At 41.6% G+C, this 288,358-nt stretch overlaps 2 protein-coding genes and 1 non-coding gene across 3 annotated transcripts; 1 reads left to right on the forward strand and 2 right to left on the reverse strand.

Annotated features, from left to right (window-relative positions):
- Positions 1-29,607: 29,607 nt before the first annotated feature.
- Positions 29,608-32,533, forward strand: LOC131509151 (uncharacterized). Its single transcript, XM_058724618.1, has 3 exons — positions 29,608-30,007; positions 30,467-30,635; positions 32,255-32,533. Exons 1-3 carry the CDS (start codon positions 29,608-29,610, stop codon positions 32,355-32,357), a joined length of 672 nt encoding a protein of 223 aa, XP_058580601.1. The 3' UTR covers positions 32,358-32,533.
- A 26,892-nt stretch (positions 32,534-59,425) lies between these two features.
- Positions 59,426-215,441, reverse strand: NPSR1 (neuropeptide S receptor 1). The gene is made up of 9 exons (XM_058724619.1): positions 215,025-215,441; positions 185,780-185,912; positions 117,336-117,439; positions 106,587-106,680; positions 100,601-100,802; positions 87,448-87,524; positions 71,596-71,682; positions 60,782-60,962; positions 59,426-59,894 (listed from the first exon to the last, which is right to left on the reverse strand). The coding sequence occupies exons 1-9, from the start codon at positions 215,178-215,180 to the stop codon at positions 59,804-59,806; spliced, it is 1,125 nt and encodes a 374-aa protein (XP_058580602.1). The 5' UTR covers positions 215,181-215,441; the 3' UTR covers positions 59,426-59,803.
- On the reverse strand, positions 90,977-91,083 carry LOC131511192 (U6 spliceosomal RNA). Its single transcript, XR_009261396.1, has one exon. It is a non-coding gene; the product is annotated as a U6 spliceosomal RNA (small nuclear RNA).
- Positions 215,442-288,358: the final 72,917 nt, after the last annotated feature.

A 288,358-nucleotide genomic window follows, 5' to 3' on the forward strand; every position in this document is an offset into this window, starting at 1 on the left:
AATTAAAAACAAGAAAAATAGATGAATTCACAAATACACCTGGAAATTCTAACATGCCTCTCTTAGAAATGCTATAGGGGCGCCTGGGTGGCTTGGTAAGTTAAGCATCTGACTCCTGATTTCAGCTCAGGTCACAATCTCATACTTCATGGGATCAAGCCTGACTTCAGGCTCTGCAGTGACAGTGCAGAGCCTGCTTGGGCTTCTCTCTCTCCTGCTCTCTCTGCCTCTCTCTCTCTCTCTCAAATAAATAAACATTTAAAAATTGATATGTAAGCAGGCAAAAAAAAAAAGTAAAGATATACATAATTTGAGTAATAGGAAAAGCAGTGTTGATCTAACGGTCATATTATAAAACAGCTGCACCGAACAAATGAAGAATACACATTTTATTTAAGCATTGAGACATTGCCAACAATTGACAACAGGGCATGAGTTCCAGAAAGCCATGAATTTTCGGTCGATTTTTTTCACTGAGGGAACCCGAGCACCTAGAACAATACCTGGCATGTATGAGTGCTTAATACTTGTCGAAAAAAATGATTATATGTAGAACTAAATAGCACTTTGCAAAAAAGTTATTGAAAAACCCTTACATTAAAAATTAATACAGGGGTGCCCGGGTGGCTCAGTCAAGCGACCGACTTTGGCTCAGGCCATGATCTCACGGCTCGTGAGTTCGAGCCCCGTGTCGGGCTCTGTGCTGACAGCTCAGAGCCTGGAGCCTGCTTCGGATTCTGTGTCTCCCTCTCTCTCTCTGCCCCTAACCCACTCGCATTCCGTCTCTGTCTCTCTCAAAAATAAATAAACATTAAAAAAATTTTTGTTTAAATTAATACAAAATAAATGTTAAGTTATTCATGAATTGAAGAATCTGTAAAAATTTGAGGAAAAAAATAGAGCAATTATATACCACAAACAGCTTGTAGAGTGTAATTAAAGCAGGTCTAGAGGTATGGGATTTTTTTTTCCTTTTAGGTCTAAAATGCACACATTAAAAATGAATTCAAATATCTATGTCATAAATATAGACAAAAACAGGAGCACACCCTTTCCTCTGCCCATGAAAGGAAATAACAAGCAAAACTTGATGAAATATAAAAGAGACCAACAAAGCCAAAGTTGGTTATTTGACATCATTCAGAATCAAGACTAAATAGGGAAGGCATAAAAAAATTAGGAATGGCAAATTACCGAAGCTGTGAAGAGTAAACAGATAACAGGAAGATATGAACAAATTTGTCAGTAAATGTGAACACTTAGATAAATGGTTAAATTCCTAGAAAACTACAACTTAATAGAACTGATCCAAGAAGAAATAGAAACTGGGAACAATCTTATTTCCAGAAAAGAATTTGAATTAATAATTTGAAGAAACATCTCCCCTCAAAGAAAACAGCATAACCTAGAGAGTTTTACAAGTTTGTTCTACTAAACGCTCAAGATACTGATGATTCCAATCTTACACAAACATCCAGAGAAGAGAAAATTAGAGAATTCCATTTTTTTAGGAGACTGTAAACAGGAATACCAAGAGCAGAGTGGGGTTAATGCAATAAAAGAAAATTGCAGGTCTATTACATGCATGAACAAAGATGCAAACAAGAACCCAAGAATAAGTTGAACATAAGATGTAAAAATATCAATTCTCCTCAAATTGACCCATAGTTTAATCAGCATACCAATAGGGCTCTTTATGGAGCTTGACAATCTGAATATAAAATTCTTCTGGATGAATAGTCCAGACAAGTCTGAAGAAGGACATGAGAGAGGGGCATTTTTTTTCCCTGCCAGATAACAAGATTTATCACGGCAGCTGTAGAAGCATTGGCACAAGGATATACAAATTAACTCATAAAAAGAGACGAGGATAGCTCAAGAACAAATGTGCACGTATTTAATAAGTGAGGCTGATAATTGGTTATCTACAAGGAAATTAATGAATTGTTTCCCTACCTCACATCATACATAAAAATAACATTCCAAATAGGTGAAAGACCCAAGTAGGAGAGTATGCTGGAAGTATAGAGTATACTAGAAGACAGTATAGGATAATATCTTCATGCCCTCAAGGAGGAATTCCTCAAAGGACTTCCAAAACAAAAGGAAACAAAAACCTGTATAAGAAAGGATCAATCAATTCACTAGGGCTAACAACTTCTGTTTACTAAAAGATATTATGAAGAAAGTGAACCTAGCCATGATATGTAGAAGGCACTTGATTAGTATTCAGAAGAAAGATTAGTATCCAGAATAAAGAACTCAGACGAGTGGTAAGAAACAAAGAGCTCATTAGAAAAAGTGGCCAAAGACATGACATTTCATAGAAAAAGAAATGCAAATGGGCCATAATTGTTAAAGAAACTATTCATAATCAGGGAAATGCAAAATAAGCCATAATGATAACATTTGTCACACAACATTGGTTAAAAAAAAAAAGTTCGTACTGGGAAACAGGAGGAAAAACACAAAGTTTCCTTAATTCCTGGTGGAAGGTTGCCATTTTGGAAATAAATGGCATAACCTGATAAATTTGAGAATGTACGTACTATGACCCAGCTTCTCTATTCTTTAGACATATACCCCAGACAAATTCCTATACACATGCATCAGGAGACTTGTCTAGGAAGGTCACTGCCAAGTGTTCATAATAGCCCCAAACCAGGACGTCACTTGAACATGCATCTGGAATAAATAGTAGACTAGATAAAGACATTTAGGAATAGTCATCCAGTAGGGTGTAACCGAATACGTAAATATGCAACAATGTGGATGACTCCCAGGGAAATATTATTACGCCAAAAAAAAAAAAAAATCCAATTTGCAGAAGAATGCATGCGATGTGAGTTTATTTGCAGAGGTTCAATAACATGTAAAATTAAACTATATTTTTAAGGGCCTGAAGCAGCAAAATACAAGGAAAATCAAATGAATAATAAATACAAAATTAGATGAGTGGTCATTTCTCAAAAGATGGGGTGGAGGAGTTCAGTGGGGTCTTTGAAGTTGAAGGTTATGTTCTCTGAAATTGGGTAGTGGATATGTGGATGTAACTTTATTATAATTACTTATGCTTTAAACATTTTATGAGTATTCAATATTGAAAATAACAAGTAGACACTGTCAGATGCTAATACACACGAAAAGAACAATCTCCAGTAGGTGTGGCAGGAAGTTGGGAAGAAATCCTCAATTTCTCCGGCAATCACAACTTGTAAGTAGGCTTTCCCTTGGGGTTTGGTGCACAATGGACCCTCTCAGTTCAATATGAAGGGACTAGAGAGATGAAGGAAACAGGTGTCTCGGGGCGCCTGGGTGGCGCAGTCGGTTAAGCGTCCGACTTCAGCCAGGTCACGATCTCGCGGTCCGTGAGTTCGAGCCCCGCGTCAGGCTCTGGGCTGATGGCTCGGAGCCTGGAGCCTGTTTCCGATTCTGTGTCTCCCTCTCTCTCTGCCCCTCCCCCGTTCATGCTCTGTCTCTCTCTGTCCCAAAAATAAATAAAAAATGTTGAAAAAAAAAATTTAAAAAAAAAAAAAAAAAAAAAAAAAGAAACAGGTGTCTCATTCAAAAAGTCAGCAGTGGATGGGAGTTCCGGAAGATGGCGGCGTAGGAGGACGCTGGGCTCACCGCGCGTCCTGCTAATCACTTAGATTCCACCTACACCTGCCTAAAGAACCCAGAAAACCGCCAGAGGATTAGCAGAACAGAGTCTCCGGAGCCAAGCGCAGACGAGAGGCCCACGGAAGAGGGTAGGAAGGGCGGCGAGGCGGTGCGCGCTCCACGGACTGGCGGGAGGGAGCCGGGGCGGAGGGGCGGCTCGCCGGCCAAGCAGAGCCTCCGAGTCCGGCTGGCAAAAGCGGAGGGGCCGGACGGACTGTGTTCCGACAGCAAGCGCGACTTAGCGTCTGGGAGGTCAGAAGTTAACAGTTCTGCTCAGAAAGTGGGAAGGCTGGAGGACAAAGGGAGGGAGAGCTGCTGAGCCCCCGGACTGCAGAGCTCAGCTTGGCGGGGAACAAAGGCGCTCGCCAGCGCCATCTCCCCCGCCCATCCCCCAGCCAAAATCCCAAAGAGAACCAGTTCCTGCCAGGGAACTTGCTCGCTCCGCGCAAACACCCAACTCTGTGCTTCTGCGGAGCCAAACCTCCGGCAGCGGATCTGACTCCCTCCCGCTGCCACAGGGCCCCTCCTGAAGTGAATCACCTAAGGAGAAGTGAGCTAAGCCTGCCCCTCCCGCCCCCGTGCACCTTGCCTACCCACACCAGCTAATACGCCAGCTCCCCAGCACCACAAGCCTGGCAGTGTGCAAGTAGACCAGACGAGCCACACCACCCCACAGTGAATCCTGCCCCTAGGAGAGGGGAAGAGAAGGCACACACCAGTCTGACTGTGGCTCCAGCGGTGGGCTGGGGGCAGACATCAGGTCGGACTGCGGCCCCGCCCACCAACTCCAGTTATACACCACAGCACGGGGGAAGTGCCCTGCGGGTCCTCACCACTCCAGGGACTATCCAAAATGACCAAACGGAAGAATTCCCCTCAGAAGAATCTCCAGGAAATAACAACAGCTAATGAACTGATCAAAAAGGATTTAAATAATATAACAGAAAGTGAATTTAGAATAATAGTCATAAAATTAATCGCTGGGCTTGAAAACAGTATACAGGACAGCAGAGAATCTCTTGCGACAGAGATCAAGGGACTAAGGAACAGTCACGAGGAGCTGAAAAACGCTTTAAACGAAATGCAAAACAAAATGGAAACCACCACGGCTCGGATTGAAGAGGCAGAGGAGAGAATAGGTGAACTAGAAGATAAAGTTATGGAGAAAGAGGAAGCTGAAAGAAAGAGAGATAAAAAAATCCAGGAGTATGAGGGGAAAATTAGAGAACTAAGTGATACACTAAAAAGAAATAATATACGCATAATTGGTATCCCAGAGGAGGAAGAGAGAGGGAAAGGTGCTGAAGGGGTACTTGAAGAAATTATAGCTGAGAACTTCCCTGAACTGGGGAAGGAAAAAGGCATTGAAATCCAAGAGGCACAGAGAACTCCCTTCAGACGTAACTTGAATCGATCTTCTGCACGACATATCATAGTGAAACTGGCAAAATACAAGGATAAAGAGAAAATTCTGAAAGCAGCAAGGGATAAACGTGCCCTCACATATAAAGGGAGACCTATAAGACTCGTGACTGATCTCTCCTTTGAAACTTGGCAGGCCAGAAAGGCTTGGCACGATATCTTCAGTGTGCTAAACAGAAAAAATATGCAGCCGAGAATCCTTTATCCAGCAAGTCTGTCATTTAGAATAGAAGGAGAGATAAAGGTCTTCCCAAACAAACAAAAACTGAAGGAATTTGTCACCACGAAACCAGCCCTACAAGAGATCCTAAGGGGGATCCTGTGAGACAAAGTACCAGAGACATCACTACAAGCATAAAACATACAGACATCACAATGACTCTAAACCCGTATCTTTCTATAATAACACTGAATGTAAATGGATTAAATGCGCCAACCAAAAGACATAGGGTATCAGAATGGATAAAAAAACAAGATCCAACTATTTGCTGTCTACAAGAGACTCATTTGAGATCTGAGGACACCTTTAGATTGAGAGTGAGGGGATGGAGAACTATTTATCATGCTACTGGAAGCCAAAAGAAAGCTGGAGTAGCCATACTTATATCAGACAAACTAGACTTTAAATTAAAGGCTGTAACAAGAGATGAAGAAGGGCATTATATAATAATTACAGGGTCTATCCATCAGGAAGAGCTAACAATTATAAATGTCTATGCGCCAAATACCGGAGCCCCCAGATATATAAAACAGTTACTCATAAACATAAGCAACCTTATTGATAAGAATGTGGTCATTGCAGGGGACTTTAACACACCACTTACAGAAATGGATAGATCATCTAGACATACAGTCAATAAAGAAACAAGGGCCCTGAATGATACATTGGATCAGATGGACTTGACAGATATATTTAGAACTCTGCATCCCAAAGCAACAGAATATACTTTCTTCTCGAGTGCACATGGAACATTCTCCAAGATAGATCATATACTGGGTCACAAAACAGCCCTTCATAAGTTTACAAGAATTGAAATTATACCATGCATACTTTCAGACCACAATGCTATGAAGCTTGAAATCAACCACAGGAAAAAGTCTGGAAAACCTCCAAAAGCATGGAGGTTAAAGAACACCCTACTAACGAATGAGTGGGTCAACCAGGCAATTAGAGAAGAAATTAAAAAATACATGGAAACAAACGAAAATGAAAATACAACAATCCAAACGCTTTGGGACGCAGCGAAGGCAGTCCTGAGAGGAAAATACATTGCAATCCAGGCCTATCTCAAGAAACAAGAAAAATCCCAAATACAAAATCTAACAGCACACCTAAAGGAAATAGAAGCAGAACAGCAAAGGCAGCCTAAACCCAGCAGAAGAAGAGAAATCATAAAGATCAGAGCAGAAATAAACAATATAGAATCTAAAAAAACTGTAGAGCAGATCAACGAAACCAAGAGTTGGTTTTTTGAAAAAATAAACAAAATTGACAAACCTCTAGCCAGGCTTCTCAAAAAGAAAAGGGAGATGACCCAAATAGATAAAATCATGAATGAAAATGGAATTATTACAACCAATCCCTCAGAGATACAAACAATTATCAGGGAATACTATGAAAAATTATATGCCAACAAATTGGACAACCTGGAAGAAATGGACAAATTCCTAAACACCCACACTCTTCCAAAACTCAATCAGGAGGAAATAGAAAGCTTGAACAGACCCATAACCAGCGAAGAAATTGAAGCGGTTATCAAAAATCTCCCAACAAATAAGAGTCCAGGACCAGATGGCTTCCCAGGGGAGTTCTACCAGACGTTTAAAGCAGAGATAATACCTATCCTTCTCAAGCTATTCCAAGAAATAGAAAGGGAAGGAAAACTTCCAGACTCATTCTATGAAGCCAGTATTACTTTGATTCCTAAACCAGACAGAGACCCAGGAAAAAAAGAGAACTACAGGCCAATATCCCTGATGAATATGGATGCAAAAATTCTCAATAAGATACTAGCAAATCGAATTCAACAGCATATAAAAAGAATTATTCACCATGATCAAGTGGGATTCATTCCTGGGATGCAGGGCTGGTTCAACATTCGCAAATCGATCAACGTGATACATCACATTAACAAAAAAAAAGAGAAGAACCATATGATCCTGTCAATCGATGCAGAAAAGGCCTTTGACAAAATCCAGCACCCTTTCTTAATAAAAACCCTTGAGAAAGTCGGGATAGAAGGAACATACTTAAAGATCATAAAAGCCATTTATGAAAAGCCCACAGCTAACATCATCCTCAATGGGGAAAAACTGAGAGCTTTTTCCCTGAGATCAGGAACACGACAGGGATGCCCACTCTCCCCGCTGCTGTTTAATATAGTGCTGGAAGTTCTAGCATCAGCAATCAGACAACAAAAGGAAATCAAAGGCATCCAAATTGGCAAAGATGAAGTCAAGCTTTCGCTTTTTGCAGATGACATGATATTATACATGGAAAATCCGATAAACTCCACCAAAAGTCTGCTAGAACTGATACATGAATTCAGCAAAGTTGCCGGATACAAAATCAATGTACAGAAATCAGTTGCATTCTTATACACGAACAATGAAGCAACAGAAAGACAAATAAAGAAACTGATCCCATTCACAATTGCACCAAGAAGCATAAAATACCTAGGAATAAATCTAACCAAAGATGTAAAAGATTTGTATGCTGAAAACTATAGAAAGCTTATGCAGGTAATTGAAGAAGATATAAAGAAATGGAAAGACATTCCCTGCTCATGGATTGGAAGAATAAATATTGTCAAAATGTCAATACTACCCAAAGCTATCTACACATTCAGTGCAATCCCAATCAAAATTGCACCAGCATTCTTCTCGAAACTAGAACAAGCAATCCTAAAATTCATATGGAACCACAAAAGGCCCCGAATAGCCAAAGTAATTTTGAAGAAGAAGACCAAAGCAGGAGGCATCACAATCCCAGACTTTAGCCTCTACTACAAAGCTGTCATCATCAAGACAGCATGGTATTGGCATAAAAACAGACACATAGACCAATGGAATCGAATAGAAACCCCAGAACTAGACCCACAAACGTATGGCCAACTCATTTTTGACAAAGCGGGAAAGAACATCCAATGGAAAAAAGACAGTCTCTTTAACAAATGGTGCTGGGAGAACTGGACAGCAACATGCAGAAGGTTGAAACTAGACCACTTTCTCACACCATTCACAAAAATAAACTCAAAATGGATAAAGGACCTGAATGTGAGACAGGAAACCATCAAAACCTTAGAGGAGAAAGCAGGAAAAGACCTCTCTGACCTCAGCCGTAGCAATCTCTTACTCGGCACATCCCCAAAGGCAAGGGAATTAAAAGCAAAAGTGAATTACTGGGACCTTATGAAGATAAAAAGCTTCTGCACAGCAAAGGAAACAACCAACAAAACTAAAAGGCAACCAACGGAATGGGAAAAGATATTTGCAAATGACACATCGGACAAAGGGCTAGTATCCAAAATCTATAAAGAGCTCATCAAACTCCACACCCGAAAAACAAATAACCCAGTGAAGAAATGGGCAGAAAACATGAATAGACACTTCTCTAAAGAAGACATCCGGATGGCCAACAGGCACATGAAAAGATGTTCAACGTCGCTCCTCATCAGGGAAATACAAATCAAAACCACACTCAGATACCACCTCACACCAGTCAGAGTGGCCAAAATGAAGAAATCAGGAGACTATAGATGCTGGAGAGGATGTGGAGAAACGGGAACCCTCTTGCACTGTTGGTGGGAATGCAAATTGGTGCAGCCGCTCTGGAAAGCAGTGTGGAGGTTCCTCAGAAAATTAAAAATAGACCTACCCTATGACCCAGCAATAGCACTGCTAGGAATTTATCCAAGGGATACAGGAGTACTGATGCATAGGGGCACTTGTACCCCAATGTTTATAGCAGCACTCTCAACAATCGCCAAATTATGGAAAGAGCCTAAATGTCCATCAACTGATGAATGGATAAAGAAATTGTGGTTTATATACACAATGGAATACTACGTGGCAATGAGAAAGAATGAAATATGGCCTTTTGTAGCAACGTGGATGGAACTGGAGAGTTTGATGCTAAGTGAAATAAGCCATACAGAGAAAGACAGATACCATATGGTTTCACTCTTATGTGGATCCTGAGAAACGTAACAGAAACCCATGGGGGAGGGGAAGGGAAAAAAAAAAAAGAGGTTAGAGTGGGAGAGAGCCAAAGCATAAGAGACTGTTAAAAACTGAGAACAAACTGAGGGTTGATGGGGAGTGGGAGGGAGGGCAGGGTGGGTGATGGGTATTGAGGAGGGCACCTTTTGGGATGAGCACTGGGTGTTGTATGGAAACCAATTTGACAGTAAATTTCATATATTAAAAAATAAAAAAAAAAAAAAAAAACAAAAAACAAAAAACAAAAAGTCAGCAGTGACCACTTAGGATAATAAAACCACAGACTGTTAGAAGGAAGTGTTGACTGGCAAGTTTGAAGTCAACATCTTTTTGCAAATGATGAAACTGAGGCCCTGAGTGGGGAAAGTGATTTGTTTAGTTCACACCAGTACTCAGGAGGGGAACTGAAATTAGAAAGCAGCTGTCTGGGTCCAAGGCACTGTGGTCACCTCGGTAAGGTGGGAAGAACATGGGCTCAGGAATACATTGAAGCTGGGTTGGCTTCTGACACTTAGCTCTATGAGCCAGCGCAAGTCAGTTATACTCTGCAAAGCCTAATTTCCCCTTGAGTAAAACGGGGATAGGAAATCATGCCAGTCTCATATGGCTGTTAGAAGATGCCTGAGGTACTGTATGTAAAAGTTTTATAGTCAGAGTATATGATAGATGCCCGTTGCCTCCTTCACCTGCTACCCATGATGGCAGCAGGTGAGGAGGCTGAAATGCTGTGACATCATCAACCCCACACACACCCAGGCAGAAGGCAGCACATTTGCTCGCAGGAGAGCCAGAGCCCTGCACCTCCCGGGCGTGCTGGCACGTAGAAGGGCACATTGGGGTTTCTAGGTAAGTGTCTTCTTGGTGCTCTTTCCTTCTTATTTTTGATACTCAAATCAAATTTATTTCTGGTTCCAGATGACTAGACATCCACTTTGCATTTGTGCAAACAAAACAATTATTGTTGTTTCCTGTTTCCTCCAGACACGCAGAGCTTTTGTTATCACCAAGAGATCCCTATGGGAACAAAGAGAATCGAGCTGAACAAAGATTTTTTGCCAGAATCAATTTCCTGAAGCTGGGAAGCTTTATCATTCACAGTCTGTGTGCAAAGCTTTTTTTTTTTTTTTTTTTTGGATGAATGATTGACTCCTTTATTGATTTCTTCCTTCACCCAGCCTCCCATTGCCTGCTGTTCCGCCCTGACTCTGGGATCCTACCCTCGGTGGAAAAGAATTGGCAGGACAGTCTCTGCCCATGGAGAGTCAGTGACATTCCTCTGCTCCTCCTCGGGGACCTTTCACCTTGGCTTGAACAGGTGTGCAGGCTGTGGAGATTTGTGATGCCCTGACAAGGCCACTAGGAGGTTGGCTGAGGGTCCTCAGTAAATGTTTTATTGAGGCACACCTGGGTCACATTCCAGCTATGTAATCTCAGGCAAATTAATTAACTTCTGAGCTCTATGGAAAATATTCTCCACGATAATTTGTAGGATTTAATTTGGGGGGGGGGGTTGGGTGTTGCATTTTAGCCTATACATATTGAGTACCCACCTGCTGGATTTCAGGCAGTGGGAGAGCACTAGAAAATAAATACGTCACACTGCCCTACCATCAAGGGATCCAGAATTAAGTTCAGGGGTGTGCAAGTTTTATCAAAAGCAGACTGGTCAATGGGGCGCCTGGGTGGCGCAGTCGGTTAAGCGTCCGACTTCAGCCAGGTCACGATCTCGCGGCCCGTGAGTTCGAGCCCCGCGTCAGGCTCTGGGCTGATGGCTCGGAGCCTGGAGCCTGTTTCCGATTCTGTGTCTCCCTCTCTCTCTGCCCCTCCCCCGTTCATGCTCTGTCTCTCTCTGTCCCAAAAATAAATAAAAAACGTTGAAAAAAAAAAAATTAAAAAAAAAAAAAAAAAAAAAGCAGACTGGTCAGGAGCACATGAGCCGGAGTGGGTCAGAGCAAGTTATGCAGCCTGGTTCTGCCAGTCTCCAGAAAAGGCTGAGTGAGCGTAGGCAACCCAGTATACCTGTCCAATTCTGGTTTCCCATCTGTAAAATAGGAATAATGATTCTTCATAGCCTGGGTGTGAGGTTTAAATGAGATCTTATTTTTTGAGCAGGTTACTGCCAGCTCTCTGTGCTCAGTCTTTCATTCGCTGCAAGAATAAACTCAGCCTCGGGACGCCTGACTGGCTCAGTCGGTTAAGCGTCTGATTTCGGCTCAGGTCATGATCTCACGGTTCCTGAGTTCAAGCCCCACATCGGGCTCACTGCTGTCAGTTTGGAGCCCTCTTCAGATCTCCTGTCTCCCTCTCTCTGCCCCTCCCCTCCCTGGCGTGTGCTCTCTTTCTCTCTCTCAAAAATAAATAGACATTAAAAAAAAAAAAAAACGAAGAGAATAAACTCAGTCTACGAATCCTGTCACACGCATTGTTGGATCATGTTGGCCTTTCCACCACACCAGCATCTTCTTCCCTATCGCTCATCTCTCCCCCTCCCCCTGAAAAGTGCTTTAAAGCCCCCCGAAACACTGCTAACAAAAGATGTGGCACATTGTGGGCTTCCCCTGAGGTTAGGGGTGACAGCGGTGCTAATCATCGTGGCCCCATTTCTACCCCAGGAACTTTTTCACCGGCTGAGCCTCCTTCCTTGGCCCTGTGGTATGAACATTTAACACGAGCTCTGCCCTTCTAACAAAATTTTTAACGTACAACACACAACTGCTAACGATCGGCCCAATGTTGTGAGGCAGAACTTTCGAACTTGATCGTGCAGAACGGAAACTTCATACCCGGTGATTAATGATGCCCAACTTCCCCTCCCACGAGCCCGTGGCAACCACCACTCCTGTCTCTGCTTCTAGGAGTTTGGCTATTTTAGATTCCTTATGTAAGTGGAATTGTGCAGTGTTTGGCTTTCTGGTGCTGCCTTATTTCACTTAACATAATGTGCTCACAGTTCATCCGTGTTGCCACATATGGCAGGATTTTCTTCTGTTTTAAGGCTGAATAATATTCCATTGTATGTATAGACCACGTGGTAAGAATCCGCTTGTTACACACCTTGGCTGTTATGAATGCGGCGAGCCCAGGAGGGCCAACATCTCTTCGAGATCCTGATTTCGGTTGTTTTGTCTACTCTTCTTCTCATCTGGGTTAGCTATTCCAAGGAGACTTCACGTTTATAAGCAAACATGTTTGTTAGGTTATTTTTTCCCAACCAGAGGATCAGAAGTCTCTTTGAAATGAATTTTCTATCAAGCTCCAATAGCAGAGAGCTTTAAAAAAAACTAACATCAGTCCACCTTTCCCTTACCTTAATCACACATAGTGCCCAGTGGGATGAGCCAATCAGGGTGGATCTGATCACTAACCATTTCCAGCGCTGAAAACCTTTGAGGTTTCCTTTTTGTGCCTTTTCTCCCACGTGTCTCCCCAAGCCCTGGGGAATGATTTCTTGCTGTACCTCTTCGCTTTTTGTTGAGAATAGGAAGAATTCATCCAAACATAAGGAGAGGGGAAAAAAAGGCTTTTGGGGAGAAGGGGGAGAAATCAATCCCCTGTCAAAATAGTCTGGCTCCACATCTGCCCCTTTCACTCAGCCTTTGCTTAAAGCGGGCCGGTTGGGTAGGATGGGCCGGGCTCTGCTCCCCAGAGCATCTGTCGCTCCCAGCACAGCCAGGGCTGCCTTCTGAGCTGAACAGGAAAATGACTAAGTGATGACAGAGAAATGGCTGCCAATTCCAAGTAGAATCGTCACCTCCGAGAATGCACAGCATTGTCTTTTCAGATGGCACTTTCACAACCAGCTTGCTGTCCCTGCAGAGGCTTATGATCTGAAGATTTGATTTCTGTCCAAGTGCTCAGGCATCCACTGAGTCCTAGAGTTGCAGAGTTTTATGCTGGGAAAGAAACTTGACAGTGAAAGGCCAAGTTGAAAGCTATGAGGTTGGTCTTGGAAGGACAGGACATTCCTAAGGAAGTTTTCAAGATTCCCAAGGTTTCTGGATGAAGTGCTGAGGAAAGGACACTGGGCTTCCGGCAGAAGACTTAAGTATTAGTCTCTGCTTTAACACCCTGTGTGATCTTGGGCAAATTACTTTACTTTTTGGGACTTTAGTTTTCTCATCTATAAACTGAGGACATTGAATGGGATCAATAATTTTCAAATTGCATTCTGAGGATCCTGTAGTCAGTAAGTTGGAGGAAATGCTGGGATGAATTACTTAGGTTGCCTTAGTAATGACCTTTTCATTTATTTAAAAAAATTTTTTTTACGTTTATTTATTTTTTGAGAGACATAGAGAGACAGAGCACAAGTTGCAGAGGGGCAGAGAGAGAAGGAGACACACAGAATCCGAAGCAGGCTCTGGGCTCAGAGCTGTCAGCACAGAGCCCGATGAGGGGCTTGAACCCACAAACTGTGAGATCATGACCCGAGCTGAAGTCAGATGCTTAACCGACTGAGCCACCCAGGCTCCCCGACCTTTTCATTTATTTAAAACTTTAATATGCCAATATGCACCACAAGTTTCCAGGACAAGGATAATGTGCAAGTTTTCATAAGTAATCAAAAGCCATTTAGTGGAACAGGTGGCAGACAAGCCACTTAATGGCTTTATTGGTATGAATGATACTTGTTTTGGACATTTCGTTACATAGCTCAAGAAGGTGGGGAGAAGCTAGAAGAGGGAAAAGCACAAGTCCTAGCAGTTCAGAGAGCGAGACCATGAGAATGAAAGTCCATGGAAATGGGGATGTGAATTAGGAGAGATGCGTAAAAGGCTATGTGACTCATCTTCACTTATAGGAAGGGCTTTAATGAAGTGTTGGAGGTCGTTGAGACCCAAGTGAAGGAAGAGCAACTTAAAACTTAAATAGTAAGAAAATGAATCTTACGTGTTTGCTCATGGCTTTATCAGTTCCGGTGATCCTCGTGCCTTTGTGTAGCTCCAGATTTCCGTCCAGTATCAATTTCCTTCCACTCACTTCCTCTCACTTCCACTCCTTCCTCTCACTTCCTGTAGTGCAAGTCTGTTGGATATGAACTCTTACAGTCTTCCTATGACTGAAATGTCTTTATGTGGCCCTTGTTTTGAAATGTTTTTACTAAGTAAAAAGTTCCAGGTTCACGGGCTTTCTTTCAGTGCAGTTCTTTCAAGACATTGCTCCACAGTCTTCCTGCTCTCAACATTTTCAAGAAGAAATCTGCTATAATTCTTTTTATTATTATTATTATTATTATTCAGTTTTTAGAATCCTGCTCTAATTCTTTTTATTATTTTATTTTATTTTTTAATAAATGTTAGTTAGCATATAGTGCAACAATGATTTCAGGAGTAGATTCCTTAATGCCCCTTACTCATTTAGCCCACCCCCCCTCCCTCAACCCCTCCAGGAACCCTCTGTTTGTTCTCCGTATTTATGAGTCTCTTCTGTTTTGTCCCCCTCCCTGTTTTTATATTCCTTTTGTTCCCCTTCCCTTATGTTCATCTGTTTTGTCTCTTAAAGTCCTCATATGAGTGAAGTCATATGATTTTTGTCTTTCTCTGACTGACTAATTTCACTTAGCATAATACCCTCCAGTTCCATCCACATAGTTGCAAATGGCAAGATTTCATTCTTTTTGATTGCCGAGTAATACTTCATTATATATATATATATATATATATATATATATATATATATATACCACACCTTCTTTATCCATTCATCCATTGATGGACATTTGGGCTCTTTCCATACTTTGGCTATTGTTGGTAGTGCTGCTATAAACATGAGGGTGCATGTGCCCCTTCGAAACAACACACCTGTATCCCGTGGATAAATGCCTAGTAGTGCAGTTTCTGGGTCGTAGGGTAGTTCTATTTTTAGTTTTTTGAGGAACCTCCATACTGTTTTCCAGAGTGGCTGCACCAGCTTGCATTCCCACCAACAATGCAGAAGAGATCCTCTTTCTCCGCATCCTCGCCAACATCTGTTGTTGCCTGAGTTGTTAATGTTAGCCATTCTGACAGGTGTAAAGGTGGTATCTCCTTGTGGTTTTGATTTGTATTTCCCTGATGATGAGTGATGTTGAGCATTTTTTCATGTGTCAGTTGGCCATCTGGATGTCTTCCTTGGAGAAGTGTCTATTCATGTCTTTTGCCCATTTCTTCACTGGATTATTTGTTTTTTGGGTATTGAGTCTGGTAAGTTCTTTATAGATTTTGGATACTAACCCTTTATCTGATATGTCATTTGCAAATATCTTCCCCCATTTTGTTGGTTGCCTTTTAGTTTTGCTGATTGTTTCCTTTGCCATGTAGAAGCTTTTTATTTTGATGAGGTCCCAGTAGCTCATTTTTGCTTTTGTTTCCCTTGCCTCTGGAGACGTGTTGAGTAAGAAGGTGCTGCGGCCAAGATCAAAGAGGTTTTTGCCTGCTTTCTCCTCAAGGATTTTGATGGCTTCCTGTCTTATATTTAGGTCTTTAATCCATTTTGAGTTTATTTTTGTGTATGGTGTAAGAAATTGGTCCAGGTTTATTCTTCTGCATGTCGCTGTCCAGTTTTCCCAGCACCACCTGCTGAAGAGACTGTCTTTATTCCATTGGATATTCTTTTCTGCTTTGTCAAAGATTAGTTGGCCATACGTTTGTGGGTCCATTTCTGGGTTCTCTATTCTGTTCCATTGATCTGAGTGTCTGTTCTTGTGCCAGTACCATACTGTCTTGATGATTATAGCTTTGTAGTGTAGCTTGAAGTCTGGGATTATGATGCCTCCTGCTTTGGTTTTCTTTTTCAAGATTGCTTTGGCTATTCGGGGTCTTTTCTGGTTCCATACAAATTTTAGGATTATTTGTTCTAGCTCTGTGAAGAATGCTAATGTTATTTTGATAGGGATTGCACTGAATATGTAGATTTCTTTGGGTAGTATCGACATTTTAATAATATTTTTCTTCCTATCCAGGAGCATGGAATCTTTTTCCATTTTTTTGTGTCTTCTTCAATTTGTTTCATAAGCTTTCTATAGTTTTCAGTGTATAGATTTTTCACCTCTTTGGTTAGATTTATTCCTAGGTATTTTATGGTTTTTGGTGCAATTGTAAATGGGATCGATTCTTTGATTTCTCTTTCTGTTGCTTCATTGTTGGTGTATAGGAATGCAACCGATATCTGTGCATTGATTTTATAACCTGCAACTTTGCTGAATTCATGAATCTGTCCTAGCAGTTTTTTGGTGGAATCTTTTGGGTTTTCCATATAGAGTATCATGTCAGCTGCGAAGAGTGAAAGATTGACCTCCTCCTGGCCGATTTGGATGCCTTTTATTTCTTTGTGTTGTCTGATTGCAGAGGCTAAGACTTCCAATACTATGTTGAATAACAGTGGTGAGGGTGGACATCCCTGTCTTGTTCCTGACCTTAGGGGGAAAGCTCTCAGTTTTTCCCCACTGAGGATGATATTAGCACTGGGTCTTTCGTATATGGCTTTTATGATCTTAAAGTATGAGCCTTCTATCCCTACTTTCTTGAGGGTTTTTATCAAGAAAGGATGCTGTATTTTTTCAAATGCTTTCTCTGCATCTATTGAGAGGATCATATGGTTCTTGTCCTTTCTTTTATTGATGTGATGAATCACACTGATTGTTTTGTGGATATTGAACCAGCCCTGCATCCCAGGTATAAATCCCACTTGGTCGTGGTGAATAATTTTTTGAATGTATGGTTGGATCTAACCGGCTAATATCTTATTGAGGATTTGTGCATCCATGTTCATCAGGGCAGTGGTCTGTAGTTCTCCTTTTTAGTGGGGTCTCTGTCGGGTTTTGGAATCAAGGTAATGCTGGCTTCATAGAAAGAGTTTGGAAGTTTTCCTTCCATTTCTATGTTTTGGAACAGCTTCAAGAGAATAGGTGTTACCTCTTCCTTAAACTTTTGGTTGATAGAATTCCCCTGGAAAGCCATCTGGCCCTGGACTCTTGTTTTTTGGGAGATTTTTGATTACTAATTCGATTTCCTTACTGGTTATGGGTCTGTTCAAATTTTCTATTTCTTCCTGTTTCAGTTTTGGTAGTGTATATGTTTCTAGGAATTTATTTCTTCCAGATTTCCCATTTTATTGGCCTATAATTGTTCATAATATTCTCTAATTGTGTTTATTTATGCTGTGTTGGTTGTGATATCTCCTCTTTCATTCTTGATTTATTTAGGTCTTTTCCTTTTTCTTTTTGATCAAACTGGCTAGTGGTTTATCAATTTTGTTAATTCTTTCAAAGAACTAGCTTCTGGTTTCATTCATCTGTTCTACTGTTTTTTTGATTTTGATAGCATTAATTTCTGCTCTAATCTTTATTATTTCCTGTCTTCTGCTGGTTTTGGGTTTTATTTGCTGTTCTTTTTCCAGCTCTTTAAGGCATAAGGTTAGGTTGTGTATCTGAGACTTCTTCCTTCTTTAGTAAGGCCTGGATTGCTATATACTTCCCTCTTATGACAGCCTTTGCTGCATCCCAGAGGTTTTGGGTTGTGGTGTTACCATTTTCATTGGCTTCCATGAACTTTTTAATTTTGTCTGTAACTTCTTGGTTAGCCCATTCATTCTTTAGTAGGATGTTCTTTAGTTTCCAAGTATTTGTTACCTTTCCAAATTTTTTCTTGTGGTTGATTTCAAGTTTCATAACGTTGTAATCTGAAAAATATGCACAGTATGATCTTGATCGTTTTGTACTTGTTGAGGGGTGATTTGTGTCCCAGTATGTGGTCTATTCTGGAGAACATTCCATGTACACTGGAGAAGAATGTATATTTCGCTTCTTTAGGATGAAATGTTCTGAAAAAATTTACACAAAAGCAAAAAATATAGTATAAAAAGGTAAAGAAAGATAGTTTTAGTAAAAATTAAAAATAAAAATGAAAATTTTTTCTCTTTCTGTATTCAAGAAAGAGAAAAGAATTAAAAAAGAGAAAAATGAAAAAAGAAAAAAAAGAAAGAAAATTAAATAGATGGACCAGTGAACAGATTGAAGTACGACTGAAATTACTTCATTTTCCCCTAGAAGTCAAACTATGAAGCACTTTATAGTCCATAAACTAAGCAGGCAGAGAGACTTATGTTCCTGAAGAGCGAGATTGGCCCAGTTGGGCGGGGCTTAGTGTAATGGCTCCGTTCTCCACTAGATGGCGTTGCTAGCCTACTGGGGTAGATTGTTGTGGTGCTTGTAGGTGTGTGTGCGCATGCATGGGAGCGGTTAAAATGGCGTCACTCAGCTACCCAGTCTCTAGTATTGAAACTTTTCCTGGATCAGCAATCGCACACCCGTCCTTTGCCTTCAGCCTCCGTCCACTCCGTTTTTACACAGTCTGTGACCAAGACCCAGGCAGCACCTCCCTCCTGAGTTTTGTTTCCGGTGCGGCTTTTTTTTCCCCACCCCTAACTTTGAGGGACTGCGGCTTTGACCCATTCTGCCCCTCTGCGGAGGGTCTCACCGAGCAATGGCCGTGTGCCGGCTGCACCCAGGAACGTTTGCGGTCCGTGCTGCTGCTGATGTCCAGAGACTGCGGCCAGGTGCCAGCCCGCCCCAGAAAAAGTTCATGAGATAGTGTAGCAGCAGCGTTTCAGGGATTATGGAAAATCACAACGCACATCTGGCATCAGGCTTCACCCACAACGACCCTGTTCCAGCACCAGCGAATGTGGTTGTTCTCTGGGGTCTGCTGGGACCGGGCAGCCACAGTCTCTGCCAGATGTCCTCCCAGCAAGGGAACCGCCTGTCCCGTGTGGCCCGAGGACCGCCCGGACCCCACTCTGCTCCTGGGGATTCGCCCTTCCCACCAGAGCACCGCCAGGTATGGAGCTGCGGCGTTTCAGACTCTGCCCTCCCCTGTTTACAGTCTTAATGGAAGTTAAACCCTCTCCTTTCTCCTTTCTCCCTTTTTAGTTTGGTCCCTGTGGCTGTTTACACTTTTCCACTTTCTCTCCAGCTGCTTTTTGGGGGTGTGCGTTTCCTGTATTCCCCCCCACCCCCACCCCTGTCTCCGTCCTCTCTCCGCACACAAAATAGGCTCCCTGCCCTCCGCGGCTTCTCTCTCCCTCAGTTTACCTCTCTGCGCTGCATACCCACTGAGTTCTGTGGTTCAGGTTGTGCAGATTGTTGTGTGAATCCTCAGATCATTTTTCTAGGTGTGCAGGATGGTTTAGTGTTGGTCCGGCTGTATTTCATGGGCACGAGACACACAAAAAACTTCCATGGTGTTCCTCCATCTTGGCTCCTCCCACCAAATCCTGCTCTAATTCTTATTTTTGTTCCTCTGCATGTAACCTGTCATTCTCTGGATATTTTAAAGCTTTACCCTTTATCGTTGTTTTTAAGCAATATCATTGTGATATGTCTTGGTGTCATTTTCTTCATAGGTTTTGTTTTGTTTTTGTTGTGCTTGGGTTTCATTGAGCTCTTTTCATCCATGGGTTTATAATTTTTACTGAAGTTGGAAAATTTTAAGCCATTATTTCTTCATTTAAAAGAATATATTTTCTATCCACACCCCTCTCTCTAATGTTTCTTCTGGAGACTCCAACTACCTACACTTTAGGCTGCCTGTAATTATCCTGCAGCTCACTGATTCTTTTTTCATTTGGGGGCGCAGAAGAGAGGAGGGATTCTTTTTACATCCTGTGTGTCATTTTGGATAATTTCTATTGCTATGTCTTGAAGTTCACTAATCTTTCCCTCTGAAATGTCTAATCTACTCTGGGTGCCATGGAGTGTATTTCACCTCTTAGACCTTATAGTTTTCATCCCCTGAAGTTCCATCTGGGTCTTTTTAAAATATTCTCCATGTCTCTACATAACTTTTGAACATATTGGAATAGTTATAATAAACGCTTATTGAAGAATTATTAATGTCCTTCTCTGCTTGTTCTACTATCTGTGTTAGCTCTGGGTCAGTTTCTATTGATTGATTAATCTTCTCATTGTGGGTCATATTTTCTTCTTTACATATCTGATGATCTTGGATTAGGTTCCAAACATTGTGAATTTTATCCTGTTTAGTGCTGATTATTTTTTATATCCCTATAAATATCCTTCAACTTTGTTCTGGGATGCAATTAAGTTACTTTGAAATAGATCTTTTTGGCTCTTGTTTTGTGATGTTTTTTGGTGGGCTCAGTGTTGTGCTCAGTCTAGGACTATTTATTCCCTACTACCGAAGCATGGCTTCCCTGGGAACTTTCCCCAGTGTGCCATGAGTTATGTGTTTTCCCCTTTGCCTGGTAGGAATAGGAACTATTCACAGTCTTGTGTGAGCACTGGGCACTGTTCTTCAATCCTTCCAGATGGTTTTTCCCCAGCAGCGTGTAGTTTCCTTAAATGTATTTGCTGCTCAATACTGTGCTGGATGCCCAAGAAGGACCTTCTACAGACCACTCACTGTGCAGTTTTCTCCTTTTTTGGTACCCTGTCTTGCCAGCTCCAGCTCCCTTCTTTTCTCCAGACCTTCAATTCACAGAGTCCATCAGGCTCTATCTGGCTTCCCCCTTCTTAGGCTGCAGACTGTAAATTCTTTCAAGTTCATCTGTGGCAGTCATAGGGCTCACCTTATTAGTTAGCCATCTCAGCAATCACTGTCCTTCACTGCCTAACATCCAGTGACTAATCTGTTTCATATATTTGGTCTGTTTGTTGTTGTTGTTGTCATTTCAGTAGGGAGATAAATCTAACTCTTGTTACTCTATCTCAGGTGGAGGCAGAAGTCTTTAACTTAAAATTATAGCAGAAAGTTTAATTTGAACGTAAGGAATGATTTTTTTTTTACTCTCACTATTAGAAAAACAAAAAAAAAATCATTGAAATAGGAGACCCAGGAATGTGTTGGAGTCATCTTGCTTGGAGACTTAAAGGGGACAGACAGGTTGAGAGTATGATCTGGCTGGGACATCCATTGCCCCATTCATGAGAGGATTGATTTGGCTGCTCTGGCTGTCTAGACAGGTGTCCCCTTCTTTCCTAACTGCTGCATGTGCATACCTCCCAAAGCTGTGTGCTTGATCAAAGAGAACGACCACACCCATAGGGGAAAATCATTCTTCAGTCAAGGATATATGAGTAGCCAGGCTCCCCTGTTAGAACCTCTAATCAAGCCCTCAATATCCATTTGCAGAAGAACATAATATAGGCAAGCTTTCAAAACTCCAGAAACATCCAAATGAGGCACTGAATATGGCAGTCTACCTTTCTTAAATAAAATGAAATGAAATGAAATGAAATGAAATGAAATGAAATGAAATGAAATGAAATGAAATTAAAATAAACAAATAGTGTTTGTCATGGGTGGCTATTTATTAAGAATTCTTTCTGGTGTGTGTGACAGAAAGTAAATTCAAACCTTCAGCCAAAAGGGTTATTAATTAGTTTAACACTTTTTCTGAAAAGTCCAAGGAGTTGGGCCAGGCACATCTGTTACGCAAGGTTTGAATAATCATTCCAAACCCAGGTCTTTCCTTGACATGAGGGCTAAGACAAAGAGAATGATCCTCTCCCAAGCATAAGTAATTTAAATGGGCTCTTGAGTCATGTGAACACTGCCAGATTAATTACTGCTTCCAGGGAAATGATCTAAATTACTCTGATTATTTAGCATGGATCTTGTTTTTCAGTCTCTCCACACTCCCCTCCATCCCCCATCCCCATGACTGACAGTTTTGTTAGAATCACACTAGAGGGGGAGGGACACCGTGTAGTCAAAAATGTACCCGTGAAACATGAGGGAGCTTTATGAGATGATGTTGCAAGATTTCTACCTACTCTAGCAATTCATGAGTCTAAGGACCAAAATGTTTGAAAAATTATAGGGCCTCAGCTGATACACACAACAAATTGATTTCCTTCCTAGGAACCCTTTCTTAAGGTTTTGTTGTTTTTCTGATTTTTAAAATAATGCAGGCTTATTACTGAAAATTTGGAGAATCAAGGAAATGTCACTACCCAAAGAAGGTCCTTGATAACATTTCAGCGTATGTCCAAATTGTTCTAGAACTTGATTGATATGAATTAAAAGAAGGCATACCTGGGGGCGCCTGGGTGGCGCAGTCGGTTAAGCGTCCGACTTCAGCCAGGTCACGATCTCGCGGTCCGTGAGTTCGAGCCCCGCGTCAGGCTCTGGGCTGATGGCTCAGAGCCTGGAGCCTGTTTCCGATTCTGTGTCTCCCTCTCTCTCTGCCCCTCCCCCGTTCATGCTATGTCTCTCTCTGTCCCAAAAATAAATAAAAAACGTTGAAAAAAAAATTAAAAAAAAAAAAAAAAAGAAGGCATACCTGAACAAACACTGCTGCTAATTCTCTTGATCTTTCATGCATATAGACCAAGTTGAATACCAAATCTTGGCATTTATGCTCCCGGTAACAGTAAGCAGATTTTTCAATTAATTATGGCATATGAGCACTCTTGAAGGTCTTATTCCTCTAATTACCTACTGGTGGCTGTTCTGCATTTTGCCTTATTGAATAAAAATGCACATCATTAATGTCTAGTCAGTGCTGCTTCATCCTGCATTGCAAAGCTTCACCACAATACACATTTTATCTTGACATATTTCTGAAGGATCTTACATACAAACAGGAATGGTGGGGTATGGATTGAATGGGACCTATAGCTAATTTTGTGCTAATTCTACTCATTCATTCCTGCATTCATCATTTGTTTACCCATTTATTCAACAACCTTTTATTGAATTTCTACTATGCTCCAGGTACTTACAGGGTAGTAGAGAAATAAATGTGAACAGCACACATGGGGTTTTTCCCCTCTCATAGTTTGAAGTTTAATGGGAGACTTGGAAAAAAATAAATGTCAGGAAAACACTTACAAACTGTGATAAGTGTCGTGAAAGAAGCAAACAGAGTGTTGAGGTTTACAAAATGCTGACCACACAAGGGTTCTTCTCTGCTTCCAACCTTCCGTAGCTCCCCACTGCCTACCTACCCAAGGCCGCCAGCAACTCAGCACGGCGTTCAAGGCTCTTCAGAATATGGATCCTGCCTGATGTTACTGTTCCCATCGCCCCCCATACTCAAGCACACATAAATATTCGCCACTGCCTGGATGTGTATGTAATGCCAAGGGCTCAGATGTTTTACTTGCAAGCGATAGAGTGTCTTTGGGTGGTTCCAGGCAGGCAGTCAAACAAGCGCACACAATGCGTGCTTTGAATGGGACAGAGTGGAGTGTGCAGGATGACCTGGTGAGGTGGGGGCGTGAGGATCTGTGAGGAAGCATCAACAGGGCTTAACCAAGAGGATGGCATTGCCTAAATGTCAGTGGGAGTGGCAGACCTACTAGATATGGACCCGAGCCCTTCTCTTGGACGTGGTCGTGGATCGGCTGTGAGGGTGAAGACATAACGAGTGACTCCCATCCTCCTGGCCTCGAAGAGGTTGGCGAGCTGCCAGCTGCAGCTGTAAAGTGGCGGTAAAGTGGTATTAAGGTAGTAGTGCTACTTAAATCAATATATAGATTCTTCCAGAGGAAAGTCAGAAATAACTTCTTCCTCCGGGATTCGTCAGTCTTACTAGAGAACTACCCAGACTCCTTGCTGATGGTGCTCTCATATCACAGGGTATGTCAAGAAAGATGATTTCGTAAGCCTTTAACCTGGGGTCTCACAAGGGTGGCCCACAGGCTGAATCTGACTCACAGACCAATGAGCTGATTTATCTGGCACTGTGTTTTAAAACTGGGAATCTCCCCACAGAATTTCTGATTTCCACCTTTTCCTTAAAAATAAGATCGGCTGGGTGTGCCTGGGTGGCTCGGTTGGCTAAGCGTCTGACTCTTGGTTTCTGCTCAGGTCACCATCTCAGGGTTTAGTGAGTTCGGAGCCCCGCCTTGGGCTCTGCATTGGCAGTGCAGAGCCTGCTTGGGATTCTCTCCCTCTCTCTCTGTCCCTCCCCTGTTCACTCCCATCTCTGTCTCTCTCAAAACAAATAAATAAAAATAAATAAAAATAAGATCTGCTAACATTCTCATGTGAAAACTGGCTGGAGCTGAGGGGAGACCCTTTTTTCAAAGGCATTTACACCCTAGTGTAAGTAAATGACAGGCCCCACCAGTCCCTAACAGCCGTCAGAGCTGCAGGTGGAGAAGGCCCCGGCTCTGCAGATGGGCCCTGTGTCATACATGCAGTGCCTTCCAGTCTGAGCCCCAGAGCACACAGGTGAGGTTGTAAACACAGTCACCCTTCGCTGATTGCCAGGGAGGATTGACTCTCCTCCGTGCCCCACCAGGTGCCTGCCCCTGGGGTGTGCCAGGCCATGGCTGTGCCCCTTCCCCAAGTCTGCCCCAGGCAGTATGTGCCCGTGCCTTGGTGACATTATTTGAGCACTAACAATAGTACTTCCAATAATATTAACAGGAACAATTATAGAGCACTTACCATGGTCCAGGCACTTTGTCAAGAGCATCACACAGATACACGACTCCTTCAATGAACCTGAGGGCAGACATTACTATTCCCATTTTATAGATGTGGAAACAGAGGCACAGAGAAGTGCCTTGCCCAAAGTTACACCATAGGTGATTAGGAGAGAGAAGAATCCAGGTTAAATGCTTGGTGCCTACCCTTGAAGAATTTTAATGTTTATTTATTTATTTATTTTGAGAGAGAGCGAGCATGAGCAGGGGAGGGGCAGAGAGAGAGCGAGAGAGAATCCCAAGGAGGCTTCACATTGTCAGCGCTGAGCCTTATGCGGGGCTCAATCCCATGAACTGTGAGATCATGACCTGAGCTGAACTCAAGAGCCAAACGCCTAACCCAGAAATGATAAAAATCATTTCTGTTTTATCTATTTTTTGAAGTTTAATAATGTATATTTGGAATTATCTTCAAACAGCTACATCTATCTGGAATTGCTGGTTAATTCCAAATAGTGTGCCATATGCTTTCCTATCCTTCATCTTTGTGCACACGTTTCTCTTACATGGGTTGTGGTTCCCTCCTCCTCTTGCCCATACCTAGGTCTCTGCCCTGGAAACTTCTGGTGGCAATTTGCCTATGCCTTTTACAGGTGGCATGGCCCCATATTCTGAGGTAGTGTTGATTTAAAATATTTGGTCCTACTGTTATGCGTTCTTGAAGCTTGTGCCCAGGGCATGGATACCTGATTCAGAATACATGACCATAGTGTGTTTATAGTCCTTTTGGTTTCTATTCAGCATTTTTAAAAAAAACTGCACACAAGTTTCCCTTATGAGACAAAGAGGTCCTAAGAGCAGAAATTACATCTTACTCAAGTGCATGTTCTGGTCCAGCTTGAATGATAAAGAGTATTGCATGGGGTGGGCAGTCTGTCTTTTATCCATCTGGATGTTAGTTCTATGTCCTCTTTACTTAATAGCACATTCAGATCCCTTTTTCTCTCCCCATCAATTCAGCTTGCTTGAAATAATGGAAACTCATTCTGAGGTGTCAGAGACTGATGACGGCTTTGTGTGGAATCTCCCTAGGCACTTACTTTTCAGCTGGCATCAAGGCCTCATCCAGAAGCATCCATATAGAAAAGGTCAGTGAACAGAATCCAATGTGTCTGAGGACAAAGTGTGTATTAGAATGAATAACCGTGGAGGGTTCAGAACAGCTGTTCTGGGCCAGGGGTGATTTTCCCCCTTCCGTCCCACTCAGGGCAATGTCTGGAGACATTCTTGGTTGTTACAACTTTGGCAAGGGTCTCTATTAGCATCTTGTGGGTAGAGGCTAGGAATCCTACTAAATATCTTACAGTTCACATGACTGCTCCCACAACAGAATTTTCCAGTCCCAAGTGTCAATAGTACTGAGGTTGAGAAACAAAGTTTCTGACAGGGTTTTCTACGTATCCACAAACACAATGGCTTCAACCAACACACAATTTTTGTCTCCCAGTTCTGGAGGCCCAAAGTCCAAAATGGGTGTCACTGGGCTAAAATCAAGGTGTCAGCAGGGCAGAGTTCCTTATGGAGATTTTAAGGGAGGATCCACTTCCTTGCCTTTTTCAGCTTCTAGAAACCACTCGCATTTCTTGACTTGTTGCTCCCATCCTTCATCTTCAAAGCCAGCAATGGCAGGCTAGGTTCTCAGGTGCCAGGGGTCTGGTTCTCCCTCCTCTGCCTCCCTCTTTCACTTAAGGACCCTGTGATTATGTTGGATCTATCTGGAGAAACCAGGATAATCTCAGGTCATCTAATTATCAGCCTTAGCTCCATCTGCAATTTTAATTCCCTGTCACCATGTAACCTAACATGTTTGTAGGTTTGGGGAGTGAGATGTGGACATCCTTGGGGGCCATTGTTCTGCCTACCACAGAGGACCCTTGTCCTACAACCCAACCCTAAATCAAATGCATTTACTGGCCTTACCAAGGCCAAGTTGCAAGTCATTTAGATAATTCCCAAATACCATAATATGATTTGAAGAGAATTAACTGTGGACTGCTCAAGACCTGTAATTCTCTTCCAGTTACAGTTACTTCTTTTTAAAAAATTTTTTTAAATTTTTATTTATTTTTTATTTATTTTTGAGAAATAGAGAGTGCAAGCAGGGGAGGGGCAGAGAGAGAGAGAGAGAAAGAGAAAGAGAGAGAGAGAGAGAGAGAGAGAGAGAGAGAGACAGAATCTGAAGCAGCCTCCAGGCTCTGAGCTGTCAACACAGAGCCTGACGCGGCTCTTGAACCCACGAACTGTAAGATGACTTGAGCCAAAGTTGGACACTTAACTGACTGAGCCACCCCAGATGCCCTCAGTTACAGTTACTTCTTCACCAGGGCCTGCCATAGGACCTCCAATGACATTATTTCCTGAGCTGTGGGAGTCTGGGCTCAATCACACCTGCCTCCCTGTGTAGCTATCAGGTGAGGGGATTGCACACAAGGATTAATAGCCAAATGGAAATCCGTATGCCCCTTCATTAAGTGCCAGATGCATCAACTCCCAGTACAGATATAGGAGTCTAAGAGAGAGTTAGACTTCCCAGTCTAACTGAAGTTTCTTCCCAGAAAATTCAAGACAGCAGCCTAAATTTCTTGCCCAGTTATAGTCAGAATGAAGGTGGAAGAGAAGGATCCCAGGCTGGGCTCACACAGAGCTGGAGGCTCTACCCAGGAGTGCCTGCCACAAGGGGCAGGGTGGGCACGCATGCCTGAGTGCCCTGGGCTGTGACCAATCAATGACCATTTTCTGGTCTTTTGTACCAAGTTGGAAAACTAGGTAGGAAAAGCGGTTAACATGAGTTTAAGTAGCTTATTGGAGACTTATACTTACTTGTAGGAGGCATGTTGGAATTTGGGGGCCTCCAGCACAAGGACTGGGGTTACCAGTAATGGTACAGAATGGCTGGTGGAGAAAGCACTGGCTTTTGAATCAGAAGGCTCTGTGCTCTGGTGCCGGCTCACCTCTGCCTGGGACGACTGCCTTATACAGCCTTGCAGGGCCCGGTGGCTGTCCTGCCCCTGCTGTCCCACAGCCTCATGTTCTAGCCGTCTTCAGGTAGGGCAGGTGCATGCGATATAATGTTCCCTGTAGAAGATGCACCTGTGGATCAGTGGTATTAGTTTCGGAACTCAGTAGGAATGTAGCTGTAATCCAGGCCTTTTCCAGCTTTTGAGAGTAAGGCCCTAGTGCCTGGCATGTCACAGAGACCACGGTGCTGTTGTCTCTTGCTGGCTTGTCATGTGGGCCCAGAGAAATATTCTCCTTTGCAGCCAGCAATATGATTTATTTGAAAGAAAGTCTATAATGAGCATGTGCTTCAAATGAAAGAATCAGGATGGTACTGCCTGAGCTCGTTTATGCTAATGCTCTGCAGGGAAGTAGCTTGGAAATTGCTTTTATTAAGGGAATAGGACACACAGAGTGGGGAAATGGAGCCTGCGGGCAGCCAGAGGCCTCCCATCTCTTCGCCTTCAATTTGCAAGCATTTGGGATGCCATCCGCGGTTGGCAGGGGCCTTGGTACAATGTTGGTGTTGCTGGTGTTGGCCCCGTGGGCTGTCTGGGCTGGAGAAGTGCTTTCTTTGCACCCTCGTGGTCTGCCTGAACTTGCTCTCCCTGGTCCCTTTGCTCTGTCTGGGTGTGAGTCAGGAAATAAGAGCAGGCCCCTAGTGTCCCTGCAGTGACAGGGTAAGACAGCTTCAGTTAATAAGCTTGGCGGCTGGCAGAATAGCTGAGCCTCACTGGCCCTAACAAATGCAATACTGGGAAGAGGATTTCATAGGGCTCTGGGTGGACCTGACCTTGCCACCTTTACAGATAACCTTGTTGGCAACATATAGAGCATTCTTCTAAGTGGGTGAATGACCCAGGGGTGGAAAGAGGAACCTTAGGAGGTGCTGATGTTGCCATTTGCAGCATATCTTGGCCCCTGAAGTTTTGACAAAAGTCCTGAGCTCCCCATGCACACCTGTCAACCCTCCCTGCACTACACAAAAGTGTATTCCTTTCCTATTATCTCTGTAACAAATTACCATAAACTCAGTAGCTTAAAACAACGCACATCTATTCTTCTACAGTTCTGGAAGTCAGAAGTCTAAAAGCAAGGTGTCTGCAGGGCTGTGTTCATTCTAGAGGCTTTAGGGGTGAATCTATTTCCTGTCTTTTCAGAGTCTAGAAGTGGGCTGTATTCTACTCCTCACTTCTTGTTCTATTCGCACCTCCTCCTCCTCCTCCTTCTCCTCCTGATTCTGAGCCACCTGCCTCCCTCTTACAAGGCCCCCGTGATTGCACTCAGCCCCCTGCATATTTTAGCATAATCTCTCCATCCCAAGACCCTTCACTTAATCATGTTGGCAGACTCCCTTTCACCATGTAAGGTGCAGGATTCCGGGACCAGGATAGCACAGGAGGACTGCCGCGGGTGGGGTAAGATGAGGAGACCACAAGCAAACCCTGCCCCGTCTGGCCCAGCAATGCCTCCATCAGCGTGATGGCTCCAGTACCGTGTCCAAGGGCAACTCTGGCTCTGCTTGTGTATTTAGGTCTTTACTAACCACTCCCCATATTCTCTTTCCTGCACCCGAGGGTGCTCATCTTCCCCTGCTGCCAAGTGACTTTGCAGCCCCTTCTCTCCCTTCTTTTGCTTAAACACTGGAACGTTGGGCCGTGCCAGTTCCCTGGTTCTAACCTTGGGTTCTCTTATCCGTGTTCTGCTTCTCCTCCTTGTGGCTCTCCTCAATGGAACATTTCCTCCAGAACTCCCATCATGGCTCTACAGGTTTTAGGAAGCTGAACACATTAGTGTTATAACAGAAGGGCAGAAGTAGACCATCTCTTGAAGCCGAAGGTAGAATTTCAGGGCAGCAGGTGTGAACAGGGATGAGGTCACAATGCTTCCTTCTGTCCTGTGGGCAGAGCATTGGACACGATGAGCAGGTGCAGAAAGGAAGTTCAATGTTCCTCACATTGGGACAACCTGGGGAACCAGAGAGATTTGTCCCACAAAAGTGGGGATGCCTCAAGGAGAGACCTGCCCGGAAGGATTTGAAAATGAATGAGGAACCCTGGGGGGTGCTGACAAGGCTTCCACTTAGGAAGTGCTGTCTCTGGGACAGTGGAGGCAGTCACTGCTTAGGGCACCAGGAGACCACTTTCAGAAGGGCAGGCTGTGCACCTGAGACAACAGCTGAACCGACCAGAGGAGAAAGGTCAGGATCCCGGGAGCCCGAGCTCAGGTTGGAGCTGAAGGTGGTGGTAGCCAGGACAGACCACAGAAAAGGTGATACACAAACAGCCAACCGGCTTCATTAGACACAGGCTGGATGAGTGAGCAGTCCAGGTGTCTAGAAATTGCCTCCTTCTGCAGAGGGTCCCTGTCTCATATGACAATGAAAGTACTTTAGCCCTCCCTAGAGCTGGAGGGACAAGTGTTTATCCTGCGGGAGAAAGGACAGTTTCAGTGGCTTGATGTGCATGTGCAGTGAACGTGGTTTGGGAAAAGAGAGCAGTGAGGCCAAGGCTGGAGGAGCATGGATGGCCAGTACGGGATGCGTTTGCTTTGGAAGATCCTGGAAGACTGCTGGGAGTGATCCAGCAAAGAAGGTGGGGAAAGGAGTCAGCCTGGAACTAACCTTTAGGTAGCTCATCTGTCCTTTGGGAGGGGATCTCCCACTTAAATTCCGAGGTGCCCTGCGGGGGTTCCCTCCTGGTCCAGTCACTGTCCCTATCCTTTTCTTAGTTTCCTGCAGGGAAGTGGCAGTGGCCTCAGGAAACCGGGCAGAGAAGAGCCAGGGGCCATCTGAGTTCTCAAACCTCTCCAGGCTCCTCTCTCAAGTGATGTCGCAGCCTGCACCTGTTCCTCTCACCAGGGCAGGAGGAAGGCCCTGGCCACCCAGCGAGCAGACACTGTAAGCACCCACCTCAGTGGGCTGCAGTGTCCCTTGGCAATTCCTCATTTGCTCCTCTATCCTTTTTCAACACAACCCTCCCTCCCCCTTAAAAAAAAATCCCTTGAGGAAAGATCTGCCTCAGCTTCCTGTGCAAATTTCTCTCTCTCTCTTTCTCTCTCTCTCTCTCTCTCTCTCTCTCCCCCCCCTTCTCCCTCCCTCTCCCTCTATCTTTCTCCCTCCCTGCTTCCTTCCTTCCTTCCTTCCTTCCTTCCTTCCTTCCTTCCTTCCTTCCTTCCTTCCTTTCATCTATTCTGAAGCTCAACTATAGATAAGGTGTTGGCTCTGAGGAGTCTGTGTATTTTGTTAATTTTTTTGCTTGATCTTTTAATCATATTTTCCCTAGATCCTGATTCTTTTATTCCTATTTTTGTCATTACTTCATTGAATGTGTTCTTGTCATTGTGACCCAATTTTGTGTGTGTGTGTGTGTGTGTGTGTGTGTGTGTGTGTAGCACAGTGCTATGCACTAGGTCTAGAGACCTCAAGTAGCTTTACTCATTAGGAACTGGTTAATTGATCTTGGACAAGCTAAATAACATCCTTGGATCTTCTTTTCCTCATCTGAGAAATGAGATAATTACACTGCATATTGGCTTCTTTTAGCTCTAACTTCTTCCTTAATCAGATGGAAACCCAGGGCTTGGGTGGACTTCATTTCTGCAGAGGTGTGCACATGGGCATCACGGGATAGCATCTCACTCCTGCAATGATTAGTATAAATCAGGAAACCTACATTGGCTTTAAAGAGTTCTTCCCACTTGGTAATGGAATAAATCTATCAACTGTATTATTTTCTTGAGGCTGCTATAACAAATTCCCCAAAGCTTAGTAGCTTAAAACATCAGACATTTATTCTGTCATCATCCTGGAGACCAGAAGTCTAAAGTCAGTATCAGTAGGTGAACATCAAGGTGTCAGTAGGACTATCTGTGCTCTGGAGGATTTGGGGAGAATCTGTTCCTCGCCTCTTCCCGCTTCTGGTGGCAGCTGGCATTCCCTGACTTGTGCTACTTCAGTCTTTGCCTCCGTGGTCACATTGTCTTCTCCCCTTCTCTGTGACCTCACGCTGTGCTCTCTTCTCAGGGCATTTGTGATTGCATTTGGAGCCCACACCCTGATAATCCATGATAATCCTCCCCTGCCAAGATCCTTAACTTAATCACATCTATAAGGACCCTTTATCCTTATAATATTCGCAAGTTGCAAAGGTTAGAATCTGATATATTTGTAGGACCGTTTTTCAACCCATGACACCACCTTACACCAGCCCAGTTATTGGCCATCGGCAAGGAAGGGAGATAAGTGACTGTGGTGGCATTTCCAGCCTCTCATCATAGCTTCAGCCTTTGTAAAATCAATCACGGAGGTGGGTGCCGATAACGATGGCCCTGACATTCTTGCAGAAAAAGGCACAGAACTTTTACAGGCAAAGAAGACAGAGCGTGTGTCTATGCATCTGCAGTCTGGGCTTCTTGTTGGGGGCACCATGAGACCCACAACGCCCCAACTTCTGACAGATTATAGGAGACAGATGACCTGTTCTAAGAATTTCTTTGCTTTGTCCTCTTCTCTTCTAGGTCACTATTTAGAGAAAGAGTGGCATGGGAGGGAAAACTGCAGAAGGAACTGAAAACTCAGTGCCATGGACAACTCTTTTATTGTGAACATGGCACCTTCTGATCCAGAGCCTATCAACTTCCAGAGCTCCTCTCTCTCTCTCTCTCTCTCTCTCTCTCTCTCTCTGTCTCTCTCTCTCTCTCTCTCTGCACATGGCTGACTGGTCAGATTTTTACTAGGCATTTTTGAATTGAAATATATTAATTAAAAGTCTCAACCTCAAAATTTATTGCCTGTTTTGTTTCCCTGTATGACATTGGGCAAATGCCTACCCCTTTCTAGATCTCAGTTTGCTCATCTGTAACTTAAAGAGGATGAACCATGAGGGCAGAGGCAGGAAGGGATGTCTCGGGTGAAAAAGACTATATGATGTAATGGAGAAACCCGTGCTTGAGAACCAGCAGACTTAAGTTAGAAACCTGACTCTGACACTCTGTTAGGCATGTGCTCTTGAGAAAGTTGCTTTTCCTCTACCGAGTCCGGGCTTCTCATTGGTAAAATGGAGATAACAATTGGTGTGGGGATTGTTATGGGTTGAATTACATCCCTCAAAAAGATACATTGAAGTCTTGATCCCTAGTACCTGTGAATGTGACCTTATTTGGGAATGGGGTTGGTGCAGATGTAATTAAGAAGAGGTCACACTGGAGTAGGGTAGTCTCTAATCCAATATGACTGGTGTCCTTATAACAAGGGGAGAAGACACATGGGGAGAAGATGGTTATGTGACAGTGGAGGCAGAGATTGGAGTGATGTGTCCCCAAGGCAAGGAATGCCTGGGGCTACCAGAAGCTGGAAGAAGTAAGGAAGGATTCTTTCTTGGAGGCTTCAGAGTGAGCACAGCTTTGCCAAGCTTGATTTCAGACCTCCAGCCTCCAGAACTGTGAGAAAATAAACTTTTGTTGTTTTAAGCCACCCATTTTGGGGATGTTTCAGCATCGCTAGGAAACTAAGTAGTCATGTCTGTTTAGGCTCCTCTTGGCTGTAATAGTTTCTCAGGCTTTCCTTGTTTTCAATGACCTTGACAGTTTTGAGGAGTGTTGGTGAGATATTTTGCAGGATACCTTTCTATTAAGATTTGTCTGATGGTTTTCTCATGATTACACTGGGGTTTTGTAATTTTGGGATGAAGACACAGAGGTAAAGTGGAGTCTCATTTCATCATACCAAGGGTGAATGCTATCGATATGATTTATGGCTGTTGATGCTGACCTTGACCACTTGGCTGAGGTAGTTTGTCAGATTCCTCTACTCATCCATTCCCGTTTTCCTACTGTGCTCTTTGGAAGGAAGTCACCATCTGCAGCCCACACTTAAGAGACGGGCGTTCTACTGCACACCCTTGAGGGTGAAATATCTACAGACATTATTTAGAATTCTTCTGCATGGGAGATTTATCTCTTCTTTCCTATTTATTATTCAATCATTTTTCTTTGAGTATGGACTCATTGATATTTATTTTATACTGTAGATTATGATTCAACACTACTTTATTTTTGTTGCTCGAATTACTCCAGCTTGGCCATAGGGTGGCTCTTTCAGTTGGCTCCCATTTTGATAGTCCCATCACTGGGATTTTTTTCCTGCCCAAGGACTTCCTTATTTCTGGCACTATGAGATGCTCCAGGTTCGTCTTGTATGTTTCCTGTCCTGGTTCTGGAATCAGCCATTTCTCTAGGGAGACTTGGCTTTTCTTTCTTTCTTTCTTTCTTTCTTTCTTTCTTTCTTTCTTTCTTTCTTTCTTTCTTTCTTTCTCTCTCTCTCTCTCTCTCTCTTTCTTTCTTTCTTTCTTTCTTTCTTTCTTTCTTTCTTTCTTATTAGAAAGATGGTATTATAAATCACTATGTGCTCATTGCCACTAGGGTGTCATTTCTTCTAGTCCCCCTCAGCTGACAGAGTGAGGAAGTATATATGGTCATACTAACTGTGTTTTTCTAAGTTGCCCTTCACTTTACATTTGGTGCTTCTTGGATCCCTCCTCATTATATGCCTAATAGGTATCTAGCACCCCTGATTGTTGGGCCCATAAGTAGGAAAGGTCTATTCGAACTCACCTAATGAATGGGTCTAGGTAGATACTTTTTATCTTAATGACCCAGTTTGTTAAGTCTGTATTCTCATATCCTCTCCAGTCCATCTCAGAAGCTCCTACCTTTGGACTTTGATTCTTATAGCTCCTTTTTCCTGTCATGCCTGGCTGGCCTTTCACTTCTGTTTCTCCAAATTTTCCCTGTTCTTCTAGGGTCCAACCCAGGTTGTTGCATGGGTGTGTTCCTAGTATCATAATTCATAAAACTGCACACCTAGGATTTGCACACATTTTTAATTTATGAGGAATTATAATAAAATATTTAAAAAGATAACTTTGATCCAGGTAGAAGACATCAATAACTTTGCTTCCATGAGGTTGCAAATAATCTTCATGATACTAAAAATAAAGCTTATTATTATGCATCAGTTAAAATATGTTCATCTTTAAGAAACAGAAGCCCTATCTCAAGCTGGTTTAAATGGGGACTTTATTATCTCAGGGCACAGGAAGCGGTGAGGTAGGCAGCTTCAGGGACAGCTGACTTTGTGGCTCAGTGATGGCACTGAGGACCCAGGTCATACTCTCTGCTCTGTCCCCTGGGTACTGGTTGTATCCAGACATCAGTCTCTTCCTGTGGCTCCCCCTGAAGAGCAAGGGAACTTTCCAGCAACCCCCCCCCCCCTTTCAAAAAAATCATCCCTTCAGACCCCTTCAGTCAGAATTGAAGAAGAGGGGGTTCCAGGGTTTTTCAGTTGGTTAAGCATCCGACTTCAGCTCAGGTCATGGTTTGCAGTTTGTGAGTTCAAGCCCCGTGTCAGGCTCTGCACCTTCTTTGGATCCTTTGTCTCCCTCACTCTGCTCCTCCCCCCGTTTCAAAAATAAGTAAATATTTTTTAAAAATTTGAAGAAGAGAAGTCCAGAGTCTTTGAGTCTTGTATTGGAAACAAACACTGTCACTCCTTCCTGAGGAAGGAGAGTTCCTTCAGGCAGGAGAATGGGTGAGGGTCTTGTCCCAGGGATTTTCTTAAGACTTTCAACAATTTATTTTTTGACTCTTCTCTGCCATGTCTTCCAATATTGCTGAAATCTGGTTGGAGTGGTCATAGGACAGCTAACTTGCAGGATGAGAAGGTGGGCAATGAAGGGTCAAGCAGTGGGCTTTATAAAGGAGGGCTGCACTGCCCTGGTCCCCTGTGGGGATTATTACCAGCCAGGAAATAGCTTCAGCACCCAACCCAGGCTGCATCCCGGCCTCAGGCTCCTGGTTCAGATGTCACAGTGCCAGAAAAGTGTTCTCTCAAGGCATTTAGCACCGTTCTAATTTTACATTTTCTTTGGCTGATTAACAGCTTTCCCCTTACTCTGTAAGTTGCCCAAAAGTAGGGAACATATCTATTTTCCTCAGCTTTGTATCTCCAGCATCCAGAACAGTGTGTGGAACATATGGGAGTTAAACACTATTTATTAGTTGAATCAATTAATGTGGTAGGTAGAACATGGGGTTTTATTTTATTTTATCTTTATTTATTTATTTTTAAATGTTTATTTATTTTGAGAGAGAGAGAGAGAGAGAGAGAGCGAGCACACACATGCAGGAGACGGGGAGGAGCAGAGAAGGAGGGAGAAAGAGAGAATGAGAATCCCAAGCCAGCTCCATGCTAAGCTCAGTGCAGAGCCTATCACGGGGCTCGATCCCATAATCCTGGGACCAAGACCTGAGCTGAAATCAAGAGTCAGACGCTCAACTGATTGAGCCACCCAGGTGCCCCAGGACATGGATTTTTAGATCAAACCAATGTTGTTTCTTTTCTTTTTCCATATAAGGAATATTTTTTTTAATTTAAAAAAAATTTTAAATACAATTTATTGTCAAATTGGCTTACTTACAACACCCAGTGCTCATCTGAATAAGTGCCCTCCTCAATGCCCATCACCCATTTTCCCCTCTCTCCCACTCCCCATCAACCCTCCGTTCTCTATATTTAAGAGTCTCTTATGGTTTACCTCCCTCCTTCTCTGTTTGTAACTATTTTCCCCCCTTCCCTTCCCCCATGGTCTTCTGTTAAGTTTCTCAAGATCCACACAGGAGTGAAAACAGATGATATCTGCCCTTCTCTGACTGACTTACTTCACTCAGTATAATACCCTCCAGTTCCATCCATGTTGCTGCAAATGGCATGATTTCATTCTTTCTCATTTTCAAGTAGTATTCCATTGTATATATAAGCCACATCTTCTTTATCCACTCATCAGTGATGGACATTTAGGCTCTTTCCATAATTTGGCTATTGTTGAAAGCGCTGCTATAAACGTTGGAGTACACGTGCCCCTATGCCTCAGCACTCCTGTATCCCTTGGGTAAATTCCTAGTAGTGCCATTGCTGGGCCATAGGGTATTTCTGTTTTTAATTTTTTGAGGAACCTCCACACTGTTTTCCAGAGGGGCTGCACCAGTTTGCATTCCCACCGACAGTGCAAGAGGGTTCCCGTTTCTCCACATCCTCGCCAGCATCTATAGTTTCCTGATTTGTTCATTTTAACCACTCTGACCAGTGTGAGGTGGTATCTCAGTGTGGCTTTGATTTGTATCTCCTTGATGATGAGTGACATTGAGCATCGTTTCATGTGTCTGTTGGCCATCTGGATGTCTAAACCAATGTTGTTTCAATGCCCAACCTAGGGACATTTCAGCTCCCAGCTTTGACAGCTAAACTTCTCTGAGCCTCTGAATCCCCCACCTGTAAAATTAGGATAATGCCACCTTGCCTTTAGAAGAGCTTAATACATGTTAGCTTGCCCCTTATTTTTCACTCCGCATTTCCCAACACCTCCTGTGGACTGTTTCTTTATGAATCAAATGGGGACCAACAGCTTATTTCATAGAATGGTTATGGAGATTAAATGAAGTAAAATGTATAAGAGAAGGTGCTTTGTAAAAGTTGGAATTAAAATTATGATAATCATCATGTAAAAAGGAGGGTAGAAGAGCATTGAAGTCAGTGTCCACCTCACCAGATTGTCTGGAATATACAAGACTTCCTATGCTGCTATTGATTTTGCTCTGTGTCATTTGAAGACCTGAGTGGCATCTTTGAGGGTTGATTTGCTATATTTTAAAATTGTTATGTATTGCCTATATTTTTGAAATGTTCTGTGTTCTTGATGCTCTGGCATTTAGGGCCTTATTCTGGAAAGACTGTCCCTCCCTGGGCTGGCAAATTCCTCCAGATAGCAAGCGACTCCCCTGAGAGTGCATTTCTGATACACAAACCAACCAATCTGGAGCCCACATCCCCAACCATCACTTTCATCAACCTCTCCCACACCAAACCAGTATTCCCCTTACCCCAGAGCACCACAGGGTCAGGTTCATGGGACAACTAGCAACCACCCCTATAGCCCAGAGCCCACCAAGATTATTCAAACTATCAAATCCCAAGCTATTCAGTGCACCTACCCTGTCTCACCCCTTCTTTCCCAGGAATACCCCAATAAATGCTCTGAGCCACGCTCTCCCTTCTCACCTCTTTTGCCTCCTGACTGACAGTATTGTTTCCATGTGTCCTGCATGGTATGGTGTGTTTCCTGTTTCTTGGGATCTGTGAGCATAAACTTCTTCCTTCATGATTGTCGTATCTGTGTTTGCATGTCTTACCAAACCTGATTAAAACAAATCCTGAGTACATTTTAACACAGAAACAGCCCCCAGGACCAAATGCTCTGTGTGGGGGTGGGTGCCCAAGTTAGAGAAAGGATATCTAAAGAGCCCCCTTCCCATCTTCTGAGAGGACACCCAGTGGCAGAGGCTGCCTGAGCTGTGGGCTCAGATGCTAGGAACCCAGGCTAGAGGACCCTCACAAGGCTCGGGCTTGGCCAGGGAAAGGTTCATGAACTTCATGCTTATACAGTGAAGAGTGCCTGTACCCCTCAGAAATCAGTGGGAGAGATATTATTTAATGCCCTGGAGACTTAACTGGAATCAAATCTGCAGGAATTTCCAGTAAAGGAGTCAGGCAGGAAAAGATTTTGTTGAGTATCTACATTGTGCTCTGTGCCAGAGACATGGCAGCCTTTCAAAGAAGGTGCTATTTAGCCTCATTGTAGAAATGGGGAAACTGAGGCACAGACTGTTGCCCAGCTTGTGAGACCAGAAGTGGAGCAGAGGTGTGTTGCTCCATGGTCTCCCTGACCCCACCTGCCTGTTGTCTCTAGACTGTGCTGTCACACATGTAGGGACAAGGGAACCCAAGGTCATCCCCATCTTCTGGGTAGATATGCCATTAACACATCCATAATTATTGTCATGCAGATTGAGATGCCAGTAGTCCACCATATTTGTCAATGAAGGATTATTCTGACTTAGGATATAGACTTGGATTGCTCCATTTTGCATTCCACAAAACGAGATCTTGGTTAATGCTGAAAGTGATAGTATGGATGGGATTATCCTCTGTATCTTCAAGAAAATGAAAATCAAAAGGTTCATCCTTCTTTTCTGTGCTATTGATATTTTGTCATATGGGGGGAACTCACAGTGATATAGAAAACCAGAATCATAGCCACCCAAAGAAACCCAGAACTTCGCTGGCTCAGAGAAGCATGATGAAGGAAGGGCCTCTAGGACGCCCAAGCCTCTCAGTGAGCTCTTTGTGCTGCATGAGCCTGTCCTGGATGGTTGTGCAGAAGCAAGACCATGGCAACCCCTCCCCTTCCACTGGGCTTTGTTGGGCCCTTCTGCTCCCAGGCTCTCCCAGGGAACCCCTGGTGCCCACCATCTGCAATTTCATGCCCACCCCTGACTTGAGCCCATCTTGAAGGCATGGAAGGGGTGTTTCCTGAGGGCCCTCTGTTGTGCCAGATACCATACTAGACTTCTTTTAAGTTATCACTAGGACTTGGAGGTGGGTTTTGCTATTCCCCTTTTACAGGCGAGGAAATGGAGATGAAAAACATTTATTTTGGGTACCCAATGTTAAACACAGCCAGTAAGTAGTGAAACTGGACACAAATCAGATCCTCCCCACTTCCTGTTCCAGTATGAACAATACTGGCATGGCTGGGCTCTGGATTCAGTATGTCGGGGGGAGCCTAGGAGCCTCCCCACAGCCACAGTCACCCCTCTTCACTGCCATGTTGATTTTAGTCTCAGTTTTCGTGCTTAGGCCTGCCATTTCCTGCTGACTGGAGTCCTGTCCTGAATATATGCCCAGGTACCTGATCTCCTCCTTAACTCCTGTTAACATAAAAAATAAACAAGCAAACAAACAAACAAAATGAGAAAAGAAAGGAAAAAAAAGGAAAAGAAAAGGTGAAGGGTGCCTGGGTGGCTCAGTCGGTTAAGGGTCTGACTCTTGATTTCAGCTCAGGTCATGAAATTGAGCTCCACATTGGACTCTGAGTGTAGAGCCTACTAGGGATTTTCTCTCTCTCTCCCTCTTTCTCTTCCCCTCCCTGCTCATGCTCTCTCTCTCTCTCTCTCCCCGCCCCCCTCAATAAATAAACAAAACAAAGAAAAAAAAAGCAAACATTCTAAACCAAAAAAAAAGTTTATTTATTTACCGCAGTGAAATGAGTGTTCCTTTACAAAAGCCAGCCAGGAAGTTCACCAGTCAGAACAAAAAAAGTACATTGAAGCAGACATTGGTGAACTCTCTCTGGAAGAAAGGAAGGAACAGCACACCTCTCTGGGAGGCATTACGTTTCTGGGAAACCCACATCAAACATGTCATAATCTGCTCCCCGGCCTTCACAAAAACACACATTCATTACAAAACAAATACGTATTTATTGTAGAAAATCTAGAAAATTGAGAAAGGAATAAAAAGGAAAATCCTATGATCCTCTCACCCTGCCACCTAGTATCTGTGTATCTAAGACGTGTGTGTGTTTACAAAACTGGAGTTACGCTATTATATACTACAAAGTATAGATGTATCTATATTTACACTGTTTATGATATTGGTATTTAAATGCCTTTTGTTAACATCCTTTTTAACGGTTGGATAGTAGTATTGTGTAGCGGAAATCGGTACTTTACTACAGGTTTGGTGCTGCTTCATCATCGCCTCGGGAGCTTACATGTGTTTGTGGATTCCTGGGCTCTTTCCCGTACGTTACTGCGTCAGAATTTCTAGGTTTAGAACCCTGCATTTTTATAAGCCTCCCTGGTGATTCTGACACAGCCCGGCCTGCTGTGACCCATTTTCAGAGCCACCAGTGACCGTGAGCTGTCGTAAGCAGTCAGAAGTAGCACCGGGTACAGGGCCACCTGTGGCACGTGATGAGAGCAGAGGAGCCCAGGAAGGCAGCTGACCAGTTCCTCCCCGGCTCTCTCCTCGAGGGAGGCGCAGAGTCGGCCTCCTGGAGTTGACATAGAAAGGAGAAAGATGGGAAGGAAGAAAGATGGCTTGAAATGGATAAGGCCTGGGTCTTCTATGTGTGAACTCATTTTGGGAACTCCTCATACCACGTATAGGTCACCCCTGACCGCTGTTTTTCACCTTCTAACTAATACCACTGTGGGGGGTCTTTTTAAAATGTTTTCTCCTGTGAGCCTTTCTGATGGTTTCTTTCATCCTCTTCAACTCCTTCCCCGGGGCTGGACCCATGCTGCTCCGTCTGGGTGTCTGCTGGGAGGACAGCTGGCGTCCTGACCAGCGCCAGCCGAGTGGCTCCCTCAGAGCCTCACACAGTCAGCTCTCACCTCGCCACTGGGGGCCCGAGCAAACCTCTCAGCCTGGCTGAGAAAAACGTGGTCCCGGACCCACGTGCAGAATCTCAGGCCAAATCCAAACCTGTATTTTCAAAGGGTCCCAGGTGATTGCTATACACATTCAAGTGTGAGAAGCCCTGTTTGAAGGGGTAATAACATCATTCAGGAAGCATTGCTGTCCTTCACTCAAGGGTCTAATTCAAGGAGTGAGACCACAGGCTACAAGTGCAAGCAAGCCACTGAGAGCTGGCCCTGCAGCTCTAATACCGGTCTGTTCTCCATCCTGGACTGGCCAGGAGATCCCAACTTTAAGGGAAGCACACAAGCCGTTCTCCAAAGGGCATCAAGCCCCAGCGCTGCCTGGAAGCCTCGGGCTGTGGCACTCACGCTCTGGGCAACACCTGGCTGCTTTGTTAGGGGAGAGTAAGGACCAGTGGGGATAGTGAGTGGCACTGCAAATTCTGAGTGACTCGGCAAAGCTCCTATCTGCATTGGGAATGACAGCCCAGTTCTGTTCAGGAAAGAAGCACAATGGCTCTTTATCACTGGGTGTTACCAGATTTCAATGGCCGGAACCAGCCAGATAGGCCAGGGGATGATTAAGAGGCAAAATGCAAGGCATTGTGAGGGAGCCACGCTGCACCCCATCCTGAAAGTCCTATCATAAGAGCCATTGTTCACACAGCCCCTGCCCGGGCCCCACCTCCTTCCTCAGAAATACTGTGGGACAGGAACACGGGTCTATTCATCTCTTCCCAGGAAAAGGCGTATGGAGCCGTAGTAAACTCCAGGGTCCTGGAGGGCTGGTGGGGGAGAGGGATGAAAGAGGGTGCACAGGCAGGACAGAAGGTGATGGTGAGGGTTGGTTAGCTCATAGGACACAGCAGATCGGAGAAGACATGTTGGGGGCATGATCAATTAGTGTTGCACTTTTTGGCTTTGAGGAGCCAGAAGCAGGTGGAGCGCGGGGAGGGCAGGGGAATGCTATTGCTGGCCCACACTCCTGAGACAGGATGTCGGGAAGCCCAGGCTCAAAATCCATACCCCACTGATGGCTAGGTGGTTTTGCCATTTTGTGTACATTTTCTGAGTCTTACTTTCCTTGTCTGTAAAATGCAGATACTGACATTTGCCTCACTGGAGGATGCGACAATGAAATTAAATGAAACGAAGCCTAAGAAAGCATCCAGCACAGCACTTGGAACAAATCAGGAGCTCAGGTTCAGAAAGATGTTGCTTTCTGTTGCCTGCCAACGAATGCACCACACCCTGCCAGTTCCACTCCCTAAGAAAGGTTCACAGCGTGTCCCCAAAGGCAGCCTGTGAGGAGGGGGCAGGGTACGGCTGATGTCCATTAGGCTACTGCAATTATCCAAGAACTAGTTAATTAAGGTCTGAGTCGAGGCAGGGTGTGCTGGAATGGAGAAAAGGCAGTGATTTTAAACAGGATCTGATGTCACCAAATTTACATTTTAGAAGAATGACTTTCAAGCACTGTGAATGACTGGGCCTATATTTTCTCGCCTTGAATTATTTAATTGTTTTACTTGAATTGTTGTATTGTCCAGTCCGTTTGCCTGATTTTTGCCTTCACCTGGTAACGAAGGCCACTTTCTCCCCTGCAGTTGCCAGAGGGCGTCACCCAGCCACAGATCTGTCTGCTCCTGCCTTGTGTTCAGCCCCGTCTTGCGGGGTGGCAAGACAGACAGTCTTCTTCCATGCTCATCATGGGGACTCGTTGTCACGGAACCCTGCCATAAATGCCAGCTAGAGTGAATTGTTCGAATTGTTCGTGCACTGTCTTCCCAGTTCCTCAGAGGAGGTTTGTCTCAACCCCACCCGGAGCCACTGCTGCCTTTGAGCAGCCGTGGTATTGCACACAGGTCCCTCCTTGTTCTGGCCCCCCGCATCTAGGCCTTGGTGATTTTAGCGCCGGGGGCACCTCTGTGCCATATGTTGACAGAGGGGACAAGCAGCCCTGATGAGTTTAAACTGGAGTCCATGGAGGCTGGCTCAGGGGACAGACATGAGTGACTACAACACTCCACGACGCCTCTCTCCTCTGAGAACAAGACGTGCCTTACTGGGCCACGTTTGCACACCCAGCTTGCACATGCAGCTCTGCATTAGCGCAAATGCTTTCTCTCTCTTACTCCAAGAGCAGGCTCCCCTTCTGCCAACCCCTCTGCTGCACAAGTGAGCTGCTGCTGTGCCTAGTGGCCGGCCCTGCGAGGGTGTCTGCTGGGTGCCAAGTATGGCTGGCTGTATGTTCAGACCTCATTTCCTTTCCTTGACTTTTGGTGTTACTCCCTCAACTCTCAGTGGTCAGGGAGACTGAAATTTCCAGTCTGGTTTCTCCCCATCAGGGTCAGAGCTACTTAGGTCAGGCTGAGGGAGGAGAGAGACAGAGATGGATAGGCCAGGGAGTACGTGTGTGGTGCTGTCCTGGGTGCTGCAGGGGTAGCTGCTCTCTAGTAGAGGATGCTAAAGGGTTCCAGACTCCCTCTCACTTTCACTCCTGGCTTACCCCCTGGGCTTCTGAAATCTTTCTCCTGCTGACTCCTCGCTCTTTAATAAAGGAAACTAACCAGGGGTTTATTTAATAACATTCTAGTATGTACACCAGATTATTTGGCTGTTTGACTAGTTGAACTGTCAGTCTTAGCTTCATTGCATTCAATTTCCTCACTAACTTCTTTGTTTTGGTGAGGATTAAGATAATTCAATATGTTATAGCTTCCTAAGTTATACATTTTAAAGATTGGAAATTTTTTAGTAAAACTGGCTGAACTTTCTGCATTTGGGGTAGACATGCCTCATTAGTTTATTCCACAGATCTCAGAGTGTCTCCTTTTCATAAATGAACTCTCTTATTGGATGTAAGACTGTTTTGGATTTATCCTGGAACCCAGGCTGGGAACACTATGCTGTAAGGAGAACATTGAGCAGGGGGAGCCATTTGTTTTAGAATTTATTTTTTTAATTTTTTTAATGTTTTATTTATATTTGAGAGAGAGAGACAGAGGGAAAGGGGGGAAGGGGCAGAGAGAGAGATGGAGACAGAATCTGATGCAGGCCCCAGGCTCTGAGATGTCAGCACAGAGCCCAACGTGGGGTTAGAACCCACTGGCCACAAGGTCATGACCTGAGCCAAAGTCGGATCAGACACTTAACCAACTGAGCCACCCAGGTGCCCCTAGAATTTCTTAAAAGATATTGCTTCTGAAAGAAGTTCTATTAATGTTCCCAGTGACCCTTTTCTTATTTCCAGATCAAAATCAATCATCATTATTGCTCTTTAGGTAATATATGGGAAATATCCAGGAAGAAAGATGCCACTCATCTATAGCTATAACAGGTGTGGTCACAGGGACTTGGATGTGTTTCTCCAGTAGGACCTGAAATAGTACTGGCAAGTGAGTATTGTCCACAGACCTACATTCTTTGAAAAAATTTTTTTAATGTTTTTTAATTTATTTTTGAGACAGAGAGAGACAGAGCACGAATGGGGGAGGGTCAGAGAGAGGGAGACACAGAATCTGAAACAGGCTCCAGGCTCTGAGCAGTCAGCACATAGCCTGACGCGGGGCTCGAACTCATGGACCGCAAGATCATGACCTGAGCCGAAGTCGGCCGCTTAACCGACTGAGCCACCCAGGCACCCCATAGACCTACATTCTTTGGATGAACGTGCCGATCTGGCCTAGTAGCCCCAAATACCCCAAGCGATTCCTGAAGATGAGGACAGAAGATGCACTGTGAGTTGTCAAGTGCCAGGATCTCCTGTCTCATGTGGGGATCCACATCCGCCAACTTCCCACTTGCCACTCTGTTATTCCCTCCGGGGCATGGGTTGTAGCTAAACTCTTTCACCCTTCCCTCCTCCCATTCACCCTGCTTTGGAAACTGGCCACTAAGCCTCTTGGCCCTTTGCAGCTCTGTCAGGACAACTGCCCTCTTTCTTGGGGACACTTGTTGGTCTTGATAATGGATCCAGGTTCTGGGTTCCACGTTACCGAAGCTCACGTCTGTGGGCTTTTGTACACAAAGCCTCTTTACCTTAGCTTGGAAGGGTTTCATCCAGGCCTCAACATCCCACAGCAGGAAAGGATCAGTATCTGTCTTGGGTTGAAAGATGACAGTGAGGACATGATTTAGTTCTCTCTTTATTAGAAGTAAGGGAAAGTCAACTAATTTTTTACCAGCCCGATGATGTCCTTGAAGAAACCTTCCTTATTTCTTCATGTGACCTGGAGAAGTCTTCAGTGTGGCATGGATTTTTTGTGGGTGACTTTTCTTTTGCCCTAACCCCCAAACCTTGTAGAAAGCTAAAGAATACCATAAAAATTCACCTGTCTTCTTCTCCTTTCTTCACAAAGTACCAATCTTGCCAAACTCTCTATTATTTATTCACAGCCTCTTCCCAAAGTTTATAGCTCAAGGCATCTGACAGGTAGGTAGGAAGAGGAAGAAGCTCATATGAGCATAGTTTTCCAGGGAATCACTCATCACAGTTTGATAACACAATTATGGAAATGAATTCTTCTAGTCAGATAAGACACAGTGATGCGCTCAAGTCAGGTCAAGGAAAAGGGAAGTTATTATAAGGATAGACATGGAAGGAATTGAACAACTGTCAGGATCCAAGATATCTCTGTGGATGGGTTCCTCCAAACTGTGTTCTCTCTCTCCCTTTCTCCCTCTCTCCATTTCCCCCCCCCTCTCTCCCCTCTCCTGTCTCTGTTTGCATTTCTCTGCAAATTATATCATTGTCCTTTCTCCATCAGTCCATTTCCTCTGCTTACTGCTGGGTCCTATTGTTTTATGGGTTTGAGATGGTCCATTGTGACCTCCCTTGTTTGAATCTTATACCGTGAACTTTGGGTTTCAATTCCCACTAAATGGCTCAGTCTCTTGGCCATAGTTGGTGGGTCAGTGTGTAGATGAGCCCCCATGGATTGGAGGTCTTCCTCGTCTAATCTGCTTTGGCTAGGAGGTGTTAGGTCACATGGTACTAAGCCAAATCTTGGCCTAAGCATTAAGTGCTGTGCAGGACAGTGTCCCTCAGAAGGGACTGTGGGCATGGCAAGTACACTAAAGTGGGCCAATCCCAGCATATATTCTTGCTATGGTGAGGATCTGGGCTTTTCTGTTTCCATTTCAAGTAAAGGCATAAGAAAGGTGGTTCCCAGGAAGGTGGACTCTGGGGGTGGCTGAGAGCACAAATTTCCCTCAGAAACAGCCTGGTGATTTGTAAGTAAATGCTACCATTCTTTTTAAAAATGTGCCAAGAATCTCCTGTTATGTCTGCTGAACATGACCCTTTGTGGATTCTGGAATCTAGAGCAGGTAGGGAGGTGGGTGGTCAAGAAGCATTATTTTCCCTTTAATTTTACTCCAGCTTTGTCCAGAGGACAATTTGGCTGGGCTTCCATGGGCCAATCACTGGAGAGAACCAAAGGCAATGGCCCTCTTTTTCACACCTGTTAAGGAGGCTGGGGTGGGAGTGTGTGTCTTAGGAAAGAGACAATAGAATCTGGATGGGGAGCAAAGGAAAGATGTCAGTGATGAAAACAAGAGGTGTACAAAAAGAAAACACATGTTTGATGGACAGATATTTCCTTCCACAAGAAGGTATAATGATCTTAGCTTCTGGAAAGAGGCCCCCTCCTGCCAGGTGGTCTTAATCTGATTGGTTTCAACCTGAGAAAACTGTACTGAGCACACTCAGCTCAGCCCCACTCTCCTTCTCTCGGGCTTGGGCTGTCCACAGGGTGCAGAAAGTTTTTTCTGCTTCTCTGTCTCACTGAAGCAAGCTAACTCCATGCTGTAGGAAAACCCATCCTGGGTCAGCACTTCCCAGAACTGAATGGGTAGATCAGAGAGGGGGTAACCTAGTGGTGCAGGAAACAACTTTTGGAAATTTAGTAGCTGCTCCCTTTTCTAAGCCCTGCAGAGTCCCCTGCAGATGGGGGTGGGAAGGGAAACATGAGAAGGAAAATTCACAGCAAGTGTTTATGGATCATGCCAGGAGGGTGTGCGTGACTTTTCCACTGGGCAAAACTCACGAGCAGAGTTACCTCTAAGAGAGGCTGAGAAGTATATAGTGCCACGTGCCTCAGAGAAGGGCTGCAGATAGCGATGAGCAGGAGCTGTATGAAGTCTCATTCTAGAATTCATTATTAGCAGGTTCTCTTGCCTGTAGGTACAAGCCATATTTATTTGTAATAAGGGTGTTTTATTCTACCTTCTGTCATCCTTTGTTTTGCTTTATAATCTGCTCAAAGCTCTCATGGGGAAGAGAGAGGCTATTTTTGGGCCTCTCAACTCCAACATTTGGTGCATGGCCTTGGAACACTGAGAAATAGAACGTAGGAGTTGAATAACAAATTGGGAGGAGATTTAGATTTTAATTTTCTTTGAACCTTAAATCACACAGGGAAGAGAATATGATTTTGGACTTTAAATCCTTTGGACTTTAATATCTTTGGACTTTAACTTAATCATTGAACTTTAATTCCTTCCTAGAAAATTCATGATGAGAAGGGGTTGATATTCAAATTTGGAGCATGTTGTAATTGGTATTTTATTGCTGGAGTATCTTAACATCATTTGATTTTATTGCGGAACATATAATGGTCTGTATTTAGAGTGACCATGTAATTTATCACCCAAACTAGGATAGTTTTGAGAGAGAAAGGAGGCTCTATTGAGAGTTCAGTTGCAACAACGGGCATGAACCTGGACTGTTTTGGGTGAACTTGGATGTATGGAGAACATGTGGAAAGACATAACTAGAAAAGAGAAATGGAATGTGGAATGAATTTCCAGCAGTGTAGTAAATTTAATTAATGAAGATTTTCTGACCCACATAAGAGCCCTCTGGGGATCAGTTCTAACTTGTTCACCAGTGGTCCCAGCAGGATCTACAAAGGAGCTGTACCAGTTGGGGCCATGCAGTCAGGCAAGAGGAGCCACCACAGGCATTTCAGATAGAGGGGACTCAATGCAGGGAATTGAGTGCACAGGTGTGGGAGGGTAGAAAGAGCAAAAAGGAAGAGTAGCAGAGATATGAATAACGACAGGAAGCTGCTACCATCCCTGAGGCTGTGGGAACAAAAGGAAAGAGGAGGAGTCATCCTAGGAGGTTGGGCCCCCAGCACAGATGCTAGGGTCCAAGCTCCATGCAACTCAGGAGAGGCACGGCCTGGATATTGCTAATAACTCTGAGGAGATGGTGAGGCTGGTGCTTCAGACAGAAAGGAAGCCCCCCATTCTCCCCAGTTGCGTTCTCCCCTCCAGTTTCCTGCCCATGTCCCTTTGCCACACCCTACCTAACAGAGCCAACTGCCAAGGGAGTCTGGGAAATGTGGTTTGCAGAGTCCCAGCCCCAAATGGAAGGTGGACCTGAAGGGTGGGCTTGGAGCTGAAAAGCAGTATGGAGATAAAGGGCCTACATGCAGTGGATGGCATCAGGGGCGTGCCTCACAAAGGAGGAGCAGAGAGGTCTTGACGGAACGTCCAATCTCCTTCTCTGAGTATTGCCACCCTCTGGCTGACCACAGCTTAATAATTAAGCACAGACGGATTGAGAACAAACAGTTGAGGAAAGTCACAGTGGATGCTTCTCTACTCCTGACGTTTCCTTTCACGTGGAGATGTCACAGTCCCAACTTTTATTTGTTTGCCCTTCAATCACCCAAGGAAAAAGGAATGGCCTAATCTGTGTCACAAATCTGGGAAGAAGAAACTGGGCATGCTCGGCTCAGCGTTCCCCTTCTCCTGGGTGCAGGCTCCTTGTAGGAAGCTGAGGTTCTCCTCTGCTCTTCCATGTGTAAATCTTACCACTTCATTCATAAGACTAATATGTATCGGCACCTGCTCTATTTCAGGCACCATTCTGGTCCTGGGGATACAACAGTGAATGAAACAGAAAAGATCCTTATCTCATGGGGTCTTCAGCTAATAAACAATAACTGTAACCAATAAGTACATTGCATAGTATATTGGAAGGTGGTAAAAGCTGGTATAAACACAGAATAGTGAAGGGGACCAGAGTTGCCGGACTGGGCAGCTACAGTTCTGAGTCAGCCTCACTCAGCAAGCACCTTTGAGCCAACAAGGAGTGCTATTTGTTGCTGACACTCAGAACCCCTAGCTTTTGAGGGGGAATATCGGCCATTGTGTTCCTCAGTCTAAGCAATCACTTGTCCCCAGTCCTGGACATGCACTGAGGGGCTTGTATGGGTAGGACTAGGAGCCCAGCCCCAGCAGAGACAGGCTGGATCATCTCCTGAGGTGTTATCTGGGAGCCTCAATCAGAACTGCCTGTGATTATGCTTTAACCAGCTTTGCAAACAGATGCACACGGTCCCTTACCTTACCCCCCTCACCCCCACCCTGCATCTGATTTGCATCCAAGACAGTGGTAATAGCAATGCTCTTGGCAAGCAAATCAACACTGTTTTTCTTTCAGGCAGCAGTCCTCAAAGGGTGGTCGAGAACCTGGAGGCTGGAGGGCCATGTCCTTGAGAACTTTTCAGGGGGTGATGTGTGAGGTCAAAACTATTTTCACAGCAGCACCAGGATGCTATTTGCCCTCTTCATTTTCATTCTCTTATGGGTATGGCAGAATTTTCCAGAGGTTACATGGCATGTAATAGCACAACAGATTGAGTGCAGAAGCAGATTAAAATACTCTTTTCCCCCCTAACTACATATTTGTGTGAAGCCTGATTTTCTTTATATATTTCCATCAAAACAACATATTGCAACAGATTGAATGCAGAAGATATGAAAATCCAGCTGTCTTCTGTTAAGCCAAACTTAAAGAGATTTGCAAAAGTTAAAACAATGTCACCCTTCTCACTAATTATTTTGGGGGGAGATATATAGTTGCTTTCCATATAAAAGATATTTAGGTTAATATGTAATGAGCTTATTATTGTTACTTGTAAATGAATCCATAAATATTGAACATTTTCTCACTTTTAATTTTTAATGCAGCAAATATCAATGAGTATAATCCACATAAACAAGCATAAAGGGGTCCTGAGGAAAAAAAAAGTGTAAGAAAACCTGCTCTAGAGGGCTTTGATGTGATATCACACCCACATGCTGTTAGATCTCCCCAGACTCCTCTTTGGAAGCATCCTTCCTTGTGTCCAGGCATCATATAAATACACGGCCATACTTATCCACTTGATTCTCTTTTGGGTATCTACATGGATGTAGAACTATTTTAGATTAAGTCTGTCTTCTTGGGGAAAAATGCATTTAATCCAGAGTAGAAAGAAGAAGAAATTGAGCTGTCTTGGGTTTATCTAACATATACAGAGAGTTGCAAGCTGAGAAAGTTGGACTCTTAGGAGAACACGTTTGTCCTCAGGTGGGTCCCAGAGCAACTGGATGGAGGGAAGCAAAGGGAGCCTGCACACTTCGGCCATGAGAAATTTAGGCTTCTAAATCCTGGCCCATTGAAGGGCTGCACAGACTTGCTACACCATAATCACCTGAGTTGCTTGGTATTCATACAGATCTCCAGGCTCTGCCCAGAACCCAGTGCTCTGGGGCTGGAGATCTAGCAATCTGTACTTGTTTATTTTTTATTTTTTAACTTCTGTGAGGTAGGTTTGGGACCATTTGATCAGCCTCCTTAAAGCCAGTCAGGTAGTTATGGGGATGTGTGAGTTACAAGATTTTGGCCCCAAATATTTCTCCCAGCTACCTACTGCAGGCCTCAAGTGCCTACCTTTGGTGATTAGTTCTTTGGGGTTAGGACATCACCATCTTCAGTGTTCCCGGTTTACATGTAAATCTCTCAAGGAATGCTGCATTCAGCTGAGCTCTGGGTAACATCTTAGCAGGTGTATTGTGTATCTGCTCTGCCCTGCGGGATGAAGAAGGGCAGGAAGGATGGGGACAAGGAGGAGAGGGAGACTTTGGGAAAGGATATGGAAGGATATGGGAAGAGCTTAAGTACTCCAGACCCCCAGACAGACAAGAAGAGAACAGAAGATGAATATTGATTTCTGCTGAACTGACTCCCAAGGCTCTGTGAAGGAGCCAAGATGTTTCTGCAGATTTTGAAAAATGTTGGCATCCAATATCCCTATTACTTGATGCTAATGATACATGTTGGCTCTGAATGCAGAGAAGGAACCCAGAAGGATCTTTCAGCCATCTCTGCTGTTTCTTATATGGAACTGAGACACAACTGATCACCTCCCTGTTGCCAGTCTGGCTCCTCTCTCCGCACTGTGTCCAGAATAATTGTTCCAAAAGCCTTTTTGAAATACAGTTTTAGAAGTTCTGTGTACTGTGAAATATAATGCACATTCATAAAAGTGCACAGGACGTAAATATACAGGTTAATGAGTAATTAGAGCATGTAACTGCCACCCAGAGCAAGAAATATAGCCTGTCCATCCATCTTCTGCATGCCCCCTCTCAAAGAGAGTTCTTCCTCCCTCTCCTACAAAGGTGCCCTGGCCTTGGCTTTTATAAAAAGTAATTTTCTTGCTTTGCCTTAGAATTTGTATCACCTATGTGTGCTTCCCCAAACAGGGCAGTTTAATTTGGACTGGTTTTGAATTTTACATGAATCAAATGATACATAGTATCTTTTGGTATCTATCTTCTTTATCCTTTATGTTATTTTTTAAAATACTTTTTCATATTGTGGTAAGCAGCTGTGGTTTTTGTTTTTTTCATTTTTGTTGCTATAAAGTATCCCATTGTATGAGATCCAGCATAATCTGTTTCTTCTACCATTGGTGGACATTTGTTTTGTCTCCAATTGAGGTTCTTACAATCAATACTATTATGAATATCCTTTCATTTGTATCATGGTGCACATAATTACACTGTTCTGTGGTATGTGCACTCAGGAATGGAATCTCAAGGTCATGGGGTATATGCATCCTTAATTTTACTAGTTAAAGGCACATATTTTTCCAGAATAGTTGTATTAATTATTCACCCACCAAAACAGAATGACAATTTCTGATGCTCCGTGACCTCACCAGGGCTCGATATCTGTCAACGTTTTCAATTTTTGCCAGTCCAGCGGATGCATATTATTTTCTCATTGTGGTTTAATTCACTTTCTCCTGACTTTTGATGGTATTGAATTACACATGTTTACCAGCCACTTGGATCACCTCTTTCCTGAAGTCAAGTATTGCCCATTTGTCTCTCTTCTATTGTCTTTTCTTACTGATTTCCATGAGCTTTTATATATTCTAAATACTAGATCTTGCTCAGTTTTATGTGTTACAAACATCATCTCCCATTCTAAGGCTCCCTTGACCCTTTTTATGATGGCTTTTGGTGAACCGAGTTTCTAAATTTAATCAAACGTATCGCTATTTTCCTTGACAAACTATAGTTTTTGTTTTTTGTTTAAGAGCTACTTCCCTATTCAGAGATCTTAAAGCCATTGTCCTACATTATTTCCTTAAGGTTGTTTTGTCTTTACAGTTAGATCCATAATCCACCTCGAACCAATTTTGCATATAATTCACTAGGTTTTCATTTTAATTTTTTCCCATGTTAACACCCAGCTGTGCTAGTATGATGTATCTGAAAGAGTATCCTTTCTCCATCCCTCTGCAATGCTACTCTGAAATAAATCAAGTTTTCCAAATGTAAGCATCTTCTTCTCGATTCTTTCTCTGTTCCATTTGCTAATTTGTCTACTCTGAAGACAATACCACAACGTTTTTTGTTTTGTTTTGTTTTGTTTTTTGTTTTTTTATGGCTTTATGATAAGGTTTGGTACCTGGTTCATCAAGGTTTTCCATTTTTTTTCTGCTTAGAGTCTTGACTAAGCATTTCTATATAAATTTTTAGAGTTATCTTGTCAAGTTTTACAAAATTCCTGTTGAAACTTTGATTGCCATTGTATTCATATTATACATCAGTGGAGAAGAATAATTTTATGATATTCAGTCTTCCAAACAGTAATCATTGTATATTTATTTCTACATTTTATTTCTACATATTATATCTCTCAGTAATATTATGATTTCTCCATAGAGACTTATATACATTTTATAAATTTGTTCCTGGAAACCTCATCTTTTAAGGCTATAATAGATAATAATTTAAAAGTTTAATTTTCTATTTGTTGCTATTATGTGGAAATGATACAGATTTTTGTGTATTGATTTTGTATCCTGCTACCTTACTAAAACTTATGATGAATTCTAATAATTTATCCACATATTATTTTGAATCTTCCATTATATATTTATAGCAATAATATTGGTTTTTATTACTCATTATCAATCCTTATACCTTTTATCTTATTTTGCTTGCTTCGTAGCATTGGCTAGGATCTCAGTACAATGTTGAAATGTAGAAATGATGATGCTAGCATTGTTAACTCATTCTTTCAGGAGTAGAATTTAGTGATTCATCACTTACATATAATACCCAGTGCTCAACACAACAAGTGCGCTCCTTAATACCCATCACCCATGTAGCCCATTTCCCACCCACCTCCCCTCCATCAGCCCTCACTTTGTTCTCTATAGTTAAGAGTCTCTTGGGGTTTGTTTCCCTCTCTTTTTTTTCTCCTTCCCCTATGTTCATCGATTTTGTTTCCTAAATTCCACATGAATGGAATCATATGGTATTTGTCTTTCTCTGACTTATTTAGCTTAGCCTAATATAGTCTAGCTCCATCCACGTTGTTGCAAATGGCAAGATTTCATTATTTTTTACAGCTGAGTAATATTCCATTGTGTGTGTGTGTGTGTGTGTGTGTGTATGTATATATATACATTTGTACATACACACACACACACACACACACACACACACTACATCTTTATCCACTCATGAGTCAATGGACATTTGGGCTCGCTCCATAATTTGGCTATTGTTGATAATGCTGCTATAAACATTGGGGTGCATGTGCCCTTTTGAATCAGTATTTTTATATACTTTTGAGTAAATACCTAGTAGTTAAATTGCTGGGTCATAGGGTCAGTCTATTTTTAACTTTCTGAGGAACCTCCATACTGTTCTCCAGAGTGATTGCACCAGTTTTCATTCTCACCAACAGTGTAAGAGGGTTCTCCTTTCTCTGCATCCCCGTGAACATCTGTTGTTTCCTGTGTTGTTAATTTTAGCCATGTTAACTCATTCTTTAATTTAAAGGGAACACCTTTAAAGTTTCATCATTAGATTTTTTGGTATGTAACGTTTAGAGTTAGTTAGGAATTTCTTTTTATCTCAAGTCTGTGAGATTTTTTTATTGTGCCTGGATGTCAAATAATTTTATCAAACATCTTCTCTACCTTTATTATAAATCATTTAATCTATTAATGTAATGAGTTATTGAGTGATTTTCTAATGTTAAGCCAACTTTGCATTCCTGGAATGAATGCAATTTGGTCACAAGTGTTACTCTTTTTATATTTTTTCTGGATTTGGTTTATTAATATCTTATTTCAAGTTTTTGTATTTATTTTCATGACAAAAGGTGGCTTGTAATTTTCCTTTTTGTAATCTTTGTAGGATTTTGGAATTAAGTATTTTTAGTCTCAAAAATAATTTTAAAACTCACCCCTTTTCTAGTCTTCTGGAGAGTCTGTAAAATTGGGAGTTGCTTTGTACTTAAATGGTGGTAGAACTTACCAATGAAAACATATTCTTTATTTAGTAGTTATGATACTACTCAGATTACTGTTTCTTCTTATGTCCATTATGGTAAGTTGTCCCATTCATGCATATTTTCAATTTTTTTGGCATGAGTTTAATCATAATATGCTGTCATCATCTCTTTATTGGCTCCAGGACCTACAGTGATATCCTTTAAAAAAAATGATATTGCTTATTTATGAGTTCTCTTTTTTTCCCCCTTGACTAATCTTACCTGAGTTTATTTTATTATTTTTTCAATGAGCAGAAATTTATCTTTGTTGAATCTTTTAAATTACATTTATTTTCTATTTCCTTAATTTTACTCCTACTCTATTATTTCCTTAGATTTTGGGGGGGGGGCTATTTTGGTGATTTTTTCTAACTGCATGAGACAGATAATTTAATTTGTTCATTGACTTTAGATTTTTCCTCTTTTCTTTAAGCATTATTTTATCTGTATCCCACACATTTGATATATAATTTCATTATCACTTAGTACAATTGTTTTCTAATTTCCATATACTTTCTTCTTTGACCATAAGTTATTGAGGAGTATGTTTCCTAATTTCCAAACATATGGCAATTTTCTACTTATTGTTCTAGCATAATTGCATCGTGATCAGAGAAACTCTTTGACTGTATGAGCTCAGTCTTCCAAAGGTTTTGAAGCTTGTTTTATGGCCTGGCACGGGGTCAACTTTTATAACTGCTTCACATGTGCTTTAGAAGACTGTTTATTCTGGGGTGTTAGGGTAACGTGCTTCATGTGTTACTGACGTTGTTCAAATTATCCAGATCATTTCTAATTTCTGCTTCAATAACTGGAATTAAGCGTGATAAAATTCCCCATGAGGCTATATATTGGCCTATTTATTTTGTATTTTGACAGCTTTGCAAAATATATATTTGAAGCCATGTTGTTAGATGCACAGAAATTTGGAATTAAAATACCACCCTGTTGAATTAAAACATTTATCATTTGAAGTGTCCCTGTTTAACTCTATAAATGCTTTATGCCTTAAAGTTTATTTAGTCTTTACTAACATAGTCTCACCAGCTTTCTCTTGGTACCGGGTGCCTGGAATGCCTTGGTCCATTCTTTTACTTTCAAACTTTCTGCGTGTTGTTTTGTTTTCTTTTTTTAAAAAAAATCCAGCCTGACAGTCTTGGATTATTAATTGGAGCATTTTATCTGCTTACCTTTATTACAATTACTGATATATTTGCATAAAAAATCCTCACCATCCTCCTATGCGCTTTCTATTTGTCCCAGCTCTTCATGTTCCTCTTTTCTTGCCTTCTTTCAGACTGCTTAAGAGATTTTGTCATTCAGTTTTTCTTCTTTTTTGGCTTAGAAGTTTTATACCTCTTCATTTCTATTATTTTACAACATGCATTCTTGAAATCACAGCATGCATTCTGGGTGTATCGATGTCTAATATACTGTACATTCTACCCTCTCTCATTCCAGGTAATTCAAGGACCTTTAACCAATTTAACTACATTTAGTTCTCTCTGGACATGTTATTGTTGTGTGTACAAATGGTAATACTGGGTCACACCTCCTGTGAACCTCCTTAAAGGATCCCTGAGCAGTTTGAAAACCATGAGACTAGACAGCCAAGCCTCCATCCACTTTAACATTCTATAAGCGCAGAACTGCACTTCTAAAATGTTAACCGGACCAGCCCAGTTAATCCACTGTTGTGGATAATGCATTTTAAAAATGCAATTGCAGAGCAATGAGGCATGGGTTCCTCACGATTCCACAAGCAAGGAGGTTGGTGCCAAACAGGGCTATCTCTTTTTAATCAAATGCAATTGAAAAGCTGTAGGGAACACGAGCAGATCTGCATATAAAATGAGGTCTATTCAGGGGATGATAAAAGATGTGCAGTTGCCACCAGGTCTGTATCTCACCTAAGATGATTCTAGAAGTACAGAATAACTCTATCTCCTGCTGAGAGTATCTTTGTTTTCCTGTTTCCTTGAGGCCCCTTTCCACACCGTGCATGCAGAAGGAAAAAAGCAAAGTCATTTCTGCATATGTGTGTATAAAGTTGTTGAAGTGAGGGAGACAGTTTATGCTGCACGTTTGTTTACTTTTAAAGGGATGCTTTTTTTCTCATGATTAATTTCAAGTTAAAGCCATTAAAAAGGTGTTGCCACTTACTTTCTGGAGGAAAAATGGTGAGAGATGTTGCTTGGCGAGATTAAACTTCAATTAAATTATGCTTCACACAAGCCCTGAAAGCAGAGAAGTTTTTACCATTCATGTTTAATTTAGTTCAGTAAAGTGGAGACACTTATTTCTATAGCATGGCTAAATACATTGAGCACACCTACTCTTCTTATCCTAAATTTTCACCTGGGCCTGGAGCTATGTGATAATGTAACCACAGGCCTCCTCTCGGTGTAAGAAGTGAGCATCTTTATTTTATAAAGCCCCTTGTTGACTTCTCTGGCCCCATTTGGGCATCCAAAGCTACCGACAGTGACATCACATCACCAAAGCTGTCTTTTTCTCCAGGAGCTCAAACTGTATTTCTCGATTAGGAAATGATGTTTCTCTGATATCATAGTGATAGATAGTGAAGTTACACCTTCTAAAGGGCAAATGACTCAGTGTTGAGTCACCAAGTCACCAGGCCCATGGGTAAAGGATTGCAAAAAGTCTGACTCTCTGGGTACAATTTAAACCATTTCAGTCTCAGAACTGTATCTATAGAGAACGTATAAGATCCTCTGCTCCAGCCTTATTCTGTTCCCATCTTGCAGATTGAGGCACTTGATACCCAAAGACATTAAATGATTTGTCTGAGGTCATAAGACTAGTAAATTACCAATGTTCTCATGTTTAAATTGTATTTTCCCGAGCCTAGCAGATAACATGGAGATGAGGATTCCAGAATCCACACCAATCAATATAAAGCAATATAAAGCAAGTTTCATTTCATTTTCATCTTCCAGGGGCACTTGGGTGGCTCAGTCAGTTAAGCTTCTGACTTTGACTCAGGGCATAATCTCGTGTTTCATGGGTTTGAGCCCTGCATCAGGCTCTGTGCTGACAGCTCAGGGCCTGCTTGGGATTCTCTCTCTCCCTCTCTCTGCCCAGCCCCTGCTCATGCTCTTTCTCTCTCTCCTCTCTCTCTCTCTCTCTCTCTCAGAAATAAAATAAAACATTAAAAAAATAAATAAAGGCAGCTTATCCTGCAGCAACATGTATCATTATCTTACTGATGTCCAGTCTTCTCAGGGAATGAGATACACGGCATTACAACAACTACAAAATCACATTCCCAGTTTCTAAAGAGCACACAGCCCCTCACTCTACTCTCTCCTTCACTGTCAGACTCCACTGATAGATGAGGTAGACATCTAATATCTTTTGCAGACCAGGACTTGACAGAGATTGAAAGCATCTGTCAGGAGAACCCAGGCCTCCTATTTTGCCATCCCGGACACCTGCCAGATTTTGCTCTGTTAATTGGCTTCCATGCAGGCAGCGATTTTAGCAACAATTCTGCGGGTCTTTTCTTTTGTGGCACATCTTGATTGAGAATGAAATGTTGAAAAGTACTTCTCAGCCGCTCAAAGTGTTCAGGGTTGCTCACATTTAGCTGATTGGACAGAAGGGGAGGCAGTCTTCAAAACCATTGTGTAGACATAAACTAGATTATTCAGGCTACTCAATTCAGAGAATTATTCTCAGAGAGAGAGTGACTGAAGAGTCTGATTTCTGCCCAAGGAGATACTTTCCCTAAGGTCAGACAGAATTGATAAGAGAGTTTGCGGGAAAAATGCCACTGTGACCTTAAACATGCAGTTGCTGGGCTGACACCATAATGAGGAATGGAGTGCTATTAAAATATACTGCACATTTTAATGACTCCACTAGCAGTAGGCCAAGAAAAAAAAAAGACTTAAGCTCAGAATAATTCTGGGAAGGAGGATTTTGCCAAGGAGATTTTAATGTCAAGAATGTATGTGAGGCTAAAAATAAGGAGTTCACGCACATTCCACAGCCGTGGGTGGGGTGTATATATAATCAAATTAAATTATGCCATTTCCACTTACGAAAAAATCTGATGGCAAAAATTGACTAGAAAACATTTAGTCATATTTCACTTGGATTATGCTTATAAATACCAAACTCCAGACTTGTCAAAATAAACCCCACCAGCACTTTCTGGCCGAGGTGTTAGATAGACAATGGCTGTGATATGCAAAAATGATAGAGCTTCTGGGACCAGGACCGCGCCTAGAAAAGCCACAGGAATTCAGCTCCCAGCTAAGGAGAGAGGGTTCATAGAAGGGAAAGAAGTGTCCCTGCGACATGAGGAACAGAGCCCAGAGTGGCCCAAACGTTGAATGCAAAGGGAGGGGCCTTCAGAGAGCCTCAGATATGTGAGACCCAGGTCCCAACTCTCAGAGACTGGAAATCTGGGGGCCATGATTTTTTAGTGTTTTGTTTTTTTTTCTCCCATCAGTGAAAGCACCCTTCGATTATAACTTTCCTCTGGAGGGCCAGCATTGGGTTCTTTTGACAAATCATTTGTTCATACAACAGTACTGTGAGGTTGATTCCTGCAACACACCCAACTACAAACCAAGGCTATCTGCAGAGGAGACACAAAGTACCCATGCCTGGAAATGAATTTGTTGGCATTTTGAGGACAGATATCTTCTGGGCTACAACTACTAAACAGCCAATCCAAAGATGGGGGGACAATCTAAGCTTTAACAAGTCTTTTATTTACATCCGAAGTTGTAATTAGAAGACTCTCATAACACAACTATGCTTCTTTAGTCCCCTCTGCTTGCCCAAGCTTGATCCTGGGCCAGAGATGTCTCTGTTCATTGGGTTCTGGTGCTGAGCAGTGGGAAGGAGGGCTGGGAATCATGGGGAGGAGGGAGGATCTTTCCTGGCTGACATGAACAGTTGGTGACTTCACATTAGCCAATACTCGCTGACGCAGGAGATACACACTCATTGGGATGTTTGCTTTGTGCAAAGGAGCAGAATGGAGAAGTTCCATGCACGTGCCCAAGGTGGAGACGGACCCAGCACTGCTGATGGGGCTCAGACTAGCCATACTACTGTCCCAGAGTCTAGATAAATTCTGGCTTGGATAGAACCTGCATCTCGTGCCTCGCGGTTCTCTCCCGGAGTGTCATTCTGGAATCCCGTGATGTTTGCTGCCTAGAGAAAGAATAGATCAGAGAGGGAAAATAATTTGACCTGATGAAAAGAGAAGTAAGGAAGTTAAACCATAATAGTTATGGAGGATGTATTGACGACTAAACACTGGACTAAGCACTTTGCATGTAATATCCCTCTTTCCTTCCCACTCCCAGTCTTCCCACTGGTCAGCACCAGAGCCCAGTGTACAGAGACATCACTGGTCGAAAGGTAGGCACTGCTTCTAGTCCCATTTTATAGGCAAAGATACTGAGTTTTATGGAAGTTAAATAACTTGCTCAAGGTTATTGAGCTTATCCACATCTATTATCCATAGCCATGAATCAGCAATGGCAGGATTTGAACTGTGGCCACTGACATCAAACCCAAGCCTTAAACCACTTTATTATTTTATCTCCTATGGATATCTCTACCTATTCTCTGTAGCCCATGCATTAAAACAGCTGAAAAACAGCAAGATGGCTGAGTAGTTGTGGGAGGGATCTAATTTCAGCTTTGCTACTAATTTTTTAGATAACCTCAATAGTGTTACTTAAGGTCATGGGCCTTCATTTGTTTATCTGTAAAATGATAATAAGGCTTTGGATCCTGCTATCACCACAGCATTGTATTGAGTGTAGAGAAATTAGTGTAGAGAAACTTTGGACAAAAGAAAGCTCTTCTATGTGTGACCTGATTAAGATGGTTGCTACAGGAGGTGATGTGGTTATAGGAGAAAGAGCATGGACAATGGCACAGGCCTGGGTTTGAATTTGTCACACTAGCAAGACCTTTCTGACCCTGAAGCATCTCATCTATACCTGCCAGGAGGCACTGAAAGAGAAGACACATGTCAGTGTCCTAGTGCAATGGCCATCTGTGCTGGCCCGGGCAGTAGTGACCCTTACCCATGGGGAAAACAGATGGAGCTGCTGAAGACACAATAGATAAGTGGGTTGATGGCACTATTCAAAGCCGGCAGGTTCTGAATGATCACAGAGGCATAGAAGCGCTCCTCGGTGTCTGGAAGGAGACTGAAATTGTCCAACATGTCGAAGAGGAAGTATGGACTCCAACAGCAGATGAAGGCTGGGGAGAAGAGAGCCATTAGTGCCATAGCAGATCACAACCAGGGGCCTTTCGGTGGCGCCCTCAACTGGAGCTCCAAATAGGAGGCTCCTTAGCCCCTGGGATCTCTCAGAAATATTTAGGACAGTTGTGTGTTCACATTAATGTCATGTTTACTCACACACACACACACACACATGTACACATGCATGTATACACATCCCACAGATACATTGTTAAAGTTGAGGGAATTTCTTGGATCTTCTCTGTCTGTAAAGGGAGCGTTTGATTTGACCATTGTTGTCAGTCTTCATGGAAAGGTTGGGAATGGCTTGGCATGGCCTCAGCCTCTTATCCTGTATCATGTGGAAGGAAAACCAGCAAAACTCTTTGGAGATTCTATTAAAAAAAAACCCCAGAAGAACAGGAAGCATATTAACCAGATAGTGATTTCTGGTTTTAGTGTGCGGCAGGGGAGAGTTGTGGTGCCTAATGTTTTCAGAGCAACGTCTGGCTTCATCACAATGTTCTTAATTTTCTTTTCCATTTCTAAGTTAGCCACTCCAGAAAACAGCTGCCCTCTACCCCCTCCAAGTCAGTCGGTGCGTGTGAGCCCCTGATTCTGTTTGTCTCAACATCTTCAGAGGAAATGAGTGGTAAACAGAGATCCAGAGTATGATGGTTAACTTCATGTGTCACCTTGACTGGGTCAGGGGGTGCCCAGATATTTTGGGAAACATTATTGCTGGGTGTTCCTGGATGAGATGAACATTTGAATGGGTAAACTAAGAAAAGGAGATTGTCCTCTTCGATGTGAGTGGGCCCCATTCAATCACAGAAGGCTTGAATAGAACAAAAAGCTGAGTGAGAGATGAATTGTGCTGTCTGCTTGACTATCTTCTAGCTGGGACATTGTTCTTCTCCTGCCTTCACACTCAGACTCGGACTGGAGCTACACCATGGGCTCTCCTGGCTCTGCAGATCCTAAGCCAATTTCTAACAATTCTCTTTGCATATATGTCTCTCTCCTCATTCTCTGGAGAACTGAACCAATCCCCACATGCACAGAGGTAAACAATCTTAGGCTGACTAGACACCGAGATGTGCTCTTCTGCTTTCTTGTCACACCCTCTCCACCGTCCTTCTCCCTGCTTTCTCACCCATAGGACTTTCCTCAGAGAAGTCAGGCTTCCTTCCCCATCTGCTTGCAGGGGCCAACTTTATTCTGAAACTGTTCAACTGACATGTGTTTGTTTCCCCAGACCTTGGCAAGGTATTAAAGAGGAGCAATTGAAACACCAAGACCACTGAGCCTTTTGGGTGCTGGTGGTTGAGCTTAGCATTGACCTAGAACAGTGGTTCTGGGGCATGGAGGGGCAAAAGTGCCTCTTGGGAGCATTTTGAAAATGTGCATGCTTATGGATTTGTGTGTGTTGAGGGGGTAAGGGGTCTGGGGTGTCCAGGGATACTAGTCCTCCTGCGGGACCCAGGTCCCATACAGCCTTTGATTTATGTAGCAGAGAACTCTGTTTATAATTTCCAGAACTCTGGAAGCCTAACTCTATTTTATATATGAACACAAATATTTGTACTAAATAGTGAATTTTCCAGAAATGCAATTCTCTTGCAAAGGGAGGAAAGATTACTTTCTGTAATTTGGAACTTGAGCAGGATTTGTTTACCTGCTCGGAAAATCAGGTCCCTGACAGCAATACTGCTTTATTTTCGTGCCTTCATGAAAACACACCTGCACTGATTTTCCTTTGTAGCTGTTAATACATCTAGCTGACTACTTCATTATTCTCCTAGGGTAGCTGTGCCTAAGTATTTACATATTGAAATCTGCATGGTTTTATTATAAATTATTTTCTTTCTAGTCCTCCTTTGTATTATTAAATATTGATCTTTGAAGACTTATGTTGGGTAAGTGGTATTAATTATACATTTCATTTCAGGTAAAGGGGCCTTACAAAACATGTGTTTTAGGAAGGGCTTCTTTGGTCTGACTGGGCTGTTAACATGGGCTGCCCCTCTTGTGGGCATCTCTGCTCTCTGACTAAAGGACCCCCAGGGCCTGGGCATATGGTTCCTGATTACAAATAATTATGTTGGCTCTGGCACACATGTGTGACATATATTTCCTGACTCAACATCCATGGGAGGTATATCCGTGTTTCTGATTGTCTGGGAAGGCAAGAGAATCTTTGATTTACTTTGTAAGCTGTTGGGAAAGGATTCTGAGCCCCCATGGCTATATACGCTTTATCCTCAGGTCGGCCTGCAGTGCTGTTTTGTGCCTCTATTCTACTGGCTGTGTCACACTGCGTGTGGTCTGTTTGGCATTTTGCAGTTGTGTCTCAGAAAGGTGAGATATGGACCGTTTTGGTGAGCTGACAGGCAGCTTCCACGAGAGGTATGCTTTCTCAGAGCTCCTGGAGCTGTAAGAGGGCAGGGAGGGTAGTATTTGAGCCAAATAAAAAGAATCCTTTTTCTTCCTGCATATCCTAATCCATTTGTTCCCAGCAAATATTAATTAAGCACCTAGTGTATGTGGGATCTTATTTAAGGCTTTGGTGATAATAATATAAGGAACACAAAGCAAAGGTCATTGCTCTCATGGATTGAAGCCAGTAGGGGATACACAAAATGCAGATTAATAGATATAATGTCAGGTAGAAGTGGGAATAGGCAGAAAAATACCGCAGAATAATGACGAGGGGGGCTGTTTACAACTTGTGCTGGAGGACTGGCTGAAGAGGTAGCACCGTTGGTAAACAAAATGATGTGAGGGGGGAGCCAGGCAACCATCTGGGGGCAGGGTCTCTCAGGTGGTGGAAACAACACAAGGTCCCTAAGGTGCAAACAAGTTGACATTGTAAAGAAATAGCAAGAAGACCAACAGAAGTGGGAGAGAACAAGCAACAGGGAGAGCCCTGGGAATGAGGCTGGAGACCTGGCTGAGCGATAGATCACACGTGGTAAAAACGTGGGGTTTTATTCCGATGTAATGGGAAGCCAGAGGTGGGTTTGCAGGATTGTGATGATACCTGGTTTACAATCTTGAAAGATCACATTGGCTGTTTTGCAGAAAAGGAATAAGACAAGACCAGTTCTAATGTTACAGGCAGAAATTCGTGGAGGCTCTGTCAGGAGTTGTATAGATAGCGAAGGATGATAGGGTTTGAGAATTATCTTGGATGTAGAGCCTTCAGGCTTTGCTGATGTGCTAGTTATGCAGGATGTCAGAGAAATAGAATAATGACAGAAAGATGGCCCTTAGGTTTTTGATGCAGACACCGGGTGAAAGATGGTGTCATTTACTGAAATGGGGACAAATGGGGGGAAGAGTTACTCTGGAGGAGGAGAAGAACATGCCAAGACTTTGACGTGTTGAGTATGATGAATTTATTGGAAATGCAAATCAAGATCTCAAGTAGAAATCATAAGTATGATTGCTAAGCAAAGGAGGTGTTCTAAGAAGGAGAGCCTGATCACATGTTGCTTACAAGTCAAGATGAAGATTGAGAATCGACACTGGGCATTTTGGAGGTTTTGGTGACCTTGGTGAGGGTGGTTTCAGGAGTAACAGGACAGAAGAGAGATAGAAACAGACTCCAGAGAATGAGAGGTAAACTGTGGAGGAGTTGTACTAGGGGAGAGAGTGGTGAAGCGGGTCTATTCTGAAGAGCTCACTGAGGGAGCTACTGCACAGCATTTACGTGCACATGATCCAGGTGAGGGGAGGCCTGTCATGGAGGAAAGATACCCAGAGAGGCAAAATTCTTGAGGAGGCAGCAAGGAATGGGATGCAGGGTTCCAGCCATCATTTTGGGCTTAGAAAGAAGCAGTGTTGGTTTATCTACAGTAATAGGAGAAAAGAGCACATCGTACGTACACAGGCAGATAGGTGGAAGAATGTGAAGGTGAAAGGCTGAGGGAGTTCTTTTTTTTTTCAATATATGAAATTTACTGTCAAATTGGTTTCCATACAACACCCAGTGCTCATCCCAAAATGTGCCCTCCTCAATACCCATCACCCACCCTTCCCTCCCTCCCACCCCCCATCAACCCTCAGTTTGTTCTCAGTTTTTAAGAGTCTCTTATGCTTTGGCTCTCTCCCACTCTAACCTCTTTTTTTTTTTTTCTTCCCCTCCCCCATGGGTTTCTGTTAAGTTTCTCAGGATCCACATAAGAGTGAACACATATGGTGTCTGTCTTTCTCTGTATGGCTTATTTCACTTAGCATAACACTCTCCAGTTCCATCCATGTTGCTACAAAGGGCCATATTTCATTCTTTCTCATTGCCACGTAGTACTCCATTGTGTATATAAACCACAATTTCTTTATCCATTCATCAGTTGATGGACATTTAGGCTCTTTCCATAATTTGGCTATTGTTGAGAGTGCTGCTATAAACATTGGGGTACAGGTGCCCCTATGCATCAGTACTCCTGTATCCCTTGGGTAAATTCCTAGCAGTGCTACTGCTGGGTCATAGGGTAGGTCTATTTTTAATTTTTTGAGGAACCTCCACACTGTTTTCCAGAGTGGCTGCACCAGTTTGCATTCCCACCAACAGTGCAAAAGGGTTCCCGTTTCTCCACATCCTCTCCAGCATCTATAGTCTCCTGATTTGTTCATTTTGGCCACTCTGACTGGCATGAGGTGGTATCTGAGTGTGGTTTTGATTTGTATTTCCCTGATGAGGAGCGACGTTGAGCATCTTTTCATGTGCCTGTTGGCCATCTGGATGTCTTCTTTAGAGAAGTGTCTGTTCATGTTTTCTGCCCATTTCTTCACTGGGTTATTTGTTTTTCAGGTGTGGAGTTTGGTGAGCTCTTTATAGATTTTGGATACTAGCCCTTTGTCCGATATGTCATTTGCAAATATCTTTTCCCATTCCGTTTTTGCCTTTTAGTTTTGTTCATTGTTTCCTTTGCTGTGCAGAAGCTTTTTATATTCATAAGGTCCCAGTAGTTCATTTTTGCTTTTAATTCCCTTGCCTTTGGGGATGTGTCAAGTAAGAAATTGCTACAACTGAGGTCAGAGAGATCTTTTCCTGCTTTCTCCTCTAGGGTTTTGATGGTTTCCTGTCTCACATTCAGGTCCTTTATCCATTTTGAGTTTATTTTTGTGAATGGTGTGAGAAAGTGGTCTAGTTTCAATCTTCTGCATGTTGCTGTCCAGTTCTCCCAGCACCATTTGTTAAAGAGACTGTCTTTTTTCCACTGGATGTTCTTTCCTGCTTTGTCAAAGATTAGTTGGCCATATGTTTGTGGGTCTAGTTCTGGGGTTTCTATTCTATTCCATTGGTCTATGTGTCTGTTTTTGTGCCAATACCATGCTGTCTTGATGATTACAGCTTTGTAGTAGTGGCTAAAGTCTGGGATTGTGATGCCTCCTGCTTTGGTCTTCTTCTTCAAAATTACTTTGGCTATTTGGGGCCTTTTGTGGTTCCATATGAATTTTAGGATTGCTTGTTCTAGCTTCGAGAAGAATGCTGGTGCAATTTTGATTGGGATTGCATTGAATGTGTAGATAGCTTTGGGTAGTATTGACATTTTGACAATATTTGTTCTTCCAATCCATGAGCACGGAATGTTTTTCCATTTCTTTATATCTTCTTCAATTTCCTTCATAAGCTTTCTATAGTTTTCAGCATACAGATCTTTTACATCTTTGGTTAGATTTATTCCTAGGTATTTTATGCTTCTTGGTGCAATTGTGAATGGGATCGGTTTCTTTATTTGTCTTTCTGTTGCTTCATTGTTAGTGTATAAGAATGCAACTGATTTCTGTACATTGATTTTGTATCCTGAAACTTTGCTAAATTCATGTATCAATTCTAGCAGATTTTTGGTGGAGCCTATCGGATTTTCCATGTATAGTATCATGTCATCTGCAAAAAGTGAAAGCTTACCTTCATCTTTGCCAATTTTGATGCCTTTGATTTCCTTTTGTTGTCTGATTGCTGATACTAGAACTTCCAACACTATGTTAAACAACAGCGGTGAGAGTGGACATCCCTGTCATGTTCCTGACCTCAGGGGAAAAGCTCTCAGTTTTCCCCATTGAGGATGATGTTAGCTGTGGGCTTTTCATAAATGGCTTTTATGATCTTTAAGTATGTTCCTTCTATCCCAACTTTCTCGAGGGTTTTTATTAAGAAACGTTGCTGAATTTTGTCAAAGGCCTTTTCTGCATCGATTGACAGGATCATATGGTTCTTATCTTTTCTTTTATTAATGTGATGTATCACGTTGATTGATTTGTGAATGTTGAACCAGCCCTGCATCCCAGAAATGAATCCCACTTGATCATGGTGAATAATTCTTTTTATATGCCGTTGAATTCGATTTGCTAGTATCTTACTGAGAATTTTTGCCTCCATATTCATCAGGGATATTGGCCTGTAGTTCTCTTTTTTTACTGGGTCTCTGTCTAGCTTAGGAATCAAAGTAATACTGGCTTCATAGAATGAGTCTGGAAGTTTTCCTTCCCTTTCTATTTTTTGGAATAGCTTGAGAAGGATAGGTATTATTTCTGCTTTAAACGTCTGGTAGAACTCCCCTGGGAAGCCATCTGGTCCTGGATTCTTATTTGTTGGGAGATTTTTGATAACCGATTCAATTTCTTCCCTGGTTATGGGTCTATTCAAGCTTTCTATTTCCTCCTGATTGAGTTTTGGAAGAGTGTGGGTGTTTAGGAATTTGTCCATTTCTTCCAGGTTGTCCAGTTTGTTGGCATATAATTTTTCATAGTATTCCCTGATAATTGCTTGTATCTCCGAGAGATTGGTGGTAATAATTCCATTTTCATTCATGATTTTATCTATTTGGGTCATCTCCCTTTTCTTTTTGAGAAGCCTGGCTGGAGGTTTATCAATTTTGTTTATTTTTTCAAAAAAACAACTCTTGGTTTCGTTGATCTACTCTACAGTTTTTTTAGATTCTATATTGTTTATTTCTGCTCTGATCTTTATTATTTCTCTTCTTCTGCTGGGTTTAGGCTGTCTTTGTTGTTCTGCTTCTATTTCCTTTAGGTGTGCTGTTAGATTTTGTATTTGGGATTTTTCTTGTTTCTTGAGATAGACCTGGATTGCAATGTATTTTCCTCTCAGGACTGCCTTTGCTGCATCCCAAAGCGTTTGGATTGTTGTGTTTTCATTTTCGTTTGTTTCCATATATTTTTTAATTTCTTCTCTAATTGCCTGGTTGACCCACTCATTGTTTAGTAGGGTGTTCTTAAACCTCCATGCTTTTGGAGTTTTTCCAGACTTTTTCCTGTGGTTGATTTCAAGCTTCATAGCATTGTGGTCTGAAAGTATGCATGGTATGATTTCAATTCTTGTATACTTATGAAGGTCTGTTTTGTGACCCAGTATGTGATCTATCTTGGAGAATGTTCCATGTGCACTCGAGAAGAAAGTATATTCAATTGCTTTGGGATGCAGAGTTCTAAATAGATCTGTCAAGTCCATCTGATCCAATGTATCATTCAGGGCCCTTGTTTCTTTATTGACCGTGTGTCTAGATGATCTATCCATTTCTGTAAGTGGAGTATTAAAGTCCCCTGCAATTACCACATTCTTATCAATAAGGTTGCTTATGTTTGTGAGTAATTGTTTTATATATTTGGGGGTTCCCGTATTCGGCACATAGACATTTATAATTGTTAGCTCTTCCTGATGGATAGACCCTGTAATTATTATATAATGCCCTTCTTCATCTCTTGTTACAGCCTTTAATTTAAAGTCTAGTTTGTCTGATATAAGTATGGCTACTCCAGCTTTCTTTTGACTTCCAGTAGCATGATAAATAGTTCTCCATTCCCTCACTTTCAATCTGAAGGTGTCCTCAGGTCTAAAATGAGTCTCTAGTAGATAGCAAATAGGTGGGTCTTGTTTTTTTATCCATTCTGATACCCTATGTCTTTTGGTTGGCGCATTTAGTCCATTTACATTCAGTGTTATTATAGAAAGATACGGGTTTAGAGTCATTGTGATGTCCGTAGGTTTCATGCTTGTAGCGATGTCTCTGGTACTTTGTCTCACAGCATCCCCCTTAGGATCTCTTGTAGGGCTGGTTTAGTGGTGACGAATTCCTTCAGTTTTTGTTTGTTTGGGAAGACCTTTATCTCTCCTTCTATTCTAAATGACAGACTTGCTGGATAAAGGATTCTCGGCTGCATATTTTTTTCTGTTCATCACATTGAAGATCTCCTACCATTCCTTTCTGGCCTGCCAAGTTTCAGTAGAGAGATTGGTCACAAGTCTTATAGGTCTCCCTTTATATGTTAGAGCACGTTTATCCCTAGCTGCTTTCAGAATTTTCTCTTCATCCTTGTATTTTGCCAGTTTCACTATGATATGTCATGCAGAAGATCAATTCAAGTTACGTCTGAAGGGAGTTCTCTGTGGCTCTTCGATTTCAATGCCTTTTTCCTTCCCCAGATCAGGGAAGTTCTCAGCTATGATTTCAAGAACACCCTCAGCACATTTCTCTCTCTCTTCCTCCTCTGGAATACCAATTATGTGTAGATTATTTCTCTTTAGTGCATCACTTAGTTCTCTAATTTTCCCCTCATACTCCTGGATTTTTTTATCTCTCTTTTTCTCAGCTTCCTCTTTTTCCATAATTTTATCTTCTGGTTCCCCTATTCTCTCCTCTGCCTCTTCAATCTGAGCCGTGGTTGTTTCCATTTTATTTTGCAGCTTGTTTATAGCATTTTTTAGCTCCTCCTGGCTGTTTCTTAGTCCCTTGATCTCTGTAGCAAGAGATTCTCTGCTGTCCTCTATACTGTTTTCAAGCCCAGCAATTAATTTTATGACTATTATTCTAAATTCACTTTCTGTTATATTGTTTAAATCATTTTTGATCAGTTCGTTAGCTGTTGTTATTTCCTGGAGATTCTTTTGAGGGGAATTCTTCCGTTTCATCATTTTGGATAGTCCCTGGAGTGGTGTGGGACTGGGGGGCACTTCCCCTGTGCTGTCTTGAATAACTTGCGTTGGTGGGCAGGGCCGCAGTCAGACCCAATGTGTGCCCCCAGCCCACTGCTGGGGCCACAGTCAGACTGGTGTGTGCCTTATCTTCCCCTCTCCTAGGGGCAGAATTGACTGTGGGGTGGCATGGTCCGTCTGGGCTACTAGCACACTGCCAGGCTTGTGGTGCTGGGGATCTGGCATATTAGCTGGGGGCAGATCGGCAAGGTGCACAGGGGAAGGAGTGGCAGGCTCAGCTCTCTTATCCTTCAGTGATCCATTTTGGGAGGGGCCCTGCACCACCGGGAGGGAGTCAGACCTGCCGCCGGAGGGATGGATCCGCAGAAGCACTGGATCCACAGAAGCACGGCGTTGGGTGTTTGCTTGGTGCAAGCAAGTTCTCTGGCAGGAACTGGTTCCCTTTGGGATTTTGGCTGGGGGATGGGTGGGGGAGATGGCGCTGGTGAGCGCCTTTGTTCCCCGCCAAGCTGAGCTCTATTGTCCCGGGGCTCAGCAACTCTCCCTCCCGCTGTCCCCCAGCCTTCCCTCTCTGAGCAGAGCTGTTAACTTATAACCTTCCAGATGTTAAGTCCCACTTGCTGTCAGAACACTCCGTCCGGCCCTTCCGCTTTTGCAAGCCAGACTCGGGGTCTCTGCTTGGCCGGCGGGCTGCCCCAAGGGTAAGGGAGTTCTATTCTGATATAGTATTTTCTTAGTCAAATAGGAAGCAAGGTCATTAGTTGAGAGGGCGTAAGAGGGAGGAAACTTTGATGGTTTGAGAATAACGAAGAATACATACCAATCCGACACATACTATGTGCTCTAGAAATACCTTTTTTGTCCCCCTAAGGTGAGGTGACTTTATTGGTCTTAAGAGTAAAGAGAAAAGGGGTGCCTGGGTGGCTCAGTCAGTTGGGCAGCTGACTACAACTCAGGTCATGATCTCGTGGTCTGTGAGTTTGAGCCCTGCATCGGGCTGTATGCTGACAGCTCAGAGCCTGGGGCCTGCTTCCGATTCTGTGTCTCCCCCTCTCTCTGCCCCTTCCCTGCTTGCTGTCTGTCTCTCTCTCTCAAAAATAATAAACATTTAAAAAAAAGAGAAAAGGGAAAAGAAAAGGAAAGGAAAGAAGATAGGATGATGGGAGAGAAGGTAAAGTGACCATTACGGAGAGATTTGTAGTGACTCTGCAGTTATATATCCAGAAGAAATGGAATGTCACTTCTGTCTTTACTTTGCCCATGTACTTCAGCTCCAGGGGGAGTACGTGTTAGAGAATGCAACTGGGTCAACTGGGTATGGTGAACATCATCCAGCTAGCTATGTCTTTTTTTCTTTTTTTAATTTAAATCCAAATTAGTTAACATGTAGTATAATAGTGATTTCAGATCAGCTCGTTACGTCTTAATCGACTTTCTCCAAATTATCCACCCCATGGTCTTGGTAGGCTACTCGAGTCATACAGGGAGGCATCAGGCACCAATGTCTGCCCTTAAAGGAGATGCATATGGTGTGTGGCAAGTTCCACACGCTCCGCTCCAGTCAGACAAAGCTGGCAGTGCCTGCAGACAAATTCCTTTCTTGCGTGGGTTCTCCACTACCAGCTCCCAGGTGCAAGTTTGCTTTTGGAATGTTCACCCAGTTCTACAACACAAAGAGGGACTTTGCTTACCGAGAATGATGACAATGCTGTACTTGATGGCCTTGATTTTTGCCTTTGAGATGAGCCCTCGGTTGTAACTGGTGCACAGCTTTCCATCTGTAGATACAAAAGGGCAGTGTGAAATGAAGTTGTTGTTGCCAACAGGAACATCACAGGCCAGACCCACAGCTGTCACAGGACCACTTGTATCCCACTCACCTCTTCCCGGGAGGACCTCCTGGACATTTTCAGAGTAAAGACGGCTCTGGGCCGGATGCTGGAAACTGCTGTTTGCAACTTGATATAAAATGCAAATGCATCGGGACATCCAGATTCTCTCGAGTCATGGCTGAATGCCCTGAGTCAGCGGAAGCTGGAATTAGCCTTCAAACCTGGAATTGGCCAGGGGGCAATGCTAACATACCCATCTAGTCACGTTAGCAACTTAGGGTGAAACCATTGTCTTAGAATGGTTACCCCAAACTAACTCATACATCTAACTCAGAAACTTCACTCTCAACAAAAGCTCAAGCCAGGGATATTTAAAAAATAAAACAAAGACAAAAAAAAACAAAAAACAAAAAAACTGTCCCAAGTAGGAGCCTGGTTATAATTTAATTCTATGTGGGCTATTGTTTGATGGTAAATACATTAAGGATAAATATAAGAATCCACTAGAATATGAACTTGATGGAAGCAAGGACTTGGTTTTTTTACATTCCTGTATCCTCTAAGCTTAGTGAATGATTAATAAATATTTGTTGAATCAATCAATATAAACCTCTCTCTCATTAAAAAGTAGTGGTAAAATTAAAGTTGATTAGGGTGGACAGAGTTCAGAGAGATAGCTCTTAGTAAAAGGAGTCTGTAGATGGCAACTTTGGGATTGGAGGTGTTGGACACAGGGTCCATTGATGCCGTGGAGGAGTTTTTATTGTCAGAGCTTCTGCCAGGCAATAGGGCACCTTTGTAAAAACTGGGAAAAGGTGCCCTTCCTCTGCACGCACACAGCCCTGTCCCAGCATACCCTCAGTGAGGATGGGATGCCAATCCCACACATCCCTGGGATGCCACTGATTAGGGCTCGATGGGTAAAACCCTGGCAGTGGTCCAGGTCAAAAGCCTACCCAGGGCCCCTGTCACATGGGGCAGGACAGTTGTATACTAGAAACCAACTGCTGTGCTTGCTTGTCCTCACTACATTGTTCAGATTCCACATTTGAAATTTATTTTAAACCCATGGAAACTGGTGTGAAATTTACATTTGCACTTCTTATTCTAGCCCCTCTCCAGTCCAACCCAGCCCAAACAGCATAGCACACCTGTCATGAGATAAGGACCCCACCACGATGCTGAGGAGGCTGTGGGGCAGATGCAGAGATTCCAAAGGTAGAGCTGGGGGCAGGAAAGACTCATGAAACAGAGGGAGTCCTCAGCCAAGACACGGAAACAAGAAAATGTCGGATGTATTTGGACCATGGTGGAGTCACCTCACTTGGCTGGAGCCTGAAAGAATGTTGGCTTTGGAGTGGGGAAAACTGAGGCCAAAATGGGGAGACCTGAAATGTCTTCAAGAGGAGTCTGGTCTGAATTTCTGAGCTGGTCGCAAGCCTCTGAAGCTTCTGAGTCTTTTCACAGTGTGAGCATTTACTCACTGGAGTGAACAAACTGTTATCAGGAATAATAGGAATAAGGGTCTCTTTTATGGGCAATAAACTGAAATGCTAATTATAATTGATTTTTTTATTTCTTAATGTATACCTCGCAAGGCCACTCTCAGGTACTATTATGGCTTCCAATTATTCTGTGCATTTCACAGAACCACAAGTCTTCAGTGGTGGAAGGAAACAAACGCTTCAGAAGCATTTACAGCAGTGGATCTAAACTACGGGCAATATCGCTCCCCAGGGTTACATTTGGCAATGTCTGGACACATTTTTGATTGTCTCAATGTATGGGAGGCTGCTAGCAGCCTCTAGTGTGTAGAGGCCAGGAATGCTGTTAAACATCTTAAGATGCAGAGGACAGCAAAAAAGAATTATCCAGCCACACATACCGGTAGTGTCAAGGTTGAAAAACCCTGATTTCTAAGGTGGTATCCTGGGAAGGATATAGGCTTCAAGGTCAGAACCTATTACACCTTCCAGCTCTACCAATTACTAGCTGTGCAACCTGAGGCAAAATGCTGACCGTTCCCAGCCTCAGTTTCCCAATTTAAAAAATGAGGCATAAACACCAAAGTCAGAGTTTTGAATATTGACCTAAAATAATGTATTTAAGGTGTCAACCCTATGCTGAGAATATCAATTCTCTTATTACTTGAGATGAGTAAAGTTTTAACAGTATTTCAGGAGGAATATGAACCACCTTTATGGAAGTGAACAGAAGGTATTACTACATTTAGATAGTCTATTATACAATGTTGTTATCTGTTTACAGGAATTATATACATCCAAAACTTATCCCGGAAGGATTTTACCCATGGGAGGCAAGTAAGAAATACAGCCGACCAAATTATATCCTTTCGAAGTATTCCCATTTGCTGGAGTAACAGCTGGCTTTGAAACAATATGGTTCTGAAGACTTTGTTTTTCAGAAAAGTTCTTGAGCATGACATTTGGACTCTGAAATCCTTTTAAAATAGAAACTTGCAGTACTTTCCAGGGGGCAACTGGGTGCCAATATAATCAACTACCTGCCCTTTGATCTCCCAATGAGATCAGGGAAAAGCGTCTTTAATCTGACCACTCAGGGAAATGCAAAGCCTCCACCTTCTCAAGATGGCCCTTCAAAGAGAGCTGAGCTACAAAATGCCAGTAATTCTCCTTTATTGAGAGATAAAAGGATTATTTCTACCCTGGCCTTGCCGCTGAGCTGGAGCAAAAAGCAGTTAAATTCAGCCATCACTGAGCATTAGTAGCTGGGGTAGCCTAGAGGCAGCAGGTCCATGAGATTCGGACTGGAAGCGTCATGCTGCCTTAGGCAGTTTTGGTTCAAGCATGCATCCCTGGATACCCCACACTGTAAATTTAGTGTCTCTGGGGCCAGTTCCTGCTCTTTACTTCCCCTCGCTTCAGGCCCCTTGCAGAGCCACGGGGAACCCTTTGTTCTTATATGCCGAGAGCTTGAAGGAGGAGCAATTGGTGCATTGGGATTTTTAAATGAGACAGAATTTATTCCTGGCCGGAGGAGGGAGCCATCTATGGACTTATAATTTATGAGTGCAGGTGATTTGTTTGTAACAAGGAAATCCACCTGGTGATGTTTTTATTTATTTTTTTTTTTCTCTCTTATTTATTTTTTAAAATTTACATCCAAGTTAGTTAGCATATAGTGCAATCATGATTTCAGGAGTAGAATCCAGTGATTCATTCCCTACACATAACATCCAGTGCTCATCCAAACAAGTGTCCTCCTTAATGCCCCTTGCTCATTTAGCCCATCCCTCCACCCACAACCCCTCCAGCCACCCTCAGTTTGTTCTCTGTACTTAAGAGTCTCTTATGTTTTGTCCCCCTCCCTGTTTTTATATTATTTTTGTTTCCCTTCCCCTATGTTCATCTGTTTTGTATCTTAAATTCCACATATGAGTGAAGTCGTATATTTGTCTTTCTCTGGCTAATTTCACTTAGCATAATACACTCTAGTTCCATCCATGTAGTTGCAAATGGCAAGATTTCATTCTTTTTGATTGCCGAGTAATACTCCATTGTATATATATACCACATCTTCTTTATCCATTCATCTGTCGATGGACATTTGCACTCTTACCATACTTTGGTTATTGTCAATAGCACTGCTATAAACATTGGAGAGCACATGCCCCTTTGAAACAGCACACATGTATCCTTTGAATAAATACCTAGTAGTGCAATTGCTGGGTCGTAGGGTGGTTCTATTTTTAATTTTTTGAGGAAACTCCATACCGTTTGCCAGAGTGGCTGCACCAGTTTGCATTCCCACCAGCAGTGCAAAAGTGTTCGTCTTTCTCCGCATCCTCACCAAAATCTGTCATTGTCCGGGTTGTTAATTTTAGCCATTCTGACAGGTGGTGGTATCTCATTGTGGTTTTGATTTGTATTTCTCTGATGATGAGTGATGCCGAGCATTTTGTCATGTATCTATTAGCCATCTGGATGTCTTCTTTGGAAAAGTGTCTATTCATGTCTTTTGCCCATTTCTTCACTGGATTATTTGATTTTTTGGGTATTGAGTTTAATAAGTTCTTTATAGCTTTTAGATACTAACCCTGTATCTGATATGTTATTTGCAAATATCTTCTCCCATTCCATCGGTTGCCTTTTAGTTTTGCTGATTGTTTCCTTCGCCATGCAGAAGGTTTTTATCTTGATGGAGTCCCAGTAGTTCATTGTTGCTTTTGTTTCCCTTGGCTCCAGAGACATGTTGAGTAAGAAGTTGCTGTGGCCAAGGTCAAAGAGGTTTTTGCCTACTTTCTCCTCAAGGATTTTGATGGCTTCCTGTCTTATATTCAGGTCTTTCATCCATTTTGAGTTTATTTTTGTGTATGGTGTAATAACATGGTCCAGGTTCATTCTTCTGCATATTGCTGTCCAGTTTTCCCAACACCATTTGCTGAAAAAACTGTCTTTATTCCATTGGATATTCTTTTCTGCTTTGTCAAAGATTAGTTGGCCATATGTTTGTGGGTCCATTTCTGGCTTCTCTCTTCTGTGCTATTGATCCATGTGTCTGTTTTTGTGCCAGTACCATACTGTCTTGATGATTACAGCTTTGTAATACAGCTTGAAGTACAGAATTGTGATGCCTCCAGCTTTGGTTTTCTTTTTCAGGATTGCTTTGGCTATTCAGGATCTTTTCTGGTTCCATACAAATTTTAGGATCATTTGTTCTAGCTCTGTTAATGATGCTGGTGTTATTTTGATGGCATTGAAACCTTTTTCTTCTTTCTCCCTTTCTTGTTCAGTCTCTTGTGAGTATTTCTGCTCTTTCTCTTTCTCTCCAGATACTTTCCAGGGGAGTGCTTTTACTGCACTCTCTCCACTTTCTCTGTCCACTCTCTGCAAAAACAGCTCCCTACCCTCCATGGCTTCTCTCTCCCCCAGTTCACCTCTATGCGCTGGGTACCTGCTCAGTTCTGTGGCTCAAGTTATGCAGACTGTTGTGTAAATCCTCAGATCAATTTCCTAGGTGTGCAAAATAGTTTGGTGCTTATCTAGCTGCATTTCAGGGATGAGAGAAGCTGAGAATTTCCAGGCTGCTCCGCCATCTTGGCTCCTCCCTCAAAACTCATACCTGGTGATATTTTTAAATAAATATTTTTTCATATGTTGGGAATTCAGGTTGATTTAAAAAAAAAAATTTTGTAGTTAGGCTTGATTTGTAAAACTTTTAAATTTGAAATTAATTTTGATTTCTGATCACTGATGTCCTGTTTATTTACAAATATAACCTCAATGTTAAATATTTTTCATACATTAGGCCTCACCTGCTTAGCTGTGGGATTTTGACTACTACCTTCCCTTGTGGGTTTTTTTGTTTGTTTGTTTTTTTGACCCTCTAACAAACCAGAGGTCATAGCTAGATATGAGCAAGTTTAACCTAACCTACCTCACATCCTTGTCTATTCCTCAGCTCCTCAGCTCAGGTGGAACCAGGAACCCTGACAGAACTAAGATAATTGTGGCAGAGACAGGTTAACTGTCCACCAAATCGTTTTCTTTTCAGCAGGGTGGAGTCATATGACTAAGTTCTACCTATGGGAATATGGGAAGAATCCATATACACTATTCTCAGGTCTGGCTCAGATAAACCACCTGAATATTCCTCTGCCTCTCTCTTCCTCCCACCCCTGACTGTTGGATGTTGATGTGGAGGGGTACCTTAGCAGCAATCTGTTAAGTGTGGCAGAATCTCCATCTCTTTGAGTTTCTGAATGACTGTGGAACAGTGCCCTTCCCTTTGACCTTTACTGTCAATTGGACTTTAATTAAACCAGAAACATAGTTCTACTTTGTTAAGGCTACTGTATTTGGGGGTTTCTTTGGTAGTGCATCTAATGTTTCCTTACCTGAAACAGAAATTGGTATCTCATATGCAGTGCTATCATAACAAAAATCTAAAATATGTGGTATTGGCCTAGTGGGCAGGCAGCAGGTGGCAAGGAAACTGATATTGGAAGCTGGGACACTAGAGATCCATTTGCTACAACATTCACATATGATGCCTGGGAAGTCAAATTGCGTGCCTACGGAGCCCGGAGCCCATGGGACAAGGTTGGTGTAGGAGTCAGGGCTCTCCAGAAAACAGAACCAATAGCAAATACATAGAAGAGGAAATGTATTATAGGAACTGGTTCATAAAATTATGGAGGCTGAGAAGTTCCACAATTTGCTGTCTGCAATCTGGAGAACCAGGAAAGCTGGTGGTATAATTAAGTCCAAATCCAAGGAATGAGAACCAGGGGAGATGATGGTGTAAGTCTGAGCTCAATGGCTGGAGAATCAGGCAATTATGTAAATCCTGGTCCTAGCCCAAAGATGAGAAACAGGAACACTGATGTCCAGGAGAAGATGGATGTTCCAGCTCAAGCAAATTTGCCCTTTGTTTGCCTTTTTATTCTGTTCAGGCCCTCAGAAGATAGGATGATGCCCACCCATATTGGTGAGTGCATTTTCTTTACTTAGTCTACCAATTCAAATGCTTCCAAAAGTGCCTTCCAGACATACCCAAAAATGGTGTTTTGCCAGCTATCTGGGCATCCCTTAGTCCATTCAAGTTGACACATAAAATTAACCATCACAATTGGTAAACAGAATGTTAATAGTCTCTGTTGATTGCTACCAGATGTGTTTAGCAAGGTATTAGAAAAAAAAAAAAAAGATGAACTCAGACAAGAGTTGGTTGGTAAAAATGAAAGGAAGTTAAAGAAAGTCTTACAATTTCAGATTTCATAGAGCTGTAAGCATCAATTACTTCTAGTCCCTAATAGTAACAGATACACACTTTACCTGACCCAGTGCAAGAGGAAAATGTGAGCAGAGCATTAAAGCAAATGTGTACAACTTCTAAGTGTGCAAGACTTATGCCAATGAAGCTGACCCTCGTCTGCAAGTTAAGTTATAACTCTGAGAAGTTTTAACAAGCAAAGACCCATTTAGAATCATTCCCAAGGCAAAGACCAGACTAAGGATGGGGCCTTCCCACTATTGTTTCAGGTGGCTTCAAACTAGCTTCCATTAAGTTAAAGATAGGGATTGCATGAGAAAGCAAAGAAAGTCAGACCTGAGAATTCTATTAAGAAAGACTTTTTGGACATGATTGTTGGCACGTGAAACTCACTGAAAGCAAATATATCACAAATCTACTAAGTTTTTGAGGAATGATATTGCTAAATAAACCATGACCTCTTTATCTTTTACAACACTTTAAAAGATCAAACAGTACGGGGCGCTTGGATGGCTCAGTTGATTAAGTGCCCAACTCTTTTTTTTTTTTAATGTTTATTTATTTTTGAGACAGAGACAGAGCATGAACTGGGGAGGGGCAGAGAGAGGGGGGGACACAGAATCCGAAGCAGGCTCCAGGCTCTGAGCCATCAGCCCAGAGCCCGACACAGCGCTCAAACTCACGGACCGTGAGATCATAACCTGAGCTGAAGTCGGACGCTTAACCAACTGAGCCACCCAGGCACCCCAAGTGCCCAACTCTTGATTTCGGCTCATGTCATGATTTTAGGTTTGTGTGATTAAGCCCTGAATCAGGCTCTTGGCTTACAGCATGGAGTCTGCTTAGGATTCTCTCTCTCTCTCTCTCTCTCTCTCTCTCTCTCTCTACCCCTCCCCTGCTCTCACTCTCTTGCTCTCTCAAAATAAATAAAAAATAAATAAAGATCAGATATCAAAATTTTTACTAATCCTGTGGTTAGAAGAAAATTGTACCCAAATGAGGTTTAAATGTGCACTTTCCTAATTATCTGTGAGGTTGAGAATCTTATTTTTGTCCATTCCTCTTTTCCCTTCTGTGAAATGCCTGTTTATGTCTTGCTCATTTTTTTCTATTTATCTTTTGTTGTTGTGGCTATATATATATTTTTAATGTTTATTTATTTTTGACAGAGAGAGACAGAGCATGAGCAGGGGAGGGGCAGAGAGAGAGGGAGACACAGAATCTGAGGCAGGCTCCAGGCTCTGAGCTGTAAGCACAGAGCCTGACACGGGGCTTGAACTCACAGACTATGAGTTATGACCTGAGCTAAAGTTGGACATTCAACCGACTGAGCCACCCAGGCACCCCCTATTTTTTAATTGAAGTATAATTAACATACAATGTTATAGGAGTTTCAAGTGAACAACATATTGATTCAACAATTCTATACAGTACTTAGTGCTCATCACGATAAGTGCAGTCACCATCTGTCACTATACAGTATTATTAGGTTATTATTAATTATATTCCCTACGCTGTAATTTTTCATCTCTGCAACTTATTTATTTCATTCATATTTTTAAAAAACTCTTTTATAAATTGATTTTTAGGTGTTCTTCATATATCGTGGATACTAATCTTTCCTAGATATATGTGTTGCAAATAACTCCCACTTTGTAACTTGACTTTTTAAATAACTTTTTAAACAAATCAAATTTATCTATCATTTCTTTTATGATTTAACATATTTTGGATCTTGCTTAATACATCCTTCTTTATCCCAATGGCATAAAGGTATCACCCTACATTTTCTTTTAAAAGTTTTACATATTGTGAAAATAAAGGAAACCTCACTTAAAATGGAGTTGGCAAGCCCTGCAGGGGGTGCTCACATACTTACCACTCCTTGCAGCCTGCTTACCACCAGAAAGAAGAAACAATCATTTTGACAAGGGAGGGCACTTTGCACATAGAATTTAATTCCTGCCTTTAAGAAAAGTAAGGAAGGGGTGCCTGGGTGGCTCAGTTGGTTAAGCAACCAATTTTGGCTCAGATCACGATCTCACTGCTGGTGAGTTTGAGCCCCACATTGGACTCTGTGCTAACAGCTCAGAGCCTGGAGCCTGCTTTGAATTCTGTGTCTCCCTCTCTTTGTCGCTCCCCCACGCACACTCAGTCTCTCTCTCTCTCCCCAAGAGAAATAAACATAAAAAAAAAGAAAGAAAGAAAAGTAAGGAAGATCCGTACCTCCCTGCCCCAGCCACAAAGCACCAACCACCGCCTGCTGTCAATGAGAAACAACCACCACCTGGAACTCTTGTTCTCAAATGAACTTTTGTTCAGAACAGTCCTCCCCAGCATCCTCCTAAAACCTAATAAAATCTCACCTCCCCTTTGTCTCTTTGGACTGGCCTAAGGTTCATCATAACTTGCTTGTCCCGAATTGCAATTTCTCTGCTATACTGAAATAAATTTTTTTTTACTGAAATATTTTTTTTTTTTACTGAAATAAAATTGCTTTTTGCTCTGTTTAAAGTTAACAAAATTTAAGTCTCCAATTCACCTGGAATTTGTTTTTTCCCTATAAATTGAGGTAATGACCTAATTTTATTTCTTTTCCTATGATCTTCTGACATATATAAAGTTCTCATATATCTGTAGATTCTGTTTTGGGGTTGTTTTATTTTCTACTTGTCTATTGTATTGTGTCAATACCACACTCTATTAATCACTCTGACTTTATGATGAGTTTTAATATTTAATACAGTAACATCCCCCCCCCCCTTTGTTCTACTTCTCCAGGAGTGTCTTGACTATTCTTGGCTCTTGAAATTTCCACATATATTTTAAAATTGGTTTGTCAAGCTCAATAAAATGTCCTATTTTAATTTCAACAGGAATTGCATTAATCTATATGTTGTTGGGGAGAACTGACATCTTTAGGCTATTGAATTTTACTACCCATGAACTTGTTATAAGCTTCATTTATTTATATATTTATACTTTTTTTTTTTGCATGAAGTTCTTTACATCTTTTGCTAAATGTAGTTATTTGTAGAGAAGCCGTTTTACCTACATTTACTGATGAAAAAAGGTACTGAGAGCAGTTAATGGGCTTATCTTAAATTCATTTGGCTAGAAATGAATAAGAGTCTAACCCAGTTCTTAATACAAAGTTTTTTTCTCCACCTCTTTGTGCCTCATTTAATTTGAAACATGCAGTTTGGCTATAGTATGGATTGTATCACATCTTCCAAGCCACAATGACCAGATGCGGTTATATGTAGATATGTTACTTTATCCATGCTGTGTCTGCACCCCCACATCTCCTGTCCCTCTGCAGTTAAATGTTCTATTTTATAGAAGTAGATACCCCTGGGCATCAAGAGCATGTCTGTTTATGAAAGATAAGCTACAAGATTGAAAATCTTATCTCCTCTACCTCTTGCCTTCTACACCTGTTTTTGGGAAAGTATTTAGATCATTTATTAAAAAATGCTTTTCCTTTTCTTTCTGTCAGCCTTTGAGGGAGAGAAAATAGACATATTTGCCAGTAAGAAGAGTGGTTCATAAACGAGTGATAGATTGAATTTTGCAACCTATATTTATAAAGTGCGCTTCTGTTCACACTAATCATTGCTGATGTCCCCTTGTTGATGAGAAATAATCCTGGCCTGCTAACACCACTGGAGATCTATTTCCTGGCCATCTCCATAGCTGCTTGGCTGTAATGACAAGTAAAAAATCATGGGGCGCTTGGGTGGCTCAGTCTGTTAAGTGACTGACTCTTGATTTCAACACAGGTCATGATCTCACAGTTTGTGAGATGGAGCCCCACGTTGGGCTCTGTGCTGACAGTATAGAGTCTGCTTGGTATTCTCTCTCTCCTTCTCTCTCTGCCCCTCCCCTGCTCACTCTCTCACTCTTTCTCAAAATAAATCAATAAACTTAAAACAAAAGAAAATCAGGTGAATTCCATTTATGAATCAGATACAGAGAGTATACAGGCTTTTGATACTACTCTCTGCTTCTCATTCCAGAAGGGGCTCATGGTGGTGATAATGGACAACTAGAAAATAGAGGTAATGGAGATATAAACTTGTATTAGAGAATAAAAATTGACTGCCACCATTTCTACCTTCGGGGAAGGGTAATGGCATACTGTGTATCAGTGGGAAAACTGATCACTTTGAGGCATTGTACTATTTCAAAGACTGGAAGATGGGGGAAGCCAAGAACTTAGGGACTGGAAAATCTAGTAGCAGGGAGATATGGGAGATTCTGGAGAGAGACAGAGCTCAACCATAGTGGTGAAAGACCTAATGAGAAAGGGGGAGGGGTGGGGCAGCTGAGGGGATGTAGAAACCTTTCATCACCTCAAACCTCCGGCAACATTTGCTGTATTTACTCTTGTGAGTGATGAACTCAAGGAAAATGATGTGGATTCCATGCTTTCTGGGCCAGGAGCGGAGGAAACAGAAGAACCCTACGAGATGAGTCGTTGAATGTGAGATCTTAGGGGTCAAGGACATACCAGCCTCCTGGAACTGGCAAGAATCACAGGACAGGGGTTTAAACCAACCCGATTTACATCTGAAAGCACAGGAAGACCTCACCTACCTAAATAAAATTGAGCCCTGCACCCGTAGCGGCCATCTTTTAGATATTAAATACTTCAAAATGAAACAGTTTAGGAGAGAAGACAGGAATAGCGCTCTGAAGGCAAAAGCCACGCCACAGAGCATGTGCTTGGGTTTTTTAATTAGGAAAAGTATTTTTTTCACTCTACGCTTTGTTTTTGTTTTTATTTTGTTTATTTGTTTTGGTAGGCTTCACACCTAGGGTGGAGCCCAGTGTGGGGCTTGAACTCACGACCCTGAGATCAAAACCTGAGCTGAGATCAAGAGTTGGACACTTTAACTGACTGAGCCACCAGGCACCCCTGAGCATTTTTTTAGCCATTTACCACCTCCCTTTTGCAGTGTCCTTCCTCTGAGAGGCAGCTTGATACAGTGGGAAGACACACAGGCTTTCTGGTCAATCACATGGGCTTAACCTGCACGCCTGTCTTCTATTTGTAAAAGAGAGACGATAATGCCCCCTTGCAGCATTGTGTAAGGATTCAGGAAGACAACACATGGAAAGAACTTAGCGAAGTGACTGGCAGTAGACGTTCTGTCTGTTCCGCTGTCTCGTCAGATTGTGTTGACAGACCAAATAAACAAATGGATCATGGCAAGATCAAATATAAAAACAGAACTCTGACCCACACTCTGCAGCTGCCAGGCCAGGAAACCAGTCCATTATCTATAGTAGGCAGACCAGAAAGCCACCTTCTTATGTACAAGTCAGACCTGTATCTCTAGCATGCTGGCCAGTAAGACCTGTGACACTCTATGCCAAACAGCCAACACTTGATTAATGACTGGCAGCTTCTTCAGGTTTTGTCCCTGCTTTCAACGTAAAACCAACCAGAGAAAGCCAAATGCACACCCCTAACCAATCAGACAGGATGTCATGCTTCTACTTCGCTCTGCCTGCAACTTCCCAGGCCAATAGCCACCAACCAGGCACACCTGATATCTTCCTTTTTTTCCACTATAAAGCTTTCCCATTCTACCACTGGCTTTTGAGTCTCTGCCAAAATGTAAGTCATGGCTCTTTTGCAAGCCATGCCATGCAACCCATATGGCTCTTTTGCAAGCTCTGGATAAATAGTTGTTTGTCTATTCTCATTTCGTTGGTCTTCAGTTACTTCCACGGTGTCTTTTTTTTTTTTTTTTTCTCAATTCTCTCTTTGTATGGACTAAGTGTGTGTATCTTCCCCAAATCCATATGTTGAAACCCTAATTCCCAACATGATGGTATTTAGGGATGGGGCCTCTGGGAGGTGATCAGAGTTAGATGAGGTCATGATGGCCTGGAGCCCTCAGGATGGGATTTGTGCCTTTATAAGAAGACAGGTGAGAGCATGGGCTCCCTCTCTCTCATCTCCTGCCTCATATGAAGACACAGCAGGGAGGAAGTGGCAGCCGTCTGCAAACCAGAATAGAACTCTTACCAGGAACACAATCAAGTGGCACCTGATCTTGGGCTTCCAGGCCTCTAGAACTGTGATAAAATAAATTTCTGTTGTTTAAGCACTTTGTTAGGGAAAACTGAACAGACTAAGATATCCCCCTTTTTACTTTGTCCCCCTTTAGACCCAAAGCTCTGGACCTTCCAAACCCCTCTGGTCCCACCACACTTGATCTGTCCACCATCAAACAGGGGTCATGCACTCTAAAGTGACAACTTGACCAGTATATGCTCGTGTGGTGCATGCCCATTGCTCAATCCAGGCTGCAAATGTACTGCTGGGTCCTCCTGGAGAGAGTACCTTAAGGAAAAATGACTGACTCCACTGGTTTGAATTTCTGGCATCATGGAAGGTTCAGAAGGGAGATAGCTCAGGGCAGACAGAGGCACTTTTTCTATCTCTCATATTAGCCTCTGGGAGCTTCGTTATTGCTTGTAGCTTCTAGATACTACCTATATATCCAGATACATCTGATCTTGGTCATTACCCATTCACTGAGAATGTAAGTTTTGAATGTTTAGATATTCATCAGTATAAGATATCTATCTGTCTATCTATCTATCTATCATCTATCTACACAGTCTCAGCATTGGGTCTCTCAGGGTTCAAGCATAAAGTTTACCTAGAGAAGTGCATGAAAGGATAATTTTTTGTGGGGGCTGAGTTGACAGTTAAAAAAATATCTCATATACACAGCTAGCATAATGATGGATGTTTATACAGACTAAAGGGCCAGTGGGCTATTACTTTATATTATAAAATATATGTAATCATGGAAAATTTTAGCCCCTGGATAAGCAAAGGAGGAAGGAAGGAAGGAAGAAAAAAAGGAAGGAAAGATAAAATTCTACCACTCAGAGATAGTTACTATAACATTTAGTGTTTGTCCTTCCTGACATTTTCAATCATCTATCATCTATCTATCTATCCAACTAGCTATCATCTATATGTACATGCATATGTATATTCTATTTATTATATATTAATATACTTAAAAAAGTGATATTTACATGTTTCTGTAATTAAGTACTTAATAATTAAATAATTAACTACTATAACTGTTTCAACAGTTATAGTATTTAATATATTTATCTGATACCTGATAGAGGAAGGATGTCTTCCTCCTTTCTTTTTTCAGACAAATATTCTGACTTTTGACCAAAGCCACTCACAATAAATAAAATGAATGCATTTGTGTTTATTCTTCCCCACGGCTCTTGTTCTTCTAGAAAAACCAGGCTGCAGAGACTAGACTGGCATGAGGGAGTCTGTGTGGAGGATCTGCGTAGAGGCCAGAATGAGCTACGAGCTGAACGATAGGTATTTCACGGGCGGAAAATTTCCAAGCAGCCTGCACACACCTCTGGGTTACTCTCGTCAATCATCGTGGGAATCAGTTGCCTATAACTGTGTCTCCCACTGGATGAGAGGTTGTCAAACCTGGTTGCACATTAAAATCATCTGAAGAGCTTTTCCAAAGTAATGATGCCAGACCTCCCTCCAAACAAAGTGAATCAGAATCTCTCAGGCAGTGGTAGCTGGCATTGGGGCATTTGAAAAGCTCCCCAGGCAATCCCTTGTGCGGCCGGAGCTGAAACCCAGTGCACGAGAACAGGCTTCCTCTAGCCAGGAATCGTGCCATTTACTCATTTGGCATTCCCGGTCCTTTGTAGCACTGCTGACATGTGGGGAACACAGCAGAAATGAACTGAATTCAGATGAAGACACTAACACTTACACATCTCTACCAATTCTTCTAGAGAGAGGGACACAGATTATCAGTGCCCACTTGGGAATCCATGTGACTTTCTCACTGGAAGAAGTAGCTTCAAGAGGGAGGAAGATGAGTGTGGTCTCGGTCCAGTAAAGGTAATGGCTCAAAGTCTGAAAAGAGGTAGACTTAGAGACCATTTAGTCTGTCCCCTTATCTTAACCTCTTGAAGGCCAGAGAGGTTATTGCAAGGTGGCACAACTCTTAGTGGCACATCTAGAACAGAAACCAACTCTTCATAGTCCACGTGGCTGCGTTCTAGCTTGCTGTCCTTGAGTGAGCGTATGTGGGTGAGTATGTAGATGTGAGTGCATATGAGTGCGTAAGTGTGTGTGTGACAGACTGGGTGTGTGAAGGGATGCGTGTGTGTACAAGGAACGGGAGGAGGTGGGGAGCCTGAGGAGAGAACTAGTTGCATTATAATAAATGGAAAACCAGGAGCCCTTGCCCCTCTCTTTCTGGCAAAGTGAACTTGGTTCACTGAGTTCTCTCCAGGTTGGTCTCCATCAGGTCCAGTAATATTTGCTTGGGAGGCAGGCTAGGCCTTCAGGTCCCGGTGCCTGCCATGGGGGAGGTGTTCTGCATCAAGGTTTACTGCAGCAGGATCTGGGGAAGGGATGTAGCAGGTGGTCTCAGGCTCATGCTGAGGTGAAATTGGCCATTCTTTGCCTAGCTTAGGGTCCAGGATTGTTCTGTGGATAGACAGCTGTTTTCTCCATCTGTAAATTTAAGTCAGATAGAAATGTCTATCCTCATGTTTCACGAATGTGTGCTCCTTGGACAGCTGTCTTTTCACCCCAGTGTCCTCCAGGGTGTTCCTTTTTGCCAGGCTGAAGAAACTGGGGGGGGGGCGGCTTTGGATCATGGCCCCCAAAGTCCCCCCTTCCTTCCTTCTTTGAGTTTTCAGGGAGGCCACCTGGAAGAGACAGTACCTACTGGGAGAGCCTTTGGTGGATCTGCTCTGCTGGCTGAATCCTGATAGAATAATGCAGGCTTATTGTATTCAGGCAAAGCGCAAGCTCATATTTGCCGGAAAAAAAACAAAAAAACAAAACAAACAAACAAACAAAAAACACTGCAGAAGCAAAATTACCCAAGAGTTGGGTAATTTGGATTAGAGACTTACCGGAGCAGTTGGAGATCACAGTCTCGTGGGCTTTGCTCTTAATCCAAATGGTTCTGATCACAATGGCATAGATGACACTGTGGAAAGGAGCAGAGGTAATATTAACATGGCTGGTGGGTTCCTACAGTGAAGACACAGAGACAGGAGGACTCGCAGGTCCCGGAGTGTGAGGTATGGAGGGAGGGGTCTCTACACCATGCCTGGTCCCTGTCCTTGCTGATTATAGAATCCCAGAAGATGACAGCTACCTCTTTTTTAACTGAGGACGCTAGGACTTGGTGAAGTGAAATGGTTTCTCAAGGTAACTCAGGTGGTTAGAGATATAGCTGAAGAATAGCTGACCTTAGAATCCAAACACAGGGTTTGGAGTCAGAAAGATTTATGTTTGTAACCAGCACTGCTATTTGCTAGTTGTATGACCTTGACCTTAGACACTTTTTAATGTGGCCCCATGATTCCTGTCTCTGGTGTTCATGCCTTTGTGAGATCCCCTCCCCTTGAGTGCGGTGAGAACTGTGACTTACTTCTAATCCGTGCAGTGGGCCGAAGGTGATAATGTCTGTGATTATACATAAGCGTAGTGCCTGTCTTGCTAGTGTCTCTCTCTGTTGCTGCCATGAGTCCTACACCTCCAGAAAATTAATTCTGCCGAGAACCCATGAGAGCTTGAAAGAAGATCCTTCCCCAGTAGAGCCTCTGATGATATCCCGTCCCTGGCAGACACCTTGATGACATGCCCAGTTAAGCCATGTCCAGACTCCTGACCCATAGACACTGGAGCTAATACATATATGTTGTTTTCAGTCATTGAGTTCATGATAATTTGTTACCCAGCAATAGATAAGCAATACACTGAGTGATAGAGGCTGAATGTATCTCCACCCCCAAATTTATATGTTGAAATTTTTTTTTTTAATTTTTTTTTCAACATTTTTAATTTATTTTTGGGACAGAGAGAGACATAGCATGAACGGGGGAGGGGCAGAGAGAGAGGGAGACACAGAATCGGAAACAGGCTCCAGGCTCTGAGCCATCAGCCCAGAGCCTGACGCGGGGCTCGAACTCACGGACCGCGAGATTGTGACCTGGCTGAAGTCGGATGCTTAACCGACTGCGCCACCCAGGCGCCCCTTATATGTTGAAATTTTAATGACCACAGTGATAGTATTAGGAGGTAGAGCCTTTGGGAAGTGATTAGGTCATGAGGGTGGAGACTTCATGGATGAGATTAGTGGTCTTATCAAAGAGACCCCACAGAGCTCCCTAGCCCCTTCTGCCATGTGAGGACACAACAAGACGTCTGCCACGTGGAAGAAGGTTGTCACCAGAATCTGACAGTGCTGGCACCCTGATCTTGGACTTCCAGCCTCCAGCACTGTGAGAAGTAAAGTTCAGTTGTTTACAAGCCACCTAGTCTGTCTGTCTGTTGTTACAGCAGCCTGCACCAACTAACACACTCTGTTGACACTAAAATGCAGTTAATAATGCAAACTTCTTATGAGATTTTTGGGATCAAATGTGACAACATTGAAAATGCCAAGCACAGTGCTTGGAAATTAGCAGAGACTCAATCAATAAATGCCATTTTTCTTTCCCTCTTTCTTTTCCATTTTTCACATAATATCACATCTACTTTCACATGATATAATCAATACCTAACAGGAAGGCAAAGTGTAAGTGACTCAAAAGCATCAGCAAATTTTGTATCTTTTGTCTCCTTTAATGAATATAAAAATTTATACTGTAATCAGTTATTTGTTGTTTCTAATATATTAAGAAACTCAACAAAAACTTTGGGACAAAGCACTGCTTTATTTTGTTTTGTTATATTTTATTTTAAAATCTTTTAAAATGTTTATTTATTTTTGAGAGAGAGAGAGAGAGACGGAGTGCAAGTGGGGGAGGGGCAGAGAGAGAGGGAGACACAGAATCTGAAACAGGCTCCAGGCTCTGAGCTGTCAGAACAGACCCTGATACGGGGCTCGAACTCATGAACTGTGAGAGCTGAACCTGAGCCGAAGTCAGATGCTTAAGCAACTGAGCCACCCAGGTGTCAAGCATTTCTTTATTTTAGAACTGCACAAATTTCCTTCCTGAGAATCACTGGTTAAAACAAAATCAGAGCTCTGGTCTGCAGTAGCTGACAAAGCACTAATTGTTTTTAGTGATCTTTACAATATAACTTAATTAATGACTGTGTTAAAACCTTCTGCTCCTTATTGCTTTTCCTATTCTTGCTCACTGAACTCCTCTGAATGCTCCAGGTGAGCTTGGGACCTTTTTCGAGCATCCCCTCTCCTTCTCATCTACCTGTCCAGGGATTTTTCTGGAATTTGTAAGTCTACTTTAAAGAAGAAATGAGAAAAAAATTACTTGTGAGTCTATTCTTTACCCTAAGTTGGACATTTGTTATAGCAAGGAGACTTTTTCCCCAGGAAATGAAATATAAGGAAAGGTTACAACCACTGTGAAACATTAATTATGTATCACAATTGCAACCTCAGTGCTAAGTCAATTAATAATTGAAATATTCATTGACCACCTGCCATATACGCAAAGGAAAATTAAGGAAGGTCTTATGTGTTAGCGGTTTAAGACTAAGTCATCCCCACCTAATCTACATAGGACCAATCAGGCAAGTGGAAAATAGCTCCTAATAAGTAGGGTGTCCCTTTATTACCCAAATCAGGCCACTTCTCAGAGCAGAGCAGAGCAGTCATGCATCAGAGAAATCTATGAATTATATTTGTCTCCTTCTCCCTCCTCATTTCTTTCATCAGCAAGTTCTGTGGACTTTCCATTCAAAATGTCTCCATGATTTGTTCCTTCCTCTCCTTTGCTGCTCCTCAGCATCAATCCAGATCCTTCCAACCTCTTTTTTTATACTTTGACAATTTTTAAAAAATGTTTATTTATTTTGAGAGAGAGAGACTGAACAAACTCACACACAGGGGAGGGACAGAGAAAGAGAGAGAGAGAGAGAGAGAGAAACTGAATCCCAAGCAGGTTCTGCACTTATGCACTGTCAGCATAGAGTCCGACTCAGGTCTTGATCCCATGACCCTGGGATCATGACTTTAGCTGAAATCAAGAGTTGGATGCTTAACCAACTGAGCCACTCAGGTACCCTGACAACTTTTTTTATTGTGGTAAAATAAACATAGCAGAATTTACCAGTTTAGCCCTTTTTAAGTGCACAGTGTGGTGGCATGAAGTACATTCACACCATTGTATAACCATCACCATCATCCATCTCCAGAATTTATCATCTTCCCTAAGTGAATCTCTATACCCATTAAAAGTATAGAAGGCTTGGGGCGCCTGGGTGGCGCAGTCGGTTAAGCGTCCGACTTCAGCCAGGTCACGATCTCGCGGTCCGTGAGTTCGAGCCCCGCATCAGGCTCTGGGCTGATGGCTCGGAGCCTGGAGCCTGTTTCCGATTCTGTGTCTCCCTCTCTCTCTGCCCCTCCCCCGGTCATGCTCTGTCTCTTTCTGTCCCAAAAATAAATAAAAAATGTTGGAAAAAAAAAAAAGTATAGAAAGCTTCATGAATGTTCATGTTATACTCATGCAAGGGCCATACTAATCTTCTCTGTATGATTCTAATTTCAGTATGTGTGCTGCCCAAATGAGCACCCCTTGTGAGCACCCCTTGTGACCTCTTGCCTGATTATGGTGATCTTCCAATGCCTCTACTCAGCTACCATCTTGAATGTCCATGCCACCATCAAGGTGGAGCTCTGGGACACAGAGTCATTCTCTGGCTTAAAACACTCCAGTGTCTCCACATTCCTACAAGATGGTATCCAGTCTCTTATGCAGGGCATCCAAAGCCTCCCACAATCTGCCTCTGCCTTCCTTACCTTATCATCATCATCCTGCTTCCTTCCACCCCACTGTCTCTCAATGACATTTCTCCATATCAGTGATGGGAGCAGCCAATAGGGGCAGGCCAACAAAACTAACCCTGACTCCATGCTTCACATGTAGTTGACTTTGGGTGAATCTGAGTTCCAGTGTCTTCCATCTGTCAGCATCCGCTTTGCTCTCTCATTGAAATGCATTTTTAAGCCTATTCTCTGTATTTCACTTTGCTATGAAACCTTTCTGAGCTGTGCTTGTTCCCCAGTGATAATTAGCTCCCTCTTCCTTGGGGCTTCCATGATAGTATAACACTGGTTACACTGATTCTTGTCTATGGTGGTCATGTCCTAAAGATCAGCAGACCTATAAATAGCCCATTTGTAGAAAGAGAGCTAAAGAACAGCATCTCCATTCTTTTAGTCCAACTTCTTCCATGTCTTCAATCTATTTCCATTCTCTTGACAAGTGCAGCTTTCCTTCAGGCTTCTTAGAAACCTGAAAACTGAAAGATCACCTAGATTGAAGAAAGTATCCCTTATCGGTAACTGGCAGGTGGAGTTCCTGATTTTATGGAAGACAATCTGGACACAGACCCATTTTCTTTCATTTCCTTTATAGAGGCAGCTCATGGTGAGAGGAGAGTGAAAGCCTAAGCCAGAGAAAACCTTGTAGGACTCTTAGGAGGATGCCTGAACCCGGTTCCTTAGTTCTGAGTCTGGATTATGTGTAAGAAGTGTTGAGGAAACAGAACAAAACCTTTGCTCTTCCTTTGAGACACCATGAGAGCACCCCATTCAGACTACAGGTGCCTGACCCCTGCAGGACTCAGCATAAGGCTGGGGACTTGATGGATGTCCACTGCAATCTTGGAGCCATACGCCCTCAGAGTCAGACGGGGCCTAAGGCTGCATCTCTGCCTCACATTTGGGGCCTGAGGATGGTGTTGAATTGTGCTCTAAAGGTCTTGCTGGAGGTCAGGCATAGGGAAGACAGGCAGGGGGAGTTGGTGCTTCACTGGATAGGCCTTTTTTTCTCCTCTCCCGGCAGGGGCTTTAAGAATACTCCTTAGGGGCGCCTGGGTGGCGCAGTCGGTTAGGCGTCCGACTTCAGCCAGGTCACGATCTTGCGGTCCGTGAGTTCGAGCCCCGCGTCAGGCTCTGGGCTGATGGCTCAGAGCCTGGAGCCTGTTTCCGATTCTGTGTCTCCCTCTCTCTCTCTGTCCCTCCCCCATTCATGCTCTGTCTCTCTCTGTCCCAAAAAATAAAATAAACGTTGAAAAAAAAAATTTTTAAAAAAGAATACTCCTTAGTTGAAAGTGTCTCTCTCCTTCATTAATTAATTCATTCCACTATATGCATTTGAGCACTTTTTTGTATCAGGCACCTTTTGAGCCACTGTGGATACCACGGCAGAAAAAAAAACAGAGTCCTACCCCTCATGGAGCTCATATTGTATTTGTGGAGATAGACGATAATAAAATGAGGACACAGTAATAAATGATTATAAAGGAGCAAAATCATATGGCGATACAATGTAGGGTGACACAAGAGTATATAATAAGGGCCCTGACTTGTTCTGGGGGTCAGACTTCCGTTTTGAGAGATTCAGTGACTTGTCTGAGTTCACACAACTAGAAAATGGGATGTAGCCTGGGTCTTCTGACTTCAAGGACTGTTAACCAACTTGTTAACAAACTTGTTAAGGAGGGTGCACAGCCTCCTCTGGGGGCTGTATTGGGTCACGCATACTATATATGGTTCTAGTTATTTACTTCTTTGATTCCTAGACCAGCTTAGCCTCTCTGCTGTGGATCCCCTAAGGGGGCTCTCTATTTGCCCTACCATAGCACTCATCACACTGCTACAACACCTTCCTTAATTGGCTGCCTTCTCTGTTATACAAGAAGATTCTTAAATGCAAACAGGATGTATGTCTTGTCATTTCTGTATCCCCTTTGCCTGGTCCAGGGTCTGGCAGAAGTTGGGTGCTCTACATGTATTTCTGGAAATAACTAATGTGTGGGAAGAGGCAAGGAGTCAGGGACTGTGTCATTGGGCTCTGGGAGACATGAAGGCAGAAGTAACTTTGGGGGGAGAATGTAGAAAGAGCATGATACTTAAGAAACTAAGAAAAATGTGAGAGTCCTGATATACACAATCTATTGACACCATGTTTAATGGGCTCCTGGACAGAGAAAGTCAAAGGAATGCCTTTATTAACTCACTCGGCACTACAGAATTAACTGAGATTTCTCAGAAGAGTTCGCTCTGGTGACTTCGGTAGTTCAGATGAGTTCACTGATGTCTGGAACCAGCAAGTATGGACAGTTGGGTATCAGTTAGGATGCTTTTTGTAGCAAGTTACAGAAAACTCCCAACTCAAATTGTTCTAAGAAATTAGAATATTTCTTATCTTCCACAATTGTAACTTCAGAGGGTCAAATCTGCATTCCTTCCATCCCTGTCTCTTTTCTTTTCAGTGTAGGTGTCTCCCTGAGTCAGACTACAGCAGTTCTAGGTGTCAATGCAGAGACAGCAATGTCCAGAAGATGAGAAGCTGTCCTCTCCTGGGCTTGTTCCCTAAGAATGGGGAAATCTTTCCCAAAAGCTTGTCAGAAACACTCCCTCACATCTCATTGGCTACAATTGCTCACCTGGCCATTCCCAAACCATTCACATACTGAGGGGAGAGGCGACCATGAGCAGCTTATTGTGGAATGGATATTGGAAAGCCCATCACAAACATCTACCCTAACCTAGCAAATTCGTGAGAATGCCTTTTCAAAAGGTATAACTCTTGCCACCCCTCAGGTAACACCATATAGTATATCACTTCCTTTACTAATATCATGGGTCATTCTCCTTGACCTTGGACCTCATGCCCAGGGACAGTGCTGGCCAGCCCCTGGGTCCTTTTACCCACCATAGCCATGAACTCTACTGGGCTGTACCAACCTTAGCATAGGGCTTTCCCACAGTCTGAACTCCATTCCCCAAGCGAAATAAATGGATTTTTTTTCATGTAACACGAATCAGTGCTCTATGACAAATGTGCTTTTTTCCACTTATTACTTTGCAGTCGTTGGCCATGGATCTTTTATGCCTCTATCTTTATGTCACAGAGATAAAAATGATAGAAGAATGAGAAATCAATTAAGTCACAAGAAAATAACCACAGCTAAACTAAAGCAATTACACCGGGGCTAATAACCTTCCCAGCAACAGTTAGACAGTTATGTCAAGTAAATTTTAAAATAACAGGAGTTGTGTTGACCCAGAAAAACATTGTATTGCCTTTATTGTCAGTCACTGTGATTTCAAGTCCTGGGAGGCTTGATTTAATTAATGGCAGAGCAGCTAAATCTTTATTCATACACAGCTCTCCTGAAAGTTTGCCACAGGCAATATAACTCCTTCTTCTCTTCTTCCCCCCCCCCCCCGCCGTCTCTGCCTTTCATCCTCTCTCCCTTTCCTTTCTCCCTTCCTTCTTTCCTTTCACAAATATTAATGAAGGATCTGCCATATGCCAGAAACTGATCTAGGTACTAAGTAGCCAGAAATTTCCATGATAGGTGTGTGTGTGTGTGTGTGTGTAAGAGAGAGAGAGAGTGACACAGCATCTCTGTCCTGTGATTGGGGCAGTTTGTCCATTGGGCCTTTATGGTGTGCTGGATTTGGAATCCAGAAATTAAGAGACAAAGTTCTATACTCAAGAGATACAGCCGCACAAGCAGGTGATTACACTACCATGAAGCCTTTATGGCGACAGGGACGAGCTGAGGTTGGAGGCTACGGGTGAACAGCTGAGGCACTATTTGGCCCAGGACTGGCAGCAGCAGCTCTGTGTGGAGTTGGTGTGTGGAAGGACAAATGAAGAATGTGAAGTGAGTTTCCAGAAGCAAGGCAGGGTGAGTGTGGAGGAGTGCTTAGGCACAAGGAATGATGTGCACAAAGGCACAGGCATGAGAGGAGTGAGGGACGTCCCTGTTTGTTCTGGCTGGAGAAGTGCGTGAAGGGAAGAACATCAGTAACTCCCTTGAAATAGCCAGGGGACCTTTGAGAAAGACAAGCCATCTTGTCCTAACAGATATTAAATGTATATAACGCTATAATAATTAAAACAATGTGGAATTAGTGGCAAAAAAGCACCTAACCTACTTATTTCTATGTTCTCTCCTTTCCTAATTATGGCAATTACGATGAACTGAAAATAAAACCATATTTAAAATGAAGAAGCAAATGACAAACTAAGGACATATTTGCAACTCGTAAAAAAAGAAAAAGGTTATTGTATAAAGAATATCTCTCAAGATAAAGAAAAAAGAAGATAAAAACAAACTGAAGAGACTAACAAGCCCAGAAACAATGAGAGTATTTATAATATAAACATGCATATGATAGAATTGCTGTTTCATACCATGGAGAAAAGATAGATTATTCAGTGAAAGGTGTGGGGACAAATGACCAACATTAAAAAAAACAAATTCAAGTTAGATCTCTAATTCATATGTAACATCAAAACTAAATGCTATTGGGGCACTTGTCAAATCAAATCAAATATGTTTTTTTTTAATTTTTTTTTAATGTTTATTTTATTATTTTTGAGACAGAGAGAGACAGAGCATGAACAGGGGAGGGGCAGAGAGAGAGGGAGACACAGAATCGGAAACAGGCTCCAGGCTCCGAGCCATCAGCCCAGAGCCCGACGCGGGGCTCGAACTCACTGGACCGCGAGATCGTGACCTGAGCCGAAGTCGGACGCTTAACTGACTGACCCACCCAGGCGCCCCCAAATATGTTTTTTTAAAGTGACATTTTTAATGTACTCCCAGCACAGAAATTATTTTCAAATAACTAAAATAATAAATCATTAAAAAGTTAAATCGGGGTGTCTGGGTGGCTCAGTCAGTTAAGCATCTGACTTCGGCTCAGGTCATGGTCTCATGGGTCATGAGTTCAAGCCCCGTATTGGGCTCTGTGCTGACAGCTCAGAGCCTGGAGCCTGCTTTGGATTCTGTGTCTCCCCCCCTCACTCCTCCTCCCCCACTAATGCTGTGTCTCTCTCTGTCTCAAAAATAAATAAAACATTAAAAAAAATGTTTTGGGGCGCCTGGGTGGCTCAGCCGGTTAAGCGGCTGACTTCGGCTCAGGTCATGATCTCGCGGTCCATGAGTTTGAGCCCCGCGTCCAGCTCTGTGCTGACAGCTCAGAGCCTGGAGCCTGTTTCAGATTCTGTGTCTCCCTCTCTCTGACCCTCCCCTGTTCATGCTCTGTCTCTGTCTCAAAAATAAATAAATGTTAAAAAAAATAAAAAAAAATGTTTTAAAGTTAAATCAAAGTAGAAATAAGTATGTGGAAGAGGCAATTTCCTAAGAAAGAAATGGAAGGCAACAATGTAAAGAAAAGCATGAGTAAATGTGCATACACGACAGTGTGAGACGTGGGTGTATTAGAGAGAAGCCATATACATTTCATTCATATTTTCTCCTGCATTTATACAAAGTTTTGCATATGCTTTCCTACGATTCTTTTAACTTTTTAAATTTATTCATTTGACTTTTTCATTTCTTTATTTTTTATTTATTTATTTTTAATGTTTTTATTTATTTTTGAGACAGAGAGAGACAGAGCGTGAGCAGGGGAGGGGCAGAGAGAGAGGGAGACACGGAATCTGAAGCAGGCTCCAGGCTCTAAGCGGTCAGCACAGAGCTGGACGCGGGGCTCGAACTCACCGTGAGGTCATGACCTGAGCTGAAGTCGGACGCTTAACTGACTGAACCACCCAGGCACCCAAGACTTTCTCATTTCTGATTTTTTTAATTCATGCTGTCTCCCCCTTTCATAATTATGTCAGTCATATCAACCAAAAGCAAAATAAAACTATATTCAAAATGAAAAGGCAAATGACAAACTAGGGAAATATCCTCAATGATTGAAAACATGAAAAGCTCATTACTTAAAGAATATCTTTGAAAATAAAGAAGAGAGAAAACAAAATAAAATTGAGAAAAAAATGGGTAAAAGGATAAAATATGTAATTTACTTAAAAAATAAAAAATGATAATGTACATATTAAATTTTTAAAATCTCATCCGTAATGAAAAAAACACAAGTTAAAACAATGACATATGTATTTTTTGCCTCTCAATTTGGTAAGGATATATGTATGTATGTACGTATGTATATGTATATATATGTACGTGTGTATCATGCCTGAAGAACAATGAAGCATGAGGCATGGTTCATAAAGTGAACAAGCATCTTATTTGAGTTGTTTCTTTTGTCTACTTAAGCTTGGAATTGAAAGTTTAACTTTACCTAAAAGAACTATAAGCAAAAGAATCAAACGCAAGGATCCACAGCGTGGTTAAGAAGGAAAACTAAAAACAACAACGGTGAACTTTAGCTCTGAGAGATATGAAATTGTTACAAGTTATCCGAGGAGCTAGCTGGAAAACAATAAATAAATGAATTCGTCACGAGATTCCATTTAGGCCTGGTCTTGTGTCAAGGGAGGAGAAGAGGCTCCTGGGTGGCTCAGTCAGTTGAGCACTGGACTCTTAATTTCCACTCAGGTCATGGTCCCTAGGTCATGGGATCAAGCCCCCAGTCTGACTCTATGCTCAGTGTGGGGCCTGCTCAGGATTCTCTCTCCCTCCCCACTCTCTGCTCCTCTACCTCTCTCTCTCTCTCTCTCTCTCTCTCAAATTAAAAAACAAAACAAAACAAAAAAGAAGGGAGGAGAAGCTGATGGGGTGGAGCCACATCCCCCTGAGAGAAGTTCTTTCTTCAACAGGAGGAGCCTGACCATGAAAGAGTGAAGCTCCTAATTGAGCAGATAGGAAACCCTTCAGAGAAGCTCAAGGTTGGAGGGAGGTCACTCTGAATCTCCATGGTTCTACCACAGCTAGGGAGCAAGGAGAAGGATGAGGGCCGAGTGAAACTCGCTTTTGAAATCATCCCTTCATCATCAAATTATACTTAGCTTTTTCCAAGGACACTACAAGAACACACAAGTTGGGCTGTAGGTAAGTTTGAGAGGTCCTGATGGGAAGAAGCAGCTTGAATTGATGGGGGAAGATTAGGGACAGTGAAAGAGCCGCGTGACAGATCTGGCCAGACAGTGCAGTGGGAGCCATGTGGTTCACATACTGTATTCACCCTGCTGAGCAGGGGTTTTGACTGATTTCGTGAACTGATGGGAAATCAATCAGGAGAGAACAAGGACATACACTGCCACTGAAATCGATGTGTCAGTTGTGTGACAGACGGCGGAAGCCGCTTCCTCCCAAATGCTCACCCCTGCGACTAGTCGCCCTCCTCTTCCATGTGCCCCTTTCCAACAATGCTATGACTTACCTTTGATTGGTTGTCTAAATACCCTTCATCTTTCCTTCAGGATTCCTCCCAAGTTCAACTTGGTAGAAAGGAGGCAGTACGTTGAAATAACGTAGACGTCAATTTGTCAGTTCAGCAGAGATGACTGGGCAATCTCCAACCTCAGCAAGGTTGCTGGGATGGCTATGGGATCACCATCCTGCCCAGCTCCACCTCTGATGCAGGGTGAGTCATTTTGCTTCTTTTAAGCCTGCTTTTATGAAAAATTCAGGGGCTGGACTATGTGATGGATAACATTTTTCCAGCTTTGGTATTTTATGAGACTAAAGATGAGCAAAGAGCAAGAATATGTGATTCCCATAATGTCAGAAAACACTTGAAAAATACTTAATACACTTAATAATCAAAGAAATGCATATTAAAATGGTGAGATACTTTTTCTTTTTTTTTTTAATTTAACATTTATTTATTATTGAGAGACAGAGAGACACAGAGCATGAGCAGGGGAGGGGTAGAGAGAGGGGGAGACACAGAATCTGAAGCAGGCTCCAGGCTCTGAGCTGTCAGCAGAGAGCCCGACGCAGGGCTCGAACTCATGAGCTGTGAGATCATGGCCTGAGCCGAAGGTAGACACTTAACTGACTGAGCCACCCAGGTGCCCCGGTAAGACACTTTTTCACAGCCTCTATGTTTGACAAAGATTTAATAAAGAAGTGATGTCATCTTCCATTGGGTCAGGGGAAGAAGAATCAGAGCTCTTTTTTGCTGTTGGCAGGAATACATCTTTTCTATAGGGCAGCTTATGAATATGCATCTAAAGTCTTGAAATGAGCATCATCTTTGATCTAAGAATTCCACTAGAATGGGATCTGAAGGAATAATCAGGGACTCATGAATAAATTTAAATACAAAGATTTTTATTGCATCATTATTTATATGATCCGAAACCAAAGGCTGATCTTCCTTCAACCAGGAGAAATTATGGGATGCTCCATGGCAAGCTTGAGGACACTCAAAACAGGATCAGCCTGGCCACATACACACTCAACATGCCAGCGTCTCCCTCAATCCCATCTCATCTACCCACACAGAGCCACGTTGTCAGAGGCGATCCTGCCATATGACTAGTGAGACCCTGCCTTTCCAGGTGGCTGTGGTCTTCTCTGCTGAAAGACCATCAGTGGCCACCATTGGCTGCAGGACAAACCACCTATGGTTTGGTGGTTAAGGCCCTTTATAATCGAGCCTCACCCCACCAGAAAGAGCTTTTTGCCAACTTCTCCCCTCCCCTACTGACACCGCCTGCCTTCCCTTTCCCTGTCACCACACTTACTCTAACCCCCAGTCACCAGGGAGCCTGCTTTCCTCTCTCCTTCAATGGTGGCTTCCAACAAGTGTTCCCTGCCATTAACTGACCTCACTGCCCACACTTTCTAGCATAGTTTTTGTGTATATTGCCTTTTTTTCCTTTTTTGCTCAGTGTTGTTTCAAGTTTGCCTATCTTTCCAATTATAAGGTCTCTGAAACTGGCACTATGTCTTATATTTGAAAGACTACATGCTATAGGAGAAAGAACAGGCATGAAATCAGAAAAACCCATGTTTAAATCCTATGCCATGTTGGGTAAATTACTTGACCTCTCTGAGCCTGAGTTTTACCACACATAAAATGCAGACAACAGTAGTTCTTTCATAGAGTTGTAATGTGGTTAATGGGACAATTGTTAACCACTTAGCACAATGCCTGCCCCATAGTACATACTCAGAAAATATCAGTTCCCTTCTTTCACTCTACTTTGGAGAAGTTGGGCTTGATAAACAGTAAGTTTAGATGAAATCTTGTGGTCTGGCCACTTCCCTCAAGGACACCAGGAACAATGAAAGACCTGTAGGGAAGGAGAGCAGGAATTGGCGAACCAGGAAATCCATGGGTCTGGACTGCTGGCCCCTTACCTGATGATTGTCAGAGGGATGAAATACACCAGGAAGGCCACGATGGTCATGTATGGGGTCCAGTAGGAGTCGTCAGGCCACAGTGCCCAGCACTGCACTTCACCATTAGAGAGTTTCCTTTTTCCAAATATGATCAGGGTGGGAATGGAGAAGAGGAAAGAGAGGGTCCAGGCAATCATGATGAGGACCTTGGCTTGCTTTTCTGCTCAAAGGAAAGAGAAGTTGGATGGTTTGTTCATGTAGACATCAAAATCACCCAAGATGAGGACAGTATGAAAGGCGAGAAAGAGACTGAGAATAGTGTCTGACATCTTCACTGGGCGAGGAGCATGGCTGTGTGGTCAGACAGAGGGAACATTGTAGAAGGCAATCATGGTAACATGAGCATCAAAGGAACAGACCAGTGCACATGCAGTAATGGAGGAGAAGGGAGCTAGAAGTGATCCAGGGAGGTAGGAAAATGTCAACACCACCCCCACGCCTTGATGTTCTCAGAAGGAAGGCTGAGAAGCATCCTTTTCAGAGATGTTAGGAGGACCAGGGATCTCAGGAGGCAGAGGGTGGAGGGAACCTACTGTGATGTGGTTGACAATGTAAGGGAGTTGGTTCCTGGAGGAATAGAGGAAAGTTGCTCTGGGTAGAAAAAGCAGTGGGAATTTGGTGAGGAAATAAGCACAGAGCAGGATGGGATTGAGAGAGCAAGTGAGATGGCTGGAAGGCTTTTCCTCTTGATCAGAGGGATGTGATCCCTGCTGGGTTTCTGCAGACCTCGACAGCATTAGTAACTGTTCCTGCATGCTCTTGTTCTTTCACTGATTAAAATTCAAATTTTATCTTCTGTAGGTCCTAGAGCCTGGACTTTTAAGAGTGATCTGCAACTCCTGGGCCCCACTCAGATTCCCTTGACGGGCTAACAATGTATTCACTTGTGAAAGGAATGGGCAAGGAAGTAATCAGATTCAAAGAATAGGAAACCATGCTTTAGAATTAATTCCACCAAGGTACTAAAAATGTGTCCCCAGAGTCCACCCAGGGCACATGCTTGGAATTACTTTTCTCATACAGGTGCTGGGCTGTACTGGGAAGTCCCCAGTCAGATGTGTCACCAGCAAACACACAGCAGTGGTAAGACTGTTGACCTTCTGATCAGCGGAGCCCATCTGCTATAAAGAGTGACCGTTTGGGGCTTAACACTCAGGGACAGAACAGATGAAATGCAGTCTGGGTATTAGGTAGGCCATCCTCTGTTACCTTCAAAGTTGCCTGTGTCTCCTACCCATAGGAAGGCAGCTTCTTGTTCAAAGTGCTTTTGTCCAATTCTGTACTTCTGTCTTAGCCTCTACCTTTTATGCATCATAAAAGGTAGAAGCCTCTACCTTCTTTGTTTTTAGCAATGGAAGTTACACATGATAATTACAGACATACTAGCAGAGAAATGGAAGCAAAGAGAAGAAAAAGAAGTCCTTGGTGGCACCACCCAGAAATAGCCAGACTAAATTTTGATAGTGCATTCATATATAATACAATAGATTACACATATAAAAATGAGAACATAATATACATGCTGATTTTCAACCTAATTTTTTTCCCTGGAAAAAATTTTATGACCATCTTATCATGTCAAGAAAATCTTTTGTCAAAAAATTTTATGACATCTTTTCATGTCTACGTCTACACAAGCGGCATTCAGAGTTTTTCAGGCAGTGAAAGCCTTTCATCAAATGTTAATTTTATCCTGGGCCCAGTGCAGGATGCCTGGGTAGCTCAGGTTGAGGCTAGGTGACAGCCAGAAGCTTCCAGGCCTGTCTGGGAGCAGGTCTACAAAATGAGCCCTCCGGGCCCAGAGTGTGAAATATAATTTGAAAAGCACTGATACATTCCGCCCCCTACCCTGGTTACACTAAACTGCAATTTTATCCATAGCCTCTTATTAAGTATTTAAATTGTTTCTGATTATTTTTATTACAAATAATTTATATGTATCTCTTTGTACTGCTATTGCCTTAGGATAAACTCTTAGAAACAGATTTTGGCAAATATTATTAAATTTCTCCCAGAAGTATCTACAACTTATGGCTCCCGCCAGAAGTCTACAGACACGACTATCTTGTTATACCCTCCCAACCCGGAGAAGATTCCCCCTCTAACTCTTGTTACCTCATTGGTAAGATTTCATATCCAAATGTGTAATTCTTGCAATTGTTTAGTTAGTGGTCCAAAAGAGTATTTCTATATATGGTCTGCTCATTTTTCTTTGTTTCTTAATAATTTGTTCATGTTCTTCGCCCACTTTTTCTATTGGTATGTTCTTCTATCCTTGCCAAGGTTCTTTACAAAAACGATATTACCCCTTTGTCTGTTGTATACAAATATTTTCTCACTTGTCATTTTGCTTCTTAAGTATGTGTACAATATTTATTATTTGTATAAATAGTTTTAAAGTTCTGATGTAGTGAAAACAACATTTATTTCCCTTATTGTTTCTGCCTTGGGTATTATTCCTAGGAAGATCTTTCTCTCACCAAAACTAAAAAAAAAGTTTTACTCATACTCATCCCCTTTAAAGTTTAACATTTTTACTTTTTTCAATCCAACTGGCATTTACTTTATAATTAGCTATGGCAGATAGCAGTCTAATATTTTTTAAGTGGCTAGACAACTATAATAACACCATATACTGAGTAATTAATTCTTTTCTAATTGACATTATTTCATATGCTTTCCATACATTATTCTGGTTTCAGTATCATGTTTTTTAAAATTATCAAACTTTTATATTATGTTTTAATATCTGGCATGACATATTTCTCTTCATTATTAACAGATGTTTTCCTAATTGTTCTTATATTTATTTATCCTAAAGGGCCTTGAAATGTCAACTTCTCTGGAGTGGCTGGCTAAGGAAACTACCACTTTAGTAAAAAGCATTAAAAAAAAATCAGTAAAATGTGGCCTCCCCTTCCCCTCTCCTTCCTTTGCTTTAGTTGTCATTGCCTTGTGGCTGCAAAGCCACATGTGACTCTGTGTGGCTTCCACCTGCTCCTGTTCTCCACAAAGGTGTGCTGTCTGGTGGGGAATTGCTTTCTGTTGTCTTCTCTTTGTTCAGTCACGTAAACCCTTAGCTCTGCCCCTCAGGGCTGCCCTTAAATTCCAATGAGCTGTGACATCAAGAGACTCTAGCATCGGGTTCCCTGTTCTCACCTGTAACTCTCCCCAAACTCTTGCACAGCCATACAGCCTTCCTGGGGGTGTGGCACCCATGTGTGCTAGGAATTCCTTGAAGTTTCTGGGATTTGGATGGCTTCTTTCCTTGGCTCCCACCCAGCTCCAGGTCTCCTCTATTTTGACCGGGGCCAAGGTCAGACACTTAACAGACTGAGCCACCCAGGCACCCCAAGTGTCCTCGATTTCTATGGCTCTTCCATGACTTCAGAGGAATTGGCAGCGAGGAAGGGAAAACGGTTAGTGTTGATTTCCAGCTTTCATCTTTCCCCGAAGCCATTGGAGATGATTATTTTCTAAGTGCCCAACACTGAACCTCTATTAATTTTGTAGTGAGGAAATAAATTGCTTTACATCTTTAACAGAACACTGTGATATTCATTCCTGCCTTTTCTGTAATTTAGGACACTGTTCATAATATTGCAGTGTTTCCTAGAACTCGTCATATCTTCCATGAGCTAAACATTTGATTTTTTTTTTTTTTTAATCTAATGAGTATGGTGACATGGGTAACTGACCATGTTTTCCTTCTGGCTATGGATTCCCTAAGCCTCCAGCTTCTGCCAAGCATCCTGAGACACCTCTCACATGTTTTCTTATATGATTTCCCTTCACTCATATTTCTGCACTTTGAAATACCCTGGTGTATGTGTTTTTTGTATGTCCCCACTCAAACCTTCCTGGGGCCTACTGGGCGTAAATAAATAGATGAATGAATAAGTATATCACACTTTCGTATAGAGCATAAAATGTTTCCCCATTTTCCTTCATCTCACTCCCTGCTTCCTTCTTTATCATAATCACTGAGGCAATGGTAGTGCCTAGAAAGCTCAGTAGTGGTCACGTACCTTCATACACACACACACACACACACACACACACACACACATACACACAAACAAAAACAACCCTAGAAAAAGCCTAAAACAGGTGTAAATTATATTTTTAAATTGGTTTTAACTGCACACAACACATCAATATACCTTCTTGTATGTAAGTCCCTGTGGTCACTATGACTAGTCCAAATCCCATCCCCAGAGTGAGGACTATTTGGTGTGTGTGTCCTTGGAAGCAATTGCTTATTACTTTCTTTTCTTTTCTTTTCTTTTCTTTTCTTTTCTTTTCTTTTCTTTCTTTATTTTTCTTTCTTTTTTTTTTTTTTTACTATCCATTGCTATCCCAATGCCTCATTCAGAGGCAGGATATATGGTAGTCAAAGACACCCATGCTGTCTTGGGTTCAAACCTTGCCCCTACACCTACCAGCTGTGTGATCTTGGGCAAGTTACTTTAACTATCTGAATTGCAATTGTCCAGACTATAAGATTCAGATAATAATAGCATCTATCTCCCAGAGATGTTGTAAGAATTAAAGTACCTAACATTCATAAAGAGCTTAGAATTGTGAATGGAATATAGTATGCAATCAATAAATCTAAGCTACTGAAACTTCTACATAGGCTAGCCAGCCATTCCTCCAACGAGGGAATCCCTGCTATTCTAAGCAACATTACCATAAACGATATGTGTGCATACTTGTATGCATGTGGGTGTTTGTCAAGAGAAGATACCAAAAAGTAGAATTCCTATGTCAAAGGGCACATGTGCCAATATTATCTGATATATTCAATAGATTCTGATGACATTAATTCTACTTATTCTAACGTTCTGCTTGTTCTGTTCATTTTGCTTTCTTAGTTGTAAACTACACAGAATGGTATTTTAAAGTATTATCTATTTGCCACGTTTTGACTTTTGTCCCATTTTCTATATTTGATTGCACCTCATCTTTGTAGGTGCAATCACATTAGGTTCTTCACATTAGGTTCTTCATTTCATAAGTTTTCATGGGCTGCTTGGGAAAGCGTGGTATGGGTCACTGAACATTGGGTTATTACTTGCTTTCAGGGGTCATGGAGGAAAGTAAGCTCTGCCCATGGGCAGAGTAATGGATAATTAGTCTCATGACTAGGTACCCATCACCCCTCCAAGGACTCATTGATTCCTAAGACCCCCAACTCTGTCTCTCCAAATCCAACACCCCCACGATTAGGAGGAAGAGACCTCCATCCCTGTTGCCTCTCTAGGGCAGGGGAGGCCAAAGGGAAAGGAAACATGCAGTGATCAACCCTCCTTGTTGTGCTCCAGAAATCACCAGTTAGTTTCCTCGAGTCCTTCCTGCCCTGGGCCTTTACACAATCTTAACACTTCACCCACATTACTGTAGCCTGTGGGTACTGGCAACCGTGTGGATTCAGTCTTCCCTCTGACCCATCTGCATCCTCCTAAGGATTCCTTACTATCACTGGATCAAGGAGAATTTTCTTTGTTTCCAGTATTGTTATGAATTAAAAAAATCTTTCCAATTATTTCTATGGTTTGGGAGTACAGAGGGCAAGGTGCTTGTTTCTGGAAAATGAGCAAGTTGAAGTGGGAATATTCATTTCTTGGGAGAGGTGTATGTGTCAACACTGCTCTAAAGGAAGAGGCCAGAGGCATTAGGGTCAAGGGAAATGGTCACAAAGTGGGCCCAGCAAAACTACCTTCCCTAGTAGCTCTTGACCATCCGTGGGAACCATCAGCATTTCTCCAGGCATTCTGCCTCTCTTTCTACATCTTTATGGACAATCAGACCCATTAAATAGAAAGAAAGCAGAGAAGGAGAAAGTGGGAGGAAAAGAACCATAGAAGATATTAGTGAGAACAATCCCACTCTCACCCAAGGATGATTTCTTACAGAATAGTGCTTGGTTGAGCCAGCTCACCTCCTTGCAGAAACTTCATGGGGTAGACGATGGCATGGTATCTGTCTATGCTGAGGGACACCAGGACATAGGTAGAGGCATAGAGCAGCACAACCTGAAGACAGAAACAAGAGGGGGTGCATGACTTCATAGAAGTGAGGGAATCCACACAATGGGAAGAAGAATGTTCTGTGCTATTGAGAAACCTGCGCACCAAACCTAGGGAGGGATGAAGTTTGGGTGAGGGAGAGAAATGATTCACTCCCTGTGTCTACAAGCAGATTGCTGTTCTTGGTGCTGCACTTGTCATTGTTAGTCGTAGCTGGGGAGAATGCTTCCAGATCACCCTTCCTCACTCATTCATTTGGCTTCTTGGAGACTCCACATCTCAGGATCAGTCTCTCTTGACATTTGCATGGTACATTTGTTTGTAATTGACTTTTAAAGCTAACCTAATTTTCCCTGCCACAATTGACATTCCAGAATAATTAGAAACAAACGTTCATTTGCCTTTTATCAGTGTGAGTTGTTGAGAGACAATGGAAGGGATCTGGTTTCTGGGAGCCCATGTGCTGTTTAGAATCATTTATCATCATCTGCGTTGACAGTCTCAGAGCTCACTTCCTCCTCCACTTCTCTGGTATAACTGTTCATTAAGGCCAGTCCTTGGGTCCCCCCCTTCCTCCTTCCCACCCTCTCTTTTATTAACCTTACTCATGCCCTTTAATTATCCTGAGTACAGTGTTATTTGCATAGTTTGCAGAGAAGGAAATTGGGATATAAGAGGTTAACATCTCTCATGTTAAAAGCATAATTAAAATGTAATTAAATGAAATATTTCTGAAAGAACGATCAAGGTGGAAAGTTTTCAGGTAACTTTGAGTCTAGTCATTTATACCAAGAGTCTAGTCATATCTCTGCTTTGTAACCTTTGAATCAATTCCAGAGCAGGGAAGAATAACTCAAAGACCAGAGTCTAAGGGTGAGTGTCTGAATCTCTTCTTTTTTTTTTTTTTTTTTTTTTTTTATTTATTTTTGCGACAGAGAGAGACAGAGCATGAACGGGGGAGGGGCAGAGAGAGAGGGAGATACAGAATCGGAAACAGGCTCCAGGCTCCGAGCCATCAGCCCAGAGCCTGACGCGGGGCTCGAACTCACGGACCGTGAGATCGTGACCTGGCTGAAGTCGGACGCTCAACCGACTGCGCCACCCAGGCGCCCCATGTCTGAATCTCTTCTAAAAACAAAATAGAAATACCGTGACTTTGGTAATAACTTTTGTCTGAATTTATACCTTATTGTTCTTTCTCTCACTCAGAAAAATAACAATCAACTATGTTATTGTTCTCTATTATTTTTATTTGTATAACACCACCGCAAATGCGTCCTGGCACTAATGTTGTGGAAGGTGCCACAGGGTGGGAGTTCTGATTAAAGATTGAAGGCTTTCTTGAGGGATATAAGAAGAAATTCTCCTCTTGCTAAAAAGATGCAATATGGACAGGGAGAAGAATTTTGGCCAAATTTAACCAAAAAATTTAGACAACAGTCTTCTTAGAGAAAAGTGGGATTTGTACGTGTGACCTATGAATTCAGAACTATTAAGGATGGCCACACACAGCATAGGAGATGGCATTCAAGGAATATGAGAAAGAAAGCTCCCAAGGGCAGAACTCTATGGGATGGAACGTCTTGGTGAGAAGGTCATAAGAATCTCAGCCATCTTTGACTGTGTTGAGTGACTGTGACCGTGAGGAACTTGCCAACACAAGTTCAGAATTTGAAGCAAGACGAAAAAGGTCACAATAAGGAGTGGCTGGAGGAGTAGGCGATGTTAACACAAAGAGATGTACTTTCAGACAGTCAAAAAGAGTAGTTAATTTCAAGGGTCTTCAAACATGTAGGCAGGGTAAAAAAAAAAATTAAAGGTTACATAAAAGAAATGCATCTCAAATTGTCATGCCTCTTTTTTACAAAAATAAATGCCAGAAAACAGCATAAAAACATGTTCAGAGTTTTGAAAGAAAAATTATGATCCAAGAATTTTGTAAATATCATTTCTGTGCCAAGGCACAGAATAGTTTTCTTAAATGTATAAAAAAAGAAAGTATAACATCACATAATCTCCTGAAAAATCTTCCTTGAGGAAATATTTCTGCTGACTGAGCATTGTTTAAAAATTAAGAACTCTAGAAGAGGGACGGGATTGAATAATAATAGCTATGGTAAGCAATGAGTCCCCCCAAATCCCACAAAATGTTTACAACATCATTATGAATATAGTTAGGAAACATTCCAGGGAAAAATCTGGGGAATTGAGTGAGAAGAGAGAGTAGAAGGAAAGAAATCATGTTATATATTTCCATTTGGTCATTTTAGACATCTCTGTTGTTTTTTACTTTGATAGAGACATATTACGTTTAAAAATTAAAGATAAGCTATGACATAAAATAAAAGGGGGGGAAATAATTTATTAGCTTCTTACGGCTATTGTAACAAATCACCACAAGCTTCATGGTTTAAACCAGCATAAATGCACTTTCTTACATCTAGAGACTAGAAGTCCATAATCAGTTACACTGGGTCAAAAATTAAGGTGTTGGCAGGGCCACCCTCCCTCCACAAGCCCCAGAGGAGAATCCATTCCTTGCCTCTTTCAGCTGAAGGTGGCTGCCAGTATTCTTTGACTCGTGGCCACACCAATCTCATCTCTGAGTCTATGGTTACGATGGCTCTTCTGTCTGTTTGTCAAATCTCCCCCCTTCCCTTTAATAAAGGATATATGTAATTACACTTGAACTCATCAAGATAATCCAGAATAATCTCCCCATTTCAAATTCCTGGACTTAATTACATCTGCAGAGTCCTTTTTTGCCATATAAGGTAATATATATATAGGTTTCAGGGATTAGAATTTGGATTTGGGGGTGTCATTTTTCAGCCTACCACAATTAACAACCAAGCAGGAAGGAAAAAAAAACATGTAAGTAAAAAAATTAACACAGAAAGATTAAAATGAGGTGACTTAAATAACACCAAACACTATTTGTCTCAATAAATATAAATGACTTAACCTCCTTGACTAAAACAAAGACTATGTACAAAACCCTTCCACAAATCTAACTGTATACTGTGTTGAAAATAAGCCTCTCGGGGCGCCTGGGTGGCGCAGTCGGTTAAGCGTACGACTTCAGCCAGGTCACGATCTCACGGTCCGTGAGTTCGAGCCCCGCGTCAGGCTCTGGGCTGATGGCTCGGAGCCTGGAGCCTGTTTCCGATTCTGTGTCTCCCTCTCTCTCTGCCCCTCCCCCGTTCATGCTGTGTCTCTCTCTGTCCAAAAATAAATAAAAAAAAAAAAAAAACGTTGAAAAAAAAAAAAATTTAAAAAAGAAAATAAGCCTCTCAGTCCAAATTATTATCAAAGTTTAAAAATAGAGTGATGGCCAAAGGCATAGGAAAAACTAAAATCAAAAGAAGGCATTTACTACAATACTACTATTTGACAAATTAAATTCAAAGCAAACTGTACTACATGGGACAAAGGGATTATTTTTATTGATACAATACATAATGATGACAGAATATTAATAAACTTATATGTAACAAGTAACATAATACTAAATATGCATAACTAAAATGTTCAAAGACTTACCAAGTATAAAACACAATAATACATAGAAATAATTAAACACATTTTAAAAATAATACACATTATTGTAAAATATCTAGGCAACATTTCAAAAATTCATCATAAAATGAACTACCAAGAAAAAAAAATCCCTCAATAGATTTCAAAATTATACAATTTATATAATTTGCATATTTAAAACAACAAGCAATAAAAACTGAAATCAGTATCATGTTATTTTTTTTAAATACCACTTGGAAATTTAAACACCCTTGTAATTAACTTGAGTCAAGAAGGAAATCAAAGTACAATTATAGTCAATTCATAAATGTCAACAATGAAAATTCTACACATCAACAACATATGGGATACCATTTGGATAACAGATGGCAGATTGAGGACATATGTCTGAATTCTCACTACCCCACCCCTCTATTCTGACAAAAATGACCTAGGAAATATAAAACCAAAGAAAATCTTGCACAGAAGTTGAGACTTAAATGCAGCAAACTTAGAAAAATTTTATTTAGAAAAATACCAGATTGGATTCATGTAAAGGAGGATCCCTGGATTGACTTAAAAAATTAATATACTTTATTTTTTAGAGCAATTTTAGATTCATAGAAAAAAGGATAGTTTCCACCTCCATCCCCAACTTTTCCCCATTATTAACATCTTAAGTGTGGTCCATTTGTTAAATTTGATGATCCAGTATCAATACATTACCATTAAAGTCCATACTTGTGTTGTATAGTTCTATGGGTTTTGACAAATGAATAATGTCCCCTATCAATGATTCATACAGAAAAGCTTCACTGTCCTAAAAATGCCTTGTACTTTACCTAGTCTATCTTGCCAAATCCCTAGCAACCACTGATATTTTTACTGTCTCCATAGTTTCCCTTTTCCAGAACATCATATAGTTATCATACTTCTGTAGCCTTTGCAGACTGACTTCTTTTACTTAGCAAAGTTCATGTAAGATTCCCCCATGACTTTTCATGGCTTGATAGCCCATTATGTTTTATTGTTAAATAGTATTCCATGATATGGAAGTACCAAAGTTGTTTTTTTTTTTTATCCATTCAGCATCTGAGGAACATCTTACTACCAATTTTTGACAATTATGAATAAAGTTGCTATAACATTCTTGTGCAAGTTTGTGTGAACATAAGCCATAAACTCAATTGGATATATATCTAGGAGCACAATTGCTATCTTGCATGATAAGAGTAGTTTCTCTTTGTTTTTAATCTTTATGTCCTTATTTTGAGAGAGTGTGTGTGTGCAAGCAGGGGAGGGGGAAACAGAGAGAGAAAGAGAGAGAAAGGAAGAATCCGAAGCAGGCTCCACACTGTCAGCACAGAGCCTGACACGGGATTTGATCCCATGATGCTGGGATCATGATCTGAGTCAAAATAAAGAGTTGGACATTTAAGCAACTGAGGCACCCACGTGTCCCAAGAGTATTTTCAATTTTTTAAGAAACTGCCAAAATATCTTCCAAAATGGCTGTACCATTTTGCACTCCTACAAACAGCACTAGCATTTTGTATCATCAGTTGTTTGGATTTTAGTCATTCTAATAAGTATGCAGTACTTTCTCATTTTAATTTGCAATTCCCTAATGCCATATAATGTTTCTTTTCATATGCTTGTTCATTATTTATATATCTTCTCTGGTTAGCTGTCTGTTCAGATAGTTTGCCTATTTTTAAGTGGGCTGTTTCCTTACTGTTGAGTTTTAAGAGGTGTGTGTGTGTGTGTGTGTGTGTGTGTGTGTGTGTATACATTTTTTTAGAGAGAGAGTGAAAGGAGGAAGGGGCGGGGGGGGGAGAGAGAGAGAGAGAGAGAGAGAGAGAGAGAGAGAGAGGAAATCTTAAGCAGGCTCCACACTCAGCACAGAGCCTAACACAGGGCTTGATCCCATGACCTTGGGATCCTGACCTAAACCAAAATCAAGAGTCCCATGCTCAACCAACTGAGCCCCACCTAGGCATCCAGGTCTGGTATAGTTTGGATACAAATTCTTTATCAAGTATGTGTTTTGCAAACATTTTTTTTCTCATTCTGTGCCTTGTCTTTTCTGTCTCTTAACAGTGTCTTTTGCAGAGAAATTTGAAATTTTCATAAAATCAAATTTTTCATTTTTTTTTTCTTTCTTGGGTTGTGCTTTTGGTGTTATACCTAAAAAGTCATTGAGAAATCCTAAGTACCCTAGCTTCTCTCCTATGTTTTCTTCTAGTAGTTTTATAGCATGCATATTTCATTCAAGTCTATGATCCATATTGAGTTAGTTTTTCTGAAAGGTGTAAGGTTTGTAGTTAGATGATTATTATTTTTTTAATGTGGATATCCCATGACTCTAGCAGTATTTCTTGAAGAGGCTGTTTTTTCTCCATTGAACTGTCTTTGCTCCTTTGTCAAAGATCAGTTGCCTTTTTGTGTGCATTTGTTTCTGGGCCTCTGTTCTGTTCCACTGATCTATTTGTTGATTCTTTTGCGAATATCATGCTGTCTTGATTTAGCTGTAGCTTTATAGTAAGTCTTGAAATCAGATAGTATCAGTCTTTCATTTGTGTTCTTCAGTATTGTGTTGGCTCTTCTGTGTCTTTCACCTTTCCACATAAATTTTAGAGTTTGTCTATATCTATAAAATAACTTGGTGGGGCGCCTGGGTGGCGCAGTCGGTTAAGCGTCCGACTTCAGCCAGGTCACGATCTCGCGGTCCGTGAGTTCGAGCCCCGCGTCAGGCTCTGGGCCGATGGCTTGGAGCCTGGAGCCTGTTTCCGATTCTGTGTCTCCCTCTCTCTCTGCTCCTCCCCCGTTCATGCTCTGTCTCTCTCTGTCCCAAAAATAAAAAAAAAAATAAAAAAATAAAAAAAAAAAAATAACTTGGTGAGCTTTTTATTGGGATTGCATTGAATTTATAAATTGGAGTAGAATTGACATCTTAATAATAGTGACACTTCCTTTCTGTGAACATAGAACAGCTATCCATTTATTTGGATATTCTTTGATTTCTTTGATCAAGTATTGTAGTTTTCTTCATACTGATCTTGCACGTATTTTATTAGATTTATACGTAAGCTTTCATATTTTTGGTGCTAACATAAATGGTATTGTGTTTTTCATTTTAAATTCAAATTGCTTATTGCTGGCATATAAAAGCACAATTGACTTTTGTTTACTAATCTTATATTCTGTAATCTTGTTATTTTCACTTAATAAGCCCATAGGTTCTCTGTGGTTTTGTTTGGTTTTGTTTTTTGTCAATTCTTTCAGATTGTCTGCATAGACAATCTTGTCATATGTGAACAAAGATATTATTTCACCTTTCCTGATCTGTATACCTTTTATTTTTCTTGTCCTGTTGAGTTAGTGGGACTTCAGTATGATGCTGAATAGGAGTAGTGAGAGTGAACATCCTTGCTTTGCTCTCAATCTTATGAAAGAAGCATCCAGTTTCTCACCATTAAGTATGAGGTTAGCTGTAGCTTTTTGTAGATGTTCTTGTATCAAGTTCAGGAAATTTTCCTCCATGAAGAGTTTACTGAGAGTTTTTATCATGAATCGATATTGGATTTTATCAAATGATTTTTTGGTATTTATTGAAATGATCATATACATTTTCTTCTTTGTCTTTTGAGATAATGGATTGCATCAATTGATTTTCAAATGTCGAACCAGCTTTTTATACATGGAATAAATTCCACTTGACTGTGGTATGTAGTTCTTTTTATAAATACTTTGATTCAATTGCTAGTATTTGTTGATAATTTTTACATCTATTTTCACAAGAAATATAGGTCTATAGTTTTCCTGTCCAGTAATTCTTTTGTCTGTTTTTGATGTTAGGATAATGCTGGACTCACAGAATGAGTTAGGAAACATTCCCTTTGCTTCTGTGTTCTAGAAAAATTAGCAACTTATTGGTATAATTTCTTCCTTAAATATTTGGTAGAATTCACCAGTAAACCCATCTAGGCCTGGTGCTTTATATCTCAGAAGATTATTAATTATTAATTAAATTTGTTTCATAGATACAGGCCTACTCATCTTGTCTATTTTTCCTTATATGAGTTTTGGCAGATTGTGTCTTTCAAGGATTTGGTCCATTTCAAGTAAATTATCAAAGTTTCAGGCATATAGTTCATAACATTCCTTTATCATCCTTTTAAAATCTATAGGATCAGTAGTAATTAACCCTCTTTCATTTTTAATATTAACAATTTGTGCCAACCCTCTTCTTTTGTTTACTGTCACTAGAAGTTTATCAATTTTATTATCTCTCCAAAGAACCAGCTTATAGTTTCATTGATTTTCACTGTTGATTTACTGTTTTCAGTTTTAGTAATTTCTGCTCTAGTTTTTATCATTTAAAAAATTCTACTTGCTTTAGGTATACATTGTCTGTTTTCTCTAGTTTCCTAAGGTAGAAGATTAGATTATTAATTTTAGGTCTTTTTTCTTGACTAATACAAGAATTTAATGCTATAAATTTCTCCAAAAGAGCTGTTTTTATTGTCCTACAAATTATGATAAGTTGTATTTTCATGTTTAATTTGACCCACATGTTACCTAGAGTGGGTCTAATCCCCCAGAACATTGAGATTGGCCAGCTATCCTTCTGTTACTCATTTCTGGTTTAATTCTAATTTGGTCTGAGAGCATACTTTGTGCTATTTCCACTCTTTTACATTGTTAAGGTGTATTTTATGGTCCAGGATGTAATTTCCCTTGGTGAATGTTCCATGTGAGTTTGATAAGAATAAGTATTCTGCCTTGTTGGATGAAGTGTTGTGTAAATGCCAATTAGGTCAATTTGATAGATAGTTTAGTTTACTTCAACTGAGAGCTATTTAGTTCAACTATATCCCTGCTTCTAACACTAAGTATTGGCATAATTTATTTCTCAGCAATTGCCACAGTAAGCAATTGATAACATTTATCTACAAGGAAGCAAAATTTTTTCAATAAGGAATTAAAATATGTTTTAAAAAATGACCCCTGAGAAAATACCGGTTCCAGATGGTAATCAGGGGTCTTTCACATCTACCAAACTTTCAAGATTATATTCAGAACACAAAAGATTTTTATTTTATTTATTCTTTTAAAATTTATTGATTTATTTTGAGAGTGTGAGGGAGGGGCAGAGAGAGAGAGAGAGAAAGAGAGAGAGAGAATCACAGGCACGCTCTGCACCATCAACATGGAGCCTGAGGCAGGGCCAAACTCACAAACTATGAGATCATGACCTGAGCAGAAATCAAAAGTTGGACTCGTAACTGACTGAGCCACCCAGGCACCCCAAAGATTTTTAATTGTAACTATTCTCTATTCATTTTCTGAAGATGGAGTAACTCTATTTCCAAGGTCTGAAAATGATAGAATAAATGAAAATCGTAGATGAATATAGATATGACGTTTCTTAAAAACCCTACTAGCAAGTGGAATACTGTGGGATAAGGTTTTCCAGAAATGTACTCTACATCTCTAGAGCTACAATAATTTAGATCTGGAATATGGGCATCAAAATAAAAATTATTAATAGAAAATAATTTTAAGAGCTCAGAAACAGAACACATCAGTTCTAACGCCAGTTATGAAACAGTTCATTCTTTCTGTATTAGTTGAAGTGCCTTAATCCATAGTATGTACATATATGGTATATTAACAATATAATATATGTATATGGTAAATATGTAATATTTTGTACCATCTATTTTATGCATATATATTTGCATTAGTAATTTTTACATTAAGTATATTCAACAGGCAAAGTATAAATGTCTTTAATCTAAAAATAGATATTAGCAATAATTAAGGAAAAGCATGTATCCCAGGGATGCCTGGGTGGCTCAGTCAGTTAAGCATCCAACTCTTGATTTTCAGCTCATGTCATGATCTTACAGTTCATGAGATTGAGCCCCAAGTCTGGCTCTGTGCTGATAGCATGGAGCCTGCTTGGGATTCTCTCTCTCTCTCTCTCTCTCTCTCTCTCTCTCTCTCTCTCAAAATAAATAAATATTAAACAAAAACCCCAAGTATCCCAGTTATAAAAACATTGAAAAGGATAGTAGGCAATTTAAATAAGAAGAAATTCAAACGCCAATAGATATTTTTAAAAGTCCAATTTAGGTGGTAATACAGGCACCACAAGTTAAAACAACTAGAGATGATACCTATTTTCTGACAGTCTGTCACAGTTTTTCAAAAAGAACAGTAGCCAGTGTTGTGTTAGTTTCAGGAGGAAAAAATTAAAGGAACAAAAACCAAAAAACAAACAAAAAAAGAACTTTGAATGTTTGTATCCCACCAAAATTCATATGAATCCTAATGCCCAGTGTGATGATGGTAGGAGGTGAGGCCTTTGGGAGGTGGTTAGGTTATGAGGGTGGAGCCCTCATGAATGAGTGGGATTAGTGCCCTTATAAACAAGGCCTGGCAGAGCTCCCTCATTCCGTCTGCCATGAGAAGTCTGTAACCTGGAGGAGGGCCCTCACCTGACAATTGCTGGCACACTGATCTTGAACTTCCAGCCTCCAGAACTGTGAGAAATGAATGTTTGTTGTTTTTATAAGACCCTTACTCTGTGGTATTTTTACAGTAGCCTGAATGGACCAAGAAAGCCAGAATATGTCAAAGTCCTTCATATTTACCGCCCCCCCCAATTTAAAATGTGAATATTTATGTTCTTATTAATGCTTATTTATGTTTGCTTTATATATTAATTATTTTTAGCCAAAAAAAAATTTAAAAATCTTACCAATTTGGCTTATCCTTCCAACTAGGAGTAAGTGATAAGTTTGTTGTGTGGAAGTGTTGAGTTCTATATTATTTTCCTTGTGAAGACTCCAAAAACTACTTGTCACTTTGCCTCATATTTTTTTTTAAATTTTTTTTAACGTTTATTTATTTTTCAGACAGAGAGAGACACAGCATGAACGGGGGAGGGGCAGAAAGAGAGGGAGACACAGAATCGGAAGCAGGCTCCAGGCTCTGAGCCATCAGCCCAGAGCCCGACGCGGGGCTCGAACCCGCGGACCGCGAGATCGAGATCGTGACTTGAGCCGAAGTCGGACGCTTAACTGACTGAGCCACCTAGGCGCCCCGCCTCATATTTTTAAAGGGCTACATACCTGCAGATAGCGGACCACTCGGCAAACGAGATCAGGTGCCATAAAATCTCCAGTGAATCGCCAAATGATATCTGTCAAGATGTTAACCAGTCCTGTGAAAGAGTCTAACAAAAACATGCAAGTGGTTAACTTTAGTCTCTTTCAAATTTCCAGTCTTGCCACAATAGAAATGAATTCCTAGGGAGATTTTTTTTTTTCCTTCTGATTTATCAGGTGGCCATTAAGGAAAAGTAAGGCAAGGCAGGAGTTCATTGACTTTTATTATTAGGTCTTGTTACCACTCAGATGTAACCACCTTGGAAGGATTTTGGTAATGACTAAAATGATCTTGGTAACCATACAGTTGACCTTTTGAGTCACAGAAGAGGAGCTTTAAGGGGGTTTAGATCTGTACCAAAATGAGGACTGTGTGAGGATCGATAAGGGAAAAATTGAGAAAAGGAAAATATTTATCTTTAAGAAGCCCCTCAAAATCCCTCTTCTTGTACCGTTTTATAATGTCGACCTCTTGTTACCTCCCTACCAGCAATGACAGCACTCCACTTTCACTCCAGGTTTCTTTTCTTTCTTCTCCTTTCCCCTTTCAACATCTATGCCTGGAAAAAATCAAGTGCATGATCTATCAATTTCATTAACTTAATTGGCTAAACAACAGAGGAACTGAGGCCAAGATTTGAGACCAAAGTCAGAGACTTTAGGCTCCTGTGGTTATCTTTACTCATTTCTGTACTTAGATTGAAAGTTGTGTAGATATCTATATCAGAAATGGTAAAATATATGTCTAGAAGCTCCCTCTCACCCTTCCATGACATATCACTGATTGATCATGTGATCCAGAATCATTCTCGAAACAGTGCTATAGGGATTCTCTGCTAATTGATGGATAGGGCTGGTACTTAAAACAGGATAAGTAAGAATTCATTGACTTAGAGTCACTTCCTTGGAACATGGGATATAACACTCTGTCAAAGACCCAAGAGGCAAGGCAAATTCATTGCCAGGGTAGCTCTTAGAAGTCTGGACAAAGTGTTGGTCTTTCCTAGGCAAAAGAGAAATGCCTGAGTTGCCCCGGCAGACAGTAGAAAAAATAAAAATAAAAAGGCCAAGTAAAGTGTGCATGCTATAATGGATATATTATGTAAAGCCAGAAGACCCACCAGAGAATTATATTCCATGGAAGGACTCAGAAGACACATCGCTCATCAAGAATGTACTGGTGAGAGGAGCACCTGCATTACAAAGAAGCTTCCAACTGTGCTAGAGTGGATGTAGGAAAGGTGGTCATAGAGCCTGGTCTTATTATACATGGTAAGGCTGCACTGTAATAATTCTCCTAGTCCTTCCCCAAAGGAACCTATGGTCACTTATTTGTGTGACTGTACACTGGGGAAAGAAGAATATACAGACATTTTGAGTACTGAGGCACAGGCTCTATGTTGACATGATACCTAGAGACCTGAAGTGTCATTTTGGCCCGACTAGAAGAGTGGAATCTTTGGGGCCAGGTAACAAATAGAATCCTAGTTGAAATGGAATGGTTCACTAGATCTGCAGACCCTCCATTATTCATTTCTCCATTCCCTGAATGTTTAATTTATACTAATATACTTAGCATTTGGAATAACTCCATATCTGCTTCCTCATAATAGTGGCAGACAGCAAGACTACTCATTGGACAACATGATGAATTACCCCTTATCATGGCCAATCTAGCTACTGCTGTATTTGAATGTCTTTGAATTACCAACAGTGGAGATCAACACTGAGCCCCAGTATGACACTATTTCTTAAGAAGACCAACCAGCTACTTTGTGACAAGCTGACTACATTGGACCCTTCAATATTGCAAGTGTCAGCTGTCCATCTTCCCAGCGTATACTTATTCTGGGTATGAACATGCTTTCCCTGACCTCTGAGTTGTAGTCAACACCATTCACCAATCTCTAGAGGATTTCTGATTGCCCAACTAGAATGGAATCCCGCATAACACAGTATCTGATCAGGAAACCCACTTCACTGTAAAGGGGATATAGGCTTGCACCATGGATCATAGAATCTATTTGTGTCACACAGTGCACCACCCAGCACAGCTGTCTTTCTGGAGCACGGGGATGCACTAGTAAAGGCACAAAGTGCCAGCTTAGTGGCAATACTCTGAAAGCATGGAATCCCATCCTCCAAAATGCTGCGTATGCATTAAATCAGAGCTCTCTTTATGGTGCTGTGTCACTAACAGGAGATATACATATGAGAACCAAGGGGTAGAGGTGGGAATGGTCACACTGCATATTACTCCCAGTGAACCCCTGGGGGGGCACTGTGTATACCTCTCTGCTCTGCAGGCTGGAGGTCCTAGTCCCAAAAGGAAGTTGCAAACCTGCTGGGGGTCATAGCAAGGGTCCACTAGAACTGAAAGTGATGGCTGACACGAAGACACTTCGGACTCGTTTGTCCAGGGACTAGCAGTCAAGAAGAGAAGTCACAGCTGTGGTCAGAGTAATTGGCTGTGATCAGCTGATGGAGGCAGAGCTGGGTTTATACAGTGAAGGAAGAGAAGAGGATGGGTAGAACACAGGTAATTTACTCATTATTTTATGATTGACTGGAGATAATGAGTGAATGGGGCTAGATGTGCTAAGCATATTGCAGCAGGCTCTCAGTGTAGGGTCGTGCAGATTTTTGAGGCTGTAGACTGCTCTGTCCTGCTGTGGTGGGAGGGTGCGTGGGGGCTGAAATCGAGGCTTTAGTATGGTCATGAAGACACACACCCTGGCTTCAGGCTGCACAAAGATAAAGCAAGTGTCAACTCTGTCCTGCATGACATACGAACTATACCCTCTACGAAACTGTTCAGATCAACATTCTAATCCTGCCTTTGTTGAGAAACACTGCCAGGTTTTATGGGAGAGAATCTGTGGTTTCTGTGCATTTCTGCTCAGACAGAAGAGTGGGCAGAACCTTACTTAGAAGTGAAGGGTATCCATTTGGTTGAGTTCAGGCTCTCGGAAAGCTGAACAGCTAAACCACAAAAGAAACTCCTATTTTGGAGTAGGCCGCTCATGATTTCATTTCCAATGGTTTATTTTTATTACTGTGTTTCTGTTAAAGAGGAGTAACAAAAACTGAAAATGGCACTGTCACTTGGTTAATTACTTCTGTGCATGCTGGAGAATGAGAACAGAAGGGAGGCTAGCATCCAGAGCAGGGGATGGCATGTAGTAGGTGCTCAGAACGTATTTGTCAAATAAATTGTCTCTATGGTTTGGAAAAGGCATTTATGGCTTTTTAAAAATTAAACTTGGGTTCCTGGGTGGTTCAGTCAGGTAAGCATCTGACTCCTGATTTCAGCTCAGCTCATCATCTCACAGTGGGTGAGATCGAGCCCCACATGGGGCTCTGCACTGACAGCATGGAGCCTGCTAGGGATTCTCTCTCTCCAGCTCTCTCTACCCCTTCCCCACTCACACTCTTTCTCTCTCTCTCTCTCAAAATAAACATTTTTTAAAAGTAAATAAAATCAATTTTTATTTTGAAATAATTAAAAGCTCACAAGATGTTGCAAAAATAGCACAGAGGGTCGTCACGTACCCATCACCCAGCTTCCCCCCATGGTGACATCTCATGTAACTAGAGTTGGCTTCATTGTTCAAAGGAGAATTATTACTCTCAATCCAGGTTTCTGTACAACACGGAGCATGATCCTAAGGAATGTTACTAAGCAGTCACTATATCTTTGTCAATATTTTAAGTATTTAAAGTATCTCAAGATTTTTTAATCTAACAAAAAACTATAAATTCCTCATTTGAGAGATAGGCAAACTTCGTGTGATTAAAATGTTTTCTAAGATTGTGTAACAAGTTACAGCTGAAGTCAGACTTGTAACCCAGACTGGATGTTAGTGTCTAGTCTTCACCACACTGTTTTTTTTCCTCCTCTTCCCTCCCCTCCTCTCCCCTCCCCTTCCCTTCCCAATTCTTGTTCTATCTGTTTTCCTTTAATCCCTAGACCAATATACAGGCACAATTCTTCCTCCCATGCCCTCATTCCCTGTCCTGGTTGCCCTGATTTTTCTCTCAGCCTCCTCTATTTGTAGGGTCACTCCACCCATAGGATTTGCTTCTATACCTTTAGAGAACTGTGATGGTAAATCTTCCTTTTCAGGATCTGTATTGTAAACAAGATAAAGGCTGAGCTCCCAACTTAGCGTAAAGACTTGCTAAGACTTACGTCTTGCTAAGTAACCACCTGGCATTTTTATATTGAACACCATAGTGATCACACATTCATGTTTTCAGACATGCATTCCGTCTTCTTGAAATTGCCTTGTTCCATTTGTCAGTCTGTTGAATTATTATTTACCTTTCAATATCTAGCTGACATGTCCTCTTTTTTCCAGGAGCTTCCTTTGACCATTCACAAGGTAGGGTCTATCATGTAAGGTATTGGGCCCTCCCAGTCTTATGCCTGTCTGTCTTTTCTTTTTGTTTCTCTGTAGGTGACAATTAGAGCATGAACAAGCACATGGGAACTACAACAAATTGTCAAAGATTAGAGAAATCAGAGAAGTTCTGAGAAGGTCAGATTTGAGCAGCGTCTTGAGAGTCGTGGGTTATGACCTAATTAATAGAAATCTCATGAAGGGTTTCCTGGCAGGAATGGACTGGATGTATGAGTGGATTGGGCCAATTGAAGTTCCTTGGATATTCTCTTTTGTTTTACATATTCTTTTTTTTTTTTTAGTTTATTTATTTATTTTTGAGAGAGAGAGAGAGAGAGAGAGAGCATAGAAGGGGCAGACAAAGAGGGAGAGAGAGAGAATCCCAAGAAGGTTCTGCACCCTCAGTGCAGAGCCAGACGTGGGGCTGGAACTCACAAACCGTGAGATCGTGACTTGAGCTGAAGTTGGACGCTCAACCGACTGAGCCACCCAGGCACCCCTACGTATTCTTTAAATAAAGAATAATGGGGAAAATCCCTAAACTTATGTTTTTCTGAACTGAAGTGATACATTAACAATTATATTGTACCCCCAGTAACATTTCTTTTTTTCTCCTGGAGCTCAGTCTTTAATGAGCCCATATCTAGGAGTAGACTATCAGTGAAGCCTGGGCCACAGCATTTGCTGCTATTAAGCAAATGCTGCTGGATCTGATCGGTAAAAAGCTACTTAGTTACCTAAGTAATTGAATACATTGCAAATAAACCTTTCTTAAATGGTAATTAACAGGACCTTGGGAACAAAGGGTGCACTTTAAAAGTCTTAATCACTTCCCCACTATTACTCCTGTTTCTTGAAATTTCTTCAGTGAGAGATCCTAGGAAGCTGAAATACTCAGAAAAGCCAAAACAGGCTCCCTGCAGGCATTACTGCCCCTTTGATGGCTTCTTGCAAGTATGAGTGTGGGTTCCTAGTTGGAGCACAGATATGGGTGGAGTGGGGAGAAATCAAGAAAGAGGGGACACCTGAACTGAACCCTGAAGGGTCAATATGAAGGGGTCACATGGAAACGGGGTGAAGGACACTGATTCTAGACAGGGATGACACCATGAGCAAAGTTGTGGCGAGAAAAAGTGAGGTAAGAGATTCCATGGCTTGTGTATATGAAACAACATCAGTTTGTAGTTGCTGAAGTCTGAAGTAGGAGCTTCCAAGTGGCACGAAATGGGGCTGCAGAGACAAGAGCTGGGCCATTTAGGGTCTCCGGTGCCAGTTAAAGGAACTCTTGCGCTTTTTCCCCTGTGTACTGTGGGAGCAATTGAATGTTGATGTGTTCAAACACCTGTTTCAAATAGATTTCTTTAGTTACTGTTGCGGGATCAATTTGGGAGGTCCAGTGCTACATTTTACACTACACTTGTTAGGGAAATGTGCAAAAGTTCAGGAAAGAGATAAGTAGTACCTGGGGTATGTCAAATAGGAATTGAGATATAGAGAAGGATGCAGATTTGAGGTATACTTTATAAGGTAAAATTAGAAGGACTTGGGGACTGAGTGATAGATGTTTTAAATGGGAGGCAGAGAGAGAAGTCTACACTGTATTATGGGTCCTGGCTTGGGTGTTCGTGGGAGATGGTGGTGCCTCTTGAGAATACGGGAGGATAATAAGTTCATTATATTTGGGTTGTTCCCAGTTTTTGGCAATTCCACATAAAGCTGTTACGAACATCTACGTATAAGATTTTGTGTGAATTTAAGTTTTCTTTTCCCTGGGGTAAATACCCAGGAGTGAGATTGTTGGGGCTATAAGGCCCTAGCTTCAATTTGCATTTTCCTACTGGTTACCGATGTTGTTGTTATGGTCACTTGCAACCCCTATGCCTCAAATTCCTCTTTGAGTGTTCATTGATGGTGGGAGCTGGGGCGTGGGGTGTTCTAATAATCCATTCTCTCCCCTCATCTGCATCTGCGTTCCTGTAACACTGCTGCCTCTTGTTGCTCAGTGCTTGCTAAGCTGCTGGCTGGAGGGTTCTACTTTGCCTGAGCTCAGCCTCTAATATCCACCTGTGCATCTGGGCCATGGGGTTGGGACCTTCTCAGCACTCCAGTTGCTTCTCCACCATGATTGTCGAACTTCTGCTTTATATCTATGTGGTGAGTCTTGTGTGGGAGAGTTTTATGCCCTTCCCCTAGTAGTAGGTGACTTCTCCTGGAATTGGTGTGGTACCCGGGGCCAGTCATTGTATGCCCCCATCCCCAAGAGTTGAGGGTTTTTTATTGTTTGTTTCTGTGTATTCCCCTGTGCTCTGGGGCAACAGTATTTGGTCACACAGTGGCCTAAGGTTTTTGTTGAGAGGTAACTGGGCAGGAGGGCATGATTTCATACCTTTCCTGAAGGCATAAACCAAACCCTCATGTCTACCTTCACACTGTCTCTGTAACAACTCCTCAGTTCTGCCACTGTAGAGTGGAAGCAGCCATAGACTGTCCTCTAACTGAACAAACATAGCTGTGTCCCAATAATAACTTTGTTTATAAAAATAGGCTGCAGGCTGGATTTGGTGGGAGGGCTACAGTTTGCCTCCCCCCCCCCCCCCCCCACCTCCTGCTCTACAGTATAAACTACAAATCCTCCTACTGTGACTTTTGGAGCCTTCCTGCCTACCTCTTAGGTCTGATCTTTTCTGGTCCTATTACAAATTCATACCATAAGGGAAACCCTTTCAACCAGCAGTTATACTGACAGCTGGTTAATTGATCAAAACGTTGGTTAAAAAAAGGAAGCACACACACAACACCATCTTAAAACATTTTTATATAAAACATTAATGTGCATGTATTTATCCATTTCTTTAATGTAGGGCCAAGAGTTTTATTTGATTTTATGCATCATCTTTCTTTTGTGTGCAGAAAATACATCCATAATGCATCTTTTATGATTTCCAGTTTTGTTTTCTTTAAATTGGAAAACTTGAGATACCAGCGAAGCAATTTGAGGCAGAATCGCATTGTAGAGATTTTTATAATCCTTTTTCATTCTTTTATAGTTACATTCCCTGTGCTTAATTCTATTGCTTCTTTTAGTGACTCAGGAAAAAAAAAAAAGTCTTTGCAATGTATCCAACTTAATTTTCCCAGAAACAACGCTTTCATGTTGTTTATGTCCACTATATAGTTTTAATAATGAGAACAACTGGCATAAACTGGTTTGGGAACAGACCCCTGTGACTCCTATAACCTAAGTAGTGGGAGCAGAAATGGACAGCTTCTTAGGGACTATCCTGCTAGTCGTGGGTGCTAGTTAGTCAGGGTGTGTGAAGGATGGAGACTGTTGGTTAGTCCAGTAAAGCATAAAGAAGATGCAGCCAACAGACCTTCTATGGGAGACCCTTACTGTTCCTTGACCATTCCTGGCCGTTCACTCTGCCAGCCCCTTTCTTCATGTTGCTCTCTTCGCTTGGGAGTTTCTTTATGCACCTCTGCTTAAGGATATCCTAACTCCTCTGGGTTTAGTTCAAGGTTACCACCTTTATGAAGCCTTTTCTACATACTGGGATTGGTTGATTACCTCCCCTGGGCCTCTCCCTAGCTTACCATCAAAGTACCATAACACATGAACACATTTATTTTTTGTAATTTTCTCTAATTTTGTTATGAGATATAAAGATTTTTTTTAATGTGCCATCATGTCTCCAGACCCTAACATCTTCTTATGACATGGTAAGAGCGTGGTAACTCTCTGGTAAATGAATGGCGACATTATCACTGTTGTTGCTTGATTGGCCGCCTCAGCAGATGTGGTTTCACAGAGCAGACTGAGTCCCATTAACTGTGTCCTTCAAAGTAATGTAATGATTACTTAAGGTAATCATTACTTAAGGTAATCATTACTTAAGGTAATGATTTTGGAGTCAAGATGCTGGAAGGAGGAATGTGGTTGGAAATTTTGATCCCCAAGCAGAATTCTAAAAGAGCTCTCTAGATTCTGAGATCTCTGCTAGATGGTAAGCTCCCGATTAGTAGTGGCTGTGCCTCGCTCATGTTTATAGCCTCATCTTTTTTCAGGGTGTCTTGTGAGATACTCAGTACTTGCAAGATAAAGGAGGAAATGGCCAACTGAACAGATTTGCAAAGCTCTTGAAAATGCAAGGCCGCTAGTGAGGGATTCACCTACGTAGAGAATGAGTTGAAGCACCATTTCTTAGGTTCTCCTTGCTCTCAGCTGATGTTCATATTTTCCCTTACAAAGCAGGACTACAGGAATAATGAACACTTAGCAAGCCGAGTAACTTTTTTTGGCAAATGAGTAGTACATGAGCATTTGTCGCACTGGGTAACAGGACTACTGAATACAAACAATTTTAACAATGACTTTGACATTTCTGACAACGTAAGGTTATTTTAGCTTCAGCTATGGTGTTATGGACGAGAGGTGCTTTGGTTTTCCTGGAGGACACTGTAGATGGCAATGTCAACAGTGAATCTCCAGGGTATACAACGCTTCCAGCTCAACTCAACGTCTCTGGTGTGGTTGTTTGTTTTGTTTTTAAAGCAAGGGAGGTGGTAATTGCTTGTGGTTGCACATGAAAGCGTTTTTGATATTGCTAAGAGTCCTTCTCTTTCTCTTTCTCTCTCTCTCTTTAACAACCAAATGCTTAAGGACTCTCTAAATGGAACGAGATTTGAAGACTTTATGTAAAAACTTGTTTATTGATGGAATTTGCATTACCCAACCTGTCAGGTACTTAACTGCAAATTAAAATTATTTCTCAAAAAGGTAAGTTCTTGTGTTTCTAAGTTTTAGACTCATTTTGCAATACTAATATGATCCTGGCACTGTGCCCTTCACCAAGATTAAGTACTGGCTGAGCTTAATGGCCCAAACTGTCAACTCCCCAGCTCTTTATTAATCCTGGGAAAGTGGCCCGCACCTCAGTCATTACTGCTCTATTAGGTAAATAACCATCACATCCATTCTCATCAGACCACTCTCTTCACAGAAAGCTGTTCCTGAGATTTTCAGTTAGTCTTAATAAGTCATGAATGTCGCTAGTGCCTCCCTTTTTCCATTGGTCCACCGAACAAATAAAAATCATGTGCCTGATTAAAGGAACACAAGTCATCCTAAAACCTATTGTCTGCTTCCATTGTGTGCAAAGGCAAGAATCTCAACACTTGAGGCCAACTGGCCAGTGTGGGTCATTGGTATTGCTGGGTGGTGAAGAACTCTTATATTCATATGTGTAAACATCAGGTTCAGCAAGAGCATACGTTTCCTTGAAGTGAGGACAAATAAGGCACTGAGTCACTGCCATTTCTCCTCCTCACTCCACTTTAGGGAGAAACTTCTGGAGGCATGACAGTACATCATCACCATTGCACAACGTGAGGATCAAACTGACTCTGGGTGTAAATACAAGACATGGACAACTTGTTTCCTCCTTTACTGAGAGTTTGCTTTCCTAATAAGAATGGTCTTCCATCCATCCCATCAATGGTCTTGCATTTTTAAAAATCCAAGAGAAGGGGAGGAGTTCCATTTGCAGTTATCCAAGAGAAGAATTCTTTTAATGGGTTTTTTTTTCTTTGCAGTTCTTGCCCAAAGGCAGCTGAGTTGCAGCAGGTTGGCGCGAAAGTTGTAAATTGTAATAAGAAATATTTGGTTCTCATTTCACCCTGCTGCAAAAAAGGGGCAGACTTACACATAAGGAGGTGAGGCAGACATGGAGACAGGCTGCTCACATCCCTCTTGAAGAAAAACCTCACTGTCCAACTGTGGAGAGTGTGGTTTTCTGGCATCCTCCAGCTGTTAGATTCCTCGGGGTCTGTCCCAGCTTCCTAGTTGAGATCACTCTATTAGTAGTACAATCTCTGCCAAGGACTGGGCAAGGTGTGAGTAGATAGAAGGGTCTAGTCATTTCCATCCAGCATGGGAGTCCTACAGTGAGCTGGTAGAAACTGTAAGGTTGTCATCATATTCCAATGGGTCCTCTTATAATCTTTCTTCTTCCCTTTTCTCTTCATAGATGTTACATCCCTTCCAATTTTTGCATGCTTAATTCTGTTTCAGCATCTGTCTCCCAAAGAACTCAACATGCAACAGGAGATAGGGCAGGAAGAGATGCACGACCATTCATTGTCTAGAGAGAGCCTTTAAAGGCTGCCTCTGCATAATCTAAGATCTTAGCTCCTAGCCCAGTCCCGAGCTCCTACCCAATTTTCTGGAAGATAGTTTTCTGAAAAAAATGGATAAATAGGAGGCTCAGCCTTTGTTTAAACTTGATCTATAGTAAAGACCATCTATGTTATTTTCTATAGTGCATGCTTGTTAATTTATCTAGTTAATTTACTACATTTGGCATCCACTATGAAGACAGTGTTAATTAAATTAACTGATTGGCTCACAAGGTGAATACAACCAAGCCAATACTTGAGAGAATAGAATACCAAGAAATACTAGTTGTGATGAAGGTTCGGAGATAGGGCCATTGTTTGGCTGAACAGCAAAGATGCTGTTTATGGGGCAATTCTTTGTTGGGCTAGACCGTACTGTGCACTGCAGAAAATGTGGCATCCCTGGATTGTGTGATAGTTCCAAATGCCCAAGCATTTCTAAATGCCCCAGGACTGCCTCCAGTTGAGAATCACTTACAAGGCAAGCTGAGGTGTTCAAGGTCAGAGTTATCGAAAAGAGTCTGAGCTGTGGCATAATATATTGGGGCAAAAATGAGTTGTCTGTGTTGAGTGGGGAATGGAGCCAAAGCTCAGAGGGGACAGAAGATAGGAGCAAGCATGCAGAGGAAGGGAGCAGAACCAAATCACAGGGCCAGAAGAAAGCTGGAGGATTTGGGCCACGGTTGGTCACTAGAATAGCACAGTGAGATGAGAGCAATGCCTAGCCTAGTGGGTGATTGATTAAGGCAGAAACAGGGATCAGCCTGGGAATAAGAGAGCTGCCTGGGCTTCAGAGCTAATACTCATACACTGGACACCCTACTGCCTTGGACTGTTAGTTCCAGTGCATTTTATAAGGTCTTGGCCTCATCTTTCTAGGTGACATTCCCTTTTCCCCAAAAATAGCTCTCTGAGTCTGGGCAGAGGGTGGAGACAAATTTTTGGCTGACCACCTTTGGCGTTGCGTGAGGGATTTAACATATGTTAGTTTAAGGGCACCTGGGTGGCTCAGTCGGTTAAGCGTCCGACTCCGGCTCAGGTAGTGATCTCATGATTCGTGGGTTCGAGCCCACATAGGGCTCTGTGCTGGCAGCTCGGAGCCTGGAGCCTGCTTCAGATTCTGTGTCTCCCACTCTCTCTGCCCCTCCCCCACTTGCATTCTGTCTCTCCCTCTCGAAAATAAACATTAAAAAATTTAACATGCATTAGTTTATTTAATGCAGTGTTTGTATAAGTGTATCTGAGCCAAACTCTCTACCCTACACATAAATAGAATCAGTGACCATTGAGAGTCTGCATTCAAGTTTGGGTTCAGTGAAATTTGGAGTGTAAATTGGACTTTTATAGATTTCTAATTGAATAGAATAATTCTAATTAGATGAAATGATTCCGTCTAAGGTGCAGGACGACTATAGACACTCAGAAAAATCACAGAATCTTAGAGAAGCTGGGACACTATCACTGAACCAACATATGGACTTCTGCATGTGATAAGGATTAACCTCCATCAACAGTGGAGACCAGGTCAGGCATAATTTACACATAATCTCTTTCCGTCACCGTAATTGTCCAAAGGAAGGCAATAATATAATTTCTGTGTCTTGTGGTCATTATGCAGATTAAATTGAGTAAAGCACACAAAGCATGTATCTCGGTGCCGGTCACAAAGGAGGCTTTGAATGCATGGTCCCTGCTCTGCTCACTTCCCCAAGAGAGAAATGAAGTGATAAGAATTTAAGTAACGTGTTGAAAGCCACACAAATGATAAGCACCAGAGCCAGGACTCACACCCAGGTACTTAGACCCTGCCACTTGATTTTGTAGAGCTTTCAAACTAAGAATGGTTTTTCAAATGTTTTAATAATTGAACAACATTACAAGAGTGAAAACATTTTGTGGCACATGAAAATGATATGAAATTCAAATCGCAGTATCCACAAGGTTATTGGAACACAGCCATGCCCATTTGCTCACATATTGTCCGTGGCTGCTTTCCTGCTACACCAGCAGAACTCGGTGACTGAGACAGAGATCATATGGCCCCCAAAGCCTAAAATGTTTAGATAAAGCTGGCCGACCCTTACTGCAGACCTTAGACCCCTGATCTTTCCTTTATGCCCAAGTGCTGGTGGATCCAGATTGCTTGTGACTTTGCCAAATTTTTCTGGCATTCTTGGGGAATTTTCAAACTGCCAGACAGGTTGCACTGAAGGGCTCCCTGCTGGCTTACATAGGAGAGGTTTGAAGGTACCAGATGGGAGCAGATTCCTTCCTTTCATCTTAACAAAAATCCAATCTCACTCTCTTTCATCTTCAAAGGATTTGATTAATGAGGACACAAAGGCGGGAGAGAGAACAGCTCCTACTCTTGCACTGGGCCAGGCTGCCAGCTGGAGCTGCTGCCGTTGAGACCCACCTCCCCACTGACAGGTCCCCGAACCCCCAGCCCTGCCCAGCGGACGTGGAGGCTGACTGCACAAGCTCCGGAGGCAGGGACCTGCTTTGTGTTGGCTTCTCCACTCACGGGCACTATGGTTTGGGGCAAGTCATGCAACCTCCGTCAGCATCAGTTTCCACAGGTCTACAATGGGAGTAATGAAAACATCCATAGCGCAGGCAATTTGTAGGATTAAATGAGAAAATACAGGGGCGCCTGGGTGGCGCAGTCGGTTAAGCGTCCGACTTCAGCCAGGTCACGATCTCGCGGTCCGTGAGTTCGAGCCCCGCGTCAGGCTCTGGGCTGATGGCTCGGAGCCTGGAGCCTGTTTCCGATTCTGTGTCTCCCTCTCTCTCTGCCCCTCCCCCATTCATGCTCTGTCTCTCTCTGTCCCAAAAAAATAAATAAAAAATGTTGAAAAAAAAAATTTAAAAAAAAAAAATAATAATAAATGAGAAAATACATGTAAATAGTTCTTCGTTGGTTTGTTTTGCGAAGAGTTGGCTGAGTAAACATTCAGTAAATAGGAACCATTATTAGTAATTTTTTTTTTTTTTCTGCCTACTTGTCAGCAGGGAAGAAGCTAATTTTCTGATCCCAGCTAAAATGGCCTGGGAGGTATTTTTAAAACATTTTTTAGAGTAACACCAGCACACAATACACAATTCAAGCAGTACAAATAATAAAAATAGATGTCTCACAGTGTTCAAGGCACCACTATTCATAATAGCTTTAAACTGGAAATTACCCAAATGGCCATCACGAGTAGAATGGAGAAACAAATTGTGCTATATTCATACAGTGGAGCCATTCAATAAAGAGTGTGAAGGGTCTACAATATGTGCAACAATGTTGACGAATCTCTTGAACAGAATGCTGTGCCAAAGGAGCCACACATAAAATGCATGCCTACTGTAAGGCTTCATCTGGAATATACAATAAGGGGAAGCTCTCCTCTGCTTCTGGGATTACCCTTGGCAGAGGTGAGGGGTGGGGGCTAGAAGATGGTGGAAGGAGATCGGGGGAAACCAGCGGTGCTCTGTTTCTTGATTTGGGTTCTGGTTACATAGGTATACTCAGTTTGTGAACATTCATTAAACTGATATTGGTAATGTGTGCACAGGATTAGACTTCATATTTCAATATGAAGAATAAAAACTAAAAATAAGAAAGCCACCTTCCACCTACTCTTGACTTCCACTCACTCAACTCCGTCCTTAGAAGCAGCAAGTGTTACCATCAAACAAAATCGCCAGAGCTGGTCACTGAATGTACAAGAACGTGTCTGCATGGGTAGATTGTGGGTCTTTCGTTCTTTCTTTGGATTTCCTGAGAGGAAGTTTTTGTGTTATTTTATAACATCTTTATTTTTAGAGCAGTTTTAGGGTCACAGCAAAATTAAGCAGGAGTACAATGAATTGCCATATACCCCCTGCCCTCACATATGCACAGCCTCCCCCATTATGAACGTCTCCCACTGGAGTGGTACATTTGTTACCATTAATGAAAATACTGATGCATCATAATCACCTAAAGTCTATGGTTTACATTAGGATTTTCTCTTGATGATGTATGTCCCAGGATCTTGGACCAATATATAATAAAATGGAACCAGCATTATAGATAGTATCACACAGAGTATATTCACTGCCCTAAAAATCCTGTCTGAAAGCAAGTTTTGATGTGCCTAGCCCTATGTCCAGTTGACCAGCTGTTACAAAAAACAGACCTCAGGAGAAGGAACGAGAGCAGACGGGTTGGGAAGGGGCTCGGATGTTGGGTAACTCTCCTGGCCCTGGCAAGATTTCCGCAAATGTTGGTTGAACCGTCAAAGTGAATTTAAGGGCTTCAATGTGGCTGGGCCTTTTTCTTCGTGTTGGGTTGTTGTCACCTCATGCCTTCTTTGTGTCTCAAACTCCAGTTATCATTTTGGGCAGCCCTGTTCGCACGCCTATTCCTGGTGAGCACTAGGCCCGATCTGTGATTCTGAATAACATCCATCTTCTCTCATTCTGAAGCTGTAACGGTGTCTGACAACAGGAAGGGATATTTGAAATCAGGCCACCATGAAATCCCTGGGAAGACATCCTCGTATTTCTGGACTTTTTATTCTGTCTTACCTTCCCCACTGGTGACTTTCTCTTGCACTTTTGGCAGCATCAACAACCCCAGATGTTGTCACCCTTTAAGACCCACTGCAAGGGTAAAAAAAAAATTAAAAAAAAAAAAAAAAAAGGGGCGCCTGGGTGGCGCAGTCGGTTAAGCGTCCGACTTCAGCCAGGTCACGATCTCGCGGTCCGTGAGTTCGAGCCCCGCGTCGGGCTCTGGGCTGATGGCTCGGAGCCTGGAGCCTGTTTCTGATTCTGTGTCTCCCTCTCTCTCTGCCCCTCCCCCGTTCATGCTCTGTCTCTCTCTGTCCCAAAAATAAATAAAAAACGTTGAAAAAAAAATTTTAATAAAAAAGACCCACTGCAAGGGTTACCTCTGCATGGAGTTCCCCCCATGTGCCCCTGGAGGGCAGACTCTGACTTGTACCATTTCATCTAGTATTCCTTTAAGTGATCATCAGTCTATAATTATTGATTGCTGCCCACTAGGCTTCACATACCGTATCATGTGCTAGACATCCCCCGAGGAAGAGAACCCCATCCCTGTCCTCAACTTGCTCACATTCTGGTGTCAAAGGGAGTCATGTAAAATAATTTAACACGTTTTTGCATGGTATCTGTACAAAGGATGGGGTGACCGATCAGCTCTGCTAGGGTGGGAGCCCAGAGGACAAGGTAGGCTTCACCGAGGTGCCCCTTGAGCTTTGTATCTCAAAGACTGAGCAGTGCTTTGCTAGACGGATGACAGCGAGAGAGCAGCATGCATGATGGCATGGAAGTATGAAGCACCCATCGCCATTCATCGTTTAGGGTGTCATTTTATTTACTAGTCTTTCCAACTGGACTGTGACAGACTCATGGATGAGACTCATAACAGCCTTCTCTACTCCCCTAGTCAAGTTCCAGACACTAAAATTAGATGGAAACAAAAGATTAAGGGCAAACCCAGGAAGAGTCTTCTTAAAAGATTTAACTAAGGGCCTGAATTTTACATGTTTAGCAAATCTCCATTTTTAGTGTGCAGACTTCTCATCAGACTTGGAATACAAAGGAAACCTTCTAAAGAGATGAAACTGAACTTCAATTGGAGCAGGTTTTATAATCAGGGTCAAACTGTGATTAGCATCTTGTCACCTATGTACTTTCTGCTTTATTCTACATCCCATGCCGGGGTCCCCAGGGCTTGCTTCTCCAGGTCTCAGGAGGATATGAATTATTTTGAGTGTAACTGGGTCTGGCCTGTGACATAGTCCTTGTTTGCCACTTAATTGCTCTGTGACCTTGGGCAACTTACTTAGACATCTTGGGTCTTTGTTACTACCTTATAAAACTGAGATAAGTAGGGGCACCTGGGTGGCTCAGTCGGTTGAGCGTCCGACTTCAGCTCAGGTCATGATCTCGCAGCTCGTGAGTTCGAGCCCCGCGTTGGGCTCTGTGCTGACAGCTCAGAGCCTGGAGCCTGTTTCAGATTCGTCTCCCTCTCTCTCTGTCCCAACACACTGGCATTCTGTCTCTGTCTCTCTCAAAAATAAATAAACATTGGGGCGCCTGGGTGGCGCAGTCGGTTAAGCGTCCGACTTCAGCCAGGTCACGATCTCGCGGTCCGTGAGTTCGAGCCCCGCGTCGGGCTCTGGGCTGATGGCTCGGAGCCTGGAGCCTGTTTCCGATTCTGTGTCTCCCTCTCTCTCTGCCCCTCCCCCGTTCATGCTCTGTCTCTCTCTGTCCCAAAAATAAATAAAAAATGTTGAAAAAAAAAATTTAAAAAAAATAAAAAATAAAAAAAATAAATAAATAAACATTAAAAAAAATTTTTAAAAAACCCGAGATAAGTATACATACTTACTTTGTCAAGATTAAATGTCATAAGTATTTGGAACATAGCAATAATGTAAGCTTTTCCTTCTTTTCTTCTCCTTACTTTCATTTCTATCCCCTTCCCTCTTTCCTTAGCAGGATTGAGAAGAAATTTGGGGAAGAGAGAGCCTAGGAGTCAGACAATGAAGAGACTCTGAGCAGCTGATGGAGACTTTGGAAGAGGTAAATGGATGGGTAGAGAGAAATTTTAAGACACTTTGCTGGGTTTCTTACAATTTATCCCCACGGACAAATGCCATTGCATCTGAGAGGTTTCCTTTAAGACTCAAGTTGGATGCTTCTTTGGAGCACGACATCAGGCTGAGACTGGCCACAAGGGGGCTCAGCTTTGTTGGGGTTGCACACCGTGCAGAGGAGGGATGGGATATTATTTATCTAGAAGTTTCAAGGTCACACTCTTGACCTTAGTGTGTGCCTGTCAGGCATTCCTTTAAGGGCTATCACCTGGGAAAAGCATTCAACTTGAGACTAATATGTGGCTGGCTAAGGGCCTTTTCTCAGTAATATCTTGGAGCTTTGAAGTAGCTTATCCCCATTATTAGAGGGGATTATGCAAAGATCCTCCATCCATTTGACAGGGATTCAGGTGCAATGGGGAGATGGATGCAATGACCCAAGCTGTGTCTCCCAGACCTGTGTCTATGATTCCATAATGACTCGCCAGGACCCTTCTCTATGTCACCCACCCTACCCCCAGGCACGAGAGTCCCAACACCCCAGTTACTCTTCCCCACTCTCACCCCCATTTCAGCCCACCAGAAGTAAAGGGCTCTCCACTGCAAACAAATCTAACTGACAGCTAATTTTCCAGGGCTAATGGTTGAAGCCACTTATGCTCTCCACAGTACTTTCATTTTAATGGGGGCATCAAACCTTGGCCCAGGAGGGACTCTTTAATGGAGGGATTCCAGGCAGTGTGGAATGCGGACAGGAGCAGAATGGGCTGGCAGCTTGCCCAAGGTCACACAGCAAGGTGGAGGCAGAGCTGTAAATAAAGCCCAGCCACCTCAACTCCCAATCTCACACTGCTGCCCCAGCCTGAGGCTGCCTCTTTTGGTCACCAAGGGGACTTCCGGCCCTATTCTTGAACTGTGTTAGTGACTGCGCCCAGGCCTGAGTGTGAAGAGTGTGATGTGAGACCCAAACAATCCTCCCCCACAGCCAGAACCCAGCATGAAGAATAGGAGCGTGGAGGAGGCTTGATCAATAGATATTATGCAAATGCCTAGAGCAATAACATTCCCTTCCATTACCAAGCTAACAGTCCCAATAAAGAGCGTGCCTGGATTCTGACAGTTTTATTTTTCCTGGTTTGTCTGACGGAAACCAGGGTCTGACTGATGCCCACATGAAAGCATAAAAGGTACATGACTGGCAGAGGCCCAATTCCTTTTTCTCTGAAATAGAGGCCCTTGCACCATGAGCTTGCAACAGCCCGGCTCTGTGCACATCAGTTATGTTCTCTGGCTGAGAGCCTTGCTGAGTAGTAAACATGCCTAGAGCCACGATGAGCCTCATTTGTGATGCAGCCCCCATAGAAGGGAAGCAGCCGGGCAGCGGTGCCCACATGCCCTCCCTCCTTCCCCTCTCCACCTCCTCCTGCCTGTCATGGCAGCTAAGGCATCCTGGGATCTGAGTATTTGTTACACTTTTGTTTGCAGTGTACAAGAAAAATAGCATTCTTCATCTTCTAAACCTGAAATTAATTGCTAGTGTGAACTCCTACTCTGCTGGATGTCGAAAACTTAATTGCAGTCAATTAAGTGTTTACTCTTCCCCTGTCTCTGTAGTCCTCTTTAAGTTCTAGAAAACTTATGCAGTATTAAGTCGTGTGTGTGTGTGTGTGTGTGTGTGTGTGTGTGTGTGTGTGTGTATGGGTGCCTGCCTGTGTGCATGGCGTCTGGTCCTAGGTGTCTTACCTTATACTCACTGGCGTCTACTAAGAAGTCCTCAATCCCATCTTGCTTTTGGTTAATCAGCAGATCAAAGTGATGCCTGCCTTGTTCCAGTTGCATGGCCCCTTTAGGCCACCGGCTCTCTCTTCCTTGGTTGCTCAGAATACATTCCTCTGTCCCTGCACCAGGATAAGGGCAGTCTCTGCAGACTGCATGTGGCTATTTCAGACTCTCTGCCTACACACCCACACAGATATTTCTTCTCACTTTCAGTGCTGTGTTGTGGGGAGGGGGAACCCCCCTCACTCACTCCCTGGACTACCTCTGGAGAATGTGGATCATAGATCCCCTTGCCCTTGAATTTCTCTGACTTGTAGTTCCCCTCCCATATCCCCCTAATGTTTGTCCTGGAGTGGCTCAAGGCTCAAGGTCTCCTTTTCAGCAATGCCCTGATGTCTTGGCTCTTGTCTCCTGCATGTGTCTCCTCACCCTTTCCCATTTCTGGATCCAGGTAGTCTAGCTTTTCAGCTTTTCTTCCATATCACTTGAAATTCAAAAGCCAAGAAGTAGACTATTTTGTTTTCACATTCCTTTAATAAACCTTCGTTATGGCAGTAAAAGCCTCATGATATAGTTGTCCAAATGGAGGATTATGTAGCGATAGAAATGCTAAAGAGGAGAGGGGGAAGAACACATTGGTTGTGGAGCAAAAACATCATACGGTTACATTCGATTTTTTAAAAACTTGCTTGCAGTCATTCTCAAATAGAGTTCCAGAGAAAATGAAGCCTTAAGGAACATGATTGGAGTTTTCATCTTCTCAATGTTCCCAAGGTTGATACCTTCCCAAAGTTGCCCAGGGCATTTCCCCAGGGTAATTCTGGATGCACGGGAGAAAAATAATTCATTAAAGCCACGGACACTTTGGGAAAGCAATTCTCAAAGTGTGATCTGAGGACCCCTCATGGTCCCCGAGACCCTCGGTCTATCAGGTCAAAACTATTTTCATAGTAATACTAAGACTTGATTTGCCTTTTTTGACTCTTGTTCTCTCATGAGTGTCCTATGGCCTTTGGAAAATTCCTCTGTGCAAACATAAACATCTGCGTACACACAGAAAATAGGTGTACAGCGATTTCATTGGAAATTATCAAGTAACCAGTATTATATTATATAACCTTTAAAAAATGTTAAAGCAGGGGATTATAAATTTGACGAGATTAAAAGGCAACTGTAACTGAGCAGATATATTAAAACAAGAACAAAATAGAACTTTTAGAAATGAAGACAAATTATGTAATAATTAAAATTAAAATCTCAATAAACATGCTAAATAGAAGACTAGAACCAGATGAATAGAGAACTGTAAGCTTGAAGATAGGTCTGAAGAAATCACCCTGAAGGCAATAAAGACAAGGAGGTGGATCAAAGAGAAGTTAAAACCCATAGTGAATAGAATGAGAAAGTCCAACACAAATCTCATTGGAGTTCCAGAAGATGAAAAAGAGAAAGGAAAAGAGGCACTATTCAAAGAGATAGTGGCTATGAATTTTCTGGAACTGAAGGACACCAATCCTCAGATATAAGAAAACTGACAAAGTCTGGGTTTTAAATTTCCCACACAATTCTCAGACAGTATTTCAGATTTAGGATGAGGAAATCATGTGTGTTGTTTTGAATCACAAACCAAATGGAGTGTCTATTATGAACAGAAGGCCTAGGAGATCAGGGTTTCTTAATGCAACTCCTAGAGTTTCAAACACAAAAAAGTCATGAGGAGACTTTATCTGGTTCCAAGGCTAAGGCTAGGAAGAAAACCTGGCCATAAACATTCACTTTGGTGGTTCAACAAATATTTGTTGAAGCCTTGCCAGGCTCCAAGAAAGTCACCCAGCCTCAGGACTCCTTCCCACCTCCTCTGCTTTCCCTTATCTTCTATCTAAGGTCCACTTCTCCTTTATGGCAGTCAGTCAAACTGCACAAAAGACTAGGCACATGAGTACTTGCTCTAAGGAAAGAAGAAAAAGGAAGCACCTAACATAAAAATACAAAATGTTGTGTGTTTTTAAAGTTGTATTTATTTAAGTAATCTCTACACCCAACTTGGGGTCCAAACTCACAACCATGAGATCAAGAGTTGTATGCTTTTCTGACAGAGCCAGCCAGACACCCCCCAAAACACAAAATGTTTTAAAAAAAGAATGCATCAGACAAATATTAACTAAAACAAAGATGCTATAGATACATCAATACAAGATAAAATCTTAAAGGCTAACAGCATTGCTGAAGATAAAAAGTTACTGAATATTGATTAAAAGTTTAATTCATTGGGAAGATGTAGGAATTCTAAATCTTTAGAATAAATAAAATAAAAAATAATAGAACTATAGGGAGAAGTAGACAAATCTACCACCATACCTGCAGATTTTAGCAATTTCTTTTAATTATTTATAGGTCAAGTAGATAAAAAATCACTAAGAATAGAAAAGATTTGAATTATACAATAAACAAACTTGACCTGATATAAATATATAAGTAATGCCCCTCAGATCTGGAGAACACATATTTTCGAAGGCACCTAGCACATTATGAAATTGAAATGCATTAGACCATGTGTCATGTTTCATCCAATTTCAAAATATCCAAAACATGCAAGACATTAAGCTAACAATAGCCAAGACATAACTAGACAACCCTGGTACTTTTGAAAATTAAAAAACATACTTCTAAATAATTATTTGTCCAAGAAGAAATCATTATAAAAATCATAGATTAATTAATCATAATGATATAGTAAGGAAAACAGTAGCTGTCAGAACTTGTGAGAGGAAATTCAAGTATCTTTGAGAAATACTTATAATCCCTAAATGCCTATATTAGAAAAGAAATAAGTATGAAAGTAAATTAAGTAACTTAAGAAGCCAGAAAAGAGTGGAAGTGGTATTACTGAAAATGGTAGAGTAAGGAAATCCCTGAACTCTCAGAATCAACTTTCAAAGAACGCTGAAATATAGTAAAAAACTTACAACAACCAGGGGAAAGCCTAAGAATTTGCTGCATTGTGGTAAGAGAGTGCTACAACATTTTACACTGCCTTCCTTCCATACCCTAGTCCCCAGATCAGCAATGGCCATAAAGACACCACATTCCTGGTGCAGGTTGCTACTGCCACAGGGATCAATACAAATCTCATTCTCAAAGAGCTGTGGTTGTATGTTTTGACTTGTCCAGCAGCTCCCTTTAAGCACTGGTACAAAGTGTGCCTTCATTTCACCTGGCTTGGAGTGTTCTCAGGACTGAAACACTTCCCAAGTGGTACTTGTTGAAAACATATAAAGACAAAGGTATTGAATACGGCAGTATGGACCAAAGAATAATAATAGGGACAAAGCAATAGAGAGATCAAAAAGCCTGGGAAAGATGAGGTTGGGAGAGAAGATATTTGGGGGAATAAAGGCTGAAAGCACCCATGAATACAGGTGAATCAAGGTCACACGCAGGGCTCAGGGATGCGTGAATTCTCTGACAAGTCTGGAGAGAACCCTAATCTTTCACTTCTGGGCATCTCAGAAGGAGAAGAGAGAAACAGAAAAGAGTAGAAAGAATATTTGAAGAAATAATGGCCCAAACGCTCCCCAATTTGAAGAAAGACATGACACTACCCTTGCAAAAATCCCAATGAACTCCAAGCAGGATAAACTTGTAGAGATCTACACAAAGACACATTATAGTTAAACTGTTGAAATCCAAAGAGAAAGACAGAATCATAAAAGCAGCACAAGAGAACTGACATGTCATATATAAGGGAGCCTGCATAAGATTAACAGCATATTTCTCTTCTGAAACCATGGAGGCCAGAAGGCAGTGGGATGACATATTTAAAGTGCTGGAAGAAAAAACTGTCAGTCAAGTTTTATATGCAGCAAAACCAGCTTTTAAACATGAAACAGAAGGGGTGCCTGGGTGGCTCAGTCGGTTGAGAGTCCGACTTCAGCTCAGGTCACTATCTCGCGGTCCATGAGTTTGAGCCCCGCATCGGGGTCTGGGCTGATGGCTCAGAGCCTGGAGCCTGCTTCCGATTCTGTGTCTCCCTCTCTCTCTGTCCCTCCCCCATTCGTGCTCTGTCTCTCTCTGTCTCAAAAATAAATAAACGTTAAAAAAAAATATTTTTTAAAAAAACAAAAAACATGAAACAGAAGTGCCTGGGTGGCTTAGTCAGTTAAGCATCCAAATTTGACTCAGGTCATGATCTCATGGCCTGTGAATTTAAGCCTCACGTTGGGCTCTGTGCTGACAGCTCAGTGCCTGGAGTCTGCTTCTGGTTCTGTGTCTTCGTCTCTTTCTGCCTCTCCCCAGCTCACACTCAGTCTCTCTAAAATAAATAAATAAATAAATAAATAAATAAATAAATAAATAAATAAAATGAAGGAGAAATTAAGATATCCCAAGATGAAAAATAAAAAGTTCTTCAGCCATGAACATGCCTCAGGAGAAATGTTAAAGGGAGTCCTTCAGGCTGAAATGAAAGGCCACAAAACAGCAAGTAGAAACCATGTGAAAAAATAAAGAACAGTAAGATTCATGGCAAAGGTAAATATAAAAGCTAGTATATTATATTTCAGGTTTGTTACTCTTCATTTTCATTCAATATGCTTTAAAAGACAATTGCATAAGGGGCGCCTGGGTGGCGCAGTCGGTTAAGCGTCCGACTTCAGCCAGGTCACGATCTCGCGGTCCGTGAGTTCGAGCCCCGCGTCGGGCTCTGGGCTGATGGCTCGGAGCCTGGAGCCTGTTTCCGATTCTGTGTCTCCCTCTCTCTCTGCCCCTCCCCCGTTCATGCTCTGTCTCTCTCTGTCCCAAAAATAAATAAAAAACGTTGGAAAAAAAAATTAAAAAAAAAAAAAGACAATTGCATAAAACAGTAATGACAAATTTATGCTAATGGATATGTGCTGTGTAAAGATGTAATTTGTTACTTGCAACAGGAAAAAAGAATGAAGATGTAAAAGCACAAAGTTTTTGTATACTGTTGAAACTAAGTTGGTATTAATTTTCAAACCTGATTATACGAATTATAACAGCTACAAAGTTAAGATACCAATTGTAATCCCCTGGGGAACCACTAAGAAAAAAATAAACTAAAAAAAATAAAAACTATACACCAAAAACATCAATTATTCACAAAAAGAGGCAGTAATAAAAGAATACAGGAACAAAAAAGCTATAAACAGAAAACAAATAGCAAAATGGCAGAAGCCTTGCCTTGTAATTACTTTAGATGTAAATGGATTAAACTGTCTAATCAAAAGGTACAGAATTCTTAAGAATCATTATCCAGCTATATGCTGTCTAAAAGACACTCACTTTAGATTCGAAGACACAAATAAGATGAAACTGAAAGGATGGGGGGGAAATCCATGCAAATAGTAACCAAAAGAGAGTTGGTGTGGTATCACTAGTTCACTCATTCAATGAATATTTATTAAATGGCCCACTATGTGCCAGACACTCTTCTAAATGTAGTGAATGAAATAGATAAACATCTTTCTCTAATGGAGCTTACACTCCAGTGGCCATTACTGGATATATTTGAAGGTTGAGACAACTGAATTTCCTGATAGACTGGAAATGGAGTGTGAAAGGAAGAGTCAAACATATCTCTGAGGTTTTTGTTTTGAGTAGCTCTAAGAGTGGTACTGCCATCAACTGAAACGGTACCATGTTTTCTAGATATCACACTTCTAGGAACCACATTTTCTAGATTCTCCTTCCCCATGTTGTTCCAGGTTACAATTTTCAATGTGAAATTTGAGAAGTAAAAGAGGAGAGACCATTCTGTCAGTAGGCCATAGAAAGCATATGTATAGGCAGCTGCAAGATTTACAGTGGCTTCTCAGGCTTTTGAAAGAGACTGTTTTGCTTCTGCAGTTGAGACAGTTGGTGGGAGCTTTGCCAGAGAACTTGAGAATTGCTGCTGTACTCAAGGGAATATTTGAGAACCACTGGCTTTTGGGGGATCTTTCACTGACCACCTGGATTCTTTTTTAAAGTTTTTTTTTTTTCATGTTTATTTACTTATTTTGAGAGAGAGAAAGAGTGCAAGTGGGGGGGGAGAGAGAGAGAGAATCCCTAGCAGGCTCTACACTGTCAGCACAGAGCCTGACACAGGGTTCAATCTCACGAACTATGAGATGATGACCTGAGCTGAAATCAAGAGTCAGATGCTTAACAGACTGAGCCACTCCCGACACCTCAACCATCTGGCTTCTTGGTCTTCATTCCTCCAGCTCTATTAACATTTGAGAAAGTACCCATTTAACTGCTATATTCCTATAATACTTAGAGTGACTTTAATTGATAGACAAAATCCAAACTGATACAGATGGGAAAGGATCCAAATGAAGTAGGTGTAGGGAGAGAATATCAGGAATTTAGCTCTGGGCATGGATTGTTTGAACATCTTTTTGTGGCAATGTCTAGTCGGGTTGTATTTTCAAGTCTAGAATTTAGGAGTGAGGTCTAGTCTGGAGATACAAATGGGAAAGTTATTGGCATATGGATGAGGTGTAAAGTCATGCTGCTCTATGAGATCACCAAAGATGTGGGTGTGGCTAGGACAGTGTAAGGTCTGAGGACCAAGTTCTGGGACACCCAAAACTAATTGATCAGGGAGAAAACGAGAAACAGGGAAAGGCGACAGGGAAGAAGGAACCAGTGGGGTGGGAGAAAAATCAGGAGAGTATGTTGTTCTGGAAGGCAAGCTTGGAAAGCACTTCAGGGAGCAGGGGGTGATTAGCTATGTCAAATTCTTCTGACAGGTCAATGAAGATGTCATTGAAGAACTGAACGTCAGTTATGTTTACCATAAATATGGAAGCGAGAGAAAAGTAGAAAGTTGCGAGAGAAGGAGGATCGTATGTTTTATCATCACTACCACCAACAGTTTTCCACATTCTTTTTTCTGTGCAAGGCTTTACTTTATATAGCTGAAGTCCATTGTGCATACATAGTTCTTTATCTTGCTTTTCATTTACTTTATGAGAATTTTTGTATACCATTACAAATTTATTATTAACATTATTTTTAATGGTACATTATATTCTTTGAGGGGAGGTAGCATATGTTAGTTAGCTGTTTCTTCAATGTTGGACATTTAAGTTGTTTACAATTTTCTGCTGTTATAAATAGCCCTGTGATAAAAATCTCTTTGCAAAAAGCATCATCAGCAGCTTTAGATGACTTCCCTAGGGTAGATTATCAAAACGTTAACTGCTATTTTTTTTAAAAGAACATTTTTAAGGCTGTGTTTTAGGCTTTTGGAAATTAACTCATTAAGCATTACTTTGCACAAGATATCTGTTTTGTTTTCTCAAGAGCCTGAGGTAAAGAACTTTCATTTTTTTCAGCTCTTCTATTCCAATAATCACCCAATTTATTTTTTGGAGGGAAGAAGGAAGGCTGGAGTGGCATTTATGGGGAACATATGTGTAGGATCCAAATATATATTCATTCATTCATTCATCTATTCGTTCATTTATTCATTTATCAAAGTCAGCAAAATAGAAAAGAGGAACTCTGGTATAAGGGGCTCTGGGATAAGAAACAAGAGAGACAGCCCTGTTGTGAATGGCACAAGCTGGCCTTCATTTTAGCTCTTTCTTCCAGAATGGTCTTTTCTCCGAAACCTCCGGGGCCTCCCCATAAAGCATGGCCATAACTATCATAGAGACTGGGGAAGGAACATAGTAATCCATGGACTATCCCTGGGGTTCATGGGACGGACTCTGGTGAGGCCTAAAGGAATGGAAAATTGGAGGCTCGCTGAAGTTTTACCTGGCACCTGTTGCTTTGCTTGCCCTGCATATATTTCTGCTGACGACAGTATCTCAATTATCCTTTCCCCAACCAGGTCTCAACACACATGATTTAGGTGGTGTTAACTCCATTCCTCCTACCAAGGATGGAGTCATGACCCAGAAATAGCCAGTCAGAGGAGTTCACCCATGGTCATAGTAATTAACTACTAGCTCTAAGGATAATATACGCCTTGTGCTGCTGGGGTCCTTTGTGCAGAGATCCTGCCTAAGAGGAAAATACAACCATTAAATGGTTGAGAATAGCAAGAGAAAACAGGTAATGCCAGCAGGAGATGAAAGAGAACATACTTGCAGGTAGACATTGGTTTTCAAGAAGACTGAAATCTAATAATTTCTATGCAACATCATGGCCATTTAAACCAATTTGCACTCTGCAAAGAGTGCACTCTGAGGAGACACTCCACCTCAATCTTAAAGAAATGATAAATCTGATCCCAGAGAGGATCAAAATCTTCATGACGAAATATTGATATTTTACTATCTAGATCTTCTTTGAGAGCAGGCATCTACAGTCAAGCCATTTTTTCTTGCGGCTGTTGAGAGGATAGGATTTTCCTAACACTAGCCAACCAATTTGAAAAAAATATTTTTCAAATATTAGAGGCTTTCTTTGCTGTTGTAGGTTTGTAGGACAGGCTAGGTTTTGAAGTGACTATAAGTTGTAGTATATTCAAAGCTTGAAATGTGTTTAGCTCTGAGAAGGTCCTCCATATTTTCCATCTTAATAAGTGTTGTGTCACCGTATCCTCCAAGCTGTCCAAGACCTGCACCTTGACATTAGATATTTCCTGTTCCTCCATTTCTAACAGTCATCATCAACTTCTACCTACTGAATTTTTTTTGAAAACATCCACATCTATTGCCAGTGATGGTTTGCAGTGGCATTTTCAACTCTCATCTTGCAACAGAATCATTTAGGGGAACTTTGAAGAATATTGGTGCCCAGGTGTCACTCCCAGAGATTCTAATGTAATTGATCTGGAATGGTATTCAGGAACCTGCAGTTTCAAAAGCTCCCCAACTGACTCTAATATCCAGCCAGCGTTGAGAACCACTGGACTGGAGACTAACTTGAGATCCTTATCATCTTTTTAGGATTATGAAAATATTCTCCTAAATTGTCACCTTGACTCTCCCAGTCTGGTTCCTTCCCAACCTGTCCTCCACACCACTTCCTGGGAAATCTTTTGGGGGAATTGGTTTCCAGGGAAACCTATCCGATGCTGTCACTCTCATGATTGTGACCCTTCTGTGATTCTAACCTAAGTGCATTGCTGGAAACACAACCTCACAGTGGGCTACCCACCTCCCTCTGCTCAATATCAACACCTATGCTGTTCCTCTCCCAGTTTATCCAATGGGAGTACCAAAGTAGTCTTTGGTATTCAAAAGAAAAATATCTCAAGGCAGTTGTGACACTCTATTTTCTTAGATGTCACATAATTTCTTTCCATACAGTGTGGTATGCTATAACTAAAAAAAATGTGACTTCCCTGACTCCATAAATGCAGAACTAAGGTAATTTAAATAGTAATAACAGTACATTTTGTCACGAAAATAACCTCCACACAATGTTGCATTACATTTCTATAGTAACACTGACCAAGAATGATGAATGGGTTATGTATTCCAGTAGAGTCCACATTTGTACAGAGGTGGGATTAAGAAGCCCTCTCCTCACAAAACCCTGTTATCTAAATTCTGCAAAGGAAAAAATAATTCCTAAAATTTCCAACCAACTTTTATTTTTCAGCACATGTCATCAAAGCCTTAACGATACGTTTGCTGTGCATGGGTTCCTGTAAAGAGTCAGACACCTGCTAACACTGCAAGTTCACCACCATTTGACCATTCATTTATTGTATCTCTAACTGCATGAGCAATTTTTGAATTGGTTCAGGCAGTCATTAAAACAGATTCCCGAATCACCCTTTCTTCTTTCTAAATGCTATACTCATTATCATTCAAACTTTAACAAATAGGTGAGTTAACATTTCTCTTGTCATTTACCCACACCTTCTTTTCTTCTGTCCGAGAACTCATAATCTCTCACTCTTTATGGCCACCAGGAGAATTGGCAGTTGACACCCTTTTTGTGCCCACTTTTTACAAAAGAACAGCCTCGTTGTAAAAGTGTGCGTGTGTATTTGTGGATAAAGACACAAAACGATGTTTAGTAGACCTGTGACTTCTGGGTGGTCAGCTCGTCTCATTTGCTAGTTCAGTGATGTACTGTGCACAGTAATCTTATACTGTGGATCATTCAGATTTAGCCTCAGTAAAATTAATATTACTGAAACATCGTGGACCTCTGCTACGGGTGCCCGAATAGTCCAAAAGCCACCCTAGGAGCCTGGTCTGGATAAACAGAAGAGTCTAAAAGCAACCCTGGGAATGCTCACTGAGTTGCCCGGATGTTGAGCCATGGGAGACAATGGGTTTTTCCCATGCCAGGAGATGGAGCCTCCCTTGTACTCAACTTCTTGGGTCTCCAGCAGGCGGCTGGCTTTCCTAAACAACTAGAGTTAACAACTGACATCTAAACCACCCTGCCTAGTGCTAGTCCTTTCCTTGCCACCATGATTCCCTTCCCCATCGCTGAAGAACTTGCCGCATCCCTTGATAAATAAGAGAGGTGAACAGCTAGAGAAGCTGGCTCTCTTTCCTGGGAGGTACACTCGAGACTTGCCCCAGCCCTTGCCAGGGTGAGAGGTTAGAGAAACACGCTCTTTTTTACTGACGCTTGCTTTGCAAATTTCATCGAGAATTCTGTCTGTTACCCGTAACCTGTGAGGTGAACTTCAACCTGAGCCCTGCACATGATAAACTTTTGGTGGCACTTGTGAATTCTGGGAAGTGAGAAGTCAACATGTCGCTTGTTTTTATTATGACACTACTGTGCCCCATCCTGTCTTGTGACACTCTCCTTTTGCACGTTCTATTCTTCTGCCTATATTCCTTTCCTCCACTGACCACCTGGAAACCTCTAGTGGGACTTCAAGATCCATCTGTGCAGTATTAACCCTCACCCCCCCGGTCCTCATCCAAAGCAGAGAAAAAAATCACACTCTTCTCCGTGCTACTGACAGGTGCAACAGACCTAGGCGATTCTCAGTACTGAGGCATTATTTTTCAGGATTGTCCCATCCAAGGAGCCAAGGTTTATCACGGCTCTATATTTTTTATGTATACTTAATTTTTTTATTATGTAAGAATTATGTATTTCTGAAAAATTAAAAAGTACCGAAAAGCTAAATATGACCCAGAAATAAAAACTTCCTAATGTTTTGTTGATGCCATTTTGGATTTTATTAAGAAGAAATGACCTGATGCCCTACCAATTTCTTGAAACCAACTTTCTTTTCTTAATAGGAAAACATGGCAGTTCCTTGTTATTCTTATTTGCATTTATTTACTTAGTGGCAACATTTAACATTTAAAGTTTTCTTACTGGTAAAATTGAATTTCTGTTTTGTATTTTACCTGTTCACATATTTGTGTTTATTTCTTTATATTAAGTATTTATGTTCTTCTTATTAATTTGTCAAAAGTCTTTATTTGGTGAGCAAATTAACTGGTTATCAGCTATGCAAATATTACTCATATTGTAAATATTCTAATCAGTTTATAATTTTATTTTTTAAATTTCCCTTTATAATTTAAATTTGGTATTTTATATATTTTAGTCAAATTTGTTAGCCTTTCTTAATAATTTCTACCTTGATTTCACATTTAGAAAAATCCTTCCTCACCCTAAATATTGAAATTTTTTTCCTAAAAACAATTTCATGTTTATATTGGAACATTTAACTTACTTTATGGCTTACTTAAGTATCCCTCCTTTCTTTTTTTCTCTTCCTCTCTTCCTTCCTCCAGCAAATGCTTTTTGACCTACCATTCTGTTCAGGCATTCAGTTTTTTTTTAATGTTTACTTATTTTTTGAGAGAGAGAGAGAAAGAGAGACAGAGTGTGAGCGGGGGAGGTGCAGAGAGAGAGGGAGACACAGAATCTGAAGCAGGCTTCAGGCTCTGAGCTGTCAGCATAGAGCCTGACATGGGGCTCAAACCCACGAACTGCAAGATCAAGACCTGAGCTGAAGTCGGACGCTTAACTGACTGCGCCACCCAGGCACCTCTGCACTCAATTGTTTTTGACACTGAGTAAACAGCTGTGAACAAAGACGATACAGTTCCTGTCTTCATAGAGTAAAATATTCTAATGAAAAAAAAAGATAATAAACACAAAAACCAAGTAAATATAGATTATATTGTTACAGAGTGATAAGTGTTAACAAAATATGAAAGGGGTAAGACACTAGAGAATGGGATGGGAGTACCTTATATAAATAAGAGATGGCCTCTATCTATTGATTCTTAGGTTGCTTATTTCTTCACAGCAGACTGAGATCTGTTAGCTCTAAAGCCACTGGCACCAAAACCAAAACTTTACATCCAATTAGTTTAAATACAGCCCCAAGTAACAGACATTTAGCCATTGAAAGCCTGCCTGCTTTGTATACCCTGAAACTGTGTCCAACATCTGCTAGGCACAGATAAGATAAATTCTGGGGGTGTATAGACCTCAAACTGATGCTGTCAACTTTGGAGCTGTCTGGTGCCAGTGAGTGGCATCATCTGGACACATAAACCTCTCCCTGATCCTACTCCCCGCTTGACCTCCTCTGCTTCTGAGCAGTGACCTTGCACCATAGCCTCTAGATCATGCTGATGTGAAGAGCTTCCTCACATACAAACGTGTTAAAGTAGCCCCTAAATAACGCTTGTGTGCATTACTGGTCAGACCTTTTTCATTGATCGGCCTGGAAATCCCTCAAACCCCCTGCAGGGTGCTATCTTAGGGAGGCCAAGGAAGGCCTCGTTCAGGAGGGAACACTGAGCAGAGACCAGGAACAGCTTTGGTGGAAGACTGTTCAAGTCAGAGGGAAGAGCAAGCCCAAAGAGCTGCAGGCAGCACAGAGTTAAGTATGTGCTGGGAGGCAGGAGCATCAGTCAGCCCCAGCACATGCATCCTGACAACTGTTTATTCAGTCATCTTCCCCTTGCCCCCTATTCATTTCAAAAACACTTTTCTTATATCGTCAAGTCTTATGGATATTTGATTTGTTTCTGGCCTTTCATTCTGTTCCTTCACTTTCAAATCTTAAGCCAACACAGACTTGTTTTAAGATGAGCAGCTACGTTTTACTTATTGTTTTCATTTTAGAAAACTTCTTGGGGGGTGCCTGAGTGGCTCAGTCAATTAGGCTTCCAACTCTTGATTCTGGCTCAGGTCATGATCTCACAGTTTGTGAGATCGAGCCTTGTGTCGGGCTCTTTGCTGTTAGTGCAGAACCTGCTTGCGATTCTCTCTCTCCCTCTCTCTCTGTCCCTCCACAGCTCATCCTCACTCTCTCTCTCTCTCTCTCTCTCAAAAATAAAAAACATTAAAAAAACAGAGAAAACTTCTTGGAAAATTTCAAAAGTGTATGTTTCCCGATGTGCTTTAAAATAATATTTGCTAGTTCTCCCTCTCTCTCTGCTCCTCCCTCACTTGCGCTCTCTCTCTTTCTCTCTCTCTCTCTCAAAAAATAAAAAATAAACTTAAAAAAATAATAATATCTGCCAGTTTTAAATTAAAAATCTACTTGGAGTCTTCACCTGAATTGCATGGAACTAAAATTTTGATTTGGGGATAACTGGAGTCTTTACAAGGTGGTGTCTTTTGACCAGAAACATTGAATGGATTTTTAATTACTAAATTTTTAAAATGTCACTTAGTTAACTGTTCCTATAAGTCACTACATTTATTTTAAAGTGTATTCACATGCATTTCATGTTTTGGTTGCTCTAGGAAAATGTAATCTGCAGGGTTTTTTATATTTTCTAATAGGTTATTGCTATTATATAGGAAAGCTAATTGCTTTTTATATTTGTCGGTTTTATAATCAGCTACTTTAATTAAATCTCTTATTAGGCCCAATGGGTTTCCAAACAATCTTGCATTTTCTTCTTAGACAGTCACATCATTTGCAAACTGATAATTTCACTCATTGTTTTTTCACTTACATCTTTTATTATGTTGTTTTCTTACTGGATTGCATTAGCTAAATTCCTTAGAGAGTTTCCTTTTGAACTGCAGAATCTTTGTATGTGTTCATTGATTTTTCTATCAGAGGCTAGTATATTTTTTCAAGATGTTTAAATCTTGCAAAGTTCAGGGATACATCTCTTCTCTGGGATCGAACATATTTTGACTCTTTTATTCACAAGAAGATGGAAATTTCAGGAAACAAAGAAGCAAACAGAGATCAGTCAATAGGTTTTGCTTCTCCTTTATTCCCTCTTAAGTGTAAGATTAAGCAGTCTTGAGAGATCACCTGTACCTCCACAGCCCTCAGTAGGATAGGATCTTGCATAGCTGGGACCCTGGGAGAGGATGGTGTGCCCAGAAGATTTTAGAGCTGACCCTTTAACAGGACACACAGGTGACAGTTCTTGCAAAGGGTTGGTGGGAGGCACTTAGATACCCGATCAATTTCCCCAGGTGGGAAACTGTGGGCACACTGTGAAATGGAGTCTCACTGTTTATTTTTTCTCTTGGGAGACAGAGGAGCAAGTTTCTCCCTTGTGTTTAACGCCAATATAAAAAACAAGCAAAAATGTTTTCTAAACACAGGGGACTTTGATGAGGAATTTACAGACATTTCATGTTCTCTCTTTGCTCCTATTTGCCTCTTATCCGAGAAGAGGCCCACAGAGACCTCGGTAAGTCGCCGCAGTCTCCGGGCCAGTGGGCTTCCCGTGAGAAGACACACGGTGCCTGTAGCTGCCATGGTCTCAAGCCCAGCGGAGGAGTTCTTCCTGCGCCTCTTCCCTGACACCAGCCTTGGAGCTGAGTTTATTTCTTTCACAAACAATGTCACACTTGTTTGTATACCGGGGTAGTTCCTGGAAAAGCTTAGGTGAGCAGACAAAAATTGAGGGAGAATTTTCTCCAGTTCCGTTTGGCCAGACCGAGATCCATTTATTTTTAGAGACTAAGGTAAAAGTACCAGCTCCCCCTGTAGAGCTTTTGAGCTCTGTCAGGGCCTGAGGCACTGCCACTTGGCTCCGTTTAGCATCACCACGCCAGGTAAGAAGCGGCTCTGCCTCGTGCACCCCTCTCCTACACCCCCAGCCCAGTGCAGTCTGCCTCCAGTATGCACTGGGAGGTCACCATGATCCAGTGCTCTGTGACTGGGTCTGGCACACTTCTTCCATGACTTGTACCCAGAATATCTTTTATTTGTAGCTCTTGGTTTTCGGAGCTCCGGGACTGAGAATGGACTGTTGATTGGTATCCCTTCCACTTACTAGTTCCTGTTTTCTCACGTGCAGCCTTTCCCCGTCACCTGCTATGAATCTGGTGAGAAAGATTTTTTTTTGTTGTTGTTTGTTTGTTTTGTTTTATTGTGTGTTTTTTTTGTTTGTTTTCCACATGGATAGCACTCTTTCCTGTCATCAGGAAATTTTTGTTATATTATTTCAACAAGAATGTTTCTGGGAGTGCATGTAAAGCTCATGCAGGCTCAGCTAGCCAGCTTGAAACGGAAGGCATGACTTTAATAGTGTGAGGGTGGGCTCCCAATCCATGCATTTATAAGCAATTCTTAGATCCAGACTTTATAAAGATAAAAATAAAATGATTTGTGAGATTGACTGAGCCTATACTATAAGAATTATGTGCTATTCATTTATGTTATAGATTCAGGCATCCATTCAGCTTCTTGCTTATTCATTCACTGAGTTACTTCACAGTATTATTGACTACCTTAGCACTTACTTGAACAAGGTATCATGGTTGTGGTTACACGCATTTTCACATGAACACACACATTTTGCCCGCATCAGTTTCCTGATTTTGATATTGTATTAAAGTTATGCAAAATGTTATGCAAAAAACCCTGGGGGAAACTAGATGAAAGGTACAGAAGATCTCTCTCTACTGCTTCTACAGTTTCCTTCCAATTTATTATTATTTCAAAATAAGTTAAGAATAAAGCAAGCAGTATAAACATGTTTCTTGCCCCCTTAGAGATTACTATCCATCAATGAATTGTAAAAACAGTGTGCATGTGTTTGAAGTTCATCATCCACTTCCTTTTAAAAACAAAAAACACCACCAGATTTCAGTTTTTTAGATCAATTTTAAGTTCATAGCAAAATTGAGAGGAAGGTACAGAGCTTTCAGGTACGCCCTACCCGTGTTTCACATCACAACCTCCCCAAATTGCAACAACCTGCACCAGAGCCATGGGCTAGTTACAATCGATGAACCTACATTGACACATTGTTATGTTATTCCGCAAAATTCATAGTTTAGTTAGGGTTAACTATGGATGTTACATAATCTCTGGGTTTTCACAAATGTTTACAATGCCATGTATCCACCACTGCAATGATGTACAGAATAATTTCACTGACCTAAAAATCCTCTGTACTCTGTCTTTTCATCCCTCCTTTTCCCTTAACTCCTGGCAACCACTGATCTTTGTTCTGTTTCCAGTTCAATTTTAAAATAGAATAGTTTTATCTTTTCTAGAATGTCATAGAGTTGGAATCACACAGTATGTAGCCTTTGCAGATTAGCTTCTTTCACTTAGTAATATGCATTTAAGCTTCCTTGACGTCTTTTCATTGATAACTCATTTCTTTTTAGCATGGAATAATATTCCATGGTATGGATTTACCACAGTTTGTTTACCTTCTGAGGGACATGTTGGTTGCTTCCAAGTTTTGGCAATATGAATAAAGCTGTTACAATAATCCACACCCAAGTTTTTGTGTGGGCGTAAATTTCAACTCCTTTCAGTAAATACCAAGGGGTCTAACGGCTGGATTGTGTGGTTAAGAGTATGTTTGGTCTTGTAAGAGGCTGCCAAACTGTCTTCCAAAGTGGCTGTACCATTTTGCATTCCCACCAGCAACGGATGAGAGTTCCTGTTGCTCCCTATCCTCACCGTCACTGGTGTCACTATTCCAGATTTTGGCCATTCTGAAAGGTGACAGTGTAACTCGTGGTTGTCTTAATTTGCAATTCCCTAATGACATAGGATGTGGGGCATCTTTTCATAGGCTTACTTACCATCTGCGTACCTTCTTTAGTGAGATGTCTGTTCAGGCCTTTTTCCATTTTAAAAACCAGGTTGTTTTCTTACCGTTGACTTTTAAGAGTTCTTTGTATATTTTGATTAATAGGCCTTTTTTCAGATGGGCTTTTTTTTTTTTTTTGCAAATATCTTCTCCCAGTCTGTGGCTTGTCTTCTCATTCTCTTGACCACCTTCCTTTTTTTTTTTTTTTAAATAGCTGGTGACAGCATTTAGCTGGCATAATTCAGGAAACCATCTCTCCACTGGGCTTTGCCCTCATTACAGGGACTCTACTGTGAGGGTGCTCTGGGTATAACCTGGTTCCACTGCCTGTGAGGTGTGCAGCCTGGCTAAGCTCCTTAATCTCTGTCCTCAGTAGTCTCTGTCAGAGCTGGAGATAAAACCAACACTTACCACTGGGTGGCTGTCAGGATAGAAGGAGCCAACCCCAGCAGAGGATTTGGTGTCCTTGAGTGGACATAGCAGAGTCTTCAAAAGTGTAGTTATGACTGACATGGATGATGACACCCTCTTTTGGCTTTAGCATCTTTTTTTTTTTTTAATTTTTTTTTTCAACGTTTATTTATTTGTGGGACAGAGAGAGACAGAGCATGAACGGGGGAGGGACAGAGAGAGAGGGAGACACAGAATCGGAAACAGGCTCCAGGCTCTGAGCCATCAGCCCAGAGCCTGATGCGGGGCTCGAACTCACGGACCGTGAGATCGTGACCTGGCTGAAGTCAGACGCTTAACCGACTGCGCCACCCAGGCACCCCTGGCTTTAGCATCTTAATTACTCAGTTTTAGTCCCACAAGTGCTTTCTCTTTTTGGAATATGAGTGGTTTCGGGAAATGGTTATGAAAATTATGGCAGTCACCTTGTGGCAGTTGGTACTCTGGGTTTCAGATCCCCCCTCCCTTTTTATTCCTTTCTAAAATGGGATTTGAATGTATCAGCCATTTGGTAGTTTGATAACACTGTCTATTACCATTAGACATTCTTTCATCCAACCCCAACAACCACAGACATTTGGGGGGTTGTGTTTAATCACTTCTGTCATTTGCATACTACAGTACTGTTTTAGACTTTTCATATACTATAATGATAATAGTTACTCCCATTTCTTGATTGCCTACTGTAATCCAGACTCTTGTGCTAAGCACTTTACACATATATTTGTATATATATATATATACCATCTCATTAATTTTCACCTATGATCATCCCCAGTTAATTGATGGGAAAATTGAGACTTAGGTAGTTAATTGACTTGCCACATTCACCTGGTTGGTGAGATAGACAGCTAGGATTTGACCCCATGCTCTGTAACTCCCAAGTTCCCAACCACTAGGTGCATACTACCATCAATATCCCACTTAGAGATTCTCGAAAAATTGCTCCAAAACCATCTGCATAAGAATAACTTCGAGGGGGGTGTTAAAAAAAAAAAACAAAAAAAAACAGCTTCCCAGTCCCACCAGACCTGTTGAATCATGCTGTCTGCTTTCTCTCCCTTTCTGAGCATACCTTATTCCTGCAAACATTTTACACTTTATCAGAAGAAAGAAATCTCCCAGCTCCTGGGAGCACAGAACAGACGCCAGGAAGTGAAGCTGTGTGGGCTTATGGGTAGAACTGAATGAGTTTATATCCAACCATGAACAAAGGCTGCCAGACTCTAGGGAAAAACTTATATAATATGCTTTCCTTCTCTGGAGTTCTTGGGTTTATTTTTCTGAGTTGGTTTCTGTGGCAATACGGCCACACTATTTAGAGGTTTTCCTTTATGCTAGCTACACCATTTTTTCCAGGTCTACTTATAGGAGGTGATGAAAAGGAAGTCAACAGTAATTACGTTTTTGGAGAAATCTGCTAATTCAGGTTTGGGGGACTTTGAGGACAAAGGTCAAAGTGAAACTATACTGGGGCTTTCTTGATAATAGCATGTTCTTTAAAATAAAAGCCTAACTCTTCAATGTGGGACATGGGTGGGTTTTGGTTCAACCCAATGGATACATTTTCTCTCTGACATCTATAGAAATTAGATTACCTTCTTCATGTGATTGTTGTAAAGGTAAAATGAGATATGTTCACAATAGGGCCTGGCAAACTAACAAATGTTCACATTATTTTATTATGATTATTATCATTATTATCGTTATACACTATATTGTAAGAAATGTTGAGTAGATCAACTGAAGAAGTCTTTTGGTAAAGAATTTCCATGATTTGAAACAGCAATCCTAATGACCTATCCATACTTTAAAAGTCTGCTAAACATAGATAGATAATTGCAGGCCGTCTTATTTTGTGCCATTTAGAAGTTGGCACCCTCTTCATTCTGTATATAAAGGATGCTTTGCTCAAATCCTCAGGCTCTTGGAGTCCTCGGGGGGAACCTGTCAGTGTGATGAGTCTTCACATGCTGACAGGCCCTCCGATCTGCCGGATGGTATTTTGGAGCAGGTCCTTGGGGAAACGACACCAGTCCCAATGAAGGTCACGGTGATTATTACTGGGCAATGAGACATTGTTCTGCTATTGTAAGTCATCGGGGTCAAATGTGTTGCTATTTCCTAGAAATAGAAACTGTGCTGTGCTTGGCTGATGCAGGATTCCCAGGAGTTCTCCATTCAGGAGTAAATGAGGCGCTCAGCAGAGAATAACCCTGTTCTGCAAAGCGGCTTGGGGCGGCATCGCCTGGGGATTGCTTCAGCCAAGATGGATGGATTCACTCTGACTGAGGGGTTCCTGAGGGAACAGTACTTTCCTCTCCCTTTGAAAATGCTCATTCAGATTCGGTGTGTTTGCAGTTTGGCTGGGAAAGGCCACCGTGAAACAGGTCAAATAACAGGACCCACATTTCTGGCTGAAATGGTCCTCCCCTCCTCTCCAGAGATCTGGCTGACTCTTCCTTTTTCTTTAAAGCTCCGAGGAGACATGATTTCTTGCTGAACTGTACAGTAATTATCTGTGGCTTCACTCCCATTTCTACACAATCTCCAGCCTTATCAGTCCCTCGTCATTGGAATCACTCAAGTCTACCTATTTTTGTCTATCTCCCCTGCTACTGTCTGGCTTTGGACGGCTACCATTTCTCATCTGACTTGCTTTCATTACTGTGTTTCTCATCCTGGCCCTCAATCCTGTCTCTACCCTTGAAAATCGAATATGTCACAGCCTTGTTTAAGTCTCTTACATGTAACTTGTTGAAAAACTAGAAAATCCAGAGGAGCCAAAACAAACCAACATTTACCAGAAAATAACAAGTGTGTAAAATCTTTTCCATTCAGATGTAGCAACTATTAACATTTAATTGCAGAGATGTCTAGACTTTATTTTCTATTTCTATGCATATGTTAATTTTTTTCCAAAGTAGAATTATACTATAAATATTGGGTTTTAACTTGCTTTTTTTTTTTTACACGACAACATATCACACCTTATTCTCCTATAAATGGATTTTATCTGCATTGTTCTATTGTATTTCATTATAGGTTTAGATTATTGTTTCTACAGCCAATGACACTGTTGTTTTTCTAATTTTTTTCACTTTATAATTAACACTGTAAATCATATCTTTGTTTAGAATTCATTACACCTATTCTTAAATAATTTCTTGGGAAATTATAATAGAATTGTTATGTTGAGGGTGTGTACATTTATATATATTCTTTTTCAGACATATTATTTGATAGACATTTTCAATTGACAACCATATGTGCTAATTATTTATGTTTATTTTAATAATTTCAGGACTTCTATAACATAACTTCTTCAATCTCAGGTCTTCAGTTCTGCTCCAACTCTCCACTGGCTATGGAATTTCAGTTTTTAAGTTTTTTAAGTTTATTTTTAAACATTCTATATTATTGCCGTGGTTTCTAAACTACTGCATGTCTGCATATGCCACTTTGTTACCTTCACACAAAAGGTAACCTGGCAGCCTCTGAAGTCCCTGGGCCATGAAATATTCCCTTAAGACTTGATAAGTCTCAGGGCACCTGGGTGGCTCAGTTGGTTGAGCATCGGACTTCAGCTCAGGTCATGATCTTGCACTCCATGAGTTCGAGCCCTGTGTAAGGCTTTGTGCTGACAGCTTAGAGCCTGAAACCTGCTTCAGATTCTATGTCTCCCTCTCTTTCTGCCCCTTCCCTGCTCACACTCTGTGTGTGTCTCTCTCTCAAAAATAAATAGATGTTGAAAAAAACGAAAAAAAAATTTTACAAGTCTTCTCCAAGTGTTCTTATGTTTGCTTTCACGAAGATATCAGAAGTCACTGGAGGTATTGTAAGTAAACAATTTTGTTCTACCTAAAATTTGGAGACCTTCCTTTAACCTTTATAATTGTAGTAACTACACATAAATATTTGCTGAGTGAATGCATAAAAACTCTTTGCTAAGATGTGACTCGATGGCAGTGGAGGTGAGCCAGCGTGTCTTTTCAATTACTGTGTCTAGAAATGACAAGCCCCTAGAACCTGTGCACACATACCTCCCTCTCCCCTTTCTTTAAGCTCAGGGAGACTTTCTTCCGTGTCAGTCTTGATTTTGCTTTTCTTCCATTTATTCTTCTTTCTCTTCCAGGAATACTCTTTGCCGTCTTCCCTTCCTACCTCCTTTTACTTTGTTTTGACTTCCTTATCCTTTCCCTTGTCATTCTGGAAAGGTTTCTCACTTTTGTCCTTCTGGCAACTGAGGAGATCTTTTTTTTTTTTTTTTTTTTTTTTGGTTGTTGGCTCAGGTGTTTTCTGGGGGTTCCTTCCCCCACCGGGGGTTCTTTCCTATCACCCTGTTCTTCTTTACTCGCCCTGCTTATGCTACTGCTCCCTCTTAGGCCTCCTGACATCTTTAAATGACACCAAAACATTTCCTTGAAAGATTTTTTTTTCTCTAGTTACTGAGGTACATATTTTCCAGAGATATCTTTTTCTTCTGAGTCTTCCAGATGTTGTTTCCTTTTTCTTGGTATAAAGGACGCTTCTATAGTTCTAAATTATTTGATGACTTCCTTTTTTTTTTTTTTTCAGGAAAACACCAGATTTCTTTTCAGATTTGATGATGAGAAGCAGATATGGCAAATGAATTACTCTTGTCCGTGCATCTGGTGAGCAAATACCCCTTCCCGAAACGCACTGGGAGGCCAGGTCACTGGGCACAGCTCCATGCCAAACCCAAGTTTCTGATGGCTCTTTGTCTAAGGGAAGTCTTCCCTCTCCTTCAGTCACCTGATTCTTTAAGACTCTTGATTAGGTGTACACACCCCCCCCAACATGCCATACATACACACACCACACCACACAGATGCCACGTATACACACATGCGCACACACATGTGCACACACACACGCATGTACACATCACACACTTGTATCACATACACATATGCATACATACAACACACATACAACTCCTGCATAAACATATACCACACACACACACACACACACACACACACACCATGCCACACTAGTATGCACATACACATACACACACCCCACACACAAACCACATACAACTCTCAATGTGGTACTGTTACTAGAGGACTTCTGTAAACTCACGTACCTAGCATTTTACTTGTGGGACTAACATCACCTTGTATCGCGAGTCCACTCCTACGTCCTGCCCATTTTTCCCCTGGAACTTGTATTCCTTTCCAGAAAGTAGTTAATGGGGGGATGAGTCCATTTCCCTTGCCTCGCAGCCTGGCAGTATCTAAGGATGAGCTTCTCCTCGTCCAGTGGGTCATCAGGGTCATCAGGCCACATATGCTCCCTCTTTCTTGCATTTTTTGTCAGTCTGGGGTTTGCAAAATGAATCTAGGTATAGCCTAGAGAGTTCCTTGGCTTGGTGTTTCTCAATGCAACCCCATCTGCCTTATAAGTAGCATCAATTCCCCTCTAATTCTGACATTAGATTGTCTGTCATGGGTGGTTTTCGATAGTAATGGGAGTTTTCATTTTTTCCCATGATTTTTAAGTGAGAAAATGGGACAGGTTACATGGGGGGTTGTTGAGACAGGCACAATCCTGAACTGGAGGTCCATCTCGATTTTTGGCATAAGAGATTGGAAACAGTCTGTGATTTAGGAACATACTCTGACAGCGGTATGAGAATACGTTTAAAATCCTCATTAATGAATCAGGTAGGAAATATATATTTATTTAGTAAGGTGCCAACTGTAGGAAAAATCCCTTTCTTGTTTCTCATATTTCTGAAACTTCTTAACAGTGCATAGAGACAGAATTTCATCATTATCCAGGGACGGCGCATTATCCTTTTTTTTCCTAGGACCACTCTTTTCTAGGTCACCTGCTGCTTCAATATAGCTCTGAACAATCTAGCATGCTAACCATCTGACTCCATTCTCCTCACTAAGTCGTGAGAGAGAAAACAGCCTTGCAGCAAATTATGCCAAGCACAGGATGGAATGAAAGGAGAGGAAAAGGCCTCCTTTCCCTTTCTCCCCCTAGAGGGGCAGTCATGGGGCAGGGTGGTGTTTGCATACCCAGTACATGTGTTCTGAGAGCATTTATCCTGACTCCAGCCCTCTGATAACCAGCCATGTGACTGTCCATTTCCCACTCACTGTAAAACCCCCTTCTCCCCAGGCAGTTATTAGGTATCGGGTGCTCATCCACCCTCGCATGGTTATCACATGCCATGGGCTCAGGATAAACTCACAGAGCAAACTCCTTCCTCCACTTCTTTCTGCTCCCTGCTGACCCTAGCCAGCAGGACTGGGAAAAGCACGGGCTTGAAGGTCAGACAACCTTGGATTCAAAGCAGGACTGTGTCATTTTGTGTCTAATGGGCTCCTCGGATTACCATTCTGTACTCTGCAACCCCAGGGTGCGAAAGTAGCCTCTCCCTACGGTGAGACCCCGAGAGCACCGCTGGGCTTTCGAGTGTATGCCTCACTTCGGGGCACGGCCAATTCAGAGCAAGAGTATAAGAAGTTCTGCACCAACGGTACCTCCCCAGGGAGAGTCTCTGGGGTTCCCAGGGGTCACACTTGCATTCCTTGTCTTCCCGGCTGCTTCTCAAATCCTCTGGCTTTTCATCCTCTCTTACATCTCCCCACTCACCTAAGCTGCTTTCAGAAAGAAATCTGAGAAGTTAATTTCTACTAAGGTATATGTGACTGATAGGTTTTAGTACATGTCTTCTCCCTGGAACTTTTATATTTTAGCCGAATGGTTATATCTTAATTTATGGAATGGTAGACATGGGGAAGTGAGTGAGTGATATATTGTTACCGGCAGTGGGAATTTTCTAGTGTCCAACAAAGCACACTAAGGAGGGAATTGTCTGGCTTCTCTCCCTCTGAGAGCAGCCCTCGCTCCCAGCACAGCCGTTTCAAGGCTCCGTGTAATCTTCTCCTGAACACCCTAGTCTTGGCGTAAAGCACACAAGGAGGGTGGCAAGTCAGAGACTTGGGACATACAGAAAGGAATTAGCGCCCTTAAGCCGTGATGTCCCCATCCCACAGTGAGGCTCCACAGTGCACTTCTGTGTTCCCAGGAACAGCACAGCAGGTGGGGGTAGGGGGAGGACTGGCCTGTCTTAGGCATTTAGAGGGGAAGAAGGGGTAAAGAAAGAGGTAGGGATGCCTGCCCAGTGCATGGAAGGATCCCCATTAAATCATGATATCTAACATTTACTTAGGACTCAAGAATCAGACATAGTGCTAAATACGTGTCTGCGTGATTTAATGTAATTCCTGTACTGACCTCATGAAAAAGGAACTGCTTCAATCTCCCTTTGACAGGTGAGGACATTGGAACAGAAAGAAATCAAGTAAATATCTTGCAAGATTTCCCCAAAGAAAGCAGGAGAACCAGGGTTTGAACCAGGAGCCCTGTCTCTGGAACCAGCTGTCAATATGTACATTCTCCTCCTTTTCTTACCGGAAGGTTAATAAATGAGTCCCAAACAGCTCGGTCCCAGGCACAATTTGTACCATGTCCTGGTACCTCAATTTTGGAGGCCGCCACGCCACTCCCTCTACTTCCAGGTTGTCTATGCCTCCTTCCCTCATTCTGTCACTCACCCCTCTTCTCATGGCGGTACCTCCCTGGGCTGCTTGCACTGACATCCCTCAAGCCGAACACGGAGTTTTCCCATCCAGGTGCTGCCCCCGCCACCTGCAGGGGTCCCAGCTTTGGGGTGCTCCTGGAGCTGCAGAGATGGGCCCACCAAATCTCTGGACTAACAGAATAGTTGGGGCTTATGCAGCCTGCAGCGGGAAATAACCTCCAAATGGAGAGAATTCAGGCTACTCTGATCTAAAGAACCCGATGCCTCAACACATGGCCTCCACACTCATTACTAATAATGGAGGGGCAGACAGACTTACTCATGGCTTCAGCTGGGAAGTGACATGACCACTTCTGTTCATACTTCATTGGCCTGAACAAACTACATGGCCCCATCCAGAAAGGATGGGCACGAAATGGAACATAGTGAACATACGGCATTACTTCTGCCACAAGTTTAAGATAAGGCCGCAAAGAATGTTCTGTAAGGCTGACTGACAATTCCCTGGTGGAGGCTCCAATATGAGGGTTTTCTGACTCTCTTGAATGCTTCAGAGTCTGGGTGCCTATGTAATCCCAGGGGTCTGACTGGCTGTCAAAAAGAGGATTTCTTTGAGAGAAACTCCCATTTGCTTAGTCCAAGAGCACCGCTGGCTTGGGACAGAGTTGCCTTTACATTCTTGAGCTTCTTGATTTTACTGAACTAGGTATTCTTTCTCTGCTGTCTTTCAAGCGGCCCAAATTATGAGGCCATTATATCTCTGCTCTATTCTGAAGCATCAGTCAGGCAGAGGGGAAACTGCCACAAGGCAGGACCTCTGCCCTGAGAGTCAGACTCCTCTCTCTCTCTCTCTCTCTCACATCAGGTGTCCTCAATTAATCTTCCTCCAGAGAGAAGGAGCACAATGGGACTTGTCATTCGTGTTAATCAGAGCACACATCTTCACTGTGAATTGTTCCAGCCTGAGGCTTCTTTTCAGAGATGGCTGCTGCTTGCCTGAGATGGGAGGTTTGTGGTCCTAGTACCATTTCTTACGGACGTGCAAGTGGTCTTATTTCCTTCAGAATAATAGCACATCTTCATTCATTTGGCTCCTGGTCTCTATGGCACTCCTTGATGCATAGCTAAAGTCACTAGGTAGCCCACCTACCCATCTAGCCCTGATCCCAGCTCTGTTTCTCTCCAGAGGCTGGTCGAAACAACTGACTGGGTCTTGGGTTGAGAACCCTGTGGACCTCCATTTGATCAGCCTTGGAGCTCACATCCCAGCTCTGCTAAGTGGACATCTACCTCTACGTTCACCTTCCAGGGGACCTATCTTCTTTGGGAACTCTGAGCTTCGGTAGGTGGTCTAATGCACAGAGGTCCTATGAGGCAATTTTTAGGGTTACTTCTGAAGGTCACAAGAGTTGTCTTATTCTGAACCCGTGTTTCTATTTGGCTTTATGCAGAGATTCCTATAGCCTTAGCCAAGTCCTGGCACATTGCCCAATTCTAGCAGTTTCCAAAGATGCTCCCCTCATAGTCCCCCAAGCCATGTTTCATGTTGAAATACCCCCCTCCTCTTGAATCCTGGCTGGGCTGTGACTCATGCTTATCAATCAAAAGTGGCAGAAGTGATACTTTGTAACTTCTCAGCCTGAGCCAAGTGAATCCTGGCAGCTTCTAGTAGGTGCTCCCGGGAACCCTGCTGCCCACCTTCAAGAAAGCTCTAGAGAGGTCGTGTGAGAAGGAGCCGGGGAACCTGCCTGAAAGATCTTGTTAATTTCCCAGTGGCCAGCCAGCATCAACATGCCAGCCATGCCATTTAAACCATTTCCACTTGGGGCACCTGGGTGGCTCAGTCGGTTAAGCGTCCGACTTCAGCTCAGGTCATGATCTCACAGTCCGTGAGTTCGAGCCCCGCTTTGGGCTCTGTGCTGACAGCTCAGAGCCTGGAGCCTGCTTCAGATTCTGTGTCTCCCTCTCTCTCTGCCCCTCCCCTGTTCATGCTCTGTCTCTCTCTGTCTCAAAAATAAATAAACATTAAAAAAATTTTTTTAAAAATAAAAAAATAAAAAAATAAATAAACCATTTCCACTTGAGTCCCAGACATTGTGGAGCAAAGACAAACTACCTCACTGTGTCCCGCTTGATTTCCTGACCCCCAGAAACATGAGGGGCAATAAACTGATGTTTAACCCACTAGCACTTGGGGTTGTGTGTGACACAGTAACCAATGACCAGAAAAGGGGACACTTGTTTGTGGGAATGATGTTCCCTGGAAGTGTCCAGTGGACATTGTGCCTGGTACGTGGGACACAGTGGGTTTGAGATCCTGTTTCTTGAGGGTATTCCTGTATCCAGAGGGGTCTGGGACAAAGCCTGGGACAGATGGCTGGCTTCCCAGCCAGCAGAGCAATTTTCCATTTCCTAATCGTGGATGGTGTAGTGTCTCCCCAGCTCCAGGCTTTATTCAGGGAGTTCAGATCTGTGCTTTTGCCCTGGAGCCTTGACCTCCCCACAGAGATGTGAAAACCCACCTCTTGGACATGGCTTCTGGATCCTCACTGTGTTCTGCAAGGCTTCAGCTCCCAGAGCTTTCTGGCCCCAGTACTTGCCCTTCATCTCTGGCACCTGGAGATTTTTTCTTACTGCCTTTGAGCTAAATCATTAATTGTCTTAATATATGTTTTTTCTTCTAGACGTTGTAATTTGGAGATGGGACAAGGATGGGCTACATAAGAGAAATCCCAGAGGCAGCTCCATCTGACATTTTAACCTGATTTTCTTATCTTTTCTCTCAAATATTTTTGGACATTTTCCCCCTACATCATGAGACTGTGCTAGCAAAACCACAAATGTGTTCTTACAAAAGATGAAAAATCATTCAGAAAAAAAAAAAAAAAAGAAATGATGTCCTAGATTTTTAAATTCACAGTTGTACTCTATTGTCCCACCAGGGTAGGTCTGACAGTTGAGACTCTGTTTGCTTTGGGGACCAGCGATGGTAACTACCAATCAGGGAGGTCTCCTTCCTGCCCAGTCTGTGCTTCGTAACAACCACCCAAGAGCTGTGTCCTTAAAATCACGCCCACTCGCAATCCATTTCCCCTGCAGACGACAGCTAATGGGGCCAGGCTGCTCACATGCATCTCCTAGATAATGTAGAGGGTTTTTTTCCCCCATTTAGATTTTAATAAAACTAGCAGATGGGAATTCAAGCTGTAACATTCAGCAAGAGAATTAATATACTGAAATGTGACCCTTTGACAGATACTCAAATGAGTATAAGGCTATCAGGGCAAGTGAACGGAGAAAAAAATCATTATAGAAGGAAGGAAACTGGAAACAGAACTGAGATGATTACATAGTCCTTTGAGAAATGAATAAAGGACTCTCTCAGAAGTAATTAAGTCGCCTTGTATCCACAGGCTGTATTTTGGCTTATATACTTAACACACATTTCTGTTTAAGTTGCTCCCCTGTTCAAAGCCTCCGGTGATGCCCCAGTGCCCTGATTTCTTACCCTCCAGCTCCTGCCCCAACCCACCCCTAGCACATTAACTTTAGGTACACTTTTGAGTCACTGGGGACCTTTATAAATTGTGGAGGCCTTTCACATACACAAAAATAGATCAAACATAACTGACATGCGTGTTAATCATCTCATTGTATGTTTACTTTTACACCCACCAGAAAGCTTCGGTGATGGATTTGAATTTTGAAAAGATCGCTCTGGCTACAATGTGAAGAAAGGACATAAAGCAAAACAATGACAAAAGAAAACATGGCAAGTAATGTAAATGGAAACGTAGAACGGGGAAATCAGGGCCTTTCAGATGGGTATCTGTGGCTTCAGACAATTAGTTAAATTAATATTACTTAAATATATGCCATATGTTAGAACTTTGCTGGGTACCCAGTGCAAGAGGAAAGAGATTGTATAAAAACAAAATGAAACAAAACATAATCCTTGATCTCCAGTGATTAACAACACAGTGGGAGAGATAATATAAACAAGCAGCTATAATACAAGGCATATTGTGAAACCTGAAATAGCATACAAATCGATTATGAGGGGGAAACAGATCAGATCACGTGGTGAATTTTTGTGGAGTAATTAATGAGGAGAATATCGTTGCCTGGGTCCCACCCTAGAGATGCTGATTTAATTGGTCAGAGTAGGCCAAGACATCGGTGCTTTTGCAAAGTCCCTGTTGAGTAAAATGTTCAGCCAGTGTCGAGAAGAGGGCTCTATGGTCTTATCCACCAGGCAGCTGTAGGGCAATGAAAATGATGCTCTTCAAAGAAACCTGGGCCAGGTTTCAGATCTCCTAAGCAAAGACAGCAGAGAACAAAAGCTAACATTGCTTGAGCAGGTTTTGTGCTAGGTTATTTCAAGAGTATTGTCTTAGTATTTCTCCCTGTCTGCACATTAATATCATCTGGGGAACTTTGAAAAAAATACTCATATCTCAATTTGGCCCCAGATCAGTTGAATCAGAATCTGTGGTGTGGGGCCTGGACATTGATGTTTTGGTTTTTTGTTGTTTTTTTTTTAAGTGCTCTTGGACTTGACTCTTCCCTGCAGGATGACTGAAAACTACTAGCGTTGGATGCTATGAAGTATCTCTAGTGCTTATATTTACAAACCCTCTCCCTCCTTTATGGAGTCCCTGTTTTCTAGCCAAGCAAGCCTACTGGCCATATTCTGAGAACACAACACACCTCCTGCTCTCCTATTTTCTAGGCCAGAATAACTCCTGGCTTATCTCTTTGGGAAATCTACCTACCCTTTAAGATCCATCTCTCCCTGAAAAGCCTTTCTGATTTCTCTTACGAGAATATAATTTCACCTTCTTTGAAAATGTCTTAGCTCTTGCTTTTATGTAATTTTTTCCATGACATTTTCCTCTGCTTTGTGTCATTTCAATTAATAACTTTGATATCGACCTGTTATACATAAGTCCCCCAGTGAAAGACTATTTCCCACTAATGCCACTCTTCTCTGCCGGCTCTAGCAGAGGGCCTTGTGCACAGTAGATCCCAAATTAGTATTTCTCCCACTGAATCGGGCCACAGATCAAGAATAGCCTCTCAAAAATCTAATATCAGGCCAAGCAGAAAGGCCTTTCTCTTATTAGCTAAAGGAGTCTTATTGGCTCAAGCTTCTGATTATTCATGGCCTTTGGGACTCCAATATAGGAAGTTCAGAAGGCTGTTTAGTCACTAATAGTAGAATTCAGAAATAGGCAATTCACAGACACTGGATACCTTTCTCTCCTTTCTCTGCTTTATCTCTTCTCTCTCAAGGGAGGTCATTGTACATTTAGTCTCAGGGTCTTGAGGCGAGTGCCAAAACAGGTGGGACTAGTCCTTCCCCCCATAGACCTATCAAACTTGTCAGGTTTGAGCAGAAAGTAGCTTTCCTAGGAATTCCAAGTAGAAAGGGTCTTGGATACAGGGAACTACAGACATAAGAGGGTTCCGGGAAGCTTGATCTTAGCTCCCTGTAACACTACAACAGGTGGTCTACAGGAGCTCACCTGGAGTCTCTGAAGACTTCATGAATTGTTGTAAGCACCAATAAATCAGGAAATTTCCAAAACCTAGCTTACAAGGCACTGATGATAATCTCATGTTTGCCATCTGCTCATGACTCGCCGCCAGTGAGTAATGACCTCTCCTTTGTTTTTATCTTTCACATCTCCTGTGTGTGCTCCTCAGTGGCAGGATCCGACCGGGCAGCAAACAGGAAAAACAATTCTGGGAAATGTAGGCTTCTCCCCTGTGACTCTACGGAAAATCTAGAGAGGGGGCAGTGGTGATGAGGAATTAACAAGAGACGATCTGGACAAACTCAAGGTAAGTCAAGACAAACTCATTCGGGGGAAGACAGGGGAAAATGAAGAGATAAGAAAAATGTAAATGGAAAAAAGAAAGGAAGCCCAAGAAAATGTTTCTCCTGAAAAGACCGTATGCAACAAGCAGAAAGGTGTCTCTGAGGAGGCCTCTGCTTGTTCCCAGGAGGTTTACAGAGTGGCTTTCTTAGGGTGAATTTGCCAGGGTGTGTGGCTTAGTCCTTCGTTAAGCAGGTCCAGAAATTGGGCTTCTGATCTACAGCCACCACCAAAACTCAATTTTCTGATAACAGTCTGTTCGAGGGACTGAAGTCATCACAAGGTTGCTTCATGATCATACAATCAGAGTAAGAATTGGCAGCTGGTCTTGGAGACCCCCTCCCTGCATCCACACTAGGCTTCTGCTCCACAGGGCCACACATGCTGCGTGTTTGGTCACTACCAGATCCCTGGCACTTAGCACAAGCCTCGTGCCTAATAGACGCTCCATGAGTTTTGGCTGACAGGATGGATACACAGTCATGATGAGGCCTGATGACACATCCTTGATTCAAAGGACAGAGCATCACACTAGTGACCCTGATTTAGTGTGTCTCTCTTGGGAGGGATTATAGGTCAGATTAGGTCAGTGAAGGGCATGAAGACATTTGCAAATACTACTGGGAAGAGTGCCTTCCTATACTTCTAAGAAGCCTTCTGGAAGTTATAGTTTTTCTCCACCCACGTGAACTAATGTTCCTCAGGGGTCATTAGGAGGCCTCTGCTATGGGTTGAATTGTATTTCCACAGATTTATTTGTTGGGAGTCTTAACTCCCAGTACCTCAGAATATGACAGTATTTAGACACAAGGCTTTTTTTTTTCTCACAGCACAGATTACTGGGTTTATTTAAACCGCATAAATAAGAATATTTTGGCAGTTACAATAAGAACTGTAGCACATATTAATATCCACAGGGATTTCAGGCTATATTACAAAGCTGTAGTCATGAAGATAGTATGGTACTGGCACAAAACAGACACACAGATCAATGAAACAGAATGGAAAACCCAGAAATGGATCCACAACTATGTGGTCAATTCATCTTTAACAAAGCAAGGAAAGAATATCCAATGGAAAAAAGACAGTCTCTTCAACAAATGGTGCTGGGAAAACGGGACAGTAACATGCGGAAGAATGAAACTGGACCACTTTATTACACCATACACAAAAATAAATTCAAAATGGATAAAAGACATAAATGTAAGATAGGAAACTATCAAATTTCTAGAGGAGAACACAGGTAACAACCTCTTTGACCTTGGCCATAGCAACTTCTTACTAGATACATTGCTGGAGGCAAGGGAAACAAAAGCAAAAATGAACTATTGGGACTTCATCAAAATAAAATGTTTCTGCACAGCCAAGGAAACAATTGACAAAACTAAAAGGCAACCTACAGGGGTGCCTGGGTGGCTCAGTTGATTAAGCGTTTGACTTTGGCTCAGGTCATGATCTCACAGTTGATGAGTTCGAGCCCCGCGATGGGCTCTGTGCTGACAGCTCAGAGCCTAGAGCCTGCTTCAAATTCTGTGTCTCCCTTTCTCTCTGCCCCTCCCTTGCTCACATTCTGTCTCTTTCAAAAAGAAATAAATATTAAAAAAAAAAATTTAAAGGCAACCTGTGAAAAAGGAGAAGATATTTGAAAATGACATATCTGATAAAGAGTTACTATCCAAAATCTGTAAAGAACTTAGGACACAGGGCTTTTTAAAGAATAATTAAGGTAGAATAAGGTCATATGAGTGAGACCTAATTCATGTGACTGGTGTCCTTGTAAGAAAAGATTAAGACACAGACATTCATACACACAGAGGAAAGACCATGTGAAGACAGGAGAAGATGGCCATCAAAAAGCCAAGCGGCGAGGCCTCAGAAGAAACCCAACTTGCCAACACCTTCCTCTTGAACTTACAGCCTCCAGCATACTCCAGAAAACAAAATTCTGTTGTTTAAGTTACCCAATCTGTGGTATTTACAGCACCCCCAGCAAATACAGCATCCCATAACCAGGATGGGGAACAAAGCTTAGGGGGTGATGCCTTCTACCATATCAGAGAGAGGGTCCTTCGTGGCACCGCTGGATTGTTAAAACAAATCAAGCCCGAGGCTTATTCTGCCACTGACTCTTTCATGGACAAAAGAAAAGTTGTCCTCTTTCTTGCATTAGTGTTTGAACTCTCACTTATAACCAAATACACCACTGTGCCCTTACCACCCAGAACCATGTTCCATCATAGTGAATGCTTAATAAATATTTGTTGAATGATCATAGGAAGGAAGGAATAAATAAGCCATGTATGGAATTGTAGAATGTTGATCTGGAAAGCCCCGCCCCCCCCAACCCCGAGGCAGCAAGCAACAGGGGAGCCAGTCAACCTTATAACCGCATCCCATGGGTCGTTTTCCTTCGATGTGGGCCTGAAGCCAGATACTACCATTATGAAGTGACGGCGCTAATTCATAAAGGTGTCGGCACTCATTACAGCAAAAGCGTTTAATTACTAAACAATTATCTAAAGATGTAAAAGTTCCTCTCACTTTTTACAACTGGGCATTTCTGATTAGAAGCACAGGGCTACTAGAACCAGATCACTCTGGCCTCTTACGCTCAACCAGCTAACATCTTCATTTTTAGAGATGGGAAAACAAAGGCTTAGTGAGGGTAAGTACCTTTCCCAGGTCACCCAGTGTGCTAATGGTGGCATGAAAGCAGGGAACAAAGAGAAATACAAAAGAAGGAAAAGCTTTCGTAGGAGAAGAGTTCATTCTTTTTAGTCAAATTATTCACATAGTGATAGGACAATATCTTCTTTTCCTGCTCAAAAGAAACTGATTTTCTTTACAAACATAGACCTTTTCTTTTCAGAGTAGGGAACAATGATGGCATTGTGTAGCCACTGTAGCAATAATCTAAATGAAAAACATGTGCCTTTATTCAGATGTTAGCCAATTAGGCAACTTTTGGAGGAATAAGTGAGTCATGGAGTAGAAAGATTTTGTGGTATTAAGCAGGAAAGAGCACACAAATATCAGAAAAAAGCTACATAAAAAACATTTTAGTTCAGAAATGTACTTCAATTTTAAGCAGTGTATTTTGTGTGTGTGTGTGTGTGTGTGTGTGTGTGTGTGTGTGTTTTAGGAATACTTTACAATATGGCATAAAAGGTGAGAGAGGAACCAATAAGATATTAAATGAGTTCCAAAAAAAGAAATACTAAAAATTGACAGAAATGAAAGGCACTAGGCAATATAAAACATATTTTGAAACTAATTGTTGGAAAAACAACTTCTAAGAGAGTTCAGAAATGATAAAAAGTAGAGGTAATGCTGCTAATAATGGAATCAAAATCAAATCTGTGATTAGGAAAAGGTTAAATAGTTCTTCCAAATGTAGAGGAATAGGACCAAGATATTTATTTTTAAAAAAATTTTTTTTCAACGTTTTTTATTTATTTTTGGGACAGAGAGAGACAGAGCATGAACGGGGGAGGGGCAGAGAGAGAGGGAGACACAGAATCGGAAACAGGCTCCAGGCTCCGAGCCATCAGCCCAGAGCCTGACGCGGGGCTCGAACTCACGGACCGCGAGATCGTGACCTGGCTGAAGTTGGACGCTTAACCGACTGCGCCACCCAGGCGCCCCAGGACCAAGATATTTAAATGATAAGAAAGAAAAACCAGAGTTACTGACATATGGATAGTTAGCGTTCCTGAACAAAAGATCAGAACAAAGAAGATAATCAATATTCAGACATAAATAAAATGAGCTAAGAAATCACTTTAATCTGCAGATCAAGAGCTTACTTGGCCAAGAGCAGAACTGATCAAATAGACCAATAAATAGATATAACCAGAAAAAGGTATGGAACCACAAAGAAAAAAAAATCTAGAAACAAACAAGCAAAAATTTGATAACCTATAAAAGAAGAAATCCCTGGCTGACTTTAGACTTCTCCTTTGTAACATATATTGCCTGGAATCTATGGAGTAACATCTATGGAGATCTGAGCTGTGAGTTAAAAATTTCTCCCCCCCATCTATATTGTCATTGTTGAGAAGGTGAGAGAAAGACTTTTTCATAAATGCCAGGTGTCTGAGACTCCTCTTCAGGTACCAAACCCGAAAGGAGAAGGAATCATAACTCAAAGTACTTCAGAAAACTGTGAGCTCTATCAAATACAGGGGCCAAGAATGAGGAAACCAACTGCTGGTGAGCACAAAACATTCCAACATAGAAATACTTGTTGATAATTGTAAACATCAACACAAAATGGAAGACGAAGGCCATAAAAACATTTTTAAAGATAATATTTTATTAAAATGTTTGGTCCAGTGTTTGTCAAATAAATGCAATAAAAATAAAATGGATGAAGTTAATATCACATAAATAAATTTGGAGCCGAGTGAATAACGAAACTAAAAGGATTGTGTGTGTGTGTGTGTGTGTGTGTGTGTGTGTGATGTTAAGCACACAAACCTATATTAAAGATATACTAGTCAGGAGCCTTTAGGAGCCAAATAATAAAATGTTAAAATTTATAAAATAAATGTTGATTAAAAAATATTAGGAGAAAATGAAAGTATGAAAGTTTGTAACAGTGCTTTTAGTTACCCATGATGTATCAAATAGATAAGAAATACATGAAAATAAAGAATATTTGAAGGCTATAATTAATATGGGAAAATTCAAAAAGATAAGCACAAAGAACACACTGAGAGACTGAATATACAAATGGACAATGATCAGACTGTATATAAACGTAGAAATCTGACCCACAACCTGCAGCAACCAGCCCAGGAAGCCAACTTATTATCTATCTGTAGCAACCGGTCCAGAAAGCCAAGCAATAATCACTGTAGTAATCCACTCCAAATAGCCAGAATTTGGTTAAAAACTGACAACTTTTCTAATTTTTGACCCTGTTTCCAACTTAGAGCCAAAGAGAGAAAGTCAAATATGCACGGCTACCTAATGACATAGGATGCCGTGCTTCCACTTAACCTGCCTACGGCTTCCCATGCCAGTAGCCTCCCATGAGGGCACAACTGAAGCCTTCCCTTTTTTCTATATAAAGCTTTCCCACCCTTCTGCTCATCTTCGAGTCTCTGCCAACAGAAAGGATGGCGGTGGACTTCCCAGCTCTAGCAAGCTCTGAATAAACAATTATCGCTTGCTCTCATTCAGGTGACTTTCTGTTACTCCCAACAACATTAATCATTATATCCTACTTTTTATAGTATACGTAAAATATTTTTCAAAAGAAATGATTGCATGTTAGACCTCAAAGATACTCTTAATAAATTCCAAAAACCAGGGATCCTTCCGAAAAATACTCTTTGACTGCAAGGCAAAAACATTAAATGTGAATTATAAAATGTTAAAGAAAATAGAAAGTCACCTAGACAATAAAAATAAAAAGAACCCCCAAACCACCAAATGGTTATTGTGTGAAAGGAGATATAAAAACTTCAAAACTAGGGCGCCTGGGTGGCGCAGTCGGTTAAGCGTCCGACTTCAGCCAGGTCACGATCTTGCGGTCCGTGAGTTCGAGCCCCGCGTCAGGCTCTGGGCTGATGGCTCGGAGCCTGGAGCCTGTTTCCGATTCTGTGTCTTCCTCTCTCTCTCTGCCCCTCCCCCGTTCATGCTCTGTCTCTCTCTGTCCCAAAAAATAAATTAAAAACGTTGAAAAAAATTAAAAAAAAAAAAAAACTTCAAAACTAAAGTGTTGGAAATGAAAACAGTAACATAATGTCATACACAAATTTATGAATTCAGAAAAAATTCATAGTCTTAACATTTTCATTATGAATGAGAATTACAAGTAATGTCATCAATATGGCAACACATGTTATTCCTGACTTCTCCCTCACAAGAAGACAAACTAGCAGTTGTCCATACACAAGATACAATTATGAAGCATCCTGCTGGAACACAGAGGCCAAGAAGGGCTGCATTAGAAGGGTAAGAAGAGTAAATTTACTCTGGCTGCATCACCCCTCACTCAGGAAGGCACAACACCGCATCAACAGGACCCCTCTTGGACCTACAGTTTCTCCAGGGGAGAAAAAAAAGATCGCTAGAAAGATCTGCAAGTCCAGTCAAAATATATTTTAAAATTCATACAATTTAATAGCCAAAAAGAAATGATCCATTTAAATTATGGGCGTGGGACCCGAATAGACATTTTTCCAAACAAGGTATTCAAATGGCCAATAGGTTCATGAAAAGATGCTCAAATCACTGATTATCAGGGAAATGCACATCACATCCATGAGGTATCATCTCACACATGTTAAACTGGTTATTATCAAAAGATAATAGATAACAAATGTTGGCGAGGATGTGGAGAAAAGAGAACCCTTGTGCATTGTTGGTGGGAATGCAAACTGGTGCAGTCACTCTGGAAAACAGTATGGACGTTCCTTAAAAAATTAAAAATAGAATTACCATATGATCCAGCAATTCCACTCCTGGCTATACACCCAAGGAAATGAAATCTCCATCTTCAAGAAATATCTTAACCCCCATGCTCATGGCAGCATTATATATAATAGCCAAGACTCAGAAACAACTTGTGTTTGTTAACAGATGAAAGGGATATGTGTGTGTGTGTATGTGTGTGTGTATGCCTAAGACAGTAGATTTTGAAAGTTCTTAACACACACAAATTGTAACTATATGCAGTGATGAATATTAACTAAACTTACTGTGGTAATCATTCCACAGTATAAACATATACCATTACTTTGTCCACCTTAAGCTTACATGTTATATGCCAATTTTATCTCAATGAAGCCGAAAAACTTTTAAAAGTAAATGAATATGCAGAATTAAAATAAATAAATGAATTAAGTATGCAACTCAAAAATACAGGAAAAAAGTGAAGAAATAGGCATAGGCAGGTCATAGTGAGCTCCACCTACGACCTTGAACACCTCAACACCCCTGGTCTCACTTCTCTTGCCTTGCTGAACCTCTCAATTTTCTCTGTTGTCAGATAATTAACCAGAGGGTTTTGAGGGTGGAGAGTTCCTTAGTTCATCAGTAAATTGCTCTCCAAGAAGTGCTTTGAGGCACAGCTAATTTTCTATACTAATATGATAAGATTTGGCCCTATCAGAAAAAGGAAGTTATTTGAATGTGTGCCAAAAAATATGTTTTCTATCTTTCCTTTGTTGAACTCAATGGGAGTTATTCTCATTAGCTCCTCTTCTTTATTGCGTTTGAATAAAACAGACAAGTCAGTCTTGAAGATGATAAATGACTAATAAATTTTAATTGGCACTTTAGCTCATAAGATATAAACAGTCATTAAATTCATCCAGAAAATTGTTAGAATGGAAGTGCTAAAAATTGCAGAATGTGCCAAAATAGCAGCTTCAATAGCTTCTGGTTTCCTTCCATTCTTGAGACTAATCCTATAACCAAAGGTCCTAATGGAATTTATAGAAAAGAATTAGTTAAGGTTTTTTTTGGAAGGGGTCTGAAATGTGGAGAAGTAAGTTAAAACATATGAAAACACACAGATCAATAGTATAGTATGGAAAGCCCAGAAATAAACCCCCTACTCATATATGGTCAATTAATCTCTGACAAAAGAGGCAAGAATATTCAATGGGGAAAAGGCAGTTTCTTCAATAAATGGTGTTGGGAGAACTGGACAGCTACATGCAAAAGAATGAAACTGTCCACTATCTTACACCATATGCAAAAACAAATTCAAAATAGATTAAAGACTTGAATGTAGGACTGAAACCATAAAAGTCTTAGAAGAAAACACAGGCAGTAAACTCTTTGACATCAGTCTTAGTGATATTTTTTTGGACCAGGATTTGCCAGCAAGAGCAATCAAAACTAAAATAAAATGGGATCACATCAAACTGAAAAGCTTTTGCATAGCAAAGAAAGCAACTAACAAAACAAAAAAGGAACCTATTGAAGGGAAGAAGATATTTGCAAATGATATATCTTGATAAGAGGTTAATATCCAAAATATATAAAGAGCTTACACAACTTAACATCAAAAACAAATAAATAATGTGATTAGAACATGAGCAGAGGACTTGAATGGACATTTTTCCAAAGAAGACATCCAGATGGCTAACAGATACATAATAGATGCTCAACATCACTCATCATTGGGGGAATGTAAATCAAGACCACAATGAAGTATCACTTCACATCCGTCAGACTGGCTATAACAAGTGTTAGCGAGGATATAGAGAAAAGGGAGCCCTTATACACTGTTACTGGGAATGACAACTGATGCAGCCACTGTGGAAGACAGTATGGAGGTTCTTCAAAAAGTTAAAAATAGAGTGACCATATGATCTAGGAATTCCATTACTGGGTACTACCCAAAGAATATGAAAACCCTAATTCAAAAAGATACGTGCATCCTTATGTTTCTTATGTTTATTGCGGCATTATTTTCCGTAGCCATATTATGGAACAACCCAAGTGTCCATCAATAGATGAATGGATAAAGATGTGAGATCTATCTATCTATCTATCTATCCATCTATATATATTTATCTATCTATATCTAACTATCTGTATTTAGATCTATCTATCTATATAGATAGATCTATGTACAGATAGATCTATCTATCTATATAGATAGATCTATGTACAGATAGATCTATCTATCTATATAGATAGATCTATATACAGATAGATCTATCTATCTATATATATATATCTATATATGATCTCTCTATATCTATCTCTCTCTATCTCTATCTCTATCTGTATATAATGAAATATTACACAGCCATAAAAAAGAATGAAGTCTTGTCATTACACAACATGGATGGATCTTGAGGGTATTATGCTAAATGAAATAAATCAGGCAAAAGACCAATACCTTAATGATTTCACTTACATGTGGAATTTAAAAAACAAAACAAACCAACAAAACAAAATAGAAAACAGACTCGTAAATATGAGAAACAAACTGTCAGTCACGAGAGTGGGGAAGACCTGAGGCCTGGCCAAATAGGTGAAGTAGATTTTAAAAAGGTATAAGCTTCCAGTTATAAAATAAATAAGTCATAGGAATATAGACTATAGCATAAGGAATATAATCAGTAACATTGTAAAAACTTTGTATGGTGACAGTAGGTAAGTAGACTTATAGTGGGGATCATTTTGTAATGTATAAAAATATCAAATCATTAAGATGTACACCTGAAACTAATAGGGTATTATATTTCAGTTATACTTCAATAAAAAACATAGATATGCAAAATTAAAATACTTCTTCTATTCAAATTTTCTGATAAATGATGTGTTCTTTGTTTTCACAAATGTATGAGTACTGCTATAGTTATTGTGGAAGACAAAGACAAATTAAGTTTCTTCTCCGATACACTGGCTAAAGTAGAAGAAAATTCTCCCTTTTAAATAAGCAAATTATACTTGAATAGGTACATAAGTATCATCAACAGATGAACAGAGAGGACCCCTGCCTTCAAGGAACTGGGTATGACTCTATAACTAGTGCAATCAGCAAGGCTTTTGTTTTCAGGGACCTTCTTAAATAAGACTCAGTATGGATCTATGTTGGTGGCTTCTAGAGCAGTTGTCTCCTGACATTTTCCATCATCTTTTAGTCCTGGGGGAACTAAAAGGACATCAGCCAATTTGAAAGACTTAAGAGTGTCTTTCTTTCATAGAAGTCCACTTCTACAAACTCTTATAAAAAAATAAATAAATGCTCACAAGATTTAATCATGAGACTATTCATTGCATAACTGCTAATAAAAGCCAAAACTTGGGTGGGAGGGATGCACACAGTCAACAGTAGGATTTTATCGACTTAACGGGACAATCATCCAAAGGGTCAATGTAGTACACGGAGAGCGTGCCAAGATAAAAGGTTAGAAGAAGATAGTATGACACTCTGGAGGAGGCATTCTCAAAGCAGAGGAATAGCTAGTCAAACAGATTCACTGTCTAAACTTCTCAGTTCTCTATGGAAATTAAAGTATGGAAGATAAGCTATACCAGAGACTGCCACATACCTCTATTCTCTCATTTTTCCTTATGAAAAGGAATCTAGTTTTATTCTGGCCAATGGACTCAGGTGAAAAACCAACAAAAGCATTTATTCTTCTTCAATTAGAGATGGTTGATGAAACACAAGCAAAAGTTAATGGGTGTGAGTTCTGGGAATGTCAGCTAAGAGAGAGACAGATAGCTGGCATGGACCCTCCTCTCTTCCCTCTTTCCTCCCCTCTTCCTTCCTATTGACTAGACTTTGTGCACGATGGCTGGAGTTCTAGCAGCCATCTTGAACCAAGAACGCTCCATACCATGAAATGACCTTGGGGATGGAAGTCCTTTAATAGAGTAGAAACACAGAAGTACATGGTTCCCGGTGATGTGGAAAGACAATATGAGCCCTGGACTGCCCACCTCAAGAATTCTTTACATAAGATAAAAATAAATCCCTATACACTTAGGCCACTATTATCTGGATTTTATGCTTGTGTGGCTGAATTCAATTCCAACTGATTTACCAACTAAATAAATGAAAGATGAAATGGAAATCCAAAAGTTTTTCAAAGAATCACTCAAGCCTACTTGAGTCGCTAAGTAGGTGGCTATTGTCAACAAGTGAGTGATGATGGAAATATTATTTAATGAATGGCATTAGTATTGCCTTGCCAAATAATAAGTATTAGAGCACATTTTTCTCCCTCAAAAAAAGCCAGGTACAATGTTTGGATTTATTTTCCAAATATTTGTGCCATTTATGATGTCGGCTGAATCTGATGATTTAAGAATATGTTTATATGAAAAACTTTGGCCATCCTTGAAAGCAACATTTGAGAGCCAAAGGCACATCTGAGCTAAGTATACTGTCCTGAATAAAAGAGTAGAGCAGTTGAGGGTTGCAATGAACTTCAGGCCTTTTGCAGAACTTTCACTCTTTTAGTAAGTGACTCAAAGGATTTTAAATTAATCATCCCATTCATTTCATTTCGATGAATGAAACAACCATAGCAGTACATTAGCAGCTAGCATTTATTGAGCAATTACTATGTGCCTTGCACTGTATTAAGCACTTAATTGATATCGTCTCATTTACTCCTCTCCACCACTCTGAGAAGTATCCTTACTTTTCGGATTAGGAAACTGATATTCAGAGAAATTGCCTTTTCCAAAGGCACAGAGCTAGGAAGTACAATTGCTGAGACTCAAGCCCAAGTCTGAATAACCTAAAACACTGGCAAAACAAAATGCTCACCCAAAGAGGTGAGTTTGTGGACATTTTTATGAATTTAAAAGAGGGGTTTTATACAGTGGTTGATAGAATACTTTGAAAAGATCATATCTCCATTCAGAATGTTGATTAAAATAGAAAGGTAAAAATTTGCCAGATCTAGCTCTTCCTAAACTTTGGAACCATCACATTTGGTTTGCCTTTATGTAAATTCCCCAAGGGATCAGAAATAGAAAAGTTTGAAATGGGTGAAGTTTGTCTTCAGTAACACTGGCCACTTCCCCACTCCCTGCCATCCACTGCCCTCAGGGCCCTTCTCTTTCTATGAGCTTTCAGAATTTCATTCCGTACTGGGAAGCAACGAGCAAAGTGAAACGTGGGATATGTTTTCAGAGTATTTTCACTTTAACTGAAGTCCAAGAACTGGTTATGCTGTGACAGACATTTTAGCCAATGTCAACAGGTTTGCAAGGCGTTGGGATGGGACAGGAGGATTCCTGGTGTCCCACCCTGCATGGGCAGTTGTCACTAGTTCCGGTCCTGGGACTCACTGTGCAGACTGGAAATCCAGCCAACTGGTCAGATACACATAGTTTTAACATTATCACAAGCACTTTCAAAATCCTTTGAAGTTTATATTCAGCTCTTATGTTCTCCTGCCTCTAATGACTTCTATGCTCTGGCTTGGCCAATTTCCCTCATTTATTAAATACATTGGCACCAGGTTCTCCATTTTGCTCCATCCAACCAGCTTCCCATTGTCCTGAGGTGTTTAAGTATGCCCACGGATCACTCACCCACACACAGGCCTCTTGGGAAGCCCATTCTGTAATGATTAAAAGCTCACGATTGGAAGAAAGACTACCTGAATTTGAATATTTTGTCCATCCTCACTGCATGACCTAGGGCAAGGTCTGAATATCTTTGAGCTTTAATTTCCATGCCTGTAAAAAGGGGATTATGGCAGGGCTAGGTCATGGGACTATTGTGAGGATTAAAGAAAATAATCTACACAAAGCATTTAGTAGGTAGCCTGGTACATGGTGAGCATTTAATAGAATTTAGCTTCTCTTATGGTGGCCCTGTTTGCTAATGACTTTCTCTGTGACTCCACTTTAGCTCCCTGATACAAGGGAGACACTGAGTTGTATCACCTCTGTAACATTCACCAGAGGATACCTTGATTGTTGAACACACACTCGCTGCTTTCCAGGCCTCTTCTTCAGGGGCTCTCACTAAACCCATCTCAAGACTGTGTGGCCACCTGTCATTCCTTGACTCTCCACTGTCTCTATACTTTTCTGACCTGTACTGCTTTCATTTCCTTCTTTAACAAAATTTTTTTAATGTGTATTTATTTTTGAGACAGACAGAGATAGAGTGTGAGCAGGGGAGGGACAGAGAGGGAGACACAGAATCTGAAACAAGCTCCAGGCTCTGAGCCGTCAGCACAGAGCCCAATACGGGGCCTGAACTCATGAACCACGAGATCATGAGCTGAGCCAAAGTCTGATGCCTAACCAACTGAGCCATTGAGGCGCCCCTTCATTTCCTTCTTTAATCAGGGTCTCTGTGGCCCAACATTTGTATCACGCTCTTGAAAAGAAGTTCAACTTCCTTGCTTTATTGTGTTCCCCTGTTACCAGCAAAACCTGGCCATGGGCTAATTTAAGTATCTGTTTTCTCATTCTTACACCTTGGGACTTTTGCATAAAAAGCGATGGTGGACTGAACCAAGCTAGCATGCTGGAGGATAAGCTCAAGGTAAAGCCTGAACATCTTAGCAAGGCATCCAAAGCTCCCATTTATTGTTTATGGCCATGCCTTATTTCTTTCATCCAAGACCTCCATCCCCCCATACCATGTTCCACACATTCCGGGTCACCTGTAATCTTCTTTTTTTTTTTTTTAATTTTTTTTTTTCAACGTTTTTTATTTTTGGGACAGAGAGAGACAGAGAATGAACGGGGGAGGGGCAGAGAGAGAGAGGGAGACACAGAATCGGAAACAGGCTCCAGGCTCCGAGCCATCAGCCCAGAGCCCGACGCGGGCTCAAACTCACGGACCGCGAGATCGTGACCTGGCTGAAGTCGGACGCTTAACCGACTGCGCCACCCAGGTGCCCCCACCTGTAATCTTCTAATACACCTAGCTTTTACCCTCTGTTATAATCTGAATGTGCCTCACCAAAATTCATATGTTAGACCCCCAGCTCAGATGTGGACGTGGCTGTATGTGTCGATAGGGCCTTTGTGGAAGGGGTTAATGTTAAATGAGGTCATAAGGGGAAGGCCCTGATCTGATAGGATTCATGTCTTTATTAGAAGAGATACCAGAGAGCTTGCTTTCTCTCTGTCCACGTGAGGACATAGTGAGAAGACAGCCCCCTGCAAGCCAGCAAGAGAACTCTGACCAGAACCTGACCATGCTGGCGCCCTATCTCAGATCCCCAGCCTCCAGAACAATGAGGAAATATGTGTCTGTTGTGTAAGCCACCCAATCTGTGGTACTTTGTTGTGGCACACTGGGCAGACTAAGACATCCCCTTCTTGATGCCAAGAGGAAAACACCTATAAGATTTTAGCTACATTTATGCAAATGTCTTGGCCTCACAGGGACACACTAATAATAGCAGCATCTTCATGTGAGAACAAGTCATTCACGCGGAGGTTAACCTAGCAGCCTTTGCTTTAATACCACCCTGACAGGGCCAGTGTCTTGTCTGATGTTTCCTCATATAGAGAAGCCTGGTACATGTTCCTCTGAAGGAAAAATCTTAGTGATAGGCAGATACGAACGTGTGCTGATTTTGCCTTTTCTCCTTAATCTTACTGGTCATCTGATAATCACGTACACTGGGTTATATGGATTAGGCTTGATTTCATTGGGAAGTTTCCTTTATATTTTCATTTGCATTATTATTATTCATGAGGCATATAATGATTCAATGTTTTGGTTTCAGTAGTTCCATATAATGGTTTATAATTTTCAAGTTATAATAAAAGCCCTAACATAGCATTTATTTGCAAGAGAACACATTTTATTTTATTTTATTGAAAGAGTTTTTTTAAATGTTGATTTATTTTCGAGAGAGAGAGGGAGCGAGCAGGGGAGCAGAGGGGCAGAGAGAGAGGGAGACACAGAATCCGCAGCAGGCTCCAGGTTCTGAGCTGTCGGCACAGAGTCCGATGCGGGGCTTGAACTCATGAACCGTGATATCATGACCTGAGCCAAAATCAGATGCTTAAACAACTGAGCCACCCAGGTACCCCAAGAGAATGCGTTTTAAAACTTTGACAAACATGTGACTTATCTAAACCGTTATAAATGTTAAGCTCCCTATCTTGCTTTCACTCTCCCCAACCCCACGCAAAAAGCTTGATGTTCCCTTCACATATTGAAAATGGGATTCATACTATGGGCTGGGCTAGAATTTTATAATGGTGCAAGCTTTTCAAATTCTGATTTTAAGATTTTATATAACAGCAGTTGTAAACCAGTGGCCCTTAGGACAAATCTGGCCTGCCAGAGTGGTTTGTTTGATTAGTATCCCATTTGACAAGAATTGAGTTTGAATGCCTGTAGGTGGGGCATGCATTCTCCAGTTCCCCTGGGTGTCCACCTTTGCCTGTCCCTTCCCTGGGCTCTTTCACACATTTGCTTCTGAAGGCCTTTGAGACTGCAACTCCTGCTCTATATTGAGGAGCTGTGTTTTTTAAATAAAACATTTACTGATATAAACTACGTAAAGTGCACAAATAATTATACAACTTGGTGAATTATCACAAAGCTACACACCTGTGTGACTACAATCATCATCACCAAAAAGAACATTAATAGAGCTAGAGTCCTCTTGTCTTCACTCTGTTCCCCTAAAGCAAGTGCTAAGACAAAGATGTGGGCACCCGAGCTATGAGAAGCACAGTGAATATTCGGATTTCTGACATGTAAATATAGCTTCATAAGCTATCTTTTGGTTTGTGCGTCCTTGTTTTATTATTTTTCATTCTTTTACTTTCCTTCTAATTTTATTTTTTTCTGTATCATTATTTGTAAGGTATACATCTCTTATAAGCAGATTAAATAAAGTAGGTATGTCTTTTTTAAAACTATTTTTAATGTTTATTTATTCTTGAGAGAGAGAGACAGAGCACAAGCGGGGGAGAGGCAGAGAGAGAGGGAGACACAGAATCCGAAGCAGGCTCCAGGCTCTGAGATGTCAACACAGAGCCCGATATGGGGCTCGAACTCAAAAACCATGAGATCATGACCTGAGCTGAAGTTGGACACTTAACCAACTGAGCCACCCAGGCGCCCTATAAAGTAGGTATGTCTTAAATCTACTCTGACCATCTTATTTTACACTAAATGCAATTACCAATATATTTGAGGTGACATGTATCAGCTTATTTGCCCTACCTATTCTAATAATTCTGATATTTTTCTCTCAATTTCTTTTAGATTAATTATATAGAATACATGCATATTATATACAAATATGTACATCTATATGTATGTGTATATTTTAAATATTTCACTTTACATGTTTTCAACTGCTACTATTATGCATATTTATAATTTGGGGATTACCCTATAGGTTTCAATATACCCCTTGACTTCTTAATATCTGACACAAATTAATGCTTTTACTACATCCAAAACAATTCAAGGAACTTAAAGTTCTTTAACTCCCCAAATCCCTTTATTTTGTTTCATTGTTATCACGTATAATTTTTTTCACTATTCTTTGTTTTAAACTCTGTATTATTAAAACTTTTCTAATGTATGTAAAAGTAAGGAGAATAGTATGAGAAGTTCAAAGTATCCAATGTACTCACCACCAAGCACCAACAAAAATCAGTCTTGTCCTTGATATCCCTACCTAACCATGCCCTCAAATTATTTTGAGGCAAATCTAAGATGTGTTATCAATTTACTTGCAAACATTTCAGTATGTACCCTTTAAAAGATAAGGATTCTTTTAAAACATGAGATAAACCATGAGTTGACACACATACTTTCTCAATTCAAATTCAATATGGGAATTTTACTTAATCTCATCATTTTCATGTGTTTCAATTCTCTTTATATTTATTTGATTGTTTTCTGATCTGTTGACCTTTATGGTGCTTTATGCACCTGAGTTTTGATGTCTTTCAGGGTTTTGGGGAAACTGTTGGTCATTATATCTTGAGATATTATTTCTGTCCATTCTGTCTTACCCTTTTGTGGGAATCCTTTTCACTGAGCCCATATGTTTCTTACCTTCTGTCTGAATTTTCCATCCTTTTGTTTTTTCATGCTTCAATCATTATTTTCTGACCTATATTCTAGTTTAATAATTTTCTCTGCAGTTACATCTAATTTGCTGCTACACCCATCTATCGTATTTTTAGCTTCGGTTATTTTACATTTTTCAGTTTCTAAACTTTCAGAACCTTGGCAAAAATTCCTGTCTGAGAAGTCTTCACTTAAAATGGCCCTGAACTGACCCCTTGAGTTTTTCCAGAAAGAATTAACAAATTAAAAAAAGACATGAATATTCATGAGAAATTAAGCCCAGGTTATACAGCAGACTCTGGATTAGACTAGAATACACAACTTTTCTCCTTAACAATAGATGGTGATATTTCAATGATTCATTTGTTGATTTTTTTGGTAACACTTTAAATTCCAAGCTGATATCCTTGCCGCCTCTAAGTTCTTACATTCTAAAAAAACACACATCTCTGTAGAATGTGGGTTACAACACAGTAATTAAGGAAATTTAATGAAAGTAAGTTATTACATCCTCATCCAGGGATTTTGCATTTCAGCTTTTGCTGGATGATCCTGATTATCCTTTATTCCTACAGTCAGGAGTGAAAAGTGTGGCTCCCGTTTGCAGGAAAGATTGAAGTAGTTTTCTTCCATCATAAGCATCACCTCTGTGACACAAACTTCTCTCCCCATGTCTGTATTTCTCAGTAGTGCCTTTGTTTTTCATCCTGGTCTCTGTAGCCCAGCTTAAGCAGATGGGCTTGCTACACTTTTTTTAGGAAGATATGGGAGAATGTCAGGCTATCAACAACGTTTAGCTAAGTTTCTCCTCTAAGTTATGGTGCCATATTTTTCCCGTATTGTGGCTCAAGACTAAACCCCACAGCCAGTGCTGCAATGGAGAGTATAGCATAGGTTGAAATGTACCAAACAGCCCATTCTGATGGTCATCTACCATTGCTTCTTGTTAGCACTTAATTTTTTTTTTTTTTTTTTTTTGCATTTTCCCTATAGTCTGATTCAAATTAAAGTCATATCACAGCCATCTTGTTCCCAGAGCTCAGGAGTCCAAGCCTGTCTTAGGCTGGACCTTCTAGGAATCCCATCTGTCCACTCTCTTCTTTGGCCTGTAGAATAGGCCTCTCTCCTTGATTATGTTTTCCTTTCGAGCATGACCCCTACCAATTTGGGCTCTACCCATCTCTGTGGGAGTCTTTATTTCACAGATCATTTTTAAACTTGAGAATATTTCACCATTCACCCTTTAAGTGTGATGCATTCACACTTCAACTATACTGGCCATTTCCCAAATCCACATTTAAACATCCCGATCCCAGATATTATCTTCTGTCCTTATACTGTGCCCACCAGTGGTGTTACATATAACTTATATTTCCAAAGCAATGTTCACAGACATAAATCTGCAAAGTACTTGAGACTTCACATTTATTATTGAATACAGATGATCCTGGTCCATTTTCTGGGGTATATTCTCTTTTTTCTCTTGTTTTAGAGAGAGAGGGAGAGAGAGAGTGGGGGAGGGGAGACAGAGAGAGAGAGAGAGAGAGAGAGAGAGAGAGAGAGAGAGAGAAAGAATCGTAAGCAGGTTCCATGCTCAGTGTGGAGCCTGACACAGGGCTGGATCCCATGACCCTGGGACTGAATCATGACCTGAGCTGAAATCAAGACTCAGATGCTTAACCAACTGAGCCACCTAGGTGCCCCTAGGATACATTCTTTAAGCTCATAATATGGTATGATATTGTACTATCACCTTAGTGAACTATGGAGGCTGCTGCGTAGAGGAAGGGTGGAACCCTAGAGAACCCCTTGGTGGCACTAATAATGGTATTTTCAAGTGTGTTGTAGAGTGAATTATTTTTATAATGGAGTCTTGTGGATGTACAGATGTGTTAAAACTTTCTGAAAGAAAAATTCACACGTGGGTTTTTTTATCCCTATAGAAATCAGTCTCAAATTTGCCAATGCCTTTTGGACTCGATAGTATGCCATTTCTATTGGTAAAAGAATCGAAAGCAAGGAGCCATAGGAATTTGGAAACAGCTTATTCTCTCCCACCCGCACAGTTACTTACCTGTGATAGCCAGCTGAGTCACAAAAAAGGTCATTCTTGACTTCTTCTTCCTCCTCCACGTAGAGAACAGCACCATGGAGTTTCCAACAATGGTGAAAACAAACAGGACCCACAGAGTTATCAACTGTTCAGTCTGTGAGAAACAAAGCAACACAAAACCAGTGTACTAGTGAGGACCAGGGTACTTTACAGAATGCAAATCTCAGGCTTTGTTCCTGGAATGTCTTCCTCTTGGTGTTGAATCCTCACCTGTCAAAGCTCTACCATCAAGAGAACAGAGACACAGTGGTCCTTATTTACAATGATAGCAGTGGAAATTGATGCAACCTTAAGAAATCTATTTGGAAATATACATCAGGAGACAACAAAATGTATATATATTCTTTGGCCAAGCAATTGTTTACGTGAAAGAATTCAAGGTGTGAAAAAAAAATACTATGATAGAAAAGATGTGGATATTTATTGTAAGAATAAATTGCTAATTGTTCAAAGATAACAAGAGAAGTAAATGAAACACTTCAATTCAGTGAATGATTATGTAACTATTAACAATGAGGACCAGGAAGATTATGTAGTGACATTAAAAATGCTTATACTATAATGGTAAGTTGGAAAACATGATACAATTATATATCGAGTATGATTATAACTGCAAAATTCTACATGTGAAGAAAGACTGAAGTATACTAAAATGCTAAGATGGGTTATTTTAGGGTAGTGTGATTATGGGTTATCTTCTTTTTCATTTGACAGAATTTTATAATACAGTAATATTAAAGTTCCACTGAGTAATGTATAAATAGTAAATAACAAACAAATGAGGAATGCTACTCATTTAAAATGCCAAGTCTTTTGCAAGGAATTTTCCATGATTTCTTCAAGTGAAGCTTTCCATCTGTTTAAAATCTATGGCCCAGAATAAGCAGAGGCCCAGGGCACTGGGGCAGCCTGGACACAAGAATAAAGCAGAGCAAGGCCATGGGTGGAAAGCATGGGGCCAAGAGGATCCAGAGGCAAGCTTGAAGTCAAAAGCCAAGAGACATAAGCCCAAAGGATCTGGGCAGAATGCTGGTAAGAATGCATACGAATACTGGAATCTGAACTGCAGCTCTTACTTGGTGAAGATAAGAAGAGCCTGAAGATACCCATTGTGATGGTAAAATTTCATGTGTCAACTCGAGTAGGCTACAATGACCAATTGTTTGGTCAACCAGTAATGTAAAATGTTGCTGTGAAGGTATTTTGTAGATATGACTAACATCTACATTCAACTTCAGTTTAAATACAGCGGAATAACCCTCCATAATATGGGTGGGATTCATCCAATAAGTTGAAAGCCTTGAGAGCAAAAACTGAAGTTTCCCAAAGAAGGATTTCTCAAAGAATTCCTTGAGAAACATAGAAATCAGGCCTGAGTTTCCAGCCTTCTGGCTCATTTATGGATTTAAGACTTGCCAGTCCCACAATCACGTGAGCAACTTTCTTAAAATAAGTCTCTCTCTCTCTCTCCCCATTGGCTGTGTTTTCTGTGGAGAACCTTAATACACTCTAAATATCTGAGGCATCACAGTAGCACTTTTTCTTACATTAAATTAACTTTAAGTTATGCAGTGACAGATGGATTAATTCTTTAAGATCTATAGAGGTGCCTGGGGGCTCAGTTGATTGAGCTTCTGTCCCACTCTTGATTTGGGCCTGGGTCATGATCCCAGGGTGGTGGGACTGAGTCCAACGTCAGGCTCCATAATGAGTGTGGAGCCTGTTTAAGACTCTGTGTCTCCTTCTGCTCCCCTCCCCTGCTCTCTCTCTTTAAAAAAAAAAATACTATAACAATTCAGGGGCAGCTGACTGGCTCACTCAGTAGAACACGTGACTCTTGATCTCAGAGTCATGAGTTCCAGCCCCACATTGGGTGTAGAGATTACTTAATTACAAAATTGTAACAATTCAGATAAAGCTCAAAGCCCCTTTGCTACTACTCTCTGTCTTGATCAACTCCTTCTCCCAGAAGGCAGATATCATTTTGATTACATTATCTTTCCAATTACACACAGACATACACACACACATATACCCATAGCAAGTAAATAGTATTTTGTGTGTGTGGACAGCAATCTGATATGTACTCTACTCTCTATGTATTGTGCATATTGCTTTTTTCGGTCAGTTGGAGAAATGGCTACATAAAAGGTGGTACTTTCATATAGGGCAGTAAAATATTTCAATGAAAAGAAATGGATTAGATTTGCCAAAACAAAATAAGGTGACGGTGTAGGGAAGCCTCTAGCCTGAAGGAGGGGAGGGAGCTGGGAAGCGTACTGAGTCAGCTCCATTCTCTGAGCCCCTATTATCCCCAAGCATCACTGGGGTTCCCTGGGGCTGCCACATAGAAACCTACACCTGCTTTGCTGGGTTCCAGGGCCGGGGCAGTTTCTCATGGTTTCTCCTCCAGCCCTATCCTTTCCAGAAATCCAGGCTGGAGCTCACATGTCCCTCAGTCCTGCACTTTGTAATACTGATATTTAGGTCCTCCATCGCAGATTTACAGATGGGTTCCTGGGGCCCTGGGCAGAGATCAGGAGTGAATGCAGATGGTGGGAGTAGGGGGAATAGCGTTAATGGCAGTGCCAGGGGGCTGGCTGCACAACTAGAATGGGGGGACCACAGGCTTGATGACCTCTTTGAAGGGCTACTTTGAAGGGCACAGGTGGTCAATACCCCACCTCCAGCATGCTTACTTCATCTCCCCTGATGAGAACAGTCTCTGATCAGTGCCAGGTTCCAGATTTTTCTCTGGTCTTTTTGTAACCAGAAGGGTCACCTTCTTCTGGATGATTCTTCTCTCTAGCAGTCTAGATATGAACAGCATTGAGAAAGCATCAAGAGTGAAAACTATTATGAAAAAGGTTAGTCTGAGTGGAGTGAGGGGGTGGTTTTTGGAAGAGAATTCTCTCCTTTGAGATAGACAGGCAGTTGTCAGGAGCAGACACAACAGGGGAAGCCTTTGATGTACCAGAATGATGTTCCCCTTTCAGCAGCTAGCAGGTAGGTCGTAGAGCATAAATAGGTGGTTTGAACTTGGAGGACCTACCTTTTAAAACTTTAGAGCAACTTGGGGACCAACGTAAGAAACTAGATGACTTAGACGTCTGTTAGCAGAAGGTCTCACTGCCACCGTGAGGCTGAGAGCTGATACAGTCGGGGGCCAGGGTGGGGGATGAGGCACCTATGTCCCCAATATGGTCCTAATATACTGTGCTATCAGGGAGGGTGATGGGGTCGTGGGGTGTTTATGATTCAGGAAAAGACGAGGAGCCCCTAGAGCTGGTGGTGTTGGAGATGTGGGCATACAAAGTCCTGCCAAGCCCCACTGAGAATACAAATGAGAGATTTTCCAAGATTTTCTCCTGTTTCTTTCAGGAAATGTCTCACAGGGAAAAAGGCTTTGATGCCTTCAAGAAATTCCTTTTTTCAAATTATAGGACACTGGGTCCTGTCCAGCAAACCTTCTCAGCCCGGGCAATGGTGGTGTGGGGGGTTATTTCCACGCTTGCCCAGTACTGAGATGATTTCTGTTAAACTCTTTTAGCCTCAGATGAAGAAGAAAGGAAGAAGTCAGAATGTTTGTGATGCTTCTTTGCCAGATCGGGAATCGAGATCTCCACGGTGAGTGGGCAGAGAGCAAAGTCTCGGAGCAGACAGAGAAGGAGGCATGTTTCTCTGCCGGCAGTGGTTGAGTGTCAGGAAGGTGGTGGATACAGGGCTGTTTTCCCTACTGGGTCTCCGTCTTCACCAGCACCACCTATGGCCCTGGTCGGCTGCCCACATCCCTCAGCTGGATGATAGCTGCTTTCCGTGTCTCCCCCATGGAGTCTGCAGCATTCGGTGAACTTCCCACAGAAACTCACCCCACCGCAGCCTCTGGACTCCCCTGGGGCCAGACTCTTCTCATTGCTTTTCCAGGGAGAGACTCTTCAGTGAATCTGTCTGCCCTTCCGTGAATCTGTCTGCCCTTCCCTCAGAATGTCTTACCTACTCTCTACTTTATAGGGATTCTTCCCAGTTTGCAGAGGTAGAGTCAACCTTCTCTGTTTTCTACTTCTGACACAGAACTTTTTTCAACTAAAATTGTACTCTGAAGGCCTTCTGGATGAGAACTGGAGGGATGAGGAGATTTAATCAACTGAACTCAGGTAAATCTGAACTAGAAGTTAACGTTTTTTCCCAGAATGTCTCTCTCCTGACGCTCTCCTTTCCTCACATAATGTTAGTTACTGCCTGCGATAAGTACGGTCAGGCCTCATTTCCAGAAAAACAGCACTGAAGTGGTTAAACAGTTTGCTTTTCACATGGCACATTGCCGATTACGCTGCTGAGATCAAAGTTCCGATTTCCAGAAATCAAGTTTCTCCATACTGGAAGACCTCCGGCCTCTCAGTGGGCATGGGGCGGCTGTTTTCTTTGTTTTTGTGCTGCACAATTCCGACCCAGGCATCCAATATCGTCAAAGTAGGCTTGGAGCTCAGATCTGTTCTGCTGGGAGCACAGAGTGACAAACACTGCAAATCAAATTATCTTGCTTAGATATATCAGTGAATTGGAAGTCAGGCCTCAGGAGGGCTGGCACAGTCAGTGCTAGCTTGGCTGAGCCTTTTCTTAGAAGCTTGCAGTAACTGTTTTGGGCTGGTAGACCCAAGGCTCTCCGTAAACCGGTCAGGGTCTATTCTCCTTGGGATTGGATGATGTCTACAGGGCAGGCTGAGCAGGTCCTGTGAAATTAGGCCCCCTGCTCTTGCTTTAGTGTTCTCTATTTGAAGACAATCTCACCTTACCTCAGAAGCTTCAGGAAATTTCCAGATGGAAGAAGACACCCCCCCCCCACCTCCCCAAAGCCCTCCTTGCTTTCTGGAGTCTTCCTAAAAGCCATGTTTACTTCTTTGTTTATTAATTCATTCAAAATCAATTAATTGTCTATAGTATAAGGCGTTGGCATTATAAGGGAAAATACAACATGTAGAGTATATAAATTGTGCTCGGCCAAGTTTAAATCCTGTTTCAGTCAAGTAGTACAAGGGGCATTAAGCATGCAAACACTTACTTGTGGGATCATTTATTCATAGTGTTCTTACCCATGTGTGCACAGACACATAGACCCACACAAATCCCACGGTAATATGAGGATTTGGAAAATTACGACAATGGGAATTCAGGAAGCAAGTTCAGGGGCGTTTGACTGTCACAACCTGGCGAGTGATGTGTAGAAAAGTGGGTAGACTTCGAAACCAGCCCGACCTGGGATCAGATTCTTTGTTACTTGCTAGATGTGTGTTACATTGGTAAGTGACAATCTGAGTCTATTTTCTCATTTATAAAATGAAGAGAAAGATAAACTCTGCCAGAGGATACTTGTGATGGATACATATGATGATGAAAACGGAGACTTCTAGCTCACAGCTTGATGCATAGTATACGCACAGTAAAAACTGGTTTACCTCCGTCCTTAGTTTCCTATACTACACATAGGTTTGAGGAGTCATTTATAAATAACTCACAACCTTTTCAGGACGATGCTTGAATTCACCCTGTTCACGCCATTTTCAGTTACAGTCTATTGGAATTTCACCTGAGCCCAACCAGCTCTCCACCCAGACCCCCTTCCCCCAGATAGGGATGGTGTTCTAATACCATTCTCAAAACTATTGCAGGATATAGTTGAGGATCAAATGCCCCCTAGTGGTCACATGAGGCAAAATTCCTGCCAGATGCTTAACCGGCGAATTTGAAATTTTGCAGTGACTAGAGACTACAGTGTTTTCAACTCAGCTATGTGGTTTTAGGCTCATGACTAATTGGTTTTCAAATTCAAAGTCATGAGGCCGTGCAGTGATGTCATCTCTTTGCAGATCAGAAGATGAAGAGCAGGGATTTAGAGAGATGGATTGCAGCCTTCACTTGATGATGCTGGTGCTGCCACAGGGCTGATACTTGGGATTTCACTCCATAGAATAGGCTTCTAAGGCCAAAAGGACGCCCCTAAGGGCGGGCATTAGGTCCATGGCACCACTCCAGGCTGGCATTCTGTCTTCCCTGTAGAAAGTGCTTAATAAATATCTGTCGGATGGATACACAGTTAATGACAAGTGAAAGGTTAATTAGAAGTATAATAGAACAGGTTATCTGAAATGGGAATTATCTCAGGAAATACATTTAGTTGGGTGATAGTAATTAATGCTGGATATGTCAGATTTGTCTGGAGGAGAAAGCATGATTTATCCAAATCCAAGGAATGGGGATCCACTTTTCCAGAGGAGTCCTGGAAACGAGAATTTTTTTTAAAAAGCCTAAAGTATCTTTAACAATTATATCAAACAATTATTGATTGATTGTCATCTACAAACTATCATTTGAGAAGCTTTACATATTTCTCATGGAATTATCACAGACTGACCAATGAGACATCATTGTCCTCGCTCAAAAACTTAGTAGCCTGGGGCACCTGGGTGGCTCAGTCGGTTAAGCGTCCGACTTCGGCTCAGGTCACGATCTCACGGTCCGTGAGTTCGAGCCCTGCATCGGGCTCTGTGTTAACAGCTCAGAGCCTGGAGCTTGCTTCGGATTCTGTGTCTCCCTCTCTCTCTAACCCTCCCCCGTTCATGCTCTGCCTCTCTCTGTCTCAAAAATAAATAAACATTGAAAAAAATTAAAAATAAAACTTAGTAGCCTGGAATATCTGGTTCATAAGTGATGCAGCTGGGATTTGAACACAGCTTTACTTGACTGAAAAGTGCATGCCCTGCTTCTATAGTGGTTTTCTCTTACAATTTGGGGTCAGAGATGGTGAAGTCACCTCATTTACTTTCAATTTGCAGTTGGAAGACAGATCTTCATTTTTCTCTGACCTAAAACTTGTCAGTGGCTCAGGTTAGTTTCATGACTGTGTCCTACAGGGCTGAGTGTAAGGTCAGTGCTCAGTATGTGCTTGGATGGATGGACACTGGAGCAGTGTATGACTTCCACACAACTGTAATCATAAATATCATACAAGATGTAGCTGTATCATCTGTCCCAGGAATCATAGAACTTTCTGTACCCCTTACATTTTCATGGTTCATTTTATGGTTATTGTTATTTTTGCGATGTTGAAGATGAATCCTTCAGACACAGGAAGGAGCAAATATATCTTACTTCCCAGGAGAGGAAATGAAGTCTCGGGTTATGATTCAGCCTCAGTTCTCAGGGAGCAGGCAAAGAAACTCCGCTCCCCTGTCACTGAGACTCAGACGCCACCTGTCTTTCACAGCACTCAGGCTCTGAGGCTGCTCAGAGCCCAATTAATTTGCTTAGGTAGGCTGCAAATATCAAGCAAAGATCTGAAAATGTCTAATTTCACTGAGGATGAATCACCAGGCAATGAAGGGAGCACGCAATTTAAAGTGAGACAGGTAGGAACAGACTACAAAGCTTTGGATTCCTGAAGCTGCTTGATTAGACTTGAGGAATGAGACACATTCAGGGGATCTAGAAACCCCTGGGCAGTAGCCATTTCTGCACAGTTGGGAACCTCTCATTCAGGAGTTTGTGCCAACTTCTCCCCATGTCTCACCTCACCTGCTGCTTCAGACGCACTGCCAGGAAATGGTCAACTAGAAGGCTCAGAGGTAGGACTGGGCTTGCTCCAGGGTGCACACCTTGGCCTCTCCCCCACAGCCGCCTCTGCATTTTCACCACCCTCCCAGTAGCCATCTGAGAGACACCTTTGCAAATACAATTGAATTATTATCATCATCGCCACCTATCTGCATTCACCTTTTCAAACTGTTTTACCCAGAGCTATAGGAATTCCATGTACGATTACCCAGGATAGCCTTCATTTCTACTACTCAGTTATGAGAAAATATATGGCAAAACTTTTAAAATAGTTACTGTTGCAAAAACAAGAAATTATAGAAAGCTACATGTAAGTGCGGATGTTAATTCAGGTTTTAAATTTTCTGTAAAGCTTTTCATATCACTTTATATCACTTTCACATATATCACATATCACTTTCATATCACTTTAACAGGGGCCCAGGACACTCTCTTACTAGGGGCTGGTGGGACAAACTGACAGGGGCCTCTTGCTGGAAGAATAGAGAACGTGAATAAGAGGGGAGGTATTCCCACAGCCTGGGTCTTTTGAAGTTGACAGCACGGCTGTGCACAAAGATGGTCCCAAAGTGTTGTGAACCAAGAGTCATTCTGTGAACTCCTGTAGTATATTTGGCGGGGGGGGGGGGGGGTGGGGGGGGGGTGGGGGGGGAGTGGGTAAGGGAAGGCATTTGCCCTAAGGGGTTCGAGAACCTTGGTTCTCACATACATACATATATACATATATACATATATATGTACATACACACACACGTACATATATACATATATATGTACACACATATATACATATATATGTACATACACATACACACATATATACATATATGTGTACACACACATACATATATACATATATATGTACATACACACACGTACATATATACATATATATACATACACACACACATATATACATATATATGTACATACACACGTACATATATATGTTGGTGTAGAAATGATAGACCAGAAGTGGAAAACTGTCCTTGAAATTGTGTTGCTGTGAAAACAAACATACTGGTTTGCTTTCTGTATAATCAATTCCGACAAACATTTATTGAGAAGCTAGTACTAAAGTTCAACATAGTCTGAGGAAGGAAGGAAAGCTAAGATAAGGAACTCACAGTCTGATGGTGGAGGCATATATGTAAAAAAAAAAAAAAAAAAAGTGTGAGCTACTATAATGGAGATTTTGTAGAATTCCAAATAAGGGGCATGTAATAGAACTGGACGAGACACTAGTCATGGTTGGCCAAAAGGTATATCTTGGAGAAATTAACATGTGAACCGAGTCTGAAAAAATGAGAAGTAGCCAAGGAAAGAGTAGAATGCCTAGCAGTAGTGTAAGTGAAGGAGGACGGTGAAAACTCTCGGGTTAGTAGGACAGATAGGGGCCACTTATGAACATTAAGTGTGGTCACAGAGCAATGGAAGGCTTAATAATGAGAAACTGGACCTGTGTCCTGAAAAGCAACTTTTTAAAAAAAAAATGGGGCCAGGTATATTCTAGCTAGATCTTTGTCCTGAGTTAGGAGAACTTAACTACCAAGAGAAAAATAAATTCTCCATCTAGAATTGTCTTCACTGTCTGAACTGCCTTTGCCCTATCTCTCAACACCACCATCATGAGTGACAGAAGACAATTTTATCTCCTTCAGATTGGGACTGCACAGGGAAGTGATTCACTGCCTAACATTTATTTCTCAGTTTAGCCTCCAGGACGTATTGAATAACTGCATCAGCTCTTTCTACTCTGACAAGAAAGGGTTACTTATTGCTCTGGAGTGTTTTATCATTACTGCCATGGGTTATATTTCATGTTTAATTAACAATGTTAATTTCCCACTGCCTAATTGTTCTCATTTCAATCAGGGTTTGGTAGCATGGGACCACATTTGCATGGGACTGTCTGATTCAGCCTTTTGGTTACTGGCGAACGCTTGAATTCCACCAGCAACAGAAATACCACTGCCCCACATTCATTTCAATGTGAGTCCCTTCTTCTGATTCATTCTTGGCTCACAAGAGGACCTCTCGATTAATCACAGATAGGGTGTATTGGTAGCTTTGGAGCAATTAAACTCTGGGATTCCATCTGAATTCCCATAATATACCACACCACAGATATTAGAAATCATCTGAAAACCCACTGGGCTGCAAGTCCAGGTCGTAATTAATATTTGTTGAACAAACAAATGAAGTTCCTGCTATGTACCAAGAACTGAGATGAGCATTTAAATTGCTATTTGAGCTCCAGACCCTTGAAATATTAAAAAAAAAAAAACTAACATTTGAGACCACCTGGGTGACTTAGTCGGTTAAGTGTCCGACTTCAGCTCAGGTCACGATCTCACGGTTTGTGAGTTCGAGCCCCGCGTCAGGCTCTGTGCTGACAGCTGAGTCTGGAGCCTGCTTTGGATTCTGTGTTTCCCTCTCTCACTGCCCCTCCCCTGCTCATGCTCTGTTTCTCTCTCTCTCTCTCTTTCTCAAAAATAAATAAACATTAATTTTTTTAAAAAAAAAAACACTAACATTTGGGTAAATTAGGTCCAAATCTCTATAATGTAGTAGGAACTAAAGTAATTACTATGTAATATACCAAAAACTATTCTTCTTGTTGATCCACATAATTTAAAAAAGCCTCCGGGAACTTGTTTTCTGTTCTGGAGGTACTAATAAATGGGGGAAAGTGTCCACGGAACCCTCCCCCTTGGAAGCCCACTGCAGTTCAGACTCTGATACTTTCAATCTGTAGTTTCCAGTCTATCTCACATTCGAGTAGCTAAAAGAAACTGGCAGGACTTAGCAGATGACAAGCAGGGGCAGACATGAGGCCAGGATATGGAGTAGATGAGAATGGGTAATAGAAAGGGGCATGAGAGGCACCAAGTATGAGGATTCCAGGGAGATCATCCTGAACTCCTGGTGACTTCACTTTCTGGGCACCTACGTTGAGTGGTTGGTCAACAGAGTATAAATGGCTAATGAGTTACCTTGCACCCAATTCATACAGCTACTCATCTGCCTTGGTTTCCATTTGTCCTCTAATTCCCTTGTCTGCATTTCTGGGTCTCCTACATGTTATCTGAGTCTTGCAAGCCTTCCCTGCCCAGGGTCACACACTAGTCCCTCCACCTCTTGTCAGTCATTCCGTGGGAACCTATCTGAGGCCTACAGATGTAACTACCTGCTTAGCTGCAAGCATCACTCCTATCTGAACCTCTTGGGTGTTGGTGGAGTTGGCCATATCACCTTGGGTTTATACCCAGGAGCCTCGGTTACCCCGGCAGGGACAAGTGCCCTAGAGACTGGTCCTCTAGCCCGATGCCTGCCCCTGTCTAAACCACCTTCCTACTCTTTAGCATGGAAGTTCAAGAACAATTAGTGGTTCAGCCCATCCCAACAATGATAGAAAAATGATGCAGGATTGGAAAAGTGGGTTTTCAAAGAAACAGATAACTCACAGGCTGCATGCATAATCCAGAAACCACTATCAAAATCTCAGTTGGGGGTTGGAGTGCAGAGAAATTCTAAGGGGAGTGAAAAGAGACAGGAGAAAGAAAGAAATGAAAAGGGAGAATCGCAGCATTGATCCCACTAAATTCCAGAGCCTGGCTGTGGCTCCGAAAGCGCGTAACCTTAATTATTTCAAGACCACATCCCTCCCCCATATACATGGGCCATTATTAGAGAGACACGGGCAGCTCCCCAGACCCTTCCATGTGTGAGCCTCAGGGGCCAGTACATTCTCTGGAATCTTTCCCTCTTTTTGGCATACTTTGCTGTCACAAAGGTGTCTTGCTCTCAGATGCCTTTTAGAACCTCCCTTAAGGTTTCTCTGCAGAAAAAGATATTTTCATTTGCTCTTATGGAAATGCAATGTGCAAAATATATTTAAAAGTCTGCATAGAGTATTTTATATGACTATTTTGTTGTTTCTGATAATGAAAGTAATAGGTGTTTGTTGTCGAAAATTTAGTAAAATACTTACCAAAGGCAAAAATCACCTTCCAGAGAGAACTTCTCACTTTCTCATTTTGGTATATTTCCTTCCATGTTTTCTCAGTGTGTATCTACGTAGCTTATAAAACTTGGAATATATTATATATACAGTTAATTGTGATTTTTAAAAAGCTTTAGCATTGAATGAAAACAATGATTGATTGTTATAGGTGCATAATACTCCATCCCGTGGTTAGATCATTATTTTACTCTTCTACTACCAGATACATAGTGAATAAAACAACTTAATACATAAACCCATGTCTAAACTTTCTGTGAATATTTCTTTAGTATTCCTATGGCTCAATCCTGTAAGCAGAATTACTAAGTCCAAGTGCAGTGCAATACATCGTTTAGGCTTGCGGTGTATTACCAAATTGCTCTCCAGAAAACATGTCAGTTGCCCTGATTTATTCTCTTAACAGTTTTACAGAACTGTCACATGCTTTACGTAGTATTTTTCTTTAATCTTTGCCAATTTGATATGTCTCATTGTTAAGTTTGTATTGTTCAGACACTAGCAGACAATATTTTTTATATGTTCTTTTAGCTCCGCATTTAATCTAAAATTGTTTTTATTTCTTTTGCCCATTTTTCCATTAGAAATATCTTTTCCTCCTATGTGCTCATTATATATTAAAGGCTTTAATCATGTTATATTCATCACACAATTATGTACTATTATTAGCTATAATAGTAACAGATTTAGATCTGTTGCAAATAATTTTCTGTTTTTGTTTCCCTTTAAATTTTTATTTTTAAACTTAGAAAGTTCTTGGTCATCCCAAAATCAGTCTGATAATTACGCTTTTTTCTAGCTATTTTGTAAAAACTTCATTTCAAAATCCAAGTGAAATCGATCTTATAACCTTATGTGATGTAAGAATCATCACCCACCCACCTTCTACTTTTATTGCTAAAATATGCATTCTTTCTTACTAATTTTTGTAGTTTCTTTGTAGTATTAAGTTCATTAATGCACAAGAACTTTATGTTTAGGTCAAATTTGTATTATTATTGATGCCAATTACTGTGCTATTTCTGAAATGTTTTTGCTTAATGCAGATGTATATTTATTAAGAGCTGATAGGGAAAAATGCCTCTTCCTCATTAGCATTTATATTAAAAATCTCTTCATTTTTCTCACCTGCTTTTTATAAGCTTTTGAATTATTTTATCAAAATAAAACAATCACATTGAAATTTTGGCTAAAATTGTTTTAGACATTATAAGGTAATTTGGGAGGAATTGACATCTTCACACAATTTAACCTTCCTATCCTGAAGCCCCACATGTTTTTTCATTTATTCAAATATTTTATACATTTCAAGAATTAATGCTATGTTAAAGTTGACTAATACTTTCCAGTTTATAAGGGATTCTTGTATTTTCACGATCCTTCCACAAGCCAACCAGGAGCTCTGACTTAGATATCTAGAGCCTACAATTCTGTCCTGTCTCTACCATTTATTGGCTGTGTGACTTTGGGAAGATGGCTTTACCTCTCTGGGCTTCATCTGCCCAAACAGGTCATTCTGTTAGGTTATTCCGCAGGTTCCATGGGGAAAGAACATGATTTGGTAGAGAATTTTCTCACGTGTGTTCCAGGACCATTGTCTCGATGGCATATTATTAGAGGTAACATCATGATGTTCTGTGGTCAGATAAATTTGGGAACTTCTGATTAAGCAAAATTAAACTGCTTTCTTTACTGTAAGACTTCTCAGAAACTTAAATAGGCCACTACATTATATATGGTGATATATAATATGTGCATTTTCCCAGACTTTGTTGGCCACGGTCCACATAGTTAGAGTTCTGAGGAACATCTTTGTGGGGTTCTGTTACGGTGCAGAGAGCATGTGCTTCTGAACCAGATCCGATGGGGTTCACATTTTTGGACAACTGATTATTCTGTGAACTTATCTTCTATGAGCCTCACCTTTTCTCTCTGTAAATCAAGGATAATAATGCCTGTTTCAGAGTTACAAGAGCTGCACACACAGTTCTGATCACCAACAGCCCCTGCCTCTCCCAGAGGGAGGATGCTCTTTCCTTTCTCCTTTGATATCAGATCTGACCGCGGACTGACTTTGGCCAATGAATTGTGAGCAGAAGTGATATGTGTCATTTCTGGGTAGGAGCTATAAGAGCCAGGACAGGGTTCACATTTTCTGTCTGTCTTTTAGCCCTGGTATCATGGCAGCCTGTGTTGAGATGGAGCCTCCGTCAGCCTGTGTCCCTGAGTAACTACAATAAGCAGGGGCTCCTTGTTAACCCATAATAAACATGTGGCATGAGCAGGAAATAAACATAGTTTTAGCTGTCTGATAATACCTGGTTACTTGCTACCACCGCATAACCTAGTTTAACCTGAGTAATGAAGGAGAAAATGAAATAATTGATGGAGAAAACAAAGTGCTTGGCGGGTAGCATTCAATAAATTATCCTAAGTTTTATTTTGGGCAAGTAGTGTCTGTATTCTTGAATACCTTTTGCATTTTTATCCCAACCTAGGAAAAAAAAATCCTCAAAAAGAAATAATGCATTGGAAAGAAAATTAAATTTATCCTCAGTTGAAAGAATATCTTCTATTTGCATAGATTGCTATGTGTTGCCAAGGGCAATAGTCCACAATACTAGATGAAAGGAAGGAAACTTGCATTCGGGCCCTAACAATATTCCATTTCATTTTTTATTAAATTATGAGTTGTGAATAATGGTCCTTGAGCAAAGACTTCGGCTCGATATCTGTACGTGAATAGAATTCTGAGTGCCGTGGGAGACCTCTTATCAGGTGCAGAGTCGGAACACTGCAGGCCTGGGTGAATCAGGGCTCCAGCCCAGCAGAGGAGCTGGGCAATAGCCTTTGGGAGCCAGAAAAAGAAGAATTAAGGGGAGCCCTTTTCCCCCTTGCTGTCAATTCTTCAAGGAACTCTAACAACTCCTCTAGACCCTGTGATCTTCACTATCTCGGTCCAGGATGCTCAGAGAGTAGGGGATTGTTTATGTTAAGCAAAATGCTCTTTAAAATGCAAATAGCCTTGGAAGGTTAAGGGCGCTGTGGGGAGAGACACCGCTGGGAAAGAACTCCCTTACTCAGAAAGGCTTTTATGCTGATACTTGGAATCAGCTTGTTGGGGAAGAATGTTTTTAGATGGAGGGAGGACTAGGGAAAAGAGGGAGAAAAAAAGTTTTCAAGGCAGAGCATGGAAGGTCAAAGCTGAATGCCTGGGCAGGCAGGTATGAGAGCAGGCAGCAGAGATAGTGAAGGGAAAGATAGCTCTTGACAGTGTGGGAAAGCCTAACTGATTGTGGTTTGTGTCAAGGTTATGCTTCCTTCTTATTCCTCTTCAACAACTTACTTCTATCTGTGGGAGAACTGTCTCTTTCCTTCCAAAAATGAAACATAAATAGGGGAGGAATCCCTGGAAGTTTCTGCTTTATTTACCTTTGGTATTAGGGGAATACCCTGATAGAGAGTGTGGTGGGTGGGGAATCTGGGTGGGTGGAGAATCTGGGAGTGTGAACAGTGTGGGAGGGTGCAGAATCTGGGGGTGTGAACAGTGTGGGTGGGTAGAGAATTGGGGAGTGTGGAGAGTGTAGGCAAATGGAGAATCTGGGTGAGTAGAGAATCTGGGAGAGTAGAGAGTTGGAGAGTGGACAGTATGGGTGGGTGGAGAACCTGTGTGGGTGGGGAATCTGGGTGAGTGGAGAGTAGGGTGAGTAGAGAATCTGGGAGAATAGAGAGTTGGAGAGTGGAGAGTGCAGGTGGGTGGAGAACCTGGGTGGTGGAGAGTCTGGGAGGCTGGTTTTCAAGGGGAAGGGCATCAGCCTTCGCCACTCATCCACTCTCAGTTTGCGGGCACCCTCATAGGAGATTAATGAGTAGAGCTCCTCCATGACTGCCTTCCTCTTTCTCTCCCCCAAAATCCATCTTCCACATGAGAATGGGCTCCTTCCCTTCTTCAGCATCCTGCGGTGAAGTAGTCGTTGCTCTGCTCCCACAGCAGAGCTACATGAGGGGAGAGCAGCTCTGGGAGGTGTTCCGGATTGCACAGTATGGAATTGGTTTCAGGGTCCAGAGCTAATGTCTCACACTCTTCTTGGTCGTTTTAAAGTGTCAGGAAAGGATATGATTCCTCACACTTTAGGAAGAATAGAAACCCCTCTTGCTGAGCTGTCATGAAAAATGACTTAATGTTTTGGTAGTTTTTTAAGATAATATTTAAAAAGTGCTTTCAGTATTTTTTCATAAAATTGCACAAGTGAATAACACTGTCATTATCCGAAACGTGGAGAATCAGTCTGAAAAATTTAAGCTTTTTTCTTTCAGAAAGGGGAGATACTTTTTCGTAGTTACTCAGATACATACGATCCAGTCTGAATCAATGTTTATAAAACTCTATTCAATGCCTTCGTAATCTGGATAATAGCAGGATGAGAAAAACTGAGCATAGCCAGCCACTGTACCAACCAAATGTGGAACAAAAGAAATGAAATGTCTATCTGATTCTCTGTGGCCCTTTTTCAAGGCCCTGTCTTCCAAACATGTAGTTTTGCACTTGGTTTTTGTATATATTGGGAAATTGTTCAGCTCGAAAATAAAGAAAGTCCATTTAACAGTGACTTAAACAAATATTTTTTTCATATAATAAGAAATCTGAAGTTAGGTGGCGGCTGTCTTTGACTCATCGAACTTGCGTTGGCTTTTCTCTTGCAGTCACAAAGTGGCTGCCACAGTTCCATGCATTGTGTCAGAATTCAAGGCAGACAGAAGGGAAAAAATAAAATGCCAGCCGTATCTTTCTCCTTTTATCAGAAAAGGAGAAACTTTTTCTCAGAAATCTCACAGGCTTTTTAAATTAAGTTTCCCAAACTGAACTACTTTTAACTGCAAGGGACACTAGGACAGTTAGTACTTGGCTGGGAACGTGAGAAGGGATTTGAGATTAGCTATGGGGTCAACCAAAGGGCACTGCCCATTCAACGTCTGTTCCCGAGCACACCTTTGCCTTCTCCAGTTTCATCCAAAGCCTTTCACAAATCTGTTGATGTTCTCCAAAATTAGGAAGCCTCATCATTATTTCTCACCAGCACTAGCTATTACAGACTTAAGATTCATGCTAAGCGGCTAATGGTTGATGTCTACTTGTAAAGTAGAATAAAGAAGACCCTAGAAAAGCATTCGTAGAGCTGTGCCTTGACTTATTTGTTGATATTTATACCTATCTTAAGTCCACAATAGAGTCCATTCACTCTTTAAGACTCTCCGAGGGGGGCGCCTGGGTGGCGCAGTCGGTTAAGCGTCCGACTTCAGCTCAGGTCACAATCTCGCGGTCCGTGAGTTCGAGCCCCGCGTCGGGCTCTGGGCTGATGGCTCAGAGCCTGGAGCCTGCTTCCGATTCTGTATCTCCTCTCTCTGCCCCTCCCCACTTCATGCTCTGTCTCTCTCTGTCTCAAAAATAAATAAATGTTAAAAAAAAAAAAAAAAAAAGACTCTCCGAGGGTCTCATCAGGGCCAGCATGGTTGCGGACACTGCAGACGCAGGATCAAACAAAGTGAAGTTTTGGTCCTCACGAGCATAGTTTCACACACGGATGTGTGATATAATGTCATAGAAGTTGAAGAAGACTCTTGAGGAGATGACATGTGAGTAAAGACCCGTGTCAAGTGGGACCTTCACCTTTCTGTCCATTTTGATGCATACTTGCTGCTTTTGGAGACTCATCTATCTTGAACTCTGTACTAATCTTCTGAATTTAGATCCTGTTTTGGGTCTTTCTGGGGCTTCAGCTATACTTCCCTTATGCTGACACTTGGGGATTTATGATTATTAAATGAAACACATTGGGTTGAAAATTAAACTCACGATGTGAATCTCTAGAGAATAAATTTTTTATTAAGGTATAATTTATACAGAAGAAAATTCGCCCTATGAGTGTATAGTTCTGTGAGTTTTGACAGATGTAACCATCCTCACAATCAGAGTGCGAAATAGTTCCAGCATTCAAAAAGATTCCCCTGTGCTCATTGTAGTCGGGCTTTTGCCCACTCCCCGCCCATGGCAACCACCAATTTGTTTTCTGCCCTTAGAGTTTCTTTTTTTTTTTTAACAATAACATGTAAATTAAATCATGACAGTCTGTAGTATTTTGAGTCTGATTTCCTTTCACTTAGCATAATGCACTTGAAATCCATTGTGTTGTTTTGTAGATCTGTAAGTTTATTCCTTGTTATTGCTAAGTAATATTCCACTGAATGGGTGTATTATAGTTTGTTTATCCATTCTCCAGCTGCAGGATATTTGGGTTGTTCTGCTTTCCGGCATCTTTAAGTGAAGGCAGGGTAATTATTGACATACAGGCTCTTAGGTAGACATGTGTTTCATTTCCCTTGGGTTAATGCCCAGGAGTAGGATTTGAGGGTTAAACATACAATAAGTGTATGTTTAACTTCATAAGAAAATGGCAAAAAGTTTTCCAAAATGTCCTTACCATCTTGCCATCAGCAATGTATGATGGTTCTAATGGCTTCCCCTCCTTAACAGTGCTTGATACAGTCAGTATATTTTTATTTTCGCCCTTCTAATAAGTACGTGATGGTATTTCACTGTGGTTTTATTTTGTATTTCCCTAATGACTAAGGATGCTCAACATCTTTTCATGTACTTATTTACCATCTGTGTATTTTCTTTGGTGACATGTCTATTCAAAACTTTTGTCACTTTTTTAAAGTGAGATTTTTTTCTTATTGAGCTCTAAGAATTTTTTTATATGTTCTGGATAAAAAGTTCCTATTAGATATATATGTTATTTATAGATATTTTCTCCTAATATGTAATTAGTATTGCTTTTTAAAAATTTTTGTTTATTTGTTTTGAGAGAGAGCAAGAGAGCATGAGTGGGGCGGGGCGCAGAGAGAGAGGGAGAGACAGAATCCCAAGCAGGCTTTGCATTGTCAGGGCAGAGCCCGATGTGGAACTTGAACTCACGAACTGCGAGATCATGACGTGAGCTGAAATCGAGAGTCGGACCCTCAACCAACTGAGACACCCAGGGACCCCAGTCATTTAATTCTCTTTATAGCATCTTTCAAGTTATAGAAGTTCTTAATTTTAATAGAGTCATATTTATCAAGTTTTTTCTTTTATGGTTTGTGTCTTCAGTGTTGTGTGTAAGAAACTTCTGCCTAATCCACAGTCACAAAGATTTTCTCCAGTCTTTTCTTCTAGGTGTTTTATTTTAGGTTTTAAACTTAGGTAAATGATCCATTTGGGGTTACATCTTAGAAGGTGTAAGCTTTGGGTACGGGTCCACTTTTTACACGTAGCGATCCACTCGTTCCTGCGCTATTTTTTTTTTTTTTTTTTTAAATTTTTTTTTCAACGTTTTTTATTTATTTTTGGGACAGAGAGAGACAGAGCATGAGCGGGGGAGGGGCAGAGAGAGAGGGAGACACAGAATCGGAAACAGGCTCCAGGCTCCGAGCCATCAGCCCAGAGCCCGACGCGGGGCTCGAACTCACAGACCGCAAGATCGTGACCTGGCTGAAGTCGGACGCTTAACCGACTGCGCCACCCAGGCGCCCTCCTGCGCTATTTTTGCTGTCTCCATTGAACTGCTTTTTACCTTGGTCAAAAATTAACTGACCATGTATGTGTGGGCCTATTTCTTTTCCATTTCTGGATGTTTAGCATCCCCTCCATATCTCACTGGAACTTGACAATAAGTCTGTAAACCAGCTAGCATGAGTCCCCTTACTTTATACTTTTTCAGAATTATTATGGCTATTCAATTTCCTTTGCCTTTTCATATACATTTTGGGATCAACTTACGAATTTAAAATTTTTTTTTTTTTAACATTTATTTATTTTTGAGACAGAGAGAGACAGAGCATGAACGGGGGAGGGGCAGAGAGAGAGGGAGACACAGAATCGGAAGCAGGCTCTAGGCTCTGGGCCGATGGCCCAGAGCCTGACGCGGGGCTCGAACTCACAGACCGCGAGATCGTGACCTGAGCCGAAGTCGGACGCTCAAATGACTGAGCCACCCAGGCGCCCCAGCTTACGAATTTTAACCCCCATATCATCTTCCTTCTCTGCCTCAGCCTGCATTCTCTGATTCCCTGAACTCTGCATGTGACCCGACATGATGGCCTCTTGCTTCTTTGTCCCCACTATCAGATAAGACAATCCTTGCTTGAGCACTGACACCTCTCGTTAGGGCATCATAACTGATTCTCGGTCCCCAAGGTCCCCTCCCTATAATCTGTCCAGCACTCTGCAGCCTGATTAACCTCTCTCTGATTAGTTTTCACTGTTAACAGTTTTGCTAATAAAACTTTAAAGATCTTCTTGTCTATACAAAATATATATATATATTGTTTAGTCTAATGGCCCTCTTGGGTCTTTTTTACCTAACTCTTTCATCTAAACCTGAAGCTTCCCTTCTACTTGTCTTCTACAAGATCTATTTGATTTTCTATGCAGAAATGCTTCTTTTCAATCTGTTTATACAACTCCCTGCCTGCCCTCCCCGTCTTTTCTTCCCTTTTTTTGACTGCAACTTCTTCTTTATAATTATTGACTAAATGTCTGGTATCTTTCCAAAGGCAAGATACCTGTTTCTTTCATCTCTGTACCCACCCCCACCGCCCCCCCCCACCCCCCCGCCCAGTGCCTAAGGTAATACTCCATCAAACCAATCCGATTCTCAATTTGGTAGGGCAAAGGGATACATGATATATGGGGAGGGAAAGAATATAGTTGAAAAGATTGTATTCTACATTATTATATGTAAGATTTTGACTTATTGTCAGATATAGTATTTTATTTTAAAATTTAAATTAAATTGAGAAATATTTATGTTTATCTATAGGGATTAAAATCTTAAAAGGCTGAAGTCATTTTAGTAATATTTGTTGAATTAAAGCATTAGTTTACCAGCCCTTCACGACAGTGATACATCCTTTTTTGGTTCCCTGGTACCTACTATAAGGTCCTCTCCTAAGAAAGCAGCTGTAGTCTCACTGTTCACAGGACAGACAGTTTCTGCTGGCAGTGACTAGAGGCAGCAGACAGCAATCCTGTGTGACTGCTTGACTGAGATTCTAGTAGACAGAGCTGAGTCCATTCACCCCACTGCAGCAGGTCCTATTGTCCACAGATGGTGGCCTTTGCCTCTGTACTTTGCGGAAGACCTGTATGGCTGGACTTCTATAATCAGGTGTCAGAACACATCAGTGGAGAGCAGGGATGTGAGTGTTAACATCCGCCTTTCCCAATACCTGCCTGATGTCTTGGGGCTCAGAGATGGATGGTTTGCAGACCTGAGGTGTGGAATCTGAGCTAGCAGCATGAAAAGAAGTACAGTTAGACCTCACATATTGTCTGCTTCAGGTCTAAAGATTTGCCTACACACACTTCCCTGTCAGACGGTCTTGTGCTGCTCTCAGGAACTCCCCCAAATTGCAGTACCTTTAAAATTCAAATGCAATGGCATGTGGGATAAAGATTAAGACTCTATCCACTCTTATATGCTCACATTAATTTACTGAGACATTACAAATAAACTTGTGACACAAATCATTCTTTTTTTAAAAGTTTATTTATCTTGAGAGAGACAGAGAGTGAGAGAGCAAGTACATGCAAAGGAGGGGCAGAGAGAGAGAGAGGGAGAGAGAATCCCAAGCAGGCTCCATGCTGGAGCCAACACGGGGCTCAGTCCCACAAACCGTGAGATCATGACCCGAGCTGAAATCAAGAGGAAGACACTTAACCAGTTGAGTCACCCAGGTGCCCCGTGGCACCAACTGTTTTTTGATGCGCTCTTTCATTCACCAAAGTATTTCTTGACCATTTTTCTAATATGTGTCAGACACTATGCTGGGGAAGTAGGATCTAGAGTTGTCCTTCCATGACTGACATCTAGTGGTGTGTGTGTGTGTGTGTGTGTGTTTGTGTGTTTGTGTACGTGTATGTGTTCATGTGCGTATCTTACATCATATGATGTATGAGTTATGAACATATTCAGGTCAGGTCAAAGAATCTGGGTTTCGTCCTGTAGAAGGTGAAGATCAAACCAAACTTTAAGCAGTACACTATGCTCCCCACACTGGGGGTGTTCAATAAAGCTACATTTCCCATGCCCGTCACCTAATTAATTCTTGCCAATGGAATTGAGTCAAAGTCATGTGCCATTTCAGGGCGAAGCAGATGAGGAAAGGTTTGCGTTCTTCCTTGGAAGCCATTTTGTTCTAGAAGGCAGAGTTACAAATTGACCTGCTTGCAACTGGGATGTGAGAGATAAAGCAACTTCTGATGTGCTAAACCACAGATATTCAGGACTATTTTTACTATTTTTTACTATTGTAGAACCTATTTTTTTTTTTTTTACTATTGTAGAACCTAACCTATCCTGACTAAAATCAGCAGCAGAATCTTGTTTCTTTTTTCTTCTTTCTTTTTTTCTTTCTAATTTCTTAGGAAGTTCACACTTTCACCTTTTCTCAGATTTCGTGCCCACCTTTGGTTAAAAAACAAGAATGCTATTTTAAACTCTCCTAGAGCTGATGGTAAGTCAAAAAAAAATCATGTGAAATTATGTTGTGGACTATAAAGTGCTGACGGGTGTAAAAGATCCATCATTTTTAGGCAGCCACCAATATTGCCAAAGTTAGGATAAAAAAAAAAAAAAAGAAAGAAAGAAAAGACAAGAACCCTGAGGATTACTCCTTAATGATTTCATCCTGACTTTGGGTGGTTTTGGCCCAGAAGATCTTTTTGCCACAGTAGAAGCCTGTCCTTTCTTCTGCTGGATGGGGCATAATTTCCCATCTCTGTAAATAGCCCTTCTTGTACTGGGCCACTAAGCTTGCCTAGATAAAAAGTAGACATTATATCAAGATGATAAAGTAAGAAATGGAATCTTCTTTAAATATCTGACTCTCCATTTTTCATGGTCTAATTGAGAGAAAAGAAACAGCTCAATTCACCACCACTGTTTGAGGACTTAATGCATATTAAAACTGTCCTAAAGGGCTTCAACTGCAGTGGTATCTTTTAAAATATTCAAAAGCTTCTTCCATAGAGATAATGGTGGCCCCTCATCTCTCAGAAAGTAGCTTTGGAAAAGAGTGAAACAACTAGTTCCTGGGTATAGAATAGCTAATATTTATTGAACCCTTTAGGCCACTCACTCTTCTGAAAGGCTTCACAAGCATTCCATCACTTAACCTGTCACAGCAGCCCTCTGGAGGACATTTAACTGTTCGTGTCATCTATCTGACATGGAAACCATGTCACAGGTAGAAGCGAGCTGCTCAAAGTCACGCAGCTAGATAGTGCTGGCACTTGTACCTGACCCCAGCAGTCTGGCTTTAAAGGCTACGCCTCAATAAAACGATGGGGAAGATTCAAGAGCCTGAGTTTACCTGGGGATGACTAAGCTACTTCCGAAATCAGGTCAGCTGAGATGTAGAGAAAAGCTAGATTCAATGATAGAGGAATGAAGTTACATTTCTTGACCACTTGAGTACATGGCTCCAAACATTCTTACCCACTATATCAACAGGATGACAGGGTGACATTTTGAAGCATAAATGGATGTGCCCCTTCCTACCCCTTTGCTGGATCCTTCCCCAGCCCAGGCTGCCAGAGAGCTGTACCCCATCTGGCCTCAGGGTATTATCTTTACCAATGTAGGCAGAGAGAAACAAGTCAAAGTCAGGCTTTCAAAAAAAATGCCTCATGGAGGTTATCTCAAATACCTTGAAAAGAAATAGCTTTTCCCCTTGCAAGAGAATGTGTCTTTTGAGCGTTCAGAGCTGAGAGCTTGGAATAATGAATTCAGAGGAACGCAGTGCAGTCAGCCTCCCCTCCATAAAGAAAGGCTGACGGAGAAGGCCGGTAAGAGAGGACAACAGTGGTATAGAATGTGAGGAAGGGTAGACACTGATGAGAGGGTATTACATTGCCCCCTCCAAAGACCAGCACAAAACAAGGAAGAGATAACACCCTCTGAGTTTGGGAGCACAGGATTAAAAGGGCGCTGAAGTCCACTTACTGTATAGGAACCAGGGAATGGCAGTCTCTGGGGGCTTTCCCAGCTATCATGAGGTAGGAGTGGTACAGATATGATCGTTGCGTGGGTAGAGGCGGCACCAGAGACGACATCACTGTGTTTCCCACCGCCCGGAGCTGGGAGGGGAGGACACAAAAACTGAGCCAGGATTGAGAGAGGGAAAGAGGGAGCTATGAACACCCGTGTGCCTAAAGGAAGTGTGACAGAGGTACCCTGCCTCAGAACGCGGTGTAGCCCCGAGGGCCCGATGGGGATCCAGACGAGGGTCTGGACCAAGGATGTCCACTTCTGAAGGCCAGAAATGACTTTTCGTCTCCGCTGAGGCCGACTTGCCCGGATCCCTCCTCAGGGCGGACCCCCACCCTTACCCCCATCACACACATGTGAACACATCACAGAGACAGCATCCCGAGAGCCGAGACACCTTCCCTGAGTCAGAAAATGGGAAAGCCCTTCGGGGGCGAAGAAACCGCAATTCTGAGTTCGCTTGGCACTGACGAAGATCACGTCTCCTGCCATCGGATGCGTGAACAATGCGAAGGGAAATTTAGTTGAGCAGGTGTTCCTTTCTCACAAACTAGAGTCCAGAGCTCGGGAATTGCAGGGCGTCCCCGTCCCCGAGGAGCCCGCCAGCAGCAGCTGTGTCTTTCTCAAGGACACAGAGTAAAATTGGACGAGGCAGAGCTTACCCAGTAGGGGGTGGGAAGTGTAGCGCTGGGTGTGCACAGCAGAAACAGGCAGGAAATAGCAGACCCTTAACAGTTACTTAAGTGAGCAAAACTAGTAGTCGTTTCGTCACCAACAGCCACATGTTCAACTGCACGAATGTACTGAAAATGAACGCATCGAGTGAAACCGTACAGGAGGGCAAACACAAACGCATGAGGTGAAGGCCAGGCCTTTGTTGTCATCTGCCGGAGATCACACGGGAAGGTCAGGGACCGAGGGCTCCTGGATTCCAGGAAGGGCATCAGTGACAACTGTCCTGGCATCCAAGACGGAAGGAGACAAACAAGTCCCCAACAGGTGGGACAGGACAAGAGGAGGGTTCAGGCCAGCGGGCAAAAAGGAGCTGAAATGACAGTCACTGTCATTTGAGGTGAAAATGCTGGTACTTAGTAGGTAGATCAAGTTCTTTTTTTTTTTTTTTAATTTTTTTTTTAACGTTTATTTATTTTTGAGACAGAGAGAGACAGAGCATGAACGGGGGAGGGGCAGAGAGAGAGGGAGACACAGAATCTGAAACAGGTTCCAGGCTCCGAGCTGTCAGCACAGAGCCCAAAGCGGGGCTCGAACTCATGGACCACGAGATCATGACCTGAGCCGAAGTCAGCCGCTCAACTGACTGAGCCACCCAGGCGCCCCAGGTAGGTCAAGTTCTTAAAAATGAGTTGTCAACCGAAATACAGTGAAAAGGAGCAAGTCTTCGTAAACTTTTTCAATTGAGCTCTTGCTAAAACCTCGTGTGAGATAAGGACACGAGTTGAAACAGAATTTGCTATTGTTATATTCAAAGAGGAAAGGTGTAGCAAGAATATTAACAATAAGACAGTAGACAAGAGGTTGCACTAACAAAGGGGGGGGGAAACATGTCCAATCACCCTCAAGCACTTAGCGGCAACCATTTACATATAAACAATAGTTAGACTAATGGCATATCATTTGTTAACTACTTACTGAAGGAGATTCAATAAAAGATCGTCATTAGGTAACATTTAGCAATCTTGGTTGATGTTTTTTCCCTCACCTGAGAGTAATAAAAATGAGTTCATCTGCATTATTTCATAATTTTGCCAATTTACTCATTCAGACCGGTTTCTCTCCCAGTTACTTTGAGTTAATTTTCTCATCATTAAAAGATACTGGAAGCATTGCTAGCACCTTCAAGGGCAAAATGAAGAGTTTCATCTTTGTCTTCCACTTGGACAGGTTTATATTCACCTCCTCTGTTCACTTTCTGATTAGCCAGGTCCCATCCTCCTAGGGAATTTCTGGTAGAGTTTAATGCTGTCACTGGGAGCTGAAGAAGTGAAGCGGATGGGACCCTGAAATTGGAAACTATGAAAGAAACCGGGGCTTAAGCTGGGAACCTTGAACCCAGGACCACATAGGATTGGTAACATGAAGCCAATGATAGAGGAAGGGGGTGGCGAACTCACCTCTAACATTCTTGCCTATATCCAAGGACATGGTTACACAGCAGAGTAGGCTAGAGCAGTGGGGAGTGGCGGTAAGACTTTGGGGGTGGAAATGGGAAGAAGGGAAAAGGTCTAAGCCTATGGAAGGAAAAGCTAACCATACCTACACAGGGATGTCTTTTCTCCTGCCAAGAGAGCTTTGGAGTTCAGAGGAGAACCTGAAGGCTAAGCAGGAAACTAAGTCAGAAGCCCAGGTGTGTGGACTAAACAGGACTGCTGAGACTAGTAAGGCTGCAACACGGTAAGTACAGTTTCTCGGGCCTAAATCAGTAGTAGGTTCTAGTCTATGGCACCACAACGAATTCCATACCCCATCCACTGGCAACCATAACTTACCTTGGTCATGTTGGCTTAGAAATGAGACAAGGATGATTCGAATGTTCCTGCAGAGAAGGACTCTGGCCAGTACAGAGCGTAGAGACGAGGCAAGGCAGGGGCTGCCATGTGCAGTCATGGTTGATAAGATACCCACTCCCCCAACTCTGTTACGGAGCAAGCAAGCTTTCTATTAGCCAATCTGACAAAATGTGGGCAGTTGACAGAAACAGAATACCACACTTCATTTGTGTAGTAAACATTTATTGAGTATGTCTAGCCTGGTGCTGGTTTCTGGGGAATAGGAAACAGAAATCAAGCATTCCTTTCCCTCAAGGAGCTTAATGACTATTTGATATCTCCTAGGCACGTACTGAAGTAGCAGTCGAAGACAGATTAAGTGGCAAGAAGACAGTTACACTCCTTGGCACGACTGGAACTCAGAGGAGAGATGGGTCAAGGGGGGCTTCGAGGAGGAAGCAATTCAAGAGGAGACTTAAGAGTGGGTAGAATTTCTATAAACACAGATGAAGGTGGAAGGCAAGTCCAGGTGGAAAAGAGACACCATAGTGTGTGAGAATTAAAGGAGATACTTCACAGAAGTCCTTTAGAAAGATTCCTGGCACCAAGAAAGCCCACAGCAAATGAAATGCAAGGCTATTCATGTTACTGTTGGTTCTATTACTTTTACTGCTGATACCATTTGTTTTATTTTTATATTATTTACTGCTTTCGGTAGAGAACGGGGATTAAAAGTACACGTTTGAGAGACAGTAAAGAGGAGCGGTTCTGGCTTTCTTCTTGAGAAGTCTGTGAAATCAAAGGACCAATGAATAAGGGTTTGCATCACCATTGTTCCTGTATCGCCAATGTAACAGAACTGTCCTGTTCAGAGAGGACCCTGGGGAAAGGTTACCCTGAAACATTTAAGCTAGGTTCCCACAAACACCAGCACCTGCCTTGTAACTACAAATCACTGTGTTTTAGTCAATGATTGCATGGGTCAAAAGTGAAACGTTCTAAGCTCCCAAACAATTCTTCTCTTTTATCCTCTTTTCCTTGTACACTGGTCCAGGTGTTTGAGGGCAAACATGAAAAGGAAGGAGATTTAAAAGAAAAAAGTGATATGATTCTCCTTAGTGCCCAGAGATGGTGTTGCTAGGACAGAGTATAAACACTAGTAGAGAACCAGCCGAGGGGGGGGGGGGGGGGGAGGAGGGGTGAGGGGGGGCGGTTTGTCTGAATATTCAAAATATCCCCTTAGGAGCTATATTCAAAAAATGGCCAATGAGATTTCAGTGGAGACTGAGTATTGCCGTATTGCTAATTATTATCCCTGTTGCAATGGCCATTCTCTCTTCATTCTGTTTACTGTCATGTTTTATAAATATCAGAGAGGCTTCAGAAGCAGTGTCACTGAGAAGGAGCTGTGTCTGTCTCCTGGGTGCACAGAGCCTGCTTCCCCAAGACAGAATCTCTGGGTCTGCAAGCTGATTTCATAAAGGGGATTATTCAGTCAAAGGTAAATGACAACAAACTCCAATTTCAGTTTCTATTTTCTGTCTTGGAGCTGGGCAGCTGGGCAGGGTGTGTGCATGCATTAGGAGGTGGTTCTGAGGGGCTGGACCCATGGAGCCAGCCTAAGTGACTTGTTCAGGCTCTGCTTTGTTATTTTGTCTCTTGGTTTTTGAGGAGCAGGAGGCTGCCTTCTGAGATTGCTCCCTGTTGAAAGTTTTATTTTGAGGGGCGCCTGGGTGGCTCAGTCGGTTAAGCGGCCGACTTCGGCTCAGGTCATGATCTCAAGGTTTGTGAGTTCGAGCCCCGCGTCGGGCTCTGTGCTGACAGCTCAGAGCCTGGAGCCTGTTTCGGATTCTGTGTCTCCCTCTCTCTGACCCTCCCCCGTTCATGCTCTGTCTCTCTCTGTCTCAAAAATAAATAAACGTTAAAACAAAATTAAAAAAAAAAAAGAAAGTTTTATTTTGAGTGTTTGCAAAGAAGCAAAGCTCCGGTAGAGAGGTGGATGTTACAGTAATTCTATTTTGTGGGGTAAAAACTAAATCATTTCAAGAACACCCAGAGGACTAAAAAAAAACTGCTAAAATGTTTTTTTTTTTTTTTGAAGTATTTTCCTTTTTGGTATAAAAAACCAGTTGGAGACCTGGGAATTACTGCCACCACTTAATGCACATTCAGGCAGCGTGTGAAATACCCTGACATGCCTGCCTTCTGAAGCAAGAAGCAGAGAACTGTCGTTTTCCAGATGCCTGATTTCTGACCAATCTTGTTGCAAAAGAGGAAACAGGATTAGGTTAATGAGGATCATTTCCTCAGTATGGCCCTTGGATGCTTTGAAGGTGAAATTCACCAAAGTCGGATTCCTCCTTTGTTCTAGGAGGCAACTTGTTGCAAAGGATGGCACCACAAACTACAATCAAAGAATCTATTTCTCACTGATGTTCAAAGCATAGGTTCAATAAGAGTATGGACCTTCCCTCCTTACTGCTTACGTCTTCGGTTGCACCAGGCACTGTCCTGGGGGATGTGGGCTTTCCACACCTCTGATGTTCCTAGCAGAAAACTCACGGCAATAACCCCTACAAGAAACAGGCAACATTTCAAGCACTACTATAGAATTAATTAAAAGTGCTTTTATCTAAGGGGGGGGGGGGAGTAAAATCATCCACTTTGCAGACTCTTAGGCATGAAGTTAACATAAATGTTACTCAAGATTCACATGTTTTCAGCAGCAGCAGCAGCAGAACAAAAGACCAGTATTCAGAAAAAAACTACAGTATAGGTCCTTGGACAATATGAAAAACTCTTTGCCTTAGCTCATTGGTTGTTGTTGTTGTTTTTTTTTTTTTTCCTTTTACTCTTTTCGGTAGGGAAAACAAACTATACCCATTCACGGTATTGGCAATGATAGTTTAATTGGGTCTCTGAAATTCTACTTGTCTCATTTAAAATCCGTTCAGACTGGAAAGCAGGAAACTTACCTTAAAGGAGTAGTAGAAGGAGCCCCACTCCTCCCCTTCCACCACTTCAGTGAAAGTCATCGTTTCGGTGCAGAGGGCTGGGGAAGCATCCGGGGTCTGCGTGGTCCCGCTGGAGCCCTTGGAGTCGGGGCTGCCCTCCGTGAGGTTGGCTGGCATGGTTCGGGTGGAGTTGAGCCTGGCTGTCCTGGCTCCTGCAGCCCAGGAAGAGTCCAGCTCCCCTCTGAGAGCTGGCCAGCAGCTGCAGTTCTGCACCTGCTCTGGCTCCTAAGGCTTCTGGCTGGAGCTCGGCTGAGCAGAGGCACGGAGCCCTCCCAGAGCCCACTTCCCTGAAGAGCTCTGCCTGACACCAGGGAGGATCCTTGTGCTGCTCTCTCCTCAGCAGTTATGATCCAGTAGCCAACACAGCCTCTTCACCCCCAAGTCCCACCCGCGCATGGCGGGGCCTCGACCCAGGGCAGGTCTGAGACACCCCCACCCCCCACCCTGAGCGATCCACGTGGCTCCTGAGACAGGCCTCCCTGCCGGACTATGCTTTCCTTAACTTCCAGAATGGACTCCCACTTCTGCTCCAGCTTCAACAGTACAGGAACTTGGACTCAACAGCAGACTGATTAATTCAGATCATGTTGGATCTTCTGATAATCAAATCATAATTATGCATCTGCCTCAGCTGCGCTTGCCTTCTGACTTACAATACTCTCCTAACCATTTACTTAGTAGCCTGCACATTATTTCAATGAACGTGGGGGAAATAGCACATTTGTATTTATTCTAGATTTTCGCAGGGCACTTCTCAGAAAAGCCTGGGGTCTGTGTTTGTCAATAAGCTATGACTCTTGGTGATGTACCTGAAAACGGTGCCTGGTAAAACCTCTGATCACCTTGTTCTTTCATTGGATATCCAAGCAACTCTGTGAGATAGGCAGGGGACACTTCTGTATGTTCTCATTTTACCCTAGAGGAGATTTACCCAGGGGTGAAATGACTTGCCCAAGATCCCACAACTGGTGACGGAAATGAGATAATAACTCATCTCTTCAGAAATTCCTAGACATTTGGTCCCTTTACCAGAACGTACGCTGATTTGCATCAAATATCAAATGGCTATTGAGGCACGAAGTTAACATAAGCAAGGGTAACAAGCCAGGTGTAAAACAACAAAAGCTGCTTGTATTGAAACCAACCATAACTGCCTGATTACTTTCACGGAAAATGCTCCAAATACAGGTGGCCGTTGGTTATGGACACCTAGTATTAAAAGAAGCAGGTTTAGTGATGATCATAAAAAACTGTAGCCCCCATGAAATTGACTGGGAAAACTTTAGCATAATCTCTCCAGACCAAGAAGAATATAGAGAGTTATAGATGAGAAGATATTAAGTCTATACTGAAGGGATAGCAATTGGCACCGGCCTGATCCCCTGAGCTCAGGACTGACCTCCTGAACTCAGGACTGACTTTCTGAACTGTCAACCTTACCTTTTAGAATCTAATGACCTGCTGGAACAGAAAAAGAAAAAAAAAAACATTTGAGGAAGATGGCTGCAGGAAGACTCAAAAAGTGCCAGAGAGTGTCACAGCCTCATTACAATCTTAAAATCCCCCTTGGAATATTTATTCTAAACCCTAATAAAAGGAGCCAGCTTTCCCTTGTTCAAAGAGACCCGACTTTGGGAATCATTCTCGGTGATCTATAGTCCACCAAGGAGCGGATCCACTTTGGTCCAGTAACAAGGGACAGCAAATAGGGAGCTGTCTAGAAAAGTGGATAAGCCGTGGGTTCCCCGGGGAAAGAGTCAAAACAGAACAACAACTGGGGCACCTGGGTGGCTCGGTAGGTTGGGCATCCTACTTTAGCTCAGGTCAGGATCTCACGGTTTGTGGGTTTGAGCCCCACATCGGGATCTCTGCTGAGCACCCTTCAGATCCTCTGTGAGCCTCTCTCTCAGGCCCTGCCCCATTCATGCTCTGTCTCTGTCTCTCTCTCCGACTCAAAATAAATAAATAAACTTGAGAAAAATTCATTAAAAAAAAATACACAGGACAATAACCAACAGCAAAATGAGTAAAGAAAATTCTGACTGGCAAATAAACATGAAAAGATGCCCAGCCGTATTAAAAATTAAGGAAAAGCAACTTAAAACAATAACACAAAATTTTTACCTGTTGGCATAGGGAAAACTAGGGTTTGACTACCCCAGGTATTGACAAGGATAAGAAGAAATGAGTATACCTTCTCACTTCTGTGAGAGGTAGCTGACATGGTCACTTTGAAGAGCAATTGGGCAGTATCCAGTAAAGTTGAAATTACAGAACCTATAATGCATCATTCCATTTCTTACTGCTAGTAATTTTCCATCTCTATCAGGGTTACTTATGTGTATTTAATTTGGGGAATTTTGTTGCACTGCACACATAAAATGTATGCACTTTTCTATAGATATGTTTTACTTCAATAAAAATTTGTAAAACAAAATCTGTGAGAAACTTCTGGGAAAGGGAAGAAGCTGGTTAGTCATAATGTGGTGAGGGTGAAGAGAGAGAAAATACTAGATGCCAAAATGGACAGGGAATAAGTGGAAAGAGAACTTTCTGGTTGTGTTGTTTTCTCTCCACTCTTGGTCCAGATGGATCTTTTTTTTTTTTTTATTTTGATCTGTGGTTACCCAAGAGAAATATTTATGTGTGTGTACAAGTAGATATTCAAAAAGATGCCTTTGCAATATTGTTTAGAAACAAATTAGAAGCAACCTAAAATTCACAATGACAAAATCAGTGAGATGCTTCAAACTGGAAACTATCCACATGCTCATTGATAGTAAACTGGATAAATAAATTTCCATGTAGTCACATAATGAAATATTATACATCAGTGAGAATGAATAATTTGTAGCAAATACAACACATTATAGATGAAACTCACAAACACTATTAAACAAAATAATACATTTTTCATTTATATTATGACTGTAAATACATGTGTGTGTGTATTCCATTACATACATGTGGGTGTGTCTATATGTGTATACATATACATATACATACACACGTATGTAATGGAATAGTATACACAGTTGAAAGAAATCGTCGTAGACAAGATGACAGGCTAATATGGTATGATGACTAGCCTTATGGATCAACTTCACTGGGAAGTGAGGTGCCCAGATATTTGCCCAAACATTATTCTCAGTATGTCTGTGAAGATGTTCCTGGATGAGATTAACTTTTGTTCCATTTTTTTGTTGTTATTTTCTTCCAAATTTTTATTTAAATTCTAGTTAGTTAACATATAATATAATATTGGTTTCGGGAGTAGAATTTAGTGATTCATCACTTACACATATCACCCAGTGCTCATCATAACAAGTGCCGTCCTTAATACCCATCATCCATTTAGCCCATCCCCCAACCACATCCCTTCAACAAACCTCAGTTTGTTCTCTATCATTAAGAGTCCCTTATTTCATCAAAACAGCATGGTATTGGCACAAAAACAGACACATAAACCAATGGGATAGAATAGAGACTCCAGAACTGGACCCACAAAAGTATGGCCAACTCATCTTTGACAAAGCAGGAAAGAATATCCAATGGAAAAAAGACAGTCTCTTTAACAAATGGTGCTGGGAGAACTGGACAGCAACATGCAGAAGAATGAAACTAGACCACTTTCTTACACCATTCACAAAAATAAACTCAAAATGGATAAAGGACCCGAATGTGAGACAGGAAACCATCAAAACCCTAGAGGAGAAAGCAGGAAAAGATTTCTGTGACCTCAGCCGCAGCAATTTCTTACTTGACACATCCCCAAAGGCAAGGGAATTAAAAGCAAAAATGAACTACTGGGACCTTATGAATATAAAAAGCTTCTGCACAGCAAAGGAAACAATGAACAAAACTAAAAGGCAAAAACGGAATGGGAAAAGATATTTGCAAATGACATATCGGACAAAGAGGCTAGTATCCAAAATCTATAAAGAGCTCACCAAACTCCACACCTGAAAAACAAATAACCCAGTGAAGAAATGGGCAGAAAACATGAACAGACACTTCTCTAAAGAAGACATCCAGATGGCCAACCGACACATGAAAAGATGCTCAACGTCGCTCCTCATCAGGGAAATACAAATCAAAACCACACTCAGATACCACCTCATGCCAGTCAGAGTGGCTACAATGAACAAATTAGGAGACTATAGATGCTGGAGAGGATGTGGAGAAACAGGAACCCTCTTGCACTGTCGGTGGGAATGCAAACTGGTGCAGCCCCTCTGGAAAGCAGTGTGGAGGTTCCTCAAAAAATTAAAAATAGATCTACCCTATCACCCAGCAATAGCACTGCTAGGAATTTACCCAAGGGATACAGGAGTGCTGAGGCATAGGGGCACTTGTACCCCAATGTTTATAACCACTCTCAACAATAGCCAGATTATGGAAAGAGCCTCAATGTCTATCAACTGATGAATGGATAAAGAAATTGTGGTTTATATACACAATGGAATACTACGTGGCAATGAGAAAGAATGAAATATAGCCTTTTGTAGCAACAAGGATGGAACTGGAGGGTATTATACCGAGTGAGGTAAGTCATACAGAGAAAGACAGATACCATATATTTTCACTCTTATGTGGATCCTGAGAAACTTAACAGAAGACCTTGGGGGAGGGGAAGGAAAAGAAAAGTTAGGGAGGGAGGCAAACCATAAGAGACTCTCAAAAACTGAGAATAAACTGAGGGTTGATGGGGGGTGGGAGGGAGGAGGGTGGGTGATGGGCATCGAGGAGGGTACCTGTTGGGATGAGCACTGGGTGTTGTATGGAAACCAATTTGACAATAAATTTCATATTAAAAATAAAAGTTCCTTACAGTTTATTTCCCTCTGTCTTTTTTCCCCTTCCCATATATTCATCAGTTTTGTATCTTAAATTTCACATATGAATGAAATCATATAGTACCGTAAAACCTTGGATTGCAAGTAACTTATTCTGTGGGTGTTCCTCAAGATGAGCAAACATTTCTAATAAATTTTAACTTGATAAACGAGTGATGTATTGCAATATGAGTAGTACGTGATGCCTAATGTCACATGGTCACAACGGAGCCAATGGTTCTCTTTCTCTCTCCCTCCCTTTCTCTCACTGTGGGATTGTGGGTGATTGTCTCCTATGCTCTGATGCTTCGTCTCAGGCCACAGTGGTTGGCAGAAATCAGTGATTTTTCAGAACACTGGAAGGTGCCCACAACTGGCAGAAGAGTATTTTTTGTCACTTCAAATCACCTATGGACAGTCCTTTGCTTTTCCATACAAGAGTAAGCTTAGGAATGCTTTGCTTCGTTCTAGGTCAGGCTGCCTGCAGATAGAGGCCCTTTTTATTGCCAGTTACATTAAATACAGTATACGACAAGAGTTTACTAATACTGTACTGTAGTCAACATCCGTGCAAGTGTATACAATGGTCCCCGTGCAGAAAAAGGTTGAAAAGAAAGGCAGTAAGAAGGTGATTACAGAAAAAGGAAGTGATTGAGAAGTACAAACAAGGTATATGATTGGCTGAAATTGCAAATTCTATAAGTCTATGTCAACCATTTGCACAATATTAAAGAAGAAAGAAGAAATAAGGGGCTAGATGCTGCAAATGGAGTTACGAGAATATCAAAGCAATGGCCATGTGTTCTGGAAGATGTAGAAAAGTTGCTTCTGGTTTGGATAAATGAGAAGCAACTAGCAGGTGATACTGTGACTAAGAGCTTTATCTGCAAGAAGGCAAAGGCCTTGTACACTGACCTTGTAAGTAAACTGCCAGGTACATCAACAGAAAATGAAGAAGGATCCAAGGCGAGCAGGGGATGGTTTGATAACTTAAAGAAGAGAAGTGGCATCCATAGTGTTGTGAGCACTGAGAGGCTGTGAGTTGGCTCATGGTTCCTGAGTGTTACCTGCCAGGGCAGGTTTTTAACTGCAAGGAGATGGCATTTTATTGGAAAAAGATGGCAAAGAGAACCTACATTACAGAAGAGAATTAAATGCCCGGTCACAAGCCCAGGAAAGACCATCTCATTCTCTTGTTTTGTGCTAAAAAAGCGGGCATTTCAAAGGCAAGCCCCTGCTTGTGTGTAATTCCAAGAATCCACAAGCCTTCAAGAAATGCTATGTGCATGGGGCCCCTGGGTGGCTCAGTCGGTTAAGCCTCTGACTTCGACTCAGGTCATGATCTCGTGGTCCATGAGTTCAAGCCCAGCGTCGGGCCTGTGCTGACAGCTCAGAGCCTGGAGCCTGCTTCTGATTCTGTGTCTCCCTCTTTCTCTCTCTTCTCCCACTCATGCTCTGTCTCTCTCTCTCATCTCAAAAATAAATAAACAATAAAATTAAAAAAAAAAAAAAAAGAAATGCAACGTGCAGAAAAGCCAGTTAAACATTATGTGGAGGTCCAACAGCAAGGCTTGAGTCACTCATATCTTGTTCATTGAGTGGATCAATGAGGTCTTTGGTCCTGCAGTAAACAAATGCCTTCTAGAAAAGAATCTGCCACTCAAAGCCTTGCTGATTATGGATAATGCTCCTGTTCATCCTCCAGGCTTTGAAGATGACTTACTGGAGGAATTCAGTTCATTAAGGTCAAGTTCCTTCCTCCCAACACCACTCGAATCCTCCAGTCCATGGATCAAAAAGTCATTTTGAACTTAAAAAAAATTTAAACCAAAGCACTATTTCAGCGATGCTTCAAGGTGACTGAAGGAGCAAACCTTACCCTCTGAGCGTTTTGGAAAAAATAATTTCCACATCAGGAACTGCCTCAAGATCCTCAATAAAGCCTGGGACGGGGTCACCAAGAGAACCCTCAATTCTGCTTGGAGAAAACTGTGGCCTGATTGTGTTCTTGGACACAGCTTAGAGGGTCTTGCTCATGAACAGGAGCAGCAAGTTGTTGATGAAATTGTGTTCTTGGGGAAGACCACGCGATTGGAGGGAATGACATTTAAGAGCTGGCGGAAGAACATGGCCAGGAGCTGACCACCCATGAACTGATGGCTCTGCATTGCGAAAAACAGCAAGAGGTTATGGAGGAGATCGTGTCTGCCGAGGAGGAAGAGAAAAAGGCAGAGGAACCCATCACTGCCAATGAGATTAGGGAGATGTGTGAAATGTGGGAAACAGTTAAAAATTTTGTAGAAAAGCACCACCCGAATGAGGCTGTAGCAGTGCGAGTGATGAATCTGTTTAATGACAATGCAATGTCACATTTTGTGGAATCCTCAAAAGGCGGCAAAAGCAAGTGTTGTTGGATAGATTCCTTGCTCAAGTTGCATGAAAAGAAAAAGATCCCACTGAGCCCACAGATAGCAGTGATTGGATTAGTGACGGTGAAAGTCGTCCTACACGATAACCCTCCTCTCTCTTGTCTCCCTCACACCAGCCATGAAAGTTTTCAACTGTAAGTGTGGGTTAATTTATTTTTCTTTATATTTTCTTTATCATTTTGTATTATATTACACTATTGTAATCATTTTTATATGAATATTTTTGGGTTGTGGAATGAATCATCTGAGTTTCCATTCTTTCTTAGGGGAAATTCACGTTGATATATAAGTGCTTTGGATTACAAGTATGTTTCCAGAAAGAATTATGCTTACAAACCAAGGTTTTACTGTATCTGTCTTTCTCTGACTGACTTATTTTGCTTAGCATGATATACTCTAGATCCATCCACTTCATTGCAAATGGTAAGATTCCTTTTTTTTTTTTATGGCTGAGCAATATATATATTTATGTATATATATATATATGTGTGTGTATATATATATATATATATATGTGTGTGTGTGTGTGTGTATATATATATATATATAAATATATATATGCTGCATATTCTTTATCCATTCATCAGTTGGTAGACATTTGGGTTCTTTCCATAAGTTTGGCTATTGTTGATAATGCTGCTATAAACATTGAGGTGCATGTACCCCTTTGAACCTGTATTTTTGTATCCTTTGGGCGAATACCTACTTAGTGCAATTGCTGGATGGCAGGGTAGTTCTATTTTTAACTTTTTGAGGAAGCTCCATACTGTCTTCCAGAGTGGCTACACTAGTTTGCATTCCCACCAACATTGTAAGAGTGTTCCCCTTTCTCCACATCCTCACCAACATCTGTTGTTTCCTACGTGGTTAATTTTACCCATTCTGACCTGTGTGAGGTGGTATCTCATTGTGGTTTTGATTTGTATTTCCCTGCTGATGACTGATGCTGAGCATCTTTTTATGTGTCTGTTAGCCACCTGGATGTCTTCTTTGGAAAAGTGTCTATTCATGCCCTCTGCCCGTTTCTTCACTGCATTATTTGGTTTTTGGGTACTGAGTTTGATAAGTTATTTATAGATTTTGGATATTAACCCTTCATCAGCTATGTCGTTTACAAATATCTTCTCCCATTCTGTAGGCTGCCTTTTGTTTTGTTGATTTAGTTTTGTTGTTTCCTTCACCGTGCAGAAGGTTTTTCCTTGATAAAGTCCCAATAGTTCATTTTTTGCTTTTGTTTCCTTTGCCCCCAGAGACTGTCTAGTAAGAAGTTGCTATGGCTGATGTCGAAGAAGTTGCTGCCTGTGTTTTTCTCTGGGATTTTTATGGTTTCCTGTCTCATATTTAGGTCTTTGGATGAGATTAACTTTTCTTTTCTTTTTTTCTTTTTTCTTTTTTATTTTTTTGATGCTTATTTATGTTTTGAGAGAAAGAGAGAGAGAGAGAGAGAGAGAGAGGGACAGGGTGTGAGTGGGGGAGGGGCAGAGAAAAAAGGAGACAGAATCTGAAGCAGGCTCCAGGCTCTGAGCTGTCAGCACAGAGCCTGACGCGGGGCTCAAATTCATGGAACACGAGATCATGACCTGAGCCGAAGTCAGATGCCCAACAGACTGAGCCACCTAGGCGCCCCAGGATGAGATTAACTTTTGAATCTGTAGGCTGAGTAAAGCTGATTGCCCTCCCTAATGTGGGTGGTCTTCATCCAATCAGCTGAAGGCCCGAATAGAACAAAAAGGCTAATTCTCCCATAAATAAGAGGGAACTACTCTCTGACTGCTTTGAGCTGGAACATTGGTCTTTAAAAGCCTTTGGACTTGAACTAAAACATGAACTGTTTTGGGCCTCAACCCTGCTGACTTTTTGATGGAAACGACATGTCAGCTTCCTGGTTCTCTAACCTAGACTTCTCATATGACTTCTACCTCCTCACCTGAAACTAGCCCTAGAGATTCCACAGAAATGAGAGAGGCATTAGTGGATCACAGGACTTAGAGTGACACCACAAGACATCTGCTAGAAAGACTTAAATGATAAAGAGGGGAAATACCTTGTGTTGGTAAAGGTGTGTAGGATAAGGAACTATTATACACTCCTGTGGCAATGTAAATTGGTACAAGCACTTTGGAAAACTTCTTGGCATCATTATCTAAAGCTGATCATAGGGGCGGGTGTGTGGCTCAGTTGTTGAGTGTCTGACTTCAGCTCATGTCATGATCTCACGGCTCATAAGTTCTAGCCCCGCATCAGGCTCTGTGCTGACAGCTCAGAGCCTGGAGCCTGCTCTGGATTCTGTGTCTCCCTCTCTCTGCCCCTCCCCTGCTCATGCTCTGTCTGTCTCTCTTTCTCAGAATAAATAAACATTGAAAAAAAAATACAAAGCTGGTTATATGCATATTCTATGACCTAGCAGTTTTCTGCTAAGAAAATACCAGACATAAATGAGCACGTATGTTAATCAAAAAGTGTAAAGATGAATAGACCACCTCTGTTTGTAATTGCTCCTAACTGGAAACTACGTAAGTGTTCGTCAACAGAAAAGTGGACAAATAGATTGTGGTGTATTCATACCACAGAAAACATATATCAATGAGAATGTGTGATCTGACACTATCAGCGACAAAATGCATAAATCTCATAGTTGTTATTTTGACTTATAGGGAGGTTAGACACAAATGAACACATACTGTTTGATTTCATTTACATAAATTAAAAGCTAAGAAACCTTTGGTGGTTAGTGACTGGAGCGGACTAGAAGGGAGCCCTTGGGATGCTGGTTATATTCTGTTTGTTGGTCAGTGTGATAGTTACACGAGGATATTCCACTTGTGAAAATGCTTTGAGCTATATACACTTACAATCTCTGCACTTCTCTGTGAGAACTTTCTAGATGTGGGTCAAAGACTGGTTGGGTCGCAATGTGGTGATGGCTGGAAGTGGGAGGGGAAATCTAGAACAGGCAAGGGCCAGGTGCCATGGACAGGGATAGGCTGAGAGGAAGCTTTCTAGTTGTGCCTTTTTTTCCTGCACACATTGCCCAAGTGGATTATTGCTTGGCCTATGGCTACAGCAGAGCAGAAAAATGGCAGCAGCAATTCCAGAGTCTGATCTGGGGTGAAAGGAATAGATCACAATCCATGAAGATGGACAGTCTAGTCTCTGAGTCTTTCTTCTTGCCCAACTGTATTAGGCTGAGATCAAGGTGTTGATCAGGATTGGGGTTTCACCAGAAACTCAACTGGACAGGATCTGCTTCTAGGGTCTCTCATTGCTGTGGCAACATTCATTTTTTGGTAATGGTAGAACTCATGGCACCTTTTTCCTTCAAAGCTCATAAAGGGAGGAGAAATTATAGCAAGATGGGTTCAACACTATTATGTAATCACATACATATAATTGCATACATCCTATTACCTTAGCCTCATTCCACTCAAGATGAGGGGATTACACAAAGGCATAAATTCCAGGAGTCAGGTATCATGGTGGCCACTTTAAAATCTATCCTTCATACCACCCCTTGTGCTAAATGTTTACAAGTGAGGGAGGTAGCTTTTGAGAAAAAGGAAGGTAGAGAAGAGCTAAAAGTTTAAGGTGTATCAACTAGAAAAATGGAGAACAAATTGAGGGTTGATGGAAGGGGCAGGGGAGGGGGCAAAATGGGTGATGGACATGGAGGAGGCGACTTGTTTGGATGAGCACTGGGTGTTGTATGTAAGTGATGAATCATGGGAATCTACTCCTGAAGCCAAGAGCACACTGTATACATTGTATGTTAGCTAACTTGACAATAAATTATATTTTAAAAAAAGAAAAGAAAAATGGATATAAAAATAAGTAGCTGGGAGAAAGCACAAAATGTTTTGAATTGCAAAAAAAAACCCCAAAAGAATTAGTGAGATACAAGGCAGGTAAGAAACTCTGAAGTCATTAAAAGGAAAAGGATGAGAGAAAAAAATAGTTAAGGAATATGAGCAAAAGAAGTACATGTGTGGGCAACTATATAATGAGCCCTAAAGGGGAGTTAAAAATAAGCTGAAGGGGTTGGACAAAAAAACCTTACAAAACATTTTCATTTACAATTTTTTGGAATTCTTCAAATTTAGGAATTTAATATTCTTAAGAATATATTTAACAAAAAATGTGAAATACTTTTGCAAAATATTGCTGAGAGAAACTAATAAAGACACAGAGCCATCCCAGTTCAGAGATTGGAAGGCTCAGTGTGGTTAGGATGTCAGTTTTCCCCAGATTGAGCTATGGATTCAATGAAATTTCAGTCCAATCAAATCGAGTTATTTGGGTAGAAGTGGAGAAACTGATGCAAATATACAGAAATGCAGTGAACCTAGACTATCCGGAGTACTCTTTAAACTGAAAAATGGGGGCGCCTGGGTGGCTCAGTCAGTTAAGCGTCTGACTTCAGCTCAGGTCACGATCTCACGGTCTGTGAGTTCGAGCCCTGCGTCGTGCTCTGGGCTGATGGCTCAGAGCCTGGAGCCTGCTTCCGATTCTGTGTCTCCCTCTCTCTCTGCCACTCCCCCATTCATGCTCTGTCTCTCTCTGTCTCAAAAAAAAAAAAAAAAAAAAGTTAAAAAAAATTAAAAAATAAAAAAAACTGAAAAATGTTGGAGGTTAAGAATTTACATAAAGCTACAGAAATCAAGACAATGTGAAAATGAAATAATGGTTGATGAATAGAGCAACGAAGCATTTCATATGGGCAGAAATAGACCTCCATTTATATGGGTATCTGATTTTTGACAAAGGCACCAAAATAATCCAGTGAGTGAAAAGTCTTTTCCACAAATGATGCCAAAAAACTGGACATCCACGTGGAAAAGAAAAAGAGCCTCGGCCTTTATCTCACACCATGCTCCACATTAATTTGGGATGGATCAAGCCTTCTTATAAGCCCTTAGAAGAAAACACAGAAAAATATTTTCACAGCTAAAAATGTCAGTACTTTAGCTTTATTAACTAGCTGTTAGCCCGTTAACAATGACAATTGTTGTGGTGGCGCAGCAGAGAAGCTTTGCCTTCTCTACCCAGTAGTGCTGGCGAGTCAGTTACCTGTACAGCGACTCTACCCTGTTTTGAGAGCTCTGGTCTGCTAGGTACATCATGAGACGCAGCCTAAGCATTCCCCACCTAGCCACCTCCCTAACACAAACCTTAGTAAATGGTTTACTAACAGACTGCAGTAAAGTGAGCCTCAAATCTCTGTGTTCCCTGTAGAAACTGGGAGGCCTCGCCAAGAAAGCCCTGTAATTTACATGTTCATGGCTCCCCAGGGCAGGGATTCCTCAGTCCTGGCTGCACATCGGAATAACCTAGGGTGCTTTCTAAAATACTAATGCTTACGAGACTAAGGTTCTGATTAGATTGTTCTAGGGTTCTGCCTGGGCATTGGGATTGTTAAAATCTCCCCAGGTGATTCGAATGTGCCTCCAGGGAAGAGAAACCCTGTTTTAGGAGGACAGCAATCTCTAGCATCATACTCCCAGTGGGTGGTTTTTGCTGCCTGCCTTTGGCATTCATTTCGGGGCTGCTGCTGTCTTAATTATCCGGTCTTTGGCCCTCAGGGCCCCTTCTGGAGCTCCTGGGACCGCTGCGCGCTCCCCGTCACTTCTGGGCTTTGCTTTCTCGCTACCAAGTTTGAACCTTTAGGCACCCGTAGCTCCAGAGAGGGAGGGAAGTTGCCCATATCTTTATCTTTAGGCCTCCGAAGAGTTTTGGTTTTTGTTTCTCAGCACCAGGAAGTCATTTTGGAGACACCTAGATACGCAGTTTCGATCAGGTTTTTAAGACTTGACTTCCTCAGAAAATATGCAAGTAGAGTTGGAAAGAAGAATTTCCAGGTAAGGAAGTGAGTTGTAGAACTCCAACTCCATCCCTTAGATTTTCTCTGCCTGTGGGTGGTTCAGTAATTCATTCTGCCTTTCTGACTTTAGGGAAGTGGGTCTCAATTTAGTTCCTTTACCTGAGAATGCAACATGTCCTGGAGTGGGGCATCTCCATAAAATGTGACCAAGGCTTGGAGATATTTTTATTTTTATTTTTTTATTTGAGAGAGAGCGAGAGAGCGCGCGTGCGAGCTGGGAAGGGGTGGAGGGAGCGACGGAGGGAGGGAGAGAGAGAGAGGAAGAGAGAGAGAATCTTGAGCAGGCCCCACACCCAGCACAGAGCTCTCCGTGGGCTCGATCTCATGACGGTGATATCATGACCTGAGCCAAAATCAAGAGTTGGATGCTTAATGGAATGAACCGCCCAGGTGCCCCAAAGGCTTGGAGATATTTAAGAGAGAAGTTTGCACAAACTGCTATGAAACTACTAAGTATCATTTACTCCTCATGCTTCTGGGGCACATTCAGGCTATGGGCCTTTGGAAAGGAAGTGGTGTCTGGGAGAGTTTCACCTTTTCTTTTTCTGGTCCACCTGTGTCCCTGGTACATGCCCAGTCCTCCCTCTCCAGATTCCCCTATCCTATCCTGATATATCTGTCAAACATTCAGTTTGGAGCACAGCACCTCACTCAGCCTCTTCTCCTTCTAGATGAAGGTCACCTTTCCTGGCTTACTGGTCCCCTTCTTCATCTCTACTGTGAAAACCTTTGCTCAAAATCAGTCTCTATCAGCAACCTACCCCTTGGGGTTATATGGTAGGGATATTTATTAATTTTTTTAATCTTCACCTTCCTAAGATGAAAAGAGTTACCCCTGGGACAGGGATTTCACCTTCAGCAAAGCAAATGATGGAGAAGCTTGGAACCTTAGAAGCTATTGGGACCTTATCAGAAAGTCTCTGAGAGGCCACACTCATGGCTCCTCCCACAGGCAGGTCTGGAATGAATTCATCCTTTTTATTCCCTCCCAAGCCCGCTGCTGCTTCAGCCTGCCTCCCCTCTCTCTCTCTCTCTGCCTACTGTTAACGCTTTCCCTCCTCAATATTTATGTCCTTGAACAAATACATTATTTTTTCTACAATGATGAAAGGGAAGTTCATAAGCTTTGGAATAAAAATTCTGGCCAAAATATTTAAACTCGTAGAGATAATTTTGATGGTCACTGAGGCCTGTCTCATTAGGGATAGCCATTCTGCTTCATTGCAGTCCGAAAGTCTGAAGGTTTCCCTTTAGTCCTATGTAAACGAGACAGAGTTTCGAAACTCCCAGGTATTTCCTGACCTTCCCAGAGCTCATTCATTATTTGAAACTTTCACGGATGAACCATAACCTTGGCAGTCAGTGATCTGGATCCAAAGTTGGCTCTGCTCCCTCCTTTCTGTGAGTTCGTGGATACCCAGAGGCTTCTCTTTTGTCCTCTGTTAACCAGGATGACTGTAGTGCCGCATCATCAGAGAACTAAATGAGATAATGCTGATCCATTAATGCTAATTGTCTTCCTTCTTTCCTTCTTAATTATGCCTCTTTCTTTTATGTGTGTAAATTTTCCTGGGCTCTTTGTTTAGTCTCCAAATTCCTAAAGGGCTGAAGCTGCCCCTTTTCTTTTTGTATCCTGTGACAACACTGAACCTTGCCTGAGCCCTGGGGGGAAAACAGGGAAATTAATCACGTCTTTGTGTTCCAGAAACAGATTGCTGCCCGTAACCATGGTTTCCCATGTGGCTCAGATCAGACTCCTGGATGCCCCCTTGTGGGTCAGGGACACCTGTAACAAGGCCAGACATAGACCCTCCAATCCCCTTTCTTTGCTTCGTAAATGGTTAGCTAAACTAGTGTGTCCCCATTGATCAACTGGGAATGAAATGCTGGTTAGGAAAACTTTAGTTAAGATTCTGTATTTTTTCCCAAGCTGAACTTCAGTGCACCTCATCCTAAGTCAGCTTACAACCCCTCCTTAACAGCCCTTTGCTAGAATGGGTCAGCCCCTCAGGAAAACGGTTTCCCCTTTACTATCAGACCAAAGCATTCTGTTCACCCCTCTTCTCCACACCTGCTTCTTTCCAGCCTCATAAACCTCTTTGTGTCCTAACACAAAGATGCTTGCACATCTCCTGGTGGGAACAGTGTCCCCATTGTAACGGTCACTTTTCCCTATTGCAGTGAAACCTTCCCCTCTTGCCACAAATCTTTCAAATTAAGTCTTTTCTTACCCAACTCCAAACTGTTAAAAAATTCATGCTGTATCGAATGGAAAATGTTATTAGTTAGAAAAACAATCTCGCGGGGCGCCTGGGTGGCGCAGTCGGTTAAGCGTCCGACTTCAGCCAGGTCACGATCTCGCGGTCCGTGAGTTCGAGCCCCGCGTCAGGCTCTGGGCTGATGGCTCGGAGCCTGGAGCCTGCTTCCAATTCTGTGTCTCCCTCTCTCTCTGCCCCTCCCCCGTTCATGCTCTGTCTCTCTCTGTCCCAAAAATAAATAAAAAACGTTGGAAAAAAAAATTAAAAAAAAAAAAAAAAAAAAAAAAGAAAAACAATCTCGGGCACCTGGGTGTCTCAGTCGGCTGAGCGTCCGGCTTCAGCTCAGGTCTGATCTCACAGATCATGGGTTCAAGCCCGCATCGGGCTCTGTGCTGACAGCTCGGAGCCTGGAATCTGCTTCGGATTCTGTGACTCCCTCTCTCTGTCCCTCCCCTGCTCATGCTCTGTCTCTCAAAAAATAAATAAACGTTAAAGAAAAAAAAAAAAAAAAAACAATCTCTTTCTTGAGCTGTTGCTAAACGAGGAATACGTTATGTCAGGTGCTGTGGGGGAAGTTCATGGTTTGGTTGGAAAGAACAGACAATAAAACGCTCCAGGTTAAATCACAGAAGGCGTAAAATAGTACAAAAGCAGTAGGTGACAACAGGCAGAGTGTGGCTAATCTCCAAGTGAGGAGTAAAGAGAATTAATGTTCCAAGTTCAGAGGAAGATCATAGGTATGAGGTTTAAATTTGGGCTTTGGTGTTTTTAATTACTTTGGATGAAACATACGACATTTCTTTCTTCACCAGTGTGGAAAGTGGTGATTTAAGAGTAGGTTAAGGACACTGGAAATTAACTTCTTTCAGCGGGATTTTGATCCTCTGGTACCAGAATGTGCCACTGCCTGCAGGGACTACATTTCTCAGGGTTAAGGTGATAATAGACATGCCACCTCCCATGCCCCATGACTTCTCTCTCAAAGGAATAAGCTGACAGTCTAAGCTCTCAGTTGACACAATGTCGCACACTGTAATCTAAGTAAAATATATCACTGCCACACTTGGACACTTATTCCCTAAGTGCCTCTTTCAGAATCTGTGTAAATGCGGATTGGTTAGGGAGCTTTTTAATCATGGAGGTAGGAGGTAAGAGGTAGGAAAGGATACGGGGGAGGGAAAAGGGAGAATTCCACCTAATCATTATGCTGAGAGCTTGACATATGTCACAACATTTAATTCCCGGAATATTACTTTCAAGTGGGTGCAGGTTTACCCATTTTAAAGGTGCAGAGAGTTCTTGGTAAAGGAGAGCTTTTCAAGTAGAAACATGGAATTGGAAACAGTCATTGACTCCCTACGCTGGTTAATTTGCCATAGTCCCTTTATTTTTGCCTTGCGTTCTGAGGAGGTGGTGAGGGCTCTGAATCATTAGTATGAAATAATAGTATCCTCTGAGAGGAAATTGCTTTGAAAGCAGAGAGAAATCCTTGGGATCCTAGAGAAAAGATAAATGCAGTATTACATCTGGTAATTGCTTGCTCTAATAGGTGTAAGAGGTTACACATGTTTTAATGACTAAGCGATATTATCCCTAAAGAAATGGATGCAATGTTCTACTTTAAAGAGGGCGCCAGAGGAAATAGGATTTAGCCATCCATGATTTTGGAGTTGTATTTTTCTGATTATAACAACAAAACTTGGCTACTCTAACTATTGACCTGAATATGCAAAGATACAAATTATACTGCTAATGTATTACACTGCTAATACTACATTCTACTTGTTAATTTTGCACATTGTTGGCTTTTATATCAATAAATACAATGGCTGTTTCTAGTATCTCTCTGTAATGCTCATATGTGTTCCCACAATTTCATTCATTCCTTCCTGTATTAACTGAGATTTAAGTTGTGTCTGACATTTCAGAAACTGCACTGAGCAATCATGTTTGAGTACTTTTCTGGTAATTTACCCCAAAGAGTTTCTTGTGCTATCCTTGCTACTGCTTCTTTGATCTATTTTTTCTTCTGTCTTAATTTTGCTGTTCTTTATCCGCATCCTTGGATTAAATGCTTTACATTTATTTTCATTCTTTCATGTTTAAGGCAATGACTTTTCCTCTGAATATATTTTTAGCTATGTCATGTGGGTTCTGATGCATATTATTTTTACTTTCATATTTCTTATGATATGTAACATGCATTTTGATTTCTGTTTGGACCAAAGAATTACTGTGAGTGACTTCCAAATGTTGATATATTTTTTCAATCTAATCTAATTTCATATTTTTTTTTATTTATTGGATTATGTTTTGAAATTAAGATCTATATTTGAAATATTTAAACATTTTCATATAATCAATTTTTGAAAAAAAAAAAAACATGAGTTTTTATTTATAAGGCAATTGAAATACATACACACAAACACTTTCATATACATGTGTGTTAGGGCAGCCTCATTAATTCTACCCTATTCTTTAGAACCTCCATTTTCTTACCTAATGGTTTTGTTTACTTGAGTTTTCAAAGATCCAGAAAAGTTTGCTTATATTTCTCAGTATAATTAAAATCCTGTAAGTTTTCCTTGTATTTCCTATAGCTTTGCCTCTAAACATTTTGAAATATTATTGTCACAGAAAAATTTATGACGCATATTCATGTTGGATTCGATCAGTGAGCAAAGTGATTCTCCGTCACATTTATTTTTTTTTTCCACACTGGATTTTGGTTTGTTGTATATTGATTTTATGATCTTGTATGAGTTAAGAGTTGTTTTGAGTGCAAGAAACAGATCTGAAGAGCAGTTGAAACAGAATAGTCTTTTGCTTGTTTGTTTGCTTGTTTTCCCTCTCAAGTAAGAGTCAAGAGGTGGTGGGAGTAGTCCCATGGGCTGGTGGAGTAGTTCCATGATGTCATCAGTGACACAGGCTCCTTGTATATTCCTGCTTTAGCATCCTTGGTGAATTGCTTCTATCCTTGAGGTCAGCATATGGTTGTAAGATGGACACTCATTTATTATGTTTACATCCCAGCCAGGGAAAGGGGGAAAGTGGGGAAAGTAAAAGGGTACTCAGCTCTTTTTAAAGGAGCTTTCCTAGAAACCTCTCCCAGTACCTTCCACTTCTCTTTCATTCATTCTGTGGCTTCTCCTGTTTGCAAGGGAAATTGGGAATATTGTCATGCCCCATAAAATGAGTGTTAAGTCAATCAGTTAAGTATGAATTTTGGTTGGGCAAACAGGAGTCCCTGACACATGCCTTTTTTCTTTTCCATTAATGTCATTTACATCACTTTTTTTCCTTACACATCTTTTTCTTTCTTATCATTTTTCCCCCTTATATTTCTTAATCTTTCGCTTTAGATCATCTGTAGATAGGGTTGTTTACTTATGGGATTTATTTGTTTGTTTGTTTATTTATTTATTATTCAATGTCAGAGAGGCTTTCCTTTAATTAGACAGTGGTTTAATCATTTGTATTTGTTATTAAACATATTTGTGTTTGGTCTTTTTATATTACTTCCTGACTTTTACCTCTTTTCTTTTTCTTATTATTTTCTTCAGTTTTTATGTTATCTTCATGTTGTTTTCTTTATCTTTTTAATGTTTTCTTTAGTTGTTTTTCTTCTGTCATGTGAAAGATATACACATTTTTTGTTCTGCTAATATACTTTTTATATCTTCAGATAATTTAATTAAAACTTTGTTCATTTATCAACACTGCAAATGATACTATGGTAGGGTCCCCTCCCCAAGGAAAGGAAAAAAACCCTCAAGGCAACCTGGTTATATGCTTAAGTGACAACATCCTTCAAGAGTTTGTAACATAAGACCACTTAATCAGACTGCATGTTTGTGTGTTACCATATATGGGGAACAAAGAAGTAAAAAATATATTAAAAACTACGCCACATGGTGTTCAGGGCTCAGTTCTTTGGGTACAAACCTAACTGAGTGGTGCCGGCAGGAATAGAGTTGCTTCCTGAAAAGAAAAACCTCGGTATCATGACTCTGCTAGAATCCTGCTACAAGACATTATTTATTGAGTTCCCTCGGTGAAAAATAGGAAAAGCAATTCACACACATTCTCTTTTGATGGGGTTCTTGAGGAAACAGCTAAGAAAGAATTCTTGAGACGTCTGTAGTGCAAAAAGGTGATTTCATTAAAGCATGGGACAGGACCTGTGGGCAGAAAGAGCTGCACTGGGGTGGTGAGGAGGTGGCTAATTATATGTTTTTAAGTTTGTGGAGGGAGGGAGGTAGAGATAAAGTAAGTTTCTAAGGGATTTGGAAGCAAGGCTTTCAGGACCTTGAGGGGCTAGTAAGGTTACTTTAAGTCTTTAATAAAACAAAAGCATCAAGGGAAGTAAGGCAGCCATGAGTTGCTTGAGGAAGGTCACGCTCTGCATGTTTCAGGTATGTATCAGTGGACTGCAAGCTGTAAGGAAATTTAATTTAGGCTACATTTCCCTTGCCTTTGTTTCCCTCATCACTTTCACTCTCTTCTGCCTACTTCTTCATAAAACTTTTAGCTGATATGCACTGGAATTGTTTATAAATTATTTTTAGTGTTTATTTTTGAGAGAGAGAGACACACAAACAGAGTGAGTGTGGGGGAGGGGCAGAGAGAGAGGGAGACACAGAATCGGAAGCAGGCTCCAGGCTCTGAACTGTCAGCACGGAGCCCAACTTGGGGCTTGAACCCATGAGCAGTGAGATCATGACCTGAACTGAAGTCGGTTGCTTAACTGACTGAGCCACCCAGGTGCCCCAGCACTGAAATTGTTGATGCATTGGAGAAGTTAAACACAGTGACCCTCTTCCAAGAAATAGAACATGCACATTTCATCCAGAGACAATATTTTCTGAATCAATTTATATATAATTTGATTTTTAAATTCTTTTTAAAATTTTTTAGTTTTAAGAGAGAGAACACAAGTGTAGGAGAGGAGCAAGGAGAGAGAGAGAGAGAGGGATAGGGAGAGAGAGAGAAAGAGAGAGAAAATCTTAATTAGTCTCCATTCTCAGCACAGAGCCCAACATGGGGCTTGATCCCATAACCCCAAGATCATGACCTGAGCTGAAACCAAGAGCAGGACGTTTAATGACTGAGCCATCTATAATTTGATTTTTGAAGTTGATTTGTTGCCCACTGCCAGTCCTTCAGTATCTTACTTTTGTATTTGTGAAGTCTAAATTTTGATTCATCCCACAATCAGCTGAAGAATGTCTTTTTTTTTTTTTTAATGTTTTATTTTTGACAGAGAGAGAGAGAGAGAGAGAGAGGCGCGCGCGCATGAGCGGGGGAGGGGCAGAGAGAGAGGGAGACACAGAATCTGAAACAGGCTCCAGGCTCTGAGCTGTGAGCACAGAGCCCAAAGCGGGGCTCGAACTCACAGACTGCGAGATCATGACCTGAGCCGAAGTCGGATGCTCAACCGACTGAGCCACCCAGGCGCCCCTGAAGAATCCTTTAAGTACTTCCTTGACTATTTGTTGCCCAACTCTTTGTATATTTAAAAACAGCTTTTTCATTATTTTTGTACATTAATTATAACTTGAGTGTATATAAATTGTTTTTTGTCATGAAATGTTATGGAGAATAAGTCTAGGGCATTATTTACTTACTAAATTAAGTAATTAATTATTGTTTTTTAAGTGATTGCTTCTACCGAATGCATGTAGACTTGTTCGTTTATCTTTGAAATGCAGGATTTTTTGGAATGACCACTTTTCACTAATTGTGACTTGATGCGATAAACACTTTGGCTCTACATAGTTGGTGTAATAATAAGAAGAAAGCCTTTGGAGATTTATAGGACTATAAGTTTCAGTTCTGTGACTTACCAGCTGTGGTCTTAGGTTCAAAGTAGGATCATCATGTAATTTACTGTCCATATTCTAACACTTTGGAGAACGAAATGGTACCTCAAGTAATTTTCATTCATTTACTGATGTACCACAGGAGTGAATCAGCATTGTCCTAGGCAAACTGGGAATATACACTCATCTTATTCTAAGGATCATCTGTAAAATGGGCGTAATTATAGTGTGTGCTTTCTAGGGTTGTGATGATCAAACAAGTTGCTGTGTGAAATGTTCAGTGCAGCTGCTGGTAGATTGTTATCTGGTATCTATTCTCATTAATGATAGTGCCATTTATATTTAAAATTCTCCTCAGCTAAGAGAAAATTTAAGTAATAACTTTTAATTTTGTTTTATGTTGTTCTCTCCTGTACCCCTATGAATACGATTGTCTTTTCTTTGGTCCTCATTTTATGACATCCATATCTGTCATTTATTTTCTGACAATATTAATCTCTTTCTCCTTTTCTTCTGCATTGTCTGTGATGTCTTCAAACCTAATCTGGTCACCACTAAACTACTTGTGGATCTTCATTATTTTTTACTCTTCCTAATACCATTTGCAGTTATTTAATGGCATTATTAATTCCTCGAATCATTTCTTTAGCACTACCATCTTCCTTTTAATTTAAGTCTGTCTTTATACTATCATTTCATTTTTTTTTATCTAGCTGGGCTCAGTTTCTGTATCTGTAAGAGGGGATATAATATCAACCTTATAGGATTAAAAAAATTTTTTTTTAATGTTTATTATTTTTGAGAGAGAGAGAGAGAGAGAGAGACAGAGAGCAAGCAGGGAAGGGGCGGAGAGAGAGGGAGACACAGAATCCGAAGCAGGCTCCAGGCTCTGAGCTGTCAGCGCAGAGCCCATGCGGGGCTCGAACCCACGAACCACGAGATCGTGACCTGAGCCGAAGTCGGCTGCCCAACCGAGCCACCCCAGGCAACCAGGCGCCCCAACCTTATAGGATTGTTTAACGATAAAATGATTTAAAGCACTGAGAATAGATTTGGGATATAATAGTAAACGCTCAATACATTTAGTTAGTATTATTTTTATAGAAAAAATATACATTTTTTAAATGTTTATTTATTTTTGAGAGACAGAGAATGAGCAGGGGAGGAGCAGAAAAAGAGGGAGACACAGAATCCAAAGCAGGTTCCAGGCTCTGAGCTGTCAGCACAGAGCCCAGCGTGGGGCTTAAACCCACGAACCATGAGATCATGACTTTAGCTAAAGTTGGACACTTAACCAGCTGAGCCACCCAGGCTCCCCTAGAGTAAATGCATTTTTGAAAAAATTCCTGCAGCTTAATTTTTTCTCCTATTCCTTAAAGTAATCTTTTCAAGGTAATAATCTTTATTTTTGTGTATTTATTATTTTTCCATTATTTTTTTTTCAGAATTTTAAAGCTAATTCCACATTGTGTCTTTCTAAATAGTTTTATGTTGATATAACTTACATACTATAAAATTTATCTATTTGAAGCATATAATTAAAATTGACTCTTAGTAGTTTACAGAATTGTGGAAACATCACTGTCATCTTCATTACTGTGACTTTATAGTAAGTGTTGTGAAGTCAGGTGGTGGTAGTCCTCCAACTTGTTCTCCTTCAATATTGTGTTGGCTACTCTAGGTCATTTACCTTTCCATATAACTTTACAATTGGTTTGTCAACATCCACAAAATGACTTCCTGGATTTTGATTGGGATTGTATTGAATCTATAGATCAAGTTGGGAAGAATGGACATCTTCACAATATTGAGTTCCTATCCATGAACATGGAATATCTCTCCCGTTTATTTAGTACTTCTTTGATTTAATTCATCAGAGTTTTATAGTTTTCTTCATCTATGTCTTTTACAGATTTTATTAGAGTTACATCTAAGTATTAATTGGGGACTAGTATAAATGGTATTGTGTTTTAATTTCAAATTTCACTTGCCATTGCTGGTATACAGGAAAGGAATTGTCTTTTCTTTTGTCAATATGGTAGAGAGGGGGCAGGATTACAGACAATCCAGATCTCTGGGGCTTGTCTTTCTGTACATTTTCGCATATTTTTAACTACTTTATCTGACACCAAATTATGAGAGTATCCTAATGGATCCTTAAAGTTAATCACTTCTTTCTTTCTTTTTTTTTTTAAAGAAGTTTTTTTTTTTTTTTTTTAACGTTTATTTATTTTTGAGACAGGGAGAGACAGAGCATGAACAGGGGAGAGTCAGAGAGAGAGGGAGACACAGAATCTGAAACAGGCTCCAGGCTCTGAGCTGTCAGCACAGCGCCCGACACGGGGCTCAAACTCAGGGACCGCAAGATCATGACCTGGGCTGAAGTTGGCCGCTTAACCGACTGAACCACCCAGGCGCCCCAATCATATCTTTCTTAATCCAGGGTGGATCAGCCTCATTTGTGGAAATTTGAGTTAGAGACAGTGATTTTCAAACTTGGATGGACTTTGAACCACCTGGGGAGGCTGACACATAACCTGTGCCTGTGGTCCACTTACACTTTGTTGTAATAGCCCAGGGTACAGCAGTGGGGATTTTAAAAATTTCTACAGGTGATTCTAGTGTATAGTCAAGGTTGAGAAACACTGAGCTAAACAAAGCAATTGCCCTTGTAGGTCTTCTGTATGTTGAGGATAGATAGCCCCACTCCTACACAGTTGGCAGACAAATCGGTGCTTGTCTCTCCTGTGGTATGAGTGCATGGCCACATAACCTCAGATTGCTCAATGTGTGTGGGCATGGGGCGTTCACTCAAGTCAGAGGGAGAAGGCACTGCAATTAAGAAGCTGTCGGCTCAGAAACTGTCTGAGACATGCTGAAAAAGTATGCTTACTTTTCCTTCAGCTAAACCTCTTCTCAAAATTGTCCTACATGCAGTGGGTAGAGGGGTAGGAAATATTGCCATTTTATCTACCTTACCTCCTTTTCCATACTTACTTTCCATCACAGCGTGTTGGTGGTTCTCAAACGTTAATATGTATCAGAGTCACCTGGACAGTCAATAAAGAATAGAGCAGATCAGGCATATTAAGTAGGCAAAGGCCTGGGACGCTGCATTTTTACGAAGTTTCTCAGGTGATTCTCATACATAACCAAAGTTTGAGAGTCACTGCACCGAGGCATTTTCTTGGGAACTTTAATTAGTAACAGCCCTAGGGAGGAGATTTATGCACTATTTTGATGCACATTCTGTGGTGGTTATACTTAGTAGAAATTTCTTGAGTTGTTATCTTTCTGCTTTGCTTGATTTTTGTCTGGAATGCATTATACATGTAAACACTAAGCACAATCAAAAGCATAATAATACGAGACAGCACATCATGAATACCTGAGACTTTAATCACATAATTTGTTCCTGCCTAGAATTCTGGAGGTGTTCTGATTATATATTGTTGTGAAACAAACCTGTGCTTACAGATTCTGTGAATGAAGAATTTGGACAGGTTGTAGCACGAATGGTTTTTCACTACTTCATGATGTCTGGGGCGTCCATAGGAAGACTTGAAAACGTCAGGTAACTTAAATGGCATCAGGCTGTAATATTTTAGAGACCTTTACACTCAAATGTTTGGCCGTTGAACTGGGATGACTCCAATGCTGAGCTCACTTGGGAATGTTGACCAGAATGCCTACATATAGTACGTCCATGTGGCTCAGGCTTCCTCAAAGCACAGCAACCCCAGGATAATTGAACATCTTACATGGTGGTTCAGGGATCCAAAAATGAGTATTCCTGTAAATAAGGCACAAGTAGGTGGCCTTCTATGATCTAATCATTGAAGTCACATAGTATCATCTCTACTATAACATCCTCTAATGGTTAAAGCAGTCACGAACCCAATTAGATTTAGACATGAACATAGACCCCATCTCTTTAAGAAATGCTTTATGCTCTAAAACCTCCACAAGAAGGGAAGCAGTTTGTCATGGGCAACCTGGATTGGCTAAACTTCAGTGTAGGACTCTTCGTTGTTTGACAAATCACCCATCTTACTGTAAAGAACACTGAAGTCTCATGTGTGTGATTTGATTCCAACTTATATGTTATTATTCACACTTTTCAGCTAATTTTTATTTCTAAGTGTTATCATGGACTCAAGGCTTACTTATGGATTAATCTAATTCTAGTGGACCATAATTATTAGTTTTCTAGTCACCTTTCTGCTGTTTGAACGCTCTGCTGTGTAAGCCTTCATCTCACATCCATCTACTTACCTGTCACTGTCTCCAGAATGTCTAAATAGGTCACTATCTCCAACCACAAATGATCGCAGGCCCATCTTATTTTCCCATCCTCAGATTTAGCACCTTTGCCCTATAGGGAAACTGTAATCCCCTGTAGGGAGAAAGTATGAGGATTGAATGCAGGCCCTGTAGGTTTGTATCACTATCTGACTCCAGATGGAATGATGCCAGACATATCTGGGTAGTTTCAGTTCCAGAGTAAACATTTTTCAAAGTCGTCAGTTCATGCAAATGATTTCAGTTTTTACTTTTATATCTTTCTCAAATATAAGAGCTTCTCGGTCAATTATTTTCTCTTATCTGAACTGCCAACTTTTCTTCCTCTCCCTTTTCTCATATATGGTGAATTTATACCAGAAGCAAAACATCGTACCCTATATTGTCACACTAAACTCTGTTTTAGATTATAATGTAAGGATTCTTAGAAATAGTGATGTTAAGGTACATTCACTGAAAGCAAATTTAATACACTCAGTCTCCTATCACTTAAATAAGAGAAGATTCGTTGCTCTAAACTTGATTCATGCTGTTATATCAGGTATCTTGTATATGTCAGCTGAAAAGGAGGTTCTGTTTGATTCCACAAACCACCTAGACTTCCTCAGGAACATCTTTTTCTTCGCTGTCATTTGATGTATAGAATGCATCCAACAGAGAAAGAAGACAGGTTAGCACTCTGAAGGGTAGAGTCACAAGGGGGATATACAGTCCCTGAGCTCAGCAACTCCAACCAGCTACAGAGTTTCTGCACTACCAGTGAACCAGCACGTGGAATGTCCCTTGGCAACATATTCACTGTATCATATGAGAAGGAGATCAAATTGCTGCCCCAGTTCCTAAAAATCGAGGTAGTGAAGTCTGCTATTGGCTGGATGGGGGGTATCTGGGGAAGTCTCAGATGGCTGTTATGACCCTAGTTAGTATAAAATGAGAGAGGGGAAATAATAATGAGTTAGAATTATGTCTCACCCGGGGCGCCTGGGTGGCTCAGTCAGTTGGGTGTCCGACTTCGGCTCAGGTCATGTTCTCATGGTTCATGGTTCGAGCCCTGCGTAGGGCTCTATGCTGACAGCTCAGAGCCTGGAGCCTGCTTCCGATTCTGTGTCTCCCTCTTTCTGGCCCTCCCCCGCTCACGCTCTGTCTCTCTCTCTCTCAAAAATAAATAAACATTAAAAAAGAATTATGTCTCACCCAAGGAGTAAGGACTCTAAGCTAACAATAGATTCTTCTTTTTTATGTGCTGGGATACTTCTGGTTATCTGTTTGGCCAGAAACCAAAGCTATTGTCCTTTTTTCAAAGACCCTCTCCCCAAGCAAATGACAGAGCCAATGTACCATCTCAGTGATTCAGAAGGCAAGACATCTATGTCCATGTGTGCTTGACTGCAGTGGGAGTGGTACAAAAGCATTTGAAATAGTCCTTAAAGATTCCTTACTGCCTCCTACCTCACTTGCTATACTTCTTTGAACAGCAAAAGTGGCCTTTTCTACTTTGGTTTGAAATTAAACCCCCAGAACCCAGACCTATACCCTACACTCTCATGTTTACTCCTGCTTGGCCTGACTCCTCCAAATTCCCATTCATTTCCTGACCTTGTTCTGTCTCCATCTTGGCTTTGGGTTATGAATTAGGTTTTGGGAATCTGCCTACACCTTTTTTCTTAGGATGGTCTCTGGAGCAACTACTCCAGGTGAGACCATGATAGATGATGAATTCACAGTGAAGCAGAAGCTGGGGCAACAGCTTGGGGGATTCAAGTTGTCCTTTTCCTTTACTCCCTATCAACTAGAATGCTGAATATGTGCTACAGTGGATCTGGCCTCTTCCTAAAAGCAGCACCTTTTTGGCCACTGAGACAGACTCAGGCCCCCAGAGATTGGATGGAAAAAGCACTCGGTAATGAGGAGGAGTCCAGGAAGAGGTTGCCCACAACTTGAGGTAGGGTCCATACAAATATGACAAGAAGAAATTGGGATGTGATAGGGATTCAGTGAGGAATCTTTACACTTTTTATCTTACCTAGGGCAGAAATGGAAGGCCCATACTGAAATGTAGTAACACATTTATTTTACTATTTTGGGACATTGATACAATAGTTTCTCAAATATACACACACATGCACGTAAATATCAAAAGGGGATATATAATTTTAAGCAATATGGACCTCAAAATGTTTAACTCTGTATAATTCCTGAAGAGTAGCTTTCAAAAAGTATTCTCAAGTATTATGCCTTTCCTTCCTCCTTATAGAAGTGAAACTAGCTAGTCTTAAATGTTTATTTATTTTTGAGAGAGAGAGTGAGACAGAGTGTGAGTGGGGGAGGGCCAGAGAGAGGGAGACACAGAATCGGAAGCAGGCTCCAGGCTCTGAGCTGTCAGCACAGAACCCGACGCGGGGCTCGAACCCATGGACAGTGAGATCATGACCTGAGCCGAAGTCGGACGCCCAACCGACTGAGCCACCCAGGTGCCCCAAACTAGCTAGTCTTAGAAGGGACATGGTGGCTTTGCAGTACCTGGCTCAGAAGGAAATGACACAATCCATTCTTTTCATCTTCTCTCTCTCTAAGACTATAACAATTATGTGGAGATTGCAATGGAATTTTTCTGAAGCTTCCAAAAACTTCTTCCCAGATGCCCAATGACCTTTTACTTTTACTACTTATTTTCTTTGTTGAGAGCTGAATAGGGCCCCATAAAAATAAGATAATAACCCAAGGGAGATGGGGGAAAAAGTTGTTATATTTTATTTCCTTAAATGTATTATAAATTTTCTGGAAGTCAGGAATGTGGTTTTAGCTTTCTGTAGCTTCCACATCACCTCTATCAGGGTCTCCCCACTCAGGCCCTCAATTAGTATTAATAGAATATGTCATGTTATCCTGTTTACCTCCTCTATCCACCTGCTATTTACATCTGTTCAATGATTGAGGTCTGCCTGTACACTTTTTTTTTTAATGTTTTTGTTTTTGCTTTTTGGGGGGAGAGAGAGAGAAAGAACTCCTCCCAGCACAGAGCCCAATGCAGGGCTCCATCTCACAAATCATGAGAGCATGTAAATTGAGTCAGATGCTGAACTGACTGAGCCATCCAGGTGTGCTGTGCACCATTAAAGAAGTCTTTAATGCTTTATGAAACTCTCTATTCTTTTTTTTTTTTTTCCCTTAAAAAAATTTTTTTTTAAATTAGTTAACGTACAGTTTCAGGAGTAGAGCTCAGTGAATCATCACTTCCATATACTCTCTATTTCTTTTACTCTCCACCATCACGGGCCTTGTTCAGGCCACTAACATCTCTTGAAACGATCTGATGCAGTCTTCCTTGCTTCTCAGTCTTGGTTCTGAGTCTCATATCTTTCATCTTGGCCCCAGAGCACCTGTCTTATCTCTGCCACTGTATTACAGAGATCGTATTATCCCCTTGTCTTTTCCCTGGGCTTGAGGATGAGATTGGCACACTTTCGATACAGAGTGAACATCAGTTGAATGAGTACTGATGGAGCCATCTCTAGATGTTCATGTGGATTACAGGTGGCTACCTGGGAGCTTAATGTTTAGTGTTTCTGTTATTATTTACAGAGGCCAATAGGTACAACCAAATCTGAAATTAATTAGATTGACTTAAAGATGAAGTCACTGTGGTTGTTAAACCTTAGCATAAATACATTGTGCTTAAGCTCAGAATATGGTAAACTTTATAGCATGAAATAACAGAAGAAGGGAGGGGCGCCTGGGTGGCGCAGTCGGTTAAGCATCCGACTTCAGCCAGGTCACGATCTCGCGGTCCGTGAGTTCGAGCCCCGCGTCAGGCTCTGGGCTGACGGCTCGGAGCCTGGAGCCTGCTTCAGATTCTGTGTCTCCCTCTCTCTCTCTGCCCCTCCCCCGTTCATGCTCTGTCTCTCTCTGTCCCAAAAATAAATAAAAAACGTTGAAAAAAAAAAAATGAAAAAAAAAAAAATAACAGAAGAAGGGAGAAAAACTGGTATCTGTTGCATTTCCTGTACGGGCCAGCAGAGTTGAGTGTTACCTTTTTTACCCTTTACAAAAGTATATTGAGGTAGATATTAGCTTTCCCATTTCACAAATGAGGAAATCGAGGCAAGAGCAACATACCCAGAAGGGTATAGAACTGAGCTTTGACCCAGGATGGCTGATTCCATGCCCACGATTACTCTTAACATTCTGCAGTGGCTGAGGTGACTGCTCTCAACTCTCCTTGGTTACATCTGACTTGATTCATAATTTGAACATTCTCCTTCTGGGTGCTTCAGAACTTCAAATAGCATAAAGAAACATTCCCAGGGAACCAAGAAACCTGTCTGCCAATAATGAAACATTACTCACAAAGGGCATGTACGGGCAGGTACCCCAGGAACCTGGTGTCAGAGGCAAGCTCAGTTGAGCGACGTGGCTCCTTGCAGACCAGGTCTGTTCTTGAGCACGGAAGTGCTGTGGGGCGGGGGCTCCAAGGGCTGAAAAAGCCATCTTCAACTGGTTGGCTTGTGCTCTTCGTGGTCGTGAAATATAATCCATGCTTCAGATTTCGTAGCCTGTGGGATTTCTCCACGTGGGGACTGTCAAATTTGGTCTTTTCTTTTGGGTCCGTCAGATAGGATGGCAACAGGGAAGCCTGCTGCTCGTGGGCTCTTTTGGAAAATTGCTGTCCGCTCAGATGGATGAGTTCTAACATTGTATGCCAGGAATGTCAAATTGTCTGCTGTGACTTTAAATTTGTAACACCAACTCAGAAGGGAAAAATGAAACTTTATTATAGAAATCAACTTAGTTCATGAAATGTTTCTGCTCTGTAGTAGGCAAAAGAAACCCAAAAACAAACCTTTGTCTTTCCCTTTCAGGCTATGTAATTTTAAACTCAATGTCTCTGAGCTGTTCTCTTTATATTTCTTTTTCTTCCCATTTCTCTGATGGCATCACTTTCTGTGTCTGCTGTGGGGTTGTGAATCTCTGACTGCATTCCAGCCCTTAATTCTCTGCTGTCTTCTGGGCCCCTTGAGAACTTTCTGCGTCTCTTCCAAGGCCTGTGATGGGTGGTCTCACTGTGCCATGCCCCTTACTAACCTGTAGCAGCCTGCCTTTGTTGGTATGAGGCAGTCGGGATGACTGTTTCCTGAATGACTTCCAGACATGGAATGTGGTACAAACCTTTCTGCATTTAAATCCCGAAACTTATTCTATCCACACCCCGCCCCCCAATAATGGGTCAAATCTGCAGGAAAGGACAGTCAGAAGTCAGACCCCAACATTAACATCTATTATGTTGTTCTTTTTTTTCCAATACTCTGTAGAAAATGTTCTTATCTTCTCTGCAGGGAGTAAGGAATACTTAGGTAGAATTCTCCTCCTGCCTCACCATATAAATTGTAGGCTGTGAGTCCATCAGAAATTTTCTCAAGAATCTGGATCTAACAAATTACAGCTAAGGATCCCAAGATGTGTGGGGTTTTTCTTGCTTCTGTAGCTTTACAAAAATGAGATTCAGAGACCTCCTTTTTCTAGGCTATTTCTGTGTTGTCAAAGATGACAGAACATGTAGAAAGCTATTGCTGTTGCCCATTTGATGGTGTACTGATATTTGGATGCCATGGGCTGCAAGGAGCAGAAAACTCAACTCACAGAAGATGAAACCGTGAAAATGGAATGTTTATTCCATAGAGAGCGGGATCTGGGCAGTATCAGAGCGGGGTTGGTAGCTTCCTTGATCCTCTGTACCATGCTATCCTGTTGCCAGTGTCTCCCTTCCTGGGGACAAGATGTACGTACCCAGATCCCTGATCATCACATCTTCACATGTCAGGATCCAAAGCAGAAAGTAAGGATGGCGGAGGAGGGTGTGCTTATCTGCCTCTCTTTCCTTAGAGAAAAATATTTTCATGCTGCCCATGAAGGTACTGACAGTTATCTCTTTATATCTTGTTGGCAAGAACAAGGTCGTACGGCAACCCCTACCTCTAAGGGCATCTGGAAAATGAGTGCCTGGCTTTTAAGGACTTGATGGTAGAAGGAAACAAGGAAAAAGAGTGCTGGAAATGACTGCAGAGTAGCCGAGTTGGGTCATGGAGACAAGGAAGCCCAAGAAGAAGCAACCTCTTACCACTGGGTCAACACGTTCTCCTTTCTTATTTCTGACCTGGGCATATTCTCCCCTCCCCGTGCCTGCTACCTTTCTCACACTCACTGAGGCACTGCTCATGGATCATGACACTTAGACCTGCTGTGCCCTGGTATATCCTTAGTTTTTTCTCAAAACTGTAGTGCCATGAGAAATCGACCAGTTGGCTTAAAAGGTAAAAATGTAGATCTCATTGGGGAAAATTGTGAGGAAAAATTTAACTCTGGATTTAGACCACTTTGATTTGAATCTCCAATCCGTTTCTTAACAGTTACCTACCTTTGGCAAGTTAGACCTATCAGCTTTGATGTCTTCCTAAGTAAAATGAAGACAGTGAGGCATATGCCAGGCTCTGTGAGGATTAAATACAAATGTGTATTTAGAATGCCTGGAACATCATGGGTGCTCAATCGATGTGAGGATTAATATCAAATGATTGAAGTAGTTGGTGTGCTCCCAGGATGGAGAGAAAAGGACCCCTCGAAGATACTGGAAGTGAAGGCTAACTCACAGGAATGCTGCTGATTGTGCGTGTGCCTTAGGGAACAGGTAGGGACAACAGAGAGACAAGATGGCATTCTGGATACAAAGACAGCCAGAGAAAAATTGTGGAGATAAGAATTTGAAAAAAAGAGGGCGCCTGGGTGGCTCAGTCGGTTAAGCGTCCGACTTCGGCTCAGGTCACGATCTCACAGTCTGTGAGTTCGAGCCCCGCGTCAGGCTCTGGGCTGATGGCTCAGAGCCTGGAGCCTGCTTCCGATTCTGTGTCTCCCTCTCTCTCTGCCCCTCCCCCATTCATGCTCTGTCTCTCTCTGTCTCAAAAATAAATAAAAACGTTAAAAAAAATTAAAAAAAAAAAGAATTTGAAAAAAAGATTAGGACAAGAGTGGGGGTGTCAGGCAGTGAGTAGCGGGGAAAAGACTTAAAAACTAAATGCTGGCAGATTTTGTAGGGTCCTGAGTGACAGGCTAAGGAATGTAAGCTTGACTCTAGGAAAAAGGGAGGCATTCGAGATTTTTGAGCAAGGAAGTGGTATGATATCACCCTGATTTACTTGATAGAAGCTTTTTTTCCTTTATTGTAATATTTAAAGGTAGGATTTTAACTGATAGTTGCTTAAAAAATAGATGTTGATTGGCTTGTTCTCAGGAGCACCTGTTGCTTTATGTCAAGATATTGCTAATATTGGTTTTTTTTTTTTGTTTGTTTGTTTAGATAGTTGGATGCTACAAGGACAGAAACCGATTATTACAAAAGTATAAAACAAAACAGGACATGTTTTATATGTATGCATGTTTGCCTGTATTTTTTGTGTACATTTTTGGTATATAATTTGGATATAGTATAGATATTGGAATTGACCTATCTTTGGAGGACTCTCAAACCAGATCGATGGATTTGAACCCCAGCACTGTCACTCTTTGCTGTGTGATCTCGAGGAGTTATTTAAATGATCTGTGACTTCGTTTCTTAATATGTAAAACAGACAATGACAGTACCAACTTTTACATATATAAAGAACTTTAGAATAAACAATGTGAGGCATAGTAGGCATTCAATACATATTTCTAGTAGTAGTTGTTCTACTTGATTTGTAAATATTTTTTACTCCGTTAGTCCTCATTTAGTGACAGTCTCAGTTGCCACAAACCTTGATGTGATCTGGCTAGAAAGGAAGAAAGTGTATTTATAGAGTGTCTGTTATGCACTAAATGGAATCCTCACTACAATTACTTATTACAAATTTAAGATGTGCCAGGAACTGCGTCCAGTTGTTATACATGTCATTGATTTGTTTCCCTTTTGCTGGTGAGGAAACTGACGCTCAAGGAGAGTTTTAAGGAGTTTACCTCCAGTTCCATTCCCCCAGCTGGTTAAGAGATGAAATTCCAACTGAAGTGTGTGTAATATCAAAACCCAAATTATTCCTACCTAGGAAATGCTGGATACTATGGAAAACATAGTATGCCGGGATTTAGGAGGTCTGGGTACCATTCTGAGTACCCATCCTTAAGAACTCTGTAATTTTATGAAAATATTATTTTCTTATACTGTATATAAAAAAGGGCATCATATTATCTCGCTAGATAATATGTTCTAGAGTTAATGAAAAATTAAATGAGGTAATAAATGTGAAAGTGACATTGGAGGGAATGACATTTGAGTGAATGATATCATCTTCTTCATCATCATTGATAAATATAGGGATAAATATAGAGAGTAAGTAGGAAAATTTCAAAAGAAAGTAGGAACCAAGTGTGAGCCTTGGGCCAGGCAGTTCCTGTCTAGGCTCCACAGTATTCTTTGGGGAGTTAAAAGATGGAGGAATTAATTTATTGTTATAGATTAAATCAGGGCATAACAGAATTGTGTGGAAAGTAAGATGGGTGAGACTTTTGAGAGAAATAAACACCATTGTCATTTACCCATAATTTGGAGAAAACTAGTTTCTCTGCACAGCTGACATCTGATCATCCACATCAGTTAAAACTTCAAGTGAAAAAAATTAATTTTATTTTGTGAATCAAAACGTGGAATGTGTTTTAAGAAGTAACATATGCCAATAATTAATTTGAGCCGCTTAGAACATTTTGAGAAATTAGAAATTTATAAACATAGAACATACTCACGTATCTGTTGTAGTTAAAGACCATATGTTGCCCGGGTAAGAATTCATTAATCTCCTCATTGTTTTTCAGTTATTCGCTTGTGATGGGACTTCAGTTATTAACCATTTGTGACCATCCTTTAGGTCCATGTTGACTCAAGTTGCACAATTGAAATATCTTTTGGGGAGAACAAGTCAAATATGTATTACCTATTTATTTATTACACAGTTATCTCATTTAAAACATTTAGGAATTGAAAGGGTACCTTCTATTCTCACAATTGTATTGGAATCATGGAGTCTTCTTTATTTTGAAGTTATAGTGTCTGACCTCCAGGACCCTTTCTGCTTGGGAAGAGAAAGGGTTGGCAGGGGAGCAGAGTAGATCTTTCACATACATGGAAATATTGCTAATAATACATTCACTGTCCTAACATATTAATAGAGCATACACATAGGAAGATAGATATTTCATTCAAAAATTCAGTTTTGGAGGATTCTCATAACTGAGCCAGTTGGGAATGCGGTCTCTAATCAGGTCTAGAATTTAAAAGAGAAAGGGGGCACCTGGGTGGCTCAGTTGGTTAAATGTCCAACTTTTGATTTTGGCTCAGGTCATGATTCCACAGTTTATGAGATGGAGCCCCACGTGGGGCTCTACACTGATAGTGAGAAACCTGCTTGGGATTATCTTTCTTTCTCTGCCCCTCCCCTGCTTGCTCTCTCTCTCTCTCTCTCTCTCTCTCTCTCTCTCTTTCTCTCTCAAAATAAATAAATAAACATTTAAACAATAAAGGAGAAAGAGAACGTAACTATATTTGGGACAGATTATCATTTTTGCTTTTAAGAAGTTTCAGTCAAGAAACATTCAACAAAGAAACAATTTACATAATTTAAGACTTAAAAGAAGAGTTGGGAGTTATGTTTTCTTGGTCTACTTAAGGCTTTTTGAAATGGGAACTGCCTAATCAAAACTTTAAATATATGGCCAAGATGATGATCAGGTCATAGGTACTTTTCAGTACCATTTGAAGGATGATTATAGTAACATAATCGTGACGTGTGTTATGATGGATGTCATCAGCCTCCTGGCTTCAGGGTTAAGGAGACCTTGGAACTCCATGGATTGACAACTGTTTATCACGATGACTCCCAGGAGAGCCAATTAAACGATGGAAGCTCCTTGGTGGGGCTAGTGCATTACTTCCTTTAACTTCCTCCCACCTGCTTAGATGTTTGCAGTAATTCTGGCACTGTCTTTGAGGGTCTTTGAGGCTGTGCTCCTATCACTTTCCTTTCAGGCCTTAGATTTTTTTTACCCCTACCAAACAGAAGGAATGGCAAATGAAAAACTCCTTTTTTAAAAAAAAAATTAAAAAAAATATTTAATGCTCATTTAGTTTTGAGAGAGAGAGAGAGAGAGTGAGCAAGCGAGCATTACCGGGGGAGGGGCAGAGAGAGAGAGAGGGAGACTCAGAATTTGAAGCAGGCTCCAGGCTCTGAGCTGTCAACACAGATCCTGATGCAGGGCTCAAACCCACGAGCAGCGAGATCATGACCTGAGCTGAAATCAAACATTTAACTGACTAAGCCACCCAGGCACCCCTAAAAACATTTTTTTAATGTTTACTTAAAATGAGAAAGAGAGACAGAGTGTGAGCAGGGGAGGAGCAGAGAGAGAGAGAGGGAGACCCAGAATCTGAAACTGGCTCCAGGCTCCAGGCTCTCAGCACAGAGCCCGACGTGGGGCTTGAACTCTCGAACCGTGAGGTCATGACCTGAGCTCAAGTTGGACGCTCAACCAACCAAGCCACCCAGGCACCCCAAAATTTCCTTTATACAACTGGAAACAAGATACGTCTTTCCTGAGATCTTCTGAGTTAGGGGAGGGAAAACCAAAGTGCCAACTGAACATACGATTATGAAAAGACAAAATCGCCTTTTTTGCAATTTTACATATGTAGCATATTTAGAAGATTCCTAAAAGATTACAGAATGAGGGAATAAGACTTTTTGTCTGTACTCAGAGAGAATCGGGGATATCATGGGCATATGAATTAATTTGAGACTCATGCAAGACATATCTAAATATAACAATATGCTCATGTAGTAACCATGAACTCCAGTATTAGAGCCAATACTCTGCTAAAGGCTTTACATGCACTATTTTATTTGACCTTAATAACAACTCTAGGAGGCAGATATTAGAAGGAACTGATGACCAGGGAGATGAAATAATTTGTCCAAGGATGCATAAATAGTAACGGGGGGGCAGGATTCACACCCAGCTTTGTCTGAAATGAAAATTCCTGCTGTGAATGATGTAGGATGATGACTGAGCTTTGCGCAGATCCTTGCTTATTGTGGTCTACTGGGCTGTATGCTTGGTGAGGCCAAGGACTACTTCAGTCTTATTTCAGCTGCCTCCCAGCACCAGGAACAATGCTTATCTTAGAGCGGGAATCTGGTTGTCTTGGTTGAGTGAGTGAGTGAATGAATGAATGAATGAATATCTAAGCTTCATTGATGACCTTGAATAACAAAGTATTTCAGAAGGGTTGAACTCTGAATATGATGAGACTTAGGAATTCTTCAATTAATTTCACATATAGTTTCCTTTTATATATGCTCTAGGGTGGCAGATAATACAAATCTATACCTGCATAAATTTAAAACAGCTTTTTTAACAACTGTAAAAATTTTCTGAGTTATAAGAACGTTTTGTATGTGGTTTAATCAGCCGTTCTTTTTTCCTTTCTCGTGCATACAACAATGGTATTTCTTCTAATTGGTTCCTAGAGTCTATGGCTTATTATCCACAGGAGGCAGGATGATTTTTTTTTAACCTTAAGTCAACTGTTTTCTCTCTCCTGTTCATCCTCCTTAAGTGGCTTTTCCTTTCACAAGAGTGGACTGCAAAGCCTCTCCGTGACTTCTGCCACCCCGTGTATTCTTTTCCTCCTCTGATCTTATTCCCCACCGACCCTGAGCCACCTTCCTTCCAGCATCACTGGCCTTTTTGCTTGTCTCTTCCAACATGCCAGACAGGCTTTTGCTTCAGCACCTCTCTGCACTGTCTCTTCCCTCCACCTGCAATTGCTTTTTTTATAGATGTTCCTAAGACTCCTATCATTCTGATCTCTGTCAAACTGTTACTTTCTCAGCGTCCTTTTTGATCATTCTCTACATCCCTGCCTCTCCCTGTCCTCTCAGACTACTGTCTTACTCTCTATGGACTTTGTTATTCCCTAACTTTCAAGTGTGAATTCTCAGCCTCCCTCCTTCCTTTCCCTCTCACACCCCACTGAAATGCAAATGAGACTTGGGGTGCTTTGCTCACTGCTTTGCTCACTGCTATATCTTCAGTATCTAGAACAATGTCCAACACAGAAAGTTTTGAATAAACCCTTGTCAAATTATTTAGTGGATGGATGGATGGATGGATGGATAGGCCTTCTAGAAGGCCAACACAGGTCTGTGGGGATGCATGATACAGGGGTGGAGTACTATGCGCCATTGTATTGTTGGAAGGGGACATCATTTAAAAGGCCAGAGGGTGGATATACTTGGTACGTGAGGTTCTCGGGGCAACATTCAGAAATCCAAACTCGTTATCTGGTTCTGTAGTCACTAATAATAGGAGATGAGATAAAAAAAATACCAGGAGTTGCAAAGATTGCCAAATGGGGGTGGTAATGAGATACAAGGACTTCTTAAAATCAGGAAGCCCAAGCTTGTTCCTCCTGAGCACTGTTGAGTTGCGGAAGGTCGTTTTGTCTTGCTATTTTAGTCATTAGGGTGAACAACTCTTGTAATTTTTTTCTTAAGCCTATTCTACTCTTCTCTGCTCCTATATTTTCCTTTTCACTCTTAGAAATTGGCACAGAGCCCTATTATTTGCAGACAATCTTTCTTTTTAATTCAAATCCAAGTTAGTCAACATATGGTGTAATAATGATTTCAAGATTTTGGGAGTAGAATTTAGTGATTCCTCACTTACATCCCAACAAGTGCCCTCCTTAATGCCCATCACGCATTTAGCCCATCTACCCACCCAGTACCCCTCCAGCAACCCTCAGTTTATTCTCTAAATTTAAAGAGTCTCTTATGGTTTGCCTCCCTCTGTGTTTTTATCTTATTTTTCCTTCTCTTCCCGTATGTTCATCTGTTTTGTTTATTAAATTCCACATATGAGTGAAATCGTATGATATTTGTCTTTCTCTGACTTTTTTTCACTTAGTATAATACACTCAAGTTCCATCCATGTTGTTGCAAATGGCAAGGTTTCATTCTTTTGGGTCGCCGAATAATATTCCGTTGTATATATATATACACCACATCTTCTTTATCCATTTGTCATTTGATGGACATTTGGGCTCTTTCCATAATTTGTCTATTGTCAATAGTGCTACTATAAGCATTGGGATGCATGTGCCCCTTCGAATCAGAATTTTTGTATCCTTTGGATAAACATCCAATAGTGCAATGGCTGGGTTATAGGATAATTCTATTTTTAATTTTTTGAGGAACCTCCATACTGTTTTCCAGAGTGGCTGCACCAGTTTGCGTTCCCACCAGCAGTGCAAAAGGGTTCCCCTTTCTCTGCAGCCTCTCCAAAGCTTGTTGTTTCCTGAGTTGTCGATTTTAGTCCTTCTGAAAGGTGTGAGGTGGTATCTCATTATGGTTTTGATTTGTATTTCCCTGATAGTGAGTGATGTTGAGCATGTTTTCATGTGTCTGTTAGCCATTGGGATGTCTTCTTTGGAAAAGTGTCTATTCATGTCTTCTGTCCACTTTTTCACTGTATTATTTAATTTTTGGGTGTTGACTTTAATAAGTTCTTTATAGATTTTGGATACCAACCGTTTATCTGATGTGTCATTTGCAAATATCCTCTCCCATTCCGCTGGTTGCCTTTTAGTTTTGCTGATTGTTTCCTTTGCTGTGCGGAAGCTTTTTATGTTGATGAGGTCCCAGTAGTTCATTTTTGCTTTTGTTTCCCTTGCCTCTGGAGACGTGTCAAGTAAGAAGTTGCTGCAGCAAAGATGAAAGAGGTTGTTGCCTGTGTTTTCCTGAGGATTTTGATGGTTTCCTGTCCCACATTTAGGTCTTTCATCCATTTTGAGTTTATTTTTTGTATGTTGTAAGAAAGTGGTCCAGGTTCATTCTTCTGCATATTGCTGTTTAGTTTTCCCAACACCATTTGCCGAAGAGAGTGTCCTTATTCCATTGAATATTCTTTCCTGCTTTGTCAAAGATTAGTTGGCCATACATTTGTGGGTCCATTTCTGGGTTCTCTATTCTGTTCTATTGATCTGAGTGCTGTTCTTGTGCCAGTACCATACTGTTTTGATGATTACAGCTTTGGAGTATAGCTTGAAGTCTGGGATTGTGATGTGTCCAGCTTTGTATTCTTTTTCAGGATTGCTTTGGCTTTGGGGTCTTTCCTGGTTCCAGACAAACTTTAGGGTTATTTGTTCTAGCTCTGTGAAGAATGCTGGTGTTATTTTGATAGGGATTGCATTGAATATGTAGATTGCTCTGGGCAGTATCGACATTTTAACGATATTTGTTCTTCCTATCCAGGAACACGGAATATTTTTCCTTTTTTGTTTGTATCTTCTTCAATTTCTTTCACAAGCTTTCTATAGTTTTCAGTGTATAGATTTTTCACCTCTTTGGTTAGATTTATTCCTAAGTATTTTATGGTTTTTGGTGCAATTGTAAATGGGATCGATTCCTTGATTGCTCTTTCTGCTGCTTCATTATTGGTGCATAGAAATGCAACAAATTTCTGTGCATTGACTTTATATCCTGTGACTTTTCCGAATTCATGTATCAGTTCTAGCAGTTTTTTGGTGGAGTCTTTTGAGTTTTCCATGTAGAGTATCATGTCCTCTGTGAAGGGTGAAAGTTTGATTTCCTCCTTGCTGATTTGGATGCCTTTCATTTCTTTGTGTTGTCTGATTGCTGAGGCCAGGACTTCCAACACTATGTTGAATAACAGTAGTGAGCATGGACATCCCTGTCATGTTCCTGACCTTAGGGGGATGCTCTCAGTTTTTCCCCACTGAGGGTGATATTACCTGTTGGTCTTTTGCATATGTGGGCCTTTATGATCTTGAGGTATGTTTCTTCTATCCCTACTTTCTTGAGGGTTTTTATCAAGAAACTACCCTGTATTTTGCCAAATATTTGCAGACACTCTTGACAGGAGCTATGTGCAGGGGACTTTTGCTAATATTTCAGAGCTTCAAACCATCCTTCTGTGCCCCTTTCTATTTTGTCAGTGAGCTCCTTTCCTTGTTGTCTCTGCCAACAGGGGGAGCTAGAGGAAGGATGGCCAGTTGTCAAGGGGAAGGGACATGCTCCTTCACATGTGTTTCCTATTCATCTCAGCCATACCACAGCAATGGTGGTTTGTCCCCTCACTGACAGCAAGTTCTGGCAGCAGCAGTTACCTACTTTGTTGTTAGAACCAGCCTCATGGTATCCCCTCAGGGGTCACAGTGCTGGCCAGCAAGGGCTCCACTCAAGGTTTGAGTCCCAACTCCACAGGTTTCCTCCTCCAGGTCCCAGAGGTGTAGGTGTCACCCCATGCCGATCAGGCAGTGCCCTCTCACTAGAGTCTTCCATCCCAGTTCCTTGGGATGCCTCCTCTGAGCATCGAAATTTTGGTAATCCTAGTCCCTTCCCCTTGAACTCCCAACCCCAGAGATAGTTGCTACTTCTTGCGGTCATAACCTCTATAAAACCTCAGTGTCCCTGTTTGTATTTTCTCTTCTCCAATACCTAATTATACTTTGCGTTAAATTCTTTATATAAAAATAACTGATGTGATCACTAGCTCCTGGCTGGACACTGGCTGAGACAGGCCTGGAGGAAGGATAACTGGTTTCTGATAAAAGAGGAAGAGGTTCTGACTTTACCATTGCAGGTTGGCATATAGATGTATCCTCCCAAAGGAGATCTGCATTCTAATGCTATTCAGGTAACAGGGATAGTGTTTTGAGGGGGGGGGGGCGTTAAAAATCTAAAAGAGAGAATACATGTCATAAAATAGATAATGTTAAACTATGAGAACCATAAAATAAAACATCCTGAATTACAGAGGTTAACATGATAATAAAAGAAAGAAATGTGCAAGGGATTCCTAAAGGAGATGATTCATAATGTATTATTGAAAGAGATAAAAAGGAATCAGATGTAATAGATCTTATTATTTCAATTGTATGTGGGAGTAGAAAAGGGCAAGCAGAAGTAAAACTAAATTGAACATTTTGTTTGATGGTCAACATCAATAGGTGCAGATGTATATTTCATATTGGTAGGAAAATCTTAGCTTTTCTTTCCCCCTCTAAACTAAAGGCTCTAAACCTGATAACGATACTTCATCTTTATATCCAATATTCAAGGAGCCAACAATCTAATTGTTCTTTTCTTAAACACAGAAACACAATTATCCTTTTATAGTTCTAAGTCACTGGTGTTATATATTCATTTTGGAATAACTAGAAGATACAGATAAACCAAAAATAGCATCATCCAGACAGTGTTATGTTCTGTAGTCCTTTTTTTATGTGCTTATCTATTTAGGTATGTATTTATATGCCTACTGGAACAATGTAAATGTTTATAACCTGTTTCTTTTCTTAACATATATCATAAATGCATTTTTCTCATCAATAAATATCACATAATAGTTATGTTGGCTTACTGCCGGTTTCCCTCTCAGATTCATTCCCTATCTTTTCCTGCTCTGTTCTCAACTACAGGCAATTACACATCCCAGACTTCAATGCCTCTCTCATTTCCAAATAGATTCACCAATGGGAAAAACTGGTGGAAGATTGGAAGGATAAGCTGGGGTATTTCTCTGCCCTTCTTTTTGTGTTGAGTGTTACCCTCTGACAACCACTGGTCCCTTCTGTGGCTCCAGCAATAGTAGGACAGCGCTTTCCTCCATAGAACCTTGCTCCTGTTCCCACTGGAGCTGGGGCTTCCACAGGAAGGTCCCAACTTCTGGTTGCAGTGACACCACTTCCTCCCCATCATCAGTCCAGGCATCAGGGTGCGAGCAGCGTTATGCTGTTGTGACACTCTGTGTTGTCTCATCATCCTGCTTGCCTTCCCAGTTCTTTTGTCACTTGCATAGAACCAATTCCCTGACAGGGCTGTGACTAACGATAACTCTACTGCTGAAATCTTTCTTCTTGCATGAATAGGCACTAATATATTTATTTTTTTAGATTTTAATTCCAGTATAGCTAACACACAGTGTTACATTAGTTTTAGTCGTGTGATATAATCATTCAACACTTCCATGGATCACCTGGTGCTCATCATAAGTGAGCTCCTTCATCCCGAACCATCCCCCTAGCCATCTCTCCTCTGGTAACCATCAGTTTGTTCTCTGTAATTAAGAGTCTGCTTCTGGGTTTGTCTCTCTCGCTTTCCTTTGCCTGTCTGTTTGTTTCTTAAATTTAATATTGCTTCTTTATTCAACACAGGATATTTCAATTTCATGCCATTATGAACTAGGCTACAGTGCACATCTCTTGCCCATTAGTCTAACCACATCTTTATGGTAGTTTCCTAAAGACAAAATTGCCCTGCCACAGGGCACATATTTTGCTTTTCTTTTTGCACCAAATATACATGTTTTCTTGTTAGTTATTTCAGGAAGTCCTTTTAGTATTTTTGGCATCATGTTTTGTTATTTATTCACTGCTATTTAGTATATTTTGGTCCTATCATAAATTGGATTTTGTTTAGTTATTACAATTATATTGATTTTGTACCCTGCTTTTTCATTATTAACTTACTGAATTCATTTATCAGTTCCAATAGTTATTCAGTTGGGCTTTTATGCTCTAATTCTGTGTCTCTGTCTCTCTCTTCCCCTCTCTCACTCATACTTGGTCTTCTCCCAAAAATAAACAAACGTAAAAAAATTTAGTTGGGCTTTTACAAGTTTTACAGGTATAAAATGACAGCGTATGAAAATAATGGTAACTTTGTCTCCTCTGTTCTAATATGTATAGCACTCAATGTTTTCTTCTTTTGCTTTTTGTAAAGATGAAGATCTTTTTGTATTGTCCAGTATATCCAAAGCAATACTGAATAATTCACTTATGACCAATAATCTCTTATTCTTCTTGACTTTAGTGAAACCATCCTTAGTATTTAATTCTAGAATATATAGTTGTTTTTATCCTTTGACTGCTATTTTCCAAGTACTATTTCAGTATCTTTTTTACACTTTTCATTCTTTGATCCATTAGATGATGAATTGCCTTAAGGAAATTGCCTAATGAACTGCCCAACATTAAATTAAACTTTTATTTATGGAATAAATCTTCCTTGGTCGTTGTCCCAATTTGCCCATTTGTTCCAAAATCTATTCTCTGCCCTCACCCTGCTCTACTTGTTAGCTGTGGAGGTGACCTTGCAAACCATGTTTCCCAGGCTCCTTTGCAAGTGAGATTTCAATTAAATTTGGCTCCTAGGTTCTCTGCGTTTTCTTGGCCAAGTACTCAGTAAGCCTTTTCATCTGAAGGTGGAAGCTTCTGTATGTCTCAGGCAATTTTCTTCTATTATTTTTTTGGTTACTGGTTTATTTCTGCCTCTTTATATGATCCTTCTCCAGTTTCTATTCACCTTTCATCTGGGTCTATTTTGAGTATATTTACCACAGGCATCCTGTTTATTCCCTAGATTCTGAGAAAAATTTTTAAGCCTTTTATCCAATTAACCAATTTCAGTTTTTGAAAAATGTATTTTATCAGGCATTGCCTCCATCATATTTTCACAATAATTATGTTGATCATCCGAGGACAGTTGTTCCTTATCCCAGATTTATAACTTCTCATAGATACAAGTTTCTCTTGATTCTCTCTTTTTTTATTTTTTTTTTTTTTTTTTTTTTTTTTTTTTTTTTTTTTTTTTTTTTTTTGATTCTCTCTTTTTTTAGATGTTTATTTATTTGTGTGTGTGAGAGAGAGAGAGATAGAAAGCACAAGCAGAGGAAGGGCAGAGAGAGAGAGAGGGAGGCACAGAATCCAACATGCTTGGTTGTCATCGGGGAGCAGGTCTTTCCTTCTGGAAGCTCCCTGGGTTCCTTCTCATATCTGCCATGTGGTCCCTTCAGTAATGTCATATTAAATCCATTTCATGCTTCAGATCTCTCCCACTACCCCTTCTGCCATATCTTCGTGTCTCCAGCTGGTGCATTGTCTCTGTTTTTAAGACCTCATGTGATTAGATATGCCCACTGGGATAATCGAGGGTAATCTCCGTATTTTAAGGTCTGTTACCTTAATATCCTTTTGCCATTAGCAAACCATATTCATAGATCCAGGGGTAAGAGTACATATGTTTGTGGGGCACCTTTCTGATTACCACAAGCTCTAAGTTTCCCCTTGTCCTCATCGGGTGAGAGGGTGGTGCTGCTTCTCATAATACTAACGGCTACATTGGGTGTGAGCCTGCTAGGTTGGGCCAAGTGCTTTTTTTTTTCAGTTTAATGTTTATTTATTTTTGAGAGAGAGAGACAGAGTGCAAGTGGGGGAGGAACAGAGAGAGAGGGAGACACAGAATCTGTAGCAGGCTCCAGGCTCTGAGCTGTCAGCACAAAGCCCAACGTGGGGCTCGAACTCACGAACCGTGAGATCATGACCTGAGCCAAAGTCTGATGCTTAACTGACTGAGCCACCCAGGCGCCCCTGGTCAAGTGCTTTATATTCATGTCATTTAATCCTTGAAATAATCTTGGAAATTAGGTATACTTATCTCCTGTTACCAACCAGAAAATAAGGCTCCAGTGATGGAACTAATAAACAAATAGTTTATGCTAATAATAACATTAACAATAGATAATTCTGTGGGTGCCGTGGAAGATAAGTCTTTGAGGTTGACTGAAATTCTAAGAATGAATGGCTTGGCCTAAAGTGATTTGCAAGAGTGTTGCTATGATGAAAAGTCCAACACTATGTTTGACAAAGGAGAGGAAACCCATTCAAAGCTAGGAAGGAAACGGCACCAGGAAGTGAAGCAAAGGAAGAATTAGGGGACTGAGCAATGTGGTCACCAGAATGCAAGATGAAGGCAAGAAAAAAGGGATCAAGGGGCACCTGGGTGGCTCAGTCAATTAAGCATCCGACTTTGACTCAGGTCATGACCTCACGATTCGTGAGTTTGAGCCCCGCGTCGGGCTCTGTGCTGACAGCTCAGAGCCTGGAGCATGCTTCGGGTTCTGTCTTCCTCTCTCTGCCCCTCCTCTGCTTGCGCTCTGTCTCTCTCTCAAAAATAAACATAAAAAAAAGAAAAAAGAAAAAAGGGGTCAAGTAATAGGTGAAGGCACTTCAGCACTGAGTCTGTGAACAGAAGCCATGAGTCAGAGCGTGCCCTTTGCAGGTGCCTTGTAACAGGAGGGGTGAATACATGCAGAGGCTTAAAAATGGACCTTTGGAACTTGCCAGAACCTTGCCTTCTCAGAGCACTTTTGTGGAATCCCTTACCCACTGCTTGAAGTAGCTGATATGCAGCTTGCAGCTGATACAAAGCGTTCCCTTGGGACAACCCCAGGGATGCTATGAAAATATTAAAAGTAAACCAATTTCCTAAACACTTACATAAACATAAAAAACTAATATGCAAAACAAACAAGAAAGCACAGACCCCCTCAGAGCAGCTTCTTGAAACCATCCATAAAAAGGCTCTGTCTCCAGTAGCACAGTTATCTGTGTGTAAGGTGGAATCTTTTCTCCATATTTTTCCCTTACTTTTAGGAATAACAGAACCATGTCCTCTGACTAAAGCATCAAATGTCTGAACTACTGCTCCTTTGCTGGCACCCCGGCTGGGTCTCAGAGGAAGACAGCCGTGATGCCAAGAGACAGCAGGAGGGTCCTGTCTCCACAGGGCATGAGTGTCTGAGCAGTAAAAGTAGCAGATGGGAATTTGAATTCTAGAATGCCATGTCAGGATCAGGATCTTACTATGAGCCTTCCCAGTGAGTAAGAGAGGAAAATTAATTCTGGCTATGTATCTTTTTAAAATCAGAAGAGTGACTCTCATTAAAATTGTTAAGTAACATATTTTCAAATGAATCGATAACTAAAGGAAGAGACGCAACTCCCCACCCCCACCCCACCCCAACCCTGAAAAAGCAAAAAGAGCAAAAAGAATCTTGTCTGTTCTAACACATTTTTCTTGTTTTGTGTCATTTTCGTCTGAGGAACCAGCCTGGTCCTGGGAAACATGTGCTCTCTATTGAAGGGCCAGCACCGTGTGACTGAGCTGCATGATCTAGGACAAGTCACATGCCAGTCTTAGCCTCACATCTTTATCTGTAAAAATTGTTCCTTCTCTTTCTTCCAACCTGTTTAGACACAAATGTCAGCTATATTACTCATATAGAACTGGTGGAACTTAACGTAAGACTCACTGCAGTGTGGGGGTGGATCACAACAGCTGACTTACACAGCGTGACTATTCACCAGGCATTGTTCCAACCCAGAAGTTCCAAACGTCCTCGTTTCGTGGCATTCATAGCAACAATAATTTTTTTTATGGCACATCTGGGCCAAAAGAAATACCCATTATATCCATTTACCAAGTAGTTAGGTCTTGACAACTTAATACATATTTATGTCCCGACAACTTAAGTAGCCATTTGAAAAAAAAAATGACATACATAAATTAAAAGATAATACTTTTATTTCATTCTTAAAGAACACAATTACTTATAATGGGATGAGTGCACCTGTTGGGGCCTACACAAGCTTCTCAAATGTAGGACTCAGATTGGACACCGCCAAGATCACTCCCTGCTCCACATTGATTTTTGAGTGGGACTTTTTTGCACAGCAGTGACTCAAAACCCAACTTTGTGAAGATAATACCATTACCAAAAAGAATGCATGGTGATCTAATGTTGAAACTGTGAATGACGTCGAGCTAGTAGTTCGCTCAGTGTTGGACAGGTGTCCAGTATCACATTTCTCATGAAAATTTTATTTATTTTTTAAAGATTCTCTCTTTTTTTTTTTTTTTTTTTAAGTAATCTCTCCACCCAACATGGGGCTCGACCTCATAAATCCTGAGATCAAGAGTTGCATGTTTCTTCGACTGAGCCAGCCAGGTACCCCTCCCTTGAAAATTTTAAATGCCCTAATAGCCCTCTGTGAGTTCACCCTGGGGCCCTGGGGCCCCTCAGCACACTGGATAGGAATTGCAGATCTAAGAACTTTAAATGTATTAACTCATTTAATTTTCATGACACCCCTGGGATTTACTGTCTCTATTACTCTATTACTCTATTCCCCACTTCGAAAATGAAGAAGACATGGAGGCACAGAGAGGTTAAGAAACATGCCTAAGGTCACACAGCTAGTGGAGTCAGAATCTGAACCCACATATTTTGGTTCTAAAGTCCTTACACTGCACAAGCACACAGGTCGGGGATCAGGGAAAATTGTCTCCACCTCTCAGGATCTGTGTGGCCTTATGAGGCCCTCTAGGCCTCAGTGTATTTTCTGATGAAAGGGGATGATAACAGTTATCTTAAGGATTGAGTGAAAACAACAGATGCAAAGATCTGAGCTTAGTACCATCACTTAAAATTTGTAACATTTTGCAGAAAGGTTCATTTATTCATTGTGTTCTTTTTGTTTGTTTATTTCCCATAAGAACTTTGTGCCATAGAGGTCAGTTTGAAGGAACCCAAGCCCAGAGATAATTCAGAAGACATTGCAGTGAGCCCATGGTTGGTTGCTCCAAACCTACTACACTGGGTGTCCCTGAGTGTCACCTGTCCCCTCCTGCTCACTCAGTCCTTTGTAGGAGACAGCACCGAGCTTTAGGGGGAGGTATTTCCTATCAGCACCTCATAAAATTTTGAGGAATTGATAGGAAAAGATCAAATACTTTAGTTAAAAAGCTTTATTTTTCACGGTGCCTGGGTGGCTCAGTCGGTTCAGCATCTGACTTCGGCTCAGGTCATGATCTCACAGTTCGTGAGTTCAAGCCCTGCATCAAGCCCTCTGTACTGACAGCTCAGAGCCTGGAGCCTGCTTCAGATTCTGTGTCTTCCTCTCTCTCTGTCCCTCCCTTACTCACACTCTGTCTCTCTCTCTGTCTCTCTCTCTCTCTGTAAAATAAATAAGCATTAAAAAAATTTTTTTTTAAAAAGCTTTATTTTTCTGGTGCTATGAAGAAAGGGAGAGTGAAAATATTGAAGAGTCCTCCTTATCCGACAAAGTAGGAAAAATAGTCACAGCGAGTCCAGAGTTCCACCGATCTTTTTCATAATAAATTAAAAAAAGAACAACAGCTAACAACCCTTCAGAAAAGCAACAAACCAATAAACTTCCACTAATTCAAACATGAAGACCTGAGGGAGAGAAAATTGTCCCCTGCCCCCTGGCCAATTTCATTCTGTTCCAGTCTACAGCTGTTTGCTTCATGGCCCCCAGTGTATAAAGATCAATCTGGAACAAGCATTCAGTTCATGCAACCCAGGCCAGCATCACACAGCAGCACCGATTCGGGGCTCGAACTCGTGAACCGTGAGATCATGACCTGAGCTAAAGTCAGACGCTAGCTAACCTATTGAACCACCCAGGCGCTCCATGGAATCTTTCTTACACATGAATTATAATGTTCTGTTTTAGCTAAATACACAGTGTTTTTGATGGTTGTGGGCTTCTCCGAGCTACCCAGAATGGTTTGATGGAAGGAGGTTAACTGTGTGTGGAGTGAACCAAAGAGACATATTGAGTCTCGTGTGAATTCTGCCATTAAGCAGGCATGTGGACTTGTGAAATCTCGCCTTTACGTCTTTCCATGTCCTCATCTGTAATCCCAGAATAATGAATGGTATGTCCTCTTCCTTGTCATTGGGAAGATTACCTTTGATGATAGATCTGAAGATGAGGTATGTAGCGAACATCATATTCAGGTCCTCTCCAACTGTAGACATTCTGTCCCTGTTTTCTCAGCTCTAGAACCTTGTCTGTGTTTTTCTATCACCTTCTTGGTAGAATATAGGAATCCCCTAGACTGTTTTCTTCAAAGATGCTTTTTTTTTTAAAGTTTATTTTTTGAGAGAGAGAGAGAGAGAGAGAGAGAGAGAGAGAGAACCAGCAGGGGAGGGGCAGAGAGAGAGGGGGACAGAGGATCTGAAGCAGCTCCAGGCTGACATCGGTAAGCCTGCTGTGGGGCTCAGACTCACAAACCATAACATCATGACCTGAGCCGAAGTCAGACACTTAACCAACTGAGCCACCCAGGTGCCCCCGAGGATGCTTTTTTCTACTTAAGCATTTATTTTCCTTATAAATATCTACCTTGTTATCCCAATACTAATATATAAATTGGTTTCTGAACTTAGAGTTTGTATATGCTACAATATGCATGGAATGTACTCATTTGGCTCCTTTTTAATGCAATGGAAATAGACTCAGGGACTTGATAGAGTTATAAGGACGTAAAAGAGATGACAGAAAGGAAATTAATGAATAAATCCAAGTTTTCTTTCAAAATGATTTCCCACACAGCAGGTTTTCTCATGCCATCTTTTTGTCCTGTTGGGATGGCTAATATTTAGAAAAGTTTTGTCCTAGAGCATTTTCTCTGTTGCCTTTCCTTCTTCCCCCGAGAAGAAACAACCTCAAGTCTGTGTAATTTGATTCTTAGAAACAACTGGCAAAATCCTGGGCCTTGACAGCCAGAGATTAATGGAAGGGAGGATGGTTAGAAGCTAGCCTCTCTACTCCTTGACCAGTTGAATTAGACCTGGTAGGTTGGTCCAGTTTCAATTTAAATACAAAGGACAGGGACCTGCAGTTAGGGTATTTGGCCAAGATGTGGCAGTGGTGACCCATGGGTGGCAGTGCCACATATGCTCCAATAAAAAAAAAAATCACCAATAAAACAATAATAAGGTTTATTCTATGCTTTTAGCATTTTAGATTCTGTGTTCAACACTTCCTTTATGGGATTATTTCACTTACACATTCTCAACCTGAGAGGGGCAGCATGATAATTATCTTCCTTTCATAGATGAGGATATTGGGGTTTAGAGGTAAAAAGATTGCTCGGGATCACAGGGCTAGCCAGTTAGAGGGCCAGAGTGGTTCTCAACCTTCACACTAATCTTGGGAAAATCTGGAAAAAACAAAACAAAACTTCTGCCTCAGCTCATTCTGATTCATTAAGTTGGGGTAGAACCTAAATACGGGAATTTTAAAAGCTCAGTGAGTGACCAGCCACCATAATTTTCTTGAGAGGCAAGGCTTAGGGTCTCTAGACACAACTGCTGATTTATTACATCAATGAAACATTCTACTTACAAGATGCTACCTTAATTTTGATCACAGTGTACTCTGTATCTTTAATTTCCCTTTAATTTCGATTAAATGAAGCTATTTATCTGATCCAGTAGTTTTTGATTTACTCTATGTGCTAATAAAAGGCTATGTTCAAAAGCAATCAGTGTGAAAATTCATCCTTTTGTGTCTATTCCATAAATGATAATTAAGCACCTACAATATACTTGGCTCTTCTGGGACTACAGAGATTTTAAAAAACACTCTCCTTCCCAGAAAGGACCTCTCAGGCTAGTGGGACAGCTTGAAAGACTCTGAGAATGTAATGTACTGAAACGTTGAATGGATTTACTTTCTTCAGGTTAAAAGATTTATTGAACACATACTTTGTGCCAGCTTCAGGAGCCCTTTTGAGAAACAGGGATGAATGGAACAGTCAGTACCGTGGAGCTCACATTCTAGCCGGAAAGATGATGCGTGATAGACCCGTAGTCAAAATCCTGTAATAGTTATGAACAAGAGCAGTGCAACCCCGAGAAGCCAATGTCTACCTCTAACAGAGGAAGTTACTGAGGAGATAACTTTCAACGCTGGGTCTTGAGTAAGCATTTGGCAGTGAACGAAAGAGGGCAGGAAAGGCATGCCTTATAGGAGTCTTATGTGCAGTGTCCCAGGGCATGAATTGTTCACAATTGTCCAGAGTTTCTTAAGTGGTGAGGAATTCACAGTTACCTGGGTTTAGGACGATTGCCATTGCCAGTGGGAGAGCCCAGTGAGAAACCCAACAGTCAGGAGGAACCCAACGGCCACCCAGAATCAGTCTGAGCAAGTCGCCACTGTGATTTCCAGTCCAATCATGAGTCAGTCTGAATGGGAAATACCAGTGCCAATCCCTTATACAGCTGGAGGAGGGAGGGCAGGAATGATTCTCTCCTAAACTGGAGAGTAACAACTAACCGCTAATATTTGTGAGGTCTGTGTCACAAACGTTTTGTGATTTTAGCATTTGCTGTTCATAGCAACCCTGTAAAGTAGGTCCTTTTATCTCCATTTGACAGATACGGCAATTGAGGTGTAGAAAATCAAGTCAGTTTCTCGATGTCACATAAAGAACTAAAGCCAGGATGAACCTGGAAAGTTTGACTTCTGGGTCCACACAGTTTGCCACCATTATGATCACTTTTGTTAATAGTTCTATGTCAACTGGCCTCAGGGGAGTGCTTCTTGCATGTCACGAACTGTGCTAACCACTTTATGTACAGGATCCCTTTAAAAATCCAGTGGGTAATATTATTATCCCTATTTAACAGGTGAGAAAACTGAGGCTCAAAATTACACAGCTGGGGAACAGCATGGCCACAGTGTGAACCGTGTCGGTCCTATGCCAAAGCCTTTGCATTTAACTCTGCGTCTACTCAGAAAATGACCAAGGGGGGCGCCTGGGTGGCTCAGTCGGTTAGGCATCCAACTTCGGCTCAGGTCATGATCTCGTGGTCCGCGAGTTCGAGCCCCACGTCGGGCTCTGGGCTGATGGCTCAGAGCCTGGAGCCTGTTTCAGATTCTGTGTCTCCCTCTCTCTCTGACCCTCCCCTGTTCATGCTGTCTCTCCCTGTCTCAAAAATAAAATAAACATTAAAAAAAAATTTATATATATAAAAAAAATAACCAAGGGACCCAGGGAGGTGCAGTTACCCAATTTTCTGGTTTATATCTTGGGTTAAACGTTGCGTATAAAGAATAACCTGTACTTTTTGTTTCTAGCACAGCTTGTGAGAAAGAAAAGAAGACTGCGCTCTTTTTGCATATTAATTGGATTTATCTGTAATAATCTTATGTGGTTAATAGAGCCCTCTTCTCCTCCTTGACATGAAGGGGTAGTAAGGGGGGAGGGGAGAGAGAGAGAATGGGAGAGAAAGCTGCTCAGCTTTCCTTTTCTGTGCATGTGTCTCTCCCACCGGGTCCCTGTCCACACCTCCCTACCACCCCACTTATTCCTGGATTAGTGTTTTTGTCCTTTCCTTGGATGCTCAGGGACAGTGATACATCAGTGAGGAGGAGGAGCCTTGGATGTGAAGATGTTTCCACAGCTAGAGAAAATTTTCCTGTAGGGAGTTTTCCGAAGAACGCATCGTGTCTCAGAACCCTGTCCTCCCTGCGCTCGATGTAGACGTGGTGGTGTGCCGTGATGCATTGTGGGGTGAGGGTGGGGTTGCTGGAACTCCAGTACGAATGTATGCAAATACTTTGATTTCATCAGCAATTAGAGATTATACCATAGATGAAAGTTGGGTGTGATGTTAGTACCTGAACTCTGAGTGAGAGAGACTGACAGCTAACTCAGCTGGAATTGCAATAATCCTCCATTTATCCTATCCCGGCAAAGCTCCACATTTTTTGTTTTTTTGTTTGTTTTTAATTTTTTTTTTTTAACGTTTATTTATTTTTGAGACAGAGAGACAGAGCATGAGCAGGGGAGGGACGGAGAGAGAGGAAGACACAGAATCCGAAGCAGGCTCCAGGCTCTGAGCTGTCAGCACAGAGCCCGATGTGGGGCTCGAACTCACAAACTGTTGAGATCATGACCCGAGCTGAAGTCAGATGCTCAACCGACTGAGCCACCCAGGCGCCCCTGTTCTTGTTTTTTTTTTTTAAAATTCAGAGTTTAAAAAACCTTTGGTCAGTGACACTTCTTATTCTTTTCTTTAAAATGACAACATTTTTGAGATAGGTGCCTGATTTCATTGGTTTTGCAGTTATGAAATGCTTTAAGAAAATGCTATACCAAATAATTTAGGGGGGGAGGATTATGTTTGTTATGTTTGATTATGTTACGTTACACTCCTGGGCTTGCGTAGGGCAAGTGGAAATCCTCCACCACAAATGGCCCGGGAGAACAGTGTTGTGACTGTTGCCTTAGAAAACCCTAAATAACCAGGGTTGGCCCCCTTTAGTCCTGCCCTGAGGGTGGCCGAGTCGTGTCAGGCATTCCCAGCCCCCGGCTGGACTCCTGCCGTAAACAGTGGCATCAGTCGGAAGCATGACACAAGTCAGCCGTGCTGGATCCTGCTGGGTCTTGCCGGATCCCGGAGCCTCGATGCCTTCTGCTGTGACACCCTGGTTCATGGTTTGGCACCTGTGCTCTCTTGCTTGCTGGACCCCACAGCTGAGATTTCCAGGATCCCTTGCAGAAGCCGGCCTCTGCAGCCAGATCTTCCCCATACGGGAAGAGCTTACTGTTCAAGTCTCTTGGCTTCTCTGTCCGCTATCTTCGTGACGTCAGCCTGTGTTAAACTCCAGACCTGCATCCCAAAGAGGCTATAATCTGTCCCCGAAGCCAGGGACTCCTCATCCTGCCTGTTTTGAACACTCTGTGTAGTGCAAAGGCGATGAGTCGTAAACACATGGGCAAATGTTGACAGAAATTACTTAAAAATTAAAGTTAATTCTAAAAAATGACATCGAGGCACATTCTAATTCTGCCCTTATAAAGGTCTTTTCGAGTAACTACTTCCGACAGTCTCAAATATATTAGTCTCAAATATAGCTATTTTTACTCAACATGTGCAGTCTGGCTTTGCTTCCACCATTGTAATCATGGGGGGCAAGATTGACAGCCCCCCATGGCATATCCAAGGGTGCAGCTCGCCCACGGCTTGAAGAGCATGAAAGAATCAGTCCACAACTTCTCTAACACATTTGCAAGTTAACTCTGGGGCCTCAGGTGCACCTCAATGGCACTCCATGAAGAGTTTGCACCTCCAGCAAATGACTAGATGGGATTTTCCTTGTAATGATTCTGGAAAACCGACAGCTGTTAGTTTGGTTGTCCATCATTCAGACTCGCTGTAATCAGAGCAGTGGGGGCTCAAACAATGTCCTAATGAGCCCCTACTCTGTGTTTCTGAATTCTTGATTTTTATTCTTTTCATCCCTGAGCCATGGTATGGTTGACCTCAGAAAAACACTAGTATCCTCAACGTGTGAAGAATATTTTCCAGATCAGAAGAAATTATTTTCTACATAAGTACAATGTAATTTGGTTATATAATGAAGCACTTAAGCTTTGGCTTGTTCTTTTAACTTTCGTATTCTGCATAACAAGTATTAGAGCCCTCTCACCAGCCCCCTCCCTTTTTCTTTTCTTTTTTTTTTTAATTTTTTTTTTAACATTTATTTATTTAAAAAAAATTTTTTTTTTAACGTTTATTTATTTTTGGGACAGAGAGAGACAGAGCATGAATGGGGGAGGGTCACAGAGAGAGGGAGATACAGAATCTGAAACAGGCTCCAGGCTCTGAGCTGTCAGCACAGAGCCCGACGCGGGGCTCGAACTCGCGGGCCGCGAGATCGTGACCTGAGCCGAAGTCGGACGCTTAACCGACCGAGCCACCCAGGCGCCCCTAACATTTATTTATTTTTGAGACAGAGAGAGACAGAGCATGAACGGGGGAGGGTCAGAGAGAGAGGGAGACACAGAATCTGAAACAGGCTCCAGGCTCTGAGCTGTCAGCACAGAGCCCGACGCGGGGCTCGAACTCACATACTGCGAGATCGTGACCTGAGCCGAAGTCGGACGCTTAACCGACTGAGCCACCCAGGCGCCCCCCTCCCTTTTTCTTAAAGCAGATACTTCTAGTTTCTCAGAGTTGCTTGATATGGTATTTGCAAAGATGCACATACTCAACTTCTGACAAGAACCTTTCAGGCAAAGAAAGGTATGCACTTGACATGGACCGAATGCCTGCTCCTAACACCTCAGAGCTCCCAGTCAGATGGGGAAGAGACACACGGAAACAAGGCAGTGCAGTGCAGGGCAGTGCTCTTAAGGGTCTTGAGAACAAGAGGAAAAGAACTCTTTGCTGGGGTCATTGAAGAACGCAGCACACAGAAAAAAGGAACTTTCTTCTTTGCAACAATGAGAGGAGGGAAGAAGACATCAGAGGAAACCTGATTCACACATGTAACCCTGTAGGATTTTGGTGTGGAGGGCATTGCAGAGGCCACTTAGGTCAGTCTTCCAATCCTCAGCCACCCCCAGCCACCACTATTTCTAACACCCAAATGCCCCCCCAAACTTCCCTAACAGCTGATTGCCTGTTCGAACTCCTCATTGGCAGTCCTACTTGGGCATCCATGTATGCTTTCATGGCTCTCCCTTACACAGGTGTGCAGCCAGCCTCCCTCTGCAGTAGCAGTCTGTCTGTCCTTGCACTGCATGATGGCCCTCTAGGTATTTGAGGGCACAGAGCATGTCTTCCATAAACCTCTTCTTCTTGTCTCTTCCATTGCTCCCCATGTGGCAAATACTTTGATGCCTTCACCATCTTGATTGTCCTCCTCCAAACTGGCTTCAGTTCATCTGAGTAACCTGCTCATGAGTGGATTCCAGAACCGAACCCTATGGTACAGTGAAACACACAGTGGGACTATGACCTTCCTTTTTACAGATACCATGCGAGCCCAAGACTTTAATCAACTGTGTGGGAAGCCACATGGAATTGTTGATTTCCACTGAGTCTGCAACAAAAATAAGCTCATGGCTGGCTGATGGAGCTGATATGGTGATCCGACTGGAACCTGGTTCTACCCCATGATACATTAATCATCGCTGCTTCTCATGCTGGGCTGCCAGGCTGATCCCCCCCCACCTCATAGTCTCTGGTCAGGGTTATTAGCTCAGCATACTGTTGCCATCCATGTCCTAATCACTAATAAAAATACTGACTAGAACAAAAATGAGAACATGGCAAACCATTAAAGACTTTGTTTTCTTTCAAATTCTATTGTCAAAGATAAGGACATAGACAAATTGTCAGGCTGAATATAGACAACTTATTTTGAACATGTCCTCTTTATGAATTGTGACTTCTATGATAGATAATGTCTGTGTAAACTTCAGAACAATTTATTTTGATCAACACTTTCATTCAGCTACTGTTTCAGTTTTTATTGCAAGAAAATAAAGGAGATAAGGATCCAACAATTGGGGTATTTTTGCTAACTGAATGTTTACTGGGACAGTCTCCAGCTTTCTGTCATTTGGGACTTTCTTAGTATTTTCTACAGTAATCTTTCATATCAAGAGGGAACACAAGTTCTTAATGGATTTTTTTCATTTTGTTTCTTACTGAGACAAGAGAATGATTTTTTAAAGTTTCATTAAAAATGTGGTTTATTTCTTCGCATAAGGAGGTATATGAATAGAAAGAACTGTTTTGCCAAACTAAAATTTTATTAAAAATTTTTTTTACACTTATTTATTTTTGAGAGACAGAGAGAGACAGAGCACAAGTGGGGGAGAGGCAGAGAGAGAGGGAGACCCAGAATCCAAAGCAGGCTCCAGACTCTGAGCCATCAGCATAGAGCCCGATGCGGGGCTCGAACCCACAAACCGTGAGATCATGACCTGAGCTGAAGTTGGTCGCCTAACCAGCTGAGCCATCCAGGCGCCCCTGCCAAACTAAAATTTTAAACTTAGGAATGGAAATATTTATTTTTCCATTGTGGATGAATCGCTAATTTCCTTGACTATATAAACACCCAAAAGGAAAGGAAACATTGTGATGTGCTGAACACTTCTAAATCTAGAAGGATTTATGTATATAAATATACATCACTATGTGTACATATAAATATATACCCTATGAATTTCCCTTTAAGCACTGTTTTTACCTGCATCCTTACATTTTGCTATGTCATTTCTTTATGGTAATTCAGTTCTATATTTTATAATTTTCATTGTGATTTCTTCTTTGACCTAGAGACTTCCTAGAAGTGTATTAATTCAGGGGCACCTGGGTGGCTCAGTAGGTTAAGCATCCAACTTCGGCTCAGGTCATGATCTCACGGCTTTTGAGATAGAGCCCCATGTCAGGCTCTGTGCTGACAGCTCAGAGCCTGGATCCTCCTTTGGATTCTGTGTCTCCCTCTCTCTCTGCCCCTCCTCCTCCTCTCTCTCTCTCTCTCTCTCAAAAATAAACATTTAAAAAAATTTAAAAAAAGAGGTGTATTAGTTCATTTTTATTTATATTTTGTACTTAAAATTTTTAGCTTGATTCCATTATGATCAGAGACTACGGGATGAATGATATCATTTTTTAAGATTGTTGATGTTTGCTTTATGCCTGGCATATGATTATTTTTATTTAATGTACTGTGTGAACTCGAAAAGAATGAGTCTGTCATCATTGGGTGCATTGTTCTATATATTCCAGTTAGGTCATTTTTAAAAAATTTTGTCTCTCAGATCTTGCATATGCTTGACAATTTTTTAATTTTCTTATTCTATTGGCTTCATACAGAGTTATGTTAGAGTCTCCTGCTAAGATACAGATTTAAAATATTCTTTTTTATTTTATCAATTTTTGCTTTACACATTTTGAAATTGTCCACATCCTTTTTTAATGGTAAAGCAAACAAAGAGGACTAAATGTACCAGAAAATAAATCTCACGACAAAGAGGTCATAAAAAAGATGGTTTACTGGTTCAAGTAAAAGTAGGTGAGTGGAACTCAATGGAAAGTCAGAAACAGAGCTACCTATCTGGGGGAATTTAATGTAAGATAGTACCACATCCAGGTGGGGGAAGCTAGGTTATTAATAGAAGGTGCTGGGAAAATCAGCTCACAGTGCGAAGAACTATACATCATGCAAAGTACAAGGATGGATACCAGTGGAATATAAGTAATAAGGGTTAAAGGTAAAGATAATAGGGAAAAAATGTAGAAGGTTATCTTTCTGACTTCAGGTCAGATGGATATTCCTAGAGAAGATCTTAAAGAATATAACCCATAACGTAAAATATTAAGATTGGATTACATCAGAGCTAGAATTTCTGTTACATGAAAGCCACCATCAACGAAACGATTAGACAGGCAATTGACCAGAGGAAGATTTTTGCCAAGTCTAAGACTGACAAGAGATTAAAAATTTAGACTATTTGAGGGATTCCTTTTAAAACACTAAGAAAAAGATACACGAAAAAGCAAAAGTGGACAGGTATACTGAATCCCAGAAGTGAAAAATCAAATGGTTATTAAGTATGTGAAATGATGGTCAAACTCACTAGTTAAACAGGTACGTGTGAAATACAGCAACTGTGAACTGCTATATTATCCCCGTTACACCGACAAAAGTGAGTAACAGGCATTGGTAAGAATGAGACGGATGAACCTTATGGAGTGCTGGTGAAAGTAAAAAGATGTAAACAATATGAAAATCAATTCAAAAGCACTTGCAAAAAAAAAGTGTGTGTGTGTGTGTGTGTGTGTGTGTGTGTGTGTCCCCACCTAAATTTTTACATAGATCCTTAGGAAAAGTGCATAGGGATGTTCATTGTGACACTAGTTGTGATAAAAATATCCTGAGGCAATTTAGGTGCCATTACTTTCTTTTTTTTTAGCATTTATTTATTTTGAGCAAGCGAGCGAGAGAGTGTGTGCATGTGGAGGCCAGTGAGGGAGGGGCAGAGAGAGAGGAAGAGAGAGAGAATCCCAAGTAGGCTCTGTGCTGTCAGTGCAGAGACCGATGTCGTGCTTGATCCCATGAACCATGAGATCATGACCTGAGCCGAAATCAAGTGTCAGACGTTTAAACAACTGAGCCACGGAGGTGCCCCAGGTGCCATTCCTGAAAGAATGAATTATTATAATGTTATGTGCCGTTACTGGGGAAGGAGGAACAAGGCAATGAGATTGGGGACCTAAAGGGAAAAAATTAATAAGAAAAAATCAAAACAAGAGACAGTTGTATCAAGTGTGGATGATGTCAATTAACATTCCATGAATTGGGAGAAGTGAGATGAATTCAACGCTCTGCCCCTACTGTTCCCAAACAACCACTCAAATACCCTTTGACATATGTCTTTGGATCCTAGAGTCCTACTCATTAAAGAAAGTTTCCTTACATTGGATTGTTAGGCCAAAGACGATGTGCATCGAAATTTTTAATTATACTCCCAGGATCCTTCTTTCTTCACTGTTTCAAAAGGTTTCTTACATAAGTCTCATTTATGTTGATTTGAGGTTGAATTTAGAGTAAATTAATCAAGATTTAAAAGAAACCCATGGGGATGTTTATTAGAATGGAATTCTAATAAGGAATCACAACTTAGAATTGCATTAAATGAATAGCTTATTTTAGGGGTAACTGATCTATTTTCAATCCTAGAAAATACTTTATAAGCATAAAACTTCTTAGGAAGAAATCATAATTGAAAACATTGAAATGCTAACAATGATTTTTTCTTGGGTAATGGGGCTAAATGTGCTTTTTTTTCCTTCTGTCTACTTCTCTGGGTTTTCCAAATGTTCTTTAATATGCATGTTCTACTTTTATAGTGAAATCATTTATTTAAAAAGGAAACCATCCAGTAATAGGGCCAGGAGGAATGGCTGTTTCCAAATCTTTTTCTTTTTCCCCATTTAATGAGAAGAGAGATTCAAGAGTTGCATTTTCAATGTCAGAAATTATTTATCAAAGTTGGTTGCATTCATTAAAGAAGTAGAAAAATTGATATTATCGTTTTAGGTAAGAAAAACCACTTTCCTTATTTATGAAGTCAATATTCCAAAACCAAATGGGTCTCATTATGTAGCATGGTCCATGAGGACAGTGTCACCAAGGTTCTCTTAATGAAGCATGGCACCAAATGGCTACGTTTTGGTCCTAACATATTTAATGCTCAGAAATTCCCAGAAGGCAGGAGCAATCTATTGCTAGAAAACATCAGCACATCTTGGCAGAGGGATGCATCACAGAGATCCGTGCTTTTCCAAAAGTAAAGAAGGGGAACGCTTTGGGGTTAACCCTTACTTAATAAGAGAAAAAAAGGGGTGTATCAAACATCCAGTTTGCTAATGCTTTCTGAACAAGTTTGAATAACCATTGAAGTCTGTGACCACATAAAAGCAGGAGGTGAGACATCTTCACATCTGTGCATCTCAATGTCATCCTAACTGTACTGTCTGGGATAATAAAGGAGGGAGCTAGGAATTGGGAAGGGCAGAGGACACCCAGAAAAGGAAAAAACATGTGGACATGTTGTAGTGTGAAGCTGAGCCAAGGAAGCTCAGCCAAGGAAGCTGAGCCCTGGCTTTTTAGTACTGCCCTATGGGGTCTGTCGTCTGTGAGACTAGAGGGAGGTGAGTCAGCTGTGTGACTTCTTCCAGTATATTGTTCTGGACAGTTCTGCAGGAAGCCATTACAGGTGAAATTAAAGGCTTCTAGGACAACTCTTTTTTTTTTTTTTTTTTTTTTTTTTGAGACAGACAGAGGGCAGGGGAAGGGCAGAGGGAGAGGGACAGAGAATCTCAGGCATCTCTACACCCTTCTAGGAGCTCAACATGGGGCTTGTTCTCAAAACAGTGAGATCATGACCTGAGCCGAAATCAAGAGTCAGATGTTTAACTGACTGAGCCACCCAGGTGCCCCAAAGACAACTCTTTGAGCTAAGATGAGCAGACTATGAAATTAGAATAAATTTTGTACTTTAACAAGCAAGGGTGGTGTTAATCTTTGAACTTCCATTTCTTTCTGGAATTTGATTAAGGGAGAAGTTTTAATAATCAGATTCAGGGTGTATCTATCTGGTTTGCATTTTATTCATTTGTTTTTATTGCAGGACCTCTGATATGCTGGGTGGACATAATTTGGCCTGGGAAATAAAATAGAAAGCAAATTTTCAGGCTTGGGAACTGAACGGCCTTGGGGTTGTCTTAATTAATTAACTGTTCTGACCAATTTCTGAGCTTTATGGAGGCAAATTACGTATTTCTCATTAGCAGTCTCACGGGTACACAAAGATGTAGATGTCAATGCCCGGGAAGGGGCGTAATTAAGTGGGGCAGGTCTTCCCTATAGTCCTGGGATGATCTTCTCCCCCTGGGGAGCAGCCACACCCCTAGTTGACCAAAAGCTTAAGTTCAATGGACCAAGATAAAAATAAGTTAGGCACTATGAGGGGGTCTCTCCCTTCATATAGGGTGACATCCATTTGTGTGACACTCCTGGCCTCTGGAATAACTACTCCGATTTGCAAGTTACATAGGAGAAACATGCCCAGTCTCTCCCTTCCTCCTTGAGAGAAGCTTCTGTTAGGAACAACACTCCCCTCTGCTCCTTCACATTGCAATCCTCACCCCCTGGTAGGACCAAGAATCCATAGGAAGTTCCGGGAGGCCTGCTCTGGTCCAGTATTGCTTGTGCCAGAACGGGTACCTGTTTGGATTGAGTCACGGCATCCCATCACGTCCTCCCTCTGGACTCTTTTGGGGGACCATCTTCCTGCAGAGAGCATGGATTCTGTTACTCTCCTCCATGCTTTCCATTTTAAAGGTGTCTACTCCTCCAGACTCCATACTTGCAGGGAATTTCCTATTTGGAAGCCCACGTGACCACAGATGTAAGCTCTGTTATCCAGCCCTGTCTCTAGTAGCCATTTCCTGTAATAAGGCATTCTGCTTACTCTTTGACTTATTTTTCAGGTTGAGTGGATCTCAGCAGCTGGGTGTTGTTGAAGACCACTTGGCCTGTCAACACAGGGGTCGTGGTACTGGTGCACACACTGACCCCACCCTTACAATCACCCTATTTTGTCATGGCCATTATCCGAATTATATGCATCTCTTTCATACTCTCTGGGGAAAGGGACAGGTCAAGGAAACTAGTCTGATAGTCTCTCAAGTATGTATCATCATCTGCTAGTTTGCAAGCTTTTAATCAAGGTATCCCCACAAGGCATAGGCTGATGACCTGAAGGGGATGTGGCAGCCAGCCAGGGGAGGGGTCAGCTGTAGGCAGACTGTATTGGCTCAGGAGGGAGGGACTGTGGGCATTGCATACAAACTCTGCATTCAGTGCCATCACCTTGGTAGCCTGAAATCAGCAATGACTTACACCAAAGAAAATGGCAAATGCTACACATCAGGACTTCTTAAAAAAATTACTTTTGAGCCCTGTCTTACCAGCAACTCACTTTCTCCATCTCAAATATCTCCACACCACTTTTTTTTTTCTTAATATAATATAATTTATTGTCAAATTGGCTAACATACAGTGTGTAAAGTGTGCTCTTGGTTTTTGGGGTAGATTCCCGTGGTTCATCGCTTACATACAACACCCAGGGCTCATCTCAACAAGTGCCCTCCTCAATGCCCATCACCCATTTTCTCCTCTCCCCCAACTCCCCATCAACCCTTAGTTTGTTCTCTGTATTTAAGAGTCTCTTATGGTTTGCCTCCCTCCCTCTCTGTTTGTAGCTAATTTTTTTCCCCTTCCCTTCCCCTATGGTCTTCTGTTAAGTTTCTCAAGATCCACATAGGAGTGAAAACATATGATACCTGTCTTTCTCTGACTGACTTATTTCACTTAGCATAATATCTTCCAGTTCCATCCACGTTTTTGCAAATGGCATGATTTCATTCTTTCTCGTGGCCAGGTAGTATTCCATTGTATTTATTCTTTATCCATTCATCAGTTGATGGACATTAGGCTCTTTCCGTAATTTGGCTATTCCACACCACTTTTCTCATTGAAGTAAGTTTCCCAAACCAGTGTGGAATTTGAAGGAGGAGAGTTGTGATTTTATTTAGTTAATCCACACCCTGAACTCCAAAGGAGATTAAGGTGGGGGGGGGGGGAGCTGCCGGGGAAGTCAGAGACAGGACCTGCTCCTAGGCCCTTGGAGAGTGTCCCATGTGGGACATTCCTTCTTTTAACCAGCTCTCTCCATCCATGCAGTCCTCTGTACTTCACCTCTGCATTCTCATTTCCTTTCTCTGGACATTCCTCTTCTTCCTATGTGATAACAGTTGCCCAGTAACCTTCCCTCCCTGTGTCTAACCAACTCTGGTCCCAGTATACAGCTCTAAGTTAATGACTTTTTTCTACATCTTGGTTTGCCTTTCTTCTGAAGAGGGTGGGACAACTGATTTGTTGGTGGAGAGAGAGAGGGTAACTGGCCTAAATTGTATGTCTACATTCTCCAACAGTGGGCCTGTGGCTTATTTTCTCCTGAATCACTTAAAGAAAAACGCACTCAGCTACTACAATTATGTATCTTCTTCCAGAGTGAAACCAGAGTTGGCCTCCTTTGATGTACTCAAATTCACATTTTGGCAATGACATTGACTCTAAAGCTTGGTCTTCTGATGAAGATACATAGCATCCTTCCTGGACCATCCTTGTTACAAAGGCCCAGGTTAGCTGAATCACCAAAGATGGAGGCTCCTGCATCAAAATGCCCTTTATATGCCTCAGTTTAGGCATCTTTGTCTTAATGACTTACTGTGTTTTATTCTTATGACTTGGGGCTCACAGACAAACGTAATAGAGAGGGGGCAGTTCTTTTTCATGTTAGCAAAGAAAACAAACAGATATTGTAGGTTTTAGAGCTCTGACTCAGTTACTTAGGGTAAATCCCCTCCTTAGCCTCATGAAAGGGATTACCCCTAAATAATAGCCATTGCAACCTTATGTTTATAACATTGAGTATGGCTTCTGCCCAAACAGACTCTGTAAAGCTGGAGGAACCTTTTGGAAGAGAACTCTGCTGTAGCCCTGAACTTACTCATTCACCATTCCGCTAATCCAGAGAGTGCAATTAAAATACAGCTTTGCCTGTAAATCCTACTTTAGTTTATCCCTAAGAATTTTTAGGAGACAGACACTTGCTAAAGATTAATACTCAACATGAAGAGGATTAAATGCTTACATAATTCCAGCAGTCAAGAGGAGATTAGGAAAACCATTCTACCTTTTGATTGTTGGCTCCCAGCTACCCTTAGTACATCGTTTGAGACTGATGATTTAGTTTTCAGTTTAGACAATGTAAAGAAACTTTTTAAAAATAGTATTCAACTTTCCATGATGCAGCATAGTGTAAGAGATAAAAACAGGAACTTTGAAGTCAGTTACCTCTATTTGAATTTCCACACTATCCCTTCTAGCTGTGTGATCTTGAGAAAATTACTTAACCTCTATGTGTCTCTATTTTCTCATCGGTAAAAGGGGACACTTGGCCTCCTAAGGCTGAACATTAAATAAGTTTATATTTATAGGGCCTTTAAAATTGTTGTTACATCTAGTAAGGACCATGTAAGTGTTTGTTAAATAAAATACACTAAAAATGACACAGGTAAGTTTTGTCTGGAAATTATTTTACGTCCCTGGGCATGTTTTTTATGCTCACAAGAGACATTGAGAGGAAATAAACATAAGATTTGAACATAAAGACTATGTGACCCTCTCTTGACTGTGTGGTTTTGTATGTAGATGCATGAATACATGACATCACTCCAGGTGATTTGCGAGCTCCCAGGTTGCTCCCCAGTCCGGAAGAGGATTGGAAAATTGCTTCTCAAGTCTTAGTCTAAAGCTTCCTCTCTATTCTTTGTGGTTTCTAGGAAAATAAGGTAGCCTTTAAGCCCAGACACCACCTATAGTCATCTCGTATCTCTTCCGTATTTCATCAGAAATACTGTATTATCAGTAAACTTCAAATCCCCACCTATTGCATTTAGCAACAAAGCCAATAAACAACATCCTTCATGACGTTTAACAGATGAGAAAACTGAGGCTCCTGAATGTTAATGATTTCCTGGAGCCAGGAAAGTAATGTGATGAAACAGGGTCTGCATCTCTGACCTTTTCACTTGTGGTCTCATGATCTCCCTCTGCGTCCTAAACTGAGCTGGAAAAGAAAAGTTGGACATGCCTGATGACATTGTCTTCAGGGTACAGAGGCAATGGGTGGACACCCCAAGACAGGAGCCAGGAAATGCACAAATGGAAAACTTTAGACTCTCAGACATACTTACTTGTCATTTTCCAGATGTTCTCAACTGCCTCTTTCCTGTATGTACCCTCCTAACTGAAAGAAAGTACAGTTTTGATGTCAGTGAAAATAACCTCAATTCAGCTTCTTGGTTCTTTTCATCTGCCAAGTGATGGAGAGGTGTCTTGGGATTGTGCCTGTGTGCTTAACTGCTGTTTAAAGCATGATTCTTATGATGAGTATTTTTCAGTTGACACATTACTTTTCAGAACCACCTACACACACATGCGTGTACACACACATGCACGTGCATGCACGCACACTTCAAACTTTAATTTTTTTCAAATGTCTGCCATTTCCCATGGATAATTGTGACTTTCTGCTTTCCCACTGTGTGGAATTTTGGTAACGTTGTCGTTCTGCACGTTGAGTTTACTCTGCTTCGCTGACGTCATCAGCACTAACTTTAACTCTGTGTTTTTATGTTGTGTCTTTCAAAGGAAGTTGACGCTGTGATTGATTAGTGACTAGACGTGAGAGCTCTATCAAGAAATGTTGGGAATTGCAGTTTCTGGAAATTCATGGATGGGGAGATGCTGGATGGCTGTTTTCCACCTGCAGCCCTGCTAACATGGTCAAGTGTGGTGGTTTACAGACTGTACTGGTGGATCCCAGGGGGCAGCAGTGTTGATCAGTCAGTGTGCATTTGCATGGCCTAGAAATGGTGACTGATGCATCTCTTTTGATCATTCTGTGCCTTCTCCTTACCAGTGGTTAAGTATTTTTATATCACCTTCCCCCGAGGCATTATGGCCATTCCTCAAGGTAGGGGATGAGGGAAGAATCCAGCAGATGGGTTTCCAGACCCCACCTCTGCTTTGAATTTAGTCCTCTATTTATATTGCCTTCCTCATCATATTTCACCTGCAGAAAGAGTCCAGTGCTGAAAAATATTTTGAACCAGTATATCAGTGAAGAGGGCAGTGTTGATTCAGAAGACCCAGGTGGAGCATCTGTCAAAACAAGGAGTGACACCCTGGGGAAACGAACTTTCTGAGGGTTGGTTTCCTGATTTTACAAAAAGAAAGAGGCTTGACTAGGTGATCTCCAAATTCTGTCTCCCACTCCAAGTGTGTGTGATTCCCCGGGACTAACTGGAAAGCACTTAATATCAGCAAGACAAACTGCTATTAATGATGCAGTCAGCAGCAGGAGAAGGGAATGTTAGTGATTGGAGAAGTCAGGGAGGGAGAGATGGGAAGGGAAGCACAGCATATGAAACACTGGTACCTATAAAGAACGCAGTCATGCAACCGGCCCATTTTACAGGTGAGGAAACATGACCACGGGACCACATGTGGCGAGAGTGGCCAAGTCCCCACACGAAATATTACCAGATTTTGCCTCAGTTTTCCTTGTTGACTAGGAATTCAAGCAGATAAAGGGATTGATGCTACAGATTTGGAATAGAATCCTAGAACTCAGTGCAAGAAGTTTAGTAGGTGCTTCTGTTCGGTCTAGGGGAGAAATCATGGCAATTGCATACCATGGCTTGCTGCAGACTTCTGCATGGGTGAGACTGCTAAACTTCCAGAACTTGGTCCTTGGATGATTAGGCAGACCTGAGAGTCTCAAAGGCTAGCTTACTTAAGATCAGGGGAAATAAATACTGGGATCTTCCTATGTTAGGGTAGGATTGAAAAAATCTGCTGATATTTGAGTTTTCAGTATTTGCTTCATCCAGGGGAAGAATTTTAGAATTTCCACCTTTCTGTTTGCCTCTATATTTTTTTCACTCACTGGGAGGAATAATTGCTGAATGCCAGAGGCTCAGGGGTGAGGTTTTAATCTTTCAAGGGGCAATTAATATCCAAAACAAGATGGCACACCACTGTGGAGATAATATATACGCTAGTTAAAAGAAAACGATTCAGAATTTATCGGGCAATTTATGGCAACATCCCTGATTCTTCCATAAAGTAATTTCCATAGAACTCCATGAGACTTCCATGAGGTAGATACCGGCCAAATGACATGTTCCTCTGAGTTCAGATCAGGAACCCGGGCTAACTCATTTTTGCAAGAGAAGAGACAACTCTTTGGAAATTCTGTGATTTAGTCCTTTCTTTTGATAGAACTGCTTTGTGGCAGGCACAAATATCACTTCATACTGGTTGCACAGAACTCATTTACTTCACTTCCAGGCAGGGATTTTTCATTTTTATGAGTGTAAATTATTGAGTTTCTTCCCTGGCCTGAAGGTAAGAAGGGGTGGTCCTCGGAGAGCCAAGTAAACGAATGCCCTGCTGGTTAACGGGCCCTGCCCCATTACTTTGTCTAAAGTTTCTCAGGTGGGCAGTTACCTCATAATTTCATTTTCGCAGAATGAGAGGCAAGGGATCTTGATGGAAGCGTCTGTTCCCTTTAATCATTTCATCAGAATAGCTTTCAATTTGCAGGGAGTTGCACGAGGAAAAGGAGGAAGTTTGGACGTAAATTCCTTGAAGGCAATACACGTTTTATAGACACGAAACTGTGGAATGAGGAAAGCTGGCAAATGAGTGGTTTCTTAATAAAGCTACTTTCCCTGCTATCTTGTGCAGCCTTTTGTGTTGACCAAGTTTGTCTTTGCTGGTGAGAAGAGGTAAAGGGTGGTGGAGTTGGAAGGAGCAGTGAGCTAGGTGTTGGAAGACCTGGGTTTGAATACCCGTCTGATTCTCTGAACTGCCCTCCGCTCCAGTGTGGGGAGTGAGTGAACATATTTTTCTTTACCTCACAAAGTGGGTGGTGAGACATAGATGAAATAACGTTGGGGATAGTGCTGTTGAAAGTGAATTTTCCATGTTGGAAATTAGTTGTTTCTCTCTTCTCTGCTTCACCCTGCCCTTGACAAAGAGGAGTTGAGATGAAGAGGTCAAAGTTCAAGGTTAGGGCCTTTTATTGCTCAGGGGGCCTGGGTGGCTCAGCATGTTAAGCATCTGACTCTCGATCCCGGCTCAGGTCGTGATCTCACAGTTCATGAGTTCGAGCCCTGCGTCGGGCTCTGCACTGACGGCATGGAACCTGCTTGGGATTCTCTTTCTCTCTCCTTCTCTCTCTCCCCCTTCCCATGCTGGTGCTCTCTCTCCCTCTGTCTCTCAAAATAAATAAATACACTTTTCCTTTTAAAAGAAGGTCATTTAGAGGCGCCAGTGTGGCTCAGTTGGTTAAGCGTCTGACTTCGGCTGGGGTCATGATCTCGCGGTTTGTGAGTTCAAGTCCCGCGTCGGGCTCTGTGCTGACAGCTCGGAGCCTGGAGCCTGCTTCAGATTCTCTGTCTCCCCCTCTCTCTGCCCCTCCCATGCTCATGCTCTATCTCTCTCTGTCTCCCAATAATAAATAAAAATAAATAATTAAAAAAAAAAAAAGACGGTCAGTGAGACTGGTGTGGAATCTCACTACCTGATGGACAGTGGGGCTTTTTATGGAGTCCTTCAGTTCCACTTGCTGGGAGCTGAACTCCAGGAGAGTTTTTATCTTTTTTATCTGTTTTTATCTTTTTGCATCTGTTTTTATCTTTTTGCAGATCACCTGGGTCCCACTTAGACCACAGGCACTGACATAGTATCATATAGAATTTGAGTGTAGTGTTTTTCCCCAAACTGCTGAGTTTTTTATGGATGTGTTTTTTTGGTAGGAATGTTTGCGTCTCCTTAGTGAATCATTACATTCTCAAATAGCAAGGGTATTTGGGTTTCTCGATTATGTATGTAAAAGCTAAAAGACCAATCTCAACCATTTCCAAAAACAAAAATAAAGTTTCTTTGTGATACAATGAATGTTGGCAGATCAGGGAATGACTACTCAAACTGACTGGTATTGGCACCAGAAAAACATTTCCTTTTAACTGCCTTAAGAAAGTCAGAGACCTGAATGCGCTTCAGAAAAAGGCTTCCAGGGGGTTGCCTGGGTGGCTCAGTTGGTGAAACGTCCAACTCTTGGTTTTGGCTCAGGTCATGATCTTGTGGTTCGTGGGATCGAGCCCTGAGTTGGGCTGGAGCCTGCTTGAGATTCTCTCTCCCTCTCCCTCCTTCTGTCCCTCCCCTTGCTTCCACTCTTTCTCTCTCTTTCTCAAAATAAATAAACATTTTTATTTTTAAAGAAAAAGGTTCTGAGGAACTATGGTAAGCAGAGCATTGACCACGGGCCATTTGACCACCACTTCTTTCTCCAGATGACCCTCTCAGTACCCTGCCCATAGACCCTGGCCCGCCCCAGTATTACTTGCAGAGAGGTCCTGTACTGCGTGTGGGTATTTGCTGGCTGCAGGACTGTTCATTGCACCCAGCTATCCCCACTGCCCAGCAGGTGGGGAGTGCCAGAGGGAGTCCCAGGAACGACTCTGAAGCAGACAGTACTGAGACCGCTGTTATCAACAGCAGTGAGCAGACAGCAATTATCAACTGCAGAATCTAGGTTGTGGGTATATGGGCATACAAGACACAGTCTATACTTTTCTGAATGTTTGAAGATATTCATAATAACACGTTGGATAGGATGGTGTTATAGAAGACAAAACATGGGCAAATATTTACCATGTGTTGTTCAGAAAAGTGAAGTTTACAAAACAGTGTATAGACTATGATCATCATTTTGTAAACACAATATATACCGTACACTGCCTGCCTAAACACACACACACACACACACACACACACACACACACACACACAGGGATATAGAGATAGATACTGATATGCCACTTTCAATATTACCCTTACCTGTATTAAAATATTTCCGGGAGGAAAAAACAGCAAAAAGATAGCAATCGTTAGCTGCAGGTTGTGGGCATACAGAGAATTAACAATTTTTAACATTATTTCTCTGTAACTTCCAGATATTGTACAATGGATCAGTTTTACATAGTCAAATTTTAAAACATATTATTTACGAAATTGTGTTTTGATGAGTGTGTAATGACAGGGAGAAATAAAGCTATAGCTAGTTGTTTTATGATACGGTTGTGACCGAGAAACTACACATGTGATTTTGAGGGTTGTCAGATATTGCTGGTAACCCCGGGGAAACAGATAAGAGTATATTAGGAGTTCAATCATAAGAGTGATAATGTGTATCTTTGAGATGTGCTTTTATGAGGAATTTGTATTTTTTAAGAAAATGCTTAAAGCTTTTTTGTTATGTCCTGTTTTTCTACAAGAACATTTATTATTTTTATAAACAAACCAAACATTTTCCTTCAAAGGGAGAAGGTGTAAGTTCCTATTCTAGGCCCAGCACTTTTTGCATCTGTCTCGTCTCAGAGGACTGTCATCAGTTCCAAATGTAACAGAAAACACTCTTTTTTCAACGTTGAAATGAAATTATAGCATATATTAAAGTAGTTTTCCTACAGCGTTTCAAGCTCAAGAGATTATTTTAAGCATTAAGAATGGGAGACTCTTATTACCAATAAAATCTTCAGGCTTTACTGATTTCACCTTTCATGAGACTCATTTTTCATTGACTAGGCAGAGCATAACCAGCTTTATATGTCACTCCCTAAGTTGAAGAGCGGCAAGACTCCATAGCAGGGGAGAGTATCTGAGTCCTGTGCATGCCAGGGCTGTCTTTCCCTTATTCCGTACTCAGGAGTGCAGAGTGGCATCACTTGGTTGGGAACATGTAGACCATGAAGATGGGCTTGAAGCTGGAATGCAGAGAAGCAACTGTGAGGCACCCTCAAATCCCTGAGTGTGTGATAGGTTGACTGCCATCATTTTTTTCCCTCCCTCCACACTCATGCCAGTTTCTCACTGAGCAGAGTTGTCTGTTTGCCTTCTTACTTGACTCTGGGCTCACCGGAATGCTTTGACCGATAGAATATGGTGCAAGAGATGTTGTGCCAACTTTGGGGCTAGACTTTAGGAGGATTGGTGGTTTCTGCTTCTCCTCTGTTGAAGCCCTGAGTTGCATGTAAGAAGTCCAGGCTAGTCTTCTGGAAGAAGAGGTCATGTGTAGGAGCACTGAGGTGTCCACCATGTTCCTTTCTTCTACTAGAACCTTCTGCCTTTCTTCCTCTGCTATGGATAAGAACATGAAGTCACCTAGCTCTGTACGTGATGAGGTTGGCAAGTTTAACTTCTGTTTTGAGAGTCACATTGAGAGGAATGCATGATTTGGGATGCCCCTTGGCATCCCTTGGTGGCCAAGCTCTAAGCTGCATTCCCCAATCAGCTTTATCTTGCATTCTCCATCCGTGTGAATTTTTTGGTCTGATTTCTCAACCTCGAGGTGGAGATGGGGGAAGAGGTTTGATTTATTATCATCCCCTCAAGCCTCAACACTTGAGGATTTTCTTATGTCTGTGTGATTAGAAAAATTGCCAGGATGAAATCTAGCATGGATCCCTTGTCATTGATTTTGTCTGCATTGCAGGGAGTCATTTAAATCATGTACACATGTCTCCAGGTCGTTGGAATATTCTGATACACTTAGCCCTGCCATAGAAGTGCATTCAGCTCCAAGGTTTTAGCTGGTGGGCAAAACAACACATGCATTTTATCCTTTAGTGTTAATGTGAAAACCGCTGAGCTTCTATTAATGGAGAACAAAGTTCAGGCTTTAAGCTGTTAATATCAATAATGAGTGTTGGTAATTACATACTGTAGATAATTATAATCTCTATCATTATGCAATTAAATTTTAAAAACTTCTGAAGTGATAGGGATTTTGGTAAAGTGGTAACATCAGTGCCAGCCATTCGGTCAGTTTTTTATTTTGTTTTTGTCTTGCTGGTGGAAATTACAAGTGAAGGTTGAAATGTATCTGGGACACAATTTTGTAACAAATATTATTCATTATATTACTGTTATTAATAGCAAGTAGTATTCCTTATATAACTAATAAATTAAAATATTATTAAAGATAGAACTCCATTTTAACCCTAAAAGTTGAAAAATCCGTGTGCAGAATTTTTTGTCACATGCCTCTGGGCTGAGTACAACCAGCTTCAACACTCTAGAAGTGAAAAAAAAATCCTGCTTTGTATAACAAAAGTGGGTGGCTTATAAATGTGTGAGACTTCTGTGTGAAAACTTATAAAGATAGCAAAAGAATGGATGTATATCTTTGATTATAGCTTCTGTCACTCTGTATTCTTTCATTCTGGTACCTGAGTTACTCATATTAGTCCTTTATATTCTTTAACTTTCTAATTGTTTAAATCTCTGTTCATTTTCTAAGTCTTCTGGGAAGCTATCCCATTTGTCTCTCCATCATCACCTATAATCCCTGCATTTCTGTGTAAGTTTCTCAAACACTTTTGACAGATAATAATGATGATGCCAAAAATATTTTGATGACCAATGCTGTGCTTCCCTAAATAGTCATTGTTTTGTGCATGTAATCCCATTGGTATTAGGATTGGAGTCTTAGCAAGGTCAGCCAAGCTGTATAAGATCATACAGTTATTAAATCATAACACTGGAATGCATAACTTTGTTTTTCTGATTTCAAAGCCCATGTTTTTTAACCACTAGATTTTATGGTCACTGCAGTTTCTTGAAATTTTACTCTGGATCCTACCTGGATCATTTTGGTGTGTATTCCTCCTTTGAATCATACTTCTGTAGAGCCATTTTCCTTTCCCTTTAGCTAACAGAAACTCTAATAGGCTCTATAGATGTTTTCTCTTTCCTTTTCAACAGATGATGTAAATTTCCTTGTTTCCATTACCCATTTACATGTAATCTGCCCAACATAAATTACTTCCATTAGTACCTTTTCTTTTTTTCACTACTCATTCTGATAACAAATGAGGTTCCTCATCCTGCCAACGGTTAATTTCTCTAACTACCCTGCATCCCATGCCCCCTGTAGCTCCCTCATCAGGGACTTGCTCCACTGATCATTCTCTATCCTCTCTGCATGTTCTTTCCCAAGGACATTTGA

This window comes from Neofelis nebulosa, chromosome 4 (assembly GCF_028018385.1).
Source record: "Neofelis nebulosa isolate mNeoNeb1 chromosome 4, mNeoNeb1.pri, whole genome shotgun sequence".
In the NCBI taxonomy this organism is placed as follows: domain Eukaryota; kingdom Metazoa; phylum Chordata; class Mammalia; order Carnivora; family Felidae; genus Neofelis; species Neofelis nebulosa.

Bases quoted from the DNA above. Each gene is read 5' to 3' on its own strand.
- LOC131509151 (XM_058724618.1), top strand. From the start codon at position 29,608: ATGAGGTCACAATGCTTCCTTCTGTCCTGTGGGCAGAGCATTGGACAC. The intron at 30,008-30,466 runs GTGATACACAAA...TCCTTTTCTTAG, and splicing joins CAGGACAGACCACAGAAAAG to TTTCCTGCAGGGAAGTGGCA. The intron at 30,636-32,254 runs GTAAGCACCCAC...CTTCTCTTCTAG, and splicing joins CCACCCAGCGAGCAGACACT to GTCACTATTTAGAGAAAGAG.
- NPSR1 (XM_058724619.1), bottom strand. From the start codon at position 215,180: ATGCCAGCCAACCTCACGGAGGGCAGCCCCGACTCCAAGGGCTCCAGC. The intron at 87,525-100,600 runs GTAAGGGGCCAG...TCCTTTCCACAG, and splicing joins ATCCCTCTGACAATCATCAG to TGTCATCTATGCCATTGTGA. The intron at 60,963-71,595 runs GTAAGCAAAGTC...TCTTCTCCCCAG, and splicing joins CAGCATTGTCATCATTCTCG to CCTTCATCTGCTGTTGGAGT.